Source organism: Tyto alba, unplaced genomic scaffold, assembly GCF_018691265.1.
Source record: "Tyto alba isolate M040663 unplaced genomic scaffold, T.alba_DEE_v4.0 Super-Scaffold_20, whole genome shotgun sequence".
Taxonomy (NCBI): domain Eukaryota; kingdom Metazoa; phylum Chordata; class Aves; order Strigiformes; family Tytonidae; genus Tyto; species Tyto alba.
The window spans coordinates 6,510,064-6,783,223 of record NW_024881283.1 but is presented as its reverse complement, the minus strand read 5'-3'; the positions used below and the strand labels follow the sequence as shown (position 1 = coordinate 6,783,223).

Sequence of the window (273,160 nt, the reverse complement as noted above, 5' to 3'; positions counted from 1 at the left end):
CGGGGTGACCCTGCCTCCGCTAAAGGATCTGCCTTTTGCCTTCTTCACCCTGCCAAGTGCGAAAAACAGCCCTTCCCCTCCCAACACATCCTCACACCCGTGCAGCTCCGGGGTGGGATATGGAAGCCTGGGCTCTGCCAAGGCCTGTGTCAAAGCACGGAATAGCTTAAAAATTGCCCCGGGACTCCACATCTCCCCCAAGCCACAGTGGGAAGGCGGGGGGCAAACCCTCCATCCCAAGGGATGGGGACGAGGTCTCACAGCTGCCTCATTCACCTGGGACGGCCAGGACCCTGTGGCAGGGGTAGGAGCTCGAACAGCCGGAAAAACCCCCACTAAAAATTAACATTAATTTATTAGAATATTCATGATAAAAACCAAGATTCTCTTTACATGTGTGGTTTGGTTTTGTTTGGTTTTTTTTTAACTTTATACAAGAGAATTTTCATTGCTTTTTTTCCTCCTGGAGGCAGAGCAGGGCAGGCAGGCAGGCGCAGGCAGCGACGTGGGCTCTCACCCTGGCGTGACAAAGCCACACGGACGCTGTTCCCCTGGGGTCCCAGTGGGATGTGGAGCGGGTGGGAGCACAGGATGGGTGCCCGCCAAGGCAGTGGGGCAGCGACGATGCGTGGCAAGGCACGGTGCGGGGAGAGGGAAGCAGCCCGGGCTCCCTGGGGAGGGGGTGATGAGCACCCCGCGGCATGGGAGAGGCAGCACCCATGGTGAAGGGTGGCACGTGGTGGGAGCTGGGTGGCACGTTGGGGACGGGGTGACAAGCTTGAGCACGGTGCAGGACAGCCCTGAGCCTGGGGAAGGCTGAAAGTCACCTAAACACCCAGTGCTCCCTCCCAAGAAAGAGAGGTCCTCCCAAAACTCAGGACCCCCAACACACCCCTGTCCCCGCTTTCTGCCAACGTGCTGTCCCCAACGTGTCCCCAGGCTGGGCGACCCGGCCCCTGGCTCTTCCCCAGCTCCTCTCGGTTGCAGGGGGAGAAAAATAATCCCCCTCCCATGTAGAAAATGCAACCCCCCCTGCATGCCCCCTCCCCACACCAGGGGAGCCCGGGCGCCGTCTTTGGTTAAGGAGCAGCCGGTGCCGCTGCCGGCGCAGGGCGAGGGGCAGAGGGTCCCTGCGGGGACGGGGGACAGGCAGCGGTTCCAGGAGGGACAGAGAAGCCCGGGCTTGCGGGGCCACTCAAAGCGAGGGGGGGACCCGGCTCCCCCCTTGCATGGCTATAGGATATTTATTTAACAAGACCTGGCATGAAATGCGGGGCCGGAGGAGAGGTTCCTGGGCGGCAGCCGGCCCCGTGAGGGAAGTGGCCAAGGCAGGGAGCAGCAGCACAAGCCCGAGGTCCCTGGGAGGGTGCCGGGGGAGGTGGCGGGTGCGCCAGCCCCAGCACAGAGCCTGGCTCCCGTCTTCCCATCTCTCTGCTCCGGAGCAAGGCGAGGGGGCAGGAAAAACACAAGCTGAGGAGGGGTGAAGCTGGGCCGTGGGGCAGCCTCCACGGACACCCCCGGCTCCCTGGCCGGAGCCCACCCTGTGCCGGTTGCAGCCGCCCCGAGGAACCACTCGCAGGTCCTGAGTGGGTGGGCAGCCTCCGGGAAAGCCCCGCCGGGGCTGTGAGGCACCTGCAAATCCCAGTCCCAGGTGGTGAAGTGTCTGTCACCCCCAGGCCACGGCGGCCGAGGAGCCTGGTGCATCCCGGGGGGCTCCTTCCCTGCTCCGCGGGGTCAGCCCAGGGCTTGCTGGGCAAGAGCTGTCCTGGCAATCCCAGTCCATCCAGGACGGTCTCCCCTTCCCAAACCCGGTGTGTAGTGACAGAGGAAACCAAAAAGGAGAGCAAAGAAAGAACAAATGAAGAGAGAGAAACTGTATAGAGGGGCGTGAGGCTTCAGGCGCCAACTGCTACTGCCCCTTGGGGATGAAGGGTTCCCCCTCCTCCGGCTCCGGCCGAGGCCCCGGGTCGCTCAGGCATCGCAGCATTCGCTGGTTGCTGGGGCTGTCACTGGTCCCCGGGGTGAAGACATCGTCAGTACCCGGGGAGGAAGGCTCCTTCACCCTCATCACCAGCCCCTCCTCGTCCTCCTCGGGCGAGGGTGGAAGGCCGCTGCAGCCCTTGGGCTCCTCGTTCATCAGGTCCACGGACTCCGGGGACTGCGGGGAGGCTGGGTCGATGGTGATGATGGGCAGGTTTTCTGAGTCCGCCTTGGGTTCATAGGCCAGTGGGTCTGGGGAGGCAGAGAGGGGTCAGGCAGGACCTATCTCACGGTACCATGAATAAACTGGGTCAGAATAACCTGGGGAAGGAAGGGGGAGTCTCAGGGACCCCCGGTTAATGCATTCCAGACAGTTGGGGCTGGGATGCCTGGGCTCATTCTCTCTCCAGTTCCCAAGTCTGCTGTTTTTTTTTTTTTTTTTTTTTTTTTTGATCTCCACATCCAATCTGGAGCCGCTCCAGACAGCCCAGCCCTGCTTCCCAGGACTCTGTGCCGTTTGCAAGGGCCGAAGCTGCCCTCTGCCGATTAACTGCCAGCTCCGCAAGCGCTGGCAGCAGCGTCACACCCCGTCACACTGTCCCCAAAGCCAGAGAGTACACATTGAACAGGAGGAACCAAAGATGGAAAAGCAAATGTGTGAGGGAGAAGCCAGGAGTCCGGGGGGCAGGTCTGAGGGCTGAGCATTCCCTGCCGAGGCCAGAAATGTGGGTGAGTGGATGGAGCGAGCCAAGTTCCGGACAGATCTACGGCCAAGCTGGCTTCCCAGCGGGAATCGTGCCGGGAAATGAGCTGGGTGCTTCTGCTCAAGCGGAGCTGGGGCTGGAGAACAGCAAACCCCTGGGGCTTGGCCGCATTGCCACGGGGGAGCGGGACGATCGGGGAGGCTGCAGAGGAGCTGAGGGGGTGCAGGACTACGCAACCTCCGAGTGTTTCAGCCGGTGATGCCCAGCGAGGTGCTGGCAGCGGCACTGCCCGAGCAGTTCAGTCCCACCTACCTGAGCCTATGCGAGCCCGGGACATGGTGGGCGAATCGAGCTTGTGAGCTGGCACTGTCAGGTAGTTGTTCATCTGGAATCAGAGCACAGGGACTGTCTCCATCGGAGTGGTCAAGATAAGTGGGGAAGGGGAGGCAGGGAACTGACCCCAGGCCACGGGGATGAGCGAGACGCAGCAGCAGCACGCAGAGGACACACGCACGCAACCCCCCCAGCCGTGCTGCAAGGACTTGCTCAGAGCCTAGGGCACTCAGAGGACCCCGGAGGTTTGGGGTCACCCACTGTCATGTGAACCTCAGCCCTCTCCCCATGCAGGACACCCGGTGCCCTTCCCAGGTTGGGAAACCTCCCCCAGCCTCCCCTGCCTGCAGCAGCATCCCTGCTCCAGCATCCCCGTGACACCTTCTGTTCCAGCTGCCGGGCTTTCTGCCTCCGCAGGAGCATCTGGTTCCAGGCTTCCTCGTAGGGGTCAGCCACAAGTGTGTGCCGGTTGTAGGATCGCAACTGGGAAAAGGCCCCGAGAAAAGGAAATGGGTTAAAAAAAAAACACACGGAAAGGCAAAGGAAGGTCATGGCACCGTTTCCCTTGGAGATGGATGAAGCAGCCACCAGCAGGCAGAGCACGTCCAGGCAAGCTGGTGGCTTGTCCCTTGTGTGCTACCATGGGATGCCTGATCTGGACCCACTTTAGCCCAGCAAGGGTTTAAATGTTGGGCTCAGACACTGACTGAGCCAGCCTCTCCTTCAGCACTATCCCAGCACCATCCCAAGAGGAAAAGCCTCCAGGGGAGGGAAAGCCAGCCCAGGAACATGAGGGGCAGGAGGGCAGGGACACCGGGGGTGAAGGGCAGGGCTGGTCCTGAGGGCATCTGGTGGGAAGTGGTCCTGGCCACCCCCCTGGGAAGCAAAGGGGCCACTCACAGTGCCCAGGGACACCTTACCCTCTGCCTGGTTTTCTGCAGGTTGTTGCGAAGGATTTTGCGGATCTCCTCCTCCTTGTCCTTGGACAGGGCTGGAAGGATGCGCTCCACAGGGAGCGTCTTGGGGTTGATGTTCCTGAGTGGACAGACAAGATTCAGAGTGACACTGCGACAGCCACGGCAGGGCCTGAGGGCTACTTGCCCTGTGGCCAGTGGCAGGGAGCGCGCAGCTTATGCCAGGGGCCTGCTGGAGGCACAGGGTGCCCAGGGCTGGGGAACTCACTGGATGGAGACGGTGGAGACAGCAGAGGGGATCTTGCCTATTCCCCCACTCTCCACCAGCTCGATTGCCTGCTTCATCTCCATCTTGTGATAGAAAGCGATGAGCTGGGGCTCCTTGGACCGCTCCCCGGCAATCAGGCACTTCTTCACGTACTTCTTGTTGAAGCGATTCAGCCTTCCCAAGGATGAGGGCACAGGAGGAGCAGCGAAACATCAGACCTCCCCCTGCCCCAGCACCCACTCCCCGCTCTCCATCCCCGGCCCAGGCCAGCGGGAGATGGTTCAGTTCCCACCAGTGCAGCCCAGGCCCAGCTTCCCCAGCTCCCTCCTGAGCCAGGCACCCTTTGAAACACCCAGCAGCTGCTCGCACCTGCAGCGGATGGTCCTGAGCTCCCACACTGCTGTGGACACACCGTGGGTGGCACGGTGAAGGGGTACAGCCCCACTCACGCTCAACCCAGGGCTGTAATTCATCGAGGGGAGTATGTGTGTGGATGTTATAGCCCAGGGAGAAATCCAGCACAGGGCTGGGAAACCTGCAAGGTGGTGATTCAAACTGTTCCCCGTGGGTCCCTCGAGTCACCAAACCTCCGCACTCACTTGTCCTTCCAGTGGTGGTGCCCGTAGTGACCACAGATATCCTCGATCCCCGTCAGAAGGTGATCCAAGAACTGGAAGGGAAGGTCCAAGGCGTAGGCAGCTCGCAGGGCTGTTGCCCACCCTCTCCCCACCCCGACACCCACGCTGACACAGGGGTGAGGGCACTCAAGGGGGTGCAAGATCAGGGCTGTGGGTCCAGGATGGGCCTCAGGAGGGCAGCACGGTCCTGCGCAACCGGGGCTGCTGCTCTACCAGGCACAGGGGAGGTCTGGGTCGGAGCGGGCAATGGACGACACAGATGGGGGAGAGCCCTCGCTCCGTCCCCCCTTACCTTGGGCACCGATTTAGGGGCAGCTCCCGCTCTGTAAACCCGCCTGGCTACAGCGGTGGAGGTGGCAGAAGCAGAGAGAGAAGAGGGCTAAGGCGGCGAAGAGAAGCGCGCGGGAAGGGCTGGCCGGGCACAGCGGGTTACCTGCGTGTGGATCTCTTCGTTGATGGAGCGCTTTGTCTCTTGCTTCTTCTTCACGGCCAGCAGGTCCACCAAGGGCCGGATGGTCATGCCCTAGGGAGCGGGGAGGGTGGGTTAGACCTCTCCCCAAGGCACACCGGTGGGAATGGGAGGGACTGAGCGCAGCCAAACCACGGGGCTCTGTGCTGCCAGTGCCACCTGGCAGCCTCGAGAGCTTTTGGAGAAGGGGGACAGTGACAGGGTCAGGAATGGAGGCTGGGGACGCGCTCCTCACGGGCCACACACATGTGCTCCTCACTGAATAACCCCCTTTCCCTCTGAAACCGCGCCGTGACCACCGGTGTCCCACCAACCTGCACGAAAACTGTGAAGAAGATGACTGTGATGATGGCTGTGAGGAACATGTCCCTCATGCCGAAATGCTTATAGTCCAGGAGGTAACAGAGGGAGAAGGCGATGGCCCCCCGCAGGCCCCCGTAGGCGATGATGAACTGGTCCTTCGGCGTCAGCTTCACAATTCGGAACTTGTTGATGAACCAGGTGAGGACCAGGACGCCTGGGGGAGCAGGGCAGGGCTGCGTGTGAGCGGATGGTGAAGGATGCCCTCCAGCCCCAAAGAGATCCCCACCCAGCAGCCCAGCTTGCAGCCCAGAGTGGTGTCACCCCCTCGGGGCCGTGGGTGCAGGTGGGTGCTGTCCTGCTCGCTCATCCCAACACCCTTCACCAGCTTCAACCTCACACACAAACGTGGCCTTAACCCCACCTCCCTACAAAGCCAGCCACCAGCAACGGTGATTTCCATGGTAGAACAGGGCCACCCAGTCAACTCCAGTCTCCCCAGCAAGGCAAACTTGGGCCTTGTGGCCCTGAGAGCTGCCCATCACCCAGGACCATCCCCAAGGACTTTGCCACCACGCTGACATCTCACCTAAAACTCTTGCGATGAGGCAGAAGAGCAGCGTGCTGATGACGAAGGTCCAGTTCCAGTAGTGGTGGCCAGCCACCGTGGAGACACCCAGGAAGATGAAGATGAGGGTCTCGCTCACGCTGCTCCACATCTTGAGGAAATACTTGATGGTGGTGTGAGACTTGTGGGAGATGTTGGCTTCCACATAGGGCCGCATGACCACGCCGGAGGCGATGAGCCTAAGGGCAAGGTCAGGACACTCAGCAGCCATGGGGACAGCCCCAACCCCTGGCCCTGCAGCAGAGTTTCGTGCTCTTATACTAAACCCCAGAACAAGGAAGGGCTTGTGAGACAGCAGCAATTTTTCAAGGCCTCCAAAGAAGGCAACATGAGGTTTCTACTCCCTCCTGGCAGCGTCTGAGCCAGGCAGCACAAAACCATGTTGCCTTGAGCCCTGCCTGCTGCTGTGTGCCCAGGAGGATGGGCAATGGGCTGTCAGCGCCCCAGCATCTATGGGACAACTCAAGAGAGTCACTTCCCTCATCCACCTCCCTGCATATCCCAGCCCACACACACCGCTGGCCCTCACTGGGCACGTACTGGCCAAACTGGGACAGCTGAAAGGCTGTGGTTACGCCAAAGTAAATCCTCCAGATGTTCCTGGGGACATGAGGGCATCTCACCCCACCCGTGCCCAACTCACGCCATGATGCCGGAGAGATGGAAGAGCTCGGCAGAGAGATACGCCATGTAGCTGTAGAGGAAGACGAAGAGGGGCTCGATGACTCGGATGTGGGAGGTGAAGCGGGACGTGAAGGCAGCGATCACCCCATAAATGACGCCCACGAAGACACCGCCCAGCGACACCACGAAGAAGCTGAGGAAGCCGAGGATGATATCGATAATGGTCACCTGCTCGAAGTTGGCAAACTCCTCAAAGAGGTGGTAGAGGACCTGGGAGGGAGAAGGGAGAGGGGGGTTCAAACTGCCCCACTGGCAAGAGACGGCCTCACCTCGGAGGAGACCTGCGTGGGGACCTTCCTTGGGAGAGCAGCAGCAAAGGCAGCCAGGCAGGTACGCAGCGTGGCACACCTGAGATGAGCTGTGCCAGTGCTTGGTGATCCTCAGCTGGGTCATGCCTCATGCCAAAAAAAACCTGGTGGTGCTTTGCTGTGCGAGACACAGACCCAGAGAGACCAGTTCCCCGTCCTCTGTGGCTCACAGGGACATGCTGTCATCGGAGATGTGTCTGGGACAGCTCTCCTCTCCAACGCAGCCCCGACCACTGTCTTAAGAGGGGCTTTGGTCAAGGTCTGAACCAGCCAGAGACTGTTCCTGTCTCCCAGCAAGCAGGTCAGGACAAATCCAGCCCGGGGGACACTCGACAGCCGCAGCCCAAACCCATTACACAGCTCTGTAGCTAAGAGAGCAACCTCACAGGAGGAGCCCACCCCAGGCTGCATCGCCTTCTCCCACCCCCAGCCACATTTGCTGGAGAAGCTGACGCAGCCATGTGAGGATGGGAAATGGGCTTGAGGGCATCCTGCAAGGATGGCAGCGCTTGTGAGAGGGGGGAGAGGATGAGGTGCCAACTCCTGCCTGTCAGGGCCAGGTCCTGGGCCACGGGCAGGGACAGACGTGACAGCAGAAGGCAAAAGCATTCCCCAGGGATGGGAGCGGGGACACAGACCCTGCGGGGAGCCTCTCTGGTCAAAAGGGGAGAGAAGTGCCTGGGAAAAGCCCTGTGGTGGGACAGCACGTTCCTCGGCACCAGGAACCTCGTCAGCAGCGCGCTGAGCAGCCAGCTCCGAAGTGGACAGCTGGGATATGGGAGAAGAGCCAGGAAAAAGCAGCGGGTTGGAAGTAAATTTAGAGGTCAGCTCTGCAGAGAGGAGGACGGCTGAGCCAGCACCTGGACACAGATGCCCTTTGGAAATAGCACGGCCCCAGAGCGAGTGGCCTGGTCCCCAAAGCTCCCAAAGGTCCCTGCAAAGCTGCTGCTCAAAGATTGGGGCTGAGGGGTGACCCAGGCGGGATGCCAGCCTGGCTGCAGCCCCCATGGCTCCCCCCTTGCCACTGCTGGCCATGTCCTGCCCTCCCACCTCCTCTGGGCTGCAGCTGGGGGACAGCGAGGAAAACCACAGGAGGAATGAGACAGGAGGGAGCAGCAGGTACATGGCAGTGCTGCCTGACCCAGCACCAGCCCCTCTGTGCTCCTGCTTGCTCTCCCTGGCAGGACAGGCACCAGCACGGCATCAGGCAGCAATTTCACCCCGGAGAGCAGAATCCCAGGAGACCAAGGCACCAGGCACAGTCCTGCTCTTCATCAAGAGGCAGTAGCTGGCTGGGCAGGTGCTCTTGGTCTCCCCAAACTATCAAAACGTTTCACCTTAACCCATCTCTGTGGTGTTTTAAGCCGCTATATTTAGCTTTGCACCTGTGAAAGGTTAGAAGCAAGCGGAGCTGCTGCAGCTCAGCTGGCAGGAGGCACCTGCACCTGGCTGCTTGCCATGGTACTGTGTTCTGCCCGCCAGTCCTGGTGGCACCACCCAGAGATGCTCCACCAAAGCGAACCCCATCCCCTTGGCCAATCCCCCTCCTCCACTTACAACCGTGACAGCGTCATTCAGCAGGGACTCCCCGAAGACCAAGATGTGGAGCAGCTCGTTGATGTGGATCTCCTCAAAGACGGCCAGCACGGCCACCGGGTCCACAGCCGAGATGATGCTGCCAAAGAGCAGGTTGGCCAGGAGGCCGATGTGGTTCAGGCCGGGGCCGCCGAGCTGGCACACGGCGTACATCAGGCCACCCAAGAAGAAGGCGTTCCAAAGCGTCCCCACCACGGCGAAGATGAGGATGGTGCCCAGGTTCTCGGTGAATTGGCGCAAAGGGAGGAAATAGCCAGCATCCAAGATGATGGGTGGGAGGAGGAAGAGGAAGAAGATGTCCGACTTGAGGATGGGGGGCTTTTCACCCACTCCTTTGATGAGCCCCCCAACCAAAAGGCCCACCACGATGAGCAGGCAGCTCTCAGGAACGATGTTGGACACTGAAGGGATCACATGGAAGCCTGGAGAGGAGGAGGAGAGAGGAAGACACATGTTGGCTATGAGAACAGAGGATGCTGTCTGCGGGAGGACACCTCTGCGGGAGCTGGGGTCCCATTCCCAGCCCCCCCTGCACTCTTCAGGAACATTTACTCTTTGTGTGCCTCAGTTTCCCCTTCTAACCCCTTTCTTCCCCATGGCCTGAAGCTGTAAAGTGGAAATTACAGCTTCACCAGACCCACATAACCTAGCATTGCTTGATCTTGGGCCAGAAAATAACAGCAAGACCCAGTTCAACAGACAGGAGCTGCCCTATGGGCACCCCAGGGTCTCTCAGGGGACCCCCAGGCCTCCACGACAGCCGTCTGCAGCACAAGCAGTTCTCACAACACATGCTGTCGCCAGCTCCAGCTCTTCCCGTCACAGCTACTAATCCCGAGCGCACGTAGGCACTGGCATTTACCTCCTGTCAGACGGCAGCCTGCCCACCGAGTGCCGTTACACCCAGCGCGCCAGGCTCTGGCAGGAGGCAGCAGCACAGTGCCCGTCCCCGACGCAGGGGACAGGGAGGGGAGCTGGTGCTCGGTGGGTCTGAGGATGCGATCGGAGCAGCTCCTTATTCCCCCTCCTGCAGCTTCAGGAGCAAGCTGGGAGGTTGCAGGGAGGGCTGCTCCCAGGCACGGAGCAGGGCAGGACATATCCTCGCGGTGCAGGGCCATTCCTTGGGGTGCAAGGTGAGAGGGGACTCACTTTCCCCTTTTTGAGTCACATCACAACCCCAAATGCAGGTCTCCAAGCCAGCCGTGACCCGCCGGGATGACATCCATCCACCAAACACCCCACAGCCTCAGCAACGTGGGCATCTGCCTGCCCAGCCGGGCAGGCAGCACGATGCCAACCAAAGCAGCGCTTCAGCCAACGCACTGATACCCACATAAGGATTTTGGGTTCCCTGGATCCTCTCCCAGGCTTTATAATTATTATTTTCAAGTGAGGTACATTTGTTCCCTGGCAAAGGAAGCGGTTTAAAATAAGGAACCCTGCCTTGGCATCCCGTGTTCCTCCGTTCCTTCCGGCCGGGCGGCTGTGCCATCTGCACATCGTTTCACAACAGATTAAAAAAAAAAAAACCAACCCTCCCTAACGAGCCACTATCCTGCTGACTATCTGGAGCTACTCTGCGTCACGGTGAGCCCCCCCGTCCCCCTCCGCCAAGCCTGCAGGGACCACATCTGCGCTGTGGTGCCAGCTCATCCCTCCTCCACCTGCGCAGCCGAGCGGGGAAGGTGCCGCATGAATCCGGCAGCCCCTTCCCCAATCCCTCCCTAAGGACAGGCAGCCAGCCAGGTGCCAGCCACGGCCCCACGCAGGTCCCCGAGGGCAGGATTAGACCTCAGATTGCTACCTGAGCTGCGGGTGCTGCCTCCGGCGTGGGCGAGCCAAGCCCTGCAGAGGCCGGAGGATTCATCACACCCAAGGCTCCGTGCAGGTCCAGCCGGGCCATTTCGGCAGCGCCCACGTGTCTCCGATGGGTCTCGGGGTGCTGATGTAGGAAGGAGACTGGTTTCTACCTTGGCTTTGCCGCAGCAGCACCGAGCTCTGAGCAAACTGCTCTGCGGCCTTCGCGTTCGGGCACGAGGGGAAGCATCCCAGCTTCCTCCCAAGTGCTCTCCCACTGCCCAGCCACCTGCATTCAGGGACCTCCCAGGCTGGAGGTGGCTCCCAATTTAGCCCCACGGGATTTTTCTTCTGTCTCTGATCCCCTCGGAGCCCACGCAAGCACAGAGCACCCCAAAGCAGCCCTGGCAGGGAGCTCCCCATGGGAAGGGACGTGGTAATTCCTTTTCCAAGCACAGCCCATGCAAACACCTGGAAAAACCAGCCCTTCCAGCACACCGGGCAATTGCCCATCTCAGCATACACCAACCCTGGACAGAATAAGGTTTAAAGCCACACAAGCAGCAAGAAGCCCGCAGCAAATCAGTTTTCGTTTGCTAAGTATGTTCAATCATGAATAAAACACAAACACTGACAATTAAGCATCTCTCACTTCTTCACAGGCCCCAGGATCCCATTAAACAGCAACATTCGCATGCTGATGTGAATTCAATGTTTTAAAGCCTTTTTGTAGGGCCCTAAAAATACACTCACACGGGCTGCATGTTAATTATGCCTTTGATTTCACTGAATCTCAGCCATTTTTCACTCCCTGCTTTCTCCGCTCAATATTTTTAGAGCACTCGAAAGCTCATTGGTACCAATCTGTTGCTGGGATCCTGCTGGGATCCTGCTCTGAGTGCCGGGCTGATATCCCGCTTTGGGGTGGGGATGATTAATGGGAAGAAACGCTCTCGCCATGGGGGCGATGCTGGGCAGGGGCGAACTGGTTTGATCCCAGCTCTGCACCTGAATTTCCCTTCCAGAGGAAGAAGGAGGCTGCGGGAGGACGCTGGGTGATGAGGATGCACAGCCACAGGCACATCCAGGTGCAGCGGGAAGAGGAGTTAAGTCTTGATAATAGCCATAATAATAACAATAATAATAATCCTTAATAACCCCCAGGCCCTTGTTCCTGGCTGCTTTGGTAAAAGGTTATTTGCACAGCAGTTACGTGTGCTGCTCGCCTGCCCAGGTACCTACTGCTGCCACCCGCCTGTCCCCAAACGTGGTGGCCCTGCTGCAAACTGGGACTCATCTACCGCTGTGGGAGCTGCAAATCCTCTGCAAACCCAGGACGAGCCAGGAGGCGGGGAGGGGCACAGCGAGACCCCCAGTGCACCTTCATTTTTCTCTACTAAGCAGCAAGAAGGGCAGGAGCTGGCATCCGAGAGGTCTCCCTGGCTCGGAGGGATGCGCCGGCTGCACGGGAAGCGCTTCCCTAAGGATTGAGGAGCAATAAAGCAGAGGCAGCGCCTGCACCAGGCGTATGAGACTCCCGGCACGCCGCTGCCAGCACATCCTGAATAAACAAGTGATGCAGGAGCCGGGGGGGATGAGGCAGCCCGGTCTCCGGCACATCCGCATCCGGAGGACAAGCAGGGATGCACAGGAGCAGGCAGGCGAGCACACGGAACAGTTTTTCCCATGGAGAAGAACCCACTGGGTTTCAGCTGGTTTTCCTGAACCCCACCAGGAGGGAAGTCCCCTGAGACCCCATTTCCCTGAGAGCGACCCACAATCCCCAAATCACCAGCACGGGGCACACAGAGTCACCCAAGTTTCTTCCTTTGGAAAACAAACTCCATGGGAGCGGTTCCCCTATCAACAGCATCAAACACATCTGAAACTATTAAAAGCAAGACCAATTCCGTAAACATCAACCCCGAGGGCTTAAGCAAACAAGCAAAATGGAAATACAGCAGTTAATAGTTCCTATTAAAACAGTTCCTTGTCCACACCATGGACGCCGGCTTGCATGTGCCCAGCAAGGAGAACATGGATCTCCAGCTCTTTCTTGGGTTAGGGCAGACAGGAGCTGGGGACCGGCTTTCCAGTTTTAACCACAGTCTAAGCACCTGAAGGACAGGAAGAAATCGCCATCCTTCAAATCAAAGAGATTTGGGGCAAGGAAAGCTGTTGCAAGACAATGCTCATGCTGCAAAAGTTTGCTCTGCAGCTTCTTCTGAATGTCAGTTGTCTTCATTTTGGTGTCAGCAGATTTGCACGGGGCCATTTCTATCGAAGTGCAGGCAATCGAGGGCAACATCAAGAATTTTCCTCCACTAACTCCAGTGGTGGCAAGAACCACTGGTGTCTGTTGGATTGTGCAGCAAGTCTGATTATTTTTCCCCTAGGTGCAGAAAGGCTTGTATTTTAGAGGCTGTGGAAGTGGAACAAAGACACCCGAGCACGGCCACAGCACGGCGAGCTGCCTTTGATCTCCAGGATTTACAAAGACCGGTCCTCACCCCAGCGAACGCGAGGGCCCCCATTTCAGCTGCTAAAGGTTCATCCCCATCCTACCAAGGGGGACCTGGGCTGCTTTTCCCAAGGCCGTGGCTGTTGGCAGATGCAGTGCCATGTAAATATTTGCTCCCGACCAAACAGCTTGGGAGAGACTCTGCCCTACGTGTGGTTCTTTCCTCCCTCGGCTGTATCTGGGTTACTGCAGCTCCGGCGCACGGCCGGATGCTGTGCCTGGCATTATATATGCTTCATCCAGCAGCGTCTGCTCCTTCATTGCCTAATGACTCAAAACCTGAGTTTTGAGTTTTAACTGATCTGCTTCTATCCTCAGCCTGGGCAGGAAAAGCCTGAAGGGATATGGAGGGAAGGGAGATGGAGGGAAGGGTGCTGGGCACCCAACCCAGACCCAGCATCCCCACCCCAGGGGAGTGCTGCTGTCAAAAGGAACTGGGTCCCACGAGAGCATCTGCCTGGGGTGATGTTTCTTGCACTGCAGCTCAAGTAGAGGCCATCTCCACGCCCGGAGCCGCTCACAGAAATTTGAAAACTCTCTCTCAAGGCCAGAAGGAGATGATTTGCAGTTCTCAAACCAACAGCAGCTCAGTGCTGGGAACCTACTGCAAAAGGGAGTAGGGAGTACGCCCCTTTGCCCAGCCCAGCCTCATCCCACAACAGAAAGCCCCAAGCACCACAGCGTAGTGTCTTACAGCATCTATAAGGTCCCCTCCCTCCCCGCCTGATGGCTTTTCTCTGTCCCACCCATACAGGACTTCTCACCCTCCTCATTACCCTGGCTGCTGCAATATCGCTCCATATGGCAGAGGACCCACGGTCAGGCTTAGTCAGGGCTCTGGCAGACCTCCCCTAATTTTAAAGACCTCTCTCAAAGCAGTACAGAAAAAACATTTTAATCAAACACTTCAAAAGAACACTTACAATGAAAGAAATGAGGCAAAGCCTTCACATGCTTCCCTGCTACAGGCCAGGTCTGGGAGACGTCTACATCTCCCACGCTGGCTCCCACCACGGGGACATTGCTGGAGTCAGAGCTGTAAGAGCCCCTGCAATCCCCATGGCCCTGAAAAATACTGGTGTTCAAGGTGATAAATAAAAAATAAAATAAAATAAAAATTAAAAAAAAAAATAAAAATCTCTGTAATGCTAATGCTGGAGGCAGCCTGCACCGCGAGACAGCGTGCCAGCCCTGGGGCCTGTGGGGTCCCCCTGGCCCCGAGCCACTGTGCACTTGCCCCCAAAAGCCAGTCCCCACAGCTGGGCTTGCCATCGGCCATCACATCCTCCTAGAGCTGCAAGTTGAATTTGGCTGGGATTATCGTCCTCTCATTTCACACGAGGAAAAGAAACGTGAAGGAGGAAGGCAGAAAACCCACTTGGTTGGTGTTTGAATTGGAACGAGGTAAACAGGGGGAGGAAGGAGGGCGGGGAGCACGCGGCATGGCGGGAAGGGCTCGGCACGTTCATGGTTAAGTGGGATGCTCCTGCGGCTTCACCCCGGCTTCCCAAGCGCCCACGCATGGGGAGCCTTGCGGGAAAGCCAGGCTGCTTCCAGGATGATGCCTGTTAGCTAAGAGGAGGCACAAGAAATGAGAACAGTTACAAAAACACCCCATCCTCCCAGGCTTCAGAAGTTTATTAGCGCGGCTGCAGGCTCCAGCAGGCAGGCAGCAGCCCCGAGAGAGAAATTACACAATTATTAACCAGGGATTAGGCAGCTCTTCCACCCCCGGATGATTTTCTCTGAAAGGAGGTAGATGAGGGGTTAGTCTGGGCGAGGGGGTGGTGAAGCCCCCCCCCCGCCCCGGGGGATGCTTGCTGCAGCCTGGGGGACCCATGGGTGCTTGTTTGGGCTGCAGGGTGGGACTGAGCGGCCGCGTGGCTCGGATGCAGAGCTGCGGTGCTGGAAAAGCTCCGGGAGAAGGCACAGGGTCTGGGAAGGAGGCAGCGAGGGGGAGCAGGCATGCTCAGAAGGGCTGCCCTTCTTGAAGGACACTGCAGAGAGCAGGGCTGGAGGAGCCACACGTGTCTTAGCAGCACCAGGGCCCCTCCAAAGGCCACTTTAACCCTTTAGGCCACCGGGCTGGCATGGTCTGGGTGGGCCGTACAGAGATGCAGCAGCCCTGCATCGTCACCCAACCCATCAACCCGGCGGCGAGGGATGCAGGAAGGTGCAGACACCTTCCCACGCTCCTGTGGGACACAGGGATCACGGACGTGCCCTGGCACGTGGATGCTTTGCTGGATGAAACACAAAGTCACTGATGTGTCACCATCCACAGGGAATAGTCATCTGCAAAGCCATTACCCAGCACCATCCCCTTCTTTTTTCGCCACTTAGAAGAAAAAGTGGGCCGGGGGGGCTGGGGCTGGGCTCCAAGGCTTGCAAAATACAGAGACCACCACGACCTGGTGTTCACGCTCTTGCTTTTGGGGTGGTAGAGAGTTGAGGATGTGGGGCTAAGCCCCCCCTCAGGGTTAAAGCCCTGCAAAGATGATGACATGGGAAAACCCATCTCTGGCTCCTAGATTTTGGCTTCTGCTTCCTCCCATATATCCCCTTTCCTCCCCAAAAAGGTGCTGGATTTCTCTCTTCCCCCACCCGACCACCAGCTGCTGCTGCAGTTGCCCAAAGATCATCCAGGCTTTCCTTGTTGCTGGTGGCCTCTGGCATAACCCCTGTGGGGTGTCTCGTAGCTGCTGGGAGCGTGTCTCAGCCCCGCTGCACAGCCTCCCTTGTAAAATGGAGCCAGACTCATCGACCTGCCTGCAAAAACAGGGAGCGAGGAGCTTGGGGAAGGGCACGGAGAGAGAGCTGCATGCGCCCGGCACTGGCACGGGTACCAGATGTAATGGGGAAGTCTCAAGGGAAGGGGATGAAAATCGAACTTGCTAGAAAGGAATTAAATAGCTGGTGATTTACACCTAAAAATAGAGCGAGGCCACGACTCGTGTCACCCTGCAAGGGGAGGTGATAAAACCATGATACTTAAATTACATTCATCATGTCTCGTAAGCTCCAACGTCACCACCTGCCCTGGAGCTCCAGCCCTGCTGAGCACCAGTGCAGCTCCTGCATGCGGGGCCCCGCTGCAGCTTTTGGCTTTGCCAAATCCTTTTCTGCTTTACCATGGAGCTGGCAGGGGTTTAATGCAAGTCCAGGTCTCCCAAGTGCTCTCCTGTAGCTCTCTTTGGGCTGATTTCAGCAATTTGGGTTGACTCAGGCAACCTTTAAGAGAAGCATCCAATGGCCTCAATGTCCAGAATGGAAAAGCTTTAATTTTCCACCCCAAAATGACATTTCCTGGTTAGAAGTTTACTTTTTTTTTTTTTTAAAAAAAAAAAAAAAAATATACAGGTACACAATGAGCTTCTAAGCAAAACAATTTCCTCCAGATTAAACCAAATGTTGCATTCAAGCCTCATTATTTTCTTGTTGCTAATTACAAAGAAAAGACAAGAACCAGGAAGGTAATTAATTTATACTGCTTTTTGTGACTCACTGAGTTAATGCAGATACCACACAGGGGCGACACATCCGGCACCCACCCAAACCTTGCCGTGGGCTTGGTGTACAAAGCAAGCACAGGGAGAGAAGGGAAAAGCAAGACATCCAGCCCTAATTTTGGGGATCACGCTTCCGCATCCCAGCCACCCTGATGACCAGCACGACGTGCAGGACATGGGTTAAAATCCACAAGCGCCCTGCACTGCGCTGCAGCCTCCGGATATTTTCAGTCTGCAAGAAGTGGGGATCGGCTGCGATCATTTTGTCTGCTTTAAGCAGGGCACATCCGCGCGGGATGCCATCGGGGTGGGAGATGAAGCCCCGTGCTGAGACCCCGCCAGGTCTGTCCACCCCTAACACAAGGTGCCCTGCACAGCCCGGCTGCCATCGTACCAACTCCCACACCTCAGTTCTGAGCTGGATTGCACCCAACGCCCCTAAAAGTCGTGTCGCTGCTGTCAGTAGCCATTAAGACCCGTTGCTAGTTGCCGAAGGTACGGTTTTACTTCCTCTCAGTGTGACGTTACCATCCCCCTTGCCTACAGACCTTGCTCGAACAGCTGGGTCCCACCTCACAGCTGCTGAATTACCCCTTGTTTTCCCTCTCCCCCCCCCCCCCCCCCCCCCCCCGATACTGCAAACAAACCGGGGGCAAATGTAAAGAGTTTCCTGTGATAGGAGACTGAGAGCCGCCTGGTACAGCCTCCAGCTCACTCAATCTCGTGTATTCAGCCCTAACGCCTACAGCGAGGCAAGCCTGCATGAGAAGGTGACCTGCCTGGACCCTGCCTGCTTTGCAGAAGATAAGAACAGCGTTGATAGCATCGGGCCAGCCCACAAATGAGAAATGAGTCAAAACTTGAAAGCTACAGAACAAAAAAGCAGACACTGTCAGGTACCAGCGTGCAAAAGCCTCGCTGCAGCTTAGCCAGTCGGTCGCAGTAACTGATAACTTGCACTGGCGCGGCCCTGGCAGACCTTGCAAGGACTCGTGCAAACCGGCTTGGTCAAGCCTTTAAAGTACAGCCACGTTAGCAAAAGCAGGCGGTCCCACTAGCGCAGCATCACAGCGTCAGGAAAGAGCCCTTCATCCCCGGCTAAGGGCAGACGGCTTCTCCGCATCTCTATTGCCAGGAGGGGCTGGCGGGGGGTGGTTTGCAGCAGGGCTGCGATGTCTGACGGTTTCCCAGTTCCACCATCCTCCCGCAGCAGCAGTTTGCAGCCAGTTCCCGCTGGCAGGCCCCGAATAAATCCTTGGATGGGAAGGGAGACAAGTCTAGACACCCTGCACCCCTGAGGCAGCTGGAGAGAGCAGACTCACGCTTGCCTTTCCCGGATCTCACTGTCCCCTGGGCACTTTCGGGGAGCAAAGCCCACGCCCCAGTATACAATAGAGAATACGCTGCAGCCAAAGCCTTCCTCCTCAGGAGGATGCTGAGAGATCCCCACGTCCCCTGCACAGGGGGGATGGATGCCAGGGCATCAGCAAGAGCGATGCTGGTCTGGCACTCTGCAAGGTCGAGGGGCCAAGGAGAGGACAGTTCAGAGCCGCTCTGGGGTGCAAGGCTGTGCTATTTCTTGCCTGGAGCCTTTCATGGAGCAGTTATTTAAAGCCATTTCATGTATTTTAGCTGCTAAAATAAGCAACGGCCGTGGGGACTGGTGATAATGGGAACGGGGTCCGGCGTGCTGTCAAACCAGCCGTTACGGCACGGCTGGGAGCGCAGAGGGCGAGGAGCTGTGCCATGCTGCCCACGAGCCCCCACGCAGGCAGCAGTAGCCATGGCCGGGCAAGGGCAAAGCCTCTTCTGGTAACCCAGTGCCTGCAGCAGCGTCATGTAGGAATGTGCCTCTAATCCTCACAGTCCTGGCAGGGCCTTGCCTTCCCCTGGGAGCGCCTGCTCAGCACCCCCCCGGGGGCTGCTAGCTCTGCCGAGGGCCGTACCAGCCGTGGCAAGCATTGCCTGGCTCCAAAGGGATGCAGGGGTGCCAAACTTCACACCCTGACAATGCAGCCCCCTCCCGAAACACGGGCAACGTCAGCAGAGAAATACCCAAGGATGATGACGGCACTACCAGGAAACCACAAGGTTGTTGCTTTAGCTTAGGGCTGGATTTGGAGACGCAGAAACTCCCCAAAAGATGAGCTGCCTGGAGAGCGCGACCAAAGGCGTCACTGCACCCTGCAGCAGCTGGAGCCACCAGCCGCATGCAGATGAGCCCAGCTCCCCACCTGCCCTGACACCCCTCCAGAAGCAAACCACTCCCCTTGGCAAGGGAAATCTCATTTTCTCTGCCCAGAGCCTTGCAGGAAGGTCGCAGGGGAGGAGGATGCTGCAGCCAAGTGGAACGCGGGGGTTGCGGGACCTCGACGGCAGCGCTGCAGTGCTGCAGAGCGGGAGGAGGATGCAACAAACCCAGGCGAGCAGGAGAGCTGTGAATCATCTGCAGGCACCCTGGATATCAGCCTGCCAGGATGGGCGGACCCCCCCTTGCAGAAAGCCGCTGTATACACTTACAAACAAGCTGTTTATGCACACCAAGAGAACTTCAACAACAAGGAGAAATCTCTTCCTTGGGGCCCAACCCAGGCTCAGCACCAACTTGCCCCTCTAGCACAAAGCTGGGGACAGGGGGATGCTCCTTGGTTTGCAGTTTGCCTGCTCAGCTATTCCCCCATCCAAAGGGGCTCTGTCCCTCTCTCTTCCCAACCACCCAGCAAGGGACAGGTCAGGGAAGCCCTCTGAGAGCTTTGCATGGTCCAGCACCCAGCCTTCCCTGCAGCTCTGCAAACCAGACAGCAAACCTTCATGCCACCTAGCCTGTGATTTCACAGACATGTGCCAAACAGCCGGCAGCAATTCCTCCCAATTAAATCTTGCTGCCCTGACCCAGAAGGTCTGGTCTGTGAAGCCAGCCAGTGACAGCTCGAGTGCTGCCTAACTCTCCCCCCTCCAACTCTAAAAGATACACTAATTAATTAAGATCAACCCAAACTAAACAGTTGGCTCCACTGTGCTGCGTGGAACAGCTTGCAGCAAACTCTAATTGTGACACTGGCATCCATGAGTGGGAAAGGGACTCATTCTGCTCCCCGTCTGCACGGCTCCAACTTGTGCTTTCACTCGCCTCGGGCTTAGGTTTAGGAACCAGCCTGCCCAGGGTTCCAGCCCAGCCAGCACCACCCCTCGGAGCTGGCCCAGATCTGGGGCAAGAGCCACGTTTGGAGGAGCCCCGTGTCCAGGAAAATGTCCCTAAAACAGGCAGAGAAGTGCCAGGTTGCAGCTGCCCTTGCAGGCAGGACAGGGCAGGGCAGGAGCGATCGCTGCCTCCCTGACTCACCCGCCCTTGATTCAGCTGGTGACCCACAGGCAAGCCCCAAAAAGCCCATTCTTCCCCACCAACCATGTACTTCCCACCAGGACGCCTGCACGGCCCCACACCTAAAGGAAAGCGGCAGCTCTGGGCAGCTTGTGGGGAGCCTCCGTGCAGGCAGATGTCCCCGAGGGCTCACGTTGGGGGAAGTGATCATCGCAACAGCAGCCTTTGGGGACCAACATCCCCCTCTGCCCAGGCTGGGATGGACCACAGCCTGCTGCTCGCCCAACGGCACCTCGGCAGGGCTAAGAGAGCGCTGGTGAACATGCCAGGGAGGATGGCATCAGCCTCCTGGGAGGAGAAGGTGCCCACACACTACCATAACACGCCGTGACAATCCACAGTCAGAGGCATTTAGTAGAAACACTTGAATTTTTTTTTTTTTTTTGAGAGCAGGGAGAACCAATGCAGCAAGAGCACGTACCCTCATTTTATCTCTGAAGCACTCACGAGAAATTAACAGATCAATTGGGAGTCTTTTATAGACCTGGTATTAATTTCCTCCCAGCTGTAAAAAGGAAATGAGAGACAAAAGACATTAAATGGACTTGCCCAAGTCCCCAGGTGAACAGCGTAAGAGCTGGCGTGAAAACCCAGCAGCTCCCAATTTTCAGTCCTATGTTTAGATAATGCTTCTCCTTCGAACCAGAAGAAAAGCCAAGGACACTCTGGAAGAAAAGCAGATATTAAGAAAGACCTAATTGCTATTGAAGACTGAGAAACCCATGGCTCCTTGGACTGTCACCCAACAGCTACAGCATTTTAAATAGGGAGGAAAACACAGAGCCAGCTGAAGGTGCTGCTGGAGCAAGCAGTGATGGCTTGGGAAGCTTCAAGCCTTGGTTCCATCGCATCTTGAAGGAACCTCTTCCAGATCCAGCTGTGCACAGCTGTGAGCAGAGCAGCTCTCCTCCACCTCTCTCCAGCTTCAGAGCTGCTCCATGAGGAGACGCTGCAAAACCCAACGTTCTCCTTCAGAGGAGCTTTCAAAAACCGGTTGAGGGTTTGGCGTTACGTGCCAAGCTGGCTATTAAAAACCTCTGGTGACTCGTGAGTACTCCCATAACCCCGATCCCCAATGACTACATTCCTCTAACGGGCACGTTACAAGGCCACTCCCAAACCACAGTTTGAGATTAGCAAACCTGTTTAAAGCCTTCAGGTGTGCTCCATGCACGGTTTTTCTAAGGTGGGACCGTATGAATCTTTACCAGCCTGTGCCATTCACCCAGCAGGAGCCTGACACGCCGGCACGGAGGTGCATGGGGACAAACTGCCACACAAATTCCTGCTGCTCTTGCTCCAAAACTCATTTTGACTTTTTTCCATCAGCTCTGGATAGGTGCATCCCACAGCCAAGCAAGGCTGGGCTCTTCCTGGCACAACCCATTTAACCCGGAAAAATTAGTTTTCTATCCTTCAGAAGTATCAGAACAGTGACAGTAGCTGAACTTGTGCATTTTGAGGAGGCCCAATAAAAAAAGGTCTAGAAAAATTGCTCCAGCTCCAGGGAAAGAGGCCAGGAGCTAAACATAACTCTCACTAGCCATGCTCTTCCCAGATTGCTTCAGCTGTCGCAAGGCGTGCTGGATGCCACAAATAGCTGGGCTAGGAGGGGTGAGCGCAGCACGTCTGCCTCAAGCTGGGGGATTTCTACAATAAAACCCTCTGACTTACTGTCTGCACGGTGCAAAGCTAAACTTCATGCCGTTTAATGCAGATAAGAGATTGTTCTGGAGCAGAAGGTACTCAAGGCGATGTGAAGAGACAGTACGTGGTCACCCAAAATAAGGCTCCAGTCGCTCTCCCAGCTCCGTGCCCTCAACCACATGGCACAGCGTTTAATACACAGTTCCTGCCCGCTAGTGAATCCTCGGGAAGAGTTAAAGCTGAGCCAGCCCAAGGTGACCACAGACAAACTCCCCAGGCAGAGCAATGCCAACTGCCCTTCCCAGGAAGGGCAGATTTCCTACCGGGAACACGGGCAGGAAAGACAAACAAAAGCTTTTCAGGAAATAACCTGTTGGTCTTCACTCTGACGGGAGAGAGGAGGTAATTGCAATTATCACTGATTACTACTGGGCTTTGCAAACCCAGACAAAGCAACACCACTCGTAGCACACGCCAGCGGCAAGTCGAGAGCCGACCCAGTCGCCTTTGCCTCTTCCCCAAGTTTTGGCAGGAGCTGCCGGCACGCAGAGACCCCGCCAGCTAACTGCAGTGCTGGGGGGCCCTGGGGGCTGCAGAGCCGGCCCCGTCAGATGCCATTTCAGCTCTCCAGAATCCCTGCTCAGCTGGGATGCAGGCGATGCCATTTCACACCCAGCCAAGCTAACAGAAGTGCTCCTGGGAGCAAACACTCTCTCCCTCTACGCAGCACTTCAGAAACAGGAGAGGAGCCTGTACATTGCAAAACACTCCCTCCAGGGACTGAGGCTGCCATGGGAAAAGCGTTCTCAAGGGAAACTGAGGCACTAGCAGGGCTGGATACACCAGCTCTTCTTTTTAAAGGCCTGTGTGTGCCTAAGCCTGTGCCTGTGGCATTTGTGCTGTTACAATCTCCAGCATTGGGGTGGGAAGCTGCCTTCTCTCCAAATACATCATTAAGGTTTAGCATGTTGTGACTCTGAAATGCAGAATAATTCCAGACACTGAAAAAAACCCACTGCAAAAGGGAGTCTGCTTCTGCAAATGTGCGTCTTGCAGGCTTGATAAAGAGAGGGCAATTATTTCCCTGCCAGCACCCTCTATTAAGCAGAATTTAAAAGCTGTCCCTCCAGGTTGATTGCATTGCGACTTTCTGGAGACAAAGACCATTGATGCTGTGACGTTTATGAGTCACCCCTGGGCAACCCAAGGAAATACGTTTGTTCTCTTCCGATTACAAAAAGTACTTTGCATTCTCCAACTTTCCACTCAGGGATCTCAGAACATCACCCCAGTTTCAGACGAGCCTTTTGTCAGTCCTGCCCCTATCAAATCCATCACGCAGGTGGGTCAAGCTCTCTTGGGAAGGAACCCCAAGCCATGGGGTGATGTACCACCAGAGGTGACACACCACCAAATTTATTCTCACTACTTGACTCCAAGCAATCATCAATTTTTGATCTCGCCTTTTCTGACAAACATGCAGCAACATGTGTGTACATGTCGGTAGAGTTTTTTAATTTCACTTCTTCCTTCCCAAGCAGAAACACATGTATTCTTCTGCCCAAGGAAAGAGCAGAATAACAAAACATGACAAGATAGCCATCCCTCAATTAACACAGAACTGGAAGACACTGGAAAATTAGAAAGATAAGCAACATATCAAACACCCTGTAGAATAGATGGCAATCATATAGCTTGCCTAAGGCCGTATATCAGCTGGTACCGTGAAGCGAGGGGACCAAACATCGATAACTTGGTCCAAGTCAAACCATCTCCACAATTTCCCTGCTCCTCTGCTGTTCCCTTTGAAGCCATCTGGCCCAGATTTCAAAACATCAACGCTGTTATCAAACCTACACCAGCAGCTTTGAGTCCCAACAGGTGAGAAGAAACTGCTGATGACCCAGGCAGCCCTGTGAAGCCAGCGTAGGGGAGAGGTGTAACCCAGCCCCATCTCTGCTCACCAAGGCTGTGTTGTCACAGAGTATTCCAGATGGATTTCAGTTTTTATTTGAACAAATTAAGCCTTGGGGACCCAGAAGATTAAAAAGAAAAAAAAAAAGAAAAAGAAATCAAATGTCTACGAGGCAGCTGCAGTAATTCATACTCATTATTGCTTACTTTTAAAGTTTCCTCTCTTGGTGCCCACAGTTCCTACGATGCTCTAGGACAGGACCGACTCCTGCAAGACCCTGGGACAATCTCTACAGCCCCCATCATCTCTGCAGTCTACAGCCAAAACCCAGGACTTGCAGGAGGAAAAAGGGAAATGCTTATGTTAATGAAATTCTCTTTTGCAAGCCTAATGAGCTTCTGGTTTATACAAGTGCCACTGGGACGTCTGTCTCTCTTCTGCAGAAGAGGGGCTCCTGTCCTCCGGTGCCACAGGTCTATACGCTTGGAACCCAAAGAACAGCTCTCTCCCCTTCCTTCCACCACCACCTGGTTTCCCTTTCTCCCACATGTAATTCTCAAACCCCAAAGGACTCTAATTAGCCACACTAATTGCAGGCAAAAGACTTGTTCTCCGCCCCACTAATTCCCAAGGGAACTCCAGAACCCTTGGGTATTGGGGATAAGCCACAGTTGGGCATTTTGGGATAGAGGACATGAAGCAAACAGGCCAAATATTGGCACGTTCTGCTCCTACTCCATAGACCACCCCAGCTCTGCTGGAGGTCTCAAGAGAGGGACAACTTCACAGCACGTCCCCAAAAACCAGGCCAGCACCCATCTGGGCTCTGGCCGTTGCAGGACTTGGCAAGACAACACTCACATCCCCAACTGCACCTGCAGACTGTGCGGGAAGCCAGCCTGACCCTGACCCCCCGCCATGGGACGTCCAAGCCTTCGTTAATAAACACGATGGAACAAGAACTTTGGTTCCTGAGTGGCCTCAAGGTCCAGAAAGCAGAACCAGGAACCGCTGCGGGCACTGGGTCCCTGTGGGGAGCCAAGCCATGGCTGCAAACCGAACGTAATTCTGCTTTAATGGACATTAGGGCTCACCGGGGAGGTATGGGCTGTGATTACAGATGTGTTCAGCTTTTCCCCGCTCCCTCACCCTCCTGTATTTCACAGCAGGAACCTTTCACTCTTCCAGCCCTAATTAATCTAATGGTTTTCTCAGATCCATGGAGGGAACAGTTTGGATGTTTTTTCACTCAGACATCAGCAATGGGCAGACCAGTGAAGAAAAAAAAATGTCATGGCTCCTCTTTCTGAGATGGCAAAGCAGACAGAAAGGGAAACCACAGCATGTGTTTGGATCATTCCCCAATAAGGAGGCAGGAACGCAACAAGTCTGCATTAGAAGAGGCTGTTTAAATTCATTATCATGACAATTTACACTTTTGCGGCACCAGCTGCATCTGTATTTCAAAATCCTTTCCTGACAGTTATTCATCAAGCCTCAATTCCCCTGCAGAACAGCCACCAGCTCACCAATACAACCGGGGAAGTGTCTGGGATGATCTCAGACCACACGCCACCTTGGTATCTGCAGCTCACACATGAAAAAAGCCAGGGCTGCTGCTTGCGAGCGGGCAGGTTTTAAGACAAATATTTCCCTCCAGCTCAGTAAGGGAATCAGCAACAACCAGTCCGATGGATCCAGTTGAAACAGCCCACAAAACCTTTAGCAGCTCTTCCCACCAGCCAAGCTTTGCTGACAGCCATGCCCAGCAAAGCCTGCTCGGCACAGCCCTGCCTGGCGCCCAAGAGAAGCCAACCCTGCAGTGGCAGAAGGACAACAGAGATAACCTCCAGCACACTCATCCCGTATGACACACGTATTTCCAACATGATGATGAAGGCTGGGGTGACACACGTCTTCAAACGCGTCTTTGCTTTCCCCTTTCCAAGCCTTGCAGGTGGCACCAGTGTCCCCAGGCTGGTGGCTTTGCTCTGGGTTTTTTTTGCCACATTTGGTCTCCAGATCCAGTTCCTGCATCTTGTGGCACCACCACAACAGGTTTCTTCCCCTGCTTATCACTCCTCACCCAAACAAACCCTGGAGTCTCTGACTTGCAGGTCTCTCTAAGACCTCTCGGGTGGCCCCTCCAAAAGCCCCATTTTCAGGGGAAGGATGTGGGCTGCTAAAAAGCATTTGAAAAGCACCCAAGTGTTTTAGCACCCAAACGTCACTGCCAGCCAGCAGCCACCAGCCTCTAAAAATGTTTCTTTGGCAATTTTGAAATCATCCCTGCTACTTCGAGTGCAGGAGCCGTGCCCAGAGCCTCTGCCAGGCTCCACAACCCCACTTGCATTCATCATGTTTTTCTCTTCTTTTCCCAGCTCCTATCACCAGCCCGCAGGCCCCAGGAACTTCCTTAATCTTGTTCCTCCCCAGACACCAGCAGCGATGGGGACGGTCGCGACCGGCCAAAGGCAAGCGCTGACACTGGGATGCCCCGGGCCCGTTAAACTGGGTTGAGATGTGTCACCAGACGACCCCCAAAGCAGCAGCGTGTCCCCACATAACACACTGCTGCCCACAGCTCTGGGCTCGCTTAGCTCAGACTCTCCCCAGCTCACTTTACACCAGCCCTACAATCCCACCGTGGTGATTTTTCTGCAAGTACCAGGTTGGCGCTGGCTGCTGTCGGACGGTCTGGAGGGAGGGGGAACATCCCCAGACAACAGCCCCGACCCAGACACACGAAAAAGCTGACTGCTGTGAAGGGGGAAGAAGAGAAGGAGCAATGACTCAGTGATTGCTACCGGCTCCAACCCCAACCGGAGCACCGCACGGGGCAGCGAGCGAGTGTCTAGCGTGCATCAGCGAGCAAAAGCAGGGTAAGAGAGCTCAGCCATGAAGTAGTGCCTCACGGGGACCCTCCGCAGCAGTCTCCAGCGTGGACAGGGAGGAAATCAAGTCCCCACTACGCACTTGAGCTGTGAGGGGGAATGGCCAAGGTGCTCCAAGGAGGCTGGGAAGCTCTCACATGCTGAAGAGCCGTTTGGTGCAGACAGACGGCCCTGCAGACAGACAAGAGGGCATGCCTCGATCGAAGGTGGCTCCTAATGCAGGATGGAAATATGACCGATGTGCTTTTCTGCTTCAGAAGGTAGGGCCTGAGATGTGCTTTGGAGACACAGGTAACCCCAATAACTTCTCCAAAGTGGGTAAGAGCTGGTGGCTTGCAATAAAGCTCTGACCACTGGGCCCCAGCCCACGTCCGCACAGCCAGCAAAGGGACTGCTGACCACAATCTGTTATTTACATTCCTGACTCACTCTTTCCCTTTCTCCTGAAACGGAAATATATTTTACAGTCAAACCTGAATTCCCCTGAATGTCTCCTGGAGCCATGTGAGCTAAAAGGTCAGTCCTCAGAGTCAGGAAATCAGGTTCTTGTGCTGAGAAACCCCCCAGCCCTTCCCTACCGCTCCTTGGACACAGCGCAGAGGAAACTCTTACAATACCCTTGCAAAACCTTGGAGATGGGCACAGAGAGCTTCTACTGGGGATGTTTTACGAAGGTCTGAGGTTCTGCAGCAATGCAACAGGTTGAGACAAAGTTTGATTGCAACCCTCAGCCACAAAGGCTTCTCCACTTTTACTGGCAAAGTCAAGCCATCACCAGATGTCTGCACGTAGCTGGTGGGGCTCTGGCAAGGCATGGTTTGTGGCTACCCCTGACCCCCTCCTCTCCTACACAGTCTTATAATACCACGAGTATTAAATAAAGCAGCCAGCACCAGCTTTTCCCTTCTCTACTGGGACAAGCAAAGCAGAAACAGCCCAGGCCTGCAGGACACGCTGGGGTGACAAGTCCCTCTGTCCCAGAAACCCACCCTCTGTCAGATGGTAAATCCTCCAGGAACCAACATCCTTTAAGACATTTTACAAAAACTGCATCAAGAAGCGGAAGGGCTCAACTCACACCTTTGATTCCTCAAACAGACAGTTGGGGGCTTCTGGAGAGAGGATAAATCACCTGGAAGGGACAACGCTGGGACTCATTTAAGCCTGAACAGCTGTCTGAAGCATCAAGAGCAATGGGGGGAAACTGAGCAACCGGACTAGGGTCAGGTTGCATCTCCTGGCCCAGAGAAGAGCCCTGTAAAAACTTCTGAGCTCCTCTACAACATCACCCTGCACTACGCCAGCGGACAACACCCAGAAGCAATTCATGGGGTTGAAGATTCTTGATTTTGCAGCAACATGCGGCTCAATCACAACCCCTAACCCAGCAAAGGGGCATCCGGAGCTGGAGGAAAAGCTGGGGAAGGGAAGTTAGGAGGTGCCCAGCTGTCATGCACAGCCCATGCTGCACAAATTCCCCCTCCTGGAGAAAAGATGTTTGTCCCTGCACCTCAGAGCTTTGCAGGGTTACCCCAATGCATCAATAAATGCACATTAACAGGACAGGGGGTAGAGACAAATGGCTGCAAATTCCTGTTCTGCTCATCATCCCCCTTCCTCTCTACATGGAAACTGGATGTTCCAAACCCTGCCCGGTTTAGGGAACCTGGAGATGTGTGTGCCTCATCCTGCCGTCACAGGTTGTACTGCACAGGCATGCAGCGGCACCCCGTTGTGTAAGAGCTATCCCTGGATTAAAAAAAAAGCACATTTTGCTGCTCCTGAACCACATCTTCTGATCCAGGGCAGGATCGACCGGGCCAGTATTTAGATACTGAGCAGTGAGACATTTTTGCAGGTCACGAGCAGAGGGAGCCCGAATATTCAGCTGTACCAGCAACTTGGGAACTACATGCCAAGACAACATGAACAAGCACTGTTGTCCCCTTCAAAACCCTGGTGAGAAGGCCAAGGAAAAGGATGCCCCAGGACTGCTCTGTTCTCGAAGCCCCTGTTAGAGGTATAGGTAACCTAAGGTATGAATTTTGGCATAATTAGCATCCCTGGAGCTCTGCAGAGCACCTGCCATCTCCAAAGGACCCTTGCCAAACTTGCAAGGCAGCTCCTCCTAAAATATACCTCTTAAACACCCAGTCTTGCATAATATTTTTAACACGTAAGAACCAACGGGGCTCAGCTCACCGCCAGAAATAACTTTCCCTGCGGCACAAACGAGCCCTAACTTCAGGCAAGGGCGGCAGAAAGAGCTTCACGCTGCGACCCAGCGCAGCGCCGATGACGGAGGGTGCCCAGGGGAGGGGGGGCAGCCGGCGGGCAGCGATGCCCCCGTGTCCCCCACCACGCACGTCCCCGGGGAGCCGCTTTCCGCTGCCCATTCTGGTGTTTTCCAGCAGCGGTTTTTCAAAGCACGCCCCGAGCAGGGCCGCAGGCCAGCGCCGTTAGCCCCTCCTTTCTCCAGCAGCTTCCGCACAGATACTTCTGATTTCATCACTCTTCGCTCTGCGAGGCAGGAGGACTGAAAACGCAGTGCAATAGCCCCAAACAGCTAGCAGAGGTCGCTTAGCATGCACTGGGTGAGCCCTGGAAAAGGAGATTTCGCCGCTGCATTTCCTATGGTGAGGCACCTTCTTAGCTAAATGTGCCCTTAAATCATTTTGGGCAAAGCGAGGAAGAGATAAATCCCAGGGATCCCGCCCGGTTCCGCTTTGCCCCAACCACTTGTCTCCCAGACAGGCAGGAAGCCTCTGGGTCTGAAGCGTTTGCACTCCTGTGCCTACATGTAAATAAAACATGTGAAAATGGTGTTTTACCTGCCTACGCACACTCACAGTACACTGAGAAGGGGATGAGATATTTTTAGGAAAAGCTGGGCAGGGAGGATCTGGGCTCCTGGGGGGTCTCTCAGACCCCTCCAGGCCAGGCCAGGCCACAGTTTCCAACAAGCACCAGCTTAAAAATGCTCCCCAAGTAAGATCTCAGTCAGCAAGCTGGAGTGCTCCAGAAGGCAAATAATGCGTTAGCATTATTAAATTGCTGATGGTAATTGAGGAGCAAAATGAAGGAACACAGAGCTCCCTTCCCGTCCGTCACCCGCTTTAAGGAAGGAACAGGCAAACATTTCACCTGCCCTCTTGGCTTTATCACCACCGACGGGACTGGGGCCAGCTCAACCTCTGCACTGCCGGAGGCCGGGTCCGGCACGCCGGTGCCAGCGAGCACGGAGCAGTTACATCACGTCACACGCTTTTGGGTAATTCGGTTGGTATTGATCCAGCTGCAGAAGTTTGGAAAACACTTTGTCAACAACACCCACCCCAAGAGACTGATGCTTTCCTAGAGCGGGTCATCAGGATGGGTGACATTTCCCAGCCCTCTAGCCCCTGATGTCATCTTTAACACAGAAATCCTCCGGACGCTTTGCAGCAGAGGTGGTTGCCCACCCTGGTTTGCTGCGGAGGGGGAGGAAGAGGAGGCTGAAACACTGGGATATTTTTAAGTGACTTCTCCAAGGTTACAAAAGGCATCTGTGGTTGAGAAAGGAAGCAAAGAAACAAACCGGACACTTCCTCCCTGCTGCTGCCTGAGTGCCAAAGGGAGGAAAGCGAACCTGGAGCAAGCAGGGGATGGTCAGGGCTCGGGGAGCATCTTCAGCCCAGCTCCCGGACAGCGAGATGAGCAAGCCCCGGCCGAGCAAAGGGGCTGGGGTGCTGCTGTCCTGCCTGCCAGGCCTACGGCAGAGACCCAAGGTCGTGGGGAGAGCGGTGCCCACCCCTGCCCCAGCTGCCGGGGGGGGAGCTGTGCAAGACACGCAGGGGAATTTGCCCTGGGATGCTTGTGGGGGTCCCACCCTGGGATGCTCTGGGGGGTTCTATCCTTGCGATGCTCCGGGGAGTCCATCTTTGGGATGCTCCGGGAGTTGTTCCTCGAGATGTTCAGGCATGCCTGTCCCATGAAGCCGGGGGTCCCTCCCTGGGGTGCTGGGGGGGGGGGAGTGGGGTGTCCCTCCCCAGTGCCCTCCCCTCAGGACCCCGCCGCCACGCTGCCAACCTACCCAGCTTCATGAGACAGGCCAGCAGGATCCAGAGGGAGATCTCGAAGGGGATGCGGACGTGGGTGTAGTCGATGCCCAGGACGGGGAAGGCTTTGCGGGGCTTGGCGTGCCCCTCGCCCGAGCCGTTGGCCGGCTGCTTGTTCAGCGGCTGGATCTCCTGGGCGGAGGCGGGGGGCGCGGGGGTGAAGCCCCCGATCTCCCCCCCCGGGGGCTCGGAGGTCAGCATGCGGTTGGCCTGCAAGCTCTGGCCGGGTAGCAGCGGCCCCAGGAGCAGCAAGGCCCAGGGAAGGGCGCGCAGGGCCGCGGCGCCCATGGCGGCGGTGGGGAAAGGGGGGGGGGGGGGGGAAATTGGGGAAGGGGCGGGGGGGGGGGGGGGGGGGCTCGGGCGGGCGGCGGGGCCCGCCGGCGGCGTGGGGCTGGAGCCGCCCCGCCGACAGCCGGAGCGCAGCTGGGGCGGCCGCGGCGCCGGGGAACATCCCACCGAGCGGCAACGGGGAGGAGGCAGGGGCGGAGGCAGCGGGGCGGGGAGGGGACGGGGACGGGAGGGGGGGGGGGGGCGGTGGAAGAGGGGGTGCAGGGGAATGGGGGGGTGGGAAGCGCAGGGCTGGGGAGTGCTGGTGGAGGAGGGGGTGAAGGGCAAAGGGGGTGCGTGGAGGGAGGCATGGGGGGACAGTGAAAGAGAGGGGTGCAGGGGAAACGGGGGGGGGGGGGAGGGAGGGAGTGGGGGGTGGGGGTGGAAGAGGGGGTGAAGGGCAAAGCGGGGGGGAATGCAGGAGTGGGGGGTGCTGGTGGAAGAGGGAGTCAAGGGCAAACCTGGGTGCTGCTGCAGCGGGGGGGGGGCAGGAAAGGGGGAGCGCGGGAGCTGGGGGTGCTGGTGAAGGAGGGTGTGGGGGTCAAAGAGAGTGTGTGGAGGGGGCTACACGGAGGTGGGGGTGCAGTGTGAAGAGGGGCGTGATGCAAAGGGGGGAGCATGGGAGTGGGGGGGTGCTAGTGCAAGAGGTGGGGAAGGGTAAAGGGGTTGCGATGCAAGGAGGGGTGCGGTGCAAAGGGGGAAGCACAGGAGCGGGGGGTGCTAGCAGATGATGGGGTGCGGTGCAAAGTGAGGTGCAACTTCACAGTGGGGTGGGAGCAGAAAAGAAGATGTGTGGGAGCTGGGGGAGCTAATACAAGAGGGGGTGCAGTGCAGAGGGGGTGCAGCACAAAGTGGGGAGCAGAGAACTGGGAGGGTGCTAAGGGAAGGTGGGATGCAGCTGAAAAGGGGGTGCACAGAAGAGCAGTGGAGAAGCGTGCAAGCCTCGGAGGTGCAATGCAAGGCAAGGTGCAAGGAGACAAGGGGGTGCAATACAAAGGGGACGTATGTAGAGGCAGGGGGTGCTAATGCGAGACGATGCAGGGAAGTGAGGGGGTGAAAATGCAATGAGGGGTGCAGAGAGGTAAGGGGGGTGCGAGGTGTCAAAGAGGCCCTAATGCAATGGGAGGGAGGTGCAAAAGGAAGGGAGAGGTATGAGATCTGTGGACTGGCCTGGTGGGTGCCTGCTGCTGGAGGGGGTGACTGGGAGACTGGGGGTGCACGGCTCAGGCACCCATGAGGGAGGCAGCCGGGGCTCACGGGGCTGGCAGAGCACCCTGGGCCCCTCGGGGAGAGCGGAGCAGCCGCCTGCCTCCTCCGCGTTTGCTGCTTGGAGAGGGAGAGCCGTGCTGTGCTGAGCCTCGGCACCGCTCGGGGGACAGCTCTGGGGCGGTGGGGTCTGCAGAGTGGGGACGAGTCTGGTGGGCACTGGCTGCTATTCTGGAGCGACGTGGTGCTGTGTAACCCCATCTGTGCTTGTTGGTACCGCCATGCCCTTCGCCCTGGTCACCAGCGGAGCCTGAGTCACCAGGAAATCTGATAAGGCTCTAATAAAACCACTGGAGTAGCGTGGAGGGGGGGGGGGGGTTGCTCAGCACCGTGTGACTGGGCTCAGCCACCCTGATTTCTTGGCTCTGCTACCGCCTTCCTGAGTGTCACGTGTGTGTGACCGGAGTGATCAAAACCGGCGGGAGTCTTGAACTGATTCAGTAACTAAACTTTAGGGGCAAAGGAGCCTTTTCATAAAGATGCAGCCCCTAATCCCTGGGGGCACTTGGTGTGGAGAAGGCATGGGCCCTTGACATGACACATGGCAGCTAAAACTCTAGCTTTCATTATGCTTGCTGGTTTGCATCTGTTTTTATATTCTTGTTTGAAGATGGCATCAGCTCCCAAAGCGCCAGAGGTTGGATTGGCTTGGGAAAGGCTGCAGGGAACATGGCCCTTCGCCTTCCCTGCAGACAGGAGGGGAGCACAGCAGCCTTGCTGCAGCTACTTGGTGGAAATCATCAACAAATGTGACCCATCAATTAAAGTGAATCATAACCCCGGGCAGGAACCAGCTAGGTGTGTCAATTCTCCTCTTCCGCTTGGTTATGTTCTGGATAGTCAAATTAATCTGTTTTAGCAATTAAGCAAGAAATCCTGAGCATTTCTCATTTTGAAAGGGCTTAGTCATATCTGGGTGAGAAGCCTGGTCCTTGATGATGGCAGTACGCATTGCGACTGAAGCAGGACCATGCCACTAGCAGCACGCAGACAACTAGAGACTTGTTCAGGAGAAAACACGGGGGCTGGTTTTATTTCAGAAACAGTTCCTAGAAGCTAAATCCAGTACAATATTCCTGTGAAGTAACTGGGTCATATTTTTCTACCTCCTCGTGCCTGGATCAGTTGGCAGCCAGGGTGGGTAGGTCTGAACTGTTTAGTCCCTGGCTATTGTATATTTGCCAGTCAGGGATTCAGCATTAAATTAACTTCCTGCTACTTTGGTAGCATGTGTTCCCAACCTGCTTGGCTGAATGCTGGCTGGACAAGAGCCTTTCAACCTCTTGAAGTCTGCAAAGGATTTTGGTTGATGCAAATTCTTGACAAAGTGGAAAGATATTCCTGCTACCTCCAGATGGGGAGACTAAAGACCTGGAGACATCCAATTAAATCTGTGTTCCCTAGAGAATCCATCAGCACTGCAGCACTCTGACAGTGGCAAATACCCCCATCAGGGCCTTGGTGCTTTTTTCAGTTATTTGTGTTCCCTGTGTTAGGATAGTGGTCCAGTTACCACCAGCTTTTCATGGCCCAGCCAAGATGCTCGCTGTGATTCCTGGAATTTACACCGTCCTCACACCGGGAGGGAGTGTAATTAGGATTAAGCTTCTTAGGCTGCAAAGGGGGAGCAATACAACTGCATGAACAGGCAGAGGGAGCTTTAAAAATGTCCCATCAAGCAAATTACATAAGTTATAATACACCAGAGCTTATCCTGTTGTATCTTGGAGTGCAAAATCAGACACGGTGTACATAAGTAAGTTCATAATTGTCGTCCTCGGCCCCTAGAAATACTTCACACCTCCTGCCTTTGAGCAGCCATGCAGCAGGGCACCGTCTCTGACCCAGACACCAGTGTTCCCCCTGCTCCTCTGGGCCATCCAAGTGCACCGAGCTTCACAACCCAGCACGTGCTAATACAGTACCCAGCAAATGCCCGGAGTTTTATTCACATGTAAGTCATGCAAAATTCAGCCCTTGTATTGAGAGAATCCTCCACAAAGCTTTGCTATTCCTTAGCAGCTTTGATCAGGGGGTCTATTTTCCAGCAGATGTTAATCATTGAGAGGTAAACATCATTTACATTGCACAGGGAGGCAGAGACACCGGAAGAAATGACGTGTTTTCTGGAGTCGTGCAAGGAATCAGCAGCAAATTTGCTCAAAGAAACCGGGAGTGCAGACCTTGCTGTACATCCTGGCTGCAGCCCACACTGCTACAAGAATGTTTCCATATGTTTATAGTCCTTTAGACCCAGCTCTTTCTTTCTCATCCTCTGTGCATTTATTTGCATTCAAATGTGCATTCTGAGATGAACACAGCACTGCTGTGTCTCTCTTTCTGTTTACACTTTGACCCTGTTCCTCCATCACCACTTGCAACTCACAACTGCCTGAGCAAAGTGGGTGCAGGTCAGGCTTTCTCAGTCAAAGCATTTTCTTTTTGTCTGGTCTGTCTCAATAAACAGCACAGGGAAGTGGAAAGTAAAGGATGCATGACTCTAAATTTTATTTCAACTGCTCTAGCCTAACCATTTCCACTTGCAAACAAATCCTAGTCCAGCGCTTGCTGCCCAGGTGTCTGCAGAGCAAACCATGTTGCTTCTCTCTCACAGAGTAAGATCCATGTCTGTGAACCTGTGTGCATGCGTGCTGTGACTTCCTAACTATGGCACAGGGTGTGAAATGTAACTTCTGTGTGTATGCTGTGGGTTTTTTACACTGAATCGTCTTTTTAAAATGTTCCCTGTACCTTTCTTTGGACTGAAACCCCCGCAGCCCTGTGTCAGGAGGATACTCGCCAAGGTGGTGTTTATCCTGCAGTAGGTTGGGCACTGGGAGGAGGACATCTTGTTTACATTCCTCAACGTGCCTCCTGTTCCCTCTGAGACTGCAGCGGAAAACTTCAGCTCTGACAGTCCAAGCCAGCAAGCACCCCCAGTCCTCCTTGGCTTCAGCCGCTGTTATGTCTGTCTGTCACCAGCTCAGAAAAAAAATCAAACTCCTGTGCCCCAATTTTCTCTTCATCAGCAAGTAAAACTTGTATGTCAAGGGCATCTGAAGCTTGCCTGGTTTTCTGTGTAGAGCTTTAGATCCCCATGAGGACAGCACCTGAGGAAAGAAGATAAAACCCTGTTGTAGAGATGGTAGTGATGGATCCCAATTATTATTTGTTAAAGAATCTGGACAGATGCAGAAGCAACAATTAACAATTATCTTCCGTAAAGAACTTTGACAATGGCTGAATAAGTGAATGGCATAGAGACAAATCATTAAAGCTAATGGTTAGTATGTCATTTATGAGTCTGGAGGTGTATGGAAGAGTCCTCATGCTTCCATGTAATGTCTGATTTAAGGGGCTTTTTGTTCCTTCTGTTAACACAGAATAGGCAAGTAGCAATTTTCTTCTGTTGTGCAGCTGGGATTATCTAGGAGCCATGGAATTAGGTTCTAAATGAAAATTTAAACTATTCATTACACTTTATTAATAGACTTTGGGATGTTTAATTGTGGAAATAAATTACAGAGAGATGAGTTCGTGACTTCTGATTTATTTTACACACCCCTCCTTTTTGGGAGGGTTCGTTAAAATAATTAGGACTAGCGGAGATGCCAGCCTTGCCTTCGCCCCAAGGTGTGGCAGCAGTGTCCCCCGGGCCAGCGGCTGGATTCAGGGCAGCTGGAAGGACAAGGCAAAGGGAAGGATTTTGCGAACACTGCCACCCCCTGGCTCTTTCCACAGTTTTGTTCCCCCCTTAAAAAATCTAACTGTGTGTTGCCTGGGGCAGCTGTGCGCTTCACCTCTATGAATTGCTGGTGGAAGGACCAAACCTTGGCGGGCAGGGATTCATTGTTCTGCAGGGACTCGGTCACAACCCGCTGCCTGTGGGGAGTTCGTGCCTGTGGAGGCACGGGCCTGGCGGCTTCCCCTGCAGCAGCGTGAGCCGTGCGGGCTGGCTCCCGGCAGCAGCGAGGGGAAGGGTGGCACGGTGTTGGAAAAGGGGGCCGTGAAGCCCAAACCCGAGGCCGTGTTGGAGGCCCTCTGGGGCGAGTGCGTGGGGCAGCTGGGGCACAGGCCCCACTGCAGCCTGCAAGCTGAGGGGGGGGATCCAGGCCCAGCGAGGGCTGGGTCTAAGCAGCCCTACAGTTTGGTGAAGATGGAAAGGGATCCGCGGAAAGGCCTGGCGGGACGGGCAGAAGGATGTGGCCGAACCCTGAGGCTCCAAGGCCCTCAGACATCCCTCCCCCAAGGCGGCCATCCTTCCCCCGCCGACTACAACTCCCAGCAGCCCCTTCGCGGCGCCGCGCCCCCGCCCACCACGGCATGTCCTCCCCCTCCCCGTTGGCTTAGGGAGCTGCCAATCACGGGGCGGCTGCGGCCGGGCTGGCAGGAGGGGGAAGTATTCTCGAAAGCGACTTACGCCGCTTGCGTGGAGCCGGGGTTGCTGGGGGTGCGCGGGGGGTGGTGGCGCAGTTGGCGTGACGCATGCGCAGAGCTGCGCGGGGAGAGCGGCGGCGGGGGGGTGCTGCTGAGCCCCGGACAGCTGGAGGGGGTAAACAGGGGAGGGGGCGGGGGGGCACGGCCGGGGCCTAGGCCGGGCCGCTCCTGAGGGCCCTCCCCGCGCCCCGGGGACGGCGCCCGGCGCCTTGCGGGATCCTTCTGGTTTCCAACCCCCCCCCCCCCCCCCTTCTGCTCGGTCCCGCTCTCCCCCCACCCCACCCCACCCCCCCCCGCATGGATGGAGCCTCGCAACTTCCAGTGCCCGCTGCGCCCGCACCCGGGAGGCCTGACAGGTAACGGTCCGGCCGGGCCCCGCCCGCCCCCGCAGTCCCTCCTCCCTGTCAGCTATCCCCCCCTCCATGCCCCCTTCCCTGTCAGCTACCCCTCCCCCGCCCCTTATCTCCCTTTCCTTACAGTTCCCCCCCACACCCCTCGCTTTCCTGTCAAGTTACCCCCGCCTCAATCCCTGTCAGGTCCCCCCCCCCCCATGCCCCTTATCTCCTTGCCAGGCTTCCCCCCTCTTTGCCAGGAGCCTGACCCCATCTCTCTTCAGAAGCGCTCCTTCATCCAGTCCGTGTTCCCCTTCAGCCCTCATTTTCCCCATCCCTTCTGCCTGCCCTCCCCCTCTAACTGAGCACCTCTTTCCCCCCAGCCCTGTCGGTACCTGCATCCTCTGGCTGGTACCCACCCCCCTGCCAGGTTCAGCCCCTGCCTTTTGACTTCTCTTTCCCCCACCACAGCTGGCACTGCCCTGTCCTCCTGCCCTCACTTTCTTCCCCCCTTTCCTAAGGGCTGACTCTGTCCTGCTCCCTCCACTGCTCACTTTTCCCTTGCTAAAGCCTCGCTAAAGGGAAAGTTTCCTCTGCCACGGTGGGTGTCCTGCAGCCCCTTTCCTTGGAGAGGAGATCAGCCTTTCCTCCTCTACCAGCATCTGCTGGCAAAACTCCTTCCTGGAGCTACTGGACCATGTGGGTCTTGGCATCAGGCTGTTACTTGTATTGGGCTGAGGTGCTGTCTTGCATCTTCCCATCTTCCTGTGGATGGCCGTGTCAGCTGGAGGATAAAGGGTAGAGGTAGGATGCCAGCTTAGGGAGCTGTAACCACCGTGTGGCCAGTGTCTCAGGGCATATCAAAGTTTCCCTGACACTGCCATTTTCTTGTGCTGGGCCTCTCAGGTCTCAGATTCTACCTCTTCTCCTGTCCACCTCTGTTGTAAGCAACTCCTTCCTCTGTTGTTGGCTGGCTTTGTGTTCTGGGCCATCTGTCCTGGGGAGAGACTGCTGCTCCTGGCATCTCCTTCAGCTGTAGCAAAACCTTACTTTTACTAGGTGTTTGCTGCTAACCAGATCATTTCCTCTTGCTTCTCTAGGTTTGTTAAAAAAAATGTATACCTGCTGATATTTATGTATTTTAATTGGAATCCATGACCTCTTGGAAAGTCAAGGTAAAGAGGATACAGAAAATAAGTTCTGAGGCTAAGAAGCCTGCTGAGTTGGGTCCTAGGTGGTATTTGAATGGGTGGAATAATTTGTAGATGCTTAAGAGAAGGGTCATAGGAATCTTCCTTTGGGATGAGTCGCACATCCGCAAGGCTTGCAGTGTGCAGAGTGCTGCTTTTTTCAATGACCTTGAGTTTGGAGACTGAGAAACTTGGGTGCATCCAGACAGCTAGGAATTGCATTGCTTATTTAAGATTGTTAATTTAAGAATGAGGCCTGCTGCTTTGTGGAGTTTCCTGGCATTGATGGAGCTCTCTGAAGGACAGTGGTCCCCAGGTTTCAACTCTGAATCCCACATCTGCAGGGCACTTCTCTGTGTCACTGCGTTGCTGTGTGTGTAGGTGAGGTAGTGGGGTGTGTGGAGGTTGTTCTGTGAGGGGAAAATACACGCAAGCAAAGGAACAACCCCCCAAATCCTAGCTGCATTGGGACTGTTTGATATTGAAGTGACTGAATTGTTTGCATTATCAATGTCAAGGCTTTGTTCACAGACTTAGAGCAAGTGTTTCAGGAAAATTAGAAGAGCTGGCTGGGGAAAGCCAGAGAATCTTGTTAGTCCCCTTTCTCCCCGTACCCTGAAGCACGCTTTGAAAGTGTACTTTTCCAGGAGCTTAAGGGGCTCTTAAGTTACTGTCAGTGTAAATACAGCCTAGCAGATTTTGAGCCCACAGCCTGCAGAAGTCTGTGGCTTGTTAATTTTTGACTGCAGATTTAAAGGCCAAGTGTTGCAAAAGTTCTATATCTGCCGCTGGAGCTTTGCACTGCAGGAGCAGAAGAGTCCAACGAGCCAACTACAGCAAACTGCAGGTGGGGTGGTCCTCTATGCTTCAGGGTGTAGTTTGAGAAGAGGCTCTTGCTGTGGATGAGGTGACAACTTTAACTAGATCCCAGGTTTTTAGTCCTGTCCAGGGTATTCCAGGCAGGTTCAGAACAGTGAGGGATGAGGGAGAGGGTTGTCCTTGCTTGGAATTGAGCGCAGAGATGCTCTTGAGGGGTGATAGAGAAATGTGCTCCAGAGTCATCTAAAAAATTACCAAAAAAGGTCATGATGATCTCTTAATGTGTAGCCAAAGTGAATCTGCTTGTGGGGTTATCACTGATAGCAACAGTGCAGATTTATCCTAAATTGTTCCTTGTCACTGGCACTTAATCCTCTCATTTCATCATGAGTTAGTTGTGCAGGTTTAGTTAAAAGCCAGAGAATTGCATGAATGGTTTAGGAAACAATATGTCTAAAAGTGAACAAAATTTGCACAGTGGTTTTGCTGAAACAAAACCCAGAGGTTTTGCTGAAAGGAAAACATCCTATACCAATTTACATGCCTTTAGTGGTAACAAATGGAGAAACTCTTTAAAGGGCTTTGTGATTGGAAGCCTACCTGTGGCTAAGAAATTGGAGGCACAGTTTCTTCTTCTCTGATTATTTTTATATGTATTTTTTGAGAGACCTACAAATCCTAGGGGATTTTATGCTTTATGCCAGGGTCAATTTCTGCCATAATTGCAGACTGTTGATCTATGTGTATAGTGGTGTGGTCTATATGGTCTTCAGCATCAAGGCCTCTTAATGATTGTTTCATAGTGGAAGCTCTACAAGTATTAACTCGAGAACTAGGTAACTATCATATTCATGGTGAATGTGAGTCTGGGATGGTGACCTGTTGTGGCTATGGACAAAGTCTGACCTGGAACGAGAATTTGGTACTTCTTAATTCTTTGTCTGGGATTCCATGATAATTTAAGGTTGTCAAAGCCTCCGCAGCTCCGGAATACCTGTTGAGCAACAAAAAAGAGCATCGTGAAATCAAGAAAGGCTCTTAAAGTTGTCTTGGCCAAGCGTACACACATATTCTGGGAGACCTTTAAGCATTTTACAACATTTAGTTGCTGAACCAAGCCCTGTCTAGGCAAGAGAGACACCTTAGGCTCGTGCATTCCTGTTTGACTGTTTTTTCTCCAAGCCTGTCATTTTTTTAATGATCAAATACTAAAAAGCATGCATCAGCATCTCTGGTGTACTAGACACTGAACAATTTGCTAGAATAGCCTTGGATGCTGGTATTAGTATGTTTAAAGTCAGTTTTGCATCAGATGTTTTGTTTTAAACTCCGGCTTATTCTGCTTTGTCAACCAAAGGGCTGATCGTGTGGATGATTTTCTTGACCTGTATCATTTAAGAAATAAAGTTAAGATGTGTTGGTCTCTTGTTGAGATCCACTGAATGATGATCTGTTGAGAACACCTCTGGTTTACTTCAGCTGACAATGACCTGTCCAGAGAGCTGGGAAGCTCCACAACACATCTGTAATCCTAAAAGCACTCGCAGAAATAGCAAGCTCCTGTGTATTGCTGTGCACCCCCAGTCAGTGTGTGTTTTGGAGTTCCCGAAGGTGTAAAAAGCTGTGACAGGGGAGACTTTGTCAGAGAGCAAGAGAATTTGAGTCTCTCTTAAGGAGTGATAGGTTTTTGGGGGTTTAGATGTTCATCCCCTCTAGGCATGCTGTTCATACAGTCAAAAAGTGGATTTATAGTGTATAAGTGGTTTTGCAGGAACTTATTTAGCAGTAAACTGGCTTCTTGGTATGGGTTATTTCTGTCTGTAGAGTATGGGAGATCTGTATCCATGAAGTGCATTTCTCCATGTGTCCTTCAGGTTATTTAGTGCCCTTTCTTGCTAGACAGGAGTTGAATGAAAAGGAGCTGTTTAGAAATTAGCCATGACTAGAGGTAGGAAGTCTGACAAAAATACTTCCAGGGTTCTTAAGAGGGCAGTGGGGCATTTGTCAGTCAGGAGGTGACTGCCTGCTTGGCTCTGGCATGGTATTAGGCTTCTTTGGGGTCTTAAGATCAAAAGAAAACTAAACTGCTCTTAAAGAGGAAGACAAGCAGTCCCTGCCTGGCAGGGAAGAAGAAAAGTTAGCCAGATGCTGCTTGGAGAGGGGGGAGACTGTGGACAGAGTCTGGGAACGTTGTAGGGAAGCACTAAGAGCAATGGAAAGCTGCAGATGAGACCGAGGCGCTGAGATCTGCTGGAATATTGTCCCTCGTGTCTCCTTATAATATACTTTGGGTTAATGTATTATTCAGTTCTCTGGAAAAAGTTGTTTAACTGTCATCAGTCACTGGTCACAGGTTCCTGCAGAAAAGTGCTGTGTGAGGTCAGGCAGCTGGTGTGTTTAGTGGGGCTACACGGAGGAGGAGGGGGAGCCTTGGGATATAATCTTAGAGGTAAGAAGATCTTGGGTTTTGTACAGTGAGTATCAGAGTCCCTCACCTGAGGGCTGAGCTGCTGTGATGTCGCAGAACAATGGAGATGGAGGGTCTCTTTGCCCTGCTGGAGCTGTGGATGGAGAAAACACTTGCATATCCTGGAGGGTTTGTTTAAGGAGGCCAGTCTGTGGGGATCCAGCCCAGGAGAAGAACAGGTGGAGGCTTGTTAGCTGGAAAGGGTGTCTGGAGAAGCTGGAGGAGAGAGATCATAGATATCATTCATCCCTGCACATTTAGTCTCTCCAAACTTGAAGCTGCTTTTTGAGTTAGCAAACCTCTTGCTTGCAGAACTTAACAGAAAAGTGTGTCTGGAAACCACATCCTCATGGATATCTCTAGCAATGTAGCTTATTTAGCCCTGCTGGCACGTTTATGTAGATCTGGCCTTGGACACAAGTAGAGATGGGCCTGGCCTGGTTCCCCGTGTTTACCTCTGAGCTGCAGAGTCAGCAGGATCCCCTGCCCTTGTGCCAAGGTGCTTTGCTGCAGGTGCCTGCTTCCGCTCCTTCCCATGCTTGTGAGCTGTTCATCAGGGTGGTTGTTGTCCCCTTATAGACTCTGTTTCCATAAACAGGCAAAACAATACCTACTCTAAGCTCATGTGGAAAGCCAGGGCATAGGTCTCCAAATCTGAGAGTTTAGTCATCCTACTACAAGAATTAGTGTGAAATACCAATGATCAAATGCAGTCACAGGGCTGCCACTTGCTATTAAGCCTGGGAGTGAAGCAACTATTACTTAACAGGAGAATGAGTGAGGCAAAAGATGCTTAAAACATGAGGTGTCTTCCTGAGTATGTGTGCTAGCTTTCCTGGTGCTACTTCTGGAGTAAAAGGAATGTAGATTAAATACCCACATGATCGACAAATACATAAATACTAGCTCAGTTTCAGGCTGGCTAGTGGATTTTAGGGGAGCCCGAATTTATGCACTAAACCAGATGATAGGGTCCAAAAAATTTTAGCTGATTGCTTCAAAATCTGGGGAGGGGGCAAGTTGAGCTGCTTCTGGCATGGTGAACTTGAGACGTGTAGTAGAGGCCGCTGGTTTATTGGACACATCTGCTGTGGAAACTAGACTGGGGCAGTGGTGAGTTTGGGCTGCTGTGCGCACATTTGGGTTTGAATTGGTCCTGGTGAAAGTGTGGCCTCGTTAGCCCTCGCTGGGCATGGACTGGGAGCAGGCTTGCTGTGCAAAGTCTTCCCACTGTCCTGTCTCGCCTTGCGTTCAAGGCCTGTGCTCTCACTGTGGGAATTTTATCAATTTTGTTCTCATCGTACGTACAAAATAGGACTGGAATACAACCGTGAGGGCTGCTTGTCTTCTGCCGGAGGGACGTTCATCTTCAGAGACTACCAACAGCCGTGCCTTTTCTCGGTGTGTTGTATTGGAGAGATCTTATGGCTACCCTAAAAATCCTGCTTAGGAGCCCACTGCAAGAAAATCTGATTTTCAGTTTCTTTGTGTGGCTTTTTTTGCTATCTGTAGGTCTAGTGATGTTTCTGTGCTCACAGTGGAGCTGCATAGAGGAGCCAGCTGTGTTAGGAAAGCGATACAAACTTCCACTTGGAACAAACTCTGCTTTCTGGGAGAAAACATGGATTTTTGGTACTTACTCCCCATGGGGAAAGGCCTGTGTATGCACACTAACAGTTTTCGGAAAGCAAATTGTTGCTGAAGCCCGGGGTTTTGGGAATCCTGGGGTGCAGGAGCCTTGTGGTTTTGCTGTATGGTGGAAGCTGCAGTGCAGCTGCATGGCCCTGAAGTCGCTTATGGTGGAAGCCCTTGCTTTGCCGCAACCCAACAGATGAACTGGTAGAGAATCAGGCAGGGTTTGTCAAAACTTCTGCCTGACCTCAGCGGTTATTTGTTGCTGTGTTTCTGTGAAATGTTCTTGTTTCAATGAATCAGCATTTCCTCATTGAAAAGAGGACTCATTTGAAAATTTTGGCTTGTTCTGCTTGTGAATGCTTCTAAAGAGAATTTAAAACTATTGGGTTACATAGGACAAAATGAGTGTTTAATTTTTTTTTTTTTTTTTTTTAAAGAATTGTAGACATTTCAAAATGGGACAGTGCAGGGCTTATGGTATGTAAATGAGGTGAATTGCATCATTTCTGAGACTAACTGGTTCTTTCTAAGCAGCCTGTCCAGAGCAGGATTGTGACAATCACTCTGCAATTTGAATGTTTTCTAGCAGGTGTAGCTAAGTCTATGGGGTTTAAATTATTTATGTAGTGCATTAAATATGGAACTGCATTAAGAGTGTGGGAAGCTAATTTCTTCTGGAAATACAGCTTTAAATTATAGCCCCTTTTCTATTGCTAATGTAATAGAATAGACTAGAGCGTTCAGATGATAGTGTCCACCTGATGGTTGACTTTGGCAGTTTCTAAGGAACACTTGTGCCCTTTTGGTTTTTTTTTTTTTTTTTGGTTTTTTTTTTTTTTTTTTTGTTTTTGTTTGTTTGTTTTTTTGTGGCTGATAATCAAATGTAGTAAATGAGGGAGAAGAGCTGGCCAAAAATATCGATGCCTTGTTTATTCACAATAATAGGTCTTGCTGGTTGTAGAGTTTGGGAAATGTGAAATTGGACATAAGCGGACATGTAATGGTGGGAGGCAAGGTGTGAAACAGGATGCTACCTTGGACTTGCATGGCCTTTGCTGGCATAGAAACAAAGAAAGAGACTCTTCTAGGTTGATGTAGTCCTGGAGTTCTGCTTGTTGTGAATTTCTCCACAAACTGGGGTTGGCCTCTTAAGTCAGATGTTCTTGTCTTACATTGTTCCTTCCCAACCTTCAGTTTCTTCAAGCAGCCTTTATCAAAACTTTTCAGGTCTTAGCCACCACTGTTTTTTTGAAAATAAAGTACTTGACATTGGATATGAATGGCCTAATATGTTTGCATGCCTGCCTTTGTTCCCTCCCTGTTCTGTCCTGCAGGTAATTAAATGTCTTTAGTGTGGATGTTTTCTCCGTTGGCATGCTTGGATGCACAGCGGCTCTTCCGATAGCTTCTTTTCGTCTGCCCCATTGCAAGAAGATGGCAAAAGCAAACATTACCAGAGACATCATCCACAGACAGATCAAGGTATGTGTTAGCCAAGTGTTTGCCTGTGTTGGGTGGAGAGCAGATAATCGGTATTCACACTGGATTGGGAAATACTCATGTTGTTGCCTTTACTTCTGAAAAGATCTCTGCTACTTAGGTATTGATAAGCTATATAAGAAGCTGTTGTGGTTTGTTAAGAGTACACCTAGGACCTATCACTATCCTCAGTGAAGAGCTGGGATGAAGTTTGGCATAATAGGAAGACAGTTCTCTCTAGCAGGAGTGCACTGTGCTAGTTTGACATCAGCAGGTCTGTTCCTTTTGAGTACAATGCTGAAGAGAGAAATGTGGCTACTTGTGTTTAGGCACCATAAAGGACCCTTGGCTAGCTTCCCTCATGAGTTTTCTGTCTGCTTCTTTATGTGTTCTCCTTGTGTGATCTTGCCATCAAACGTATCTTCTGACTACAGTAAAGCTAATGATCTCTGTCTCAGTCTCTTTCTGTCTCTTTTTCTTTAAAGAGTGGTGTGTTGCTTTCTTTGTATAGAGAAAAACTTCTGCAGTGGTCGGATCAGTCATCTGATGGCTGCATTTGTGAAATATCTCTTAACGTGAAAGGACTAGCTACAGCAGACACAATAGGCAATTATTACTTGGACTCAGAGGCCTTAAATCATTTGCAGCTTTGCTGATAATCAGCATTCATGAAAGAGGTCTGTTAGTGGCCGGAATAAGGAACTAGGAGCTTGAGTGCTCACTTCACTTTGCAGTTTGGTACCAAACTTTGTAGTGTAGACTTGTAAGTTAATCCATGTGCAAAGATTTGTTTTGCTGCTCTAACAAGGAAGGGATGGTTCTGTGGTTAGAGCGTTAGCCTGGGACTTTTTCACACTGTCTGCTCTGTTAGACTTTCATGTGTGACCTTGGGAAGATTACTAAGTCTGACAGTTCCTTGTAGGAAAAGCAATATACTGCACAGACCTCACAAAGCCACTGAGGTTGCAGTAGCAGGACAATTATAACAGCACCTTGCACTGGGCCTAGCAGTGTTTTGGGACGCTATCCATAAAAATATGTCAAGGGGTTTGAAGTTTGTAATGGAAGTTATTACAAAAAGCCTGTTTTGTTTTGGTTTTCCTCCAGTCCCCTTATATCTGTCTCCATTTTGTTTTCAAATAGCTTTTGTTGCGTGGAGTTCACTACTTAATGTTGGTCTGCAGAGCTGTAATGTAGTACACTAGTTCTTCGTGTTTACTCTGTGACTACTAACATGTTCCTTGTACCATCAGTGTAATTTTTGACATTAGTGTTCTTCTCTATAAATGGTGCTTATGAAGGCTTAAGTTGTCTTTGCCTGGCTATAGCATGGCATGGGATGGGACTGAGGCTTGATCAGGTCCTAGGAAGGAATCTTCTTGGACATTAGATGTTCCATCCAAAATACGACTTGCACTCCCTTTTCTTCACGCCTGCCTCTGCAGTTGGCCTTTCATCGAAGCCATCTGCTGATGCATCTGTGAACCCTGCGAGATCACAGGGGAAACAACTGTCCTGCTTTTCTTCACCTTCATTTGTACTGACGCAGTTCGGTAGCAGCTGTTCTCTTCCCTGTAGAACAGACTGTGCTGTGGTACTGCAGCTACATGCTCCTACTCCATTTCTGATAAATAAACCATCTCTGAAGGATGCTGTCCAGTTACGTTCCCCAATACTCTGCCCCGTGGTGGTGGTGCTTCAGGACAGATTCTGTGTAATGGGAGCCTTCTCCTGAGCAGCTGTGGTCTAGTACTGCAGTCCTCAGGACTGAGTTGCTTCTGAAATCCTTGCCAAGGGATAATGACAGGCATTCCCAAGCTCTTCTGTATCTTCTGTTTCTGGACCAATGTTGGCAACTTATTCTGTCTTAGTGTGGGTCTCTAAAACCTTGTCTTGGCTACCCAGCTGGAGCCTGGCAATTAGATAAACATAATTTTAAACCAGTTAAGGGGTAAGGATTACAAGCTGCCCACCTGGAGATGACGCAAACAATGTCTCCCTACTACAGGACAGGTACCTGATGCTATGGCCACCCTAATACCTGGCAAGGTCCCTGTATGATTTTTAAAGTTCTTGAATCTTCTCTTAAAGGGAAAAAGTAATATTTTGTTTGCTGTAGTTAGTGTGGCACTTCTTTGCTTCGTGCAGGAGAGGGGTGCACTGGGCTTTGAACGACACTATCATGTCACTGATCCGTTCATTCGACGCCTGGGCCTAGAAGCAGAATTACAGGTAAGTGAGCAGTGCTTAAAGAGCAAACTGAGCTGCTGCTTGTACAACGTACTGCAGAAAGGACAGCATGTGGGAGTGTGTGGAACTCTCTCTCTTGTATGGGATAGATACTGATTACTTAGTTCCCTAAACTGCATTAGAGCCAGGAATAGCTCAGTGAGATCTTGTGTGAGCTTTCTGCATTACCTAATGTACCTACAAGAGAGCCTTTAATGGGTGTGTATCAGCTAATCCCAACCATGGTGCCTGAAGAAGGCAATTGTCAACTGTTCAAGATACTCAGCTCTAATGCTGAAGAGTGTAATGCGTTGCCTAAAGAATAAGTTGTTTGACACAGCTTAAAAAGATTTTAAGGTTATCTTGGTTTGGAGGAGGAAAGGATTCTTTTGTCCCCCTTTTCAATCACATCTCCCATATCAAATGCTACTCGATGCTCCCCCAGTCTTTCCTGGTACAGTTGTTAGTTAATTTGGATGAAGATGGATGATATAGTCACCCAGCAGCAAGGTGCTTCTAAACGAGTTATCAAAAGTGCATTTTCCCCGCGTTCCCAGAGAACCTGTATGTGTAATTTGTCAGCCTAGCCCAGGGCTTTTGAAGCAAAGTCACCTTTCCATGTGTACAGCAGGATTTCATTGTAGCTTCCTAGATTAAGCTGCCATTTTATTCAACACTACTTTTTTTTTTATTATTTGTATCATTTTGCCTTTTCCACCCCAACTGCTATAGCATGTCTGTCTTTTTTGGAGGTGCTTATCTGCCATGTGGGTGTTTTTTTGCAGGGTTGTAATAAAAAAACCTGCTTGTATTGGAACAAGTTGTTATGTGTGGGGAGCTCGCTGTGTCCTTGTCTTAGAACAGCTCTGTTTGATAAGTCTGAACTTTGTGTAATACCATCTTTCCTTTTTTTTTTTTTTTTTTTTCTCAGGGTCACTCTGGGTGTGTCAACTGCCTAGAATGGAATGAAAAGGGAGAGTAAGTATGAGGCTTGGTTTCGTGGATCAACAAACTGATAACCTCAGGTTCTTCCAAGAATAGGATGTAGGTCATCTTATCATAAGCAGCTGCTTCCCATTCCTAGTATAGTGGAGCTCAAGCTCAAAATTTTGAACTGTAGTAGAGCTCACGCTTCAAAAGAAGCTTTGTTTTGTTAATTATATCTGGGTATTATTAGAAATGCCCCTTTAGTGAGTTCAGAAGGGAAATGGTCAGACTAAGGAGTGGAGATTGAAGGCTGCTTCTCTTCTCTTAAGTGGTATTATGGATTATAAGGGATCTTTAGGATTTGCCCAGCTGGTAGTGACATTTCCCCACCCCCTTCACCATGCTGTTAAAAGCTTTGGCTGGGGGACAGACGTGTAAAGGAGGGAGGTAGTGCATTTACCCCTCTGCAATTTTAGAGGGAAACTAAACATAAGATCATTTCTGTTAACCAAGTGGAATAAAGAGTATCTGCATGAGAAATGACTGGATGGAAGGAAGAGCATATATTGCTTGACATGCCTCTTACAAGATCCAAAGTCTGCTATCTGATACTCTTCAGATTTATTTACCAGTGAAAATTTCATGTACTTGAAAGAGATCTGGCTACAAGGAAATAAGTTTAAAACTGCTGATAGTTGCAGATGTCATTCCTTTGCTTCAAATGAAGATAGATGTACAAGGCAAACAGCGCCTTGCAATACTGCTGCCACACCCTGCACTTAAAAAGCAGTCTGTGAATCACTAAGTGAGCCCTGGCTTGGGACTGCTCGGGCACATCCGAAGTCCAGGAGTGAATGACTTGGCTGGGGTTCGGGGATGATGTGGAGCAGTTAATGCAGCCAGGCTAATAAGGAAAATGGAGGCCCTGCATTTTGTTGTTGACCAAATGCTCCTATTGTTTTCCCCTGTGCTGTCTGAATCTGTGGTGAGCTGGTTCAATGAGCTAAACCAATGAAAAACACTTGCTTTATTTTCCGTGGAGTCGCTATTTGGCTGGTTTAGCTCCCTGAACTGGCTGAATGGGTTGGCGCATGGGGAGCAGCAAGAACACATAGCTGAGAAAAGAGAGAGGAAGTGGGCTTCTTAGAGCTGAATTAACTTAATAGCTGTCTGTGGTCAAACCACTCTAAGAAATTGGTCATAGCTTAGAACAGAAGAATACATGATGCATACTTCTCTTCCGTTTCTTTTAGCTTGTTGGCCTCTGGCTCTGATGACCAGCATACCATTGTCTGGGATCCTCTGCACCACAAGAAACTCCTTTCTATGCACACAGGACATACTGCAAACATCTTTTCAGTCAAGGTATAGGATTGGAAGGGATAAATGGCTAACAAAATCAGCAACCTAAGCAGCAATAGATCCTTGCTGGAAACATTTTTCTGCCAGCAATTTCCCTACCACCGCCGGAATAATTTAATATTTCTAATGTTAGGAAAAAAAATGCATTAAATCTAATACCTGCACTTCTTAGTTTATGCAGCTCCCAGGCTTATCTCATTGTCTCTGTAAACTCAAAGGTTGTAGTGCATTGGGATGTGTGACAGAGACTATTTTGTGGGCTACTGTAGCTGGTGACGCTTGAGCGTGCACACTGGCATATGTGTTATGTAGGTAATAACATGGGTCGTCCTGTGTTCCTAAAGCAAACTGCTCTGTGACCTGCCAGGAGAGCTCAGCGATGTCTGCAAACCGCCACAGCACTTCTCAAGGTTGAGTGTCAAATCTGTCTCCCACAGTTCTTGCCACATTCAGGGGATCGGATCCTCATCACGGGAGCTGCAGATTCCAAGGTGCATGTCCATGACTTGACTGTGAAGGAGACCATCCACATGTTTGGAGATCACACCAACAGAGTTAAGCGGATTGCCACGGCTCCCATGTGGCCTAACACCTTCTGGAGTGCAGCAGAAGATGGGCTAATCAGGTACAGAACTCCAGTTGTTCTGCCCCAAAATTAGTTGGATTAGGATCCATTGCAGTATGTACTCTACACAGATCTGAAGAAACTGCCTCTGTACTAAAGATTTTAAGCTAATCTCTCCCTTTCCTGAAACTGGAAGGATTCATCTTGAAGTGTAGACTCCTCTGATTAAATACTCTCCTCAGCTCCTCTGTTTTCCTTCACTGAAGGAGGCCACGAAAGGAACAGCCGTGTCAAAGGCAAGGGAGATACAACACTGAGCAAAGTTTCCCTCCACAGTCATTGAGACTCTCAAATGAGTAGTGTTACTACAAGAGTCTGTTCCACTTTTCATATGAGCTACTGTTTATGAGGTCATGACTTGGAGTTTAATTTGGGACTTGAATAAATCTGTGCACATTATAGAGCTGGTTTTAATGGTTATCCTCAAGGATGTTGCGGCCTAGTGAATGTTGAACTGAGATGCTTCCAGTAACCTGTGGCACAAATGACTGTTAATGTCGTTAGTGTCATCTCTTCATGTGCATGCCGGATAATTAAGTGTAGGTCACTGCTGAGCAGTATAAATGTGCTGCTCTGAGTGGGCTTCAGTTTGGTGACCATGGAATGCTAACCTCTCTCTTACTGCTGCTTCCATTATCCAATGACACGGATTGCTTGACTCTCTCTTCCCTTTGCAGACAGTATGATCTGCGAGAGAACAGCAAACGTTCCGAAGTCCTGATAGACCTGACAGAGTACTGTGGGCAGCTGGTGGAGGCCAAATGCCTGACAGTCAACCCCCAGGATAACAACTACTTAGCAGTAGGGGCAAGTGGACCCTTTGTGCGGCTCTACGACATACGCATGATCCACAACCACAGGTAATGGCAGCTGGCTTTTCTGGGCAGACATGAGTGGTACAGAAGCCTGTTCGAGGTGCTTGTGGGAAGGGGGAGCTGCAATGATCTGGCACTTGCCCATCTCACTGTGAAGTTTTTGTCTTTTCTCTCACCCCCAGTCTTTCCCATCTGTGTGAGTACACTGGGGTGGTGTGAGGCAGGCTCGTGACTGCACAGCTGTATAGGCATGAGGCCTTGCCCTCGTGTGTGATCAAGAAGTGCCATCACAGATCAGGCTTCCAGCAGTTGAGTGCTGTGATTATAAGACTGTTCTTCTTTCTGGCTAGAAAAAGCATGAAGCAGAGTCCTTCAGCTGGAGTACACACGTTCTGTGACCGACAGAAACCCCTCCCGGATGGGGCAGCACAGTACTACGTGGCAGGTATTGGGGCTAGTGCTGGGGGTGACTGGTAGGACTTTAAGCTAATGCCTGCAGAAGCGGAGTTCTATCCATCACACAAGAAACCACTGCTTGGAAGAGTTCTTCTCTGATACAGGGGTATTCCATGGAACTGCAGTTTGTTTCACTTCTGTGCTGTGAATTTTTGCTTATGCTACCTGCCCACTTTCCTTGATTTGGCAGTGGTGTGTGTTGGTGAGCTGGCCTTACTTCTTGTCTAGCGTAAATGTCTTTTTGCTACTTTTATTGGAAAGTCAAGGATTGGATAACCTGGGCGCTACAGGCTTTCTGCTGGAACTGGTCCCAGCAAGGCTGCTGTTCAAAATTTTTTTGGCACAAAAGAAAAGTGGCTTGTCCTCATCCTGCAGATGAAGCATTAGCGATGCAGTATCTGGGAAATCTAGATGACGTTCTCCAGTGCTCATTATTTACTATCTTTTTTCCCCAAAATGTTTGCATTTTTTTAAAGTATCTTAGACCAGCATGTTTAGCAGACCGGTTTTGACAGTCTTGCTTCTGACGAGTCCCACTGGAGGGTTTCTTAGGTCCCCTGAATTGGTCATGCAACACATGTGCTGTCTGAAGCAAAGGAACCCGTGTGTGAGCTGAATATTTAGGAGCCTTGGTTTGGTTGTGCTAAGGGCTTTATTAAGGAAACTCAATTAGAGGGTTGAAGATGGAGGTATTTGTTTGCAGATGGCCACAAATCACACAAGCCAAATCTGTAGTGAATCTCTAAAACTGAGATTTGCTGGATTCTGCAGGCTTCATTGTTAGCAAGTTTGTTATAATCCAGTCTTCTCCATACGGAGATGGCCTTGCAGAATTGATACCTAGAACTTGTGAAAAGGCAGCTATGCGCATCTATGTGTTTTGGTGGCTGATGGAAGGTTTCAATAAACAGCAGTAGGAAATGGAAAATCACTTGGGTGCATATGCTTCATGACATTGCTCTCCTAACAACCCCTTGTAAAAGGGAGCAGCTGGGGTAGGACAAAGGCAGCGGTTACTAGTTATGCTAATATGTGTGGGCCTCTGCTCTCCACAGGGCACCTTCCAGTGAAGCTTCCGGACTACAACAACCGGCTGCGAGTTCTGGTGGCCACATACGTCACCTTCAGTCCTGATGGCACTGAGCTCTTAGTCAACATGGGAGGGGAGCAGGTAAGATGACAGCCGGAGTTTGGCAGAAAGCTTCACATTCAGTTGTGTTTGGACCATTGTATGTTGTTGTACATTCTTGAAAATGGGTACAGCAACTTCTCTGTGGGTAATGCGATTGATTTTAAACTGCTTTCTGATTCATTCAGACTAAATGCTTGGTATTAAGGATTTATTTGTTATGCTATGACTGATCAAACTTGAGCCGCATTCTGTTCTGGTTTTCCAACTCACATCTCACTCTCTGGAAGAGGAAAAAAAAAAAAACAATTCTGGAACTGACCTTTGCTGACCTAGAAAAGATTTCATTACTCATTCTTGAAACATCAAACTGCTTCTGTAACAGAATCTAGTGAATAAGGAAGTTACAGAAGCAAAGGCCTTCACCTGGAATATTGATTGCTTTAATTTTAAGCGCTGGGTGGTATTCATGGATCTTTTGTAAAGCCTATCAGTGAAATGAGAAAATCCCTCTGACAGCATTAATCAGCATGGATTAAGCAGGACCTTCGCTTGTGGGCAGGTTACTCTGTGGTTGTCCTCTACAGGTCTGTCTCACACGTGCAGTCATTCCCTTTAAGAGAAGGTGCTGCATTAGATGAATTGTAGGTCTGATCTGGGCTGTCAGTTCCTATATCAGTACAGTTTTAAATGAGGGCTTTGCAGGGCTGCTTTTGAAGTTTCTCAGGGACTCCCAGTTTCATCTTAGAGAGACTTTTGCCTTGGCTTAGTGTAACACCTCTTTTCTGTCAGTAAATATTTGATTTCATGATCACTGTGTTAAATAGTTAAAATGTCGTATTGGAGTTAAAGCTTTCTGAGCAGGTTGGTTTGTGGTCAGGTCATCTTTTAAGTTAAGTGTGGAGAGGGCTTTCTTACATCTTGAGTAAGACAGAGCTCCTATTTCTCAGCATTATTTTTTCTGAACCCGGTGTTGGAATGGAACACACCGCTGGTACTGCTGTCATCCTGTGTGTACCCATCTGTAAACAAGGTTCCCAGTTAGAAAACTAGAAACAACAAAACACAAATGTGGAACCATATACCCATCCAACCCTGTTTTAGTTCTGTGACTTGAGCATCAGTGTTTCACTGACTTCTTTTGTCTCCTCTTTCTTCATTCCTCAGGTCTATTTGTTTGATCTAACATACAAACAGCGACCGTACACTTTTCTCCTCCCAAAGAAGTGCCATACTTCAGGGGGTAAGTATCATGCTATCATGAAAGTGAGTGGAAGGCAGAGTGAAATCATGTACTACACACCTCTTTTTCAGGGTGCAGCCCAGTCTGGGCAGGAACTAGGAAAATTAAGTAGGGCATGGTTGTTGCTGGGCTGTTTTTGCAGTGCAGTTCATACCCTGAGTTCTAAAACCCTTCTACAGACTGACAAAACGTGTGTCTTGAGGGGAGAAGTGAGCTGTTGGGAGGTGAACGCATGTGTGAACCAAGGAGGATGCATAAAGCTCTGCACAAAGGATAAAGTAGGCTTCACAGAGTGTTTGAGGTCCTGGTATCCTGCCTTCAGCTAAAGGAGGGAAAACTGTGGACACGCATGGAAATGGTATATTGTTATTTTTTTAAAAACTTATTAGAATACATCTGCTATCCCCTTATACACCCATTAGGAAGGAGACAGAACAATCTCTTCCCTTGTCTAGGAATCTGGCCTGGCACTAATATCTCACCTGGTGGTGAGATAGTTGAATCAAAAAGTCATTTATTTGACGAGTAAGTATATCCAGAAGCCTTTCTATACCTGGCTGGGTTTCTTACAGGGCCTGTTCATACATGGATATTGCAGGCAGTACGCAGTGAATGGCTGTAACGCTATTCCCCAGGCAAAGGCTGACTCTTATCAGGGAGTGTTCCCTGCTCAGCCCCTTCCCTCTTCTCGGAGCGCTCTGGCAGAGTTCGATCTGTGTACTCAGCACGCCTTAGGCCTTAATCTAACACTCACATCCTGGTAGCAAATACATGCCCTGCCTGTCTTTCTCTTCTGTCTTGAATGCATGTGGGTGAGGTGATCTGTACTGTGGCATCTGGTGAGGTCACACTTTAAACGGCAGGACAGCGTTTGAACAGGCTCACAGTGGTGCCGATGCAGCAAATGCTCCTCCACCCTGTTGGGTGCAGAAGGTTCAGACAAAGGCTGTGAAAAGGTGGTGTCAGGGCAAAGGCTGAACTTCATGTGCATGCGTATCTCTGCACACTGAAATCTCCGAGCAGTTCAGTAGACTGGTTGGACAGTGTCCTCAGCTTCCCAGCCAGTGCAATGGCCACAGGAGCACTCCCAGCTGCAACATAAATGTGGTTTGTAAAAATAGAAGCTGAATATTGTCTATAGAAATGGTAGATTATGTGTCTGTGTGACCTTCAGAGGATTACTTTAGCTTGTAACGGCACCTTGAGCAGTAGGGTAAGAAAAGAAAAGGAGGAAAGCATCTGGAATTCCTTCATTGGATTCCTCCAGTGGTTCTACTCATCCTCCTTGCTGTTAAATGTTCGACAACTTAGTTCTAAGATTCTTTATCTGAGTGATTCTAAAATACAAAGTTACAAATGTTACTAAATATTTCTGCAGTTTTCAATGTCAGGCTTCTGGTGATCAGTCAGGTACTCCAATTATGGCCTAGACTCAGCCTGAAGGCAGTTCAATTCAAGCTGCCCTCTTTGTGCGTGTATACTTAGTTCTATGTGTATCTGGTTTTCTGCTCTAGAGTTGTATGTGAAGGATACTGCAGAGATTTTGTAGTAAATGTAAGAAGGCAAATCAAATCCAGGTGGCTGGAGGAGGAGGTGGGGTGCGTGGAATCATGGAAGTTTTATTTGTGCTCTGAATGGGGCTGTGGTGTTGGCTTGGCTCTGCTGTAAAATAAAACCCTGAGGCTTCAGAAGCCAGTTGTATAATCTACATTGATACTTACCATGGCTGTACCTTTTTTCACACCCCCTCCCTAACTTTCAGAAGTACAAAATGGAAAAACCTCTACCAATGGAGTGTCGAATGGCATCCATCTCCACAGCAATGGCTTCCGCTTGTCTGAAGGAAGAGCACATGTGAGGTAAGGGGACAGCTCGACCTACATGAAAGCCTTACAGCTTTGTTCCTGTCCTCTTCCTCTTGCCAGGGTTAGGTGCTGCTGAACAAGGTGTGAAGTGCAAATCCATTTGGGATGTTGATTTGATTGTAAGGTGGTCTGTGTCTTAGGAGCTGCATTTGCTTCTGGGGCTTGAACAAGAGTTAGATCAGGCAAGAGCATCCTGGGTGAAATGTTGTCCATGAGGATTTTTCCCCTCTTATGATGGATTACTGCAGACAAAACTAAGAAATTGTTTTTCAGGCCTGGAAGCAAGGTGTTCTTAGTTGTCTTGAGTGTTTGTTACTTCTGGACCTGCAAATGGGGGAGAGGCTGTCAGGTTGAAACAGCCTTGCTTCTCTTTGCCATTTTTTGGGGCACCTGCCTGCTGCAGACTGAACTGAGGCAGCCAAAATTGCTTTAAGACAGCGACACTGGTGTCATTACTCCTTCAGTCTGCATGTGAGCTAGGAATCTATTCTTCCTGCTGCTTGCTTTCTTTAAGAGCAATATGCAGCTAGGGCAAAGCAGAAGCAGACTTGAAGCACATCTTGCTGACTGTTTTTCCTCCAGCTGATGAGACATGGTTAAAAGTCAAGACACAGTTGCTTAATACCATATATGGGTAGTCTAGGTTCCACCAAAGTCACTTTGTTGAATGTTTTCAGCTTGTTTCCTCTAGATGGCCCCTCCACCACGGCAGCAGAGATGTGGCTGGAATTTTGTGGTTGCTGAGCATGGGCCTTGTGCAGCCTTGTGAACTCGGATGCTTGATTTCCTTCTGAATTTGCATGCTGTTATACACTGCTAAAAGAGGATTGGAAATGTTGTTTATGCAGTCAAAGCAAAGATGTGTTGGTGAAGTCTGAGGGACTAGATGCTTAAAATACCCACGGTTCAATTTTGAGTATATGTCTGTATATAAAGAAAAAATGGAAGCAGTCAAAAGATGGTTGAAAAGAAACCTTTCTCCTAAATTCAAGTTATTCAGGTTCAGGGTCTCTTCTGCCTTTTTCTGAAACTTTTGATATTAGCTGACACTTGCCGGGACTTGCTAAGCTAGAACAAAACACTGCAGACATTTAACTGGAGTTAACAGAGCATTAGCATGTGAGACTTACCTGCGCTCCTTTTCTTCTTTCCCTTCAGTCCCCAGGTGGAGTTACCTCCGTATCTGGAGAGAATCAAGCAGCAAGCCAACGAGGCCTTTGCTTGCCAGCTGTGGACTCAAGCCATCCAGCTATACAGCAAAGCAGTCCAGAAAGCCCCCAACAACGCCATGCTGTATGGAAACAGAGCTGCTGCCTACATGAAACGCAAGTGGTAAGGAAGCAGAGAATAGCAGAGAGTTTAGTGTCTCAGGCGCTGCTGATGCCTCACTTCTGAGTACCACAGGTACCTTGTTGTCCACCATGAAGCACCTGGCTTCCCTCTGTGTGGAGCAGGGATGGGGTTATTGGATCGAGCCGTAAGTGGGTCACCTCTGGCACAGAACAAGGGGATTGCGCAGCAGCATGTGTTGGAGAAATTATGGCCACAGGTACCGCACAGGCAAGCACAGCTGGTAGTGGCTCATCATTTTGCCTACTGGCATGCTGAGTAATGTTCTGTTCCTTTCCTGTTGTTCAAAAAGAAACCAAAAATCCACTTCTGAGTACCAGCATTATGTGGGTCTCCAAGGGTGTTTGTGTTTCTTTGGATAGTTCTGATCTGCATTAGAGCATGGCTCTAAATCTGCTGTCAACAGATGAGGTAATGGTTACCGTGCTTCATAACTTCATATCTCATGATACAAGGTTGTTGTAGGACTGCCTGGGGTTGATTTGGTTGCTGCTTTATCCAAGTAACTGCTACTGTAGATACTCAGTCGTGACCTGCTGGTTCCTGTGTTACCCCAGCTAACCCACATTCCCCTTGACTGGAAACAAACCTCTCTGAGGGATCTGGGGAGGAGGCAACTGGTGCCTCAGAGTCTGGGGGAGGTTCTGTCTTGATGGTTGCAAAATATGCTGTTAGCCTCTGCAGTAGGTAATGTCTCCTGACCAATAGCCAGAGCTGCATCTGTGAGATACAGCTGAGTTATTTTAGTATCTGTCCCCTTGAGCAGTTAAGACTGAGTAGCATGACTTGCCATTAACATATTTAAAATAGCTGTGGTCCTTCATCTACATTTGCTTTGTGAGGATATCCTTCTCTTCTCCCTGCTGAAATCCCCAGTATGAATTCTTCTATTTTCTTGCCAAGATAAAGAGCAGCCAGCAGTTGTTGTGACTGTTGGTAACTGGCCTACTGGCTGTTTTGCAATAGCAGAGATTTGGGAGCTGCCTCAAAAAGACCTCAGTGTTCAGAGGGAGAAGAACAATAGGTTGAGATTAAGGAATGGAAGACAGAAGCTGAGTGCTGATCTCATGAATGACATTTTTCTTATAGGAATCATTTTTCCCGAAGGATGTTGGCAGATTTGAACCTTTCTGTGTGTCAGCTAGTGCTTTGCTACAGTTTTCAGTAGCAGGAAGATGTGAAAATATATGCACAATGGGTTTCTGTGGCATGCAATGATTAGAATTTAAATAGTACTGAGCTGATATCTTCTCAGGTGCAGAAAAGACAGGGCACTTTTCTGCTAGGAGCAGCTACTGGTGTATGGCAGAAGGTGGCTGGGATGTCACGGAGAAGGAGCGTGAAGCAGCTGGACAGTGACCCATGCTGAACCACCCTTCACGTTCGGAGCAGGAACAGCTATAGGCCACCCTGCAGAATACTGCAGGTCTTGCTTTGGCCTCATTCTCTGAATAACGGAGAGATCTATCAAAAAGGAAGGTCTGTAGTTTCCTAACCTCCTCTTGCTCATCTCCCTTAAGATGCTACTCATACTCTGCAGCGCTAAGGCTGGCCTTTTAAAATTTGGTCATAAGAGCCAACTGCATCACTCTCCAGATTGCTTTTAGCACTCTGTTGACAGTACTTAGCTGATTTCCAGTTAGAGCATTTTTACACAAGCTGAGTCAAACCTATAACAATGGGAGAAGTCCGTGCCTGCTTTACATCTCAACATTTTCACACCAGTCTGTTGGGCTCTGACTCGGGGTGGTGGAGGCTGAAGGATTTTTGAGGGTGGCAGAGCAGCTAATAGCCCAATCAGCTCTGAAAATGCAAGACACTTGTTTGTCATAGTAACAGGTAACTTGCATCTGCTCTTTCTTTTATTCAGAGTGGCCTGATGCTGTGCATCCAGCCTCCTGGATTAACACAGACACAGTGCTGCAAAGACAGCCCTCAAGAACAATGTTTCTTCTGCTCTGCTGCAGATCTCACAGACAAGGCACTCCACCTTCTGTACTGTGCTAGCAAGCGGTAATATGTGGCCAATATCCACCTAGATGGGAGGGAGCAATAGGATGAATGGTTTGCAGAACGTGCCTGTGGCACTGAATAAGCGCTGCTTAGCATGTAAGCCAAAGATTTTGAGCTCCCTTTAATGAGTCAGACACACAGGAGCACCTCTTCCCTGACAAAGGCTCCACGTGGTCTAAAATTGTTGCCCTGTGGAAGGTATAGGGCAATTCACCCCCTTCCCCTTGCGGCTGTTTCAGACTTTGGTAGGTGCAAGGCATATAGGTTACAGGTATGAAATGGATTATTATTTTTATTATTAGCCATCATATGGAGACTTGGCACTCTCTTAAGACAGGCTGTGGTGCCTCTGAGCAGTTTAGGCTCGATGCTGGTACACTAGGCATGTCAGCCCTGGCTGACTTTCTCTGTCAGTCTGAACTGAATGCCAGCATGCAATGCTTGTCAAGTCTCTCCTGCTTCCAGAGCACAAGCAGAAGCATTCTGATTCCCACAGCCATAGAGCTTAGGGAAATCAAGAGTAGTCTTCAGTAACTGTAAATAAGATATAAATATCCATTATGATACCAGTCTGCTATAATGCTTCTTTCTAAAACTTAAAGGTTTTTCCTATAAAGGTGAGAAAAGACTGCTGCTTTAGATATGTATCCATCAGGGCTATGAAGTGTGGTGGTTCTGCAGCTCCTTCTTGAGGGCTACAAGTGGCTGTGGCTAGGGAAACATGCTGCCATGCTGTGCGTCCACAAAGGGGCACGCGTGAGCTGCCGTGCTCTGAGGAGGCCCTGCTCGCCTTGCAGGAGAGGCCTTGTGTCTGCTTGGCCAGAGGGCTTGTGCATCCTCCATCTTCAAAGGACTTCCCTAAATGTGTTCTATCGGTGAGCTCTGCTCTGTCGGATTTAAAATGGCAGGTCAAGACTTGCTGGGCTTCCCTGTGTGGTCACGTTACGGGGCTGCCTGTATGCGTGTGGAGGTGCGTTCAAGAAGCTGGGCTTGGTCAGATGGTGCCCCTGGGAAACAGCAAATGCTGTTAGTATGTGAGCTGGTGGGATGTCTGCTTGCATAGAGAGAGATGGAAACAACAAGCTTTGGAGTGAAAAAAGGGCATGGAAACAGCAGTGGAAGACGTATGCTGTTTCTGCTTGGGCTATCTAATCCACCCTTGCATTTTCTTCAGGGATGGGGACCATTATGATGCTTTAAGAGACTGCTTGAAGGCCATATCCTTGAATCCATGCCACCTGAAGGCCCATTTCCGTCTTGCCCGCTGTCTCTTTGAACTCAAGTACGTGGCAGAAGCACTGGAATGTCTGGATGACTTTAAAGGGAAGTTCCCAGAACAAGCACATAGCAGTGCCTGCGATGCACTAGACAGAGACATCAATGCAGCCCTCTTCTCCAAGAGTGATAATGGTGAGTGCCGGTGTTCAGTGTGGTTCTTCAAGGTTATACTAAAATCTAATGATCGGACAAGGAATTTTCTCCTTAAACTGCCCCTCTGAAGTAAAGCTTCAACTTCTGAGAGAGATTGATTGTTACTGTGCATAAAAACTGGCCTGAGCCTGTTCTTTCCTTGCAGCTGGTCCTGGTTTGCTCTCAAGCGAGAGTATGATAAAAGGAGTGTGATGTACCCAGGAGATAATCTGGAAGGAAGCTTGTGCTTCTAAACCCTGCTCCCTGCTGGAATTGTCCTTAAGTCTTCTCTATAGCTGTTGGGGTGTCCTAGAGTGCAGTTTGCTGAGAATGTGTTCCTCCCCAAATTGTGATGAGGGAAATCTGTTGTCTTTCTAGCTGAAGACAAGAAAGGGGGTGGCCCCATCCGACTGCGAACCACAGGCCGCAAGGACTCCATCTCAGAGGATGAGATGGTGCTGAGGGAGCGCAGCTATGACTACAAATTCCGATATTGTGGCCACTGTAACACTACCACAGACATCAAAGAGGCCAATTTCTTTGGCAGGTATGTTGGCAGAGCGTAATAGGGATGCAGGACAGGAGTGTGAGCAGCAGCAGAATGCTCTCTTCCGTCGGATAAAGCCTCGTGCGTAGCCCCGTGTGACTGTTCATAAAATGACGCTGACACTGGTTTGCAGGGTTGAAAAAGATGACAGAAACCTCCTCTTTGTGTGGCTGCATGAATAGCTGGTTCAGTAGCAGATCCACAGAGGACCCGGTTGGGCTAGCGTTTCAGAAAAGCCATTTGGGATTGAAAACTTGAATCCTGGGGATGGAGGGAACCAACACAGAAAGCTTTATCTGGATCCATAAGCGTGAGGGGTGGCAGCCTGCTGATTATAGAAGCCAACTGAGATTCTCGTGTCTGCTAGAGACTAGCTTTGGCTCTGAGCTGTGATCTCCAGTCTCTGCTCCTCTCACCCTAGCAATGCACAGTACATAGTCAGTGGGTCAGATGACGGCTCCTTCTTCATCTGGGAGAAAGAAACCACCAACCTTGTTAGAGTGCTGCAGGGAGATGAGTCGATTGTGAATTGTCTCCAGCCTCATCCCAGTTACTGCTTCCTGGCTACCAGCGGCATTGACCCAGTTGTACGACTGTGGAACCCTAGGCCAGAGGTAAGGGCTGCAATAAGATATATTTGTTGTTATAAGATATAATGCACACCTGTCTTTCCTACTGGGATCTCTTGATAGTTGCAGCCCTTCTTTTGTCCTAGCGCTGCCTTGCTGAGTTCTCTCCCTTCTTGTCTTGCAGAGTGAAACCCTTAACGGCCGCGTGGTAGTAGACATGGAAGGTGCTTCCCAAGCCAACCAGAGACGAATGAATGCAGACCCGCTGGAGGTGATGTTGCTGAACATGGGGTACCGGATTACAGGACTGACCAGTGGTGGGGCTGGAGGCTCAGATGATGAAGACAGCTCAGAGGGGCAAGTCCAGTGCCGGCCCAGCTAAAACAGAACTGCCTCTCCTTCCTCTAATTGTTTGGCTGAAAGGGAACCTAGTTTCCTTGGTCCTGAACTTTCTCTGATGAATGACTGCACTGTTTCGCACTATGCACAGAGTAGGACAAGCTGGCAGGGGCAGGAGCGGCCGTCTCTTTAAACCATCGCCACCACCTCCTCCTTCTCCCGTCACGCTACTGAGCAGCATGGCAGTGCAGTCCAGGGTTTGCCTTTAGTGGAATTTAGTCCCAACAGGGGTCTTTGAGTTGTCTGTAAGCAGTGTAAGCTGGTGATTTTATTTTCTCCCAGAACTGCTGTATGATCTGGTACAGAGTGGAGTTGCCTGCGCTCTTGCATTTGCAGAGGGGATGTTAAACTCCTGAATAAAGTACAAACCTAGGGCAGGGGTTATGGAATGAATTTACTGCAGTGATCTTGGTCTTGAAAGCTTGACTATGGTTTTGTGCTAGCAGACTGTCTAAAGGCCCCTGGTTTAGGGTTGTTGGCCATGAAACACCTGTTTTGTCCCATAACATCTTTCTTCTGGCTTCCATCTCTAACACATTGTCACCAGATGTAGCTGTGTTGTAGTAAGGACTGGATATTGCCTGTCTTGTCCCTGGGCATCTGTCTTAGTTGATGAATCAGTGAAGGCACTGAGTATGTGCAGCTCAACAGGGCAGGATGTGCTTGCCCAGCTCTGATACTTTCTTCTGTGGTTTATGAACCCATGGAGAAATGTGACAGCAATGGGAGCAAGTTTGACCATAGGCCTAGGACTCATGTAGCTAAAGCTGCTGAGGAAAGGGGCTGGTAACAGCACTCTTCCAGAGCTTCTCTCTCTGTTGCCCAAAATGTGTGTAGCTGTATTCACCTTCTCCTCTCCATCTCACCTGTGCTGGAGCTGAGAACGTTGCCACCGTGTATATGTTGCAACTAAAGTTTTGAGCTTTTAGACAGCAGCATTTTTGTGCAGTCAGCTGCTCTGTCTTGGCCAAGGTGGGCCTTCTCTGCCTCGTTGTTGGTGTAACATCAGATGGATTAGTGGTCCTCTCAGGAACCCTCCTTCCTCTTCCTTCTCTCCACACACTGACTCTGGTTGTGAAGCCAGGAGTACACCTAGAAATGCAGCATTGTACTTCCATTCCCTCCTCTTGCATGTAACATGCAGCTCTGTTTTTTTTCCTCTTGCAGTTGCCAAACACTAAATATCAAGTAGATCTTACACAGCTGTGCTACAACCGAATCTGAAGAGGTTGTTTTTTCTAGGACTATCAACTAAGACCAAAGAGCCCCTGGAGATCTTAACTGCTCTGCACTGTCTCGTATCTCTTACTGCTGAAGGTCTGAACATGCTAGCCTTGGTCCCAGGGGTGTGAGATGTGTGTCTGGGAGTGTGTGCGCATGTGTGTGTGCTGCATTAGGGCTGTTCTTCCATGTGGTGCAATTCCTGGTCTTCCTGTTCCTGCTGTGGAAAGATGAGAGGCCTCCCTTTCCTTCTCTGGCTGCTTCTGGCTGCCAGGTGTTGATGAGAGAGACTGTGCAGTGCTGGCTGATCAAGGTAACTGGCTTCCTCTCCCTTCCAGAACAGTTTTTATGAGATGAGTGAGCCTCGTACAGGAGGGAGAGGTCACAGAGTCTCGTAGCTGGCAGCTTCTCTCCAAGGACACTGCTCCCTGCATAGAGGGATCCCCGTGCCCACCTTGTAACTGCAGTGGAGCTAACTGGGACCTGATCTCTGCCCCTCAGACAAAGATATTCAGCTGCTCTCTCAGGGGTGGGTGAAACCGAGCCTTAGGAAACCCCGGTCTTGTGGGAGCATGTCCCTCACCACCCAGAAACAACTGGCTACCCTTGGGCTCTGCTGAGCTGTGATGGCAGACTGGCCCTCCATCTTCTCCTGTGAAGCAGAGCTCTCCTGGGACAGATTGTCACTTGGCTGCTTGAGAGCACATTTGGTTGTTTTCACGCAGTACCAGCGCAGTAGATGTGACTGCTTGCTCAGTTTACCTGTTTGGTTGTGTACCAACTCCCCCAACCTAGTGTACCCTGGCACTCAGTGCTCTTCAAAACCCAGAGACAGCAGAAAATTATTCTCACTTGGGTGGCTTTTTGACATGGTCTGGCCTTTTCTTTTTTTAGCTTAAGGCTTTCCTACTAGACGCATCCTCTTTTTTTTTTTTTTTTTTTCCCTCCTCCCACTCAAACTTTTTTTTTTTAGCTTGCAGTAGACAATGTCTGCAGACTTTGATTTTTAAACTGAGAGACTGAGACAGAAAGCTCTGAAGACAACAGACCTCTCCCTCCCCATTCACCTTTTGCTGTGGCAGCTATTTTTTGTTGTTTTTACCCTTGTGAGACAGTGCAGCTCTTTTACCTGCTGGTTGCAGTGTGAAAGCTATGAGATTCCCTGCCTCTGCAGTGGAGTGCTTTTTTAAATGGCTGCTTTGGTTAAAAAAAGATAAATAATAATGGGAGAGAAGGGGAGAGAAAAATCTTCCTGCCTCTAGCCCCTTTTCCCCTTGTTGTGAGCAGATTACCTGCTTTGTCACTTCTTAATGAGGAATTTGTATTTATTGGTGAAGGAAAAAACCTGCTGGGGAAGTAGGGAGAAGATGTTGCTTTATTGACCTCTGCTGTTTACTTCAACCCCCTCTTTGGGAAAGCTCCTTCCTGCTCTTTCTGGTTAACTCTTTCTAGCCTGGGATATGCAGGGATGCCTCCTTTATTTTTGTATTCTAGCAATGGGCTCTCCATTAGGAGACTCTAGGATTCTCTTAGTGTTGCAATGACCATTACTTCTCGCTTTTTCAAGTACTAAAGATGATCATCTCGTAAACTTTGCCCCTGCAGTTGTAGAGGTAACACACAAGCCTTACTGCCCTCATTAGAAGGAGCAGAAAACTTGTTTCTCTGGTCCCTGGAAGAGAAAGGGTTAAGCAATTAAACAATTCTTTGTTCTAGTTCTTTCTTGGTGTCATTTTGTTTGGGGGATTGTTCTGGCTTTGTTCTACCTTTCTCCTCTATGGAGGTGGACAAGGGTGGGCGGAGGGTGGCCTGGTTGGGCTGGATGTTGTCTATTCAACAGTGCCGCTTCATGGAGAACTGAGGCCCCAGTAAACTGGAGTGGGAAGGGGGCTGGGGGGGCCCAAAACGTGGCTTGAAAGATGTGGTGGCTACTGAGTTAGTGCTGTTAGTCTGTCCAGGTGTGGGAGCTCAGATCTGGTGGCGGAGCAAGGGCTGGGGCTGTGTTTGGGAGCAGAGTCCACCTCTGGCTTGGTTTAGAGCTAAAGCTGCAAACATTGGTCTGAGGGGAAGAGAGAAAGGATGCACACATCTTACAGAAGGCTGAATGGTGCTGTGATGGAGGTGGTTTCTCTGAATCATGCTTTATCAGGGTGGAGGGTAACATTGATAAAATCCTCGAGTCACTGCTGAACCCAAGAGTTAGAGGTGAGTGAGGGGGAGGCATAAAGCTGAGTAGGGAAAACAGTCCATCCTCGCCTTTTAAGCTCTTCTTAAATAGCCTCTTGCCCTGAGAAGCAGAGCCTGGGTGGCTTAGGCTGTGGGGCAGACCCAAGGTCACCTGCCCGAGTCCCCGTGTTACTGACTGATCTTCTGAGACGTTTCCGCTGTCAGAAACAGTGCACTTATTGCCTTAAAGTGTCTCACACTCTGCAGGGTGTGTGGGACATCAGCATTTAGACCCAGAGATGATCCCTTGCTCAAGGATATCACAAACTCACTTTCTTCTCTGGGCTCCTGCTGCAAAACTTCCCAAATGCTTTCCTGCCCTCAAGCTGCAGAATTCCAGGCCTTAACTAACAGTTAGAAAACCAGTTTGTTATTTTGAGAATCCTCTTGAACTCCTCTTAAAAATTCCTGTTGGGCACCTTTCAGCTGAAGGCCTTTTGAGGCCTCTTCATTTCAAATCCTGTCTGATATAAATTATTGCTTTAAAAGACAGCTCTGCTCAGCAGTGTGCATCCACAGCTGGAATTGGCAATCAACTAATTAGGTCGGATCTTGGACTGAATGGTTGGACAAAGAGGAAGCGTGGAAGGGGAAGCCGAGTGGTTGAATCGTCGTTGGAAATGGCTAGAAGGACCCAGAAAATTAGTTTTATTTGTAATTTGGGTAAGGGAATTGGGTTGAGGAGGAAGAGGAGCAATATGCTCTGGGATGTGGGGAGAGAGGAACAACTGCAGCCCTACTGTTGAGTTTGCTTTTCTCTGTGTGACTGTTCGCAGTGCCAGGAACAAGTCTGCAAAGGGCTCAAGATGGCTCCTGTCTCCGAGCAAAATGGGAGCAGGATGTCAGAAAACTGCCTGCTGTTGTTACAGTGAGGAATTCGGTCCTCTGCCCGTTGTGCTCCTTGTAGGTTGTTCAGGCCTTGCTGCTGCAGGAGATGAGACTGATTGGGTCCCCCTCCGGGGCTGGCAAGGAGAGAAGGTGGGCCCTTTTTGTGGATTTCATAGCCAAGAAATCATCGTGACCTGCACTTGGCTCTTTGAGCGCTTCCACCTTGTGCCCCTTGTCCCTCAGAAACCGGTGGCTCTTCCTTTAAACATAAAAGTTGCCCTGTGGGTCGGCTGTGTCAGCTGGAGAGGGGAGAGAGGAAGAAATGCAGCTTTCAAGTGACGGAGGAAGCAGAAAATACCTGAAGGTTAAAGCCGAGGGGTGAGATGGCTTAGGGGCATGCTTTTGGGGTGGGTGGCTGAGCCTGCGTATGTTCTTGCGCTTGTGAGTAGCACCATCATCAATACAGATGCGAGTGACGTTTCTGGTTCACGCTGAGCGATTAGAGGCTGTCACATTGCAGCAGGCACAGACCACAGGAAAGGAACAACAAAAACACAAAGCAACCCACCCCAGCATCACCTCCAGGGTGGGGGAAGGACGCCTTGGTGTCCTCCATCAGCCCGTGCCTCGGTGACATTTTAAATAGACTCCTGCACGCGGTGTTGCCTGCTGCTGCCTTGGTTGTCAATGTCAGAAGGGGGAGGGGATCTCTTCCTTGAGTGGTTTGGTTCTGGCAGTCCCTGTAATGTTTGAGCTGTCACAACAGGGAAGGTTCCCAAGGAAGCTGCTTACCGAACGAGAGCTGGCTGGGTGCCTGCTTCTTTCAGGCTCAGAGATGAGCCGGGGTAGAAAGGGGAGGTAACCGAATCCCTTCCAGGCCGAGCTCCAGCTATAGCCATGGTGGCGAGTGCTTGGACAAGCCCAAACCGGTGTGAGGTCTGGGCTGCCGCTTCCCGGAGCGGGCAGGCTCTCCTCTCAGAAGGGCTCGGCGGCTCCAGGGTGCGAGCGATGCACTGGCACCTGCAGTGAGTAGGCAAAGATCATTGTCCTGAGGATGTCTGGGCCGATGACGGGAGGTAGGGCTGCTCCCTCGCTGGCAACGGGAGAGAGGAGCCATCGGTGGCAAGGTGCTGGCAGAAGTGGGAGTGAAACCTTTTGTTTCTCGTCAAATGAGAGCTTGCAAAAACAATGATGGCAGTATTCCTGCTCTGTACATCGATCCAGTATTGTAGTCAGGCAAGATAGCTGCAATAAAAAGCCCAGCCTTTAATTTTATGCATGGAGAACTTCTTACCTGCTCTCCCCTCCCTGTTCCACCACCACCACACCACCCCCCCCACACACACCACCCCCCCCACCCCCCCCCCCGCAGTTTCTTTTCCAACTGCAGCTATTTTTCCCTGCTGACTTCAGGTGTTTTGTATTCTGCTTAGATCAATAGCAGTAGAACAGCAGCAGCTTTCCAGTTGTCACTAGGAAGACCCTGCTGTCAGCTACAGCTCACCCATTTTCTGCCAGTGCGGTACTGGGGATGGAGAGCCCTTCTGCTTGCCTGACAAACACAAAAGACAGCTGTGCAGTACAGGAGTGCTGTATTGATTATTTTTATTTTATTTTTTTTTTTAAATCCAGCCAGGGGAAAATGGTGTTCTTCCCATGCTCCAGCAGCTGGGTTTGACTTCCTGCACTTGGTTTAAGAGGGAATAAACGGGGCTGTGTGAAATGCCCCCTGCCCACACGGGAGGGGAGGGTGTGAGGCTCTGTGGGGAGACGCGTCCTGCTGAGGCTGTCGCCGTCGTCCTTGCTGCGTGGCTTTGCCAAGGGAGCTGGTCCCTGGTGATATGCTGCTTAGCAGCCTCCGACACACAAGCAGGAAGAGCAAATCCATTGCCTAATCCGACAAACGTGCCAGGACCACATTAGCTGATGTGAACATTGGCCCCTATTCATAGATTTTTAACAATCTCTGATATTTATGTTAGCCTGGAGCAAATCAATGCAAGTATTTTTCTTCATCGAACAAAAAGTGTTCACTGAAACACATACAACCTTTGTGCACATCTTCCATCCAAAGTGCCAAAATAGGAAATGTCTGTTAGAAACCAAAGCACCAGGCATGGCTTTGCTCTCAAGAGTGTCTATATTTCCTCGGCTTTCTCTCTTTTGGAACCCGACTATTTTGTGAATTCCCTCACCATCAGATTCCGAGGAGCACAATCTCAGGCTCTTGATCAACTCTTGACGCAGTGACATGTCGTGCTGAGATGGTGCCCCACACCACAGCTTGAGGTGAGCGCCTCAGTGGATGGCTCTGCTTCCACCCAGATGCCTCTGAAGCAGCCATCCCCCTTGGAGGGGCTGTCCTAAAACATGATCTAGACTGGGAAATGAGGTGGGATGTTAGGTGATCTCTTGAGGGCTCGGTAGAGGCGAGGAAATGTAGTCTTCAGTGCAGTACTAAGCTAGTTGTGTTGAAGCCCAAGTACTCGTATGACAAGCTAGCATGTATCGAGTGCGGGTAGACCCCTCTACACTAGACTGTTAGCAAATGCTTTCTACTGCCATAGCGGCAACTCCGAATTTGTGTCCCCTCTGACATGCCTCTGCTGTGGGTAGAGGTTACAGATCTCCTGGGCTTTCAAGCTGGAAGCTTCACTAGCCTAAAATTCAGTGAGCATGTAAATGCTGTTCTGTCCCCAGAACAGAGAATACATTGATAAATGTGGAAGGCTGGACTCGGCTTAATTATTGAGCAAAATCAGGTAATGGAAAGCAGAACACATAGAGATAAGCCTTTGATGAAGGAGAGAAAATTTGGTAAGAAGTGGGGCCGTGATGTGGAAGCTGTAAGTTTGTAAGTTTGTGATGGCTGTTGGGAGCGCGGCTCTCAACGTTAACAGGGTTTGCTAATAACAAAAGCCAGCACCTCGGCGTGCCGGAGCTGCGCGGGAGGAGGAACCCAACCACCTGCAGCAAGGGGCCAAGACTGTTTTATTAGCAAACCCCTTCGGCTGCGTGCTGTGTACCACCACAACCAGGGCTGGAGAGCTCTGCTGATCATGGGCTTTGAAGGGAAACGCAGCTCAAGGTCTCTGCGTGAGGAGGAAACGAGCAGCTTCCAAGGAAAGCCGGGAAGGATGTGGAGAGGAGAGCGGGGGCTGGACAGGTGGCAGCTCTCCTGCACATCCTGGGTCTGCTGGGCTGGGGCAAGCGATGTCCTCCCTGTTCTTCCCACTAGTTCAGTGCGTTGTCACTCTGTATCTTGCCGAGTGTGTTGTGGTGGGTGGAAATCTGGAATAAACGTATTTCTTCTTCAGCTTTCCCGTGTAGTTTGAATTAAACTTCCTAATAAAGCAATTGTTATTTTTCTAATCTGATTCTCCATTTGTAAATGCTGTTCCTCCCCTTGCAGTACCTTGACCTCCCCTTCTCCGAGGGGCGGCTCAGTGTGATGCTTCTTTGCACGTTCCGGAGGGGCTCTTCTCCGCGCCGGTTTCTGTGAATGACTCTTCCACCTTCTGCTCTTTGGGAAGGGCGGCGGGGAGGAGTTTGCTGCTGAGGATCCGCACGAGGTAGGTGCGAGGGGTGAAGGCACCGGCCCCTCCAGGAGCTTCACCGGAGAAGAAGCCCCCGTTGCGACATCTTCTCTCCCCCCCACTCCCCCCACCCCGGCCCTTCTGCACCCCGCGAAGCCGCTGGAACCCCGGGGGGGGTGTGAGGAGCAGGGAGCCAACGCTCCGTCCAGCAGCGGCCCGGGCTGATGGAGCCCCGGGGCCCTTCCCGCCCGCTCCGGGGGGGGGGGGGGGGCTCTGCTCGGTGCCGCTTCCTGGTTACCGGCCGTGGCCGGAAGCGGGCGCGGTCTCCAAGGAAGTGACGCAAACGCGGCGGGCCGCGCGCTGGGGGGCGGGGGGGCGGGCCCCGGTGATGGCGGAAGCGGAGGCCAAGATGAAGCAGTTTAATGGTGGCGGCGGGGCCGGGCTGGACGCCGAGCGCGGCCGCTTTCCTTACTGCGTGGTGTGGACGCCCATCCCCGTCCTGACGTGAGTGCGGGGGCCGGGGCCCCCCTCGCCTCTCCCGGGAGCCCGGCCGGCTTTGGGGGAACCGGCTGCCTGGCCTGCTCCGGGGGCAGGCGGGGTCCCCGGCCCGCTTCGGGGTGCCAGGTTGCTTCGGGGCCCGCGGAGCATCCAGCCCTTGGGGTAGTGCTCTCCTCTCCCCGCAGCAAGGGCGTGTTTGGGGAAAGCTCGGCGGTGAGCGGGCTTGTCTCCGCAGGAGAGCGGGCGTGAAACGTGGGAAGTCTTTCATGGTTTTGGAGGAAAGGTTTGGCTGCGGGGATCTTAGACCACCTCATGCCTTGAGGAGAGTCTCTGCGCTTCGCTTTTGATGAGTTAGAAGTTGATTTGCCTTCCCAGTCTTGGCGGCCAAGTGTAAGCACGCTCTGAGGAGATCTGAGTTTTTCTCTGGTCGTGGGAAAATTAAAAACTGTAAAATGTGGCTTTGGGGGTAGTCTGGGAACACAAAGGCTTGTTTTTATGCCTTCCTCTTTCCCTCCGGTTCAAATCAGGTGATAATGTTTACTGAGCCAGAGCTGAAAGTCAGGTAGAAGACGTGGTGTGGTCTGTGCCAGGATTGGGAACGGCATCGCAACTCTCCTCGGCGAGGGGAAGCTGCAACTTTCCTGCTGCTGTCTCTCATAGAGCTACAAACCAGCTTTGGTTTTTACCTCTTTTTTTTTTTTGACTGCTAAAAATTCCCACCTTAGTCTTTTTCTCAAGGATTTTCCAAAGCTTTTAACCTTCTTATCTCCTGCTGGGACTGATGAAGAGAGCTGACCTGCTCCCAAAGTCACTGGGCATCCGTATTTGTTTGTGGGTTCATTCCCTGATGAATAGTAACATCTTCCTGTTGATTTGTTTTGCAGCAGAAATTTTGGTGGTGTTATTTGTCAAAATCTCTCATTCGACTGCATATTAGCTCCATTTTCTCCCTCTGAAGTTTCCTGTCATCCTTGGATTTGGGGGCTTAAAAACTAGTCAGTGCTGAAAGGAGGATTAAAAAAAGGAGCAAGTGCCTAGACCTTTGAAGGTGGCAATGCTGTGACAGTGTTATATTCAGCTGTATCTTCTGGCTGATAAAACATTGCACAGGTAGCCAAACTGTCTGGCCACTTTGCATCGCACCAGATAGGAACACGCAGAGGGTAAGTGGTGCCAGTGCAGAACATCAAACCTTGCAGAGTCCTTTCTCTACGTCACAGGGTTATGTTATCAATGGGAGCTATATGCTATTTATAACCTCAGCTGCGCTTATCGGCGTGTGTGGCTTGTCTTTCCTCGTAACATCTAACCGCCTCAGTCCCTTTTGATTTTGATAGTTTTAGGATTTCTCTGATTGAGCCGTGACTTGTGAATCTGTTTCTGGTTAGAGTTGCTGTAATCTCTTCTGAAATATTAGTCACTGTGCACAGTCCCTCGGGGAGAGAGGAGTGAGAAATCAGAGAGAGGGCAGCAAACCTGAGAATGCCTGAGGATGTGGGAGAGAGCTGTAACTTGGCCTGAAGTATCTCCTTCTGAGTGGTGATGATGGAAGAGGGTTGGGATACAGATCTGCTGCTCCCTGGGGCCATAAATATCCAACGTGGAGGAGAAGGTCTTTGAAACAATGGGATTGTTTAGAGGAGGGAATGCTCTTTCTGGAACCAGGAGCCCCATTTTCTGTCTGGGGTGCTTAAATCTAGTTTGCTGTGAAAAGCTGCAGCGTAGGTAGGAAGATGGGCAGGGTGACCTTATTTTCAGTTGTTGAAGTGGAAAGTCTGGTTTTATCTGAAGGAGGTTTCTCCTGGATCTGACCTTTTCGCTTGGATTCGCAAATGGCTTTGCTCTGAGAGACCAGGGCTCGCCTTCCCCTGGCCAGGGATGTGTGTGGTATGGGCTCTCCGTAACTGCCGCCGCGCACGGTAAAATCCCAGAACCTGACAGCCCCGCGGCCGAGCTGACTCTAGACCTGCTGGTCAGCACAGCTTTGGGTATTCCCTGCGCGGTTTTCTTTTGCTTGTACCTCTTCCGCGTCTTTACCGGTCTTTGCCTGGCTTTGGCTCACCTGCTTTCATCTCGCGGCTGCTGTCACACGCTAACTGTGCCTGTCTGTCCCATGCTATGCAGTTGGTTGTACGGCCGCTCCAGCAGTCTCCTGGCAGCATGTTGCACGTACTCGGTGTGAGCGGGGGGCAAATATCTCAGCCTGACGGTTCGCTTGTTGCCTCGGTAGATGGCTCTTCCCGATCATTGGCCACATGGGGATCTGCACGTCGACTGGAGTCATTCGGGACTTTGCGGGGCCGTACTTTGTCTCAGTAAGTAGATGATGGATCCGGGTGCTTAAGCAGAATCTGTGTTTGGTCCGCTTCTCGCCTTTGCTGGTGACTTTTGAGCCATCCCCTGTATTTTGCAGCTCAAAGTTCTGCAAAGTAGTGGCTTCAGATGTTTCTGAAGATCATGGATCTTTGCTATTACTCCGTGGGCTGTTGTCTGGTGGAGGTCGTTTGGGGGATATGATAGATAGCGGCTAGTTGGTTTGGTGAGCAGAAGAGAAAAAACTCTTGTAGTCCGGGCTCTTAATTAGGAATTTTGGACCTAAATTCTCTCACGGTAGTCTAATTCTGAGCAGCAGAAGCTGCCTTCCAACTTCCTCAGCACGCCTGTTACTGTCATGCTGCTTAGCATCAAGTATGTGCTAGTCTTCTAAACTGCTTTATAGTCTGATGGATTTTGAAAGTAAGGGAGTTTTAAGTTGGGATAATGAATGCTCTTAATAGATCAGGACATTTACAACTTTGAGTTAACAAGGTATTAGAAGTTTTCTTTAAAAAAAGGGAGGTGGAACAAGGTATTTACACCATATAGCTAGATGATTGCACCATGTATAGAGTATAAATATACTCATGCCCAGAACAGGAGTATGAAAACAATTGAAATCTAAATACAGACATGTAAATAAGATTGGTGTCTTGAGACTGCTGAGGCAATGTGACAGTTTTATCACTAAGCAATTGCGGGCTGTGAGGCCTTCTAGCAAGAGTCATGTCATGAATATTGCGTGGGTTTATCCTCTTGAGACATTTTTCCTTTTTTGTAGGAAGACAACATGGCATTCGGGAAGCCAGTGAAGTAAGTGGTCTTGTTAGTTTTTATTAAACTAACCAACTGACCTGCAGATGTCCTTTAATTCATGGAGACAGACATGCTATAATATTGCTTTTCTTGTTGTTCAGGTGCCCTAATTCAAGTGGATGGCTACTGTATCTGCTTTTCAAAAAAACATGTTAAATTAAATCTTTTTAGAAGCATGACAGCAATGTAGTAGTATTAATAACTAGAGCTGTATGGAGCCTTTATTAAAAAAAAAAAAAGAAAGGGAAGGCTAAAACGTTTTAATATAATGTTAACAAGCACTCCAAGTAAATACTGCCTGCGCTGTACTAATGAACTGTCATCACTTACATCCTGTTAATGATTTTCTGGGGGGAGGAGGAAAGGTGCCTGGGTTCTGTGTATCTGTCAGATCAGGTTAACCTTTTGAATGGCCGGAAGGTTTCATATCACAGGATGTGAAAGCAGCTCAGAGTTTTGTCTGTGCCCCTGAGGTCTGCAGTTTCTTTATCTGGGGTGCGGAGGGTGCTGAGCAGCAGTTTCTGCTGCCCTCTGCAGCATACGCTTGTCTTGAAGAGCTCGGCTCCGTGGACTCCAGAGATAGTGGAGTCTCTAAGTTCCTTAAGCATCTTCCTGCTGGGAAGAGCAAGAAGTTGTGAAGGTGCAGCAGTAACGCAAAGGGATCCGTTCTCATCCTTCTAGGTACTGGAAGCTGGATCCCAGCAAAGTATATTCCACTAGTCCCAATGCCTGGGACACAGCTGTACACGATGCCTCGGAGGAGTACAAGCACCGAATGGTACGGCTCTGGTGGTGATGTCCTGTCTGTGTGAGAAGGAATATCTCCCCAGAGTTGGGTCCTTGCTGCTGGAGTGGGACCTGTGGCTCTGCACCAGCACAGGGTGCACAGCTGGGGAGCCTCAAGAACAGGATTTCTAATCCCGTGCTCCTTTTTCTGTTGTAGCACAACCTTTGCTGTGATAACTGCCATTCCCATGTGGCTCTGGCCTTAAACTTGATGAAATACGATAACAGCACCTCCTGGAACATGGTGAAACTCTGCTTCTTCTCACTCCTATATGGGAAGTATGTAAGGTAAGCTGAGGAGCAGTCTAGATTCAGCAGACAAAGGGGCTTTTTCTTTGTTCTTCCTAGCCCCCTAAAGCATCAGCCTGCCCTGTGGAGAAGGGAGAAACATCTCTTCCCCCACACATGTATGTTGCTAGTAGGTGGTACTGTCACTGCGTGTTGCCTGTTCTTAGGAAAAGAACCAAGAGTGCTTGCTGGCTTGCACTAGATGCTGCTCCTGAAATACTGTATCTGGCAGCTAATTTAGGGTGCCTGGAATTTGGGAAATGATAGCTAAAGCAAATCTCGCTCTGTTTTCTTGTGGCTGGGTTAGGTCAGAACATAAGGTCATAGAATGGCTTGTCTCCAAGGATTACTGGTTTCTCTTCCTTCTCTTGAATCTTGTTTACATACAAGACAAACTGGTCAGACTTCAGCTGCTGTGGAGCTTCCAACTTGAGTGGAGGGGGAAACCCTGAGCTTTCCTTACTAGAAAGGGCACTTAATCTCCATTTCAGCTCCTTGTGCTTGAAGAGGAGATTCTACGAGGACTGGCCTGCATAAAGCTTTGGAGTTGCTCCACTTCTGTTCAGTCTTCCCTGTTCTTGAAAAGCTTCTCTACCAGATTTTAGCCAAGTGTAGTCCCAGCCATCTTGGTTAAATGCGCCAGCAGCCTGAATAACGAGGCCTGTGGTAATGGTATTTAATTTCTTGTGGTCTCCTGTCACCACTCTTGTCTGTACAGATCTGAAACGTGCTAGTCTTCGAACTGAATTTAAGCTAGAAGGAGAGTCCAGCCCTGTTGTTCATGATATAGTTATTTGTGGACCTGACTTAGCCTCTATTTTTAATACTGACTGAATCTCCAGGATGTGATGTGTGGCAGTGCCAGCAACGGATAAGAAAGTCAGAAGGGCATCTGTGTCCCTCTCATTTCTTCAGTTATTCTAACATCCTTCATTTTGTCTTTCTCTGCTGATTTCGTATGTTTAAACCCTTCCCCTCTTTTCCTGTTTTTCAGCATAGGGGGATTTGTGAAGACCTGGCTTCCCTTTGTCCTCTTCTTGGGGGTCATCATGACCGTTGTTCTCACACTTCATTTGCGGTGATGGCAGATGTGAACTCCCCATTCCATGGGCACACGAAGGAAGAAACTGTGACTGTGACTGATCCAGTGAGATGGCAGCATGGGACTCTGGGATGCGTTTTCTGGGGAAGGTGGCAACTCCACTCCATTGTAGCAGCTCATCTTTGTTTCCTGGAACTGGCTTCTTTTCCTTCTGTTTTTGTTCTGTCGATGGTGTCTCCCAGTGTCAGGGGTCTTGAAGCCTCTTGCTCTCTCCCTGAATATACTCCCTTTCTGCAATTTGGTAGGTAGACACCCAATCAGGAAAGGAGAGGTGTCGCACCTTTGCTTTCAGTGCCAAGTGAAAAGCCACAAGGAGCACGAGCAGATAACACCTTGTAAGGTTCTCTCTGATCACCTGGTTTCTTCCTCTTGGCAGAGTTCATCAGCTGCTTCCTCAGATTTCCCGAATCTCCAAGAAGGAGTTGTTTCCCCGTTGCACGACTCTCCTGTAGCACATGTTTCAAAGTGGAGGTGTGGGGTTCCTCTGGGGGATGTGGAGTGCCGCAGCACTCACGGATGGTCTCCCCAGAAGTGACAGAAAGGCGCTGACGGCGGGATGCTCCTCTGAGGAGGCGCACAGAGGAACGCTCTGTGGCAGGGCAAATTCAGCTGGTCCTGCTGGTGAGCCCAGGAAGGCAGGAAAGTCCATCGAGTGGCTTGGGTATGGCGCATGGCAGTCTTTCAGTAGCCTGTTGCAGAGTTGGGAGTCTACTGCTACGTCCCTTTTAGCTTGTGCCAGAAAAAATAGAGCTTCTCCCTGTGCTCTGAATATCTAAAATTATTGTTACGCTTCTCACGAGCCACTCACTTTCCTTTGATCCTTAGTACTTTGTGTGTCGCAGCATTGGTGAGCCTGCAGAGGTGGCAGCAGCAGCAGGGACACATTTCTGGGGCAGAAGACTTAAGGTAGGGGTTTGAAAGCATCCATGAGAGCAGCACCTGAGACCTCAGCTTAGCGGGGCTGTCAGAGATTAAAAGATAAGGTGAAGGGACTGGAAAGCATCCATGTTCTGGTTGGGCTTTGCAGCAGCAAACTGGGACACTGGCTTTCTTGTCGCTGGCTCCAGGATGGTCAACAGAAGGTCTGTGTACTTCCTTGGCGTGCTTTGAAGAGCACACCTGGGGCAAAAGCACTTTGCAGGACTGGCTTGGATGTGAGAAATGCTGGCCTGGCAGCGCTGGGGGGGGCTGATGGCCCCTCTGAGCCCTGGATCGGGCAGGATGAGTAGCATGGGGGCAGGTTGTTTTTGAGTTCCAGGCAGGAAGTGAATTTGGACATGACCCAGAGCCTCTTGCAGAGCGAGAGGTCTGGGTCTGTGTGTGCTGAGGCTCTGGCCTGCAGATGCTGCTTTCTCTGGGGCTCTGAGCCAGGTGGCTTTCTTTAAAAAGCATGGCTGAAGGTTTATATGCAGTTGAGCAGATCCCTTCTGACTGCAGGGGCGGGAGAGTAGATTTTCCACTCATGCCCTGAAAGGCCAGCTCTTTACTCCACTACCTGATGGATTTCAACCTCAAGGAGTGCTCGTGGCCAGCAAGAAGGCTCTTCTCGACTGCCTGCCATCTCTCTGGCTCCCTCTGACTGGGAAGGCCATTCACTGTCACCTGGCTCTCAGGCCTGTCCCCGTGTGCCTCTCCATCCGCTTCCATCTCTAGCCATACGGGAGGCTTGGGGACTCCTCTTGGGCTCCTCAATTTCTGCATTTCCTCCTTTTCCTCAGTCACTTAACCCCTTTAACCCTCCCTTCTCCCTAGTGTCCACTTGCCTCTGTCACCTGGTGCTGGCCTTTCTGGGATGGGTGGAGATGTGCAGACCTCAGTGCCCTTCCCCGTCTACCTGGAACTGAAATAGTCGTCGGTGTCTGCTCTGCACAATCATCTCAAGCCTGTGTGGAGGGCGGGCTGCAGGGTGCTGGGCCTGGGGCTGATTAGAAAGCCAAGATCTTGATCAAAGAGAACCTTACGATGAAAGGATGGTGTCTTACCGAGCTCCTCTGTGCTGCTGCGGTCTCCACCCGGCTAGCCTGCTGGCTAACGTGCCCTAGGACAAGCCAGTTGAACAGGAGAGATTAGTCTTTTGCCTCTGTTTTTAATTTAAGTATGATTTCTCGGAGTGACCCGCCAAGGATGCGCTTGGAGTCCCTGGCCCCAGGGCTGAAGCCAACCTGTCTTACACAGTAGCAATAACCTAGAGACTCCTAGGCCTGTCTCACACGTTGATTCAGTGTTTTATCGACAAGCTATACAAGTGTTGCCAAAGCTGAGACTTCAATTTGTCGGGAGAGGCCGGGAGCGGGGCTGCTGGCCACTGTCCCTGCTCCTGGGACTTCTGAGAACATGCCGAGTGCCATTCCCCACCGTGAAAATCCTTGTCGTTTGCTCCTAACGCTTTTTTCACCAGATCTGGGTTTCGAATGGACACTTTACCATGAGCAGCAGGTGAGCCTCGTAAGTTGCTTGGAGTTCTGGCTGAACAGCCGACCCGCTTCCACCGACGGAGACGGAAGACTGCTCCGGGCATCCGAAGGAAACGCGGCTAACGGGAGAGCAAGGCCCGAAGCTGAGGTACGGCAGGGCCAGCCCGCACGTCCGTGCTGGACACTCGGAGCTGCACAACGCAGGATGATGCCCACGGAGGTCGGCTGCTGGGCGAGGCGGGTGGGCTGGTCACGTTTACAGGTTTTCCTACGCTGTGGGAGTGCGGAGGAAGCCCGGCGGTGCTCGGCGTGGGTTCCCCGTGGCGCTGCAGCCAGCGGCTGCGGTCGGTGGGGGGGGGGGGGGGAGTGGGCTGCTTCCTCTTGGCGTGGGAGGTGGCAGAATGGGTGGGTGGGGAAGGAATGTCCTCTCCTTGCAGCTTCCTTCATCTCGCCACCGGCTTCTTCGCAGTGCCCCCTTCAACCAGCCACATCAAAGGTCCACCCTGTCCTTCACCTCCCAGATGCCAGTTTTCCGCTCCCCTCCTTTCCCCTTTGCACGTGCTTGTGCTGCAGAGCTCCGTGGCTTTGCCGTTGCTCTCTGGCGAGGGCGAGCCCTCCGTACCCTCATCCTTTGTTCTCTTCATCTCTGTGGGGCGCTGGATTACTTTGTAAATATTTAAACTGTGCTTCTGTGGTTTCATAATCCTGACGGTAGGGGAAATAAACTTATTTCTGTGGATGTCTCCAAGTGTAGCATCTCTTATAGTCACGACTCTTTCCTCCTTCCAGCCAGGAGCGGGATGAGTATTCACTCCAGCCCCTCTCCTGCCCCATGGCAGTGTGTCTGGCTGCCCGCAGGAGCTGGACCCTGAAGCTCCCATGCCTTTTACCTCATGAATTTGCCCTTTCCTCTGCTCCAGATCAAACCTCACAACCCTGTTTTCTGACCTGCTGTTGGGAAGGGGGGGTTTTGGAGGCAGGAGGAACCCAAGTGCCGCAGCGTGGGAAGCATTGGCAGGGTCACAAAATTTCAAGGCCAGATCTCAAAGCCAGGGACCTACCACCAGCCTTTATTATGTCTGGGAGAAGAGGCCGTGCCCGCTTTTGCCCTTGGCTGATCCCTCAGCCTCTGCCCGGGCAGCAGAGCTGCTCTGGGAAGGAGGATGCTTTCTTAGATTATAAAACCCCTTCTTGCAAGTTGATCCCCTTTAGCTGTGAACATCTTCCCTTTCCCGTAAGTCTCTGACATCTCTATTTTCTTGGAGGCTGGGGGCCCTGGCCTCGTGGCTCCTTTCCCCCGCCAGCGCAGAGCCCCCCGTCTTCCATCTCCCTGCAGGCTGGTGGGGAGGGGACGCATGTGCTGAGTCTGGGGGAGCGGAGTGGGATGCCAAGAGCCTGCCTCGTTTTCCCCTCTCCCAGCAGGATACCACTGCCTGAACTGGGACCCAGGGGAGCTGGGGCACCGAGTGCTGTAAGGATTGCTAATGCTGCAGCCGATTTTTCCCTTACATCCGATATCCAGAGGCCAAAGCTGCAGGGTGGGGGGGAAGTAGATTTAGCCTTAAAATTCGGGGATTTAACGGCGCAGCCATCTTACAAAAACCACCACCTGGCTCCTCTCCTGCTCAGCCCCTCCATCCAAACCACGCTGCTCCTGTGGCTGTGTTAACTCCAGGCCCTGCTTCAGCTCCAGGGCTGCGGAACGGCAGCGGCGGGGATGGCCAGCAGCTTCCCAGGGCTTTATCCTGCACCCGTCTGCCGCTGGAGCACAAGGTGAGGCTGCAAAACACACCCCCGGGAACGTGCTCTGCCCGGCGTGCGTGGCTCTGTACTGCTGGAACCATCCTGCTGGGTCCCTCCTCGCCTCCCAAGCGTGGCAGGGTTTTTCAAACCCAATTCTGCTTCCCCGGGGAGCTGCAGGGAATCTGGCTGGAGGCGCGCGGGAGCTGAGCCGCGCGGTTCGGGTCGTGGTATTTGGGGATTATACAGAAGCACTCGGTCTGAATGTGCCAAGATAGTCACACTCGGGCGCCCGGGGTGCTCACAGCCGCGGCAGGAGGCTGGACTGTGCAAGCCCAGCTCCTCTCATTTATTTATTTTCTCCTCTACCTCAGCGTTGCCAGCCCAGCCCTGGGAGGGTCCGAGGCTGCTGGAAACCAGGGAGGCTGCGACACGCCGGGGCAGGATCCGTCCCAACCTGGCAAATGGCCTGAACCGAATCGTCAGAGGGACCCGGCTGCCTCCCACCCCTCTGCCCTCGCCTGGGGTGGCTGAGCGTGACCCCTCCACCCCTGCAGTCACGGTGCGGGGGCTTCTTCAGTGCGGGGAGCAGGGCCAGGGGTCCCCAACCTCCCTGTGGGGATGGGGGAGTGGGCAGCCCATCACCAGCCGTGGGGCTGGCGTGGAGCCGCCTTTGAAGTGGGGTGACTTTGCTGCAGCTGGCTGGAGGGGGAAGGAGCCCCTGTTTCTCATCCCCTTAGCCGGGGGGGCGGGGGGGAGCATCAAAGGGCTCCCTGGGGAGAAATATCAAATTGCACTTAGGCGTTTGCACGGTGGAAGCTTTTGAAGGTGCCAGCGGCGGTGGCCGGGCTGCCTGCGGCCATGGTGCCTCCGCGCTGTGCTGCCTCCGAGGCTGCAGCTCCCTCCTCATCCTCGGCCACCCCATCATCCACGTTGTTTCCCGAGGAGGGGAAGGGGATGCAAGACCCAACGTGGGGAGTCTTGATACCTGTGTCTTCCCAAGGCAGGCCTTGAGCATCATCCCCAGCCAGAGCCAAAGGTGGAAATGCCACAATGTTTCTGCTCTATTGTGGGGAATAAAAATTAAAAATTAAGAGGGGGCTGCATGTAAGCAGCCCCCCAGCCTGTGGGAGGTGGGAGTCCATCCCCGCGTGCCTGGGGAGCTCTTGAGCGGCGCATCAAAGGCACCGGGGAGGGCAGAGGGTCCCTGGGAGGGGGACACGGCCAGATGGCCCCATCGCTGGGGGGGGGACACACACACACATGTGGCAGTGTAAAAGTGATGGTATAAAGGGAAGGGGGGCATTTGGGCCTGGGGGAACCTGCTGGGGGGGTGTCTGTGGGGCAGATTTGGGGTGTGAAAGCTGCCCTGGCTTGCAGAGATGTTTGTGATCTGCAGCTGATGCCTGTGGGGGGATGTAGCATCTCCTGCCTGCATGGGCTCCGTGTGTTGGGACAAAGCCTTGTTCTCCCCTTCGGGGTCCCCGGGGGAGGGACCCCCATCCCTCCCAGCCTTCCCCCCATCACCATGTGGGGTCAACACCTCCTGGCCAGGCGGACGTGGGCCGGGGACCCCCGTCCCTCCAGAGATGCTCTTGGCAGCTGGTGGCCGCGGAGCTCAGCTCCCGCAGGATCCTTCACAGCCTCCGTTTCCCTCAGCTCCCCCCCAGCCCTGCAGCCCACCCTGGCTGCTCCCAGCCAGCGGTCCCCTGGGTGCTGCCCACACATCCAGGGTGCTCATCCATCCCCACTCCCCCACCTGCAAACCCACCAGCGGGCGAGACGCTGCCGATGCTCCGGCTCGTGCTCCCTGCCTCAGTTTCCCCCCAGAAGAGCCAGGCTTGCCTGCGCCTCCTGAAGAACAAGTCCTTGGCTGGGGGGGGGGGGGGGAGCCAGGCTGGGGAGCGGGACGGGACTTGCTCCTCGCCCCCGCTCCTTCCCCGCTGCCTGAACGCCCAGCACAGAAATGAGGCAGAACCTGTTCTGTGCACCCCCAGGGATGCTGCCAGCACCCAGGGGACAGGAGGGGTTTGCTCCCTCAGATGTGGCTTTGGAGGTGGCTGGAGCTGGGCTGCAGGCCACCGCGGCCGCCTGGCTCGCTCCACGGTCTCTGCAAGGAAAATGTCCCCGAGGGCTGACCCAGCACCTCGCTTGCCTCGTGCTGGTGGCCAGCGTGTTCCCGGGTGTCACAGGGCTGAGGGAGCCTCCGGCCAACTCCCTACCCCTCTGGGTCACCAGGGATGGGGTGGGGACACACACCGCAGGATGTGACCCACTGCTCCCCCCACGCCTCCGGCCATGGGGTTTGGCTCTGCCTGTGCTGTGCCGTGCTCAAGGCTGCCCTGAGTTTCCTGCCTGTGGCCCCAAGGGGGGCATTGCCCCACTGAGCAAGCCCATCACCAGGCTCTCGGGTGCCACCTGCCCATCCGTCCATCCATCCATCCATCCATCCATCCATCCATCCATCCATCCATCCATCCATCCATCCATCCATCCATCCATCTCCAGAGACCCAGGAGCAGGGGATGGATCCTGCCACATCCTTTCCTGTCCCAGTCCCAGCCGATAAACATTTCCCACTCTGGATGTTGCTGGTACAAAAGGTCTGGGACACACAGAAAAGACTCAGTGCCTACCCTGGGTGACCCAGAGCTGAGCCACCGGCCCCACGAACACCCCTGGAGGGACACGACAGTCCCCGAGCCATCACACCCCTCTCCCCCTGCAGAGACCCGGCCACGCTCGCTGCATTTCCAGAGCATCCATAGCAGGGACATCAGTCTGTCTGGGACCTCTCCCCACTGGAGCTGAGCAGTGAGTGAGCACCCTGCGAGGGGAGGAAGGGGAGGGTGACTGACAGACAGACAGACAGACAGAGCCGTTGCTAAAGTCTCATTTCCTTAGAAACCACGCTAAAAATAATCCCCTTCTCTTGTGGTTCTGTGCTGTGTGTGCCACCAGGCTGCTGCCGCCGCACCCTGCCACAATTCCTCCCCCAGCAGTGCTGCCATCTCCCTGTAAAGGTGGTTGGGTGATGGCTGGAGCCTGGGGGGGAGCCTGGGGGGGAGCCTGACACGCCCCTCCCCCCAGCCACCCTCCCCCTGTGATTAAGGGAAACTGAGGCACAGCCCCCCCCCCGCTGTGCCGGGGAAGGATGCTCCTGCCCTGGGTGCTGGGGTTTGCAGCTGCCAGGCATTGCTGGCCTGATCCTGCGTGGGGCTGAGCGCCCGGGTTTGTCCTGGCCAGTGGGGAGCCCCGACCCTTTGGAACAAGATGGGATTGGGTGGGAGCTGGGGGGCTGGGGGGTGCCCATGGGGTGGGGGATGTGGGGCTGGGGGGTGCCCATGGGGTTGGGGATTCCCTCGGGGGGGCTGCAAAGCCCCAGGGGCCCCACACCGCCCCACACTGGGCTTTTTTTTGGTGTGTGTTGGGGAGGGGGGCTGCAGGATGCTGTTGTGGGGGGCAGACCAGTCTGCCCAGTCCCTCCAGTACAGTCCAGGAGCTCTCCCAAACCTACTCTGGGTAAGGCACCCCGGGGCTGCATCCTGCCCCAGAAACCCCCAGCTGGGGACTTGGGGTGGGGGGGGTGGGGGGGGTGAGGTGGGGTGGGGTGTATGGGGGGGGGGGGGGGCGGTGTGTATGGGTGGGGGAGTGTCTCCCACCCCATCCCCGTGCCCACACCCTTGGCGTCGAGCCTCCGCCAGGTTTGGGGGTCCCTCCACCCCGGGGTGCTTCCCCTCCTCACCACCCCTTCCCAGGCTGCCTGACACCTCCCAGCTGAGCCCAGCTGAGCCCAGCTGAGCCCAGTTGAGCCCAGTTGAGCCCAGTTGAGCCCAGTTGAGCCCAGCTGAGCCCAGTTGAGCCCAGTTCAGTCCCGTCCGGCGGGTGTTGCTGGCTCCAGTCCCTGCTTTCGTGCCGCCGGGGCGAGGAGGCGCTCGCTCGCCTGCGGTTGACTCAGCTCTAGGCCGCCAGCACCCTGCCCGGGGTGGGGGGCCACCCGCTGCCACGAGGGTCCCCGTGGGGTGCTGGTGTGTGTGTGTGGGGGGGACAGGACACAAGCCACCGTGACCCCAGACCTGGGCAGGTAAGATCAGCTTTGGGGGGTGGGGGGGGGAGGGCTGACCCTCCTGCTTGCCCCATGGTGGGGCTGCACCAGCACCCTGGGGTGGAGGGATTTTTTTTTTTTGGGGGGGGGGGGGGGCTGGCTCCTCTTGTCCTGCTTGGGGGGGGGCTGAAATCCCCTCTGCCCGGCTCTGCTCCCCACAGAGGAGGGATGGGATGGGTTAGGGGCTCTGGGACCCCGATCTCTGCGGTGGCTTTCATCATCATCTTCAGAGGCCTGGCCCGGCCAGCGGGGCTGGATGGGGTCTGAGGCCACGGGGATGGGCTGCAGGGTACCCGGTGCTGGGAGGAAGGGCTTGGGGGGGGGGGGGGGGGAGGGGGGGCGGGGCGGGGGAGTGCACCCCCGGGCTGTGGTGGGGGGCAGCTGGGGCCTGTCAGACCCCAGGGGACTGAGGAGGGAGTCCGGAGGAGGGGCTGAGCCTGGGTGAATTTGGGGAGGAGGGAGCATTTCGTGCCATCCGTTGCCCCCCTCCCCCGTCGCGGCAGGCGGCTTGCAAAGTCGCGGCATGCTGTTTGCAAAATAAAAAAAAGGGAGCTGCGCGCACCCCCCCCCCCCCCCCCCCCCCCCAATTGTGGCTTACTGGGGAGGTTTAACTGGTTTGACTGGTCTCTTGTGCAGGGTGGGGGGGCCGGGTGCCCAGCACCCCTCTGCACGCCAGCAGGCACGGGACGTGGGTGCTTGTTTACACCCCGGTTGCGCCCACCCGCCGGGGTCCCCACGGGGGCCGGGGAACCGCAGCAGCGCCTGGGACAGATCTAGGTGACTTTTTTGGGTGCTGGCTCTGTTCCGGGGGGGGGGGGGGGGGACGGCGACGACACCCCCCATCTGCCACCAGTAAACAGGATACGAGCGGGCTGCGGCGGGGAGGTGGCGGCAGCATCGTCCCAGCTCCGGTGACAACCGGTACGTGTCCCCCGAGACCCCCCCGCCCCCTCCCTCCCCCCCCCCCCCCCAGCCCTGGTGCAGCTTGGCTGGCTGCAAGGTGCTCCCCCCTGCCTAGTGTGGGGAGCGGGGTGCTGGGGGGTGCGTGTGGGGGTGTCCAGGTGATGGGGGGGGGTCCCTGGTGTGTGGTGGAGGGAGGGGGTGTGTGTGGGGGGGTGTCCCTGGTGCCGGCTTGGAGGGGGTGGCCGTGGTGGGGTTGGCACCCAGCAGCACCGGTGTGCTCAGATCCTGCACTGGGTGCTGAGCTGGGGTCCCCAGCGCGGGGGGATGTCTGAGACCACCTCCCCGGGGGGCTGGGACTGAGTCACCTTTGGGGCTGGACACAGGGCCACTGGTGTTGGAGCCCCCATGGTGGAGGTGGAACCTCCCCCCCTCCAAACCCGGCTGCGGTGCGGCTGTGCCGGTGCTCAGGTCCCGGTGGGGTGCGTGGGGCGGCAATGGGGGGGGCGCTGGGAGGCCGGGGGGGGGGCGGGCAGCAGGACTGATCCTGCCCCGCCGCTGCTGCAATTTCCTGCTCTCAGCATCCCGTGCCAGGCAGCGCTTTCCCAACACCAGCGCCAGGAAGGGCAGCGGTGAGGCAACGCCGGGTAGTGGGGCAAGAGCCCCCGCCGCAGCCCGGGGGCTGTGATGAGCTGAGTACGTTCTCAGCCTTCTTGGGTCTTAGCCCATCGTGGGGGCGTCCGGATTCCCCTTTGCCACCCATCTCGGTGCCGTGGCACCCCACAAAACCCTTGGGAAAGCAGGCAGGGGCAGAGCCTGCCCTGAGCAAACACCCTTTGCAAACACGGGCTGCGGGCAGGATCCCGGGAGCGGGCAGGGCTGGCCCTGGCACAGGGCCGGAGGCAGGAGGAGCGGCAGGGCTTCCCTGAGCCTGCCCGTGCTCCTTCCCTTGGCACCCCCGCCATCATCCCACCCCTTGGTTTGGCACTGTTGGGGGTCCCGGCAGTGTTTTGGGATGCAATGAGGGGGGGGGGGTTTATACACGCTGAGCTTCCACTCCGTCTCTTTGCAGAGGGTCAGGATGATTCTCACCCCAAAGCGGCCCCGAGGTCCTTCTCCAGATGCTGGTGCACACCCGGCACCCTGAGCCCCCTCTGACTGCAGCCCCCCTGCTTTTTGGCACCCACCGAGGCCAGCGCCCCAGGGTGCCTCCGGGGTGCCCCCCCCCCCCGCCCCACCATGGCGCTGGAACTGGGGGCCGAGGCGCTGCTGGACCTGAGCTTCCTGACGGAGGAGGAGCGCCACGCCATCGCCGAGGTGCTGCGCCGCGACTGGCAGCTCCGCCGGCGTGAGGAGGGTCGCATCAGGTGAGATGGTGGCGGAGGGGTTCCCCCCCCCCCACCCTGCTCAGCATCACTCTTGGGGACAGAGTGAGCCTGCCCCCCAAGAGCGGCCAGCCTGTGGTCCATCACCCCTGGGGACAGAGCAGCCAGGCTGGGGGGGCTCTCCTTTCCCCTGGGGATGGGGGCACCCATTGAGCCCAGCCAGGGTGAAGCCCCTGCGGTGGGTGACACCGGCACCGGGGGGTCCCAAACCACCCTGGGAGACGGTGGCTGGTGTCCCCAGGGCGAGTCGCTGCGGTTCCATCAGCCGCTTGGGCAGGGTGATGGTGGGGACAGCGGCGCAGGGGTTGATGGCAGCACCGGGGTGGCAGAAGCCAACGCTGCCGTCCCGCCACCAGCAAGCTCCGCAAGTCGGTGTCGGACCCGGCGCGGCTGAGGATCCTCACCGGGGACTGGTTTTGTGACGCCCGCGCCCAGCGCCACCGGCATCACCTCGGCTCCGACCTCGTCCGCGCCTCCATCCGCCGCAGGAGGCGGCCCCGGGGTAGGCGAAGGGACCGGGAGGTGGGGTGACACTGGAGGGCTGAGCCCCAGCCCGCTGAGGTCCCCGATGTCCCCAGGAATGGGGGACCCGGAGCGTGGCCCCAGTCTGGGTGAGCTGGAGGCCATCGGTGAGCCGCTGGCGGAGGAGAAGGAGGATGAGGATGGTGTGGCTGAGCCGGAGGAGAGGTGAGGGTGAGGTGGGGGGTGTCTTGCCCCATGGGTGCTCCCCAAGGCTGGTGGCACCCATTGGTACCCCGCTGGGGGTGGCAAGGCCCTGGGATGCCCAGGGGGGAGCTGGGGAAGTGGGAGCAGAGCTCATGGGGAAGGGGACAGCACAGCCAGAGCTCCAGCATCCTGGTGTCTGTCCACCATCCCTATGTGTGTGTCTGTCTGTCTGTCCAACACCCAGAGGGGTTCTGCGGGGCCCTGGCTCTATAAATAGCTGTGGGGATGCAGGGAAAGGGGGCGGAGAAAGTGCTCATTAGCCTAATGAAGGCAGAATTAGTTTGAGAGAAACTAATTACTGTCTCTTCTCACAGCCCCGCTAAGGAGGAGGTACAAGCGGCTGCAGAGCCCCAGGTCAGTGCCTGGTGGGTGAGGGGGGGGGCATTGAGCCTGCAGCCAGGACCTGACACCCCGGTGATGGGCTCGGGCGGGGGGGTGGGAGTGCGCTGCAGCCCCGGTCACCCTGACTGCCGTGACCCCAGAGCCGCAGTGTCACCCCAAGGTGGGGGGGATGATGCCTTTTGGACCAGCTTTGTGCGTGGTGTCGCAAAGTATGATCCTGAACCCCGCGTGGCGTAGGGAGCGAGGGGGGGGAGATGTCCCCCACCCTGTCCCCAGGGACCCAGCGGGGCTGAACCGAGGGGAGCAGGTGGGGGAGAGGTGGGTGCCCATTTTTACCCTTTCCCCTATGTGGTACCTCACAGCCCAGCCCCGCAGCCCTTGTTCTGGAGGGGACCCCAGTGTCACAGTCCCTGCGGCAGGGTGACATCCCAGCAAGGGAGCAGGACGTCCCAGCCCAGTCAGGTAACTGATTGTGGGGGGGTCGGTGCTGCTGAAATTTAGGGGGTTGGAGCTTCCCCCCCCCCATCACTGCTGACCAGCCTCCTGCCTCCTCCCAGGTACCTGTCATGGCCTCTCATCTCTCGCTTACCTGCTCGCTTCTCTTGATGAAAAAAGGGGACACCCCCCCCTCCTCTCCATTTCTGCTGTTTCGGGACACCCCCCTCCCCCAGCCCACATCGTGCCCTTGCAGGTGACACAGCAGTCGGGAACCCCTTCGGCACATCCAGCACGGAGGAAGATGAGGAGGAGCCTGACTCCACTCGCAGTGGCCCCGATACTGGGCAGGTGGGGTGGTGGGACTTGGGGGGGAGGGTAGGGAGGGGCTGTATGGGGTTGGGGGGGGCTGTCTGGGGCTGAGAGGTGTGTTATGGGGCTGTGCCCAAGCACTGGGCACTTGCTGGGAGCTGGGTGCCCTCAGGAGCCCGCACTGGGGATGGGGGTCTGGGGGGGGCGGCACTGACCCCTCTTTGCTTTGCATTTCCAGGGGCTGGGGACCCCCAAGATGGATCAGACGCCCCTGTGCCGGGTGTCCCCGCAGAATGGCCACGCACCCCTGAACAACCTGCTGACCACCAGCTCCTCTGTGTCCAGCCTCAGCTCCTCCACAGTACGGGGCTGGGGGTTGTTGGTGTGTGTGTGGGGGGGGGGGGGGTCACTTCTCCAGCCCCCCTCCCCGACCCTCTCCCACCACCCCTGCAGCTGAGCGGCAGCCTGATGAGCCTGTACAGCGAGGGTGAGCTGGGCAGCGTGGCCGTGCGGGGCTGCGTCCAGTTCTCCCTCCGCTACGACCCGGCCAAGAAGGAGCTGCAGGTCCACGTGCTGCGGTGCCGCGAGCTGGCCGAGGCCAAGAAGCAGCGGTCGGACCCGTGAGTGTCCCCGGCCCCGAGTGGCAACCCCCCGGGCGATGCCCACGGCCGGTGGGACCCATTGCAGCCACATTTTTTTGGGCTCCAGGTATATCAAGACGTACCTGCTGCCGGATAAGTCCAACCGCAGCAAGCGCAAGACCACGGTGCGGAAGAGGAGCTTGGATCCCATCTTCAATGAGACCCTCAAGGTTTCTAACCCTGCTTTGGGGTGGTTTTGGGGGGAGGGTCGCCCTGGTTCAAGGGGGGATGGGTGGGGGGAGGGGTGTGGATAGCCTCACCCTGTCTGTGTCTCCTCCCTCCCAGTACAAGCTGGAGAAGAGGGACCTGCAGGGCCGGACCCTGAACCTCTCGGTGTGGCACCACGACAGCCTGGGCAGGAACCTTTTCCTGGGGGAGGTGGAGATCGCGCTGGGCACCTGGGACTGGGCCAACACAGGTCCTGAGTGGTTCAACCTCCAGCCCCGGGTGAGTCCCCAGCCCCCCCCAGCCCACTCCCCACCCCCATCCGCAGCCCCCCGTAACCCCCCCCATCCTCCCCAGCTGCCCCTCTCCTCGGATGGCCTCGCCAGCCGGGGCAACCTCAACTTGGCGTTGAAGTTCATCCCCGCCGGCTCGGAAGGTGAGAAGTGCCCGTGGGGGTGTGTGTGTGTGTGTGTGTGTGTGCCTTGCGGGGGGGGGATGTTCCACATATCAGGGTGCCCTTGACCCCTCTCGCCCACAGGAGGGGGGCTGCCACCCACGGGCGAGCTGCACATCTGGGTGAAGGATGCTCAGAGCCTCATCCCCCTGCAGAGCGGCACCGTGGATGCCTTTGTGCAGTGGTAAGGGGCAGAGGGGGCACCCAAAGGGGCTCGTGGCCCCCTCGCCCCCCCTCCTCTCCCTCACCCTGCTGCCACCCCCCCCCCCCCAGCTACGTGCTGCCAGACGACAGCAAGGCGAGCCGGCAGAAGACGCGGGTGGTGAAGCGGAGCCTCAACCCCCTCTTTAACCACACCATGGTGTACGACGGCTTCCAGGCCAAGGACCTGGCCGAGGCTTGCGCCGAATTCACCCTCTGGCACCACGAAGCCTTTTCCAAGCGCCAGCTCGGCGGCATCCGGCTCAGCCTGGGCACAGGTTGGGGGGCGGGGGGAGGGATCCCCAAGCACCCCAGGGTACCCTCACCCCGTGGGCCGGCGGGGGGGGGGGTGTGTGTGTGACGGTGGTGGTCTCTCCGCAGGGAGCAGCTACGGGCTGCCGGTGGGCTGGATGGACTCGACGGCGGAGGAGCGGGAGGTGTGGGGGTGTCTGCTCCAGCAGCCCGGGCAGTGGGTGGAAGCGCTGCTGCCCCTGCGGACCAACCTCGTCCCCCGGGCATAGCCCCTGGGCCCCCCACCCCCCCCCCCCACGGACCACCCGGTGGCAGCAGGACTATGGGATCCCAGGGAGGGGTGGGGACACAGAGCTGAGCCTGGAGCATCACTGGGTGGGGCTGGGGTTTGTGCCCCCCCAGCCGTTTTGGCAGCAATGAAGTGGCACCGGAGGGCACATTTGGCGGCTGTTTATTGCTCTGGGCACTGTACCCCAACTTCTCCCCCCCGGTGTGGGGCTGGAGCTGCTGTCTCCACCTGCTCCCAGCATGGGGCTGTCCCCTCTGTCACCGTCTTGCCAGCCCCCATGGTGGCAGCTCCAGGGCTCTGGTGGCTGGGTCCCCCCCACCCCCTTGGGGGGAGGGCGGGGTTCACTCCCCTTCCCCCTGGGTGAGGGTCCTTCGATGCTCCAGGATGGCTGCCCAGAGGCGATACGCTGGCCCACGCCTGCTGGGACACACGGGTGGGGGGCTGGTGGAGGGAGGGGACCACGCTGTGTGTCCCACCCCCCCCAGTGCTGCCACCCCACTCTCCACACCCTGGCCAGGCCAGGAGGGGCAACATGGGCTGGGTGTACCTGATGCCCACGTAGAAGAGGTCGTCATGGGTGGCACAGCCCAGCAGGTCCCGGAGGGTGAAGTCATGGGAGAGGAGCTGTGGGAGGTGGCAGAGGGGTTGGGGGGGGAAATGGTGGACGTGGGGGGCTTCCTGGCTCACACCAGTGGGGCCCGACCCCCAAGTCCCCACGTAGCTCCGTGGGCCTCACCGTGGCCGTGGTGGCCGGGTCTGTGCCGTGCCGCTGCAGCCATTCGAGGAGAAGGGGGTCAGCCTGTCCCTGGGGGGGTTCAGGGCTCGGGGGTGAGCGATGCTGCCCTGGGGGGGCCTCCCCATGCTCCCCACTGTGCTGGGGACAGCTGGCCACGGCAGTGTCATCGTCCCCGGAGGGAAGCACCCGCTGCATCAGCCGCTGCCACTCCTGCTCCTTCTCGGCCAGCTCCTGGAGCAGCCTGGGGGAGAGCAGAGCATGGGCTGGCACCCGGCAGGGGGCATGGGCTGGCACCCAGGGCTGGGGGTGGTGGTGGTGGGGGGGCACAGGGATCAGTGAAGCCCTACCTGCCCGTCTCCATGCGGAGGTGGCAGAGCTGTGCCACCAGCGCCGAGGAAGCCGGCAGGGAGGGCAGGGGGTCTGCCCAGGTGCTGAGCCCCGAATTGGTGCTGTCCTGCTGGGGTTGGCTCCTGGGGATCGACAGCCTCGGCAGCACGGGGTCATCCTCATCACACGTGCCCTTGGTGCTGTGCCCCCCCAGGCAGCTGGCCTTCAGTCCCAGGTCTGGGGGGGCAGAGGCAGTGGTGGGCACAGAGAGGGGCCCGATGGCCTCGGGCCCCAGAGCACCAGTGACAAAATGGGAAGCTGAGCCCCAGTGCTGACTCCCCTCCTCACGTCCCTTTCCCAGCACCCCAAAGTCCCCCAGCCCACCCCGGGCCAGCCACCCTCTTCCTCCACCCACCCAGCCACGGTAGTGGGACCCAGCCCGCCATCCCCCCAGTGCCACCCACCTCCCACCAGCACGGTGAAAGCCGCCTGCACCGCCTGGCTCACGGCATCATCCAGCGCAAACATCCAGTGGGGTTTGATGTGGTGCCGGCGCAGCACCCGTCTCACCTGGAAGGGGCAGAGCCGTGCCAGGGCACCATCATCATCATCATCCTTATCGCTCACACTGCGGCATCACCCGTGCCAGGGCATCACCCACACCGGGGTATCCCCGTGTCAGGGCATCGCTCTCACCGCAGCATCACCCGTGCCAGGGCATCACCCACACTGGGGTATCCCCGTGTCAGGGCATTGCTCTCACCGCAGCATCACCCGTGCCAGGGCATCACCCACTCAGCACCCTCCCACGCCAGCCCAGGCACTCACCGCTGCCTGGAAGCCGACGAGGGGAGCCTGGAGGTGGGGGAGGCTCAGCCCCTCCGCCCGCAGCCGGCTCTGCAGTGCCAGGAGGTCCCGGCGCAGCTGGGGCTGCCTGGGGCACTGGATGTAACTCCGCAGGCAGCTCAGCAGCTGGGCGAGATGCTCCGAGCCCAACCTCGCACCCTCCGGGCTCTGGGCGAGCAAGGGAGATGCTCAGGGGCTGTCACCGTGCCCACCCACCACCCCGGGGCACCCAGCACCCACCTGGCTCTCCTCCAAGGCGGCGATGACGCCCGGCGCCTCGGCGGTGAGGATGCGGTGCAGCGTGGCCCGGCGCTTGCTGTCCTTCCGCAGGAGGAACCCGTCCCCGCTCTCCTCGGGGGAGGACGAGCGCAGGCTGTGGTCGGAGCCGGCCGAGCCCTGGGCAGTGCTGGGGGGAGGTGGGGAGGGTTGGCACTGCCCCCCCACCCCCCCACCCCTTCCCCGGCCTTCAGGCATTTCGGAGTGTGACCCTCGGGGTGGACACAGCCATTGGGCTTGGCAGAGGGCACGGGGGACGTCCCGCAAGCCCCCCCCAGGCTGTAACGGGGAGGGATGTGGTGCCCTGGCATGGGGCAGGGGCCCTGTGGGGTCATGGCAGGGGGAGCGGGTACCGTGGGAGGCAGAAAGCCAACACCCCCCTCCCCGGGTTCCCTCCATCGCCCCATGTCCGGGATGCCCTACCCCAAAGAACAGTGGCTGGAGGCTGCCTCACTGCGGTGGCACGGGAGCAGGGGGCTGCCCGCTGTGCCCCTCCCCGGGGTGTCCTGCCTGGCTGAGGAACATCCCCTGCTCCTGTCGCTGCCCTCCACATCCCCGTCCTGCTGCCCAAAGCGGGGGAGACCGCCTGCCGGGGAGACAAGGGAGGTGGAGATGGTTATTTAGCAGCTCACGCCAGGCTCCCTCATATCCCCCCCCAGACTCACCCCCCGCCGGGGGCACGGGCTGGCTCCGGGCTCTCCTGGCATCAGCCAGGAAGGGTTCCCGCAGCAGCGCGGCGGCTGTCGCCCTCTTGGCTGGGTCGGCCTGGAAGCAGCACAGGATGAACGCCTTGGCTTTGCTCGACATGGACTCGGGCACCTCCGGGTGCATCTTGAACATCCCCACCTGGAGGGGGAGGCATGCGTGGGGCTGAAAAGGGACCAGCCACCCCAAGAGAGGGGAAATTTCAGGGCTGGGGAACCCCCCCCATCCCCTGCTCAACCCCATGGGTACCTTGAACATCGCAGCCTGGGGGCTGCCCAGCTCGTAGAAGGGGGGCTTGCCCGTGGCCATCTCGATGATGGTGCAGCCCAAGGACCAGATGTCCGCTGGCTTCCCGTAGCCCCACGGCCCCTGGTCGATGATTTCTGGGGCCATGTACTGCAGGGTGCCTGGGGAGAGGATGAGGAGGGGTGGCAGGAGGCTGTATCCATCACCCAAACTCTCCCCAGGGCCGGTCCTCCTTCTCCCCGTGCTGGGTGCAAGGATGCAGATCCCAGCATCTCCTGGCCCTCAGCACCACACCACCCCTCATTTGGGGGAACCCCGTCCCCTGACCTTACCCGTGAAGGTCTCGGCGCTGGGGCTGATGCCTGCCAGCCGCTTGGAAGTACCAAAGTCGGAGATCTTCAGCACCCCGCTGTACGTGTTGATGAGGACGTTGTCTCCCTGGCACGGGAAGGGCAGCCCAAAATAAAACGAAGCCACCAAAAGCTCCTGGAGCTCATGCAGGGCCGTGGGGCATCACCCCAGGGGTTTTGGGTGTGGAGGGGCAGCTCCTGGCTCCCCAGCACCCTCTGAGATGGGGGGACAGGCCTTGATGGGTGGTGCTCCCCACCCCCTCACCTTGATGTCACGGTGCACGATGTGGTTATCGTGGAGGTAGCTGAGCCCCTCGAGGATCTGGCGGGTGTAGAAGATGATGGTGGGTTCATTGTCCTTCAGGGGTCCCCACTTGGAGCGCAGCAGGGATGAGAGGCTCCCTGGGGAGGGGTCATGGGGGGGGGGGAGGGGGCCATTTAGGCCACACATATGGCCGTGTGTCCCCCTTTGACCCCCAAATCCCATCCCCAGCGCCGCCCACCTCCTGGCACCTCCTCCATGAAGATCTTGATGAAGCCGTCCTGGCTGATGGAGCCCAGGTACTGCACGATGTTCCTGTGCCGCAGGTGCTTGTGCAAAGCGATCTCCTCGTGCAAGGGCTGTGAGTACCTGCGTGGCAGGACACTGGGGTGAGGGGCTGCCCAGGGACACCCTTCCCCCCCCCCAGGACCCCCCAGTATGTCACCTACCGGCTGTCCTGCTCTGGGATCTCCTTGATAGCGATGCGCACTTGATTGCTGAGGCAGCGCCCGGCGTAGACAACCCCGTACGTCCCCCTGCCCAGGACCACCCGCTCGCCCGTCTCAGAGTACTCGTAGCTGTACTGTGGGCAGGGATGTGGGGTGCCAGCCTGTGCCACCCCGCGCCCCGTGTCACCCCACGTCCCCCCGTGTCTCCGTCTTACCTCCAGGATGGGCTGCGTGGGGCTGGGCACCTCCTCGCTGCCCGTCGCCTGCTCAGCCAAGAGGGACTGGATCTGGTCAGAAAACCTACCGGCGGGAGGATGATGGTCCTGAGCCCCGGTGAGGGTGCTGGGGACCCACTGAGGGGCTCCTGCTCCCTCTCCCAGTCTGTCCCCCACCAGTGACGCAAGGGGGGGGCGTCCTGTGTCACCCTGCTTTGTGGGACCCAGCTGCAGGGGTTGGGTCCCTAGGACACCCCTTTCCCCCTTGGAATTAAGGTAGGGAAGAAATAGCAAGCTCCCATCCCTACCCACTCACCAGGAGGGTGACTGGGAGTCCCCCACCAGCAACGTGGGGGTCCCTGTGCCCCCCACCCCTCCACTCACCACTGGCAGTGCTGCTGGGAGGGGAAGTAGAGCTGGAAATCCTCCTCCGCCTGCATCACGTAGAGGAAGCAGCCCCGTTCGTCGGATTTGCAGATGCTGGGGGGAGAGGACCCCCTTCCCCATCAGCGCTGGGGCTGCTGCTGCCGGCGGGGCGGGCACGGGGGCTGTGGGCACCCGGGGAGCGTCCTCGGTCCCGCTGGCGAGGGGGCAGGGGACACACTCACCTGACCCCCCGGATGTCCGTGGCTGCGAAGGTCCAGCTTGATGCCACTTTCTGGAGGAGAAGGGGTGGGTGACGAGGGGGTCGGTGGGGACCTCCCCAACCCCCCCAGCCCCATCCCTACCTCCTCCGTGGGGCAGACGAGGGCGAGTGACAGGGCAGGCTCCTCTCTGCCACCGTGCAGTGCCAGCCGGGCTGGCTGCAAGACCTTGCTGAGCTCCAGAACCAGGACCTGCGGCAGCACGGGGCTGTGGGGTGAGCCCCCCGCCTCTACCCACCACACCCCCAGCCCGCACCCCTGCACCCCCCATCCTCCCACTTGGGTTGGAACCGGTGGGTTGCTTGGTGCCTCCCCAAACCCCCAGTGAGCCCAAACCACTCCAGGGACATCCGGGGGGCTGGGTGGGAGGGGGTCAGCTCTGAGGGGCCCCTCACCGGGCAGTGGGGTGCGGGAACGAAGGGCTGGCACGCCTCGAGGAGGAAGCCCAGCCAGAAATCAGCCAGCTCCTGCCGGGCAGAGGGGACCTGCGGGCTTCTCTGGAAGTGTTTGTAGAGCAGGAAGGTCTCCATGACCGAGACCAGGTACCTGCCAGGACACGAAGGGGTGAGAGAGGAGAAAGAGATGTCCCCAGCACCCCCTAAAACGCCCTAAACCCCCTCTTGGGGCACAGACACCAGAGGCTGTGCCATACCAGCCTGGTGCGTTGAGCTTGTAGAGCTTCTCAGAAGCTTGGATGACTTTGCTGAGGTCGTTGGCCAAGATGCCAGCTCCGAGGCAAAAGCCCACATCCCAGTAGTAGCGCAGCTCCCCCGGGCTGCCCTTGCGACCCTGCAGGCAGCTCAGCTTCACCCCTGGACACAGGAGCAGGAGCCCATCACCCCTCCGCCGTCAACCCCCCACCCGGGCACGGCTGCTCCGGGGGTGTCCTGACACCAGTGGACCCCACTGCTGCTCCCCACCCACACCGGTGGGTCCTGGTTCCCGACCCGTGAGTTGGGCACCCACCGATTTGCTGCAGCTGCATGGAGGTTTCAAACTGGTGGCCGGCAGCCACGAGGAGGACGGCGGCGTTGATGCCTGCGTGGAGGCTCGGCTCCATCTCGAAGGCTTTGTTGTACCTGGGTGGAGGGCACAGCCGATGCCACCCCCCTGCCAGCCAAAACGCGGCTGCCTCAGGGTCCTGGAGCTTCCCCCTATGATGGGGGGGCGCTCCCAAACCAGAAACACCCCCCCCCCCAAGAATTGAAAAAACAGCAGGAATTTGTATCACCTGCCTTTGCGTTGCTGCTGGAGGGGGTGAACATGGAGCTGCGCTGGACAGAAACCCCCCATAGCCCTTGCAAGACCCCCCCCAGATGGGGGCATGGGCAGGCAGGTGGCCCCCAGCCCTGTCCCCAACCCTGTCCCCAGCCTCACCAGTAGAAAGCCCGGTCCCTCATCTCGGTGTCGGTGAGGCCGGAGCCCATGAACATGTCCTTGTAGATGCGGCCGCACAAGCAGAGGAGGTCGGGCGCAGCCCCCTCCCCGCGCTCCACCACGGGCAGCAGCACCGACAGAGCCTTCTCCCGGTCCCCGGCACGGTTACGCCTGCGCACACGCGACCCGTGCTGGGCAAACGGCACCGCCAGCACGGCCCCTCGGTCCCCCGACCCCCCAGCTCTGTGCCAGCAGGACACACACACCCCACACCCCCCATCACCGCTCACCGGCTGAGGGCGAAGGCGTAGTGGAAGCGGACGTTGTGCTGCTTGGCCACGGCGCAGGTCGGCAGCGCCTGGAGGGTTTCCACCAGCGAGATGATGGCATCGTAATCCTGCGGGGACGGCGGCAGGGCTGAGCTGGTGGCCCCCGAGTTGCCCATCCTGGAGATGCTCTCCCCGGACCGGACAAGCCCTGGGGGTCACAAGCTCCTCCAAGCAAGGGGAGGCTGCGGATCACCCCACTGGGCTGACGATCTGGTCCCCAGGAGCTCCCCAGGGCTCACCTGCACGTCGCGGTAGGAGAGGAGGAGGTTCACCACGATGTCCAGGCTGAGCAGCTCCACGCTGTCCAGGCGCTGCTGGATGCGGGCCAGCTCCTGGCTCAGCTGCTCCCCCCGGTACATCTCCCGGGCCCTCCGGATATCCCGCCGGATCATCTCCCGAAAATACCCACTGGGGGGGGGGGAGGGCAGAGATGTGGGGCTTTTGGGGTGGTGGCAATTCACTGCCTCAAACCCTGCCAGCCCACGGGGGTTTGCCCGCAGCCAGGGTCGGGGGGGGGGGGGGCCGGTGGGCAGCAGTACCAGGAATCGGTGGGGATCCCCTCCAGCACTTGGACGAGCCGCGCTGCCAGCGGGGTGAAGGCAGCCTTCGTCTCGAAGCTGGGCTGGAAAATCTCCGTTGGGCACTTCACGGCCCCGGAGTCGCAGCAGACGACCTTGTTCTGGGGGGTGACCGCATAGGGGATGAAGGTGTAAGTGCCGCAGAGGCCCTGAGAGAGGGGAGAAGGGGTGAGCGGCTGTGCCAGCCGAGCTGAGAGTCCCCCTACTCGTGCCATGCACCAGCCCCCTCATCTCACCAGCCCCACGCTGCCCGCACCGTACAGGCTGTGCCAACACAACCACCTTCCATAGGGCATTAGCAAGGAAAGACAAACCAGCTTTATCTCTGGCTGCCATCATTACACTCCAGAGTGAACACTCCCGGTTCTTTCAAGACCAGGTACCCCTCCCCATGCTGCTGTTCCCAGTGCTTGCTCTCAGTGAGTGACACACCCCAAGCCCCCCAAACTCAGATTTGGGGGGAGGTCTCGCTCCCTCTCTGTAATGTCCACCTTCTGAGGCAGGAGGGAGGCGGCTCAAGAGGATCAGGAAAAAACGACGTACCGAGTTTTTCTGGCAGATGTCCTCCTGGGAAGAGAGGGGAGGAGGAGGGATTTAATGAGAATCCCTGGCAAAAGAAACCAGCTGATTTCAGGCTCAGGGATTGGAGTTACCTGGAAAACAGCCAGGGACAGCGGGGGCCATCGGGGCCGAGCCGCGTGCGGACCCCCCCACCCCAGGCAGGTCTGCCAACGCAGCCGCTCTCCTCCAAACTCGGCACAGGGAAGGGGTCACCGAATGGGTGCCTGGGGTTCCCCTGAGTCAGGGTGACGTTTGGGGACGATTTGGACATGCTCCCAGCCACTTTTTTTTTCCCCAAGCCGCAAGAATCCTTCCCCGCCAGCCCCTTCTGTGTGGAAGGTTTCGCTTCCAAGGAATCGCCTTTCCCCAGGGAAAAGCGCCTGTTCCCAAATTCCTGGCCAGTTGGGGCCAGGGGAGCACCGAGCACCCCACACCCAGTTCTGGGGCTCACTGGGGTCCCCAGCCACCCCCTCCTCATCCCATCCAGGTGCAGGGAAACCTCCTCCAGAGCATGGTGAGACTGTGGGAACTCAGCTGGGCTCGGGGATGGAGATCCCCCTCTTGCCGGTGCGGATGCTCCAGGCTCTTGGGGCTATTCCCACCTCGGAGCAGCAGCACCCAGGGGGCCGGGGTGTCCCTGTCCCTCTCCCCGCTGACCTGCAGGGCCTGGAGGGGGGGCAGGTCGGCCTGGCAGCACAGCAGGACGTTGTGGGACATGTTGAAGCTCTCGCGGACGCCCAGGTGGTAGAAGAGGGAGGGCTGGCAGACGGAGTCGCTCAGCTCCACCACGGCCACGTCTGCAGGCAGGACACGGGGATGCTCATGGGATCGACACCAGATCCTAAATTCATGGGGCAGGGGAACCAGCCACCCCTGAGTTTGGGGGGGGTCTGTATTCCCTAAGAGAGGGGATGGCACTCGCCCTCACAGCATTGAGGCCACAGTGAGGGGCACCCGCTTGTCCCTCGGCACAGGGCTGAACCCTGAGCAAACCCGCCGCAAAAAAAACACCCTTCCCGAAATCACACGCGGATGTTTAAGGCCAGGGAGGAAGACATCCCGACAAATGTCCAACCAGGCTGGAAAGTAAACAGGAGGAGGGCAGAAGAGCAAACAGAGAACCACCCGAGCTGCACGGGGGGCGAGGGAAAGTCTCAGCCCAGCTATTCCCGGACAACGGGGATGACCAGGGAGAGCAGCAGAAAAAGAGGAAAAAAACAGAGGCGACCTGGCGGAGCGGCTGGCCTCCTCACCTGCGTTGTAGAAGCGGTCGAGGGTGCTGGCGTGGCCCAGCGCCAGGGTGCCGAAGGGCAGGGCGTGCAGGCGTGCGCGGAGGTGGCGGCAGGCACGGCGCAGGCTGCGCAGCGCGGGGCAGGCGGTGGGCTCCCGGCCCAGCACACAGACGACGCTCAGCGCCCGCCGCCCGCTCGCCCGTCCCTGCGTCCCGCACACCGGCCGGCTCGGCGTGCCCGCTACCACCAGTGGGTCCTGCCAGCAGCTCCCGGTGACTGGGGGGGTCCTGGGCATTTCCATGGCTTGGGGGGTAGGCTGATCCATGGAGGGGAAGGGGGGATTGAGCTGAGCACCGGGAGATGCTCTGGTCCTTACTGGGAGAGCCCTTACCTTGCACCGGGCTGCCCCCCCGGCAGAGCCTGTACCCCATACCGGGCTGTCCTGAACCCAATCATTCCCCCCCCGCCCCCGGGAAACCCTTCACCGGGCTGCCCCGGTCCTTACCGGGAGAGTTCCCCGAGGGGCCGGCTCGCACCGGGAGGGTCCGCCCCGCTCACCGGGCTCCTTCCCGGGTTGCTCCGCACCGAAGCTGCCCCGCACCGGGCTCCGCTCCGCCCCGCTCCGCCCCGGGCACCGGGAGCAGCTTCCGCCTGGCCCGGCCGTGAGTCAACGGCGGCCCCGCCCGCTCCCCCCCGGGACGGGACGGGACGGGACGGGACGGGACGGGACGGGACGGGACAGACCCCCCTCCCCGCTCGGTGGGATCCTGCCCCGCGACCGGCACCGGTTCCAAAGGGCAGGTTGCAAAACGGGAGCCAGGAGAAGGGGAAGTTAGGGGGGTCCGGGGGTGGGGGTGGGGGTGGGGAGGACCCGGGGCTGGTTCCCCTTCCCTGCGCATCTCGCAGCCAAAATAACGGCCCCGAAGTGGCCTGGGTGGCAGGAGCGGCGGCAAAGCCAAGCCGGGGTTCACTGGGAGGGGCAAAGCGCTGGGCAGCCCCCTCTGTACCCCCAGTGCATCCCCCCGGCTGGGGCGAGGAGCCGGGAAAGGTCCCCGGGGGACGGAGATGGGGTGGAAACGGCTAGTGGGGTTGGCTGGGGAACTGGGAACCGCGCAGGCAGAGCTGCAGGTGGGACATGGGCAGAGTATGGGCAGAGAACAGGCAGGGCATGTTCAGAGTATGGGCAGAGCATGGGCAGGGTACAGGCAGAGCATGGGCAGGGTACGGGCAGAGCACGGGCAGGGTACGGGCAGAGTACAGGCAGAGTATGGGCAGGGCACGGGCAGAGTATGGGCAGAGTATGGGCAGAGTACGGGCAGAGTATGGGCAGAGTACAGGCAGAGCATGGGCAGGGTACGGGCAGAGCATGGGCAGAACACGGGCAGGGTACGGGCAGAGCACGGGCAGGACACGGGCAGAGTACGGGCAGAGTATGGGCAGGACACGGGCAGAGTACGGGCAGAGTACGGGCAGAGTATGGGCAGGGTACAGGCAGAGCATGGGCAGAGCATGAGCAAAGTACAGGCAGAATACGGGCAGAGTACAGGCAGGGCACAGGCAGGGCACGGGCAAAGCTACACTCGTGGCTCTGAAATGCATCATCCCCGGCTGGGAGGGTCTTGGTCCACGGTGAGATGCTCGGGACAGGCTGGCACAGCACCCTGGGTTGGGCTGAGAAGCCACTGCAGAGGCAGACACGAGGGCAAACAAACCATCACAGGGGCAAACGAGCCACTGGACAGGCAGGTCGAGCCACCACACTTGCAGATGAGCCATCCCAGCATTGTTCCCACAGCCGGGCTGGGGCAGGAGCGGGGATGCCGGGTGCCCGGGGGACAGCGGGGCACAGAGCCCTGCCCGCCCCGGCCTGCCGCTCAGCCCCGCTGCCATTTCGGGGCAGGCAGAGCCGGGGGTGCGGTGGCCACGGCTCATGCCCTGCCCAGCCTTCTCCCCTGCCACCGCGTCCCTCCTCCTCCTCACCATCCCAGGGGGGTGACGGGCCTTAGCGGGGCTGGATGTGGCCGCAGAGGTTGCCTGCCCACGCTCGTCCAGAGCCAGGGAGCCCAGCCTAGCAGTCCCCCCCCCCAATTCCTCCAGCCCCAGGCTGCAGCCCCCCCTGCCGGGGCCAGGAAAGGGGGTGTAGCCCACAAAGTGGGGGTGAGATCCCCAGGACAGGAGGGGACAACATCCTGTTGCTCCATCCTCCAGTGTGGCATCACCTCTCCCCACGGTCACTGAGAGGACTGGAATCACTCCATTACCATCTCCCATTCTCATACTGGTTCCCCTCTCCTGGTCACGGGGAGGACTGGAGTCACCCACCAACCTGTGGCCAGGATGCAGCCATGCCCCCAGCTGCAGATACGGGGTTTGCAACCAAAACCCCCGGGGCAGCACCCACTGCTTGGGCTCCGGGGGGGTGACGGGTGACAACGACACGGACGCCAGGAAGAGAAGGAAAATTCTTTATTAGGTCTCTGTCCCCGCTGCACCGGCTCAGGCGCAGCAAAGGGCCACCCCACCGCCATCCGTGGCCACGTGTCCTCTGATCCCTTGGGGTGCCACGCGTCCCCCAGGACTCCTGGCGAGCACAAGGCTGCGATTCGGGGCTGGATGGGACCCCCCCCATGTCCAGCTGCACCCCCCTGGGGGCAGCCAGAGGGTGCAAACTCCCCCTCCCCTTACCCCGGGACAGGGGTCAGGACTGGGTGACATGTCCCACCCTGGTGTCCCCTGGGGCAGAGCCAGCTTTGCATAGTTGTGGTGAGGGGCCCTGCAGCCGCGGCGGGGGGGTGGGGGGACACACACACAAACGCACACACAGCCTGGCAGCGGGCAGGGACGGTGGCAGCGGGCAGGGACACCGGCAGCGCTGGCATCTTCTCCGCCTGCCCCGGGGGGAGGACGAGGGCAGCATCTCCCCAGCCCAGGGTGGCTTCAGATCCTGGTGCAGCAGACAGAGAAGAGCACGTAGCAGAAAGGGCCTGGGATGGGGGGGGGGGGGTGTGCTTTGCCTTTTGGGGGGGGGGGGGGGGTCCAGCCCCTCGCAGCCCCCCCAGTGCCCACCCCGCTGCACCCAGGTGGGTGGCAATGCCGTGGGGAAAGGTTGGCCCTGCACCTGGGAATTGGGCGGGAGCTACCGCAGAGGAGGAATTGGGGGGGGGCACAGGCTTTCAGCAGCCGTGCCCCCCTCCCCTGCACCCCAACCCCAGCTACATGACCCCCCTGCCCGCCCCCCCCCCCACCTCGGACATGAGACAGACACCACCTCGCAGAGTTTAATTGGGGCAGCCCGAGCTACAAGTCTCACCCCACGGCACACAACACGCACCCTGCTCCCCAAAACAACACACAGAAAGGAAAGGGGGGGGGAGATGGAGTTGGGGACCCCCCCCCCTTACACCCCCACAGCAACACAGAGGCACAGCAAAAGCACACAGCAAGGCCCTGGCTCCGCTCCTCCGGCAGGCACAGAGGGGCTGGGGGGGCCGGGGTGGGCTGGGACGGGGAGGGGAGGGTGTTGGAGCAGAGGCTGGGTGCTCCAGCCAAAATGCTGAAAGAAAAAGCACCTGAGAACCTGCTGGGGGAAGAGGGGATCCCCAAGCCCTCCCCACAGTGAGCCCCAAGACTGTGGGGAGGCAAAGGGGCAGGGGGTGCCCAGGGCAGGGAGGGGGGCTGCTGGGTGCTCTCTAACTGGGACCAAACTGGGTCTGGCAGCTCCCGTCCTGCTGAGGGTGGTCAGGAGGAAGGGGGGGGCTTCACCCTGTCACCGTGGGGCTGGGGGGGAGTCGGGGGCACTTCACCCGGGGGCATGGATGTGCCAAGGGGCCGTGCATCGGCTGCATCCTGCCAGGGGCTCTGTGCATGAATGGGGGGCTCGGGGGGGGGGGGACACCCCCCTTCCCTTCCACTGCTAACAACTCCCAGGAAAACAGCAAACCAGCCAGGAAACCCCCTTCATGCAAAACAGGAGAGAGGGACCACGCCATCCCCCCCCAGGGAGGGGCAAGGGAGGGGTGAAGCTCTCGGGGTGCAGGGGGCAACCCCCTCTCCATCGCCGCCGGCACCCAGAACCTACTGGTTGTCCTCTCTGGCAGCGTGCAAGGAAAGAGAGATGGGGCACGGCCCCCCACGTTAGACACGGCGAGCCCCACGGCACACGGGCACAAGAGCATGCCCCCCCCCCAACTTGACTCAGCCTCAAAGGGATGGATTTGGGGGCCCCACGCTCCCCATGGGGCTTGGAGCCAGGATCCAGCCAGGCAGCAACAGACAGAGGTGGCGGCAGGACAGCCGGACATCGGCGGGGGAGGATGAACCCCTCCATCTCCCAAATCCTCCCCCCCGCCGGGCGAGGACGGACCGGCACAAACAGCCACGGGAGACAACACTCAGCTGCAAGACAGGACATGGCCAGACGGGCCACAGAACCCCACGCTGACCCCCAGTTTTGGTTTCAAGGGTGGGCTTGGCCCAGGTGCGAGCTGGTACGGGTGTCTCCCCCCCCTCCATCCCGGCCGGGGGTGCGGGAGCCTTACAGCGTTTGGTAGGTGCTGTCCTTCGACTTGATGAACTTGACGATGAAGAAGACCACGGCTTGGACGCTCAGCACCAGCACGATGCCGCCGATGAAGCTGGCCGTGTCAAAGCCGGGTGGGTGAAACTCGGGGCTGCCCGTCAACGGGGCGCTGGTGGTGGTGGTCTCTAATGGCAGGGGAAAATGGGGTGTGTGTGTGGGGGGGGTTATGGGTGCTTTTGGCATCCCTGGGTACCGATGCTCCCGTCAAGGAGAGGGGATTTGGGGTCCACGCAGACCCCAGCGGCTGCACGGGGAGGAATGGCTGTTTCCCACCCCAGGGCTGGGATGTCCCCACCAACATGTGGATGCAGGGACGGGCTCAGCCCCTTCCCATGCCGGAGCAGCCGGCACCGCCTGGGAGAGGAGCCAGCGGCAAAAAGATCCCAGTGGGATCAATAATTCAGAGGGCTCTGGGCTCCGGTTACCCGCTGTAATTAGCCCGGTGCTCTCCAGTTCCCGCTTCCTGGAAGAGGCTCCTTCTCTGCTCCCAGCCCCTGCTCCAACCCGGCCGGAGACGGCACTTCCCAGCAAGGATGCAGCAGGGCTGGTTCTCGGAAGGGGGCTTCAGGGTGTTAGGACACCCCCCCCCCCCGCCCCCATCCCCATCCTGCCATCGCTGCAGCCCATGGCATCGTTGCTGAAGGCAGGGAGGGGGGGACAGGGACGGAGCTGTGACCCTGGGGACAGCGCTGGCACCTCCCAGGGCACAGCCAGGGTCAAAGCTCCATGGACACAACCCCGAGGGCAGCTCTGCTCATCCCTCCCCAGGGACATGGAACACGGAGGGAAGCGGTTTGTCCCATCCCACTAGTCACTGTCCCCTGGGGCACCCGGACCTCCCCCTACCCCCCCCCCCCCCAAGCCACCACCTCCTGCCCCCCCAGCACAGCTCACTTGGGGAGTGCGTCGCCGGCTCCTTGCTATGGGACTGTGGAGGCTCTTCAGTGGGGGATTTCAGCGCTGTCAGAGGCAGTGACATAAGGAAGGGGGGAGAAAGGGTTGGCAAGGGCCATCGTCGTGCACCCCCCGCCCCATGTCCCTGTCCCGGGGGTGGGATTTCAGCCCCACGGCCCCCGCACCGCGGCAGCACCTCCGTCCCGAAGGCTGCTGGGTGCGGGGGGGACCCGCTCTTGTTGGGGGTGGGGAGCGGGGTTACCTCGACACAGGGCACTGGTGTTGTAGAGCACACAGGTCTCCCGCGCTGCTGCCCCTCTGTGCACGCAGCTCCCTGTCTCTGCGGGAAGAGGGAGCAGGGTTTTCCCAAGGGACACCCCCCCCCTTGCCCCCAGCAAACCAGCCCGTGGGGGCACCCAGTGCAGCCGGTGGCATTTGGGTCCAGGGCTGTCCTGGACACTCGAGGGTTTGGGATGGCAAAGACCCATTCCCTGGGGTGGGCATCCATCCGAGGGGCTGTGAGCTGGGGCTCACATCGGCACCTCCCCAAGGGAGAGCCCCAAACAAGGGCCTTCCAAACAGCCAGCTTTGTCCCATCTCCATCGCTTGGTGCTCCTCCATCCGCACATCCATGGAGGGGGGTGGGTTCCCAGCGGTACCCCAAACCCAGCACAGCTGGGAGCAGCACACACCAAAAATGCTGCTGGCATGGATCCCCTGCCTCCCGCCGGGATGGGTCAGGTAAGATGGACCTGGACCATGGAAAGCAGCTGGAACCAGGCACCCAAGGGTGCTGAGCCACTGGCACCATCCCAGCATGGCCCCAGCTCAGCAGCAGTGACTGGGGGAGGCCGGTGGGAGCCCCTCGCTGTCCTCCCACATGGCTGAGCCCCTTCACCTGGCTCCTCGGGGGTCCCGCAGCCCATCCAGACGCAGCCGGTGCTGTTGTGTGAGGTGGTGCTGGCCGTGCATGTCTCGCAGGACCTCAGCTCGCCGCAGTCTCCTGCCAAATCTGGGAGAAAAGGGGTGAGGACAGGGCCAGAACCCATCCCACCCCATCAGCCGGGGTCAGGGCTGGACCCTCTTGCCCCACAGAGGAAGACTTCTCAGGATGCAGCAGGAGGGATGAAGGCACCTCTTGCAGCAGCAAAGCCACTAACAGACCCGTCCTGGCAGGCTGCAGGTGTGTTTGTAGCATCACCAGCTCCCTGGAGAGGGGACACCCCACACCCCACAGCTCCCAGCACCCACGGCCACCCAGGACACGCAGGACTCAGCCCGCAGCCACACTCAGCGCAAGGCAAGCCCACCCCAGCCCAGGAGCTTTTGATGGAGGTTTAAAAAGGGATGAGGCAGCAGCACCAGGCTGCTCCCAGCTTGGCTGGGGTTACCTGAGCGGCATCACCCCTCTGCCCACCCCACCCCCCCCCCAGACCATCCTGCAGGTCCCCCTGTTCCCCATCGCCCTGCTAATGGTGGTGAGTCACTTGGGTGTTCACAGAGCCGTTCTGCCACGAGCTCTTCCCCCACACACACGCTCATCATTAATTTACAGTGATGACTGTCAGCGAGGGAGGCTGCAACGAGGAGCCGTGGCCGGGCCCTGCCTGCACCTCGCTGTGTCCCACACCCCCGTTTGCACCATCCCGGGAAAGAGCCGGGAGCCATTCCCCACCCTGGACATATTTCCAGGCTCTAAGGGGACAAACAACCCCCTCTGCGGGGCTTGCAAGAGGGTTGCTGGGGGTTGAGAACCCCTGGGCTGGCTCTCCACACCCCCCCTCCCAGCTTTTAGGGTCATCCTGGATGCCTGGGCCACATTCGGCTGATAGAAGAGGCCCTTTCCCTCTCCCAGTAAAAGCAAAGGGGGCAACTGGTGGCGTAAGGCGTGAAGTGGGATGCTGCGGACCTATTGCCATGGCTACAGCGTGGTGGGCACGCCGCCGGGCCCCCCCCTCCAGAATTTAGAGACCTGCCGGGAACCAATGGGAAAGTAGGACTTTGTTCACAAGGGTTTCAGGCAGGTTTATAATTTAAGTTATTTTTATCGCGGCAAGCACAGGAACAGACGTTTGAGCCCAACGTTGTCAACTCCCGCTCCTGTTGTCAGGTGTGGGGAGGGAGAGGGAAATAAAGGGGGGCAGTGGGGCTGGCTAGGGGCAGCCCCATCCCCGTGGGTGCTCTGGGAACACGCGTGGGTCCTGGTGGGACAAGTCTGAGTGGAAATGTCTCCTGTGAGCAGTGGGGGGATGGGAGAAGGGGAGCAGCAGCAAGCCTGGGGTTTGCATAATTAATGCCCGGAGTTGCAGGCAGCCGGGGCAGGAGGATGACGGCTCCGCTCCCCACTCCCCCACCACGGAAACCGCCACGAACCAGGAGATCCCCCCCACTTTTTGGAGAGGAGGCTGGACCCTGCACCGCACTTGTCCCGCACCCCTCCTGGCCTTGGGGGTCCCAGACCCCCAGTTGGGAGCAGGAGCAGGGGCCCCTTCCCCCTCCAACTGGGGCCAGCCGAGGGAATGAGGCTCTCCCAGCTCCATCACGGGTGAGAGAGTCCCGCGGGGGGAAAGGTACACACACCCCACACACACAAAAAAAAAAAAAAAAAAAAAAAAAAAAAAAGTTCGGCTGCTCCAAAGCTGCAAACTCCCCTCGCCCCCCGCACCCTCCACCCTGGCCACCTCCCACCCCCCCCTCCCCACTCCCCGGCCGTACCTGCGCGGGTGGGAGCGGACCCCTGCGCGCACAGCAACGCGCAGAGCAGCGCGCAGCGCAGCGCCCCGGCGCACGGCGGGGCCATGGCCCGGCCCGCTTATGCTCGGCTTAGCCAGGCTCGGCTCGGCTCAGGCCCGGCTCGGCTCGGCCCGGTCCCAGCGGGAGGCGTCGGGCTGCGGCACCGCGGAGCTCCCGGGAGAGCGGAGCGGAGCCGCGGGCACATGCGCGCCCGCGGGAGGCGGCGGGGGGGGGGGGCAGGGGCGGCCCCGCCTCGTCCCGCCCCGCCCCGGGGGGCCCGGCCCTGGGGGGGGGCCGCGCTCCCGAGGTGTAACCACCCCCTCCTGCCCGGCTGCCGTTGGCCGTGGGGAAATGCCGGGGCTGCCCCGGGCTCGGGGGGTTCAGAGCGCCGGGAGCTGCGCCCCCCCCCCCCCCCCCCCCCCGCATGCACTGCTCCGCTGGACACACCGCACTGCACGCACTGCACCCTGCCTGTGCGGCCCACGCACTGCACCAACACTGCACGCACTGCACAAACAAACACTGCACGCATTGCACAAACACTGCACGCACTGCACCAACACTGCACACACTGCACAAACACTGCACGCATTGCACAAACACTGCACGCATTGCACAAACAAACACTGCACGCATTGCACAAACACTGCACACACTGCACAAACACTGCACGCATTGCACAAACACTGCACGCATTGCACAAACAAACACTGCACGCATTGCACAAACACTGCACGCATTGCACATGCTGTACTTGCACCCTGCCCGTGCACTGCACGCACTGCACGCGCATTGCGCACACTCTGCACACGCACTGCACGCCCTGCACACCCTGCCTGTGCACTGCACCCACTGCACCACGCCCTGCACGCCCTGCACACCCTGCCCGTGCACTGCACACTTTGCACACCCTGCACCCTGGCCGTGCACTGCACGCACTGCACTCGCCCACGGCCTGTGCATTGCACGCACTGCGCACACTGCAGTCACCTGCACGCTGCCTGGACACTGCACGCACTGCACACTGCATGCACCCAGCCCGCTGCACACCCTGCACCCCGGACACGCCCCGCACAGCCGCTCCGTCCCCAGTCCCGCACCCCCCCAGCCCAATTCTCGGGGCACCGCGACCCTTCCCGGGGCTGCGGCGGGTCCTTCCCTCGTCCCTGCCCCCCCGGAACCCCCCCGGGAACCGGCGGCGGTCAGCACCGCGAACAGCTCCCGCCGAACCGAGCCGAGCCGAGCCGAGCCGAGCCGAGCCGAGCCGAGCCGAGCCGAGCCGAGCCGAGCCCTCAGCAGGGCTCCGAGGGGAGGCTGCAGGGGCACCGGGGACCCCCCCCCCAAGACCCCCCCTCCCCCGCCGGGTCCCGACAGCGGCTCAGCCGGGCCCGACCCCCCTCCCGCCCCCCCACGTTGTAGCAGCGGGGCCGGGACTGTCCAACCCACTCCCCCCCACAGACACCCCCCCCCCCCCCACCTCCGCGGCGAGGGCAAGGTTTGAAATGCACCGGGCTTCGAGGAAACCGGCGTGGGGGAGAGTCCCAGCAGGGTCCCGAGGGTGCGTCCACCTTCCTCCTCCTCCTCCTCCCCCGGGGAGGAGGGCTCCCTGCCAGCCGCCCTTCCCGTACCCCACCCCCCCACCCCCAGGCCAGCCCTTCCCGCTTCTCCCGGCCATTAATTATTCAGGCCCGCGTGGGAAAGCCGCGGGGACCCGCAGGGGAGGCGGAGGGGGGCTGCGCACCCCCGGCAGTGCGGGGGAGGACCCAGACTCGCCCCCCCTCCCCCGCCCCCTCCACACCCCACGCAAAGCGGAGCCCCCAAACCTCTGCAGTGTGTGTGTGGGGGGTGTCAGAGCCGGCGTGTGTGTCCCCCCCCCCCCCCACTCCTCTGCAGCACGGCCCTGCAAGGACGTGGCGGGGGGGACCCGGGCTGGGGGGGAGTGTCCCGGGAGGGGGGCGGGGGGGGACGACGACGACACGGGCTGTTTTTATGAATGAGCTGCTCCATCCCCAGAGCGATTACTATGCGGCGCGCGCGCGCCCGCGCTGCCTCGCGGGGCGCTGATTGGCTCCGGCGCGCTATTGACGTCACAGCGGGGAGAACGGGGCTGCGAGGAGGAGGACGGGGGGGGGGGGGGGGGGGGGGGGAGGTGGCGGTGGGGGGGATGCTTATGGTGAGTCACCCCCACACCCCCCCACGCCCCCCCCCACACCCGCACTCCCCCCCCCGGCGGGGCTCGGTCACTATAACTCGGCGGCGCCCATGGCAGCGGGCCCCCAGCCCAGCGCAGCCCGGGCCGCGGCCGAGCATCCCGGCAGGTGAGTGCCTGGAACCGTGGGGGGGACGGGGACACACACACGGACACCGCGGGGGGGGACACACACAGACACCGAGGGGGGGGGGGGGGTGAGACCGCTCGGGCAAAGCGCTGTGGGAAGGAGGGCGAGGGGCACCCGTGCACCCACCCCCCCCCCAACTCCCCCAAACAGTGCTGCTTTGCCTGGGTGCCCCGGGAGGGACAGAACCCCCCCAAAGGAAGGAGGGAGAGGGGCGGAATCCCCCCGGTTGGGGAGGTGGGGCATGGTGGGGCCGGGAAGGCACCTCTTGCCACTGGGGTGCCGGTCCTGGGGGAGAAGGGCTGTCCCCTTCACCTGCTGCTTGGGGTCTCGCCAATTTGGGCCACGGAAGGGTGAGGTGGAGGCGGGGCAGTCTGCCCTGCTCCCCTCTATTTATCCACCAAAATCATTCAGGGTGCCACCCCCAGCAGCTAATGCAGGCAGGAGTGGGCTGAATGGGGGTTCCCCCCCCCCCCCCCCCCCCTTTATTCACATATTTCTTTTTCTTTGCTGGCAAAAGAATTAAAGCCAAGCCACCTTGCCCAGAAAAATCCCCTCGGAGCAAAGAGCGAGCACCCCCTCATCACACACCGCTCTGCCCCTGCTCCTGGAGACAACTTTTGGGGGGAGGCAGGACTGTCCCTGGCTGGGTGGCACAGGGACAGCTCGGGTGGGTCCCTGCTTCAGGCGGTGGGTGCTGAAGGTTGGGCGGGGGGGGCGCTGCTCTTGCTTTTGGCTGCGGCAGGTCAGCCTCCGCCATGAGGGAGGAAGGGCCCCCCAACTCCAGCGAAGGCCACCAAGGCTGGTTCGCGGCCAGGAACGGCAGCGGCAGCTCCTTGGACCTGGAGTCTGTGGTGCAACCCCTCGCCTTGAACCCGTGGGACGTCGTCCTCTGCATCTCCGGGACCATTATCTCCTGCGAGAACGCCATCGTGGTGGTGGTCATCTTCTACACCCCGACTTTCCGGGCTCCCATGTTCCTCCTCATCGGCAGCTTGGCCACTGCCGACCTCCTGGCCGGTTTGGGGTTGATCCTGCATTTTGCCTTTGTCTACTTCATCCCGTCGGAGGCGGTCAGCTTGCTGACGGTGGGGCTCCTGGTCACCTCCTTCACGGCCAGCGTCAGCAGCTTGCTGACCATCACCATTGACCGCTACCTGTCCCTCTACAACGCCCTGACCTACTACTCGGAGAGGACGGTCACCAGGACTTACATCATGTTGATCCTCACCTGGGGAGCCTCCATCTGCTACGGGCTCCTGCCCATCATGGGCTGGAACTGCCTGAAGGAGCCCTCCGCCTGCAGCATCGTCAAGCCCCTGATGAAGAACCACCTCATCATCCTCTCCATCTCCTTCTTCATGGTCTTTGCGGTGATGCTCCAGCTCTATGTGCAGATCTGTAAGATCGTCTGCCGGCACGCCCACCAGATCGCCGTCCAGAGACATTTCCTGGCCAGTTCCCACTACGTCACCACCCGAAAAGGCATCGCCACCTTGGCCGTCATCCTGGGCACCTTCGCTTCGTGCTGGCTGCCCTTCGCCATTTACTGTCTCCTGGGGGATTACAGCTACCCAGCCCTCTACACCTACGTCACCCTGCTCCCTGCCACCTACAACTCCATGATCAACCCCGTCATTTACGCCTTCAGGAACCAGGAGATCCAGAAAGTGCTGTGGACCGTGTGCTGCGGGTGCTTCTCCTCCACCATGCCTTTCCGGTCCCGCTCCCCCAGTGACGTCTGACACATCTCCCCCTCCCCGCCCTCTCTGCACCTTTCACTTACCAATTGCGGTTGGGGGATTTTCTTTTTTTTTTTTTCCTTCCCCTTTTCATTCCCAGAGACACATCACAGAAGCTCTCGGAAACAAGCAGCTCTTCCCAGCCCCGTCCTTTCGGGTACAACCCCTTCTCGTCATCTATTTTTCCACTTTTTGAATTTACAGGAGAGAAAAACATATTTTTTATCCATAATACAATCTATATTTATGTGTGTGCATGAGAGACAGAAGGGGGAGATCCTCATATTTTCTTTAAAACTGCGATGCTTTATTTTTTTAAGGGGGGCTGATATTGGGAATGTTTGCTCCCTTTTGCTTTTTCGACAGCCTCGTTATTTACCTCAGATAGTTAAAATAGATTTTGTACGTTTGGCGAAGGGGGGGGGGGGGAGACTTGCGTGCTGGAGGAGGAGGGACTGAAATCCACCCCCTTCTCCCAGTCATCCATCCATTTATTTATTATTTTTTAATTATTATTTAATATGATTTGAATGTCTCCTTCCCGCCGGCCCAGCGCTGGGGCTTGCTGCCCTCTAGTGCTCGCTGCCTTCGGGCAGAGGATGCTGCCGGAGGCTCTGCACCCCCAAACCCAGCAGTTGGGGGGTCCCCTGGGTGCTGCCCCCTCCATGGCATCCAGGGATGCACCCCCTGCCCCCCTGCCAAAGCGGTTTTTTTTGCACTGGGACTGGATTTGCACATTTTTGGGGGGAGGGAGGAGACGGATGCGAAGAGGCCCCTTAGGAAGGGGAACCCCTCGGTGGGGTTAGAGTGTGTGTGGGGGCTGCTTCTTGTTTACAACCATGGGAGGGGGGGAATAAATGTAATTTGTGATAAGAGGTGCAGCTGTTTGATGCTGGGGGGGGTGTGCTGGCTTGGGATGGTGTCTCCTGGGGTGGTGATGGGGGGGGAGCGGGTTGAGGTCGCCCCGAGTCCAGGCGGGACCTTCTCCCCGCTCCATCTCCTTGCGCCCGGTTAAGAAATCCCAAGCGACAGCGCTGCCCCCACCCATCACATCCTGTTAGCAGGAGCCGGCCCCCGGGGGAGCAGCACCAAAGGCCCTGGCCATCCTCATCATCCCAGCACCCCGCAGGCAGAAGGGCTACATCCAGCCTTGGTGCTGTTATTGTTGCCTCCATCTCTGCAAGGTCAGGGGCAGCTGCCTGCACCCCATCCCCTCTCTGGGGAAGGGGGGCTCAGAGCGTCCCCCTGCCACCGAGGTGCCCGTGTTGCAAGAGCCACTGCTCAAACAGGGGCTGGGATGCCCATCGTTGCTGCCCGCGCTGTTTGCATGCAGCGCTCGTCACAGGGAAGGCAGGGTTAATGATGGCAAAGCTAATTAGGGCAGCTCATCCCCTCCGGTAGCAGGACTCTGTGCCCCGAGAGCCCCCCGTGACCGTGGCCACCCCGGTCAGGGAGCAGCAGGTTTCTTACAGGCATTTGTGCATCCGCAGACGCGCCGGGATGTGGCAGAGCCCAGGGCTGAAGAGCAGCCGGAGCCCGGCTGGGTGCTGCGGCGTGGGCGGTGCAGGATGCGTGCCGGCCCCCGAGGCTTGGCTTCACCCTGGGCTCGGGGACCTGGTGGCAGCCCGGGGGGTGGATGCTGTTTATTGCAAAGGAAAGAAAGATTTCCTTCCGCTTCTCCGGCCGAGCTGAGCGTTGGGAAGAGGTTATGGCAGCAAGCGTCGAGGGGAGATGGGGCTGGGGAGAGGTTGAGGGACCCACAGACCAGCGGCTCCTGCTCTCCAGGGGCTACGCGCAGCGCTGGGGACAGGGTTGGGGAATTTGGGGCTCCCCTTGTCCCCACTGAAGTTAAACCAGAGGGAAAGGAGCAAAGCTCAGGGGTTAGAGACATCCGTCGTGCCCTGGGGATGAGCTGAGGCTGCTTCATCCCTCAGCCAGGGCATAATTCCCAAGCCCACCTCCCCCAGCAGTGAAAAATCCTGTAATTCCCAGCCCTGCTTTATTCACGGGCAGTTTACACCTGGTTGTTCTTATGTCAACATTGTACGGCAGCTTAAATAGCTTTTCTCTCCCTCGTGTTTCCCCTGCTGATGTCTTCAGAGGGAGCAGCCGCAGCCCCTTTGCTTCTCCACAGTGGGCAAGCCCGGCCGGTCCCTCCCGCTCCCTGGGGTCCCTGTCACCTCCCCGGTGACACGCCAGGGTTTGTTGCGGGGTGTGCAAGCACGTGGCGTAAAGGCAGCACCATGAGGGTCTGCTGGGACCCCCCCCCCCCCCAAGGCTCCCACCCACCACGGCCGGCGGTGGGGTGGGCACAGGACTGCACCGGAGCTGATGGGCTTCCCAAATTCATCTGGGGGGGATTCAAAGGGCTGGGGTGAGCCCGTAGCCACAGCCCGGCATCAAAAGCCACCGTGACCCAGCACAGCAGGACAAGGGGGTGTCCATGCCCGGCTGCCCCCATGGCCAGAAATTTGGGGGACCCTCGGAGCTGGAGGCTGCACTGAGTCCTCGCACCCACCCCCGTGGGTCCCCTGAGAACGTCACCCCTCGCAGCCCCGTCCCCTGCTGCCACCACGGGCTGGGAAATGCACCCTTGGGCTCCTACCTGTGTCCGATTCCCTCCTGCCGGGATGGATGAGGAAACCCGAGGCTGAATGCGGGGCTGGAGGGAGCCGGGACCCCGACTCTGCCGCGGTGCTGGCTGCTCTCCCGGCACACCGGTGAGTCTGGAGGTGTTCCCGGCTGCTCCAGGCCTTTGGGGGATGGAGCAGGCGGCACCAAGTGGGGAGATAAAACAGCCTGCAGCAGGCCCCAGCCCGCTCCCTTTTTTAGTGGAGAAAGATACAGAAAGAGGAGGTATAAAAAATAGTCAAATCCATCCGAGAAGGCGCCCAAGCGCTGAGCAGCCACCCCCACGCCACCAATGTGCAGGAGAGGCTCGGGGAGGGGGGGACCAACGGCCCAGCTTTGGGGTTAAAATATGAGCTAAGAGGCTGCAAGGGGGATAAAGGCGTGGGCACACCATCACCCCAGCTGTGCATGCACATCTGGCAGGCCCAGCCCTCCCCAGGCACCCCCTGCCCAGCACTACGGCTCCCAGCAGCTGCTATAAGCCACAGGCAGCCTCTTGCCTCCAAACCCTGCCTGTGCTGCAGCGAGGGCAGGGGGCTGTGGGCAGGTTTTACTCCCCTTCTCTGCTGCAGGCAGCCCCTGTCCCGTTGGCAGCAGTGGGGCTCGGCTCCGGCTCCAAGTGCCCTTTGTCACCTTGCTGGGAGTGGGGACACCGGGCGAGAGCGCTGGCAGTAGCCACAGCAAAGCCAGGGCTGGTCCCTGCCAGGCAAAATCCCTCCTTCTCCTCATCCTGCTGCCAAAACCAGGGGGGGGGGCTTTGCCAGCTTGGAAGGTTGAAGGAGGTCAGTGCTACCCCCAAAACCTCCCACCAGCACTCCGAACCCCGACTGACCTGCCTGGGGCGCAGCCCATCGCCCACACCGCATCCCAGGGACGAGTCTCTGCTCCCAGTGATTTACTGGGGTGCCCGTGATGGGTGCGTCCCGGCGGGGAGCACAAGCCCCGACATCCCCCCCCCTGCACCATCGTGGGCGGCTGGGCTGGGAACGCCAGGCCACGGGGAGGGCTGAGCAGCTCTGGTTATTGGCCTGGGTTACATTTAAAATGAGAAACCTCAGCCCTGGCTTGGGGGATTTTGTTTCCTTGGAAGCAGGAGCAGGCAGGAAATGAAGAAAACGCGGCCCTGCTCATAAGCGTTTTACCAAATGCCGAAGGCAGCAGGGCAGCAGGAGGCATTTCCCAGTATAGCTCGGGCTGCGGAGCATCGTCCCCGGCCACCACCGGAGCCGTGGCTCCGGTCGGAGCTTCCCGGAGAAGAGATCCTGTCCCAAGGCGCTGCGCTGGGCAGGTGACAGCGAACAGCAGGGCGGAAAGCCCGTCGGTCTCCAGCACCCTGCAACCTCCCATTTCAGTCCCGCAGAGACATCCGATGCAGAAGGCGGCTTCGTGCCACCAGCCCTTGGCTGCCTGGCTGGGGTGCTGGGACCCCCCGGGGGGGGGGGGGGACACGACACAGCACCCTCTGCTCCCCCGGGGCAGCTCGCGGTGGAGCGGGCTCCCACGCTGGCTCAGGGCTGGGGCTTTGTCTAACTCAACCTGGCCCGGAGACAGCGCTGGGGGAGCGTAATTTGGCCCTGGCCGCAGCCCCAGCTCCGCGCCGGCTGCCTTAAGCCCTCCACATGCAGGCGCTGGCCTTTGCGGGAGCGGATGAGCCCAGCGCAGAGCTGCTGCCCTGCCAGACTGCAGAAACTTGAGCTCCAAATACATAATTCCTCTGGCACCCCGTGGTTATTTGTGAGCTGCTGTGAGCAGATGGAAGAGTTACAGATAAAGCCATCCGCAGCACGGGAGCCGATTGCCTTCCCCACACAGCCGCGTAGGCAACAGCAAAGGCAGGGAGGAGGGAAAAAAAAAAAAAAAAAAAAAAAAAAAAGAGGAAAAAAAAAAAAAAAAAAGGCAGAAAGAGAGCGAGAGAGAAGGAGTCAGCCATTTCTACAGGGGCTGAGCTGCCATCTCAGCACACCTACGTGCAAGAAATGGGGACTCTCTGCTGGCAGCGGGCCCTTCCCGGGGAGTTGGAAGAGGGTAGTGCTCTCCCACCACCCATGGCTGCTTGGCTAACGAAGGCAGCGCGAGTCGGGGGTGACATTGGCACGGCAGAGCGCTGCCACACACTGGGAGAGCAGGCTGTTAACGCTGATCAGAGCTGGCAGCGCCTGCACTCGCTTTGGTCCCAGAGGGGGAATTAAGGGAGAGAAGCTGACGTCAGTGGTGGAAAGGACACGCAGCCCACTCGTCCAAGGCAGCCGGCAGCATCTTCTGGGTGTTGCTAACACCACCTTGAAGGAGAAAATTAAATAGGTCTTTGGAGACAGGGGCTCCTGTGAAGCCGGAGCCCGGCCAGCTGTGATCCGGTGCCGAGCCCCATGGAAGAGGCAGACAGGCAAACACATCAAAGGCTGGGGCCAAGGCCAGAGCGCCAGGGCACAGCAGAGCCCCGGAGACTCTGCCCCAGCTGCAGCAGCTCCTCCGTCGGAAACTGCTGCTCACGGAACGGGCTCCGGCTCCGACAGCACCAGCACACGATTCACCTTGCTGCCCGGCTTCTCCTCCCTGCACGGAGCTAAGCCCCAGGCCGGGGAGCAGCAGTGGAGCGGGGGCTGCTCGCCCTCCAGGTGCTCCCCCGGCTCCGGGGGGTTGCTGGCGGTGGGTGAAACCTGGGCCCCTGTGCTCTCCTCAAGGCAGATCCGGGACTGAAATTTCCCCTGTGTTTTGGGGGGGGGGGGGGGGGGCGGGGTAAACCAGCACAACACCAATACACTGGTACCCCTAGTACCAGCTAGTGCGTACCCCAAAAAAGCAGAGGGACCAAGTCAGCCCTGGGCACAGCCGCCGCCATCCAGACACACGAGCCAGGGCGCTGGCTGCTCCTCCTGCATTCGAGATGAAGCCAAGAGCCTGGACACGCAGCACCAGGGAGCGTGGAAGCCCAAGAGATCCCTCCTTCCCCTGCCCTCCGCGCCCCAGCACGACTAAAGGGCTTGCTTGTTCAGAAGCTGGCAAGGCCAATTAATCTAATGAGGTTTTGCAGCCAGGGACTATTGTCAGCCAAGAAAGGCACAGCGCTGCAGAGCGAGCGCACGGGTGTCTCCTAGAAGCCAAGGGAATTTGGCAGAGCAAAGCTCGCGGTAAAAGCAGGGATGAAGAGCAGCAGGGACGGATCCTTTTGTTGCTCTCCACCGACCGGCAAGAAAATACACCCGCACAACAGGCTCACGTACCAAGCCCAGACAAGGCACCTGAGAACAGGGCCAGGAGCCATCGCTGCGGCAGCGGGGGGGGGGGGCCGGGCAGATTAACTGCAGAAGGGACCTTGAGCAGCTGAAATGGAGGCAACAGCAACAACAACAACAAAAAAAAAAAAAAGCAGAAGCAGCCCCCTCCCACCCCAGCTGCAGCGGCTCCGCTCTTGCAAGATGGAGCACGGGCTCATCGCGGAGGGCAGGGAGCACCCAGGGGAGAGCGCTGCCTCGGTGCCGTTACCCACCGCAGCCAGCACCCCCTACCACCCTCGGGAACCCCCAGCCCGCCTGGGGTTTGCTACTGGAAGAGGATTTTGCAGGGAGGGTGGCTGGCTGTGAGATAGTTTGGGAGCCGCTGGCTTTCGGCACCCCCTCTGCCCAGGCGCCTGTGGCCAGGACACCAGGACACAGCCCGGGGAACCCTTGATGAAAGGCTGGATGCAGGCAGGCTCCCCCCCCACCCTCCAACCCCCCGGAGATGCCCAACAGGACAGACGGACAGGCAGGAGCTGCTCCCCGTGCTCCCGGGCAGGAGAAATCACCCACTGACAAGTCGCGGCAGCCCCTTGGTCCAGGACCAAAACATGCCCAGAGTAACACAACGCAGGCACTGAGTGGATAGAAAGGTTTTATCAAGTTTACAGTTTTAAAAAAGGATCAAAAAAATTAATATATATATTTTTTTTTTACATGTACATTACAAAAAAAAAAAAAAAAAAAAAATGGCAATCGGGATCTTCATCCAGGGGTTACTGAGCTGATTATTTAACAAAAAAAAAAAAAAAAAAAAAAAAGCAGCAGGAAAGCCTGGCTTACACAGCAACTGATGGGGAAAAAGCACAGACAGACGGCACAGTCCGGCCATCAGTGTTTATTTTGCAGGGGTAAGAAAAACCAAACAAATCTACAGTATTTTGCTCACAAGGTTGGGGTGGGGTTTGTTTTCTGTGTGTGGTTTTTCTTTTTTTTTTTTTTTTTCCCTCCCCTCTTTTTTCTAAGCAGAGTTTCACTACTGAAACCCCTTTGGTCTGAAGTGAGTAACCCCCTGCACCCTGAGAGTATCTGCCAAACCTCACCCTCCCGACCCTCGGCCTGGCTGGGTCCTTCGAGGGCACTTCCCCTCTCCCCTCCCGCTGTATCTTCTGCTCAGCAATAAACCCCTAAGATACAAGTGGAATAATTACTCTTATAAATATATTTATATCATGTAGGAAAATAAGGCACTTCAGGAGGGTTACAGCTCGTCTAATTCTATGACATTCTAATCAGGAAGAAAAATGGGTTAGTTTTTGAAATGAATTAAAATGAATGTTAATACAGTAATAAAAACCATCGGCTCCACTTCCCACTTCAAGGCTTTGTTTAAAAAGAGAAGAAAGCACCCACCCCCCCCCCAACCCCTCCCAAAATCCAACAGCAATGAAACCTGACCCGGGGCAGCTGCATCTGCCCCACGCGAGGCCCTGCCAGCCAGCTCCCCGCCGGAGCCCGTCAAGGGCAGGTACTTTCAAGGGAGGCACATTAAATAAGTTCATGGATTTTTTTTAAAAAAAAAAAAAAAAAAATCCTTTCCCTGAAACAACACTCGGCAGTTTCTTGGCCATCTGGGACCTCCAGGAGCCCCTTCCCTCGATCTGGTCTGGTGCTTTGGGTCTGATAAGGAGAGGAGAAAGCAGTGAAGGTCACCGACTGCGGCTGAGGCTCCGGGCTGAGCCCGGGGAGCCGGGACGAGGCTTTTCCCTGCGAGCGCGGGCAGGGGGGCGGCGGGGGGAGAGGCTGCCGGGAGCAGCAGCCAAGCACTGCGGGCGAGGACACCGGGAGAATGTTTAACCAGGAGCGCGGCGCCGGCTCGGGGAAGGCAGCGGCAGCCTGCCCAAACTTGCACACCCCGAGCAAACGGCTTCCCAGGACGGGCGAAACGGCTGCTCCGGCTCCGCGGCTCCCTGCGGACGCCAGGAGGGCTGAAATGGAAAGGTGGTGGTGATGGGGGGGGTCCTCCCGGGCGGGACCCCCGCTGCCAGCTCGAGCGCTTTCGGCTTTCTGAAATGCTTGAGGCTCGCCCGCCGTGCCGCTCGGCCCAGCCTTACGCGGAAAAAGGGGAGGAAGAAGTTAAGACGGATCGAGAAAGACGCCAGGGGAGCCCAGCACAGGCCCTCGGTCTACATGGGGCAGCAGCCCTGCAGTTACAGCACAGCTGCTCAGTCTTGCAAAGGTTGTTTTTGGCACCTCTCCTCTTCCCCTACTGGTTTAAGAAATATTAAGCTTACTTGGTGGCCCAGTGCTCTGGATTTTGCAACGAGACTCAAAGACGGTCACCCTACACCAGTTGTTTCTCAGGGATCTCCACGCTAGGCTCACACCACTCCTTTTTGCAATCAGATTTTTCAAAGCGACAGAACCCCCACCCACCTTCCCTACCTGTTTACAACCCTTCTGTTTAGGATCCAGCAGTTTTGATTCCCACCTCGGGACGGGAGTTTGAAAGCGGAGGGGTGGTTACAGCAGGCTTGCAGGGACAAAGCAGCGTCCCTCCCGCTGCCAGGAGGGCCTTGCGAGCAGGCACGGCAGTCGGAGGAGCCGGCTCCACCCGTGGCCATGCGGGATCGCCCACACAGCATCCTTGTGCAACAGGCAGCGGGTGGGGCAACCGTGTCCCTAACGCCCCGAGGCACGGCCCTGCCTGACAGACCAGCCAGCTGGGTCACAGAGAATATGGCACTTTTCTGTATTTCACACGACAGGAATACTCGCTCCCCTTTCCCAACAGGGGCCAAGTCTAGTTAAGGCAATTTAAAATTAACCCAGGTTTGGCATTTGCGAGCTCCTCGCTTCCCTGTGTGATAATGCTGTCAGCCCGGGTTAGCTTAAAGGTCCGTTTTCCCCAGGAACCTGTCTCCAAGAAAAGCCAGAGGAGGATGCTTACAGAAAGAGCAGAAAAACAAGAGGCAGTGATTCTCCTCCAGCCCCCCCTTACCCAGCTTGCAGCAATAATCAGTTTGCATTTCCAAGTCCCTCCACTGCACGATGGCTCACTGGCACTTGAGGGGTTTGTTCCCTCTTCCAGAACCTGGAACTAGCGTGGCTCAGATGTTCCCAGCCCATCGGGATGCCTCACCGTCTACGCCCTTTGCACCCTGCCTAGCAGCTGATTTGCAGACAAAATCTGATGGTGTAGCGGTCCAGTAAATCTCTCAGGGTCGCACTGGATCTCAGCTTGATCCACACCCCAGCAAAGCCCGTCCTCCAGGCCATCATCTGCTCTGTCGAAGATTAAAAATGCGCACGCACACACACACAAGAAATCAGTAAGAACTCAATGGCACAAACTGAAGCCATCAATCAAACCCCAAGAAGGATTTTCAGCAACTTGGCAGCCTCGGGCTGGGCCTGGCGTTCCAGGTATCAGCACCATCATTAAATGAGGCGAGCCAGAGAAGAAAGAACAGGTACAGGCTGGCAAAATACTTTACAATAGGAAAGGCAGAGGTTGGAGAGTTGGTCTTAATGGGACACGCAGCTGGGCCCACCCCACAACAGCTGGACCCACCATTTCCAAAAGGCTTTGGAATTGCTTTCCTGCATGACCCTGACAGAGAGTCACGTCCAAATTAAAATACCAAAGGCACATCTGTAGCACTGGGGGTATTTGTTTCCTGATTTCCAAGATATACTTATGTTCTATGTAAGGTAATATAAAACAGCAATAAAACCTAGGTCAGCTAGTTCAAGTTCGCCATTTTCTCCCTCTGCCAGTACTGTATCTGTAGCAAGCAGCCTGGGAATTCATATGGTTAGTGAGGACAAGAAATGTTTTCTTAAAATTAGCTAATGAATTATAATAACAAAATTATGGGAAACAACATAGGTTAGGTCTGATGTAACTGATGGGCAACTCAGTTCACACACAAGGTGTTTTTAGGCACATAAACTCCCCTCCTTAGGTGGAAGGGAGGAGGAAGCAAAGGTAATACCAGCATTTTCTGCTACTCAAGAACCTGTGCAAAAAAGCATGGTCACCCTGCTGGAAAAAGCACCTCTTTAAACTGACTGCAGCATTGCCCTGAACAGGCCAAAAGAAGATCAAAGTGCCTGATGTTCAGAGAACCCCTCCCCACATCATCTCCCTGCTCTAGGCACATTTTTTTTTTTTTTTTTTTTTTTTAAAAACACACTCTCAGCATGAATTGGAGAAATCAGCAAAGCGGAGTTTCGCCACCGCTCAGTGCTGACCACACAGATGTGTCTCGGTGGGGCAGTGGCTCTGCTTCTCCCAGAAGCGGGAAGCCGAGTAACCATTCTGCCCTGGCTGTGCATCCCTTTGTGCATGTCTCCTTCGGCAGACTTGGCGAAGCAGTCCAGGAGATTTGAGGAAGGTAAAGGCAGCTTTTAAAATAATAAAAAAAAAGTCCCTCCTCACATTGCACCCAATGCACTCCACAGCCCCAGAGGCAGGAAGCGCACCCCACACAGGGTAGTCTGGAAATAATACTAGGGGGTCAGAGGGGAAAGAATTGTGCACTATTGCCAAAAACCGATTATTTGACTGTGGGATGCAGCACAGAACTGACATTTAAAGCCCATTTTCTTGCAGCACTACCAGTATTCACTGGAAAGGAAGAGCCATCAGATCAACTGTCTGCTGTTGCAATGAGAAAACTAGCTGAAAATGTCCTTCATCTGAAAGGCCACGCGGCCGCAACAGGATCATCCATCTTTACTTTAAAAATCCCTCAGGATAGAGGGTTTATATGTGCTCTGCCTGGTGGCATCGAGAATCTGGAGGTTTAACTCTCCTAAATAAGCAACCATTACACTCCCTCCAGCTAAATCCCAACACCGCATCCTCAGCATCCACGAGGAGACCTTTTGGAAAGGCAGAGCACAAAGTCCTGCCAAAGCTGGAGGGACGGGGAGAGGGGAGATATGATGCTGGTTGTCTGCAAACCCTTGGCACATCTTTGGTTACGGGATGAAAGAGGAAGCGGTGGAAGCTTTGGCCACCCGATTCTTTAAGAAGATGTTAACCCAGGAGAGAAGGGGAGGAAGGGGATGGGACCGTGGTTAATCCGACCATTCGTCCTCATCGAACTCAGAAGAGTCGTCCTCAGAGTCGCTGTACTCCACGGCGATGCGGCGTGACAGGATCGTTGCCACATCATTGCCCACAACGTCCCGCTTCTCCTGTTCCCGCTGCTCCTCCACCTTGCGGAGCTGGAAGCCTGTTGGGAAGAAGGCAACGGAGGGGATCATGCAAAGGCTTCGGTCACACCGAAACCTCCAAAGCAGCCATCCCTTTGACACAATCCTCTGAGCAAGGCAGTCTGTCCTCCGCCAGCGAGTATTGGACACGCTGTGGGATAACCCTGACGGTGACTGACAGCCAAGACAGGCTGGGCGGGCAGGTGGAATGGGAAGCGAATCGTTTCCGTGGCCCTCTGAGGGGGTTACCACCACTGCTGTTCAATCCACCCGCAAACGTGGACCGTGCCGATTCCAGCACTGCCGTCTCCGAAGGTGCAGGCGGAGGCATGAAGCCACGGGAGGTTGTCACCAGGGTGCGCAGACAAGGAGGGACCACAAGGGACAGGTCTCAAGCAGCGAAGCAGTGACACCGCTGCTCACGAGACAGCTCCCACGTGCTCTCACTTGGATACCGTGGGGTTTTTTTTTCCAGAGGCAAAGGAGAAAGTTGGTATTGGAACAAAACCTTACCTTGACGAATAGCTGAAAGCAGATCGCTCCTGGCATCGCTAACAGCAGGCAAGGATGACTTGGGCTTGGAGGTGGAGGTGTCCGAGGGCGGAGGAGGGGGTGGGGGACCATCCAGGCCACTGGAAGACAGAGGCGGTGGGCCCGGAGGTGGCGGTGGTGGAGGGGGAGGCGGCGCACTCCCACCGCCCGGCTGCGGCAGCGGAGGTGGGAGCACGCTGGCATATTCGACTGCTGGAGGGGGCGGGGGTGGTGGTGGGGCAGCGAACTCGGGGTGAGGAGGGAAAGAAGGGGGTGAGGGTGGCGGAGGGGTTCCCGGGGTTGGGAAGCCCATGGGAGGTGGTGGAGGCGGGGTGCCTCCGATCAGCGGTGGCGGTGGAGGCGGCGCCGGAGGGGGAGCGAAGCCCGGCCTGGCTGCTGAGGGGGATCCGATCGGAGGAGCTGGTGGCGGGTGACTCGGGCTAACCAGGCTGGAGCGTTTGGTCCCTCCAGAGCCAGAACCTCTTTGGTTGTCTACAGGGTAGCTGTTGCAGCAGAAAGAGAGAGAGAAATAAGGCTATCAGCTATGAGGCCAGATTAGACCGTACAATCTCAGCGTTAACGCAAATCATGTGTGCGTGTCGCAGTCCAGACAAACATCTAAGTTCCAGCTTTAACTGGTGTTCCCATGAGACCTCAACTCCTTGGTTTTAGCTCCCTCGCAGTGTTTCTTTTGGCCTACACCACCAGAACAAAGGAAAGCTTCTGGGGACTGGCAGAAATGCTATCATCCGTCCCATCTCCCAGGCTGACAAGAACATGAGCCATCTCACCTCTCCGCCAGAGGCCAGGCGTCACGTCTGCGCTCAGAACAGCCTCCTGCCTTAAGAGCTCCTGCAGCAATGCAAGCCACTACCCCTCCACGCTGAGGTCAGACTTGTGACACGCCAAGCAGGGATGTCTACCGTGATAAATCGCACAAGGACTGGTGGGTGCGCCAGGAAAGCATATGCTCGGAACACCTGCTAGGAGCAGATCTCTTCACCGGATTCCACGGCTCAGAGTTGGAGCGCAGCAGCCATGTCTCATAGCTCGCCGTGGGGAGTGAAGAGGAAGACATGGAAACCCAACATGCTCTTAAGGAAAACACCGATTCACGAGCCACCAAATCTCCCATTTACGGAAGCTCCGTTTATACCAGAAAACACTACTGCCCATAAGACACATTTAATATCCTACGTACGTGTAAAGGAAGCCCTAAACTGACATCTCCTTCCACAGTAAGACAGAAATATAAGGTACATTTGCCACAAAAAAAAAAAATCACAATTTTTAACAGTGCACAGTGCTGATCCAAGACAGACTACTGGAGATCAAACTTAGCTCCCAGGGTTCTTTAAAAAACAACCACCAAAACAAAACCAGAGAGGGAAGATCTCTGTGGCTAGGCAGAGATCTAAGCAGCTGCATAAGGCAGTGTAAGCTTCATCTGAAAGCTCGTTTCCGCTCTGCCCTAGAGGAACATGCTGCAGAGTGGAGTGCTTGGTCTCTCTGACACATCAGAAGAGCCTTTTCTGCAGCATTGCTGCCTTTGGATGAGATGGAGACAAGCCAACGCAGTCCTGTATCAGACATACTTCCTCCTATTGCTCTTGACTCTGTTTTATTGCCTTTAAAAAAAGGCTATTCTCTTGTTTCCCCCTTTGTGTCTTGAGCCACTGCTGGACCATAATTCTCATCTCTAGAGGTGACTGCAAGTCACCATTTCATCCAGTACAAAGCAGCTGCCCTGAGCTTCCACTGAAGTTTCTGGGAAGAACTCAGCTGGTGTGCTCAAGTCCTTTAAATTTAACTACATCTACATCTTCAGTGCCCACATCATGCAACTGTCAAACGAAAAAACAGAGGTGAAAGAAGCTGCTCTCTGCACAGCTCTGTCAGGAACGCAAGTCTGCATGCTCCAAACCAACTGCACTAGTAAACCTACGCAGTGGAGCCGGACCATTAACTGGGACCCCACTCTTCTAGAAAAGTGAAATAAGCCTGCTCTAATTCTCACCCAAGCCCGTTCTCCCCTTCGTATGGGAACAATGACAGTGGCTGGGATTTACAGAGAGCTGTGCTGCCTGCGCCTCTGTCCCTGCCTGCAGTTGCACTTCCCCTCCAGACAGGAGCATTCTGGTTCCCATACAACGCCCGTTAGGAAGTTATGCTGAACTATCTCAGCCTGTCTCATGTCATCCTTTTACACCACCTACTACTCCTTGGTGACAGAAGGGATCCCGTAGGCTTACCTAAATTCCACCGGGGGTGGAGGCAGGCTGTCATCTGGGAATGAAGGAGGTGGTGGCACAATAGAGTCAGTCTGCGGCGGTGGCGGGTAGCAGTTCACGTCCATGCTTTCGTTTGAACCGATGCTGCCGTTCTGATACACCATGTTAGAGGGGTACCTGAGTGAAAGCAAGACAAGCAATTTACTTGAAGAGTTCAAGGCAATGTCTAAAGCTCATTTTTCCTCTCACTCACAAGAGCTTTGCCTCCTGGAAGGGTTACAACAAACAACTGTGCAGCAGTTCAACCACCAAACGGCAGTGATATTAACCATGTTGGATGGATCAACCTGCACGATTTAGAACTGAGGTTTTCTAGCAGGAATGGCTTTTCCCCCCACGGTGGGACCTGACTTTAGGTGGGAACTTATCAACCACCACAATAGGATACACAAAACAAAACCTTAAAGCAACATTTTGGAAAAAAAAAAAAAATACCCACAACAAAAAAAACAGTCTCTATTTCTCAAAGCATCCTATATGAAGAATCACATACAGCTGTTTGCTCTGCATAATTCTTTGGCTAGAATTTGCCCAGATGCTCCCATGTTTGTTTATTGCTACCACACACCAGAACAGCATGAGTATATATTTTAGCGAACAAGAAAACACCAAAATAAAAAAAAAAATGTTTCTGAACATTTGATTATAGAAAAACACCTTTGTAAGAGTGTGTTTTGGCCAGTTGGGACTTGAGGGACTCCCAGTTTTGCTGGCTATCATCAGTGTCAAAAACAGAAGAGGTACTCAAAGATGCCAAAAAATAAGCTCGAGAATAAAATATCAAAAAGAACCCAAGAAACAGTGATGCCATTAAAAGCAAGTATCCAGAGCCAAAATAGTACTGAAGAAAGAGCCCACACTCACACCCAACTTTCAGTGAGCTCATTTCACTGTGGGGTGGTTCCACCACCCCATTCTTGGGGGCTCTGGACTTCAAGTGAATTCAAATGCGTGAACATGCTTGCACAAGAGAAGAGGAACAAGAAAATGGTGCTGTTGTGCTGCTCAATTCCTCTGCTAGAAACCAAACCTGTTCTCCTATTAAACTAAAAGCAAGTTTTATTTTTAGCTGGAGAGTGTGATTTAAAGAGAGATTTTTCTTATATGAAAGGAAGCTGCAAGGAGCGAGCAGGCGAGAAGTGCATTGTGGGGAATTCGGTCTGCTTCCAGCCTCGCTGGTGTCAAAAGTTAAATGAATTCCCAAGCCAGAAGCGCTAAAGAGAGAGCTGTAGCTTGAAATACTTGGATGGGGACAGCCCCCGCTTCAACTTTAGGGTGTGAAGAGCCATTTGTGAAATGTAACAAAGCAATCGCACAATAGCACCGAGATGCCACCCCGCTCCTGAGCGTAAGGCCCAGAGGCTAGGTGTGATGGGAAGGGCATCGCCGTGGGGTACGGAGCCAAAGCTCTCAACACTTCTGTGCCCACAAGACAGGCAGCCGAGAGCAGACTTGCTGCTGAAGCTGTTCCTGCCACCTTGTTCAAACCGTGTAGCTCCCTGATTTATTTAGCAAATTTTAAATCAGCAGATGGATTTACTTTGGAGAATCTGATTAGTGGCAGTATCGATCCGCACCGTGCAGCGGATCTGGAGAAGCTGCAGAGCAGGGTGAACTGCATTACAATCACCAACGCCCGCCTGCTCCCCTCGCTGGGGAGCTGAGCAGAGCCCCAGACTTGCTTACCCAGCAGGACCGTGTTTGTCCTTTGACTCAACAAATTCTTGTCCCATTTTCAGCTTCTCCCACTCTTCTTTCCGGGTTTTGATTTTCCGTGGATTCACATTTCCTCGGTTCGGATTCTCCTTTTTCTCTTTCTAAGGGAGGAGGAATCAAACAGAAGCCTTATTTTGTTTTAAACTCACTGGGAATAGGGAGGGATAGGACAGACCTGTATCAGTTTCAAGAAGACATATTCTCAAAAGAGGGCCAGGATTTTTAATTTACTTTCCTGATTGCTGGAAGCTCCAAAGATCTCCCATACAAAGAAGTTGGAGCACAGATAGCATGAAAAAATGACAGACATCATCAGATTTCCCCAGTGCAGCCCAGGCACGATGCCATCGTTCCTCCCTGGCATGACCACCTTGAGGGCAGAGTGAAAGCTCAGTTTCCCACATCAATTCAGTATTTGGCCTGTGTGTCAAGACTGCCAAATCTCACCATCACCTTGCTGGGGTTGAGTGGTTTGGGGTGCAGTATGGACATTTGTCCACAAAGAATTGGGGCCTTTGCTAGCCCCACTCTCTGTATTCTAACATGTCCTAAATTTCTCCTTTTGTTATTTTGATTGAAAAATCATTATCTGTTTTGATATTTAATACCCCAATTGCTCAAAAGCTAAATAAGTATGCTCAGATGGAATCTTTTATGGTGTAAGTTTCAGTGTTGGCAAACAAAGATCCAAATCCCCAGGCAACCAAACCAGGAACTCTACCTGGCATTGTTAGCTTAAACGGTTTTGTTAAACCTTCTGCTTGCCCCTAATTTAACATTAGGGCCTGGTTATGCACTCCTGAAGGGACATTTCCTCCTTCCTTTATTCTTCCACCGCAAAATTTATTGCGCCACTCACCACACCTCAGTGCTGGGGCAATGGGATTTGCACTGCTTCAACATGGAACAGACCCCTCTCTCCAACATGGAAAGTGCAGAAAAGACTCTGACACAACTTTATGTTAGAGGACTACAAATTAAGAAAGATGGTGGCATTTGGAAAAACAGATTAGAGGGTATCTTTGTTTTCAATTAAGAAGGAAGAGAATAAACCAGATAAAAACTTCATTCAATTGATCCCTAAAGAGTTTAAGAGAGCAAACCTGAATTTTGGATAGCAACTTTGGAGTCCAAGATTTATTAACGCTTCCCACCTCCTATTCTTCCCTGGCATGCCTCTGTTGGCAGAGATCTCCCATTTCCTCACCCTATGTTTCCGCTTCTCTTTCATAATATCCTTGGTGTCCTGAAGCATTTTCTCTTTCCAAAGGTCAAAGAAATATGAAGGATCTGTGTAGAATTTAAGCGCCTCTTTGCCATCATCCCTAGAAGAGGGAGAGGGGAAAAACACACAAACAAGGACTAAGTCACACATTTGTTTAAAGCCTGAAGAAAACACAAGGCACAACCCCAGATGACAGTTTAAAACTCTGCAGCGAGAAGGTCAAACACGCCGCTCTTGCCTCTGCCCCCCATTTCAGAACAGGCAGCAGACCCACAGCCTCACTGATCCCAGCTCTCCCACTTGCCATCGCTTTTGCCCTTACACAAACTCTCCATTACTCAGCACCTGAAGAGCTCAACTGCTCTGAACAATCACCAAGACGGCAGCAGGTCTCTCACTTCAACTCCCACTTGTTTGTGTTGTATTTTTGGTGTGAAAAAAACCTTCTCCAGCTCAGGAACCCTAAATCAGACCAGCAGCGTCCTTGAAACTCATGAGCGAGCACACACACACACACACACACTCTCCTCCTACTTTGCAGTGCAGCCGCGTCTGGCAGAAGGCAGCTGCCTCCAGCTATCTGTAATTACTTTTTACCTGTTCAAAAGATATTTATGGATGTGGGCTAAGTCTCTGTATTCTGACCCCCTTTACTTCTACCACCTACAAGATGAAATCAGAGCAGTACTGCTCGGGAGAACTGGTTACACAGCCAGCGCAGGTCACATCAGATGTCTCAGACCAGGCACAGAAGGCCACAGAAAGCATAGAAAGCATCTCCAGATCTACAGGAGTCTGCTGCACCCACCTGGGTGAGAGCCATTTACAGATATATGCTCTGCAGTTTGCGCTGCGGCTTTCTGGAAAGGAGCCACAGGGCTACAGAGAAGCACAAGAAAAATGCATCATCTGCACAACACCTAGCATGTTTATGCAGTGCCAGCCAAGCCTTGCCCCAAGGCAGTCACAAAAGTGACAGCAGGTAACCAAATATATAATTTTCTAGCTATGCTCATTTGTACAGCCCCAAAAGCAAAGTTTCATGTAATCCAGATGATGGAGACTTCCTGGTGGATCTCAGTTTAGCAACTCAATTTCTCATTGGAAATGGCTATTTCAAGATAGCACGGGATGGGAAATGACCTCCTCGGCAGGTTGGGAGAAAGAGGTACCCCTCTGCAAGGGAACAAGGGGCCAAGAAGGTATTGCAGCCATACCTGTAAGGTGAGAGAATGTTGAGAGGTGGAGGAGTATTGCAGGTCCTATAGGTTTCAAGGACAGGCACGGGGAGGGAATCTCTGTCAAAGAGCTTCTGGTCCTGAGTAGTGGAGCTTTTGAAGGCCTTCCTGGTGTTAATGCCTTGCAGGGAGACTGTAAGAAAGAGGAGAGAGCAAGTGAAGAACAGCTTGACCCAGGCCAGTGACACTGAAGATCAAGTAGCGAACATCTGATTTCAGTTGGAGTTCTTGGCATGTTTAGCACTTCTTAAGGTCAGGTTCCCTTTCCCACAGATCTCTTGGGAAACTCAGCAAATCTCCAACCATGCTGTGCCAAGATCCACTGCTGTATAGACACGGCTCTCTGGAGAGTTGCCGATGCAGTTTTGAACCCCTGCGACCAAGACTCAAGAAGCGCACTGCTATCAAGCTTCTGAAAAGCAAATTTCCACGTGGTGACTTGCTAACGAGCAAATCTAGACTTGGCCAGAAAGGCTATCCACAAGAGCAGCACGGTGCTTTTTCAGGCGGGGAGGAAACAGTCCCCCTTAGTCCAAGAGAAGACGTTCCAACACCCATCACAGCATCATGTTCATTTTAGGGCCGTGAACCAACCATGCTGACACAATAAGAATCTTTACCACGCTTGATCTGCAAGAACTGTGCTCCACTCCATTACCTTCTTCCTCTTTGGGATCCAGCTGAGTGACTTTGACTTGCAAGCGGTCAACTCTCTCAACTAGAACGCTCACCCGAGAGGCAAAGGTGTTGGCTTGAGTAAACAACTCTCCAAATATGTCTTCTGCAAATTTACCTGGAATATGAAAGTGTCCACATTACCCTTGTGAGCCACATCAGACCATATTCAGTCTCACTGCTTTTTTCTTGAAGAAAGGAGAAAGAAAGAAAAGAAAAGAATGAACCATGCTTCTTTTGAAGTTTGTCAGGGTTGAGTTTAACGTCTGGGAAGAAAACGCTCTGTTTCACCAAAACCTAACATTTCCAAGGGATCTTCAAGCAATAAAGAAACAATTGAGACACACTTTCAAGTCATTATTAGAGTAACAAAATAAAGAGGGCTGACAACACTATACTGATCTGAATCTGCACGGGTCTGTAGGTCCTTTAAGATTCTCTGCTGTTCTGTTTATTAGACAAGCAAATACAGTTAAGATTTTTATTGCTCTGGAGAATCTCAAAGGCTCCCAGTCTCCAACAGGCCTGCCTCCAGGGCAACTGGCACGTATTTACAAGCTCAAAGTACTCTGGAACTAGAGAGCAGACCCAGTCCTTGATCCTAAAGCCTGAGCTGTAACCACAGACGAAAGCACTGACCCTTTTGTTCCTTCAGGTGGCAGTGTCTGAAAAACTGATGCATTCACGTTTATTCTAAATCAAAACCAAAGGGGAACTTCTCAAACAGGGATATTCTCTCTGTAACAGCTTGGATTGCCCAGTGGGCTGCTATGACAAACACCATCCATCGTTTGGACTGCGACAGTGCCTAGGGGCTTGGATCAGGAGCTCGCTGCACCACTTACAAGCGTTACAAAAAGATGTCCCCTGTCCTTAAGAGTTTAAAATCGACGCATGCAACAAGAGATGACCACAGGTAGACAGAGATGGGAGAACTGGAAGAAACCCAAGAACTTACAATGAGTACTGTCTTTTTGTTCTGCTCTCAGGCATAAGCCAAGCCAGGGAGCCCTAACCGCGCTGAGGACACCACCGATCAGAACAGACTTGGCACTGACAGCAGACACAGACCCATGGAGTTCCCACTGATGGGAAACATTTCCAGCCACGGCTGTTGAGTACAAGGCTGCTCCCAATAAGCAGTCTGGTTTTGAAGTGCATCATCATATGGTCAACAGTTTGTTCTGGAATCTGTTACTCCTAAAGATCCTCTCCGACTTTCAGGAAAGGATAACCAGTTGGAAGCCTAACTTTAACAGCAATTCTGGAAAATCTGGTTGTCTGCAGTGAGTCACATCAGAAAGACAAGCACCCCTTCCACAAGGCAATGCAAAAGCATCCCCCAAAGCCCAGCTGCACAAATACTTTCAGCTATCTAAAGTCACATATCAGCTACTCGTTATACTCCTGTGCAGTTCTTACACTGCCAAGCACAGGGAACCAGCCAGGTTAAAAATCAACCTCCTCCACCCCTCTTGGTGGCAATGCCAGCTTGGAGTGTTTGTAGAAAGCAAATGCTGGAAGTTAACTTCAACTGACCTCCTCCTTCCACTCTCCTAGACAACACAGACTCCACATACGCTCTGTTAACAAGCCCAAACAGCCTTCCCCAAACTCACGAGAGGGATTTTATTTCTGGAGACCTAAGGGCTGGGCAGCTCTTGCTACAGCCAGGTTTCACAAAGCGCTCTGTGTTCAGCATCAGCACAAGACCAGCTCTCCTATCTGGCCAAGAGGGTAAGCATTTATCTCCCAGCAACAGTTCAAAAAAGAAAAGTTGTAATTTGGTTTCTACTTTAATGAGAACAGAAAACAGTGTCTGAATTTCACAAGGAACTGCAACAAGCACTAGGGAAAAAATAAAGTCTTTGGTATGCAATGCTGAGTGGTACGTTTCAAGCATGAAATAATACATAAGCAGCATTATATATACAGGTCTTGACCCTGGAGGGAGATGAAGGGATGGTCCGTATTCCCTCGCCTCTGTACAGTTATCATCCAGCATCTCACATACCATTCTGTGTTTCATGTACACTCTTAGATGGGGTAAGGCAGAGATTAATTTTTTGGTTTAGTTATTTTGACTGCAAAAGTGCAGCTTACAATCAGAATTATCTTTGTCATGCACTGGCAGGAAGACAGACGGCATGATTTAATAGGTCTTTCCATCTTCAGCTTGTGGATTCTATAAAATCACACAAACGCGCAGTCGACTTACACAAAGTGCTACCAGCTGTGATAGTAACGAAGGGTAAACTCACTGGAATATGAAAGTTTGACAAGATTTATGTTTGCATCTTTGTAAAGAGACTGTGGCACACTAGGCATGGCTGATTATTCACTTGACAGAGCTGTCACAGCCTACTGAACCTGCTTTACGTTCCTGTACTATTCAACGTATGAGGAAGGAGCGGATTTATTTTTCAGAAGAGACAAGGCGGGGGGGGGGACGGGAGTTTGGTCATTTGGGTGCGAGTGTTCTGTAGCAGTTAGTCTAAATATTGCTTCATTTAAAATACTGCTGACCCTAGGGAAGCGGGTAAGAGACAGTGCTCAGCATTTCCTCCCCACCTGCCTTGCTCCCCTCCTACAGACAAGCACGCAAGTGTCAGCAAGAGCCACCTCTCCCGAGTTTTCCCTCCAGCGCTCTCCTCAAGGCATCTGCGATTGGCCCAGCAGCACGCACCTCCCTCCCCACTTCGCCGAGCGAGGCTCCCAGGGTACCTTCCCGATAAAGAAACCGGGCTGCAATTTGGCTTCCAGCACTTCACCCTTTCTGATGAGGAAGAAGTAAGGAAGCGTTGAGTAACTGAGCTGCGCAAAGAAGGTCTAAACCTGAAGGATCTCACCACGGCTCTGTCACACTAACCCACTGCATGCCTTTGGACTGGGATTAGCTTTCTCCGCAGCTGAGATTTGCACAGCTTTACTGCCTTCTTCCTCATCATTTCACATGCACGAGATGGATTTTACTCACACTCCACAACCATCTTGGCTACAAGACCTAACAAATGAACAAGGGCCAGTTGAATGTGAGCAGAGAGACTGGTCTTGCCTGTGCAGTGACATTTCTACAACCCAACAGAATGTGATACCGCCTGGCAGCAAACACAGGCCCAGATTTTAGTGACAGTCATGGTTGTCACTGCTGCAAAGAGGCTGCACCCCAACTTTCCCTGCCACATTCACGCTATGGCTGAAGAAAGAAGGCTTGCTTTGCAGAGCAAGCAGAAGTGCCTGCAGACACCACAGAGAAGCTAAACAATGTATTAATTTGATTATCAAAGTCTTGCTTCAAGGGTAGAGGGGGCTAATCAGAATCCAGAGCATTTCGACAGAGAAAGGAGTCATCCCAGAGAGACCACGATTAACTCTTTGTTTCTCCTATCGCATGTAGGCCCCACGTTTTCCCTCCAGCCTTTACAAGGCTACCGGTCAGCCCACTGGAGAGCTGAGCTAGGCATCGCTACAGCTCGTGCTGCCATTTGAGCGAGCAGCCCCAAACCCCCAATACTCCAGAGGCAACGCTTGGCTCAGACTGGGGACTTTGGGTCTTGCAACGCAACAAACAGCAGGGGCCAACAGGCAGCTTCTGTGTGTGCGCTTTAATTATCTTTCATTAAAAATAAGACTACTGACACACTGTAGATTCAACACAGTCAAGCTCCATTTAGTAGCGCGTGCAATTACAGGCACATTCTCTGACACAAGATCCTGGCTGCTGGGAGAGCCTCCCATTTTACAAGCCTGAGTTGTGCTCCATCCTTCCATCTGCAGTTTCGCTGCAGCCTCTCACACACACACGCATGCACACATACACACCCCACACCCCCCATTTTCTCTTAGATAGGAAGGCAGTGGGACCAGGGATATGAAATTAGCATCAGATTTCTTTAGGAAAACATTTTAGCATTACCCAGGGAAGGCAGATGGGGGAGAAATAGGAACACGAGAGTAGAAAGGGAGCTAAATAAAGAGCACTAGCGACTCCTGAGGGCAACGCACAGGCTCGCCATGGTACTCACTCAGGCTGCCCAGCTGTCGAATGACATTTGCCAGGGTGATGTTGGTCATGCATTCCAGCTCGCTTCGAACGCTAGGCAACGTCTGACGGCACAGGTGCCTTGGCTCAATGTTCCTCGTTACTAACGGCATGGTGGACCTGCTTCAGGCACTGTTCTGAAAGATGAAAAACAACCCAAAAAAGAAACAGGAAAGGATTACTCAACCGCAAATTCCAGGCACACCAGAGCCATGGTGTTCGTTTTTCCTGCTCTCAAATGGCTTTATTTATAAGCCTTCTTTCCCCCCCTCCCCACCCTTATAAAACTGGTTCATCAGAAATAAAGATCCTGCTGTTCTATGACTTGCAGTGACAGCAAAGCCCCACCAGCTCAGGTACAGAAGCAGAGATGGAAAACTACACATCTTCGCCCACACGCAAGGTGCTGCTGGCATTGCTGCAGCCGTTGTTCCCTTCCTACCCATCCGCCGCCTCTGAGCAGTCTCCTTCCCCTCCCGCGCTCACACGCAGCGTCTTCGGCGAGTCTTACAAGCTCTTCTTCAGAAATATTTGAAACTTGCAATCAATAGGTTTGCTTAAATCGAGAGGGTGAAGACAGGAGATGTTTAAAAAAAAAAAAAAAAAAGACAACCGAGCTTCTTCCAGCACACCAAAGCATGCGTGGTGCCTCCCTCCTGGAGCAGCACAGACAGGGCTCTCCTGAAACAACAGGAAGCGCTTGCAGCTGACCAGGAAACTTTCTGGTGACTGTTCCTTATCCTGCAGGCTGCACCCCTCTTCCCTTGGGAAATCCCCCGGGGCCGAGGTTTACACTGGACCATTGTTTTCATGCTACAGCAGTTAAACGTTGAGGGAGCTCTAATCAGGATGCAGGACTAGAGTGTGCTCAGAGAGAAGTCAAGATTGATTGTACAACAGTCAGGACAAACTTCCAGTTCTTAAAAAAAAAAAAAAAAAAGAAAAAAAGAAGAAGAAGAAAACCTAAGTGTCCAGAAGTTATGCTTTGGACAGAAAACACTTTTATGTGCAGGTCAGTGCCTTGAACCAACAACAATCTTCTTTGCCAAGAGGCCACAATGTTGAAACAACCCAGGTCTTCCTCTCAGATCCTCTGCCTCCAAGAGAAAGGAGGAAACATGGGTAAACAGCTCAGAACAAGGAGCATGATACATGCCTGAAATCTTTAAGACTAAGTGAAAGCAAATACATCCCAACTTCTTGATTAATTTAGAAGGGGAAAGAATCACTTTTCTAGGTCAGCTGAGGAACAACCCAAGAGAAGCAGCCAGCTCCCATGTGATAGGCATGCTGATCTGCTCGGGCTGGGTGTAAAAATAAAACAGGAAGCTAACAGCTTGGGGAACATGGCTTCCTGTCACCAACAGCAAAAACCCAAGAACCATAAAAAATCAGCTGTTTGCTCTTGACTTTGAGCCACCCTTTGATAGTCTCTGTGGCAGCTGGCAGCTTATCTTTGAGGTCCAGGAGTCCTTCCTGGATGTTTTTCTATCAGGGTGTTAAGAGGAAGAAGTGGGCATTATCCCTCCTAATTACCTCACAAGCCAGATTTTGAATTGCTAAATTTGACCCATTAAGGCAGAGGAGTTCAAGAGCCGCAGCATACCGGGCATACGGATATCTCCTAGACAAGCAGATGTAGGTTGCCATTTTGCAACGCCTCTACATAAGGGATTTCGCCTGCTTGTTCCTGCACAAGAAAAGGGTCCCCAAAACCATACACCGTATAGAAGAGGGGAGTGAGATCTGCACCCAAATAAATCAAAGCAGAGACTCTCTGAGGACTGAAGCCCGTGTTGTTCTTCACCGTGTCCAAGCACTGCAGCAGCCATCAGTAACTGCTGGGATATTTAAAGAACAGGGTGAACTAAGGAAGGACTCTGACCTTCGCTTCTAAATACCCCGTGTTTTATCGATTACAGCCCAAGCCCTACAATCTTTTGTCAGCTTTAGCGCTTTATGCCAGACAAACTTTCCCAGCTCCCCCCAGACTGCAGTCTGCACCAACAAGCAGCTCTCATAAACAAGGCAGCATTTGCAGGCTGCCTGCATCGAGCTTCTCCCCCCCCTTCGTGCTTCCCCGGGGCTTGGCCAGGGAGCACAGGCGGTGGGATCTGCAGAGCCAGAGTGGACAGCCCATCCACCAAGCCTGGCTGGAAACCTTCCAAGGTGCAGGACAGACAGAAGGAAAACAGTAAGAGGGAAAAATAAGCCTGTAACGGGGAAGAGATGTGAGCATACATGTACAGAGAGACAAAAAAACCCCAAAGATGATAGGTAGCCAGGTCAGATAGACACAGGTAGCACTAATCTCTGCAAGTATGGGGAGAACAGGGCAGAAAATGGAGCAGTGCCCCAAATACCCAGGAATAAACAAAAGCTCAGAATATTTTGTCTATATACAGCCCCCCAGAAAGTGTTTGCCTTCAAAGAATGTTTTGAAACTAAAAGCAAGGACTAGTGGTGAAAGTCGCTTTTTTTTTTTTTTTTTTAAATAACAATGGTACAGCACATGTACATTATGAATTTGCACCGGTGCAAGACAGCAGAGATAAGGGCTAAGAAAAACACTCCCTTTATAGCCTGGCTCATCCTGCCAGCCACCCCCACCCTCCCAGCACAGCCTGCCACACTCCACTGCAGAATCAAGAGTTTCGCCCTCGTGATCGCTACGACAGCCCTCCTCGTGAAGAGTACGGCAGCGCCACTTCTTCCCAAGGCGAGAGAGACAGCTCTGCTGCCCCGCTGCTGCTCCTAAATCCAGGCAGGATCCAGCAAGCAGCAGTCAAACTAAAAGAAGAGATGAACCCTGTGGAGCACCGGAGATGAGCAAGGCAGGGAGGACAGGATGGGCTGTGGACAACCACCCTTCTGCTCTCCCAGCAACCTCTGGGAAAAGAGGCATTTTAAAGCAAAATTTCCTCTCCTCTGAACGGAAGGACGAGGAGCTTCAAGGTTTCAGATGTTTTTGTAGGGTGGAGGCAGGCAGATAGGAAATCTGGGACCTACAAACAGAGCCTGGTGCCAACGTTAGTGAAAAGAGCCGAGCACGTCCCCACAAGAAGGCACTTCACTGTTAGACCTCATTTTTCCCTGTGAGTCTTTGGAGGGTAGGTAGAGAGATAACAGCTAATGGGCTCCTGTAAAACCTTTATGGCTCATGAGTGGGTGGGACAAAGATTAATAGTCTGGATTGGAAAATAAATGGTGTATTTCGAAAGCAGCAGTCAGGTGGGGCAGAAAATCAAGTGTGGAGAAGGGACCAGGTAAGGGAGCAGAGGGAGAAGGAGGAAGCAAAACACTGGAAACAGCACAAGGCACACAGCCGGGGGAAGGGAAGAGACAGTAAATGAAACAAGGGACGGCCCCAAAAAAAGCTTTCCAGAAGGCTCTTGCTTTTATTCTTTAAGAGAGTCATTAAGAAACCGATTGACAGCATGCTACCAAGCAAGGGCCATCCAGAACCGCTTTACTTTCAGTGGTCAGGGCATGACAACACAGCAGTTTTCCACCCCAGCTAGCCAGACTGGTCATCAGGCATTAGTCACTGTCACGTAACTACCGCAGACCATATATTATAACTAAATCCTACCGTTCAGAAGCAAGTTAAATGAATTGCAAGGCTAAAAATCCTTATCTTTGAGCAAAGATAAGCGTTTCCACTTGCTTATTAATGTTGAAGATTAGATTTGTTTCAGTAGTAGAGTCCAGGGTGCATACACTGTTCTTAAGAAGCTGCAAGAATGGCACGCCATGGGCACAGAGGAGCTGCCCCGATCCCACTGTAATGGGAGAGGAGATTAAGTATGTTAAAAGTAAAAGGAAACTGCCTCTACGAAACAGAAAACTGTCTGCAACAGATTTCTAATGAATATGGAAAACAAAGAAAGGCATCAAATTGAAACACAGCGCTAGCTATGTGAGGAAATTAGTTAAGTGATCTTTGCTGGTTGCAGAGTAACGCTGGTTGGGAGTAAGGAAATGGGCTGACGCTGAAGCCGCTCGCATACCAAATCCACAAGCACTGCTGCATCAATCGAAGTTCAGAACACTCATCCTCCCAACTGCCGTGCTTCACACCTTCTTAAAAACAAGAAGTAAGGGCTTTTGTTACGGTAACAAATGATTTTTCTCTCCCACTTGAATCAGAACCTTCCTACCTGCTCACGGCAAGCATTTCCTCTGAAGTCTCCAAGTCACGGCTTGAATCAAAGGAGGCTCCAAGCCTTGTTATGACGGCAGTGACTAAAAGCCAAACCATCCGAAAAGCCCAGCTTCGCCCCGTAGCTCTTTTCCTCTTGCCTCCCGCAGCTGTACACTGCCCCACCTCCGGCCGGGCATTGCCAGAATTCCTCATAATTTCCCCTCTCCCAAAATGCTTACGCACGCGTTGCCGAGCCCTGGCCCGCTCCACAGTCCCGCGCCAGCCCAGAAAAAGTTTGCTGAGCATGACAAAAGCCCTGGAAGCTGAGCTCACCGCTCCTGCATTCCTACCGATCTTCCAGCCACAACTGGCACCTCTTTTCCAGGATTCACTGGGCTTTTGCTCACCATCACCCTTGCTTTCCTGTGCTTGCTCACCGCATGCCGAGTGGTCTTGGATGCCTCGTATTTCTCCAAGAAAGCACGATCCATGCGCAGCGCTTCTTCACGTGGCTGCCGATCCGAGAGCCTGTGCCCTCAACAAGCTCTCACCTCGAGCACCCTGCTCACCAGTTTTTCAGCAGATTCTGACTTTGGCAATTATTTCTGTAAATACTGTTGGGGTGCTCTGGAACAAGTGTGGCACCACGCGGAACCATAAAGGGAAGGGGGGGGGGAAATAAAATGCAATTTGCAATTTTTGCCTTTCCGAATCCAGCGCTTTGAGCGAAGCACGAGTTCAAGATAAGCATGTTGCTCTAAGATTTCTTATCAGCAAGTCATCGACCGCTCTCCCCATGAGCCCTGCTGTAGCAGATCACTCAGGAATCCCAGTGCTGGATTAGAATCAAGTACAATTGGTTTGTTTCAAACAAGAACTGCCAGTCTATAAACCCCTTGCACAAAGCTGCGCCTTATTGACTATTTTTAATAAATAGGGCTGGCACAGTAAAATTGGACAATTGTTACAAACAATAAAGGAGACAGACTTTGATTACAAGTATTGAGAAGCAATACAGGGACATTTTAGGATTGAGTATTTGCTTTCCAACGTGAGTTCTGTCAACTGAAAACAGCAACTCAGAGCAAATACTCCTTAACAAGCAGTTTGGAGCAGAGCAGAAAACAGCACTGCACAGCAAGAGAGGAACCAGCCTTTTTTTTTTTTTTTTTTTTTTTGTACAGCAGGCAGATAGCACAATCAACACCGTGGTGCAGAGGAGAAGGCAGGCAGGACTACAAGGTGAGACGTGTGTATGCAATGCACACAAAGAGCTGTAAATAACAGGCGAGTTGGAGGGAGAGACCTGGCAAGGTTCTTCTTACTGGTATTTGACCAGCTAGCATTGCGTTACTGGGAGTCACCTGGGTAATTCCCCACTCAATGTGACACACAACCTCTTAGATCAGGGACCATCTGCAAATAAATCTGGACCCCAGCCGTGATATCATCTGTCATAGTGTCTCGTGTAGCACAAAGCACCTAAGGAGGACAGAGTGCATTTTTGGGGAAAGGGAGAGAAATTAGGCTTCATTTTCAAGTACGTCAGGGTGACCAATCACCCTGCCCTCAGCAGGGCTTACAAAATCCTCTGCCTGGACACAAACAAGCAGCATAGTCAAGGAGACCAAGCCTTCAGCTAAGCGCCTTGGAGAGCAGCCTTTAGGAGTACCCATCGGGGGATTAGACACACCAGCAGGTTTGGGAATGAGGGAGAAAGGAGATAATCAGATCTGAAATTCCCATCAGTATGAAATGAGACTTAACTCAGTAGCTTGCCAACGCAGACTGACTGTTCTTTCTAATGTCTGTGACAACTCTGCTTCAAATTTCAAGCTTCTCTCAGCAGTAACTACTCCCCCATGTAGCTGTAATGGCCAGAAAGAGACTGGCTTTTATGTAACCCCAAAAGACTAGCAGAAAGGGAAGCAGCAGACACACACACACATGGAGAACTGAAAAAAAAAAAAATTCAGCAGAAGGCTCTGCTGAGTGCTCAGGGCTATATCCAAGCTCACAATGCAGCCACAGAGAAGTGGGATGCAGCAATCAGAAATGCTACAGTTCCACACTCGGAGAGAGACCTAGCAATCAGTGCTGCATCCGAGCAATAGGGAGTGAAATTATAGAGCAAACTGCCATGTGATGCCACAAACTACTCCATCCCGCCAGCTGTAACAAGTATTCATTCCCAAAAACGCGTCACAGGCTCATCTGTCATTAAGAGCCCAGTCTGCCAGCAGCTGAGCAGGAGTCAGCAGTGAAGGGCAGCTGCAGGGCTGCTTCCTTTCACAGTGGTCTATTCTCCCCAAAAGCCACGGGGGAGATGCACGGGTAAAACCCCCCCAGGCACTGGGGAAAATATTGCCCACCATCTCTTACCAGCCGCTAAGACGGAAAGCGGAGGCTGCGTTTTCACCCACCATCGCACAAAAGCTTTCCTGAAGCAGGATCTACCAAAAGCACGGGGCCTTCAGGAGAATACAGTTAGCCCATCGCAAAAAAACCACACATAACCCCTCTGTATATTAATAATCCACTTCAATCAGGAACTCGAGAACTTCACAGATACAATCTGCCGACATTACGAAAGAGGTGTTGCGGCAATAGCGTGGGGCAAGAGCAGCACTGCACATTTCCACAGCAATGTTCTGACACTGGGAAACGTCAGCCCTGATCTCGCAGAATAACGAAGCATTGTACAGCACACTGTGGAGTCCTTGAGACAACAAACATCCAGCCCGCTCAGTTCCCAGAGTAAAAATACTCTTTTTTTTTTTTTTTTACTCTCGTTTCTCCCCCCCCAGTCTGCTGGCTCTGAAAAATGCAAAAGACTCAGAAAGCCATTTTCCGCGTTTTTTGTCTGGCTCATGCATTATCATCATCATTTACTGCCCTCAAGGGGATTGCACAGGTGTGACTGAAAATTTGGCTCTTCCTTTTAAACTTTTGTTATCAGCTTTACTGAAGATGATCTTGCTGGAATAAATGCCAGCCTGCTCTCCTGGAGAGGGATTCGCTTGAAGCTGCTGGCAGAAATCAAGCTGGGGGTGGAAGGATGGGGGTGTCACTAACGGGGAACATACAGATCTTCCTAGCTTCTGTTGGAGTGCAAATACAGCCAACAGTTTGACCTAGACTTTTTTTTTTTTTTTTTTTTAATTCCTAAAAACACAGCATTGCCCTAATTAATGTTTCCATTCATTTAGCTGAAAAACAAGTTAAACAAAGAGGGTCACCTGGTGTTCCTATCAATGCCTGACTAGGATACAGGCAGAAGAAATGCATTTAAATAAAACTCTAGAAGAGATGTGACAAGAGAAAGGCAGTTTAGCTCAATTAAAGAGAGTTGTCACAGGGATTTGATTCTCAGAATACAGAACTATTGATTCAACAGGAATTAAAGCTCTGAAACAGAAAGGTTTCAAGGTCTTTGCTGTGAGGATATACATCAGGAGAGAGGCAGGGCTCCTTCAGCTCCAGAAGAGCTCTGGCTTTGTTGCTTCCTAGGAAACAGGAGCAGCAACGGGAGCAGAATGCTTTCTGTTAAGCCTACGAATAATTTTGGCAAGGATACAAGGTTAGTGACAATACAGAGTAGTATCACAAGCTTCAATCAACAGGTAGCTGTGGCGTATTCAGTACAGAAAACCCACTATAGGTTCTCAAATATTTTAGGGGTATGTGGGGCGAGGCCAGGTCAGCGGGCAGGTTTCAGTCCAGTGGCACGAGGTCTCCAACACCACCTGGTCTGAGCCTGAACCACTGTCCAAAGTCAAGGAGACTATTCAAAGAATTGGTCTCAACCATCCCAGGAGATGGGTCCCCTGAGCAGTACAAACCACTGGGGTTAGCAGTCAGCAACCCAAGAGAGAAGTCTACTAAAATGGCATTGCCACCCTGCCCCAAAATTCAGTCCTTAAAGGTCAAGGTTGAGGAGCTTTCCTTGGCAAAGTCATCCATTTGTTTCTGTCCCAATCCAGGCAAAACAAGCTCTGGATAAAAATCACAAGATTTAGTTTTCCGAGCCTCGAAGTCTGTAATGGCACTGAAATCCCTTCAAAAGGCCTCGACTAGAAGAGATGCAGTTTAGGTGGCAACACAAGCAGCATCATTCCCAGCAGCTTCACTGAGAGGTACTGCAGGGACCCGAGGCTCGCGCCGTCGCTGCGGGGATGCCTGCACAGAACCCCAGGCCAACTTCTGCAAATGGTGCACGGCTGCTAAAGCAAACACCGCTGAATCGCTCATTCCCAGGCTGAATTACTGCTAATGAGGATAGCATGTTTTCTTCCTCTCCTTCACACCAGCCTCCTCCAGCAAGAGGGAAGGCTTGTGCCTGTTAGCACTAACAAAGCGCTCCGTGCAAAGCACAACTCTCACAATACATCAGCACATTTTCATTCTAGGGCAGCGCTCGGTAATTAATACGGAAAGAGAGGGTGTGGTTTTTTTTCTAAATGACTTATTCCTGAAGTCTGAGCATATTTTAACCTTCCTTTTCAGCAGATAAACTCTGTCTCATTTGCAGCTAAGCTCAGCCTCCCCTCCTTTAACACACACTAAACTATTTTGATTAATGAAAGAGTAAGAACAAACCAGTTCCAAGTGTTTTCTATACAGCTCAACTGCTCTTTCAGTTTCAACTCACGCCTAGATAATTATATCACAGCTCCGAGTGCCCCCACCCTTCTGCTGCACTTGGGGAATACTGGAAAGATAAGTCTTTTCTTAATTATTAAATGTAAATAGCTCATTAAATATAATCCAATTACTTTAATTGTAAGAAAAAGGAAGTAATTACAATATGTACATGTATTCTTGCCTGAACAGTTTTAATATCTTAAATGAATCTTTGCAGCATTAATATTTTAAGTTAACCTTTGACATGAGGGAAAAAAAAAAGCCACTGACTCCCTGATATTTTCCAGAAGTGTTAGATCTGCTGGGATTCCTGTCACAAAAAACCAAGAGAACAGCCTTGAGCATCTAAATTAAACTGGTTTATGAACAGCGTCTTAATAAAGTCAAAATAACACATGGGTTTTCTATTATGGAGGGGAAAAAAAAAAAATACACATGATGCCACATTAAGACCCTGAAGCCTTTTGGTTCTCAGGAGTCAAGTGGGATGGGTACGAACTCAAGAGAACAGGCAGTCCCCCACCCCACCAGTACCAAAAGCCACCACGTACGTGGGGTTTTCCAGGCAGCTCGCCTTCCCCACGCCTACAGTTTGTCCTGTCCAAGGGTGGGAAGAGGAACCAGGGCTGGGGGAGAAGGGCCCTGCCCTGTGCGTGGGATTACCCTGCTCTTCCACAGAGGCGCCCAGCAAGGTGACCCCACAGAAACACCAAATCTGGTTTTGTGTGCACACAGGCCATCTGTGCAACGTACAGGCACGGCGCAGGATCCCAGGCTGCCATTTGGGATTTGCAGGCAGAGCTGCAGGAAGCTGCGAGTAGCAGTCTTCTGGTTTTGCTCAACAGCATGACAATCCTTGGACTCACTTTCTCCATCCATGCAGCCAGCAGGACTGAACAACCTTCCAGGCAGACTTCAGCAAGGCCCCACTGTTTCAATCAGAGCCCCCCCCCCATCTGACAGAGCAGGGTCAAATTTCAGCTTGGACGTGGTGACAGATGCCTGTGTAATCTCCTTGGGACAGTCAGAAAAATATTCTTTTTAAGTTGCAGTTGTTTCCATTTTGCATGTTCTGAGCCCAGCAGTGATCTCACCTTATGTAATCTACAGCGCAAACTCCAGGCTCTGGACCATCCAAAACTATTTCAGAGTGTTTGAAACCCTCACTTTATTGCACCAATCTTTATGGGAAAAGAGAGATTAGACAATATTAGGGATGCTAAAGATGCAAGTCTTTCTATCAAAGCTCACCACAAGGTCTATAATAAGCTGCTTTATGGAAACCTCTCATGTGAAGCCAGACCCTAGATGTAACCTCCTTGATACAATATTGAATTCTCAATAGCAACCAAAAGGCTATTTTGTATAAGTTAATTACACGCGTTTTTAATTTAGCCTCGAAAAGGGAAGCGGCCAGTTATTTCATGCTGCCCTAGACAGAAGGTAAAGGTTTTACACAAGCTGTGTTTATAGCTGTATGCCTTCCTCCAGCAAAGGACTGGCTCAGCAGCTGTTGGTATTGAAAGAACAGGATCTGGGTGTGTGCACGGTTCTCTCGTGCCTTTTTTTTTTTTCCCCCTCTTTTTTTTTTTTTTTTTTTTTTTTGCAGCTGCAAGGCCAAAACCATAAGAGTGTGTGCTTTTTCTTATGGTGCACAAAAGCAGGGTGCCTGAAAGGGAACTCGCTTCCGCTCTGGCAAGCACTCAACCAACTATTTGCTGGGCTAAGGGGTGGTCGGGGAACTTTCACCCATCCATTCAGGCAGGGCCGCTATTCCCCCTCCCTCCCAATTAAATCCCATTTTTTGTACTCCATGCATGAACCGCAGCTACACCAATACATCAGATATTGTGGCTGATAGCCTTCTCTGAATGCCACTTAAAGCCCTCCAGTGCGGAGCTGCCTGAAAGCAAAGCATCATTCATTCTTTGAGCAACAGAAAAAGACTTTTGCTATACAGAGACTTGAAGTAAGACTAAGAAGTAGGAAAAGGGCATCCAGTGAAAGAGGAAATGAGAAATTAAAACCACATTCAATCTTATTAGTGGTAATACAATAAGTCAACAAAGTACTTCGCAAAACTCCACAGCATGTGAACCATTTATGCAGAGCTCACTCCTATGTGATCAGTGACACCAGCCCTTTTGGCTATTATAAGGAAAAAAACCCAAAAGATTGTCAGCAGCTATTTTGAATAGCCCAGCTGGGAGGGGAGATGGTTGGAGATATTACCTCCATGCCTTGAAGGAGAGTACACTTACGAGATGAGAGCAGGAGGAATATTCCCCCTCCTCCTTTTCCATCTGAAACATTTTCTCTCTCTAGGGATTTCCAGCATCTTAAAAGCGAAGCCTCTTTGAAGTACCACAAAGTGGCATTGCTCATCATTTCAGTAATGATAGTAAATAAGCTCCAGTATTTTGTTGATCCTTTTCCTTTTGCTTTACAAACAAAAGGTCAGAGTCATTAGCCCAGTTTTATGAGCGGGCAGAAATGGAAGCTCAGAAGAGGCAGGTTGCTCTGTAACATCATTGGAAACGTCAGCAAACAAACAAGACAAGAAACCCTTGGCTATAGGACTTAAGAATAGCCATGCTAGGTCATCCAGCCTCCAGATAAACCAGCACAGTGTCCATTGGTGGCCAGATATCAGATGCGTAAGGAAAAGAACATAAGAACAAGGCAAGCACAGAGCAACATTTCTTCCTGCTGTTCTTTTCCACGTCGCAGCATCCCACTGCACCTTAAGACCATGGTGAAACAAACACTATCATTTAATTGTCCTTTATGGGTTTCCCTTCCATAAACTGGTGTCATCAGTTTCTGAACTCATCTAAACAGTCAGCATCCATGAAATCCCAGGGCAGCAAGTCCCACATTTATCATACACTAGGTGAAAAGATGCTTCCTTTTATGCCTTTCACTTTAAAATCAGGAGATTTTAATCTCAAATCTATGTGTGTCTTTGCTTCAGAAAGGAGTTGTTCAAATAAATGCATCACCATTCATATTAAACAAGCACCTTCCGAGAGAAGGTTATCCGGCTGCATCAGACAACACAAGAGAAGCTCTCAATTCTTACTGAGCACTTTCAGCAAAAACCAAAATAATAAACTCACGGTTTAGGTTTGATTTACAGCAGCACTAAGAACAAATTATTTTTAGTGGATGACTCTTTGCATGTTCTCCATCCCATTCTCAACTCCGCTCCACTTCCAACAGTAACACAGGAGAACCAAAACCTCCAGGACACGTCACTAGTGATCTCAGAGCAGCTCCTCTAAAGCGGGGGCACAGCAACTGCCTCCCATGCAGAAATTTAAGCCCACAAGAAAAAATGCTAACTGCTGCTGCTTCATCAGCATCTCCCTTCCTCCTCTCTTGGCATCACAGCATCCTCTAAACCACCTCTTCTCCCCGAAACAGGCCTGGGATACTGCTCTATAAAAAGACGACACAGAAAGCATGGAAGGAACAGAGCAGGTCGCCACCGACCCCACTTGTGGGAAAGCAATTGAGATCCCTGGTCCTTTCAATTTTCTTCATCAAAGGCCCTGGCAGATGCACACTCGAGGTATGTCTGTACTCCACCACTTCTTCAGTAGCACCATAATACCAGAAAGCCCTACCACTATTTCAAGAATTTGGGTTGGATTTACAGTAACTATTTCCCAGGCCCGTTACTGCAGCGAAGGCGAGCTCAGGATGGAGAATGGGATTAAGGCTCTGCACTGCTTGCTCAACAAAATAATGCGGAAATTCACATTTTGGTTCTTCTGGGAGGGGACCCCCACCCCACTGTCTCACAGGCAGGGAGGAAAAAAAAAAAAGAAATAATAAAATTCTGCAGACTTTCAGATGGAAACCCAAATCTTACATCAATCAGAATCAGGCCTGAATCTGATAACCTTCTGTAGAAGCTCCTGTCAGCAAGCACACCCTGTGCAGTGAAGCCTGATCAGCAGCACCAGTAGCCTTCCCTCCTCAAGAAGAAAACACACGGTCTTTTTATTACACAGAGTTGCAAAAATACAAAGGAAGTAAATGTCACTGGGGTGGTTCTGTTCTGAGCAGTTATTTGCTTATTACCCAGAAGCCATTTCCACATGCCTTTTTTTTCAGTCCAGTGTTTATAAATACCTAAAATATTTAAATAAATGTTAATCTGTGGTAACTAAGGGCCCGATCTCACAAATATTTATCCTTGCACAGTGAGAATAAATACTCAAATACACAATTTTTTACTACAAATCCCCTTCGAAGCAAGAGTGCTGCTGAAAACAGTAATGCACCATAAGACAGGCTGGGAAAATAGTTGCATTTTGCTTTCCTAGATTTTCACACAGTAAAAGCGTCACTTTTGGTTTGCCTTCTGCACAATTTGAGCAGCATTACTTTAGAAACCATAGAAATGAGCAAGCCCAGAGCTGAGCCATCAGACGGTGGCCTTTTCTGGCTATTTTAACCCTCAGAAGTATGTTTGTCAGAGTGTGTTTTTGTTGGGTGCTGGCGTCTCACTCTGCACTGGACAGCGGGAACTTTGTACACACCACACGCAAACACAATTGCCATTCAATCCTTTTCCTGGTTCGTGACTCGTGCAGCACACGCAGCAATGTATTTTGCTCAGCTGAATGACCAAGGGCTAAGTATTACCATCAAACCTAGCAGAGACAAAACAGAAACCTTACATTTAAAGTTATTAAACATTTGAGTCCAGAAAGCCCACAGAGAGAAACTATCTGGAAGGATTAAAGCCGAGTCTTACACTTGTTGAAATCTTCCTTATTACAGTCTGTCAAAGGAAACTAACCTGATTTTGTGGAAACATTAATCCTAACAACCTTCTTTGTTCTTCTACCACCACAAAAAATACAAAAAACCAGGAGATGGATTTGCTGCTGTAACTGTATGCATATGAGGCAATCACTGAAGTTTTAACCCCTCCACCCACACTATGTGATTATCTAAGCTTTGTGAATGAAATCAACTTTTCCTAGACCAGCCCTGAAGAATGAGATATATTCAAAGCATGCTGAGAAACTGGGTTGGTAGTTATCATAAAGGTTGTATTCTTTTTAATGAATCACTGCTCACAAATACCTTCTGAGCTGTAACTTAAAAATACACCATTTCTGTTCGGTGTGTCACATTATTCACAGGGAAACCAGTTTTATACTCTGCTTAAAAGAACTTTACTATTAACTCATTACTTCAAACCCCAGCAGTGGTATCTCTAAAGCCAGGAGGGCTGCAGTTCCAGCCTCTACCCTTTTTCAGTAAGCCACTCACTTCACAACACATTTCAAATAGGACTTGTGCAAAATAAAGTAGCCAGAAACACACTGTATTTCCTTTTTTATCCCACAGCCTTAGCCTGCATCCCCCTATCCACCTCCCAGCATAGTTTTGTAAAGCCAGGGCTTGAAAGACTTGTTAGGAACGCAGACCCAACAGAAGCCAAAGTGAGAAATGGGGGATGAGCCCACAGACTGAGCTCAGGCAGTGGCATTGCACTGCTGCACCGCTGAATTTTTGCGGGGCTGGGTACAGGGGTGTGGGAACAGTGAAATGAAGCAGGGGTCTTGCTAACACCACTGTGCAGCAGCTTGGAAAAACCCCATCAGCTGCAGACACCTTGGAAACACTTTATCTTCACAGCTGTGAAGAGGAAGAAGTCTGACAGGCATGAGCCATCAGAAGGTAGAGGGTTTTTTTTAATAAAAAAATGGAATTTGGAGCATTTACTTTTTGAACTTGCTACCTGACAGATGAAAAATATCACATTTCTTTTTAAAAGCAGGGAATATATGCAGTTTAGGGAAAAGTTTACCTTCAGTTCACCTCTGGAAGTTTATCTTCTTACAACCCATACTTACAAAGTACAGCAAGGCTTCACCTTGTCTCAACTGGATTACACAGAGAGCTGGTAAACCTGCTCCTCACCCCAAACAGAACAAGGTTTTTAACCAAGCAGAAATGGATGCTTTGGAAGGCAGAAGTCCAGGATTTGATCCCCACCATCACCAACCCACCCGGGGACAATACTGACAACTGTAGCTTGACCAATGGTCAGCATTAGGTCGGTCTGTAAAGCTTGGGTCAAGCTCTCTCACTCAAACTTCATGTTTTCAAGTACAAACCTTACCAATAAAAAAAAAAAAAAAAAAATGGCAAAAATGCACTGAACTGGAGTGCCTGGCCTGCTCCACCCCACTTCCTGGATAAAGCTTGTCCTTGGCTGTAAATGCAACTGGATTTTCAAAGTCACTCTATCAACATGCTGTCTGTGTTTTCAGTGGGAAGATGTTAGCTTTGGTTTGTTTTTAACTAAGTTTTGGATTAAACTCTGTATTGGTTTCTATAACAAAAACCTACTCAAGGTCAATACAGAGCAAATCGGAATGAAAAGTGTCGCAACGCAGCATTTTAAATTCCTGCAGCATTTAGTAGCAACTGATTCTGCAGATGTTTAAAATGAGTGGAAAACATAACTATTCCCCTTCCTCATGTGACCAAGCATACAGACATTAGTACTTCCCATAAAGTAACATTTCACATCCATCAGCTTTGTCACAGGGAAGCACACACACACCCCCTGACAGCTTCTCACATATTTAGTTTCAACTTTTCCATCTCACAAGTCTTTGGGAAGGACACAGAAGCATGAGGGTTAGAGGGCTCCATCAGTTATGACCCTGTCTGCAGCAGGTGTACTTCATAGAAGTTTTTTTACCATTACCAATATTGTTTTATGCCCATCAACATCTGTAGAGCTGAAAGACTTAGACTTTCAGTGTTTTCTAGTGAAAACAGAACAGACTGCTTCTGGCATTAACATATCATGCAACCCTAGCAGTGGTCTGATCTATGTAGAGGTGCCCAATTCTGTTGTTGCTACTAATGAAAGAGTAATGCCAAATGTGAAACTTTTGGCAGGAAAAAAAAATAATCCTACCACAGAAAGGTCCTTAAGGTCAAATAATAGCTAACAGGGAAAAGCTGTGATCTCTTACCTTTCTCCAAAGGACATAGGTTATGTGTATCCCAGAGAAGTAACCCCCAACACAAACCTAAATGTTGGTAGGGTACAACCCCAAGAATATTCCCTAAAAAATTACTTCTTGTCTGGAAGAATTATGGTCTGAGGTCAGCAACAGGTCAGTGCGTTTGACCAAACTACCCAACCATATCCTGTTACACCCTTCAAAACTTCCTTTCAGAGAGCACCTAGGGATTTAATATTGGGGAAAACATTTCCCAAAGCATGCCACAGCACCCACAAAGTCTCACTCCAAGTAGTTTTACATTTTGTGTGCCCGCAGTTAACCATCAAGGGGCTTACACACATCCTTAAAGTGGACCCAGACATACTGAAGGGTGCACCCACTCGTGGGGCGGGGAGACAGCCAGGAGGGAGAAGTCACTTCCACAGCAAGGCTACATGAGCGCAATCACCAGAACTTGCACCAATAAGGACAGCCAGCTCACACCCAGGCAGACTTTGTACACATGGACACGGACACGTTTGCACAAGCACTGGATGTCAAACCCGAACAGCAAAGGCTGCAACCAGCCTGGCAAGGGAGGGACCCCCCTTCCCCAGCACGACGCCACTGCCTCTCCCTTTGAGGGGACTCTGGAGCACCCTCCCTTCTCCCCAGCTTCCCCAAGCCATTCCCCCCGCTAAGTTAGACCTCTGTAACGGCCCCAGGACAGCAGACACCAGCGAGGCCTCGGGGGAGCCCAGCAGACCGGCATTTCCTTAACCCAACACAGGGCTCTGTGCACCCCTCGGGGCAGGCCAGCCCCTCCCCTACACCCCGGCCCCTCGGGCCAGGGCATTCACCCCGCACTGAGCCATGGCCCCTAGGAGAGGCCGGGAAGTGTCAGCCCAGGGATGAAGCCATTTCCTTCTCCCCGTCCCCAGGTGGGGTCCAGGCCGGCCCCAGACCCCCCAGCCCGGGGGCACCAGGGCCCGCACCAGCCGGCGCTCACTATGTGGCAGGAAACAGTGCCCGGCTCAGCCCCGCAGCTCACTATTTGGCAAGGGCCTAAGCAGCCCACCTCGGCGCCTCCGCCTCTCTCCGCCGGGAAGAGGCGGCCTGGGAAGCCCGAGGAGTCGCCGCTCGCCCCTCTCGTACTCACCCCGCTCCGCAGCTGTCCCCTCCGGTCCCCTCAGCTCGTTACCACCAGGGCGGGCCAGCCCGGCCGTCCGCCATTCCACAGCTCCCCCTCCCTGCCCTGACTGAGCCCCGTCCCGCCTCCTCCCGGCCGCCGGTCCGCTGCGCCATTGGCTAGCCTGTCAAAGGTACCGCGGTGCTATTGGTCGCGTCTGCCTGTCTATCAAAGCCGCACTACGCCACTTGCGTACGAAACCGGAGCAGCAGAAAAACCCCACCCAAGCCGGCCGCGCAAAGAGAGTAAACAGAGAGGAACGTACCATTAGGAGAGATAGACGGGGGGCGGTTTGGGGAAAGATTCCAGGGGCAAGGGAGAGAACCGCGACACCACACACAGGCAAGACATTTTTAAAACACGTATCGGACACGCTGAGGGGTGGATCTCCATATTCTTCCAGGTGCCTTTGGAGGAAAGAGGTCTCTGTCCCTTCCGCCCCCTCCTCCAGAGAGCTCCCCTTTGGTGTTGCCTTTCGCCTCTATGGTCTCACGCCCTGCGAGGAAAGTTCCACCTGGGGGAGCGGGGGTGTCACTCCAGGGCGGAGGGGCGGGGGTCGAGCCGGGGGTGGGGGGGGGCAAGGCTGTGGGGCAGGGGGTGGGGTGGGGGTTAGGGGACAGGGCTGCGGGGGGCAGGGCAGGAGGAAGAAGGGGTGGAGGGATTGGGGGGGGGGGGGGGGCTTTGGGGAGCGGTTGGCGGGTGGGGTGGGGTGCAGTGGGGTGCAGGTGACAGGGACAGTGGTGGGCTGGCGGGCGGGACCGCCGCCTGGCAGCTTGCCTGTCCTGCCTCAAACCCAGCGGACCCCCATCCGCTTCCAGCCCCCGAACAAGGGCAGGGGGTCCCCAGCCCCCCCCATCCACCTCCAGGTCCCAAACCAGGGCGGGGGGGGGGGGGCGGTCCCCGATACCCGGAGCTCCAGCCACCCTCCTCGCTGGCCGTGCAGGGGCGATGGCCACTGGAAGCAGCCGGGTGACGCTGATTTTGGGTCCTGCCGGGGTTTCTCCCCACAGCCTGACGAGGTGGGGAGCGGAGTCAGGGCTCAAACGAACCCGATTTAACGAACGGGGCTGGCAGTGTGCGTGGGGGGGGGGGGGGGACACACACACACACAGGGTGGGTCCCGCTGAGTGGCCACCGCCGTGCATCCCGGCCCCACCAGCACATCGCGCTGTGGTCGTGGCAGATGGGGGTCACGCCAGGACCGAGCGCGCTGGAGCTCGGAAAAACCCCCACTCCCTGCCCGGCCTTGAGCTCGGGTGACCTCGGCAGCATCCTCCGGCTCAGCCCGGTCCTTGGCAGAGCGGGGGCGATGCTAATGGCTCCCTCAGAAACTGCGGGAGCAAAGACTTGATCAAAAATTACCAGCACGCGGCATGCCGCATTGCTGCCTGTGCACCTGGATATTAAATCTTTCCTCTCCTGCCTGATTATCAACATTAAGCGCTGGGTTTGTTTGTACCTACAGAAAGGGGAAGAGGGAGCAGGTGGGGGCAGGATGAAGGGCACCGGGCGCAGCCATCTATCTCTTCGGTGCTCAGAGTGGTTCGTGCTTTAAACCAAACTGCAGGGAGTAAATCACCAGCACTTCCCACCGGGGAGCAAACAAATCCATGTTGGCGCTGCCGGGAGCCGCCATGGCAGCCAGGGATGGCAGCCCTGCCACGGGCATCGCCGACGGGCAGAGCCTGCAGCCCCGGCTGGAGCAGCCCGGGGGTCTCTCTGGTGTGTGCCGTGCCTGCCCGTTCTGCCCACAGCTCCTACCCCGTGGCACAGCTCCCGGGGTCTCCCCACCGCCATCTCGTTTGGCTCCTCCTGGACAAGACGGGCGTACGCCCGTGTTGCGAGCAGCCATTTCTTGCGCGTTTTGCACCACTCCCCACCGTGCACGGCCGCCTTGGGGGCGATGCTCGGCACCTTCCAGTGCCCCCAGCAAACCCCCTGGCCCCCCATGAGGGTGCGAGGCGAGGGCTGAGGTGCTGCTGGAGGCCGCTTGGCTCCAGGTTTTCCAGGCTGCCAGCGAGCAGTTCCCTTGAAGAAGATCTGCTTCTATCTCAAGGTGTCACAGCCTCAAGGGAACCACCTAATCTGTATCTGCACTGCAACCTTTATCTCTCCCCGGCTGTGTGAGAGGCTCTGTTTATAGCTGCCAAATAATACCTGCTAAATTGCAGGATCCAACCTGCCCCCCCTCCCCATGGTACCCCCTGACACTTGTTTCTCTGCAAGAGGGATGCTCTCGCCTGCCAGGTGCCTGCCTGCGTTTTGCTGGAGGTAAATGATGCTCCCAGGGACAGGGAAGGGCAGCTGGGCAACTCCTGCCTGCCGGCTGGGCTCCAGCCATGTCCAAACCCCTGATAACCCCAGACAGACCCTGGCACAAATTGCTGTCCCCTCTGGCTTCATCCCAGCCCCGCTTCCCTCAGCCTGGGCTTTGCTTCTGCCAAAAACGAGGTGGGATCCAGCAGGTCCAGCGTCATCCTTCCTCTGCGTCACCTGGGGGATGGTGGAGCAGACATCCTGCACGGGAGGAAGGAGATGGCAGCTTATCATGGCCTGTGTGCTGCCCCAGCTTTGCGCAGGGCCATGGCCGTGTCCTCTCCGGGGGTCAGCGGCCAAGCAGCTCTCTTGAGGCACCCACCTTCCGTTGGGGAGCCTTGGGTGCCCCTTCCCTGGCCAACTGCTTCCCCAGTGTCTCACAAAATGGCCGAGGAGTGGCAGCATGGCATGAGGGCCGACATGAGGGCTCCAGCTGCATCCCTGCTCCCCACAGGAAGGCAGCCAGGGCTGTCAGCACTGGAGCTGCGAGGATGCTCTCGAAACATACACCCAGCAGCGTGCTCCAGGCTTCTCCTGCATCCCTGATTCCCATGGACCACGATACCCTGGCACCAATCTGGGCTGCAGCCGCAAGCTGGGGAGCCTGTGTGCATGGGGTGCACAGGGTGCGTGGGGCACCTGGATGAGCCCCAGGGGTGTGGGGGGCATGTGGGATGCTCAGGGTGTGTGGGGTAGCCAAGGTGCATGGGATGCACGGTGCACACAAGATGCAATGGGGCACGTGGGGTGGACAGGGTGCACAGGGTGCTCGGGATGCAGAGGACACACGGGGTGCCCGGTTACGTGGGATGCACGGGGTACCCAGGGTGCACAGGACACACGAGGTGCCCGGGATGAGTGGGGTACCCAGGTCACGTGGGCTGCCTGGGATGCAGTGGGGCACACGGGACGGATGGGGTGCGCAGGGTGCCCGGGATCCAAGTGCACCTGGGGTGCCCAGGGCACCCACTGCCCGCCGGGTCCCCGAGCCAGCGTGGCGGCGGGCAGTTGCTGCGCCGCTGACATTTACTAATCAGCTCTAACCTCAGCTGCACACCCGCTCCGTCTCGCTTGCTGTCTTGTCTCCATGGAGACTCTGCAACCTTTGCTCACTCGTTAATGGTATCTCAGCAAACGAAACTCCAACGCCACCCAGCCTTCCCCTCCCGGCCCCGGGAGAAATCCTCGCCTCTCACCTCCATCCCCGTCCCCTCCTGCCGATGGGGATAAAAGGGACGAGTTCTTGTTAACGAAGGACCCAGCCATGCTGGGCCGAGCCGGGGGCAAGTTCTGACGGTGGCGCGGGGAGGAGGGAGAGCCGCCATCCTCCTCGCCACCAAAAAAACAAGGCCGGGGGATTTTATTGCTGCGGCAGCAAGGACAGGCTCTGGTCATGCGGGATGCCGGCCAGCAGCCCCTTCCTGGATGATTTATTGAACCACAAGGCTCGGCACAAGCCATTTGTGCCCGGGGTTGCGTGTGCCCCCCATCCCAAACCCACCCCTGCCCAGCGACCAGCACCCACCGAAGCCACCAGCACCCAAAAATCATCCAAAGGCAACAGCAGCTGCCGGGAGCATGCTCTGTCCCCAGTGTCCTGCTCTCACCGATTCTGTTTTCAAATTAACATGGGAAAGATGCCCATTACCTGCTTCCAGATAATGACTATGATTAGGCAGAGCTCTGCTGCCAGCCGAGATCTGAAGGATTTCTGTGCACTCCAGCAGCGCTTGCCGGTGCAAAAACAAGAGCAATAAAGTGTAAATAAAAGACTAAAGAAAATAGCGTGGTCCATCAGCGGAAAGGGTGTGCGGAAGCAGCTCTAATGACGGGCTTTCTGTGGTGGTGGTGGTGGCTTCAGCCTTGCTACAGGCAAGGCAAAATTGGAGAGGGGCTGCCCCGTGGCTGCACCCCACGTTTGAACCTGGCTCGGCCTCTGCTTGCTGGGAACTGGGGGTTTTTGAAAGAAAAATTCAAGATGTGCACTTGTAAGCTGCAGTGTAATGAGTGAGGCTGTCCTTGGGGGACTCCTGGACCAGCAGATAGAGCCAGGGGTTTTAGGAGGAGGAAAAAAAAATAGCCTGATCTCCTGAGATGGCTGCTCTGGCTCCCAGTGTGGTCCCACACCTCCTCTGCCCCATGGTGTGACTGCCCCACCCTGGCATCCGTGGGGCTGGTGGGGAGCAGGGCAGAGGTGGCCCCTCTGTGCCAGGTGTCCCAGGGCATCTCCATCCCCATCCCACCGGAGCCCACCAGGCAGGGGGTGCTCACAGCCCCACGGGGCTTGGGATGGGCACAGGACCCACGGTACCCATGGGCACCAAGCAGCTGCCCCATGCAGCGTAGCCCTGATGGGCACCCGAGGGGATAGGATGGGGCACACGACCCCTCTGCAAGTGGGGAACCCCAAAACTGATATTCACAGGTACCTGGCTCAGCTGGACCCTCCTCATCCTCCTCATCCCCTGCCAGCCCTTACCGGGGGCAGGCACGGGGCTGGCAGAGCCCACGCTGATTTACAGGGTCTCCCCTGCATCCCCCGCATGCCAACATGCCCCGAAGCACCCTGATGCAGCCCATCCTCTACCCCCTGCACAGCCAGGGATGCCCCACAGCTCGTTGCCTCATGACTTGTCACCCCATGACATGTCACCCCATGGCATGTCGCCCCACTGAGCCACCCATCTTCCCCAACAGCCCCGGCTGGGGTGGCCCCCCCTGAATCAGAGCCAGGCAGGTCTGAGCTGGCAGCGGCATCACTCACCGCCTGCCACGCAGCAGCTGCAGGAGGAGGGCAAAGGAGGCAGACAAGGGGGAGGAAGGGCGGCTGACACATCCCAGTGTCATGGCAGGGAGCAATTCACCCCGGTGGGGGCCCTGGGGCTGCCTGAGCATCGGTCTTGGCTTCTCCTGGGACTCCGTTTCTCACCCTGCGGCTCAGAACTGGGAGCTGGTTACCTGGAGGGGTGCAAGAGGGGGAGACCACCGCCAAGGTTGTCCCCATCCTCTGGGGTGCCGCTGGGGGCACTTGCCCTCATCCCGATGCCAGCAGAGGCACAAACCCCCTGTCTGTGCTGCCAAGCTGAGCTCCTGCTCCCCCCAAACCTGCCAAGATCCCCCTCACCGTGCCCAGGGGAGATGGAAAATCATAGCCACAGCCATGAGTTCACCCTCGCCATCAGCCTTCAAGGCGGCTCTCACCATCCCCAGGGCAGACTATCACTCCCAGTTTGCCCTGCCCTGAGCCACGGGGCCAGTCCCTCTCAGGGCTGGGGTGCCACCAAGCCTGGCTGAGGGTGACAGTCCCCACGGTCCCCGGGGAGAGGCTGGAAGAGGAACCGCCATTTCCTCTGCCGACTGCTTTGGGCAGCAACCATCGCCTCCAAAATCTGGTCCCACATGTGGCTCGCAGGCGAGATGGCTCCCTGGGGACGCAGTGGCCCCGTGTCACCCCGCTGGGCTCCCGCTGCTGGTGGGACGGGCACAATTCAGCCCCCCCAGACCCCCATCCCGGGCAGGGGCAGCTGCAGCCCCAGTGCCCAGAGGAGCCGTCCCAGCCCGGCCGGGTAGAGGGAGGGAGCTAATCTCTGCTCTGATTAGGCAGAGTTCCCAGCAATAGAGGTTTCTTCTTTTTTTCTCCCCCCTCAGTGATAACAAATAATAATATAATCCCCTTAATCCCTCCCCGAGGAACCGGCGTGCACACCCGGCCGGGAAGCACCGCGCTTCTGCCGCCACTGATAACTCACACTGCCGGGGCCCCCGGAAAAACAAACACTTCGGCTCACGCTTTGCCCCCCAAAACCCTGCGTGCTGCTCCTTGGTTCCCCACCCAGCACCCCCAGGATCCCCCCCCCCCCTCCACACACACACACACACAGCCCCACTGCCAGCCTGGGGGGAACCAGCACTGCTCCCAGCTCCTTCCCGCAGGACACGGCTGGGCGAAGCCATCACAACCCCACAGAGTCCCCAGCCGGGGGGGGGACCCAGCTCCCCTCTCCCCAGGGGGATCCTGGGTGGGACCCCCCGGCGACTTTGCTCTCCCAGGATCCTGCTCCCTTTGTAGCAGGGACAGGGTGAAGGCCCTGGAGGCTGAGCCCCGTGGGTGCCCTCCCCTCGCACCCTTCTTGTCCCCAAGGGGGCTGGGGGGGATCTCCTGGGGCGTCTGGGGCCCCCCTGACACACCCCAGCTGTGCCCCAATGCTTTAATTTAGGAGTGTTGGTGCAGAGAGCATCACCTCTCCCCCCAGAGGAGGCCCCGCCGATGGCCACACAGGACCCAGGGGTGCTGGCGTGGATCCTGCACACACACCCCCCCATCACTGGGTGCCAGGAAGGAACCCAGGCATCTGGCTACCAAATCCTCCTCCCTTCATGGGGGCACATAGCCCACACCCCCAGTGCCGGCTCCCCCCCCACCATCATCAGCCAGCAAATATTAATAACAACCCCTGCAATAGCCCTTGCTTTTATTCCCTCACTTTCCTGGCCCCTGCTCTGCTGATCTCAGCTCCTCCGGCTCCAAAACGCCTTTTAAAATTACTGGAGAGTGGAGACCTCTGCAAACACTCTGCCCCCGGCTGCCCCTGCCTCCCCCTCCGCACCAGCACCCGCACCGGGGACGGCAGCACCCATGTGCCATGCAGGTAGCTGGGTGCCATCCGCCCCGGATATTTAAAAGGCGCCAGGCTGGGCTTGATTAAAACCAAGTAAAAGCCAGAGCCAGGGCAGAGAGGGGGATTAGATCGCTCGGGGGAATGTTAATGGACTCCAGAGCTTTCTGCCCGGCCGATGGCTGGGCTGCATCCAGCCCGGGGTAGCTGGGGACGGGCAGACACAGCCCTGCGGCGGGTGCAGTGAGTGCGCCAGGGCTCAGCTGGACCCTGGAGCAAGGGAGCGCACGGGGAGCCCGAGCTGCTGCTGGTGGAGCGGAAGGAGGATGGAAGGGGGGGGACACGAGGTGGGGGTGGAAATATCTTCCAAGGGCCTGGCCCTTCCTCTGGGAAAAGCAGGGGTGGTCTGGTCCTCCAGCTGGGCTCCGCGCCGCCCCCGCTGCCGGCACAGAGGCCATTCCTGCGGCGGGGACGCGGCACGGCACGGGCTGCCCGTGGCGCGACGGCGCTGGGGAGACATCGCCATCACCCCGCACCCCCTCCCTGGCTGTCCCACAGTGTTGGGGGACAAGGACAGCGTGGGGTGACACCAGCCATGGGGGGGGGAAGGGGGGGGGCCGCGGTTCCACAGGGCTAAAGCGGCTGATTGCCAGGGCGCTGCTGGCGGGAAGGGCTGGTGCGGCAGTCGGGGTGCCAGCGTTGGGGCAAGGGGTGCCAGCGGCCCCCCGGCACGAGATGCTCCCCACCCCGGGGCTGCCAGATGCACTGGATTGCAGGTCTGACGTGGGAAATCGCCTCCCTTCCTCGTTAGCTTGTGATTAGCATGTCAAGTGGTTGAAGTTGGTGGGTATAAAGGATGCGAGCTAAGAATAATGGCTTCAATTTTCTTCACGGCACAGCCATTAATTTGAAGGAGAAGGGGGTGTCCAAACCTCCCAGGCAGCTCCAGGCGGCTCCACTGGCCCCGGCCCTGGGGGGTGAAGGTGGGGTCTCGTTGCTGCCCCCCCGGGACCAGAGCCCAGCACTGGGGGTGGGCGACAGGGCCCTCAGCCCGCTCTGGGTGCTGGCACTGGGGTGAACTGGGCACGGGCACCCCGTGTGCTTCGCCACGCCGGGGCGATGGTGCAGCCGGGGCTGGGTGTGCAACCCCTCTGCCCCTCGCCTTCCCGGGAGGGGGGCATTTCCCCAGCCGTGCCCCCCCCCCTCCTTGCCCCAAGTCCGTTCCCATGCCATGGGCAGGGGGAGGAGGGCAAATTCCTGCCTTGTTTCCAAGGGGATGGAAAAAAAGTCGAGATGGCGGCAAAGCAGCCTTCCCCCCCTGGCACGGGCCGGATCCCAGCAGCAGCGCAACGAGCCTCCTTACAGCCATGCTCCCCGTGGCACACGTGGGCAAAACTCCGGCACAGCGTGGCACAACGGCTCCGGGGACAGCCCCGGACCCCTCTGCCCGTACCGGGGACACGGAGCATCCCTCATCCCACTGTCCTGCAGCATCCCCGGGGCTCCGAGCACCGCTGGCTGCTCTGGCATCGTTAGCACCATGAGAGGCCAGAAACCTCCTCCCAGCAGAGCTGCTTAATTAAAATAATCACTTCCATCCTGAGGAGGTGGCGTGGCCAAGCAGGTACAGCCAGGCACCCAGGGGACCGGGCTTTCCTCTCCCGGTTCACCCCACATCACTCTGGGCACTGCGCGGCACCGCTGGGCTCACCCCGGGTGTCCCCACAAGCAGCTCCCAGAAACCTTCGATAAGCACATGCCACACAAAAGAAATAGCAAAAACAACCATTCCCTCACCAAATTTTGAAGTCTTCTCTCCTTTTTCCCGCCCCCCCCCCCCCGCCTTCTCCTTTGCTGGCAAAACCCAGGCGAGAGCCGGGCACAGCGGCGATGCTGGGCTGTGCTGATAAACCCCCAGCAATCAACCCAATCACGAGGCTTTTCAGCCTCAGAAATGGCACACGCTGCTTGATAGATTTAATTGAGTCTTAAAAAAAAAATAAAAAAAAAATAAAAAAAAATAAAATCAAGCTGTGCTCCAAGCAGCCAGCTTTGCCCAGGGAGGCTACAGCCGTGCCAGGCGATGCCTCCCGGGGGGATTTATCTCCCGGGGAGATTTGCCTCCCACTCGCCCCGGTGCCGCTGTCGGTGGTCTCAAGCTCGTTTGCGCCCGCCTTACCCGGGTGTTAATCAGGCCGCAACTGATTTTGTCCTCTTTTGGTGCTGCTTTTTGTGACCTGAAATGAAAGAGAGGGAAAACGGAGGGAAAAGAGCCAATGCGGAACGGGAAAAGAGCAACCCCCCCAAAAAAAAAACCCCCAAGGAGTGGCCCTGCAGGAGCCGGCCGGGGGGTCCAACATCTGCAGGATGCAGGGGAGGCCGCACTCCCCCCACCCTGCTCCTGTGCCTCAGTTTCCCCATCGAGCGCTGTCACGGCCAGGGGTGTTTGGTACCCACTGGAGTGAGAGCTCAGCACCGGGGTGCCCCCCCCCCCCACCCCGTGGGGTCCCCTTTCGCCCCAGCCGTGGCACTCGGCCTGCACCGTGTGTGAGGACCGCGGGAAGGGGGGCTCCGTCCTCCATCCCCTCCCCACCAGTGCTGCGGCCACCCTGGGAAGGGGGGTGCCAGGGTGGGGGGGACCCACTGGCTTGAGGCGGGGGGGGGGGGATATGTTCCTGGATGAGGCCAATGGGTGCCCAGCAGGGACAAGGCTGGGTGAAGCTCCAGTGTGGGGCATGAGGGGTGCAAGCACCCCATCCCCCCCCCCCCCCCCCAAAACTGCTCAGCACCCCGGTGCTTGCGGCGAGCGTGGCCACTCCCCAGGCACCCCGTGGGACCCCGTGGGGGGGGGGGGGCAACAGAGCCCCCATCCCATCACCTCCACCCGCAGCACCTCCCCCAGGGAAGAAATACTTACACCGCCCCCCCCCCTCCTTTCCCAGTTTGGCCACCGCAGAGCTGTGGTTGCACCGAGGGACCCGTGCCCTTCCAGTGGGGACACCCCATGCACACCCCCACCCAGATTTGGGGAGGGTCCGTGATCCACCAGCACCCAGACACACTCCCCGCCCCCCCCCCCCGCAACGCTCAACAGCACTTGCAAGGCCCCGGGGGTGGGGAGGGATGGAAATACAGCCCCCTCCAAATGCCCAACCACCTTCACCTGGGGCGCAGGGATCTGGCGGCCCCCCCTTCTCCCTCCTGGCACCCCCAGACTGCGAGGGGGGGTGCGGTGGGGTGGGGGGGGATGTCCCATAAGTCCATCTCCGTCCCCAGCTGGGTGCTCAGGGTGCACCCTGTCACGAGGGGTTTGGGGGGGGGGGGGGGCTGCATTGGTGCCACCCAGCTGCCTGTCCCAGCAGCGGGGGGGTTGGGGGGTGTGTGTGGGGGGGTCGGAACACACACACGGCTTTGCTGGTTCCCCCAGCCCAGCAAGGAGGGGGTCCCCTAACATTCCCCCCCCCCCGCTTTCCCCTCACAACACCGACATCTTCCCAGGCTGCGGCGCTGGCAGCCCCGCTCCCCCCGCTCCCCCCCCCCCCCCCCCCCCCAGCCATCAGTATGCACCGTGTGCTCTTCTCCATAGCAACCTCCTGCCTCCCCCCCCCGGCCCCCCCCGCGCTGCACAAGCACTTCACTGCAGCAGCCCTGACCCCGCCGGGATCGCTAACCTCTCCCACCCACAGGTAGCTGGTGCGTGTGGCACCCCCCCGGACCCCCCCTCCTCCTCCTCGCCCAGAGGATGCTACAGCCTTCATCTTCCCAGTCCTGGAAGTTGGTGAATTTTTTTTTTTATTTTGATTTTTTTTTTTTTTGGTGGCTTATTTTTCTCCCTTTTGCTCCTTTATGGTGTTGGCGCTTTTCCCCATCCATCACCGCGAAGCTGCCTGCAGCCCTGTGTGTGTCCCCCCCCCCCCCCCGCCCATGGGTGCCAGGGAGGGGTGGGCACCCATTCTTCCCCACGAAGGAAATAGCCCCCCCAGCAATAACTCGTGGCAGTGGCCACCCTGGCAATGTCCCCCACAGTCCCCACCGGCCCCCATCCCGGGGGGGAGCAGCAGCGGGCCCCCCCCCCCCCCCAATGCCATACCGCACCCTGATTGGCACCAAAATTCAGCTTTCTCGCTGCGATTCCCACCTTAGGCCGGATCCTGGCATCCCCCCCCCAAATCCAGGGGGGGGTCAGCCTCCCTCCAGCCCCCCCTCCCCCCCGGGCACAGCCAGGCCGTGCCACCCCCAAAGAGAAGCAAGAAAGCAGCGGGCATGGCTCAATATATAGGTTTCTTTTTAATATAAAAAAAGTGCCTATTAAAAATTCCTTCCTAAATAACACAAAAAGACCAGTTGAGGGGAAGAGCGGGGGCCGGGGGGGCCGGGGGGGTTCGCTGGGGGGGGCCGCTCCGGCCAGGGCAGCACAAGCACTGTGCAGGTCAGCTGGGGAGGGGCAGCACAGGAGGGGTGGGGAAGGGGGGGCTATTTTGACCAGGTGGGGGGTTATTTTCCCTTTTTTTTTTTTTTTTGGCATTTTGCCTTTTTTTTTTTTTTTTTCAGGGTGGGTTTTTCTTCCTTTTTTTTTTTTTTTTCTTTTTTTTTTTTTTTTTTCACAATCCACAAAACTGTACAGAAGTTGCCAAACCCTAGGGGGGTGACACACAGGGGACTGGGGGGGGGGAGGAGAGGAGCCCAAAGCCCCCCCTGGCACCCACGCACGCACCCACACCCTGAGCTCATCGCTGCTGCCGCACTGGGGGCCATAGGAAAGCCAGTGGCCCCCCCTTTGCCCAGCCCGCGCCCCGGCCCCCCCCGCTTCCCCCTCCCCACCAAGAGGGTGTGTGATTGATTTTTCTCTTTCTTTCTTTTTTTTTTTTTTTAATTTTTTTTGTGTGTTTTTTTTTTAAACTCCTTTTTTTTTTATACAAATTTGGATCTTTGGGTGTGTACTGCCAAAAAAAACCCGCCTCGTTCTTCTTAATAATAATAAAAATAAAACTCAAATCATCATCATCGTCATTAAAAAAAGGCAACGGAAACCCAAGGAACCCATGCGGAAGTTGCACACCACAAAACCACAGCAGATGTACAGAATGCAATATACAAGACACGATTTATAATAAAACATTATATACAATAAATAGGTTATTGTTACTTTTTTTTTTCTTTTCTTTTTTTGTCGATCGATCTGTAAATAAATTTTTCTCAGTGCATACTGGTGGGTTTTTGCTCTTCTCTCCTGCATATTCGCCTCTCGGTCGCTTTAGGTCTCTGTTCTCCGTCACTTTTTGAGTCTCCCTCTGGTGCGTGGCTCTCTCTTCTTTTTTTTTTTTCCGTGAATTTTCAGCTTTTTAAAATTTTTTTTTCCCCTTAAACTTTTTTTTTTTTTTTTTTTTTTTTTACTTCTTTTCTTCAAAAGTATTTACAATTGCTGGTTTTGTGCAGAAAATGAAAATTAATAAAATAAAAAATAAAAATTAAAGAGTCCCTCTGCTTCTGGCCGGGAGGAGAGAGAACGCGGCGCCGGCGCCACGGCCAAGGCGGGGGCCGGCGGGCGAAGCGGGGGGCGACGGGGCTGGGGTACCCCGCCGGCGGCAGCCCCCTCCTCTCCTCTCTGCTCCGGTGGCCGGGACGGGTGGGGGGCGCGGGGCCGAGGGTGCTGTGGCTGGCGGGCAGGCTGGGGGCGGAGAGGTGAGAGAGGGGTGAGTGTCCCACCGCCGCGGCCCCTCGCCCCGGCTGGGGGTGCCGGGTGGGAAGCTGGGGCTCAGCACCGAGCCGGGACACCCACTCGGTGGGGCTTGTGGCAACCGGGGGGGCTGGGAGCCCTCCCTGCCCCCCTGCTCCTGCAGGGGAGGGATGGAGACCCGCCCCCGCCCCGCAGTGCCCGGGGTCCTGCCCACCCCCCCATCGGGCACCCACATACCCAGGGGTTTGGGGTCCTGCCCACCCATCTGGCACCCAAGGGTCTGGCACCCACATGCCCAGGGGTCTGGGGTCCTGCTCACCCCCCAACCAGCACCCACATACACACAGGAATTTGGGGTCCTGCTCATCCCCCCCCCCCCCATTTGGTACCTACACACTCAAGGATCTGGGGTCCTGCCCACCCGTCTGGCACCCAGGGGTCTGGCACCCACATACCCAGGGGCTTGGGGTCCTGCTCACCCCCCATCTGGCACCCACATACTCGAGGATCTGGGGTCCTGCTCACCTGTCTGACACCCAGGGGTCTGGCACCCACGTACCCAGGGGTCCAGGGTTTGGCTCACCCCCCCATCCAGCACCCAAATACCCAGGGGTCTGGGGCACCCCACACCTCCCCAGCTCTGAAAAACCCAGGGTCCAGCACCCAGCGCCCCACCACCCTGGGGGTCCACTACCCCACACCCTGGGCTCCGGCACATGGCACACTCTGGGCTCCGGCACCCCAGCACCCTGGGGACCAGCACCCCAGCACCCTGAGCTCTGGCACCCACAGACTTTGGAGCAGACGGGGTCCCCAGTTTGATGCTTGGCCATGGGGCAACACCCGGGGCAAGTGCTTGCAGCCTAAACGGGGCTTGGGGCACCCAGTGGGTGAACCTCTCTGGGTGCATTCAAGATAGAAACCCCACTGGAAAGCACAGAACACCCAGTGTACCCCCTCTATTTCCCCACCCCTCCCACACACCCTGCCCCAGCTCCCAGCCCCCAGGGGACGGGCACTGGGCAGCGAGGGGGCTTGGGTGGCACTTACCGGGTGACGGTGGCGTCTCCGAGCCAGAGCCTGGTGGGGGTTCAGCTCTCCCAAACACCCCTCGGCATCCATCCGGCAAGAAAAACACCCCCGGCAAGCGAGCGGATGGGGAAGGAAAAGAAAAAACAAAACAAAAAAACAAAAAAACAAAAAAAAAAAACCAAAACAAAACCAAAAAAACAAAAACCCAAAAAAACAACCCCCAACCAGACCCCCCCTTGGAGCGGCCGAGGGGGCTGCCCTCGCCCCCCGGCCGGGCCGTGGGCAGGGGGCACCCAGCCACGGACCCCCAGGCCCCGCGGCCGCCTCCTGCCCAGCCTGCCTGCCCTCCCTGCCCTGGGCTCGGCGGGGGCCGGCAGCGTCCGTCCGTCCGTCCGTCCGTCCGTCCGTCCGTCTGTCCGATTGTCCTGCTGCGGGGCGGGAGGTGGGGGCGGCAGTCCGGAAAGCAGAGCCAGGCGGTTGGCAGGCGGAGCAGGTTTGAGTGCGGAGGGGGGAAAAAATGGGGGTTTTCTCTCTTCGTCCGTTATTATTTTTTTTTTCCTTTCGTTTCGCTTATTTTTTTAACTTTTTTTTTTCTTTTTTTCCTTTTTTTTTTTTTTTTTTTTTTTTTTTTTTTTTAGAAAACAAACAAACGGTTCCAATCCCAGTTAAATACAGAACTTGAAAAGTGTTCCAGAAAAAAGTGCTGGCTAAATTACCTCTGAAAGAGAAACACAACACGGAAGGGGGGGACACGATGAGAAGGGCCCGGGGGTGCCCCTTCCCCCACCCCCGCCACCCCTCTACCCTCGCCCCGAGGGGCTCCCCCACCTACCCTGTAACAAAACCTCGTTGTCCGGTTGGCACGTCAGCAGACACTACAATGAGGTGACCGTAAAAGTGTCCTCGGGGTGTTGTTGCTCTACCATGGGTCCCAAAAACCCACTCTTCTGGGTGGGGGCCATGACGGGGTGCCCTTGGGGTGCAAAACTGGGGTACCTGTAGTTGTCCTGCAGCTGCAGCATTGAGTCTCTCGGTACAGGGGAGATGTTCAAGTCATTGATCAAGGGACAAGCGTAGGGTCCTCGGTGGTGAGCCCGGGACATCTCCAAGGGCTCCTTCTCGCCCTTGGAGGGGTGGGTGCCGCTCGGGCTGCTCAAGTGGGGGTTCAGACACGGGGGGTCCGTCCTGCCCATGAAGTCTACCAGCATACCGGCCCCCGCTTTGCCGTCGTACGAGGGGCTACGGGTGCTGGCGTTGGGGGAATACCAGTACGGGGGGTTTTTGCAACTGGGGGAGTCGTAGTGCGGTTGAGGCATGGGGAGATCGCGGCAAGCCAGGTGGGGGGCATGCGGCAGGGCCCCCCCCTGCATGCTGTGTTTGAGCGAGTCGCAGGCGGGCAGCTTACGGAGGTCGCCCGCCCGTAGGTCCTCCTTGAAGGCCAAGGTCGGGGAGCAGTTGGGCGAGAAGGCTTTCTGCAAGCCGGCCTCGAAGACAGTCTGCTGGCCGGGGGCTGCCAGCTGGTGCGGGAGGGCAGGGAAGTGCTTGCTCTCCAAATCCGGCTGCCCCAAACCGGGGGAGTCGCTCTGAAAACCCTGGACGAAGGTCCCGTCCGAGGGGGTGGAGGGGTTCATGGAGTAGGGGCCGGCGTAGTCGCAGGGGTCCCGCTCGCCCACCCCGAAGCCCCGGGATTGGGAGGGCAGGGGGGACATGCTGCTGTCCCCGCTGTAGTAGTCCAAGCCCAGGTCTGTGCTCTCCTGGAAGAGAGGGTTGACCGCCTGCGACTTGGTGGGGAACTTGGCTTTGCCCGTTCCCCTCTCCTTCTTGGAGGCGCAAGCCCCCCGGGACCCCCGGGGCTGCCGGGGACCCGTGCTCCTCTTGGAGGGGTACACAGAGGAGGAGGAGGAAGAGGAGGAGAAGTTTAGGTGGGAGGTGTCGAACATGTCCACCTTCTTCCGTCGGCCCCGACCGGGTTTGGAGTTGCTCTGGAAGAGGACGCTCTGGTTCCAGTTGTAGCCCGGGGCAGAGGACGCTTCGTTCCAGTCCATCATCAGCTTCTCCAGGCTGGAGAGGCTGGACTGGCCCTCGCTGGAGGAGGCCTCGCTGTTGGCGCGCCGGTAGCCAGCCGGCTGGTTGAACTGGGTGCTGTCGGAGGAGGATTCGGAGAAGGTCTCCGAGACCGTCTGCTGCTTGGCTTTCTGCGGGGTGTAGTTGGAGATGTCCAGGATGACGTTGGGCTCGTTGAGGTGGCACTCGAAGCCCGGGTTGTAGAGCTGGCTGAAGGCCTCCGAGCTCCAGTCCAACCCGCTGTAACCTTGCCGGAAAGCCCACGGCGCGGCGCTGGGGAACTGCCGGCAATTTTCGGGCGAGGGCTGGAAGGAGGCCGACCCCTTGGGCACCATGTAGCCGCCGGGCGAGACGGTGCTGGCCCGGCTGTCGCAACGCAACGGGGTGTGCGCCGCGCTGGAGAACTGTCCCCCTTGCTCGGCGCTGTTGAAGAAGGCGGCTTTGCCCAGCGGCAAGCTGGGACCGGCCGTCTGCGGCGCGTAACCGGCGCTGTGGGCGCTGCTGGGGGAGGACGGGAGGCTGCTGCCGCTGCCGTAGGCGAAGCTGCAGTCCTTGCTGTTGGGGCACTCCTGGGCCGACGGGTACTGCTTTCCCGGCGGGAAGACGCTGGCGGGTGCCACGCTCTGCCCGGCGCCGTAGCTGCCGTACGGGGAGTAGCCCGGGGTGCCGCTGGCCGCTGGGTGAGCCGTGGGCGACCGGGAGACGGCCGAGGGCGGCGCCAGCTTGGGGAAAGCTTCGGTCCCCCGGCACTCCGACGACCCTTGGGCAACCCCATAACCGGCGGCGGCGGCGCGGCCGGGCGGGAAGGCTGGCCGGCCCTGCATCGCCACGTGGAAGGCGGCCTCGGCGCCGGGGGTTGCCGCCGCCACCTTGCCGCCCCGGGCTGGGTAAGCGGCCAGACCCCGCTGGCCCGGGAGGGCGGCTGGGGGGGCCGTGTAAGCGGCCGCCGACTTGCGGGACTCGGAGCGGGAAGCCGAGAGAGCGAAGTCCAACAGGTCGGAGGAGTCGTCCGAGTCCAGCAAGGAGCGGAAATAGCCGGTGAAGAGGCTGTGCCTCTCCGGGCCGGCCTCCGTCTGCGAGGACGGCGCGTTCCCGGTGTAAAAACCAGCCCGGCCGGAGGAGCCCGACTCCAGCCCCGCGGCATGGAAGGGTCTCGCCTCGGCCCCTTGGTAGCCACCATTGCGGCCGGCCTGGCCGCCGGGGTGGCCGTGGTGGGGGGCCCAGGGGCTGCCCTTCTCCCCCCCGGCCCATTCGGCGGGGCCGTCGCCAAAGCTCTGCCCGGGGTTGGGCTCGGGGAAGAGTGCCCCGTTCTTGCGGGCCCGTCGCTTTCGCTTGGGTTTGCCCACGGGGTCGGGTTCCGGCCGGCCCCGCTTGCGTGGGTGCACGGTGTCGGCGTGGAGGGCGGCGGGGGCTTTCTTCTTCTTCCCGATGCCCTCGAAGAAATCGCTGAAGGAACAGCGGGCGGCACGGGCGGCGTGGCCCCCCCCGCGCCCGCCGAAGCCCCCAGCCTTGCCGCCGCGCCGGCGGAAGCCCTGGACGCGGTGCAAGAAGTGGGAGATGCTCTGGGTGTCGGGGGCTTGGTGGATGGACTCGGGCTCGCTGGGGGTCCAGCAACGGGGCGGCGAGCAGCGCCCCGAGCACTGGCTCTGCCGGTTGAGGAAAGCCAGCTTGGCCAGCACATCCGAGTAGTCGGCTTTGCTGTCGTTGGTATCGGCGATGTAGGAGGGTTGGGGCGAGGCCAGCTTCTGCTTCCTCCTCCTCCTCTTCTTCACCTCCGGGGCAGGCTCCTTGGGCTTGGCTTGGCCCAGGAGCAGGTTCTTAGGAGGCCTGCCCCGCTTACGCTTCAGAATGATGGGCATCTCGCCGGGGGGGAAGACCACCACTACGTTGCGCCCGTTGTTCTTCATCTTGAGCAGCGGCGTGGGCTCCATGGAGCTGCTGGCCGCCAGCTCCTTGCCCTCCAGGTTCAGGTTGCTGCTGAGCGATGACACCTTGTAGGTGGTCTTGTTCCTCCTCCCCAGGGACACGGGGATCTTGGCCATCTTCACCACCATCTTCCTCACCCCTCGGCACTTGCTCTTCTTCCCCGCCGCAGGGGCTTTGGGCACCTCATCGGGGTCCAGGGTGGTGGGAGGTGGTGGCGGGGGGGCCAGCAGTGGGGCGCCGGGCTCCTCGGGCCCGGGGGGCACCTCAGCGGGCAGGGCGAGGGGGGACAAGACGCGGCTTTCGGGGGTGATATCCGCCCGGCGCCCTCGCCCTGCCCTCCTCCGGCGGCACAGCATCTTTGGCTTGTCTGTCCGGCGCAGCGCATACTTGCGGTGATCCTCGCCGCACCGCCCGGCCCCCCGGCCCCCGCAAGGACCCCGCTTCACTACACCACCCAAGGGACACCCCCCCAGCCGGGGCTGCAGCCCGTGGGGCCGCAGCGGGTCCCCGGCACCCGGCTGCGTCTCCAGCAGCTCCGACACGGACCCCAGCGGCTGCGGCTCCAGCAGCGAGGGCTCGGCGGGCAGCAGCGGGGCCCGCGCGTCCAGCAACGGCGGCTCCAGGGCCCCGGGCAGCGGCTCCAGCGTCTGCAGCCCCAGCGGCTCCGCCAGCGGCTCCAGCGACTGCAGCTCCAGCGACTCGGACAGGGGTTCCAGCGACTGCAGCTCCAGCGACTCGGAGAGCGGCTCCAGCGACTGCAAGCCCAACGGCTCCAGGTTTTGCAGCTCCAGAGACTCCGGCAGCGGTTCCAAGCTCTGCGAATCGAGCAGCTGGGGTTGCGATTCGAGGGACTGGGAATCCAGCAGCCGGGACTGGGAGTCCAGCTCTTGGGCTGGCAGCAACTGGGGCTGCGGCTCCATCGCCTGGGACTCCAGCAGCTGCGTCCCCGGGCACGCCAGGGAGGCCAGTTCGTTCAGGATATCCGCCTCGGCCAAGTCGGAGTAATCGCTGGCATCGGGCTGGGAGCAACCAGCTTCCTCTGCCGGTGCTTTGGAGGCCCCCCCCATGCCCCCGCTGTGGCCGGGGGGCTGCGAGGCGCTCCCCCCGCCGCCGTCGGCTTCTCCGTCGCGAGCCGGGGGCCGGGGGTGCCGCGGCGGCTCGGTTTTGCAGAGCACCCCCCGTTCCTCGGGGCTGCGGATGCTGTTGGCCAGGGAGGGCGAGGAGAAGAAGCTGTACTGGAGGTCACGGTCGGCGGGCAGGAGGCGGCTGTCCTCGTGGCCGCTGCCGCCGCGGAGGCTGCCGCAGTCCAGGTGCACCCCGCTGCTCTTGAGGTCCTCGGAGAGGCGGTTGAGGTCCTTCATGATGTCGATGAGCTGCACCACGGGGTGGAGGTTGATGTGCCCGTTGCCGCACTTGCTCCGGAGCAAGGCGAGGATGCTGTCGACGTTGCAGCGGCCCGAGGCCAGCGTCGCGTTGGGGAAGGTTTGAGGCGCCCGATCGCGGGTGGCTGCCTCCTCCCCGCTGCCCCCCAGGATCCGGGGCTCGCCGGCGCAGCCCAGCAAGTCCTCCGCCGCCTTGGTGCCCCCGTGCACGCTCTGGCACCGGTCGGCTGGGTCGCCGTGCAGCAGCGAGCCTGCCTGGTGCTCCCGGCTGAGCGCGGGGCACGAGCCCTCAGGGAAGCTCAGCACGCTGCAGGATAAGGCCTTTTCTGCCGGGCAGGCCGGGGGTCGCTGCGCCGGGTGCCCCGGCGGGTAGAACTTGGGCTCTCGGACGTAGTCGGGCGAGCCGCGCACAACGCTGGTCGTTACCACTGGGCCCGGGGGCTTCACGCGCATCCTGACCTCCTCCTCCCCCGCGTGCCGCTTGGCCGAGCAGTTGCTGACATGGGGGTCGGGGAAGGTGAGACCGGGACCTGCGTGGGGCAGAGAGGGGGACAGTGAGGCTCCGAGGGCGCCGCCGGCCGAAAACAGCCGGCAGTGCCTTGCTCCATCCCCGCTGCCCTCGGGGAGGGGGGTGCCCGCATTCATCCCCCAGCTCGTCCCTGCCCTGTCACCAGCGAGGACCCGGCTGGCGCTGTGGGAACGCCGCCCCCCCCAGCCTCCCCCCCTTGACCACTGCAGCTGTGGGGAAATGGGGTCTGGCCCCCTCCCCTGTTCAGGAGGGGGCTGGGTGCTCTCCCCATGGCAGGACCACCCGTGCCAGCCCCCGGCTCGCCCCGGAGCTGAGACACCCCCCCAGGCGAAGCGGGGTGGCTGCACCCATGGGGGGTTTGGGCTGTCCTGTCCCCCCCGTGGGGTAGGGCTGGGGGGTCTGGCGGCATCGCGGGGCCGGGGTTAGGACTTACCCTCGGCTTTGCTGCTGCTTCTGCTATTGCACTTGAGCTCTCTGCAAAGGAAGGGGTGCAGGGGGTTAGCCCCGAGTTGGGGGGGGGACGGGAAGACAACCTGGGTGCCCACCGCGCCCACGGCTTCTTCACAGCACCAGTCCCTACAAGGGACATACCAGGGGCCGATCCTCCCGAGCTCCCACAGCCGAGAGGGCAGCGCCTGCCCATCACCCTGGCGTCGGGGCTGCGAGCGGGGCGGGGACGGGGAAAGGGGGGGGAGGCTGCCTCCGATCTGGGGGACAGAGGGCACAGATTTACCCACCCCCCACCCCCCCACCGCCACCCCTTTCCCCAACCACCACCACCACTAACCCCTCCGCGGGGCCGGGGCGCTGGGGGTGGCGGGGATTTGGGGGGGGGGGGGGGCGGAGGGGGGGGGTCCGGGGGGGGGGGGCCCTACGGCCGCGTTGCCGCTAGATGTCCCCGGCGAGCCGCGCTCCCGCCGCCGCCCCGGCCCGGCCCCCGCCGCCCCCCCGCCCCGGCCCGGCCGCCGGACAGACCGGGGGAGGCGGAGGGGGGGTGCGTGGGGGGGGTGTGTGTGTGTGCGTGTGTTTTGCCCGCGGGGGTGGCTCAGCATGTTCCCCACACCTTCCCCACCCCGTCCACCCCCGTTTCCCTCCCCCCCCCCCCCCAATCCACGCACAGCTGCTGCCCCCACCCGAGGTGACACCACCCGGTGCCAGCAGCCCCCGGGGACCACCCGCGTCGCGCCTGCCTCAGTTTCCCTTCGCTGGCAATGGGGGCACAAGCGAGGTCTGGATGGGGAGTGGCGGGGGGGTGGCGGGGGTATTGTGTTGCACAAGCACCCACGAGTGGGTAGGGGTGCCCAGCACTGGGCACGGGGCCCATGCGCCCACTGTACAGCCCACCCTACACCCCACGCAGGAGGGGGGCTGCAGGAACCCCTCTTTGCCCCCCCCCCCCCCCCAAGGCCTTTGCAAAGCCGCAGAGCCCCACTCACCATCCCGAGGGATGCTTTGCAGCCCCCCCCCCCCCCGCCAAGGCAGGGATGGGCAGAGCAGATTTGCTGCTCCCTCCCCTCTTCCAAAGCCCCCCCGGCCCCTCCCCGCCCGGTGCAGCCCCTGCTCCCCGTTCCCGGGGCGAGGGCCCCCCCGGGGTACCTGGGCCGTGGGTGCTTGCAGTGCAGGTTCACTTTGAAGCTCCTGCCGTCGCCGTCGCTGCCGGGCTGGCGGGGGCCGGAGCCCTGGGCACAGGGGAACCACTCGGCTGGGGGGCTGGCACCGTTCTCCAGTGCGACGGGCTGGCAGGCGACCGAGCTCCCATCTGCTCGAGCAAAAAGCACAGAGAAAAAAAAAAAAAAACAAAAACAAAACCAAAAAAAAAAACAAAAACAAAAAAAAATACCCTTGTCAGCCCCGCTGGACCCCTCTCCCCAAGGAGCACCCCCTGCCCCAGGCTTGGTGGTGGGGGTGCCTGGAAAGCTGGGCATGATTTGTGCCCCCACCCTTCACGCTGCCCCCTCAAAGCCACAGCCCACGGGGTGGTGGTGGTGGTGGGGGGACACGCGGGGACAGGGCGATGTCCCCTCCGCCCCACAGGATGGGGCCCATCACGGGATGCCCGGGCGTGGGGTGGCATTTTGGGGCAGGACACCCCTTTACCCCCTCTCTGAGGTACCTCCCCGCCAGGCTGCGGGTGCACGCATTGCCAACACGCGTGCGTGCCCACACGGATGCGCGTGTTGCACACGCGTGTGCACACAGAGGTGGGGAGGAGGGGGGGGACGACACCACTCCTACGTGACACCGGCGTGCTGGGGAGGGTCCAGGCACCCAAGGCAGCTGCCCATCCAGCACAGGGGGTGCATGGTGAAGCCCCCCACCCCATCGTGATCCCCTTGTGCCAGCGTGTCCGCCTGTTCCCCCCCCCCGCCAGCACTGCGTGTGAATCCCTGCCTGTTGGCTCCCTCCCCCAGCAGACACACACACACACACACACACACACGCAGCCGCTCGGCGTGATCCAGGCTCTTCCCGGTGTCTGGATTAGCGTGACAACTTATCAACAAGGCAGGGAAAGAGAATTCAAACCTGTCAGTCCATCCGCATCCCACCCTCCCACCTCCCCCCCCCCCCCTTTCCCTCCCTCACCCTCCCCTCCCCATCTCCCCACCAGCCTTTGGGCGCAGCGTTGGCACGGAGGAGATGCGGGCACCTCTCCGGCAAACGCCGCGCGGTGTAGAGTTACGCCAAGGGCAATGTGGAGCAGGAAAATATGTGCTAGAAAGACCGGTCTAGTCTCTGATGAAGCTGCTAATGTGCCCGGAGAGCTGTTTGGAGGGGAGGCAGGCAGGAAGGAAGCAAACGGGAGGTTTTCCAGAACAGCCGCTGGAAGCCGGTCTCTGCCGCACACGCTGCGCACGGCTCGATGGGGAGGACCGGGGTGTCGTGGAGTGCGGCCCCCCCACCCCACCCCCGCCCCCAAAATCTCAGCACCGGTATCCCCCCGTGGCGCACGGAGCTGTGGATGGGGCGGTAAAGCCGGGGGGGATGCTTAAGGGGTGCATGGCACCCACTGGTGAGCACCCAGGGGTGCCGGGAGGCGCTGGGCATGTCTGCCTTGCTCTCCCCTGCCCGCCCAGCTGGCTTTTACCCCACGCTGGCTGGTGTAAGGCTCCTGCCCTCGGACCCCCCCGCCGGTGACAAAGTGGGGGACGCTCCCCACGCCAAACCAGCAACCCCCTCCCTCACCCCCGCCGCCCCTCCCCAGCAGGCGCCACCTGCACCCCCCACGCCACGCCACGGGGACGGCCAGCACCCACCATCCCCACACCACCACCCACCCGCTGCGTGGGGTGCAGGGCGGGAGGCCGGGTGGTGGGGAGGGGGCGGCGGGGGGGGGACCCGGGTGTGCCGGGATGCTCGCCGGGCCGCCGCGCTCACTTTCACCTCCCTGCTCAGCCTCAGGCAGCCGCCACATGTTTCGCATTAGGCTCTCCGGACTTCGCCATTCCTGGCTTGCTCGCCAGGGGTAGGGCCTTTTTCCTTCTTTTTTTTTTTTTTTTTTTTTCCCCCCTTTTTTTTTTTAAATTTTTTTTTTTTTTTTTTTTTTTTTTTTTCTCCTCGCTGGTTACAAAACACCAGCCGAGACCACACAAGCGAGAAAGGATGGAGGGAATGAAACGAGAAGGAGAGATAGATGGGCGCCGCGGGCGGGGGAGAGCAGGCGAGGCCGGGTGCTGCGGCGGGGCTGGGGGGGGGGGGGGGGGATTGAAGAGGGGGGGGAAGTGGGCGAGATTGCAGTCACCTCCGCTTCCCACCTCCTGACCCCGCAGCCCTGCAAAGATAACAGCCCCCGAAGACTGCTGACTCGCCTCGCAGAAATCCAATATCCTCGCCTGGTGAACTAATCGACTACCTGGGCTCGCCACCTCCCCTGCCCGGGCTTAATCCTGCTGCTGCAAAGCTTTAATTAGTTTAACGGTTTCAGGCTTGATGGAGGTTGGTGGCAAGTGGCATGCCCCCCCCTCCCCGCCCCCCCCCCCCCCGCCCCTGACTTCCCCTCTCTGGACAGGCTCCCCGGGGGGGACCCTCTTGGGTGGCAGGGGCGCTGTGGGGTGGCATCATGAGGGTGCAAGGGGGGATGCAGACATCCCCCCCCCTCGTACCCAACTCCCCAGGTCCCCTGAGGCTGCTGGCGCCTGGCCCCGACCCCCAGCTCTGGCGGAGGAGGTGGGGGGGGGGTTTGGGGGGGGGGGGGACACACACGGAAGGGCTCGCTTGGCACCAGCGTGGCGGCAGCTTGCGGCGGAGGGACGGCCCCGCAAGACACGGACGTGGTTTGGTGCCCGGCTCCCAGGCCACCCAGACGTCAGGGTGGGGCCGGAGATGCCACGGGGAGACAGGCAGGCGGCGGGGACCCAGCCGCCACACAGATGGGGACACGCCGGCCCGACGCCTCCCACCCCGCCAGGGCACCGCGCCGAGCTGCCCGCGGCGGCAGCGCCGGGGATGGGGGGGTCCTCCCCATCGCCCCGCTGCCACCCGGGTCCCTGGGTGCCGTGGGGGTGCTGGGAGAGGTCGGGGTGGCCCTAAATACCCCTCACATGAGTGTGGTGGGTGGACACACACACACACACCCCCACCCCCCGTCACCCGTGTTCTGTGGGCACAATTGGCACAGCCGTCCCGTGCGCGTGCGGGGACACGGCTGGGGCACTGCAGAGGTGCCCCCCCCTCCCTCCTTCCACACACACACACACACACACGATGTGGCATCACGGGGTGTCCCACTCCTGCGCCCACCCCTGCCCGGGCCTGGGGTGGCTGCGGCCGTGCCTCTCCCTTGCACACGCACACGCACACGGCCGGGGCACGGCGGAGTTTTTCCTCCCTTGCACACGCACACGGGTGCCTGGGGGCCGCTGTCCCCTCTGTGCCTTGCCCCCCCGCACCCCCTTTGGCTCACTCACGCTCACCCGGACCTCCCCACCCCCACCCCCCCCTACCCCTGTGAGTCCCCCCAGAGCCTGTCCTGCGCCTGCTGACACCAGTGGAAAATCCCCTCCAGTGACAGCTTCCTGGCAGGCGCTTTCCGAGGGTTTCCGTGTTCCCCAGCCAGCCCCTCCCAGCCACCTCCTCCCTGAGCCACGCGGGGGGCCGGGCAGGCAGGAGGACCCCCCCCTGCCTTCACCCCCACCACCCCGACCTCCATGTCCCCCCTCCCAATTCAGCATGACAGCTCCCACCCCAAAACATATGGGTTCTGCTCCCTCCCTGAACCTCATCACCCTGCCTGCACCCCACGCACCGGGCATCCCCTGCCCTCCTCCGGAATGGGGGCACCCGTCAGCACCAGGGGTGCTTTGGGACCCCACCTAGAAACCCTCCCAGGGCACCCAACCGCCGTGGGGACCCACCGCCCTGCGATGCCACCCGTGCACGGGTTGGGAGCAGGGCAAGAGCCGGGGGTGCCGAGGGGTGGGCACAGATGGGTGCTGGGGCACAGGGTGCTTGCAGGCAGGGGTGCAGGGTGCTTGCAGGCAGCCCTGACCCCTCTTTCGGTTGTCACCCCACTCCCGCCCTGTCACCACGTCCCCCCCATCGCCCTGCCTTCTCTGCTGCGCTTGTAATTAGGAGACGGAGCAGATGGCGCCTGGGTTTCATCTTAGGTAACGGGTCCAGCCGAGCTGCTCGGCCACCGGTTCCCTTCATGGGGCCATCGGTCACCAGAGCAGAGGTTTTTTGGGGTCCCCACCCAAGCAGGGAGCTGGTGGGGGAACACGTCCCCCCCAGCGTGGTGGCTGGGACGCGGGGCTGCTGCGGGAGGAGACGACGGTGCTGGGAAGGGTTTGGTTGGTGCATGGGGCAAACACACCTGGGAGACATGGCCCCAAGGGAGAGCTGGGGCTGGGAGCCACCCTCCCACGGCACCCCGGGGTGCCACGTCCCCGGGGAAGGCTCACACCCCTCCCTGGCACTGGGGAGGAGGCTCTGAGACCACTGGGCTATAAGCAGGGTGTGCCTACAAGTCTTGGCATCCCCCCAACCACCCGGCGCTGCAGCGAGGCAGGGTGGGAAACTCATTGCCGAGAGTTCCGAAATCCCGGCCGGCCCTGGAACCGGGGACCCTGGGGACGCTGATGTCCCCACGCTGCTTGGGGGACACAGCCCTACTCACTGCCCCTGGGGTCTCGGGCAGCGCAGTCCCCAGCCTGGCTGGTGGGCCCGGAGCTGGTGGGACCCCTGATGGGTTCAGCCCTTGACCCCATAACGTGGCACGGTGCCCTCGAGGGGGGCGGGGATGGGGATGCGTGGTCAGACCCCTATTCCCACTGTTGCAAAAAGCCACCTCCCCTGCAAGGACCATCTCCCCTGCAACGACCATCTCCCCTGCAAGAACCATCTCCCCTGTAAGCACCATCTGCCCCGCAAGAACTACCTCCCCCTGCAACGACCATCTCCCCCACAACCATCTCCCCCACAACCACCATCTCCCCCTCAACAACCATCTCCCCTGCAAGAGCCACCTCCCCCGCAATGACCATCTCCCCCACAACAACCTTCTCCCCCACAACCACCATCTCCCCTGCAACCACCGTCTCCCTTGCAGGAGCCACCCGTCCTGCAAAGATCATCTCCCCTGCACGCACCACCTCCCCCTACCACGACCATCTCCCCTGCAATGCCCATTTTCCCTTGCAATCATCTCCCCCTGCAATTTCCCCGTGCGCGGACCCCTTCCACCGCAGCTTTGGGTGGCCACAGCCCCCCAGGGACATGGGTTGTGGGGGGCTCACTCCCCTCCACACCCAGCTCCCCCCAGCCCCAGCAGCATCCCCCAGCGTGGACGCAGCCCCCTCTCCCACCCCAACCCCCTTGGCTCCAGAGGGGCCTGTGACCCCGCTCCCTGGCTGCGGCGGGGTGGGGGGGAGCAGGTAGCGGTGGGTCTGGGGGGAATTGGGGGGGGGGGGTCTGGGGGAGGTGGGGCGGCAAAACCGCTCGACAGATGGACTGCAGAGACGGTGGCACCTCGGCCGGCTGGAGCCCAGAGCCGCAGTTCAGAGCTAGCAGGGAAACGGGCTAAATTTAGCTGCTTTCCTCGGTGCCAGCTTTGTTCCCCCGCCCCGTCGAGCCGGCGCGGGAGGCGAGCAGCCGGCCTGGCCCCCTCCTCTGCCCTCTCCCTGCTGGGGGGGTGGTGGTGGTGGGGGGGGTGTGTGTGTGGGGGGACACGCACACACCCCAGCGCCCATCCCTCAGGGTGCCAGGTCGGGGTGTCGGGGGCTCCTCGGGGTGCCGGCTGTTTTTGCCCGCCCATCTCCGTGCGATGCCTGCTCCCGGCGGTGCCGTGGGGTGCTTCGCCCCAACATGGGGAGCATGCCCCCCAACCTCCACCCCCCCCCCCCCCAAATGCACCAGCAGGCCTGAGGCTGCGCAGACGGCCGCGGGCCTCCCCCTCCCCGCTCTCCAGGCTCCCTGTTATAGCCACAGCATGAGTCACAGCTCCGGTGTGTCCCTGCCCAGCGCCGGCCACGCCGGGTCATGTAACACCCGCGGCTGCCCCGGCGTGGAGGGGGGCTCCGTCCCCTGCCCACAGCCCCTGGCACCCAGGGGGGCTCCGCAGCCCGCCCGGGGGGTACCCCTGGGGTTTGGGGGTGTGTGTGTGTGTGTGTGTACAGAGGCGATGCTCAGCTCCCCCCCTCCTTGTCCCCAGGAGGCTGCGAGGCCGCGGTGTGCTGCGGGTTAACGCCGAGCGGGGCTGGGATCCTGCGAGGCCAGTAACATTTGGAAGGCGCCAGATGGACGCGTGCCCGTGCCGAAGGCTCGCTCGGCACAACCACGCTCCCCCGGCGCTGGAGTTCGAGGGGGTGGGGGGGTGGGGGAGCTGCCCAGCAAAGGGGCTCCCGCCGGGATGCGGGGATGCTGACCGTGTGCCCGCTGGGGGTCCTGGGCCAGCCCCCCCACACACCCCCTCCCACCCCAACACGGGGCATCGCCACGCCGCCGCTCGTGGCCCCACCACGGGGAATGGTGGCCACGGGCTCCAGGTGCTGGGGTTGGGCCCACGGCATCACCGCTGCACCCCTTCGGCACCGACACCGCGCCGGGGCGGCCAGGTGGGGACCGGGAGGGGGGGTCCGGGAGGGGGGAGAGCAGCCAGTTGCCTCCCTTGGCCCATTTTAGAAACTGGCTAGACAAGAAAAGCAGAATGGGCCGGGCAGGATTAACGGCCGGGCTGGTGTCAGGGTGGGTTTTTGTTTTGTTTTGTTTTGTTTTTTTTTTTCTTTCTTTTCTCTTTTTTTTTTTTTTTTTTTTTTTTTTTGTGGGAGGCACACACACACATGAGTTGAGCGGAAACTCCTGGCTGCGGATCCTGTTTCCTGGGAGATGCGGCGCGGTGTAGGGCTGGCTGGGGCCGAGCTGGGGTGTGGGAGCCACTGGGGACCATGCCAGCGCTGGCGTGCCGGGGCAGGGGGGGGCAGAGAGTGTGTGTGTGGGGGGGGAGCAGCCCCCCCAAAACTCCATGGCATCGTCCCCCTCCCCACGCCCCTGCCTGGCACCCCACACGGAGGTGGGCACAGAGGGGGGATGCCCCCACCCACGGGTATGGGCGCAGGCGTGCACAAGGCGGTTGTGCACACGCAGGTGTGTGCACAGGTACACACACGGGGTGGGATTGTGCACACACAGGTGCACCCACAGAGGAGGGGGGAGGATTGTGTCCGCGTGGGTGCACCCACGCAGCCAAGCCCAGGTGCAGGTGCACCTCCACGGGTGCAGGTGCACACGCAGGTACAGAACACGCAGGGGCACCGGTGCGTGCGCAGAGGGGGGCCCACGCGGGGACACGCGGGTACATGGATGTGCAGCACCCGCCTCCCACGCAGGATCACACCCACTCGGGGCGGGGGGACACGAAATGCACCAACAAGCCCTGCTGTGCCCCCCCCACCCCCCCCCCCGGTGGTGACAGGGACAGGAGGCCACTGACAGCTCGCGACGCCGCGGTTTGCCCCCCCTCCCCGATCAGAGCGGGGGACCCCAAAACGCAAATCACCCTTCCCCTTCGAGCGGCCCCCAAAAAGCTGGAGGAGCGAGTGCAGGGGTGCGGCAGCGCTACGCAGCTGGGGGGAGGGGGCATGGGCGTGGGTGGGGAAACTGAGGCAGGGAGCAAGGCAGGCAGTGCTCGGGGTGCGGATGGAAACAGGGAGCTGCAGCCAACTCTCCCAGAGGAGCCAGGCGTCCTGCGCCGCCCCAGCCCCCCGCTCCCACCCAGCTGCCCTCCCGGCTCCGGTTACACCCGTGGCACCGCGGTCCCGAGGGGCCGGGCTCCCCCGGGCCGGGGGATGAAGGCACCCAGCTCTCCCTGCACCCAGCCACGACCCCCCAGCATCACTGATCCAGCCACCTATGAGCCTCAGAGCACGCACACACCTATAGATACGCCTATTTTTTTTCTCTTCCCCCCCCCACCTCGTCTCCCCCCCCCCCCCCCCCTTGCCTCGCCGGGGAGCTTTCCATTAGAATTGGAAGAACACAACTTGCCGGCAGAGCCCCGGCGCGGATCGTACACAGCCTGTCACTCACACATCACTTTGTAGATGCCCATAAATTGCTTCATTACCTCTTCTAATTGAGGAGAACGCAGCTGCTGTGGGGCGGTGACAGAGCGCCTTCCCTTTGAAGGATGCCTCGCTCTCCAAAGACGGGTCCGGCAGAGCCACAGAGCCCCACCAACATCCCAATAATAATAATAATAATAGTAATAATAACGATAATAACAGTATCCAAGCAAAATCACTTGGCAAAGGGCAGCAGGGCTCACGTGCGCTGGAGCCCGCTCGCGGGAGGGGGATGAGGTGCTTGGTGAGCCCTGTGCCGGTGGGGAAACTGAGGCACGAGGGAGGTTGCACCGTGCATGGGGAGAGGGTGGGGATGCAAACCCCTGAGTTGCACTGGGACCCTGGGGGGTGGGACGACACCAAGGTGGTGACAGGGTTTAGGGACAACCCCACGCTCCGGGTGGCAGAGGACGGAGCATCTCCCTGACCCACAGCAGGGATTTGCGGGGTTCAGGGGATCCACGGAGCACGGTGCTGCCAAAACTCCCCGGGGAACTTCCCACCCTGGGCAGGGGCTACGTCCTCCCGGCTTCGCCGGCATGAAGCTGGGGTGCCTGCCACCCTCCCGTGTCCCTGTCCCCTGCACCCCGTCCCTGCGTGGGCCCCCCGGCTTTGTCTGGCAGGCGGCGAGCGGCTGCGGCTGGGCTCGGTCCCCTTGCAGGATACTGCAGAAGGATTTACTGTATTGCAGCTTGTGCTGGCTGCAGCCCAGCGCACAATAGATTAGCTGTAGCCCAGGGCAGCACGTTGCGGGGGAAGGAAGGTGGGATTCATTCGGATGCAGATTGCAGGGCATTTGCTGCAGTATACTGCAGGATCCGGCCACTCGCCTGAGATCCCCCCCATCATCCCACTCCAGCCCCGGGCAGAGGGGTTTCGAGGGGCTCTTGTGTCCCCTCACCAGCCCCGCACCACCACCCCCGCCAAATTTGATGGCATGGTTGTTTGCTAATGGCCACGGGTGCCCACACGGGCTGGGGGACACCCTGCTTGTCCCCCATCCTCATCTCAGGGGTCTGGAGGGGCTGTGGTCCCCGACGGCACCCGGGTGCTGTTGGGGACGTCGGAACCCCCCGCGCCGGGTGCGGCGGCACAAAGCTGGTGCAGGGAGGAAGCCGGGGACTGCAAGCAGCACTAATTGATCGCGATTAATTCAGCTCCTACCTCCCCGGGTGGCAGGGAGAGATGCTGAGACACAAACCCAGCCCACAGAGCTCCCCAAACAGGCTCCGCTCTCCCCCGCGCCCACCCCTTCCCCCAGCGGGGGCACCCAGGCCCGGGGGACCCATGCTGGCTGTCCCTGGGGACGTGGGGGGCTCTGGTGGGTGCCCAGCTCCTGCTGCTGCCCCAGAGGCGTTGGGTGCCCCTGGGTACATGGTTTGAGGATGGGTCCTTGGGGTGGACCCACCTCCCTGGGGTCCTGCTGGCACCCCAAGCCTCCGGGATGCAGGGACGGCGGCACACTGGGCGACGATGCTCAGGTGATGGCACGGGGGAGCGGAGTTGCCAGGGGTCACCAGTGGCTTCAGGGTGACACCGTGGCACCTTTGGCAGGGTCACCAGGTGGTGGGTGCAAACCAGGGGAGCCAGGAGTGCTGCTGCCACCTCCTCCAGCACCCAGCCACCACCCTGGTGGGGACGGCAGGCACCCCATGGGGAGCATCAGCATGGGCACCGCGGGCAGGGGGGCTGGCGTGGTGGGTTGGGGCCGGGACACACACACACACACACGACACCCCAGCGGCCGTCTGGATTTTGAGGGGAGTTTGGAGCCTGCGGATTCCGGCTCCGTAATCCTACGTGGGATGCAGTTTCCACAGCAACAGCGGGTCAGAGGGCAGCGAGGGGAGCCGGCTGCTCCGCTCGGGATTGCAATTGTGCCGCCACTGCCGAAAAGCCGCCGGGGCGAGGTGGTGGGATGAGGTGGTGGGATGAGGAGGTGGGATGAGGAGGTGGGATGAGGAGGTGGGATGAGGAGGTGGGATGAGGTGGTGGGATGAGGAGGTGGCGGGAGGAGGTGGCGGGCCGGCCGGCGGGGCCGTGGTGGTGAAGGCAGGCGGTGGTGCGGGGGCCGTGCGGGGCGCGGGGGCGGCCAGGCTGGTGCTGCCGGGGAGGCAGCGAGCAGCTCAGTGTGGCGTTGTCAGCAAAGATGTCACTAATTGTCTGCAGGAGCAGCAAACTCTCGTTAACCCTTGGGCAGCCAGCGGCGGGCGCGCTGCCGAGGCCAGGGGTACCCAGGGACCCGCTGCCAAGCACCCCGGGTCAGTCCCACCTCCGCTTGCATGGCCCTGGGCAAGTCACTGCGCTGCTCCCGCACCCACCTTCCCCCAGGGTGGCTACTGGGACCCCAGTGCATCCCAGTTGATGACTGCAACTAGTGGGGTGACCCTGAGCAGCCTTTCTCCTTGCGCCACGGGCTCTGGCTTTGCCCCCGCTGCCTGTGGTTTCAACAGCTCTTGGCCACACAGCAGCGTGGAGGCAAACACTGGCAGTGCCAGGGCCACCAGGGCAGGGCCACCTCCATCCCCAGCCACCTCCATCCCTGGCCACCTCCATCCCTGATCACCTCCATCCCCGGTCACCTCCATCCCCGGCCACCTCCATCCCTGGCCACCTCCATCCCTGGCCACCTCCATCCCCGGTCACCTCCATCCCTGGCCACCTCCATCCCCGGCCACATCCCTGGCCACCTCCATCCCTGGCCACCTCCATCCCCGGCCACATCCCTGGCCACCTCCATCCCTGGCCACCTCCATCCCTGGCCACCTCCATCCCCAGCCACCTCCATCCCCAGCCACCTCCATCCCCGGTCACCTCCATCCCTGGCCACCTCCATCCCCGGCCACTGTCCCCATGGGCACGCCCAGTGAGCGCAGCGGGGCGTGGGTGCACGTGGAGGGGGCCGCAGCACCCACGCGCCATGGCCACCACCCCAACCCATACCGTGCTCCACACCTCGCCACAGCTCCGTCCCCGCAGGAAAAGGGCACGTGGCCCTGCGGTGATGCTTTGGGGATGAGGCACGAGCACCCACCCTGCCCCAGGAGGCTTTTGCCACGGCTGGCGGAGGCGTAAGCGCCAGGGCAAAGGCAGAAATGGCTTTTCCACCTCCCGGCTGGCTCCTCTACCTGGGAGCGCTGCCGGGAAGCGCTGACGTCGGCAGGAGTGGGTGGGGGTGGCGGGGGGTGGGGGGGCCAGGGCCGGGGCAGCCAGAGCAGGGTCAGCAGAAAGCCCTCGGCTCGCCCCTGCCAGCTGCCCCGCGGACCTTTTGTTCCCATTCAGCACCTTTCCCAGCACCTCCTGGCTCCCACAGCCTCCTGGGGCTCCTCTCTGGGGGGGGCCAGGGCAGGTTGTTGTGTCCCCCCCCTCCCCAGTACCGTGGGTTTCAGTGAGCAGATGCCTCCTGGGTGAGGCAGGAGGTGCCCAACGTGGCTCACGGCACGGGGGGACCCATGTGGTGACGGGGATGTGGGCGCATCCTGCCCTAAGGTGGGGTGACTGGGGGGAGGTGGTGGCTGCTCTGCGTGGGGGATCTGAACCCCAAAACCTGATGCACACACACACACATGCCTCCCCCCGATAGCACTGGGATGTGGAGGAGGGAGGGGGCAAGGGGCGGAGGGCAGCACAGCTCCCCATCCCCATGTCCCTGAGCATCACCTGGGACCCCAAGTGCTGTCCCAATGCTGAGCCCAGGAGAGGGGACAGATCCTGGCTTGGAGGCCACCAGACACAGCCCCCTGCCCCCACCCCTGGCATCCCAGCACCCCAGTGGGGGCACACCGAACCGCCACCCCCGAGTGACACCCACCCCGCAGGGTGACAGCACAGCACCGGGGACCCCAGGAGAGCCATGGTGGGTGCAGCTCTCCCCACCACCCCCCCCCCACCCCCCCCCCCCCGCAGCCGCTGCCGGTGCCCTGGGAGGAGCCGGGGCTGGGCAGGTCTGTACAAGGCCAGGGACTCTCCCAGCCTCCAAGGACTTTCGGCTGGGATTTCCTGAGCGGGACACGGGTTTGCTGGATGGCGCAACGCTCCCCTATTTCTGCTCCACGAGCTCCTCGGACCCACGCACGCAGTTGGCCTCGTGGGTGCCCACTGGTGAGCAGTCCCGTGGGTTGCGCCTCCACCCTTCGCCGGCTGCTGGCGCCTTGCAGAGCTCCCAGGGTAGCACTGCCAGACAGCACGGCAGCAACACCCTGCCCAGTATGGCTTACTGGGCATCCTGCAGCTGGCACTGCCTTTAAGCAGTTCCCCCAGTTTCAGCACTGCCTGGGGACCTCCTGTCCCCCAACATCCCACCGTGCGTCCTCCAGCTGGGGTGCAAACACATCCCAGGGTGCAAATTCAGCCCCTGGATGCAAATCCATCACTAGGTGCAAACCTACCCCTGGGTGCAAACTCACCCCGGGGTGCAAACCCAGCCCCGGGCCCCTCCACCCCATTACATCGCCTTTCAGCCAAGCTCCAGCACCCTTCTTGTTCCCAGTGCCAGCCCAGTGCCACCCCGTCCCCCCCCGAAGTGCCGCAGGTCCCCCCGCTGCCAGCCTCGCCCTCCGGATACAGCAGACAGGTCTCTTCCCCCCCAGGCTCCCTCGCTCGGCGTCTGGCTGAGCTAAGCGTATTTAGCGCTTTTAATTGTTCTTAATAAATCAATCCCGCCAGCCCCTTAAATCATTTTTGTGGCTTCCCTCTCAGCCGTCCCCGCGGCCATGCTGGTGTGGAGCCTGCTGTCTGCAGCGCTGCCGGGGCTGGGGTGGGGGGGGTGCTGGCCGGTGCGGGGGGGGGTCAGGACGCACCCTGCCCACCTCAGCACCCACCTCGCTGCTCCTCACCCGTGGGTGCAGCCCAGGGGTGGCTGCGAGGCCCCAGCAAGCAGAGCACCCACCCAGGAGCTGGGTGATGGGGTGCTCTGCCTACCCGTGCCTCAGTTTCCCTCCCTGCACGGGATGTTTTAGGGATGCGCCGGCTGCTCGCCCTCTCCCTGCTCTGGGGGTTCAGTCACCCCCAATATTGCCGTGTTTTGGGGGACACCGAGGGAGCACAAGTCCCCTCCCTTGCTGTCACTATGGCTTTGCACTCCAGGCCCCTCGAGGCTGGATGCAGTGGGAGCAGCATCCTGTTGGCCCCGCGTGCCTCAGTTTCCCCAAAAGGCACAGCCCTGAGAGGACAAGCGCTGGGACTGGGGGGGGGGGGGAGGGAAAATGCAGTGCGGGGGGACCCAAGCAGGTCCCTCACCAAAACTGAGCCTGTGCCCAGGGGTGGTGACAGTGGATGTCACCGATGTGGCACTTCTGTCCCAAACCGGTGCCCGGTCTTGCCAGGCGTCCCCAGCACGGATGGACACGTGCGTCCCCCTCCCAGCCCCTCCCAGTGCCACCGCAGAGCCCCAGGGACAGGTGCCACCCCCCCACCCGTGCTCAGCCACGGGAGCACCCAGCGCTGAGCCACCAAGGGCCGGCCCCACTCATGACACGAGTGGGGGGATGGCACCCTCTGGGGTGACTTCCCCCAGCGCCGCACCCAGCCGGCTGCCAGCACTCCTATTTTTGGGGACACACACACACACACACACCATGCACCCACACCACCACCCTGCAGCATCCCCCGGCGCACCCACCCGCATCCCCCCCCCCCCCCCCTCCATCCTCACACCCCATCCAGCACCCCACCAACCCCTCCAGCCCCGCCGGCGGGTTTTGTGGAAGGGATGAACACCCGATCCCCAAGACGGCTGCGCGGGGGGGATGTGTCACCGAACAGCCTGTGCTGGCTTTGGGTGAAAAACAAACCCGGCAGGGCTTGGAGGGAGAGAGCTAACCTTGACACAGTTGCAGCAGTCACTAATAGCAGGCAATATGCCTGTTCTTGGGGGACTGTTGCAGTTGCTAAGATACTGGCAGCCGTGTGAATGGAAATGGGTCAGTAAACCTGTGGAGAGATAGTGTGACACTGTAACCGGCACAGCTGTTGCAGCCTACATCGAAATCCCACCCTTTCAATATTTATCACTCTCCGCCTTCGGTTCCTTCCTCCCAGCAATTTTCCGCGTTGGTTTTTCCCGGGGTTGGGGGAAAGCACCCCGAAGACTTGAATGGGAAGAGAGGTGATGGAGATGGGAGGTGGGATGGGGCGGGAAAGGCTTGTCGGTGGATGGGGAGGGAAATTAAAGCCCCCCCCCCCCCCCCCCCCGACTTTGGGTGGGTGTCCCCCCTCCACTCCGTGAGCAGGATGGAGCCAGTTCTTGGAGAGATTTAACAGGAAACAGGCTATAATCCCCCTGGTAGGAAAACGGGTTAAAAGGTCAATTTACTTCTGTCCCTCGTTTAGGCACTGTGGTGAAATTACACACTCGCAGGAGCCGCCGTGCACGGCTGGGAGAGGAGGGAGCGGGGAGTTGTGTCCGTCCTCGGCTGTCCATCTGTCCGTCCGCCCGCCGCGTTCCACCCGTGCCCGTCCCGGGAGACCGGGAGAGCGTGGCCGGGTCGGCGTTCCCACCGGGGGGGGGGGGGGGGGGGGGGGGGGGGAGGCGAGAGCCGTGCCCGCACGGCCCCGCCAGCAGCACCCACGCGGCCCGGCGTCTCGCCCCGCGTGGACCCGGCACACGCGTCACATCGGGCGCCCGCAGGCACCACGGGCAGGCGTGCAACGCGCACGCCCTGTCCCGGCACGGCTGCCCCGGGACACGAGGAATTCGGCTCTGCTGCCTGCCCCGGGGCAGATGTAAACGGGGGAAGGAGCACTGTGCCTCCCCCTCAAATGCCCCAGCATCCCCCTCTAGTGCCCCTGCACCCCCACCCCAAATGCTCCAGCACCCCCCCTTAATTCTCCAGCATCCCCCCCAGTGCTCCAGCACCCCCATCCCAAATGCTCCAGCATCTGTCAAATCCTCCAGCATCTCCCCAAGTCCTCCAGCATCCCCCCCAGTGCTCCAGCACCCCCATCCCAAATGCTCCAGCATCTGCCAAATCCCCCAGCACCCCCCATTAATTCTCCATCATCCCCCCCAGTGCTCCAGCAGCCCCATCCCAAATGCTCCAGCATCTGCCAAATCCTCCAGCATCTCCCCAAGTCCTCCAGCATCCCCCTTAATGCTTCATCACCCCCACCCCAAATGCTCCAGCATCCCCCCAAATACTCCAGCATACCCCTAAATGCTCCAGCATTCCCCCTTCATGCTCCAGCACCCCCACCCCAGATTCTCCAGCATCCCCTCAAATACTCCAGCATCTCCTTAAACACCCCCTCGATGATCTAGGATCTCCCTCCAAACGCTTCAGCATCCCCCAAATCCTGCAGCACCTCCCTAAATGCTCCAGAATCCACCCCCCCTCCACGCTCCAGCATCCCCCCCATAATGCTCCAGCACCCCAAACCACGCCAGCATCCCCCCAGATACAAAACCCTGGCGCTGCCGTCCTGTCCCTGCCCCACGCACATATGGGATCGGGGAGCCCTGGCCGGGGTCAGCTCCCCGCTGCGTTTGGGGTTGTCGCAGCCCAACTGGGGCAGGATGGGTTGATACTGGGGAGCACTAGCACTGGGAGCCGAGTCGCAGCCAGATGGGAGGGTGCCATTAGCTGTCCCCTTGTCCCCAGCCGCCGTCCAGGTGCGGGGCAGGAGGAGGGATGCCGGCAGGCTGTGGCCGTCCCGGCGCGGCCGCGGCGAGCTGGCTCTGGCCTGGGCCGCGCCGGGGCGGGGGGGGAGGAGGGTGAGAACATCTGGTCGCAGGGAAGAGGGACAGTCCGGGGAAATGTGCCGAGCTGTTGGAAGAGGCCCTCGCCGCCGAAGTTGGGGTGGAGCGAGCCCCGGAATCCCTCCTCCTGCACCCCAGCTGAGCCGGGGCTCGGGTTTGCTGCACCCCAGGTGCAGCGAGGGGGAAACTGAGGCACGGCGGAACCAGGCGGCGCAATTTGGGGTCGCGCAAGCTGCCAGCGCCGGGGTCACACACACACCCCACCCCCCCACCCCCCCCACCCCACCCCATCTCCCAGGCACATCCCAGGTGGCTGGAGGAGCATCGGTTAGTGCCTGCGCCACGATTTATAGCCCGGGGCTTGGGACCCTTGCGGGGGGGGGGGGTGCAGGGAGGGGAAAGGGAGGCTGCGGCGAGAACGAGCGTCGAGCTCTCCTCCTCCCCAAAGGCGCTCCCTGCCACCCCCCCACCCCCCCCCCCCCCGCAGGTGGCTGGAGCAGAACGGTTGATATGGAGACAGGGAAGCACAGACTGTCTGGGTAAGGTGACATTCGACAGATGCCAGGTTCAGACTCGCTCCAGCCAGTATCGTCCCCCCCCCTCCCCAAACACCGCCTGTCTCCGGCCCCCGCGCCCGGTGGCCTCCCCGCCGGCCAGCCCCCAAGCGAAGGCATGTGAAGGCAGAGAAGGGGGGTGGGGGGGGGGGGTGGGGGGCTCAGGGGGAGCCAGGGGCACCCTGTGATCTGCTGGGAAGGTTTTTGCGCTGTGAAATGTCACCCTGTCCCCATTCCAAGGGCAGGTACCGGCACCCTGCCTGTCCCCCGCCGGCACGTTCCGGGTGGAGGAGGAGCGCGCCTGGCCCACCCCCGTGGTGCGAGCCACGGTGCCACGTCCCCTGTGGGCAGCCCACGGGGCACTTAGGCCAGGCACCCCACCCCAAAATGATGGGGGACCCTGCCCAGTGCCAGGCAGGAACAACCAGGAGGGACAGATCTGGGGGAAACACCTGAGGGAAGGGACCCCCCCCCCCCCCACCCCCCCCCGCCCCGACTTTGCAGAGGGGCAATTAGCAGCTGATGCCTAAGAAACACCCCAACCTTGGGGTGAGCACAGGCTTTGCATCTCCTGCCCAGGCAGGGTGACACTGGGCATGGCAGCCCCTTGTCCCCAGGTTCATTAGCCAGGGAGGGGTCTCGGGGTGTCTGACCCGCCCCCCCCAAGCTGCAGCCCTGTCTCTCCGCGCCCCAGCTGGGCCCCTCTCGCCCTCTCACCCCGCGGTGCTGGAGATCAAAGAGCCGCTGCAGGCTAGGCGAGCAGGGCCAGGAGGGATTCCTGGCACGCAACGGGCCGAGAAAGACCCTGCTCCGTGCTGGGCAGGGAGGGGACAGGGCACTGGCATGCTTGGGGGGACACGGGGACCCCCCCCCTGCACTCAGCCCAAGAGCTCACCCGACCGACGTTTGCAGTGAAGGAAATCGAGTGCTTTGGCGGCGGGTGGGAGGGAAAGGGAGGAAAAAACACAGTGGGGTGCAGGCGCTGGGTGGGGGGACCCCCCTGGTACTGCCTCCACCGCGCCTGCTAGATCCCCGTCCCGTGATGCTGCACCCCCAGACTCGGGGCCAAGCACGGCAGGAACTGGGCCAGCTCGTGGGGGCCGGCAAGCGGGACGGCGGGGGGGCCGCCAGCCCACACAAAGCGCCTCCAGCCGCGCTCCCCCACGCCCCCCCGCCCCGGGGCTGCTGCTCTCTGACCCCCTGTGCTGGGGAGGCTGGAGCCTGCTAATGAGCTCAGCCCTTTCTCAGCATCCCCCGTCCCCGGCGGGGCCCTGGCAGGTGTGGGTCACCGCTTGCCCGGGGACGGCGGGGACGCCGCGGCCTGGAATCGGTGGAAACGGGAGGCACCCGGTGAGGGGGGCCGCAAAGCCTTCGGCATCGCCTGGCCGGGCTCCAGCACTCGCTCAGGATCTGTTGCCTCCTCTTCATCCCCCTTCGGTGTCCCCCCCCCCTGCCCCAGCCTCCAAACACCCCCAACCCAGTTTGCTGTGACGTTCAGCAGAGCCCCGGCCGGGGCACGGCATCTACCTGGGGACAGGCAGCCCCCCAAGATGAGGGGGACGCAGCCCCTCTCCTTCCTGCTCCTTTCACCACATCTTTCTCCTTCCTCCTCCTCCTCCTCTCTGCCCTAAAGCAAGAAGATTTTCACCGCTCTGCTGAGCAACAAACTCCACTTCCAGATTTTCAGTACGACCTTCTGGCTACCTGGATCCTGCACTGCAAGATGCCCCCTCTGATCTCCCCTCCCCTCCGGCCCCCCAGCATCCCCGGGGGAGCTGGGGCTGGATGCAGCCAGGAGCTGGATGCAGGGGGGAGCCAGGGGTGGCCGAGGAGGAGGGAGAGGTCGGGCTGCACCTGGATGCAACGCCGGCCTCGGGGGCTCGCAGCCTGCCTGGGGATTTTGGGTTGTTATGTTTAACCCAGCCTGGCCCAGGGAGAAGCAGGAGCGCGGCCAAAGGGCGCCTGCCAAACTCGTTGCATGTGTGGGAGGCGCTGCCATGGCTCCTCGGGCAGCGTTTGCCCTCGCTGCCTGCACGGCGGGTCCCCCCGAAGGGCCCCCGCTCTCCCGTGACACCATCCCGCAGGGATGTGCCTGTTCTCCAGGCTGCTCCTGGCTCCCCGAGCCCGGATCCGGCCCCACGGGAGAGGCGGGGGGTCTGAGGGACGCAGCCCCGTCCCCACGTCCCGCCGTCACCGACCCCCGCAGCCCCCGGCGCCACGCCAGATAACCAGGGAGCGGCGGGGAAAGAAAGGAAGACGTAAAACCCCCAAAATACATCAAACCCCAGCTCAGGCATGGAGCGGGCAAGGGAGGGAGAGGGGCCTGCGGGCGCAGGCAGCACCGCGGGGCACCTCCTTCCAAAAAAAGCAGCAAAAAAATAAAGGCAAAGAGATGGAAAAAGCCCCAAAGTGCCAGGTTCCCCCCGCCCTCCCCACTGCCCCTGCCCTCGCTGCTCTCCCCACCGGTTATTTCAAGCCCTCTGCATCCCCCCCCCCGCCCCCCACCCTGCTCCTCACTCCCTCCCCGGCACCCTGCTCTCCTCCGCTCGCTCTTGCATTCTGGTATTTGGTGTGTTCCTCAGCTGCAGGAAATTCCTGATGCTCTCCATCATGCAGCCTGCGCTCGCATCCCCCGCCCTGCCGCGGCTCCCCTCCAAAGGACAGCCATGTGCTGGACAGCCAGCACCGCCGCCGGCATCGCTCCCCTCCCCGCCAGGGATTTGCTTCTCCCTCTTTCGCCTTCTCTTTCTCCTTCAGCCTTTTTATTTTAAACTCTAACCCTGCAAAACAAGCCCCCTCCTTCCCTGCCAGGGCTCTGAAGCCGCCCAGCTCCGGCCGTTCCCCTGCCTGCCTTTCCCTCTTCGTCTTCCTCTCTTCGCGAGACCGCTCCTGATCTTATTTTAATTCGTCTCAGACGGTGTTGGAGTGTTATTTTAAGAGAGAGGATATGCACAGACATTGTGTTTTCTGCTTTTTCCTGGCCCCAAGCCAGGCTCTCTGGGCTGTCAGCTACCCACTGTGTTGCAGTCACGTGTGGGAAGAGGCAGCCAGAGCCAGCCTCACAACTCCTGGTAGCAACATGGAAATCAAGTGTGCACTTTCTTCCCTCTGTATGTGTCTGTATTATTAATAGCGTCTCTCTCTGCGAGTTATCCATAATGTATCTTAATACCTGTCCGTCTGTAAATGATGTATTACGGTGCGCACACACAATGGCGGCGGTGCCCGCACCCACGGCTCCACATGCCACGGGGGGGAAGGCGTCGCGACGGTGCTGTCGTCACCCCCGGGGTGTGGCGTGGGGATGGGGAACGGGAGAAAGGGACGGGGGACGGGATCTGGTAACCGTGAGCGGCTCCGGCCGTGGCCCAGCCCGCTGGGAGTGCGGTGAAATCGGTTCGTGGGGAGCGGCGGGATGCTGCGGGGAGGATGGGGCCAAGCGGTGCCGGGGACGGCGCTGAGAGATGTCCGTTACCGGCCGGGATGTGCCACCGATGTCCCACCCCGTGGATGCCGGCTCCTACAAGCTCATGTGGGAATGCAACACGCCACTGCACAGCCGAGGGGCCACGGGGTGAGGCTTGCACACGCGTGTGCGAGGCGAGCGCACGCGCGCAGGAGGACGGTTGGGCTGGATGGACGCGGCACGGCGCGGCGCAGGGCTCGGCTTTGCGAGATGCAAATGTGGCCTGAGAGGTTCTGCTTTGGCTGGGAGGGTTGGATTGCCCGGAGCAGTGAGGTGGAGGGGGAGCTGCCAGCCTCGGGGGGCTGAGCAGGGCCTCCCCCAAAAAGCCACGCGCCTGGCTTTTTGTGCAACGCCCGGCACGCAGGTCCCTGCAGGCAGGGACTGCTGGTGCTGCCCCTCTCCAGGCTGCTGGGGTCCCCCTGTCCCCTCTGCGTCCTAGGGACAGGGACATCAGGGCAGGGACAAGACTAGGAAACACCGCAGGACTGGGGTCCTCCCAGTGCACACCAGTAACACTGAACATACAGCCCATCCCGTGCCCACACCCCCCTCATATAGCCAAAGTGTCCGTGCAGGAGTGCATATATACGTACATCACACACCCGCCCTTGTGCACCATCTAGACGCACAGATGTGGGCAGATGTTGTCTGAAGTTGCCTGTGCACGGTGCTGCCTGCAATATCCCCTGCCCAGGGTACCCCCTGCCCGCGGTACCCCCCTGCCCAGGATACCCCCTGCCCGCAGTACCCCCTGCCTGCCGCACAACGCTGCTGTGCACACTGTGCACATCCCCATTCACCGTGCACGGCTGCTGCACCATGCAAGGACGTAGGAGCACCCCAACCCTGCGGGGTGCCCGGACGGGCCAGCCCTGCACCCCGACACAGTGGGAGCAGCGTGGGGGCCCCGTGGCCAGTGCCCAGCTGGCATCCCGAGGCCACGGGGAGCGGGAATCCAGGAAGGCGAACGGGAGCTCGAGGCTTCGCATTTCTGGATTCTGGTTCCCGTTTCTGCTCCCGGCTGTTTCCATGGAAACTGGCGTCGGACCTGGGAAAATAAGGTTAGGGTTTGCAGAGGAGGCCCCTCCGCCAGCGCCTGCCCGCCTCCGCGCCCCGCCGGGGGCACACGCCCGGGCACCCCCCGCTCCCTCGCCCAGCGGCGATGCGTGGGTTTGGGGGCTGAGCGGTACCGGCACCCTCCGGCATCCTCCGTCCTTCTGCCTGGAGACTCCAGGGAGCCTGGCACACGCTGGGGAATTCGGAAACCGGCACCGCCGTGCCACATTCTGGCACCGTGGTGAGGGGCCCCGCTCTCCCTGCGTGCAGCCGGCGCTGGGACTCACCAGACCCACTGCCCTTCCCCGCCACCCCGCTCTCCTCCCCGGGGCTCCAAACCCAGCACAGCTCAGCCTCGACGGGAACTTTGCAACGGTGCCCGTGTGCCCGCGACATCCCATCAGCCCCACTGGGACGGGGGATGCTGGAACGGTCTCCAAAAACCCTGCTGCCACGTCCTCGGGTTTTACAAGGACCCGGTGTCTGCTGGCAGCGTCACCCTTCCCTTCCCCAGCTCAGGATCCCCAGTTGCTCCGGGGAAGGTGGGGAGTCGGAGGGGGAAGAGAACCAGGACACGACACCTCGGGGGAGCTGTGAAGACTAATGAATGGAGGCTTTTAAAAAGCACTTTGAGTGAGAAGTGCTATAGTAGGAACTAATTATTCCTCCCGCCTGCGCGCACACTCGTACGCACACGCGCGCAGACGCGCGTCCCGTTCTCTCCCGGAGCCACGGCTGCAAAATCCCAGCCACGCCGGGCACCCAGCACCGCGGCAGCCGCCGCCTCGCCAACCAGCACCGCCCTAGCCAGGGAAGATTTCCTCCGAGGCTCTGGTTCTCCTCCTGCCCCCCCAATGCTTCTGTCCCCTTTGGCGCAGCTGTGCACCCCTCCTTTGCTGCCATCGCCCCCCTGCACCCCAGCAAAGCCCCGAGCTGGGGGAGCGGGGGGGATGCGCACCCTCCTCCTCGTGCTTGGGTTTTGGGGAGGGTTTCCTTTTTGACTAAAAAGCCGCCATTTTACAGCGATGGAAGGCCGGGCGGCCGGTCCCCCGGGGCCGCTCAGGGATGGACGGCACCTGGCGCAGTGACGGAGCTAGTGGGACCCCCCCCCCCCTCCTTGGCCCCTCGCAGGTGCGACCCCCAACCCCGGCACAGCCCAGCCGTGCCAGGCCAGCGGGACCGGCCCTTCGCCGGCGCAATTAGGGGCTGCCTTGGAGCGCAGCCCAGCTCCCGGCAGCAGCCGCGGGCAGCAGGCAGCCGGCAGGCGCGGGGGCTGAGCCCGCTCCCCACGCATCGCCCCAAATCCTCAGCCTCGCTAAACCCGGAGCTCCCCACGCTGCCAACCCGCAGAGCCCAGAGCTTCGGGGCGGCGCTGCCATCGCTCCCCATCCCTCTCTGCTCCTCGAGCGGGACCCGGAGCGAGCCCGTCCTGCCGTCCCGGCTCTGCCCGCTGCACCATTTTGCATTCTGGTGCTGGCCGGCCCCGCTGCCCTCCCACTCCCACCCCCACCCCGGGCTGCGTTTCAGCTGTTCTTGAAATCTGTCCAGGCTGGATTCATCACAAGAGCCCTCAAGCGGCTGCAAACAAACAGAAAAAAAAAAGAAAAGAAAAAAAAAAAAAAAAAAGCAAGCAGGAGCGAGCAGAGCGATCGATCGGCGCTGGGGGGGCCTGAGTCCTTTCAGTGATGCCAAACCAGCCCCAAATTCACCACTTTGAAGAGAAACGGGGCTGGAGGTGAAGGGCAGGGAGAGGGGGATGGAGAGCACAACTGCCACCACCCCCCGGCCCGTGCCGGCGAAGCCCCCAGTCGCGGTGCTGCGGTGATGGGCGGCAGCGTCGCGGCGGCTCTCCCTTCCCAGTGGAGCCGGGCTCGTACCGCTCCGAAACTTCCCTCTTGTGGTTACTGCAGTTAAAAAAGCAAACAGAAGGCTCGGGCGCATTAAGAAAGAAATAGGAAATCGCACGGGGCGGATCGGATCAGAGGGTGGGGGCACCCACGGGGCCGGGGTTCGCCCAGCACTGACGGCACCGGGGCTGGGGTGGGTGCGGGGTCAGGGTGCCCGTCCCCGGGGCTGGGAGAAGGAGCGAGCCCCCACCCCAGCAGAGCAGAGCGGTGGGGACACGGTGGCACATGAAGGGCAGCTGTGACCCCGTATCCCGGTCCGGGGATGGATGGTAATGGCCAGGGAAGCGAACACCAACACCGCTCCGGTGGGAATTGCCACCACCGGAGCCCGCGGGGTCGGATTGCTGTGCCTGGGTTTTTAAGAGGGGCTGGATAATTTTTACCACCACTAACAATCCCATCTGTGCCTGACACGCTCCGGCTCCGAGCCCGGTGCTCCGGCGAGGCTCCCCCACCTCCCTGCCCAGCCTTTTTCCCCACCCTGCCTCGATGGCTGGGGGCACGGATGCGGCTCGTGCAGGGTGCTGGCGGCTGGACCACGGCACCCATAGGGCGATGTGCCGGGCACCGGGCAGGAGGGTGGCTGCAAAGGTGCCTCAAACAGCAGCCTCCCGTGCCAAGCCCAGGTCCTGTGAGCTGCCAAGCGGAGACGCACACGGCGATTTACTGCTAATTACCCGCACCCGGGCTGTGCTTCGCAGGCCTGGGCAGGATCAGGGCACGGTGGGACCTGCACGAGGGGCAGCTGAGAGCCTAGAATCTCTTGGTGCCACTGTTGTCCCCACCCGAGGTGCTCGGGGGGGACAGTGGGTGACAGCGGGACCTGCGGGGTGGCCTCAAGGTGCGCAGCACCCAGCGGGGACGGGGGATGCTGCACAGCCTGGGGACCCCGAGGGACCTCTCTGGGTTGCACACGGGAGAAGCAGCTAACAAGGGGGTTTTTTTTTGGTGGTGGTCCCTTGCAGGGCTCTGCAACCCACTCCCACGGGCACACGAGGGGACTGGGAGCAGGGTGCCGTGACCCGTCCTCCCTACCCGGGGACGAGGAGCCCCAGGTGCGCTGGCACAGGCTGCCCTCTTCCCCGCTCCGAACAAAGCCCTGCCGGAGCACGCTGCTTTTTGGGGAGGGGGGTTTGCAGCACGCTGCAACCCATCCTCCCCGCAGGACACCCCCCCCCCCCTCCCCTTACGTCCCACCCAGGCAGGAGCAGAGGGGTGCAGGGCCGGTGCCTGCGGCGCAGGGCTCCTCTCCCTGCAATGTCAACCTGCTGCTCCGCATCCGCCAAGGCTGCCCTTGGAAAAGCTGTCGGCTGCGCCGGCTGGTTTGCCAAGCCCAGGACAAGCTCTTTAGCTCGACTCTGCCAGAACAGATGCCTGGGCGACTGTAATTCTTCCTAGCGTGGATGGAGGCGGGGGGGTGGGATGGAAAAAAACCCAACCTCATTTAAGCGTTGCAGCGGCTGCTCCTCCCAACCCCACCCGCCGCAGCATCGTGGCCCTGCAGAGGGTCCCCTAAAAACTAGGGGGGGGGGGGGGGGGGGGCCAAGCGGGGTGGCGGTGGGGAGGCTGGGTGATGCCGGGAGGGGAGGCGATGCGCGGCGGGGAGGGCGGCATCGCCGGGCGCACGCCGGAGCCGAACGCGGCTCCCGCTGCCAGCCGGGGAGGAGAGAGCGACCCGTTGCAAGGACAAGTGGGAACCGCGAGCTCCGCGTGCCACCGGCGTCCTTGCAGCCGCTCGCCTGCTTCGTGCCGATGCTCCCCACAAAACAACAACCCTGTTCTCATGGCAATGTCCTCTGCAAAGAGCACGGCGCGGGGAGGAGAGAACCGGAGGAGAGGGGCCTGGCGCCATGCTCGGGAGGGTCCACGCTCCTCCTCACGCTCTCTGCGAGTTTCTCCTTATGCCAAAAGTCTCCCACTGCACCCAAAAGCCCCCAAAGCCGCCCGGCCGTGGGGGCAGGAGCTCCCAGCCCAGCCAGCCCTGAAACAGCCATTGCACTGCGCGGAGGAGGCCAGCAGCATTTCCACACAGATATTTTCTTCCATTGGCTGCAGTTTGGGGCTGCCAAAAGCCAAAACAAGAATGGAAACATCCCATTTTTTTGGCAAAAATTCAACGCAGGGGTTGTTTTCTTTTTTTTTGGTTTTGGTTTTTTCTTCTTTTTTTTTTTTTTTTTTTTTTTTCTCTTGTCTTTGGTTAGGAACGGAAATTCCCTGCCATAAAAACATGACGAAACCCCAAACCAAAACACAGCTCGGACTGAAACCTTCACCCGATTCCCCAGGGATCCCATGTGGGGCAGGTCTCGGGGTGGGGGCTCACCCTCACACAGCCCCAGGACACAGGACCAAGCCCGGATCCCACCACCAGCGCTGGCCATGTGCAAGGTGAGGGGAGATGGTGCTTTGGGGGGATCTCTCTGGTGACCCGATGTGATTCCCCCCTTGGGACACACCACTTCCAGCCCTGCTCTGCACCCTCCCGCCTCGACGATGGCACACAGGAGCCAGCATTGCGCCCAGCAAGGCACCAGTTTGCCCACGGGGAAGCTGGTCACGACGCCAGGCACGGACCAGGCCCATGGTGCCGGTGGTTCCGAGCATGGTGTTACAGCAGCGTTTGCTCACGATATTCCCGGGAAGGTGCCCGTGCCTGGCTGTCCTGCGCTCCCTGCGGATCCCGGAGACCTCTGGGCTCCTTTTCAAGAGCAGTCGCTGGGAATGGCCTCATCCAGCCCACCCCAGGGAGTCCGGATCCAGCCAAGCCCCAGGGCTCGCCCCTGCAGCACCCCCGGTGCTCCCCCCTCCCCAGCCCTGCTTTCCACCAGATGTTGGGGCCGGAGGATGAAACGGCTTTTCCCACCCCAGTCCCCGCCGTGTCTCTCTCTCCCGCTCCCGTTCCGGAGGCTGGATCCGGCCACGCAGGCTGAATAAGGCTCTGCCTTTGTCCGGCTCCCCCCGCCGCGCTTCCCCTTATCTAGCCCAGCCGCCTTGCCAAGAGCAGGCAGGAGGACGGCAGTGCCGAGCCGGCGAGGGAGAGGCCGTTAACTCTTCTCCTCCTCCAGCCCCAAAGCCCCCAGCACCACCTTGGAAATCGCCGCCAGCGCCTCTCCTCCATCCCTGCCCACTCCCCAAAACTGGGGGGACCCTCCCCTCGTTGCTCAGCCCTGCACCCCAAACCGGCCAGCTGGGCACAGCAGCACCCGCTCTGCATCCCCCCATCTGCTCCTCTACCCTCGGGGGGTCTGAGCATCCCTGGGAGGGGGGGCGGGGGGGGGGTCTAAGCATCTGCAAGGGGCTGCAGCAAACGCAGGGGCTGGGCGAGGCGGGCGTCCCGGGGGCAGCGTGGAGCCGGGCTATCTGTCTGCAGAGCTCCGCGCGCAGCAATTAACCTCGAGAGAGCAGCCGCGGCTCCTGCCAAGAACCACATTAGGTGTGTGTGGCAGTGTCTAGACATGCGAGACCAGAGGCCTTGATCTGGAGGAAGGCGGCCTCCATCCCTTCCCCCCCCACCCCCAACCTCACCCACTTCCCCCCAGGGACCCCCTCGCAGGGGTCCGAGCATCGAGCACGGGAGAGGGGGGATGCGGGGATGGGAGCGTGGGGTGGAGCTCAGCCCCACATCCCTCTGCGCGGGCGTAGGTCGAAACAGCTCCGTGCTGGGCTTTTAAACCAGAGCTCTGCTGCTTGGCACGGCACGGCACGGTATGGCATGGCACGGCATGGCACAGGATGGCATGTTATGGCATAACATGACATGGCATGGCATGGCACGGCATGGCACGGCACGGCATGGCACAGGATGGCATGTTATGGCATAACATGACATGGCATGGCATGGCACGGCATGGCACGGCACGGCATGGCACAGGATGGCATGTTATGGCATAATATGACATGGCATGGCATGGCACGGCACGGCATGACACAGCACAGCATGGCACAGCCACACCACCACATGCTGCATCGCCACAGACACCAGACCCCCAGGTCTCCAGCCATCAGTGGGAAGAGGAGGAGGAGGAGGAGGAAGGTGGCTGCAAGCAGCACCCGAGCCACCTCCCAGCCAGGACACACAAGGACCATCCCAGGGAGCCAGCAGCCAGCCCCGGGATGAGCCCCAGAGCCGGGGGGAAGTGGCCCAGCTCACCATCTCCCCGTTCCCATCGCGGCACGTGGACGGGTGCCGACAGCCCGTTCGCCCGGGCAGGTCGGTGCCAGCGCTGTGGGGGCCGGGCACCCTCCCCGCCGGTGCCCCTCGCACCCGCGACACCCCCTTGCTCTTGCCTCCCGGGTGCAGCCACCCCAGACGGCTGCAGGATGCTCGGGAGAAGAGATTTTCCCGACGTTAATTAATTAAAATAAACAGCAAATTAAATACAGCAAAATTAAAATAGCTCCGGAAATTAATTTTCAACAAAACCCACCTGGAAAGGCTGGATATTTAAAGAATTAATGGAGCCCTCTGAGACCATAAAGAACCGCCGAGCTCCTGGCATCCACCAGCCCCCCTCGGAGCCCACCCGGGGACCCAGGTCCATGGGGAAGCCAAGATGGGACCCTCCATCGGGGCCTGTCCCACGTCCCCACGCCGGACACCTCCTCCACGTCCCCACGCGCAGCCGCCTGCCCACACGCACCACCACGGCCAGGGATGCAGGTGAAGGACGCAGGCACGCTCGCCACGATCCCGCCAGAGGGGAGCCCCCACCCCAGCCCCCCAAGACCCGGTGAGGTTCCGCAGGGTTCCCGCTTGCTTCGCCCCACGGCTGGGCGAGCTGAGGGCAAACACCGGCGGTCCCCCGGTGGTGGGACCCGCTCCGCTGCGAGGATGTCCCCGTCACCCTCCTGGCCAAAAATCTGCTGCGCCGAGGGAAACCCCAACCTCCAAAAGCAAGCTGGCAGCCCCCTGGGGTGCTCCGGGCCCCCCCACAGCTCTCCCCACACGTAATCCCCCCCCAGCCAAGGCGGGATTACCGTGCAAACTGGCAAAGCTCCTTACCAAGCACGATGGGCTCCCGAGGGGCCCGGTGGGGCGGGCGGCGGATGGGGAGAAGTGCCCGGGAGCATCCCCGTGCCCGGCCAGGCTCCGGCCTGAGACCAGGCACAACTCATTGCACAGCTGGGGTGCACCAAACCGGCCGCGGCAGGAAGTCCCGTCCGGCGCACGCCGGCCCTCCCACGGCACCGGCGGCGCTTCCTTTCCCCGCGTGTGCACAGGCGCAGCGAGAGAGACACCGGCGAGTGAAAAAGGCTCCGGAAGGAAATGGAGAAAGCAAGAAGAAGGCGACAGGTGGAGAGCAAGAAGGGCCGCAGCCACCCCCGCCTGGGCGTGGGGTGCCAAGGGGCATCCGGGGCTCCCCACCTCACCGGGGTGCCTGGCTGCTCTGCGGGTGACCGGCCCGCCTGGGGAAACTGAGGCACGGCGGTAGGCGGGGAGCGGTACCTCGCGGTCTCTGCGGAGCCCCCCCACCCTCCCGGGGAGGGAAATGCTCCCCCCCCGCCGCCGCGGCCGGGATGACACCAGCTCCCCGGCCTCCTCCCGCTCCACCCTGTTCCTGCAGGAACCCAGGAGTCCGGGCTCTGGGCGGGCAGCCAGCGCCTCCCTCCCGCCCGCGCCTCCCGCCCTGCCTCCCCTGCCTGCACCGCGGGAGCCCCGGGGCCAGCTCCGACCCTCGACACCCGCGTCCCCAACCCGGCTCACACCGGCCTCCCTCCCCGGGGAACACACCTTCCCACGGCGTGTCACAGCGACCTTGGAGCCGTGCCGCCAGCCGCTCCGTGCCAAACTTCCCGGTGCTTGGCGGCGATGCCCGCCGCAGAGCTGGGGGCGGTGGAAGGGGTGGCCAGGGGGACATTTTCCCCCATTTATTTATTCGTTGGGTGGGGTTTTTTTTTCCTTGCTGGAGACAAAGGCAGCCCGCACGCCCAGCCACAGGGTTTGGAGGGTGCTGGCGGTGCCGGGACCCGCTGGCGATGCCGGGCCAGCCGCGCCGGGGGCTCTGGGTGGCCGGTTTCCTCCGCACACAGATGGCTGTTTCGACTCAGTCGAGCGCTTGACCTAAATCTCCTCCTGATCCACGGGAGCTGCAGTCCCTCGGCAGCACAGCTCAAGGCGAGGAGGAGGAGGAGGAGAAGGATGAAGTGTGTGTGTGTGTGGGGAGGGGACTGGGGCCAGCTGTGGGCTGGCGGGAGGGTCGTGCTGGAGGGCCCCCACCCCAGGCTTGGCAGCGGGGCTGGCGGAGGCGGCGATGGAGAGAAGGAGGGAGGGAGGGAGCGTGGGGGGGGGGGGGGGGGAGGAAAAAAAAAAATTAAAAAAAAAAAATCTCCCACGCTTCAACCTCCAGCGCCGGCTGCCCGCGCCTGCGTGCTGCACCCGCCGGGGCCAGGGCAACCGCCCCGCCGGGCTCGACGCCCCAGCAGACCACTTCCTCGGAGAGGGGCCCCGGCGGAGGAAGCTCCAACGGCTCGAAAGTTTCGGCTGTGACTCAACTGCTGGCTGGGGTGACCGAGCCAGCCCCGGCAAAGGGGGGCCCATGGGACCCCAGGGGTTCGGGGCGCCGGGGTGGGGGATTTTTTTGGGTTCCCCAGACAAGGGTTGTCTGCGAGGCATCGCGCTCCACCCCCAGCGTCGGAGCAGCCCAAACCGGCTTCCCAGCGACAGCAGAAAGCTTTTAAAATCCCCTACGCGCGGCATGACTCACTCCAGAGCCAGTGCCCAAAACAAGCTCCGACACGGAGAGGAATGGCGAGAGCAGAGATGCTGGGGGCGGGCAGGAGGGGCTGGGGAGGGCCGGGGAGGGGGAAAGGGGGAGACAGAAGGAGGGAGAGAAAAGAGAAGAGGCAGAAATAACAGCATCTGAAACTCTGCCTGCTGGAGGCTAATTGGTTCCGGCACAGCCTGGTTTGTTTGGCAATGTTTCCTCTAATCCTTCAGGCTTCGAGCTCCCAGCCCCAGGGACATGGGGACATCTCGCCGCCCGGCCAGCGCCTCTGCGGCACACCCAGTTTGGGTGTCGTCGTCGTCGTCCCCCCCCCCCGCCTTCGCTGTGATGCGGAGGGGTGACGCTGGGGTGGGCTCTGCCCACCCCGGGGTCCCCTGGGGGCTGCACCCCACCACAGTGGCATCCCGGGGATGGTGTCCCCTTCCGCGGTGCTGGGTGCGGGGATGCTGGGGGAGGACTGGGCAGGCGATGGCCGGGGTGGCGGAGGGGAGGGGAAGGGAAGGGGGGGGGGGCCCCACGGCCCAGCATGGCCGAGCCAGAGCACTAGCCAAGAGTCGGCAGCTTTGTTCCAGGTGCCGGCTCCCTTTTTTTCATTAGGCTAATGGGATGCGGATGCATTATTCCATTCCACATGCTGCTAATGAACCACTCAGGCCAGTGCATTTGCATTAATGTGCAAAGCACTGGAGGAGGGTGGAGTGGCTGCATCTGGCCAAGGCTGACCTTCGCCGCGCCGCCCAGCCTCCCCGACGCGCGGCCCCGCAGCCCCCCGCGCCACGCCGCGCTCCCGCCGCTCCGCCGGACCCTTGATCTCCCCGGGACGGCTCCGACGCACATTCCAGGACACATTAACCAGCGCTGAGCAAAGCCCCAGCCCGGCCACCCCAAGCTCGCTGCCCGCCTTGCCCTTTTGCCTGCGCCGTGCCCCGCCGGCTCCCCCACCCCTCCCCACATGGATCCCCGACAGCATCCCGCTGCCAGCACCGCACCCCAGCTTGACACCCCATAAGCAGAGGGGACTGCAGCATCCCTCCTGCATGCCCCACCGCTCCCCAAAAAGCGATCACTCCCCACGTCCTGCAAGGAGACCCACTCGGCATGTCCCCATTCCCCAGTTACTTTTAGTGGGACCTCCCAGCACCACCCCAAAGCTCTCCTCCGGCACCCCAGGGGAGCGGGGGGCCGTCTCCCAGGCCCCCACCCCCCCCCCGGTGCTGGCAGGCAGCGCCGGGTGCGGGCGTCATCGGAGCCCTTGGGTTGTTTGTTACGGCTCCCAACTGCCTCCGTCCCCGGAGAGGTTTCGAAGGCGAGTGACCCACGAACTGGAATGCGCAAAGCCTCCAGCAAACAGAGCCAGCTGCCTGCGCCCGCGCAGGGGGGGGCGGCGAGGGGAGAGCAGCCGGCCCCGTGGCACGGCACGGCACGGCACGGCACGGCACGGCACGGCACGGCACGGCACGGCACGGCACAGCTCCATGCAGGCGGACACGCAGCCCCGACACGGACGCGTGGCCCCGACGTGTCCCCCCGGGGCGAGCAGCCACTCGGCCGGGGTGAGATGAGAGCGGTCCGCTGGCCTCATCGTGTCCCCAGAGCCGCCAGCCATCGCGACAGGCCCCCAAAACCCCGTGTCCCCCTTCCCACCTCCCTCCCAGCCCGGTTTTTGGCAACACGCGGCCTTCCAGCACAGTGCCGGGCTGCAGGGGAGCTGTGCCACGAGGATGATTCACCCCTCGCCCGGCTGCATCCTCGGGTGGCCAAAGGACCTCTAGAATAGGGGACAGCACGGTGACAGCGCCGGGCCCCCATTTTGGCCGGTGCCCCCCTCCCCAGGTGCCGGGACGGCTCCCAGCCCGTGGCAGCGGGGACGGGCACAGCCCTGCCTGCCCTGGGGGGCACAGTGGGGTCCCAGGCGGCTCTGTGCCCGGTGACTGTGCGAAGCCCCCGCGCCCGAGCGCGCGCGCACGCGGGTGTCTGGGTTTGTCACAGCCTGGTGAGCAAGTTAATCTCAGGCTCCCTGACACGTGGAATAAAATCGCGATCCCGTAATGGAATTCATTCGTCTTCCTGTCCAGGCGGAGAACAAGCCCCCCGTCGTTTGCCTGGGCTGGGGCTGGGCCAGGGCAAGGCAGCCAGTGGGCCAGCACCCAGCTGTGGGGGGGCAGGGGGGACCCTGCCTGCACCCACCCTGCTCCCTGCAACGGGACCTGACCGGCACGGGAAGGACATTCCTGTGAGCTACTGCCCAAGGATGTGCAAAACACAGGGTGCTGCTGTGTCCCCTTTCCCAGGTGACCTCAGCCACGTCTGCAGGGACAGCTGGGGTCACCAATGCAGGTTGAACCCCACCCCCCCACCCCACCCCCCCCAGGGCAATCCGGGGTCCCACCCTGCCAGATGGCAGCCCCGGTGCTCACAAAGTGGGAAAGGGAAACTGAGGCAGGCAGCGGGGCTGGGGAAAGGGCAGTGCTGGTGGCATGAAGAGGACAGGGGAAAATGTCCCTCTGTCCCCGTGATGTCCCTCTGTCCCTGCGGTTCCTGCCCCACTGCTGGAGCCTTGGCAGGGAGGACCCACCCCAGGGACCCTGCAGGGACTGCACCGGCTGGGGCACCCGTGGGGGAGCCCAGCATGTCCCCAGGGACCAGCTCACCTGCAGTGGGTGGCCCCGGCCGAGTCCACGGGTGTAAGCGACAGAGAAAAGCCCTTGTGGGAGCCTAAGCCGGGCAGGAGGCCATAGGGCTGCCATGCTGCTCCGTGCCTCAGTTTCCCTCCAGCACCCACAGTGAGGCCACTCCCAGGCGGGAAAGCGCCCCGCGGCCAGGGAAGGAGGAGGAGGAGGAGGAGAAGAGGGAGGAGGGCTGCTCCTTCCCAGGCACACAAAGCCCCTTTCATAGGGGCCGAGTTTGGATTTCCTCCGCCAGCCCAGCACCTCGCTGCCTCCTGCCCTGCCAGAAACGCTGCGGTCGGAGCGGGGGGCTGGTGGGTCGGATGCCTGGGGGGAGATGGGGACCTTTGGACGGCTCTGTCCCTGGCCCCGACCATCCCTGTGATTTTCCCCTCCTGTCAGCTTTTAATTATACCCCTAATAAAAGTCGCTTTGCAGGGAAACGGGAGCTTTGTTGCTCGGGAGCTCATCTGCTCCCGCTGCTCCTTCCCCGTTTTAAACCCTAATCCTCAGCTGGGGACACTGCAATTAGCCACCGCGGAGCCGGGCACCATGTCACAGAGGATTAGGGCTCCCTTCGGCGGGGAGCTGGGGGACGCGGCCCTGGAGCGGGTCAGTGGCTCTGTGTGGGATGGGCTGTCCCCCCCTGCAGCCCCCGAAAGAGGGGGATGAGCCTAAGGGCCACCCCCAGCCACGCAGCCCCTAGCCCACCTCCTTCGCCGTACCCACCGACCTGCAGCGCATCAGTGCCTCTGGATTATTTTTGGGGCGCCACAGACCCTCAGCCAACACCCCCCCCCCAGACTCCCCCGCACAGACAGACCCAAGGAGGGCTTCCCAGGGGTTGGGTGGCTTTGCACGGTGTGACTACGGAGACAAAAATGGGGCTGGGGGGACCAACGTGAGCCTCAAGCCATGCCCGCTCAGCCTCGGTGCCTGTCCCCAGGGCCCCGTGCCCCTGGGAGGGGAAACTGAGGCACGGGGGGGCACCAGGTGCTCACGTCACACATCCCACAGCAGCCCTGTGTCACGGAACCGGGGAGAGACACGGTGCTGCCATGGAAATATGGTGACAGCCCTCAGCCCCCTCCCCAGGTAGGGTGCTCTGCTGCCAAACCCGACAGGCTGCAGGCACAGGGGCTACTGTGCTACTGGCCAACCCCCCCACTCTCAGGCTGACAGACAACGGGGCCACGAGGGCTGCAAGAACCATCGGTGCTCCCCGGCACTGAGCTGGGAGACCCTCCAGCTCCGGCACCGGCATGGTGACAGTGACACAGGACCCTCGTGCACGGTGCGAAGGCCACATCCATGGCAAAGGGGCAGCGGACGTGGGGTCACTCGACCCCTTAAAGCCCCCCGAAAGGAGCCCGAGCATCGCTCCGGGGTGCCTGCTCGCCAATCAGCCTCTTCCCGGGGCTGGGGAGGCGAGTGGGGGGGGCGCAGGAGCTCGTTAGCAGCTGCTCATTAAGAGCCCTCCGGGAGGAGGAAGGTACCCAGGGCACCTGCACCTCTGTTTAATGAGCACCATTAAACGCTGGAAGGGACCTCGGGTACAGTGGAGCTGCTGGGGTGGAGGGCTGACCCCCACCCTGACCCCCACCCAAAGCAGGGTGTGGGTCCCCGTGGCGGTGTGGCCAGGGGAAAGGGAGGGACGTGGGGAGTTGAGTCATGGTGACAACTGCAGGCGGCGGCGGCGGTGGCAGGGACACACGGCAGCTGCTGCCAGGAATGCCCCGAGCCCCCCGGCAGCCCTGAGGGGGGGCACCCAGACTCGGCTGCATTCCCCCCCGCCCACGCCTGCACCCATGGGTGCTGCATCGGGATGGCGACGGCCACCAGTGCTGGAGAGCAGTGCCCACAGGGAGGTGGGACAGGTCCCCTGAGTCCTCGAGGTGGGGACCCTCCCAGCTGGGGGGCACCCACGGTGGGGACCCAAACATCCTGCACCCAAAGACCTCGCCCAGCACCCAGAGCTCCCACTCCAACCATTAAAGCACGGCCTGACACAGCGCCTAGAGGGGATCCAGGCATCCGGGGTGATGCTCCTGGGTGCACCCTCAGACTCACGGACGAGCCCATGACACCCACCCCAGCACCCAGTCCCGCGGGACACCCAGGTCCCCAGGCCCGAGCGTCGTGGCCCCCCCACCCTCCCCGCGTGGGGCTCTCCCTCGTTAATGTTTACTCGGGTTCGTTAGCGCCGGCCCATCGCCATGGCAACCATGCAAGCTGCGCGCCGCCATCGGCGCCACCGCCACGAGGCGCGGGGACATCCCCGCGCGTGGGGTCACCGCGGGCACCCCGCCACCGCCACCCACCCCACCCCGGGCACCGAGGGCTGGGGGGACGGCGTGGGGAGCAAGGCGGGGGGGGTGGGGGCAGGGTGGGGGGGTGTGGGTGAGGGTGTGGGGACACGAAAAGGTTCCCCTCCTCCCCGCTGCCATGGCACGGTTCGGTGTCACCCAGGCGGGGTGACGGCACCCCCTCCGCTCGCCCCCGAAGCGCCCGCCGCTGCCAACGCGCCTCGGTGCTGCATTATTTATAAATCAGAGGAGCAAAGGGCTCGGTGGCAGCTCATGGGCCACCCTGCCCGGTGTCACACAGCCACCGAGCCCGCCGGCACGGTGGTACCGCAGCCCCGGCCATCGGGAGGGACACCGGGGATGAGGCTGCCCGGGGCGGGGTGGCGGGGGGTGTTGGCAGAGCCACGGTTTGCCCAGATGCCACCCTGGTGTCCCCTTGGATGTGGCGTGGGGCTGATGCAGCACGTGGGGCCGGTGGGTGCGTCCCCGTGTGTGTCCCCCACCACCACCACCTCCGCACCAGCGCCAAGGGGCTTCGGCGAGGAGCCCACTGCAGATGGGTTTGGGTGACGGCAAGCAGAGGGGTGCCCCCAGCCAAAACCCAGCCAGCCCCCACCCCCCTCCATGACACAGGGCAGAGCCCCGGCTGCACCACAGCACCGTTCACCAAGAGCAGGATGCGGCCCCAGAATTTTCTCACACCACCGGCCTCCGTTTGCTACGGCAAACAGGTTTTCCTTAAGCTTTGCAGTATCCTCCCGCCTCCTCCCCCTCTACGAGTCCCACCTCCGGGCTGGGGAGCAGGGAAGGAGGAGGGGGGGGGGGGGAAAGGCTGAGTTGGGGCTTTTAATTTTTCATTATTAATTTCCCATCGACGCCGAGAGGCGCCGGGGCTCTCTCAGCCGCCCCCAGCATCGCCCCCCGCACTCCCTCGCGCTCTCCTGGAGCTCTGCACCGGCTGAAGCCGAGCCAGGCTGCCGATAGGATTAATTCTGCATGACTGCCCATCTCCGCGGGGGGATCTAAGACCCTCAGGCCTGCAGCAATCTTTAAAATTCCTCCAGCCCAACTTAATTCCCTCTTCCTGCAGAGCTGGCGCATCTGCTGCAGTCAGGCACGGAGAGAGGGAGATGGAGGGAGAGGGGGGGACGCCGGCACCCAGGACCGCCGTCGGCTCCGGCTCCAGGCGGTTGGTGGCCCTGCTACGGTGGTCACGATCCTGCGTGGTCACCGTGGGGTCACCCAAAGCTGTGTCGGTCACCCATCCCGGCCCCGTGGGTGTTGGCACAAGGAGAAGGATCGTGCTGGGGATGGGGGAAACTGAGTCACGCTGGGGCAGCCCTGGGGACAATGGCTGGACGCAGCCCCCTGCACTGCAGCCCCGGTGCATTGTCACACCCGCCCCGGCGGAGACTCTCCAAACCTTAAAAACGGGTTTTTTCAAACACCTATGGGCTCCGTCTCTCCAGGGGAGGGCTTGTTCAGACCCCCCACCCTGCTCTCACCCTCACAGCCCCCAAAGACAGACACCCCCCCCCCGCCCCCCAGGGTCAAACATCATTCAGGAGCGCTCAGGATCTGGGATCTCTGGATTTTGGGATGGCTCATGGAGACGCAGCTGCTGCTCGGGGAAAGAGCCCTGCACCCCCTCAGCGCAGCCTGGGGGGCAGAGCCCCCCTCCCCTCCTCGGTCCCTCTCCCAGGGGGGACAACGACCCCAGCATCACCTCGCGATGGGGGGGGGGGGGCTGCGCACACCCAGAGCCGGCGCCCTGGGACCCCCTGCCCACACGAGCGGCCACCCAAGAGCGGCAGGGCGAGGAGCCCGGCCAAGCCGGGGGTGCTTCCCCCCCAAACCCCCGCCATGCACCGCGGCAGCCTGGGGACAGTGGCGTGTCCCCGCGCTTTGAAGGCTCAGCCACCGCCACGCCGAGGCTGGCAGCCGGCGGGCAGAGCTAACCTTCAGGGGGGTGACGAGGAGAGGCAAGGGGGGGGGGGGGGGGGGAAGATAGATGCAGCCACCAAACTCCAACCCCTCTGCCTGCACCCACCGGCCGGCAGCACCCTTCCCGAGGTGTCGGCAGCTGCCAGACCCAGGAGAATCATCCCTCTGCCTTCTTGCCTGCAACTTGCCCAGCTCGCCAGGCAGCCGGGAGGAAGATGAGGAGCGCAGCCCAGCCCAGCTGCCGGCGGAGCTGCGGATACATGCATTTAAATCACTTATATCTTTACTTTCTCCTGCGCTGGCTGTGAGATGGGCTTTTTTTGCATGCGTAATTAGGGGGTGGAACAGATGGCGGAGGGTTCGTTTAAAGTAATGCATCCATTAAAATAACCTTCGCTGTCGGGGACTGCGCTCCGACAGGGGCCTGTTTCACTGGGGGCGGTGGGGAGGGGGGGGGGGGGGGGGCTTTGTTCTGCAAGGAGGGGGGTGTCGGACTTTGGGAAGGCGGCCGGGGGGGGACCACACGTTCCCTCTGGGATGCAGCATCCTGGATTGTGGGACGAAGGGGTGAAGCTGGACCGGATACGCCGACCTGCGTTGCCACGGGTGGGTTGTGTAGGAGAGCTGGGACCAAACTGGGGCCAAACTGGGGTTGAACCAGTCCTCTCTGGGGCTCAGTTTCCATAGCAATATGATGGCAGTGAGATGGCGGGGACGCAAAGCCCAGGCTGGGGAGGATGCCATGGGGCGGGCACCGTCCCCCCCGGTCCCCCCCCCGCTCCCTAGAAACCCAAAATAAGCCGGAGGAGGACATTTCGCCCTGCCACGCAGCACCAGCCGCCTCTCCTGTTTCAAACCCCGGGTTCCCGGGAGAGGCAGGAGGGCTTTGTTCAGGCACCGGAGGAGCGGAGGCCAGAGAAAGCAGGAGTGCCCTGCCAGCTCTTGTGTTTCACTCCCGAGGAATGCCGGGGAGGGGAGGGAAACGCTGTTCCCCCCGCCCCAACGGGCACCCGGCCCGGCTGCAGGGTGTCAAGGCTGGGAGGAAGAGGAGGGGAAAGCACGGGGATGAAGGATGGGGAGGTGGGTGTCGCGCAGATGCTGTGGCACCACCACGTGCGGCCGGGGCTGGCAGCGGGTGGGCTGGAGAGGAGGGGCGGGGAGGGGGGGGGACACACACACACACATGGTGACATGCACCCGGGGTGGCATGGCAATGCTGAGCACCGCGCTGGCTCAGTTGAAGCAGAGCAAATAATTCAGAGCAAGAGCTGCCAAGCAAATATTACACCCCTGTCTTGGAGGAGAGAAGCCCCTGCGGGTACGCCTTAAATTTGGGGGCTCCAGAGAGGCGGATTCTGGGGAAGGGCGAGAGCAACAGCAAACCCAAAGCCACCCATGCGTGTTCAAATATTTAGTGTGCACTTGCTAAGGTGCTTCTGCTGCCTTCAGGGCATCGCTGCGTTTGAAGCACGGGAGAGGTGGGAACTGGGGGGGGGATGGGGAGCAAATGCCAGGGCTGTCCTGGGCTGGGGGGGGCCAAGACTGGCCCCCGGCCACGGTGCAGGCAGCCCAGGGAGGGCTGGGACAAGCTCAACTTCACCCCAAGCCATGCAAAAGCTGGCCCCTGCCTCGCCGCCCCCTCCCCAGCCACAGCCCCCAGACCCTGCGGGGCTGCGTGTCTTCCCCTCCTCTTCCTCCTCTTCCTCCAGCCCCTATGCGCCTCGCTGGTCCTCCGCACTCCCACTCACCGGCACCCTGGGGTGTCCCCAAGCACCGGCGTGACCCAGGGGACAACCGGGAGCTGTGGCAACGCAGCAGCCTCCGTGCCCGACGCCGGGGCAGAAAGCCAGACGTCGATGGCAGCAGCGGGCGGGCTGAGGGTGACGATGGCAGGAGCTGGGCGAGGGACCGAGGGGACACGCAGGATAGCGGCGATGGGCTGGGGGATGCTGCAGAGATGCCGGCAGCCAAGAGGGGATCGCAGAGGGACCCGGGTCGCGGGGTGACAGGGGTCCCCAGGCCAGCAAGGCGAGCAGCCCCTCCGCTTCGCCCTCCCCAGCCCCACGCACGCGTCGAGGAGGAGCCGCCGCGCCTGCCAGCCAAGGGACATCGGGCTTTGCCCCGCCGCCACTCGCACAGCCCCATCCCCACGGTGTCCCCCGGCTGCCGAGCCCCGGCTCCACCACCCCCACCTTCCCGCTCGCCGATCCAAAACTCCCCCGGCTCATCCCTGTCCTCTCCCCGGCTCACCTGCCATCACCCCCCATCCCCTCGCCAGGCCCCGGCACGCCGCCCCTTTGCCTCCCCCGGCATTTCGGCCGGTCCCTTTGGTGCACCCCACCACCGTGAGCTCTTCCCACTCCCCAGCCGACGATCTGCCGGGAAAACCAGTCCCAAAAACCTTCCCCGCATCCGCGCCAGCTCTGCGGGTCTGGGGGGGCCGCGGGCTGGCCCCCCGCTCGCCAAGAACAATAGCGCCTTGTTCCAGCCCGGCTCCGTCCTCTCCTGCCGGGCTGCAAACACCTCCCTGGGCAATGCGCTGGCCACTCTCACCTCTACGTCTCTCTCGCTGTTTCCCAGCTCCCTCCTGACAAATCCCTGCTCCCGATCGCTTCTCCTCCCCGCGGGTCCATATTAAGCTACATTCTCCTTTCAGCTGGGTGGAAAACAGCAGTAATAACCATGTGGAGAGAGCCGTGCCCCCCACCTCCACTTCCCTCCCACTTTGGGGTTCAAATTTCATTTCAGCAAAAAAGCTTCCCCCGCCTCCAATTTCTTCCCCCAAACCGAGTCGCTGTCGTCTCGTCTGATCTCGGCAGGGGCCGTATGGATGCTCAGCTCCTCCTGGTTCAGGATCTGCTGCCAATCTGGACCTCGCAAACTGGTTCTCACACAGCTCCCGCCTAGCGCCTCCCTCTCAGCATTTATTGTCCCTCCTCAGCCACCCAGCCCAGCTTGCTCCCTGTCACCCTGCTCCCTGTCACCCTTGCCACCCTGCTCCCCCCCTGTCACCCTGCTCCTCCCATGCCACTCGCCCGGCGATGCACGGGGTGCCACGCTCCTCTCCTGCCCTTGCTTTTGCTCGGGCGCATCCATCCCAAACCGAGCCACGGAGTTCACCAGGCGAGATTTATTCCCGGCGAATTCCCGGGGGCCCGGCAGCCAGCGGGGAGCGGAGCGGCCCCGTTGCCTCCGGCTGAGCAGCCTCCCTCTTTCCTGCAGCTGAAGAGCTCGTCTCCCTCGCCCAAGGCGCTCCGTCCTCCTCCAGATATTTTAGGCCCAGGTTTTGCGAGGAATGTACAGGCGCCGAGCCCAAGCCGATGCGCTGAAGTCAGCAGGAGGCGAAGAGAGTGCATGGGGCTCGGGGCCCTGGGGGCGGCGGCACAAGGATGGGATGGGATGGGATGGGATGGGATGGGATGGGATGGGATGGGATGGGATGGGATGGGATGGGATGGGATGGGATGGGATGGGATGGGACGAGATGGGATGGGACGAGATGGGATGCTGCTCCCTCCGCCTGGAGCTTGTTTGGTGGCAGGAAGGGCAGAGGTTGGAGCTGGCGGATGCCAGAACTGCTTCGCTCTCCCTCCGAGAGGATCAATACCACATTTCGCCGCTCCCCCCCGTCTCCCCGCATCGTGCCAGGCCGGGCTGCGCCACGCCTGCGTGGGGTGGGCTTCAACACGGGGAGGGGTGGGGTGGGTCCCCACTGCTGTCTGTCCCCCCCATCGCCTTCACCGCGGAGGGGACGAAGCCGTTTTCGCCCCGGCGGCGTGTCCCCTGCCCAGGCCCACCTTCACCCCCCATCCCCACGCGCCAAACCCCGCCTGCGCCCGTGCCGACCCCTCCTGCTAACACCCCCCCACTCCTGCCTGCCTGCACCCCGCTGACCCCCTGCACACCCCCCCGCCCTCGCAGCAACTCAGCACACCTCCCAGCCCAGCTCAGCATCCCGGGGTTGGGGAGGGGACACACACACACACACACACATTTTGCTGTGCCGGAGATGGAGTCCCCGGCGTGGCGGCACGCACCCGCCCTTGTCACGGCCCCGCTGGCACGCAGGCACCCTGCGTGCTCCGACAGGTGAGCCCCCGGGGCAGCGTTCCTGCCTGGGCCAGGAACTGTCCCCACCGGGCAGCCGCTTTTGCAGGCATGTTTCTTCCCAGCACGTCCCTCCCTCCTTCCCCTCCGTATCCAGCCTTCCTCGGGCCGGCAAAAGGGGGGAGCCGACGGATTTTAATGAGCTCCCCGGAGGCATGGCTCCGCACCCCCCCTCTTCCCGCCTCTTCCCGCGCCCGGGAACCGATGCTCTGAAACACAACCCTCGGTGGCAAGCCTGGAAAAAAACCACAGGGCACATTTCCCCCCCCCTTTCTTTCCCTCCTCGCCTCCCCCAGCTTTTTGCTCTCCTGCCGATGCCAAAGACCCAGCCGGGCTCTTGTGCTTTCACTCGCAGCTGCAGCTGCCGATTTTCGCTGTAAGCCCTTGTGCCTAGAAGGCCCAGAGCGAGGGATTCTGGGACGCGGTGATTGAAGACAGCACCAGCACGGAGACCATTGCTCAGACTTTCCCTGTCTGTCGCCCCAACGCTCAACCCACAGAGAGGGAGGGAGAAAAAAAAACAGAAAAACAAAAAAAAAAGGAAAAAAAAAATATATATTAAAAAAAAGAGGTGAAAAAAAAATAAAAAAGAAAGAAAGGGGGAAAAAAAAAAAAAAGGTGGAGAGAAAAAAAAATCGAAACCAAACCGGACTGGCCCTTGCCCCTTCCCACCCACGCAGAGCGGCACGCTCCGCTGCGCCCCAGCCTTGGCCCGGGTCAGCCAGCCCATGGGGCCAGGGTGAGCTCCCCAGCCCCACGGCACCCCGGAGAACTCCCGGCCGCTTCACTTTGCAACCCCAAACCCCACCGCAAGCGCCCCGGATCCCTCTCACTGCGCAGCATCGCCTTAAAAACTCACCACCAGCACCTGAGCGGCGCCCTGTTTGTTTCCCCCCTCGGTGTCATTTTGAAAGAAAAAGGATAATAACGCAGCTTTCAAGGCACTGTTTGCTAGGACAGGGTAAATATTGGGGCGCGGGTGTGAGGAGAGGCGACGCCGCGCGCGATGCCAGGTCCCCAGGCGAAGCTGAAATGCTCACCCATGGCAGTGGGACTGTCAGGATGCACCCCGGCACCACGCAAATGCCCCAGCACATGTCACCACGTCCCCTCCGCGTGCAAAAACCCCCGAGGGAAGGGGTGCCCAGCACCCTGGGCATCCGGGAGTGCCTGGGGAAGGTCTCAAGGGACCAAATACCTGCCCTCCAGCACACTGCGCCAGGCCAAGGCATCGCTCAGCGTGTGCCCCCAGGGCAGAACAGGAACAACTCCAGCCCAGACAGATGGATGGACGCCCGGTGGGGAGTGGGGGAAGCCGGCTGCGCCCCCCATGCCAGCAAGAGGAGGGGGGCCTGCCGAGCATCTCCCAGCCAGCCAAGCCCTCGCACCCCAACAACTGTCCCCGGCACCCCGAGGATCACGGCCGGCCGGCGCGGCACATCCCAGCCCCGAAGTTCGGTGGGCGGCGGGGCTGGGGAGGGGACGGTGGCGGGGGACAAACACACACACACACCTCCCACATCTGCGACGCATTCAGGGGCCATCCCGCATCCGGGCAGCCTGGCCACAACCCAGCATCCAGCCCCGGAGGGGGCAACCCTGCCCTATCACCAGGCAAAAATCCCCCCCCTGCTCCGGCCCTCCCGCTCCCCCCCCCTCCACGCTCCCGTTAACGAGCCCGGAAGAAGGAAACAGCCCTCCCCAGCGCTGCCCTGTTTACCAAGAGCTGGTTCCAAGCACTCGGGAGAATAGCAGGAGCATTTCAAGGCCCTGTTTCCACTCGGCTGACACACACTATTTATAGAAGCCCACAATTCTCCCAGAGCTTTCCTCGGGATCTCAGCAGAAATAGCCTGCCCCGGGTCTCTGCTGCCTCCTCTAAGGAGGCCAGGGCAGCGCCGGCCCCCCCAGGCTTCCCGTAACCTTCCACAGGCTTCCATCGCTTCTCCTCCGCCGGCCACTCCGCTCCCGGCACGTCCTTGGCTACCCCGTCCCCGCCACGGTGCCAACCCTTCGCCTCTCCCTCCCCCCTGGCCCCCCTCCCAAAATCCCGGGCACCTCCACCTCCTGCCCCATCGGCTCCCGGCGGGTGCGCGGTGGCTTCGGCCAGTGTCCGCTCGCCGGATGGTGGAGGGAGGGAACCGGACTGTGGTTGTTGGAAGGGGGGGTGTGGGGAGGGGTGTATGTGTTCTGTGTGTGTGTGGTGGGAGGGGGGGGGGGGGGGGGGGGGGGGGGGGGGGAGGCCAGCAGCCGGGCGAAAGCCACCTCCCGCCTGACTGCATCGGAGCGCGGCGGAGCCCCGGGGGACTCGCACCGGGGATGGAGTTGGCCTATTCAGGTTACAGAGACATGGCAGAGCGGAATTTGGCGCCGCGCCATCCCTTCTCCAGCCCCCCCCCCCCCCCCTCCACCCCCCCGCCCTCCTCTTCCCCCCCTCCCCACCACCACCACCACCCTCCCCTGCAAATTCCTCAGCCCAGCAGGAGAAGCCAGTGTAAGGGGACACCTGGGGGGGTGAGAAAAGGGAGAGAAGGGGGAGAAAAAAGCCTGTTGGTTGGGGGGGGGGGGGGGAGGAACACCCGATTCAGACCACGCGCCCCCATTGCCCGCCAGTGCCTGGGCCAAAAGCGAGCGGGCAGGATCCATGCCCATCGCCCCGGGGGTTCGCTTCTGCTCTCTGTCACGCCAGGATAAATCTGGAGCGACTCCACCGCGCGCCGGGGCTCGCGGCGGCACACAATGAGCTCAGCCCGTGGCTTTTGGTGGCCCTTCTGGCAGCCACGGGCCCACGGGGCTGGATGCACGAGGCCACCTGGTCGCGGCCGAGGCCACGTCCTCCCCCAGCACGTAAACAAGCGGGGACCCAGGTGCCTCCACCTGCCCTGGCCTTGGGGACACCAAAGATGTCCCCAAGGTGGGCAGAGGGTCCGGCGTTAGCGTGACCCCATCGGGTGACTCCAGCCCCCCACCAAAGCCACCGGTCCCCCGTGGTCCCCGTTGCTGTGCAAGCACCGAGGGGCCGTACCGTGTGTGTGTGTATGTTGGGGGGGGGGGGGGAAGGATTTAAATCAGCTGATCGATAAAAACAAATCAGAGGGGGGATGACAGGCACCGAAGTGACAACCGCTCGCCGAGCCCCGTGCCGCGGACCACGCAACTTTGCCAGCGGGGTTGGGGTGAGACACCCCCCGCCCCCCCCTTGCCAACCTACACCACCCCTCCCCACACACACACACACACACACGCACGCCGTCCCCCCCACGGGCCTGCCCCGCTGCTCCCCGGGGCCCGGTTGCCAGGGGAAGGGGGGTGGGATGCTGTGCCCCGGGGGGGCCCCCCACGTCCCCCGGGAAGCCCGGCTAACCCCAAACGTTGTTGACACGCTCCGCTCCGACGGCGGCCTGCCTTCTAGCGGACACAGCCCGCTCTGACAGCTGTCACTCAGCGATCGCAGCCGGGGGGGTGGGGGGGGGGGGTGGAGGGGGGGTGACGGCAAGGGGTGGAGGGGGGGGGGGGGGCGGCTAGGCCAAGGGGGAGGCGGCCAAACTCGCGAAGATCGCAACCACCCCCCTCACCACCACCATACACACGCACGTCGGGGGGCTCGCCCCGCGCCCCCCCCACCCCCCCCCACCCCGGTCCCGCCCCTCCCCGCCCCAAGTGCCATTAAACTCCTGCAATTTGGCACCAACTCGCCGCGCAACTTCAGCGGAGGGGGGGCGGGGGGTAGTGGCGGAGGGGTGGGGGGGGGACGGACGACGACGACACACCGCCCCCTTCCCCCCCAACCATCCCCCCCCCCCCCCCCTCCGCCTCGCTCTGCCCGAAGGGGGTGTCCCCTGTGTCTGTGTGTCTGTGTGTGTGTCCCCCCCCCGCCTCCCAGCCCCACACAAAGGCGGGGGGTCCCCGGTACTCACCCGCCGGCTGCTGCGCTCCCAGCCCCTCGGAGCCCGCCCGCTTGGGGAGGCTCCTGCCGTCCGGCGGGGCTGCCTCCTGACCGGCCGCGGGAGTCCCGGAGCCCTCGGCACCGCTCGCCACCTTCAACGAGAGCATTTCCAGCGCCTCCTGCTCACATTCTCCCCAGGCAACTCCGCTCCTGCCAGCCCGCCCCCTCCTCCGTCCCCTGCCTGCTCTTTCCTCTCCGCTTTCCTCCTTCCCTCTTCCCCCCCTCCACCCCTCTATTTTATTTTTTTCCGGGCTTTTCTCTCCCTCTACCGCTTAGCTTCTTTTTTTTTTTTTTTTTTTTTTTTTTTGGCTTTTTCCTCCTCTTTTTTTTTTTTTTTTTTTTTTCCCCCCCCCCTTCGCCTCTCACACACACAAAAGGCAGCGGAGCGGGAGGCGGAGGGGAACCGACCTCCCCTCTGCGCCTCCGCCGCTCGCCGCCTGCGGAAAGCAAAGAAAGACACAGCGCAGCAGAGCCCTGGCTTGCCGCTGCCTCCCCCCCTTCCTCCTCCTCCCTCCTCTCCCTCCTCTCCCTCCTCCTCCTCCTCCTCCTCCTCCTCTCCCTCCTCCTCCTCCTCCTCCTCCTCCACCTCCTCCCTCGCTCTTGCCTTCTGCCGCTCCCGGCTTTGTGGGGGCTGGGATAAAAGGGGGGGAGCGGAGCCGGCGGCGAGGCGCGCCCTGCCCCTCTTTCCTCTCCGTGCGCGGCGGGGACCGCGGCTCCGCTTCGCTCCGCTGTCAGCGGCACGGCCAGCATCCGGCACCCCGGGGAGCCGTGCAGCACCGCCGGGGCATGCCGGGCCTTGTAGTCCTTCCTTTCCCCCCCCCCCCCCCCCCCTTTTTTTTTCCCTCCTTCCTTTCCTCCCCCCCCCTCCGCCCCTCTTTCTCCTCCCCGTCGCGTTTGCGCCCCTCCCTGCGCGCTTTGCCTCCGTTGCGCGCTTCTTGGGGAGGAGGATATTTAACACAGGAGTGGGGGGTACCCTGGGGGGGGGGGGGGCGCAAACCACCTTGGGTGGTTTGCCCCCCCCCAGGGTGCCCCCCCACCCCCCCCCCCCCCCGAGGTCCCAGTGGGATGCGCGGGGCATTGCTGCCCTCTCCCGGGTTGCACCCGCACTGCGCACCCCCTCCCTGAGGATGCAGGGTTGGGGGGACAGACACACAGACAGCCCCTGCAGCCGCCCACCCCAATCCGGGGTGCGCATCTGCACTTTATCACCCTGTCCCTCTCAGCACCCCTGCGCCCCCACAGATCCACCCAAGCACCCCCCTTATTTTTGTTATTTTTTTTTCCCACTTTATTTAAGTAAAAAGCTCCATCTGGGGCCTGGAAAGTTCCTCGCTGTTTGGTAACACCCTGCTCCTTCACATTCTTTGGGGTACAGCGTTGTGTCCCCTCTCGGCCAGGTCCCAGCGAGGAGGGCAGGAGGTGACCAGGGCCCCTTGGGACAGCGGTGTCAGAGCAAGGAACTGCCCGCCAGCTCCCTGAGCACCCCGTGACCTCCCTCCCCGTGGCTCCATGGAGCATCTCCCCAGCACCTTCCCTCCAAGTCTCCGCCGATGTTAATGTTCCTGGAGCCGGGTAGATAAAATATAATTAAAGTAGATAATACCAGTGATGTTTGTTATGACATTGTGTTTTTGTGAGTGACGAGTGAAGGGTTAACTCCAGGGAATTGGGAATATTGCTCGGCTGCTAATAACACGTGAGTCATCGATGAAATAACACATGGGTGCAGGGAGAGACACAGCACCTGGCTGTACAGCAGCCCTCTGCCTCGCCTGCGCGGTGCAGGTTGGGGTTCGATGCGTGTTTCTGGATCAACAGGCAGTGGGGAGAAAATCTGAGCTCAGGATCTGCACTGGGCACCCCAGCTTCTCCGCCAGACTGGGATGAACTGGTAAATTGGGAGGGGTGGGGGGTGTCAAGCTGAGAGCTGTCTTCCAGCATGGACTTACTGCACCCGAAACAACAGTGGCTCCGTCCTGGGGGTTCTGTGCACCCCAGTGGGATCGGCAGGGGTGGATCGGGGACCGGCTGGACTCTGCACACCCCGGGTAAGGATGGGGACTGGTTTGCATCGCTCCCGGATTGGTGTGGAGAGGAGGCCTGGGCTCCCGCCCGGTCAGCAGAGGAATCTGCACACGCAGACAGGATCGCTGCAATTGCTGGTGGCTGAGTGAGCAACTTTGCAGGCTTCCTCGTCCCCTCGCCCTGAATGTCAGCTTTGAATTTTCTTGCTATTTTTAGGGACGGTTCAAAAAACGAGGAGGATCCCTCCCTTCTCGCCTTGCAGGGCTTTGTGCCCTATGAATATTGCAAGGCTGTGTATTGCTGTACCTGCGTGTGCGCGGGGGGAGCGGGACGGAGGGACGGGTCAGCTCTCCTGCACGGGCAGGGAGAGGAGGTCGTGCAAAAAAACATTACGTTGCAAGCAGAATGGGTTAGAATGTAAAAGATTTATTCATTTAATCCGAAGCATTAAAAGGTCATGTATTAATCAAAGAGATGCTTAAAACTGTCAAAGTCCTTTGTCAGGTTTGAAGTGCATCTCTATAGTTATCATAAAATATATATATCAGTCTGGCATGGAGCCCTCGGCAGGGCTGGGAGTGAGGATGAGGAGCAAAGAGAGGCACTTTGCAGCGAGGTCCCTGTGGAGGAGCACCTGCCCTCCAGCCCTGCCAGGCTCCCATGGGTGCCCAGCACCCCCACGCTGAGCTGGGCGCCTTGGGAATCACCTCACTTGTCCCCAGGCCTGGGTTTGTCCCCCTTCAAATCAAGCTTGTGCCCTGGGGTTGTCCCCAGCTTGGCCTCACGGCGTGGTGCGGCTTTGGGGAGGAGATGGGGAGATGGGTGCGATGGGTTTGGGAGCGGGGTTCTCCCCCACCCCCCCCCCACCCCCCCCCATTCCTGCCGGTGGGCACGGGTGGCTCCCGGCGGTGGCAGGGGGCACTGACGTGGAGGAGCTGTGCCCACGCCACCCATGTCACAACCCCGCGAGTGCTCAGCCCCGCCGGCATCTCTTTTGACCCGGGGGAGGTGGGTGGTGGAGGCGGGTCCCCAGGGCCACCCGGGTCACCCGGGCACCCTGTCCCCTCTCCCACCCAAGTGCTGTGTCAGCAGCGTTGGCGTGGACCTACGCTACCATCTAGTGGCTGCTTTGCCGAGCCGGGGCCACCGCTGTCCCCGGCTCCCAGCCCGTGTCCCCGCACCCCGTGGGCGACTGCCCCGGGCATCCAACACCACCACATCCACCCCCCCCGCTCCCCAAACCCGAGGGGAAAAGGCTCCACTCCCCATCACCCACGCCAGGATCAGACCAGTGGGTGACCCGTCTAGGTTTGTCCCCCAAAAGCTCGGGTTGGCTAGAGTGAGTGGTGGGGGCAGTTGGCACCCCGAAAGCCACCCCAGGGTGGGAGCAGGGGGTTTGGAGGCAGCGGGGTGCAGCGGGGTGCTGGGGGGGGGGGGCGGGGGGAGAGCTGGGGTGCATGGGCACAGCGGGGTGAGGGGGACAAGCAGAAGGTGTTTGTTGCGTTCGCTGGGGTGCGGGAGCTGCCTTTGTGCAGAGAGCGCTCCAGAGACCCCGGCTGGGTTTGGGGGGATCTCACCCCTCCAGCATCTGCGGAGGATTGGGACCAGCCGGATTTTACCTTGATAAATGCAATTGCAGCAGGAAAGACTCACCCAGCCCTGAATTCCAGCCCCAAATTCCAGCCCCGTGCTGCCCTGGAGCGGCAGCAAAACCATCCCAGGTTTTTCCACAGTGCAAGCATTTCTGAGCAGCCCCGAGCAGCCCCGGGCCCCGAGCAGAGCAATGCTCCCACTGCCGTGTGTCTGTGCTGGGATCCGACCGTCCCCACGCCTCGCTTCGCCCAAGAAACCTCTGTCCCCAAATCCTGCTGCTCCCCGGTTGCTGTCACCAACGCTGCTGTGGCCGGTGCATGGCTCTTCCCAAATATCGGTTGGTTTTCCATGGAAAAAGGTATCCCCTCCCAGTGATTGGTGCTGAGCTGCTGGGTGACCCTGTGCCTCAGTTTCCCCTTTGGGGACACGGTCCCTGCAGGCCTGGACCTGCAGTCCTGAGCCTGGTCAAGCCTAAAACCACATTTTTGGCCACTTTCCACTGTTGTCTGGCCACCGCCGCCGCGGGGACGCGGCGCCGATCCACGACCCAGGAGCTCAGCGGGCTCTGCCAGTCCTTGGGGAGCGTGGCCCAAAGGGGACAGGCACAGCCCCCAGACCCGGTTTGGGTGGGGGATGGCTCCTTCCTAGTCACGAGGGAGACACGGCTCCCAGCAGCAGCTCCGAGTGAGGGGGGACACCCACACACACACACACACCCTCCCTGCCCCGGGAAGGGTGGCAGTGCCGTGGCTCCCTCATGCCAGGGTCTGCAGCGTCAGCCATCTGCAACGGTCTCACACCTGCGCCCACCGCGCGTTTGGCACTGGGTGGGCACGTTCGCTCCAGAAACAACCCCCCCACACTCCCCCCCCGCCCGCCTCCGCCAGCTCCCGCCGAGGCTGGCACGGCGCAGGGCAGAGCAACCCAGCCCGGAGTGGGTCTGCGGGGGCTGGCCAGATTTGGGGTACCATGGGGATGGGGGGGGGGGGGGTGTGTGTGCTGGGGACCATCAGGAGGGAGGAGGGGGGACCCGATGCTGCTGCCTTCGTGCTCGTGCCTTGGCTGCAGGCAGGGTGAGGGCAGGGGAGGGGATGCTGAGCTGCTTTGGCCTCCTCTCCAGAAGACGCTGCAGGCTCTGCGGCGCTGCCTGCGATGCTGCAGGGACTGGTCAGCCGGGAGGGGATGGGGCCAGGACCCCCCCCCCCCCAGCCCTGGCCTGAATGCTGAGCTTTGCCCTCCCCAGCATCACCGGCAACACCTTCGGGGGTGTGGGGGGGTGTCTCAGCCTCTTTCCCCACCTCTCCATCACTGCGGGCTGGAAGGGCCTGGGGAGGGACTCCGGGGGGGGGCTCTGCCGAGGGTGACCCCACTCCCGTGCCCCCCAGCAGCCATCCCTCCATTTCTGGTCAATGCAGCCCAGGATTAACATAAAATCAATGTCCCCTCCCCTGCCCAGCCTGCAGTCACCCCAGGGCGAAACCCTTTAACCCCTTCATCCCTGCCTTGGGGAGGGGGGGAAGGACAGAAGGATGGAGATCAGGATGGGGGTCCCTCCTTTCAGCCCCTTCCCGCAGGTCCCTACAACCTTGGGCCCCGCTTTCTGTCCCCCAGAGCTTTCACACTCGTGACACCAAAGGGGAAAATCGGGGACACACTACGGTGACATGACCACGGTCCCGAAGAGATTGCTGCCGCACAACTGCATTTAAAAGCAACATGGCCAAATCCACGCGGGTCCCCGGCGCATGGCACAGCCAGCAAAAACCCTCTGGCTCGGCCCTGAGCTGTTCCTGCCACCGGCACGGCTGGGGGACAGGGGTCCTTGCCTGGGGACATGGCAGGGTGGGCACCGTTTCCAGGCGGGAGGGCAGGATGCGGCCCCAGCTGCCGGGAGGTGAAAGCAGGGCGTTAGGAGGGCGGCAGCCCACACCTCCAGCCTGCCCCTCCGCACCAGGCCGAGCCCCGGATTTACATTTTTATTCCTTTTTCAGTGAATTTTGCGCTGGAGGGAGTTGCCAGGTTGGCAGCCTGGCAGAGCGAGGGGCTGATCCTGCTCGGTGCAACCGTGCTTAGCGGCCGGGGCGCGGTGGGCTCAGCCCCTCAGGGTGCCCGGGCAGGCAGGAACGGGGCGAGAACGGGCAGGAACAGGGATCGGGGAGTCGGGGGGCCAGCACACCCGGGTCTGTCCAGCAGCGTCCGTCAGTCCATTGGACCCTGGATGGGGGGGGCTGCCTGCGGGCGCAGTGATGGTGATGATGGTGATGGTGAGCCTTCCTCCACCCGCCCGCCTCTGCTTTCCAGCCCCCTTCTCTCCAGAGGTGCCCACCCCATCCATCTCTCCCCCCCCCCGCCCGAGCCAGCACTGAGCTGCTGCGGGCAGAGGCTGCTGCCTGGCCCCCCCCCGATGTTGGGGTCCCTATGGCCCCCCTCCTCGTGCCAGCCCTGCTCTATAAATGTCCAGTTGCAATTAAGTGGGAGGATTTAATTACCAGTGCTGAGCTGCGGATGGACCCTGCCCAGCGCCGGTGTCAGGGGACACTGGGGGGGGTCCCCCCCAACCTTGTTTTGTTTCACTGAGTAGTGCTGTGCCCGGCTCGCAGAGCTGGGGGTTAAAACGGGGTGCTCCCCCCGGCTGGAAGGCTCTGCCCCCCCGCTGCATGGGGCTGGAGAGGGACAGCACGTGTGTTCCTGTGGGCCTGGGGACACGGGACACATCACATGGGTGAGACATGTGTGCCCCCCCCCCCCACACACACACAAAGGGAGAGTGGTTTTGGGGTGCTGGGGGTGTGCCAGAGCTGGTGTGCACTGGAAATGTGGGGGGGTGGGGTGGGGTGTGTGCACACCCAGAACACGCAGCATGCACATGTACACGTGTGTGCTGAGCACACGTGTGTGCTCAACAAGCGCGGGGCTGATACGAGGGGGTGGGGGGGGGCAGAGAGGGAAACCCTGGGGTGGGGGGGGGGTGTGTGTGTGACACAGCCCCCAGCCCCAGAGCCCCTGCGGAGATTGGGGGTGATGGTGACGCTGCCGTGCCCGTGGGGTGCCCCACATCCCCCCTGCCCCCCCCCCCCCCCGCCCCCCACCTCGTGTCCCTGCGTGCCCAGCCCCAGGCGTGGGGTGGCCGGAGCGATGTGGCAGCGGTGCCAACCACCTCCTCGCTTCGGCTGGCGGTGCCACGCAATCTGCTGCCCGCCCCGTTCTCCCCCCGACACCACCACCACCCCCACCCCCCCCCCAGCACCGGGCATCGTGCCACCCTGCCCAGCCAAGCCTGGCCCTTCCCGCAGGGATTTTTCCCCGGGATGGGGAAGGAGGGGCAGGCGCATCCAGCTCCCTCCCCCCCGCCTCCCCCCCCCCCCCCCCGGGATTTGCAACCCTTGTAGGGGTGAAGCAGGAGCCAGGGAGGTGCCCGGCGGTGCCCAGGGATGGTGGCATGTCCCCAAGCCCCCCGGGCATGTCCCCAAACCCGCTGGCATTGCCTCCTTGCCCCCCTCCCCACTTGCCCGGGGCCGCCTCCTCCCCCCCCTCGCCCCCACCCCCCCCAGCCTGAGCCCCCCGCCCTGGATGGGGCCGGGGCCAGTCCCCCCTTCCCACCAGTGCTGGGGAATTCATTAGCCGGCCACAGCTGGGCCCTGCTGGGGAGGCCAAGCTGCAAGGAAAATTAACCTCTTCCTCCCCAGCCTACAAGCACAGGACACCCCCCCCCAGCACGTCTGCCCTCACACGGAGGAGGGGGCAGTAGCTCCCCCCGGCCAGACCCTGCCCAGAGACACCCCCCCTGCTAATTAAACACAGGCTGCTGCCTCATTAACGCGCATGCCTGGGAGCTAGTTGGGGGGGGGGGGGACGCTGGGTGCAGGGGGGGCTGTGGGGTGCTCTGTGTGGGGGCAGTTTTGCAAACCCAAATGTTTCCCACCCTCCTTTTCCGGGCTTTTATTTACAAGGGGAGCTGGTGCTGCAACCCCAGATGGCCTGGGGTGGGGGGTGGGGGGGCAGGGGGGGGGCTTCCACTGCTCTCCCCCCATAGAGGTGCCCCCCCCCCCCCCCCGCCCAGGGTATGTCGGGGCTGGAGGGCGTCAGGATATGACCCTGGCTTGGCTGAACCTGGGAGCCTGCCTGCGTGGGGATGGGTGCCCCCACCCCAAATCTTGCAATCCAGGGTTGTTTCCCCCATCCCTAGCCGCCCCACACCCCCCCTTCAACCCACCCTGCCCAGCGCCTATCCCCAGCCGGGGCAGTCCCTCTCCCGGGGGGGGGGCAGAAGGACCCAGGCTCCCCCCACTTGTTAGAAAGGTTTTATTTCTCTCTATTTACAGACTGGATTTAAAAAAAAATAAACAACAAATCCCTCCCATTCCCTCACATCCCCACCCCCCACACCCCCCCCCCCGGAGGCACTGCCCACACACAGCCCTGCCCCATGGATGCAGGGGGGCTCCTGGCCATGGGGAGCCGGGCTGGGGCCAAGCCTGGGACTACAGACACCCCATTCCCCAGGAAAGGGGGTGCCCAGGGGGGCAACCGGCCCCCAGGAGCCAGCTGGCAGCGTGGCATCCCACACACACCCCCCCCCCACCAGTGCCATCACATTCACATTGTGCTCCGAGTCTCCCCCCCAGCCCCCCATTAATGCTTGCTGCAGGGGTTTGAGCCAAGCTGCAGCTGGGACACCCCCCACCCCCGAACGCTGCAGGGGTGACCCCATCCCGTACCCCCCTCCTGCCCCACACGGGGCAGTGGGAAACAGCCCCCAGGGCAGAGCTGCTCCCCCGTAGCCTGTGCCCATGGTCCCCCCCCGCGGGACACATTGTGTCCCCCCCCCCAGAACCCCTTGTTCCCCCCCCCCCAGTGCAAGCAGAGGTTTATGGTTTTCAGGATTCAGCTCTACTATAAGGAGAGGAGATAAAAGGGGGGGAGGCAAGGGGATCCCCCCAAATACAGGAATCCCCGGGGGGGTGAAGTGGCTGCTGGGGTGAGTGCTATAAAATCTTATAAATTAAAGACATTATAAAGGGGAGGGTTGAGGTGACCTTCCCTGGGTCAGCGCCAGGATTTGGGGGGCTGAACCCCCCCCCAATCATGCAGAGCTGACCTGGGGAAGAGGAGATTGGGGTTGGCATGGGGGAGGCCCCCCCACCCCCTGAGGCCTCTGCTGCTGTGGGACTGGGGGTGCCTGGGGGGGCACCGTGGGGTACCCCACGCTCCTGCCCCCAGCCAAAGCACTTCTCAGGTTCAAAGTTGGTGTGAAGGCAATGAAGGGGGGGGAGGGGGGGGGAGGCGGTCCTGGGGGGGGCAAACAGCTTTGCCCCCTCTCTGAGTCCAAAATCCTTGTGCAAAGCTGCCTGTCCTCCCTGGGGCATCCCAAGTTTTGGGGGGCGGGGGGCACAGGCAAAAGGAGCAACAACCGCCCTGCAAAAAGGGGGAGATTTGCCCAAAAAGCCACCCCAGAGCCCAGCTGGGGGGGGTGCCAGCGCTGGGTCACTGGTTGTCCCCCGGCTGATACTGGGGCTCGGTGGCGGTGAAGTAGTCCTCGAGGAAGGACTGGAGGTACTCGAAGGTGGGGCGCTCCTCGGGCTCCCGCTTCCAGCACTGCACCATCACCTCGTGCAGGGAGGGGGGGCAGTTGCCCGGACACTGCATTCGGTAGCCCCGCTCCACCTGCTCCAGCACCTCCCGGTTGTTCATCCCTACGTGATAAAGGACCCCCCCACTCAGCCACCATGGGACAAATCAGTGGGGAAACCGAGGCACGCCGAGGGGCGCGACAGCATTGCTCTGTGGTTTGGATAGGGAGCCCAGCTTAGTGCTGGTCTCTCTGGTGGGGAAACTGAGGCACAGGGCAAGCCTTGCTGGTGGCAGTCCTGGGGGGGGTGTCACCTCCACCCCACTGCCTAGCCCACCCCAAGGGTGCCCGCTGCCCCGGTGGGGCTGTACCTGGGTAGGGCACCCGGCCTTTGGTCACCAGCTCAGTCAGGAGGATGCCGAAGGACCAGACATCTGATTTGATGGTGAACTTCCCAAAAAGCGCTGCCTCCGGGGCCGTCCACTTGATGGGGAACTTGGCACCTGCAAGGGGAGGCAGGTGAGCCATGACCAGGGCACCCCCGCTGGACCCGCACCCGGGGTACCCCAACCCTGGAGCACCCAGAACTGGGGACACCCCGCACCTGGAGCACCCTGGACTGAGGGCATCCTGCACCCAGGGTGCCCTGCACTGGGACACCATGCACTGGGGACACCCACATCCGAGGCACGCCCTGCCTGGGGTACCCCACAAATGGGTCATCCAGCTCTAGGGGGGTACCCAGCACCCAGGACAACCTGCACTGGGGGCACTCTGCACCTGGGGTACCCATCAACCGGGGTACCACCCATTAGGTGGGGTACCCATCCCCTGGGGCACCCATCACCTGAGGCACCCATCACCTAGGGCATCCATCACCCAGGGTACCCCCATCACCTGGGGCACCCATCACCCAGGGCACCCATCACCTGGGACACCCATCACCTAGGGCATCCCTCACTCAGGGAACCCATCCCCTGGGGTACCCATCACCTGGGGCACCCATCACCTAGGGCATCCAAAACCCAGGGCACCCATCACCTGGAGCACCCATCCCGTGGGGTACCCATCACCTGGGGCACCCATCCCCTGGGGTACCGATCACTTGAGGCATCCTTCACCCAGGGTACCCATCCTCTGGGGCACCCATCCCCTGGGGTACCCATCGCCTGGGGCACCCATCACCCAGGGCACCCATCACCTAGGGCATCCAAAACCCAGGGTACCCATTACCCAGGGCACCAACCCCCTGGGGCACCCATCACCCAGGGCACCCAGCATTGGGGTTGACCAACCCCAGGCCCAGGGTGGGACGCAGCACGGAGGGGACGGGGCAGCTGTCCCCAGACCAGCTCACCCTGGCGCGCCGTGTACTCGTTGTCCTCGATGAGGCGAGCGAGGCCGAAGTCAGCGATCTTGCACACCAGGTTGTCTCCCACCAGGATGTTGGCAGCGCGGAGGTCCCGGTGGATGTAGTTCATTCGCTCGATGTAAGCCATGCCCGCTGCGATCTTTTTTTTGGGGGGGGGGGGGGGGGGGGAGGGGAAGCAGTGAGGACCCCCCAGATGCACCCCTTGGGGGGCACCCCCACCCCGTGCCAGGCTCCCCAATACCTGGGCAGCCATGTCCACCAGCTGGGGCAGCTTCAGGTAGCGGCCGTCCCCGTCCTTCAGGAAATCCAGCAAGCTGCCTGCAGGCAGAGCGTGGCATCAAAGCACCCAAGAACCACCCGTGCCCACCCAAGGGTGCCCTCCCCTGCAAGCCCCCGGCCCTGGGACCAGCTCCCTGCCCACCCCGGCCATGCCCGGGCAGGGTGAGGCTTTGCAGAAGAGCTGGGGGACGAAAAGCTGGAGGGTCCCGCTCACCCTGGCTCATGAACTCGGTGACGATGTAGATGGGCTCCTCCGACACCACGGCGTAGAGCTGCACCAGCTTGTCGTGCCGCAGCCGCTTCATGATCTGAGCCTCCTCCAGGAAGGCCTCAGGGGACATGGTGCCCGGCTTCAGCGTCTTCACTGCCACCTTCGTGGTGCCGTTCCACGTGCCTGGGCCGGGGACGTGGGGTCACGGCGAGGGCGGGGGGACAGCCAGCCCCGGGAGGGCCGGGATGGAGGGGTGCGGGGATGGAGGGGTGCGTGGGTGCATGCTTCCGTGGATGGATGGAGGGATGGAGGGATGGATGGAGAGGTGCATGGATGGAGGAGCGAGGAAATCAGGGCAGGGCAAAGAAGGGGCATGATGCCACCATACCCCACCCAGGACAAGGAGTCCCCCTCACCCCGTGGCGTGGGGACAAGGCACCCGTGAGCTCATCTCGTGCCAGCCTTACCCCGTTCCCCATCCCTCCAGGGGGGAGCCTGTGCCAAACTTCCATCCCCACCCCCCCCCCATCAGTGGGTATCTCCTGGCATCCCAGGACGCTGCCTGCCAGGGCCGGACTGGACTGCTCCTGCTCCCCGTGTCCCCCCCACCCCGGCCGGCTGGGCCAGCCTTACCCATCCACACGTCTCCGAAACATCCCATGCCGAGTTTCTTGTCGAGGCTGATGGATTCCCGCACTATCTCCCAGGCATCTTTAGCTAATCCCAGGGTCTGGGGCTTCATAGCGGGGCACGCGCGGGTTAGCAGATGGCACAACCCGTCGTTACGCTCTGCAGGGGGGGGCGCAGGGAGGGAGGGGGTGCGATGGGATGAATGCAGCATGCACGCCGAGCGGAGGGAGCACGGGGCGCCAGGGGAAGAGGATGACAAAGAGGGGACCCCCCCCCCGGCCTGGTTTTGTCTCCTGTCTGTTGTCCCATCCAAAATGGGGGGGCTGCTTGCACATGCAGGGACATTATGGGGCACCCTGGGGTACCCATTGTGACCCCAGAGCAGGACATGGGACATTTCCCCATGCCTGGAAAATTGCGTCGCTCAGCCTGTCCCAGCAGGCAGGAGCTCTTCTGTTCAGGGGGGTGGAGGGTGTGCCAGGCCTGGGGGTGCCCCCCCCCCTCACCCCCCTCACTGCTCGCCCCGGCTTGCCCACTGGGCCCTACCCATCCACACTTCCCCGAACTGCCCGTTGCCCAGCTTCTTGAGGAGCTGGAGGGACTCGCGGGGGATCTCCCACACGTCTTTGGTTTTGACCGAGAGGTCAGCCAGTTTGGGGGTTCCTTTCTGGCACGGCACGGCCAGGCGGCAGCACAGCCCAGCCGCCCGCTCTGCGGCACGGGGACGGGGAGGGGGACACACACACACACACACACACATCAGCCTGGGCACGGATCCCCCCGCCAGCCCCTTGGCCCCCACCCGCTACCCCGAGCATCGCCCAGGCTCTTGCGTGCTCCAAACCCCCTCCCCCCCCAAACAAGCACATAGATAAATGGGGTGCACCCCCCTCCAGCTCCCCCAGGGACAGCCCCACACCCCCTCGGGCTGGGCTGGACCCTCACTCCCCCCAGCTGCACCTGGGGGGTGGCTGATGCCCACCCAGACCCGGGAGTTATTTACCTTCTCCAGAGAGGCTGGGTGCACCCTGCACCGGGGACACGGAAGAGGGGGGACCCTCAGGGGGTCCCCTAACGCCACCACCAGAACAGCCCCCTCCTTCTCCAGTTAAACCCAGTTAGCCCAGCTGGTTGTCTCTTGTCAAAAGGTCTCCTGGGATTTCCCCACCCCTCCCCATCACCCCTTGACACCCCTCCCCGTGCCCCCCATCCTACCCTACCGATATAATGCTGGACCAGCTGCTGGACGGTGTCGAACTGGGCGCGGGTGGTGATGTAGTAACCCCCGTTGTCCAGCTTCCGAATTTTATAGTGCTTGACGTGGTCTCCCTTGGCCTCGTCCCAGTCCCGGATGGAGAGGGAGTAGGCACCTACGTGGGGGGCACGGGTCAGGGTGGGCCAGGGAGGGACGCGGGGCGCAGTCCCCGGTGTCCCCGTCCCTGTCCCCGTACCTTTCGTCGTCTCGCTCTCCCGGATGAGGAAGGTGCCCCTGCAGTTGCCGTGGCAGAGGAGCTGCCTCTCTGCATCCTTGCGCCCGATCTTCCCGAAGTACCACCTGCAGCGGGGACGGGCTCAGCGCCCACGGGGACCCCACGCCACGGCCCCCCTGCCAGCACCACGGCGCTGCCAGGGCTCACCGGGGGTGCCAGGACACCTGGGTCAGAGGCAGATGGGGTCAGGGTCTGCCTCCATCCCTGACCCCCGCCTCGTACTCACTCTTCTGCCTGGATAGAGTCCACGGGGGCCACGTAGTTGCTGGGGATGTAGCCTGTGGTACCTGAGCTCAGCGACCTGGCCTCCCACCAGTCACCCTCCCTGGGGAAAGAGGAATAGAAAGTGAGGAGGAGGGACAGACAGACAAACCTGGCTGCACACAGCACCCCCGGATCCCGCTCTCCCCCACCACAGCAGGCACCCATATCTGCTGAGACCACCCAACTCATGACACACATGGCCCCGGCTCTCTTGCGGGTTAGCCAGCGATGGAGCCGAGGCAGAGCTTGGGTGCCCAGCCTGGGTCCTGTGGGAGTACCCGTGGCACGTCAGCACGTCCTTGGGGTGGCATTGGGGGTGCTGGGGGGTGGGGGGGCGATTGGGGTGGGTGGGGGTTGGGGGCGGGGGCTCACGTGTTGTTGATGATGTGGAATTTCTCCCCTTTCTGGAAGGTCAGGTCGTCCTCTGTCCGGGCCTCGTAGTCGTACAGGGCGATGAAAAGTGTCACACCCCCGCCTGCAGCACACAGAGGGGACCGTGGTGAGCCCCCGGGTCCCCCACCCCAGCACTTCAGGGGTGCAGCTGGACCCCGCCCCCCCCCCCCTCCCCTCCCCTCACCCCCCCAGAGCTGACCTGTGATGCCCCCGCTCCGCATTTGCAGCGTGTTGGAGGTGAGGACCCCCAGCCCCGTGAAGGACGGAGTCGTGGGCATCGCCGTGCCGTGGAAGTTGTTGAAATCGGGGATGCGGGTGAAGATGGCGCCCGGCTGCGTGGGGTCGGGGTCGTACTGGGAGGCGGGGGGCGGGGGGGGCCCCACCTCGCCCCCCCCCCTGCCCTTTGCTGGACACTTTCTCTTTGCAGTGCACACAGCCCATCCTGGGCACGGCCTGGGGGACGGGGGGACCGTGAGCCCCACGCCCCCCCCCCCCCCCCGGCAGAGCACACGCGTGTGCACACACATGGGCACACGTGTGTGTGCACATTGTCCCAGTTAGAGGCACTGGGGGGCATGCCTGAGCCCCTGCCCACCCCCCTCCCCGGCCCCAGGAGGAGCAGGGTCCTGCCACCCCCTGGCACAGCAAGCTGGGTGGCTGGGCTGTGACATGGGGACACCAAGGACCAGGCTGCGAGGAGGGCTGTGCTGCCTGGGGGACCCCGCGTCCCTCCTGGCACCCGGGGGTGCTCCTGTCCATGGCGACCCCACTCACTGAGATGGCTCCGTGGGTCACTTCAGCTGCTCCATGTCACCTCGGGGGGGAGAAGAGGCACCTGTGGACACCGGGGGAGGGCATCAGGCGGGGGGCAACACCCCTTCATGGGCTGCAACACCCTTCATGGGCTGCAACACCCTGAATGGGCTGCAACACCCCTGCATGAGCTACAACACCCCTGCACGGGCTGTAACACCTTGAATGGGCTACAACACTCCTGCCATGGGCTGCAACACCCCTTCATGGGCTGCAACACCCCTACATGGGCTGCAACACCACCCTTACCATGGGCTGCAACACCCCTTCATGGACTCCAACAACCCTGCATGGGCTGAAACACCCTTACGTGAGCTATAACACCCCTACATGGGTTAAAACACGCCCCTGCCATGGGCTGCAACACCCCTACATGGGCTACAACACCCCTACATGAACTGCAACACCCCTGCCATGGGCTGCAACACCCCTGCATGAGCTGCAACACCCCTTCATGGGCTGCAACTCCCCTACATGGGCTGCAACACCCCTGCCATGGGCTGCAACACCCCTACATGGGCTGCAACACCCCTACATGGGCTGCAACACCCCTGCATGAACTGCAACAACCCTACACGGGCTGCAACAACCCTACATGGGCTACAACGCCCCTGCATGAACTGCAACACCCCTGCACAGGCTGCAACACCCCCACTGGGGCTGAAACCACATCCTCAAGCGGGTTCTTCTCCCACCGTGTCCTCAACAAACCGATCACCTCCCCCCAAGGGGGGATGCGTTCCCCGGCTGCCCCAAGGCTGGAGGGGGCCAGCCTGGGTGGCAAGGAGCCCTCAAAGCATCCCCGTCCCCTCTGCTCGGTGGGGGAACTGGTGTCTCGGGGGAGGAAGGGACCTTCACGCCTCGCTGCGGTCGGGGCCGCGCTCTTCCGGCTCAGTAGCGAAGACGGTCACGGAGGAGGAGGAGGAAATCGGACCTCTCCCTCTGTGGCTGCAAGGAGACATTTCTGTCCCCAGCCCTGACACCTCCCCTGGGTGCTGGCCACCCACCCGCACCAGTTTGCCCAGTCCAAACTGAGCAGAGCTCTCTGGTCGAGGGCTCTTGCAGAGCTCGCCCCGTCTCCAGCCTGAGAGCGGAGGGAAGGTGCCATGAAGCTGTGCTTCACCCAGCAGCCGTGTCCTGTCCCCTGCGCTCCGGAGGGCAGGAGGAGATGGAGGTTTTGGGGTGGATGACACGTTTCAGGCGTGTTTCCCCTGTCACGGTCTTTGATTCACCTTCCTCTCTCTCGGCAGGGGGTGGAAAGGGCCCAGCTCTGCCCCTTCCAACTTTGCTTTCGACACCAGCAGTGTGGCAAGGCCACGGCCGTTGCAGATGAGGCAGCGTTGCCAAATCCGAGAGGGCTTGACTAGTCGGGGTCTTTATTTTTGCTGACGATAAGTGGCTATTGCAGCTGACAAACATCCCCGGCTCTCGCAAACCTTGTTCCCTCTGGGTGGGAATCGCCCACCCCGTGGCCGGCATCGTGCTCAGAAACTTCCCATTTTGCTGAATTTCTGTGCCAAGCGCAGTGGCCACGCTGCCGCGGCTCTCGGCAGGGATTGGACAGGCAAGGAGCGTCTTTAGGGCAAGCACAAGCCCGAAATATCGCAGCACTGCGGGGTTTAGATGCTGCTCGTGCCATGCTCCACATTGCACCCATGTTTCCCCTTCTCTGGGCACCCACAAAACTCCCAGGCGCGTCCCCGCCACCTCCCAAGTGGGCAGGGTGGCACAAAAAACGTCCCCTTGTGTCATCACTGGGGAGGGGACACAGCCAGCCCCCGTGTCCGATGGCTGTGTGCTGGCATCTGGCCCCGGCTCTCCCGAAAAGGAGCTGCTTGGAGCCCGGGAGCAGATGGCAACCGAGCCCTTCCCGCACCAGTTCCACTGGCGCCGAGCTGCCAGTTCCCGCCTCGCGCTGAGACTCAGCCAACTCATCACCCCTGCTGCTGCCCCCCACCCCGCCGGGATGCAGCTGCACCCCCGGAGACCCCTCCATCTGCTGCTCCCTGCCCCCCCCCCTCCCTGGGGACAATGGGGCAGTTCAGCCCCATTCCCGGCTCTGAGTCGGAGGGCAATGTCCCCCGGTGCACACCGGTGTCACCCCGCGTGTCACCCTCGGTGCTGAGGCACCCTGTGGGGATCACCCCCACCCTCTGCCTCCATTCCCCTCGGGGGAATAAGAGCGACCGAGGAGGCGGGGGGGATGCAGCCCCATGGAGAGATGGGGGGGCTGCTGGAAATGTCACGCTCCCAGCTGCTGTGGGGACAAGCCAGGGTGGCATTTGCCAGGCTGAGGGGGGGGTCCCTGGCACCCAGGTGTCCCCCGGGGAGTGTGCGGGTGGCAAAGGGGCAGCTGGCAGAGGAACCCGGCCGGCACCTACGCAGCAGGAGGAGGAAGCAGCAGGAGCACTGCATGGGGGAGGAGGAAGAGGATGGTGCTGCGGTCACCAAAGGGAACCTCAGATCTAGCAGGATCCCAGGCCGTGGGGACGGTGGCAGCTGGGAGGGCCAGGCAGGGACCACAGCGGGGCTGGGCAGTGGCTGCAGCTCCTTGGGCACTCTGTGTCCCTGCCATGCTTTGTGCCACCCCCACTTCTCCCTGCACCCCCCCCCCCCCGTCCTTCCCGGGCGGCCCTGCCCGCCCTGCCGCAGCCTCGCAGGGGGAAGAGGAACCGAGATCGCTGCACAGCCCGGCTTGGAGCTCGCCCAGGCTCCCTCATCACCCTGGAGCTCTGGACCTCCCTGATCCTGGGGGGAAACTGAGGCGCGAAGCAGCTGCAGCGCAGGAGGGGAAGGTGCCTCATTTTAGGTGGCTCATTAGGACACACGACTCCGAGCTGTGTCCCCATCCTGTGCTCAGGACCCTCTCAGACCTGGGGAAGGGACGAGAGGACACATTCTACCTCTCCGCTGCCCGCTCCTCGGCCCGCTGTGGTGACAGAGGGTGACATGTCCCTGCTCCTTCCCTGCTGCCCCCAGCCCCGAGCCCAGCCCTGCGACCCACAGCTGGGACCCTGGGGTAGAGCCTTGCTCCTGCTCCAGTTCCCCCAGTGCCTGATGAGTCCCCTGCAGCTCCCAGCAGAGCACAGCAGCCCCTGGACCAGCTCGGCCTCAGTGGGAGCAGATTCCCCGAGGAGAGGGGGTGCGAGGAGGGACTGGAGTGGGGGGGGGGGGGGTCCGGCTGTGTCTGGAGAGACCCACACCATGAAGATGTGGCTCCGGAACGCTGCAAGATGTGGGGACGCCGGCAGCGGCAGCGGGACAGGGCGCAATGCTCCGCTGGGTAACATTTAGCTGGGGTGACAACCACAAGAGGATCCCCCGAGCGTGGGTTTCCCGGCGGGGTGTCCCACCCTGGTTGGGGTACGTAGCGGGCTGGAAGTGCCGGCTGTGCCCGTTGGGAAGGTGATGGTGACACGATGCTCGTCCTGGGCGCTCGCCAGCGGCGATGCCTGCAGGGACACCCCTTCCCCGGCCTGCCTGAGAGCAGGGCAGGGCTCAAAGGGGGCTGGGGCCCCCCAAAACCAGCTGTGCTCCAGCCAGGCATGGCCAGCACTTGGCCAGCATCATCTTTGTGCCAGCCCTAGGAGCTGGCAGGGTGCTACCCCACCCCCAAAAGCGATCTGCCCCCACAAGCCCACCCGCCAGCCACCAGGCTCATGGCAGGGGGGGGTCCCCGAGCCCCCTGCCCTGGGAGGAGATGCCCAGGGCAGAGGGAGGACCTCCCCCCCCAGGCTCCCAGCCCCATCGCTGGCTGGGAAAGCAGGATTTCCGCTGGAAGAAGAGCAATTCCCGGATCCGAGGGGCTGCAGGGGCGGAGGGAGGGAGCCGGCCAGGGCTCCAAATACAATGTCCCGGGAGGAGCGGGGTGGGGAGGGAATTGTGCAGGGCAGGAAGCGGCGAGTTCCTGTCCCTCCTTGGGACACACCAAGTTCTGGGGACAAGGCAGAGCTGCAGGGAACAGGGGGGAGCACCCGCTCCGGCCAGGGCCCGAGCCCCCCACAGTTGCCCCCAGCCCTGGCTGGGGAGAGCTCAGCCTCCAGCATCACCCCCCCCCCCCCCCCCACACACACACACATAGTGAGCACTTTCTGGGCTGGCACACCATGGGCACCCGTGGGTCTGGGGGGAGCAGATGTGCCCCCCATCCCGGTGTCCCCCGGGGTGCTGTGACCTGCCCCCCTCCCCAGCACTCAGGTCCGGGGCTGGCAAAGGCACCATTTGTCTCGGCAGCCTCCCCGCCGTGGCGTCGCCACTGACTAGTGCCGGGAGGGCGAGCTGGAGCTGGCAGCTGCCCCCCAACCTGCCCCACGCCACGGCCCCGGGGTGTGCTGCCTACCCCACCCCCCCCACTGACCAACTGCCCCCCAGGACGTGGAGGATGGGGGTCTCCTGCCCGCACCCCCCCACCAGGCTCTTTGCAGAGGCTGGTGCTGCCCAGAGGGGAGCGGGGAGGGCAGGGCCTGGTGGTAGCCCCCCAGTAGCCCCCCACCTGGGGCACGGGGCCCTCTGTCCCCACAGCTCAGTGCCCCATCCCACCCTGGACCCAGAGCCACCCCACGCATGGCAAGGGCAGCTCTCAGCCCCCCCCCTCCCCAGCACACAACAAGGGGCTTGAGAGACCCTCCCCGCTATTGCAGGGGGCAGAGCCCCCCCACCCCACCCCCCCAGCACCCCACGCCCCACGCAGCCCCATCCATCCCTCCTACCGTCAGCTCCGGCTCGCATGGACCCCCGTTCCCACGTTGCCCCCCCCCCCAAGCGGGACCGCAGGCCGGGGTGCCACCGCAGCACCCCGAACCGCCCGGCGCTGGGGACCGGGGTGTCGAGGCGGGTGGCAGGGCAGGGCAGGGCGAGGCGAGTGCCGTGGGGAGAGCGGGAACGCCTGTGCGTGTGTTTCCCCTGTCTCTTCGGCGGCTCTCGCAGCCGAGCAAGAGCTTCCCCTCCCCTCGCCCCCCCTTTCCTCCCCGCGCTCCCAGCAATGGTTCATTGTACCAGTCAGCCCAGCCGGGGCGGCCGCCGGCTCACCCTCCAGCAACCTCCGCCTGCCCGGGGAGGTGGCACGGGGTGGGGGACACAGGATGGCACGAGGAGGTCCCCGATCCCCAGCAGCACGGCGGGACACTGCTGCGGCTCCCCGGGGCTCTGCCTGATGGGGTTTACAGGGTGTGCGTGGGGATACTGGGCTCTGTGGGGTCCAGCGCCGCTCCCGGAGGCAGCTCACGCTGGGCTGGGGTGCTGCTTGCACCCATCCCGAGCCAGCCTGGCATCACCCCATCGCCCCCCCAGAACCCCTCCCTGAGCCAGCATCCCCGGGCCGGGGACGGTGTGGGGACAGCATATTGCAAAAAGGGGGGCTGTGACCCTGCAAGGGGCAGGAATAAGGTGACGGTCGGACGGCAGCGCACCCCCAGCAGCCACCCGGCCTCCTGGCACGGGGTCTCTGCTGGGAGGGGGTGACCTCAGGGCAGGGCAGAGCTGTGGAGAGGGGTGAGCAGCCCACCTTGCCTGGCAGATGGCTGGGGACCACATTCTGGGGGGGGCTCCCGCGTGTCCACCCAGGACAGGGTGCAGCTCCCACTCAGCTCAAGCAGTTGCTGTGGCCGTTCATAATCCACCAGATACCGGACCCCTTTTTTACCCCTCGACCCCTTATTTACTCCTTGTCCAGATAAAGTTGCTGGTGGGATGAGCCCAAGATTTGGCATCGGTCACACTGACCCACCGAAACGTCAACAAACTCTGGGAGAGGGGGGGGTGACCCCCCCAGCACCCTGCCTGAGCCCCCCAGCACCCTGTCTGCTCTTCCAGCCCAGGGCGCTGGGGCACCCACCCTGCAGAGAGCACCTCAGGCTTTTGGCACCCCAACCCCCAGATCACGGTTGGGCTGGGGGGGGGGGGGGGTGTCTCAATGGAGCTCCCTCACTGGGGGAACCCCCCGTGCAAATCCAGGGTGCGGGGAAACCGCCCCTGCAAGGCAAAACCTCTCCAGCTGGAAATACTCTTTGCAACTTCACCTGGGCCTGATCCTGCACGGCCCCCCCAGCCCCCGGCCGCCCTCCCACCGCAGGGGCCGGTAACAGCGAGGGGCCGGTGATATTTTTATGTGCCCCCTCACCGCAGTTTCCGGCATGGGCTCGTGTTCCCAAGGGGGGGGTGAGGATATGCAGGGAAGGGGGGGGGGGAGTGCTGCAGTCATGCTCCAGCCCGGAGCTGGCTGCCACCCCGTCCAGCTGGGCTGGATTGAGTGCTGGTGGATGGGGGTCCTTCTCCATCTCTCCAGAGCCTTCCTCCTCCTCCTCCTCCTCCTCTCCCTGCGGTTAGCCCTCGCAGGCTGACCTCTTTCCTGTGTGACGGTGAGTCCGGCCCTGGTGTTTCCTGTTCTCATGGGGGGGGGGGGGGGAAGGGGGGGGGGAAGGGTTATTGGAGGTCCTGGGTCCCCACCAGGACAGGGACCTGCCCCCTGGGCTGATGCCACGCTCACCTTGTCACACCCTGACTCGCCCTGGGATCACAGCTCCCCTTTAAACCTAGCTTTGGGGGGTTTGGGGGGCTCTCTGGGTCTTGCTGAGGGGGGATTCAGACCCTGCTGGGGACGGAGCCAGCCCTGCCAGTGTCCCTGGGAGGGGACAGGGCACAGCAGGGACAGGGGCTGCTCAGCAGCCGTCACCTGCAGAGTGATGAGCCCCTCCAGGCTCCACCTGGGCTCCCAGGACCCTTCCCAAATTGTGGCTCCCCGTGTTTCTGGCTGGCTTCAGCCCCAGGGAGGGCACTTGCCCTCTGACTTGAAAAGAGCCGGCCCAACCCTGCCTTCCCCCTGCCCCCCAGCCCAGCTGCCGGCCCCCCGGGCAGGGTGCCCTGACCCCATGGAGGGGCCAGGGCCAGGTTCTGGGGTGCCAGAGGTGCTGAACACCCACCCCCCGGGACCCTGCAGCACATGGCTGGGGGGGGTGAGTCTGGCAAAGCTTGGGGAGACGGGCTGCCAGGGGGTCCCCCATCCCTGGGGGACACAGCCTGGCATCGGACATCCCTGGGGGGGGGGGGGGGAGGCGCGAGGGGACAGCCTTGCTAAGAGGGCTCCCAGCCTTCTGCCCCTGGGCAGGATGGAAATGGGGATGTGGTGGCATATAAATCCCCCCCCAGGAGTGTCCCCATCTCTGCCCCTGTCGCCTGGGGAGGCTGGAGCCCCAGCAGAGAGGGGCAGGGGGGCCCCCAAAGCCCTCGGAGGCAGGTAGGGGTGTGGGGGAAGGCGGGTGGTTTCCCTGGGTTTCTGGAGGAAATGCTTCTTTGCTGTGCTAGACGAGGCTCTCCCTTTCAGCCCGGCTGCCGCCCCGTGCCTCAGTTTCCCTCCTTGCGGTCAGAGAGGCTGAGTGGTGAGTGAGGGCCCACACGCACCATGTCCAGCCCTCTGCCCAAACCCGGGGGGGCTGGGGCTGGCTGTGGGGTGCCCACCTTTCCCTGCACCCCACGGCCAGCTCAGCTCTTCTTCACTTCAAGCCCCACGGCAGAGGATTCCCAGTGCTCCCAGTCTCAGGGTCTGGCTCATTAATGCCAAGCTGCTCGCAGCCCCGGCCCTCTGCTATGGGCACTGCCCCCTGCCCATCACCCTGGCGTCAGGGCTGCCTGGCAAAGAGCTCCCCAGCCCCAGGGAGGTTCTCCCCTTGCACCCTGCACAAGGAGGGGACACACAGCCCCGAGGACCCCAGTGCCCTGCCAGCTTGAGGGGGGGCACCCCACAGATCCATCTGGTCTGCACCCCCCCACACACCTCGCTGCTGGCGGCTCTTTGGGGCCCATCCTGCACCTCCCGTCCCGCCGCAGCGCCCGGCGTTGCTCCATCTCCCTCCGTGGGGACCCTGCCGAGACACGCTCTCCCCACCGCGCACCCCGGGGTGCCCGGCCCCCCGCGCACCCCGCCAGGCACCACATGATGCCGGTTCCTTCCCTCCTCCGGGGAGGGCCCCGGCTCCTGCATTGGCTCCGCCGGGTTTCACCGCCGCTGGCTCCAGTTAAAGGCGAGAGCTGGTGCTGGGCGAGCCAGGGCGATGAGGATGGGTGTTCTCCGCTGGCTCGTGGCCTCTGCGCTCTGCATCGCCGTCCGGGGTGAGTTCTGTCTCCCCGTGGCACTGTCGCCGCCGGGGACACGCCGGGGGTGGGAGCTGGGGGCACCCAGGCAGGTCTCACCGTGTTGCTGGGGAAGTGGTTTGTTGCTTGTTGGGTCCCCGATTCTGCAGTTCCCCCAAGACAGAAGAGAGTTGGGGTGGGGTGGCAAAGAGAAGAGGGGGGGACGTGCCTGGAGGGCTTGACGGGGCTGAGGGGAGGAAATAAAGCTAAATTGAGGCAGATGGGTTTTAACCTGCCCGTAAGCCCAAACAGTTTGCTGCCTGCAAGAGCTGTCACCAGCAGCAGCAGGAGCGGATGGGGGTGGCAGGGTGGGGACCGTGCCCCCCCCCGGGACCCCCTTTTCCAGTCAGCTGTAAAGCCAAGCAGGGTTGTGGGGTTGGTGGATCCATCGCTGCTCCTCCCGCCCCAGGAGCCGTCTGTGGGTGCTCAGACCCAGGGCACAACGGGCCCCCCTGGGACGGCCTGGGGGTGCAGGCAGCGGGGGCTGCCGGTCCCTGCCTGCCCCAGGTTTTGGGTGCAGAAGGAGAGGCAGGTCTGGTCCCAGCTGCCTGAGGTGATCGCTGCTGGGTTGCTCCCGGCGAGGAGGAAGATGCTGACGGAGGGAAAGGTCCATTCCCAGCGGCGGGTGTGTTGGCGTGGGGTTGCATAAGCTGGGAGCCCGGAGGGAGGTTTGGGAGGTCACCGGGAGATGCCAGGCAGGGCCAGCCAGCTCTCCGGCACCCCTCAACCATGTCCTGCTTGTGGGGAACAGCTTGGCTGAATTTCCCCTTGGAATCATCACCCAAAGCCACGGCCACCAGCCCTGGGGTGGCACTACCTCCCATGGGGACATCACCCCAACAATTCCCTGGGGACGTGACACCGCAGGGCTCGCTCCAGCGTAGCAGCAGGTTGTGGCGGGGTGCTGAGCCTGGATCCGGCCCTGGGAGGGTGGCAGTGTCCTGTGCCACGGGTGGGCTCGTGGAGCTGCCCTCAGCCAAACCCCACAGCCCCACGCAGGAGGGGCCGCAGGGATGGGGGGCGCTGGCTCGGGCAGCCTCCCACCCCGATCGCCCCATCCCCAGCTCGGCCGTGGCGGGGGGACAGCCCCCACTCACCCCTGCCCCTCTCTGTCTTTCAGGACAGGACTATGTGCTCTTCCGCCCACCCCCTCAGTTCGGCTCCATCTACCACGTCCGAGGTAACGGGACCCCACAGTGCCCATTGCCATGGGGGGGGAGCGGAGGATGCTCAGCACCAGGCAGGACCAGACCATCCCAGTGTCAAACTGGGGAAGCTTCCCACAGCCGGGGGCCCCTCCCTGCCTCAGCACCCATGGGGACAGCAGTTTGGGCAGCTGTGGGTCTTCATGCTCTGCAGGTGCTGGGGGGCTCGGGGAGGGATGTTAGGGTGCTGAGGCCTTGGGGTTGACCCGTGCCCCACGCTGGGGGCCCTGCAGGTGTCATTAACCTGCCCTACGCTGAGATCGAGGAGCCCTTCGAAGCCTGGTACAACCTGACGGGGAACAAGAGCCGGATCCAGTATTACGGGGGTAAGCAGGCGGGCAACATCCTGCGCCGGGCTGGGCCCATCCTGCACCGGCCCCAGCCCTGTGCAAAGGGAGGACACGGGCATGGCCACCGTGCCTCAGTTTCCCCTTCCTGCTGGCACAGGGCAGGTGATAACCTACCAGCTGGCAGCGGTGAAGCCGTACGGGATGCGGTACAAGATCACGCCGGAGACTACCGAGAAGGAGGTGAACACCAGGAAATGTTTCCAGCTGCCCGGCTCCAAGGAGGACGTGGTCAAGGCTCAGAGCGTCTTCCCCAGCATTGATGGGTTCAAGGTGAGGGAGCCCAAGCCAGGATCCGACCCGCTGCCAGGAGCATCCTCAGGCTCCGGCTGGGAGTGCTGGGCAGCTGGAGCTGCTTCCCTCTGTCCCGGGATGGGGGGGTTCAGGGTGCTGGGACAGGCCAGGACATGTCCCCGCACCCCGGGGCGCAGGGAGGGTCACTTCTCCACCCGGATCGGGGCCGGACTCCCGGCTCCTTTCCCAACCCCGGCAGCCGTGTTGGGACGTGTCGCAGCCCACACGAACGCCAGCGTTTCGGGATGGTTCGGGCAAGTCGCTGCACGGCGGCTGGGCTCCCGCCGGTCCCAGGCTGCAGCCGGGCTGGGCGCAGCAGGAGGGGTGCAGCGCATCAGCGGGGGGGGGGACAGCGAGTTGTCACCGAGCTGGACACCGAGCCGGACATGTGCCGGGAGGGTGAGAGCTTGGAAAAACACAGGAAAAACCCCAGAGCCTTTTGGAGCTGGGTGCAGACAGGCCAGTCCCCCCAACTATGGGTGCACATACAGCACTGTGCACAGTGGGGGGGTCCCCCAGGCACTACTGAGCCGGATTGGGGGGGGGGGTCTGTCCTGTGTTACGCCCCAAATCCTTGCCCCACTTTCTACCCCGTGCACATCTGCATGCTAATGGCCGTGTAGCCGCTGGATCCAGCCCACGAGCCGGGTGTGGGCTGGTGCGAGGTGCACGGGGAGCAATGGGGGGTACAGGGTTCCCACCCAGACCCCCCCTCCCTGATGCCACATCCCCTCCAGTTCCTGCGGGAGGAGTACTACCGGGGCCGGTACTGCGCCGTCTGGCAGAATGTCACCCGCTGGGCGCAGAAGAAGAACGTCTACACCCTGTGGGTGACCAACTCCAGCTGCGGGGTGGCCCCCGTCCACTACGAGATGCGGGGCTACAACAGCCTGCTGGGATCCCACTACGACAAGTACGAGATCGCCTACACCGACTTCGACAACAGCTTCCCCCCTTCCGTCTTCGACCTCCCCGTCAACGGTGAGCCAGGGAGGGGGACCCCCCCCCCCCCCCCATCCTGCCCGAGGGGGCTCGGGCTGATGGCATCCCCTCCTTGCTCCCCAGAGACAAAGAAGTGCGGGGTCCTGCCGGGGAGCGCAGCGGAGCACCGGGTGCTGGCGAACCCCATGGAGGACCTGGTGGGACGGCACGAGCCGTGGGCCCACGAGGTCTTCCACCAGTACCGCAGGCGGCTGGGGCGGCGGTACGGCTCGGCGCGGGAGCTGGAGCACAGGCAGAGCATCTTCGTGCACAACATGAGGTACAGGCAGATGGCTGCGGAGGGGGGGGGGGGGGCTGTTGCTGACCCCCCTTGGGGGTTGCTCCTCATCCCCTGGGGTTGTTGCACGGCGGTGGGAGATGGGGTCGGTGCCGGCTGATGCCGCAGGTTCGTGCACTCGAGGAACCGCGCCGCGCTCCCCTACACGCTGGCGCTGAACCCCCTGGCCGACCGCACGCCCCAGGAGCTGGCCGCCCTGCGGGGCCGTCGCCGGAGCGGGGCTCCCAACAACGGGCAGCCCTTCCCCACCGAGCTCTACGCCGGCCTCATCCTGCCCGAGAGCCTCGACTGGCGCATGTACGGTAGGTGCGGGGTGGCGGGGACGGGGGTCTCGACAGCGGGGTGCTGTGGGGGGCTGCGAGGGGGGGTCAGTGCTCCTCATCCGGGCCAGCGCAGAGTCCGGCTGAGCCGCCCTTGCTCTCCATCATGGCGCTGGGGAACCGGTGGGGCTGTGCTGTCCCCTGGGACCCACATCTCCCCGGGGCCCCCGCTCTGCTCAGCGACTGGAAGATCGGAGCAGGGCTTATCTGGGAAAAGGTAGCTCAGCCGACGCTTGGCCCTCATTCAGTCTCGTGCCCCAGGGACAGATGTGACATCTGAAGGCACATCTGGCTTCCCCCACGTCCCCATCAGCTGGGAGCGACACCCCCAGAGCTTGCCCTAACCCGAGGGCAGGGGCTCCACAGGTTTGCTGGTGAATTCCCCCCCCCCCCCCCGCCTCCTCGCAATTAGCAGCAAGACCCGGATACATTTCTTCCTTGACTCCTGCCTCAGTTTCCCTTCCACTTACCCTCATCCCCCCGGTGCCACACCAACCTCTCACCACCCCCGTCCCGCTGTCCCCAGGCGCTGTGACCCCCGTGAAGGATCAGGCCGTCTGCGGGTCCTGCTGGAGCTTCGCTACGACGGGCGCGATGGAGGGTGCCCTCTTCCTCAAGGTGAGAGCGGGGCCGTGCCCCACGGGGGCGGCTGGGGTGCCCTGAGGGTGCCTGGCCCTGGCCCTGCAGTGTGTGTGTGTGTGTGTGTGTCCCCACAGACCGGCGTGCTGACCCCCCTGTCCCAACAAGTCCTCATCGACTGCTCCTGGGGCTTTGGGAATTACGCCTGCGATGGGGGCGAGGAGTGGCGAGCCTATGAGTGGATCAAGAAACACGGCGGCATCGCCAGCACCGAGTCCTACGGCACCTACAAGGGGCAGGTGAGGGTGGCCCCGTGTCCCTGCTGGGGTCCCCCAGGTCTTGGGATGTGGCCCCTGGGGCTTTAAAGCCACGGTGGGGCCGATCAAGACGGGTCAGAGGTGCTGACAGGCTCTGGAGATGGGGCTGTCACCTCGTCCCCAAGGCACCAGGCTCCCTGCGGTTCAAAGCACAGTCCAAAGCCAAGCCCTAGGGCTCAGCCAGGCGATTTCATCACCACGTGCCTCAGTTTCTCTTCTTGCAAAACAGAGACAAGGCTTCCCCACCCATGGGTGGTGCCACGGGTCCCTCCGTACCCTGGAGTGCAGGGATGGAGCAGGGCTGCCTGGAGACAGGGACGTGGCTGTAAGATGCAGGCAACATCCCCCCCTGGGCTTCGGGCGCAGAGCCAGCTCCCCGTGCTGCGTGCGAGCAGTGCTGTGTCCTTGCAGCAACCGGGAAAATGTCCCCACCACGATGGGCAGGGGAGGACAGAGGGGTCAGAGCTGGGATGGTCTTACAAAGCCCAAGTCCCACATCACCCCTTGCATCAGAGCAGAGCTGCACAGGGGCAACCAGGGTGGGCAGGGTCCCAGTGAGGGGACCTGGGGGCTCCTGATGGCACAATGTCCCCTCCCCGGGTGCTGCAGAACGGCCTGTGCCACTACAACCAGTCTGAGATGCTGGCCAAGATCACGGGCTACGTCAACGTCACCTCAGGCAACATCACGGCGGTCAAAGCTGCCATCTACAAGCACGGCCCTGTGGCTGTCAGCATCGATGCCTCGCACAGGACCTTCTCCTTCTACTCCAACGGCATCTACTATGAGCCCAAGTGCGGTGAGTCGGGTGGCACATGGGGCACGGGAGGACCCGGGTGCCCAGGGAGATGCCAGGACACCCGGGTTCCCCTCCTCGTTGTTGAGCAGCTTGGGCAGGGGTGGAGGAAGAAACCAGCCCCAGCATTGCCGGCAGCCCCGGGAGCAGGGATGCTCTCCGGACAGGGATGTTCCCCGGACAAAAACCATCTTCCGTGTTGTGCACTGCAGCGAACAAGCCGGGAGCGCTGGACCACGCGGTGCTGGCCGTGGGCTACGGGGTCTTGCAGGGAGAGACCTACTGGCTCATCAAGAACTCCTGGTCCACGTACTGGGGCAACGACGGCTACATCCTCATGGCCATGAAGGACAACAACTGCGGCGTGGCCACCGAAGCCACCTACCCTATCCTGGCCTGAGCCGCCTCTCGGCTCTGCGGGGAGAGCCCCCGGTGATGCTCGCAGCACCCATCCCTGGATGAGCCCCTTCGGTGGGAGCCATCATGCAGCAGGAAGCTGGGGACACAGTGGGACAGGGCCGTGGGGTGCTGGACAAGGGGAAAGACGGGGACCCAGCTGTGGCCTTGCCAATAAAGACCCCGGAAAATTAGTGGTTGACCTCTAGAGGAGCAATTCAATTGCTGCCCACCCAGCTCTGCCGGCTTTGCAGACCCCAGTGCCTGCAGTGTGTGACACATCTGTCCCCTGCACAGATCCCCGTCCCCGGGCTTGTTTTCTTTGTCCTGTGAGACCACAGGGGCCTCCCGGGGAGGGGACGGTGCCTACCTGGCAGAGCCAGCTGGATCTTGCAGCCAGTTCCAGACACCCAGGGCGAGGGGAGCAGCTTTTCCAGCCCTGTCTCTAGAGGTGGAGCACAAACAACCCCAGGGATTTCTGCTGAGATGAGAAATTCCTGGCGCGGGGTGTTGGGGAGAGGGGAAGACATCCACCCTCTGCCCCACTGCCCCGGTCCCTGTTGTGGCTACGTGTGGGGATGTCACCGGCAGTGTTTGCCAATGCCACGAGCCAGGCTCCCCTTCGCCCCGTGGAGCTGCTCCTCTCTGGGGAAAGGCACTTTACACCATGGCCATGGCTCACCTGGGTGCTCCTTGTTTGGATTGGAGCCCTCCTGGGAGAGCGGGGTCAGTGCACGAGGGTCCTGCAAACGGGGTGGGAAGGTCTCTCTGCCCCGACGCTGGCTGTCTCCCCATCTTTGCTGGGTCCTCCTTGGGGCAGGACGCACCTCTGCACAGTTGTGGTCCCTGGGGAGGTGCTGCAGCACATGGGGGTGCATCAACCCAGCCCTGCACCCCGGGGTTCAGCCAAATCCAGCCTGGCTCATCCCCAGTGGCACACGCAGCCAGTCCAGGCCGAGCCCTTATCAGCTTTGTTTGGGGCCCGAGGCGGCCCCACGGGTGCTCGCTGTCACCTTGGGCTGGGGGCCAGCTGGATGCACAGCAAGCAGGAGGGGTGAAGGCCACTCTGCCGCAGTGACAGCGCTGCTCTCCTCCCCGTGTCTGTTTTTCCATGCAGCTCTTGGCATTTCATCTGCATCTTTCCCCCTTTTTCCAATGAAAACCCCCTACACGCAGTCCTGGGCTTGCCCTGATGGCATATTGGGAAGGATGCAGGGATGCAAACGGTCCTCATCTCCCCACGACTGCCCGGCGCTGCCTTTGTTGGGGACACCTTTGTCCCTGTCCCGGGAGGGCAGGGAGCACCCAGAGGGGCTCTGGGGTGCCTGGCAAGGGTCTCGCTGCACCTCACTGTCCCTGCTTGCTGCAGACACTCCCCTTGCTCGCAGCACCCTGCGTGCAGCAAAACCTGGCTGCAAACTGCCACTCAGGGTGGGTGGGAGCACAGGGACACCCCCAGCACCCATCACCAAGCCCCCTCCCCTCCTCCTCAATCCATGGGGCACCCAACATTGCCCCAGGGGGTTGGCCCTGCCTTGGGGTCTCACAGGGGTCTGGGTCCCACCCTGCTCCCCCCCCCACCCCAAGCCCTGCAAGCACACAGCATCAGCACCCACCCTGGTGTGGGTGGGAAAGGCACCCATGGGTGCCCATGGGGGGGGGGGGGGGGGGCAGGGGGGCAACATAAAGCCACGCCTCCCCCTTGGTGTAGCCCCAGCCAAGGGAAGGACGGGGCTTTGCCCGTTGGCTGCTGGCAGCTCCCTGCCCGCCCACCAGTGGTATTTAAGCCACTGGTGGGTGCAGGGCAGCAGCGTGGGCTGGGGTGCGCAGGATGGAGGGGCTGGGGTGGCTTCTGGTGCTGGGGGCTGCCATGCTACCGGGTGAGCACCCCCCCTGGCTGAGCTCATGGGGGGGGGGGGGATGGAGGCCGTGCCCCCATCACAGGGTGATGCCATCGTGCCCCTTATCCTGGGCTGCTGCGGGAGTCCTTGCCCTGGGAGGGGGCTGCTCTGTCCCTGTCCCCAAGCCCACAGCGGTGGAGGGCCAGTGGGCACGCTCTGCGTGTGGCATATGGGGGTGCATGCGGTTGTCCCTCACGCCTTGGGGTGTATGTGGGGGGGTTTGGGGTGCCCGTGAGCTGGCTGCACCCCAGGGAGAGTGGAGAGGGGGGAGCGGACTCTGGGTCAACCAGAGGGCTGGCGGAGGAGCAGAGACCCCCCCAGGTTGGGGAGCCCCAGTCTCTGCCCTGTCTGGGCATGTGGGAGCCCTCCCAGCCCTGCCACCAGCACGGGCTCCCCTGGGTCTGTCCCCCTCTCCCAGGGGACAGCGAGCCAGGGACCAGTACCGCTGCCAGCCCCCCGCCATGGAGAGTTGGGTAATCAGCAGTGTAAAGGGGTTCGGGTTTGGGTTTTGTTTTTCTTCTAGGAGCAGAGTGCAAAGCTCCTCTGGAGACACCCACGTTTGGGGACATCTACCATGTCACAGGTACCACTCGGGGACGGGTCACCCCGCTGGGACGGTGTCACCGCCGCGTTGCCCAAGGGGGTCCCGTACCTCCAGCCACCGGCTCCCACCCGACGTGCCCGAGCCGAGGAGGCTCCAATTCCTCCGTGAAACCCGGGGGCTGGGACGCATGGCTGCCGTGGGCTGCTGCTGGTGGTGGCCATGGGGCTCGGCCCCCCCCAGCCCCTTGAGCCCGACCCCTCTGTGCCCACAGGAGTCATCAGCCTGCCCTACGCGGAGATCAGGGAGCCCTTCGAAGCCTGGTACAACCTCACCGGGGGGAAGAGCCGCATCGAATACTACGGCGGTGAGTGCAGAAGCGGGGGGTCCATCCCCCCAAACCTTCAGCATCCCCCTCCTTTTGCCCCAGGATCTTTGGGTGCCCCAGGGAAGCCCCGGGAGCCACCACCATGCCAGGACCCGTGGGCTTGGCTTGACCTTAGCGCTGTCCTTGTCCCCAGGTCAAGTGGTCACTTACCAGTTTGGCTCCATCGAGCCCTTTGGCGCCAGCTTCAAGGTGACGCCCGAGACCACGGAGACAGAAATTAACGTCCGCAAGTGCTTCCGCATCAACGGCACCGACGGGGACCTCATTGCCCCACAGAGTGTCTTCCCCAGCCTGGAGAACTTCAAGGTGAGCCCCAGGCACGGTCCTCCAGGACGCGGGATGGGGCAGGGGAGGGGACAAGGGACACCCGTGGGTAGGGGGTGTCTGACAGCTGCCTCCCTGCATGAGCAGAGCAGCCTTCCCTGGCTGAGAATGGGTAAATACAAGGCTGGATGTGGCTGTGGGGGGTGGAGGGGTTGCATCCAGCGTGGCGTGATGCAGGACGGGGTGCCATCGCTGCGGGGTGCCCCCGGCTCAGCGGGGGTGCGGTGCCGGCGCAGCACCCCGGTCCCTGACACACGCGCTGTGCCCAGCGGGTGCGGGAGGAGCGATTCCGCGGGCAGCCCTGCGCCGTCTGGCAGAACGTCTCCTACTGGGGTCACAAAAAGAACGTCTACACGCTGCGGGTGGGCAGCTCTGCCCGCGGCCCCGTGCCCCTGCACTACGAGGTGCGGGGCTTCAACACCCTCCTGGGCTCCCACTACGACAAGTACGAGATCGACTACTCCTCCTTCAGCCACCGCTTCCCCCCCAGCGTCTTCCACCTCCCCGAGGGTAAGTGTCCCTGGCCACCCCACAGCCCTGCCTGTGACCGGTGCTGCCACTGAAATCCATCTTTCCAATTTTTTTTTTTTTTTTTTTTTTTTCCCTAAGAGCCTGATAATTTTCATTAATTGGTTTGGCTGGGTTAAAAAAAAAAAAAAATGGGAGAAATGTAATTAATATTGATAGCTGGGGCGATGCGGGTGTGAGCTTTCGCAGTGCTGGCTCCTCCATGCCGGAGCGCAGGGTGCTGGGTGGGATAGTGGGTGCTTGAGAACCAGCTCTGGTGTGGGTGCAGATCCCCGCTGCGTGCACGTGTCTATACGGGACGGACAGCCCCAGTGGTTTGAGGGGTGACCATGCTGTGTATTTTGGGGGGGCTGGGAGAACCCAGCCCTGCTTGGGAGGCATCAGCCGCCGTCCGTGCCTCGTGGCAGGGGTGCAGTGCGAGCAGTGGCCCGCGGCCGGCCCCGAGCACCGCATCGTGGCCAACCCCATGCAGGAGTTTGTGGGGAGGGCGCCGGAGACGGACCACATCCACCACCACCTCTTCCACCGCTACAAGGAGCGGTTTGGGAAGAGCTACAACAGCGAGGAGGAGCACGAGCATCGCAAGCGCACCTTCATCCATAACATGCGGTATGGGATGCCAAGGGGGATGGATTTGGGGGGGGGAGGCTCAGGGATGGGGTGCCCAGCGCTGTCCCCAGCTCCCCCCTCGCAGCATCTCTGCTCTGCTGCAGGTTCGTGCACTCGAGGAACCGCGCCGCGCTCCCCTACACGCTGGCGCTGAACCCCCTGGCCGACCGCACGCCCCAGGAGCTGGCCGCCCTGCGGGGCCGTCGCCGGAGCGGGGCTCCCAACAACGGGCAGCCCTTCCCCACCGAGCTCTACGCCGGCCTCATCCTGCCCGAGAGCCTCGACTGGCGGCTGTATGGTGAGGAGGGAGCTGGCACCGCCGGTGTGCAAGCCCTGAGCGTGCATGAGGCTGGGGGGGGGGGGGGGTGTGTCAGCCGTGCACGCCGGGGTTTGCGGGGGGACAGCCAGCATCCTCCACTGCCCTGTGAAACATCTCCCCCGTCCCGCTGTCCCCAGGCGCTGTGACCCCCGTGAAGGATCAGGCCGTCTGCGGGTCCTGCTGGAGCTTCGCTACGACGGGCGCGATGGAGGGTGCCCTCTTCCTCAAGGTGAGAGTGGGGCCGTGCCCCACGGGGGCGGCTGGGGTGCCCTGAGGGTGCCTGGCCCTGGCCCTGCAGTGTGTGTGTGTGTGTGTGTGTGTCCCCGCAGACCGGCGTGCTGACCCCCCTGTCCCAACAAGTCCTCATCGACTGCTCCTGGGGCTTCGGGAACCGGGCGTGCGATGGGGGCGAGGAGTGGCGAGCCTACGAGTGGATCAAGAAACACGGCGGCATCGCCAGCACCGAGTCCTACGGGCCCTACCTGGGGCAGGTGAGGGTGGCAGCACCGCTTTTGGGGGGGGTTGGGGGGGGTGCAGTGCCACCCCCTCCCCAATCCTCTCCCAGATCAGCCATCAGCCCTTTATCAGCAGATGGAGGCATACTTCGGTTTATAGATGCTCCATCCCAGCTGCTCTTCACCCTTATCAGTGTGGGTCACACCCCCCCAACCTGCCCCGGGGATCCCAGTGCCACCTCAGCCTTAATCCCCCCTCCCTCCACCCCCCCCCCAGAATGGCTACTGCCACTGCAACCAGTCGGAGCTGGTGGCCCGACTCGCCGGCTACGCCAGCGTGGAGCCGGGCAGTGCCACGGCGCTGAAGGTTGCGCTGGTCAAGCACGGCCCCGTGGCCGTCAACATCGACGCCTCGCACAAATCCTTCGCCTTCTACGCCAACGGCGTCTACGAGGAGCCCCGCTGCGGTGAGTCCGGGTGACCCAGGAGGCTTCACGTCCCGCTCACTGGGGTTGGGATAGGCAAAAACATTTGCTGGGTGGGATTTACCTCCCTACTAAGCTCCCAGACGGGGATACGAGGCCACTCGCTGCAGCTCCAAGGGATGGGGACTGAGATGTCTCCGTTTTCTTCTCCCGGCCAGGAAATGAGACGGGAGCGCTGGACCACGCGGTGCTGGCCGTGGGCTACGGGGTCCTGCACGGCAGGAGCTACTGGCTCATCAAGAACTCCTGGTCCACGTACTGGGGCAACGACGGCTACATCCTCATGGCCATGAAGGACAACAACTGCGGCGTGGCCACCGCCGCCTCCTTCCCCATCCTGGCCTGACGGGACACAGCCCACGCGTGCCCTGTCCCTTCCATGTCCCCCGGGGCAGCCCCTGATGGGGGGGGGGGGCTGGCAGAGGGCTGTGGGGCCCCAGGAGGTGGTTGTGGGCCAGGGGAGGGCAGCTCAAGTGAGAGGTCAGAGGATGCTCCCACCCCTCTGGAGAGGCGTTTTACCGTTTTGGCAATAAAAGCCTGTAGAAGCGATCCTGTCTGTCATGCAGGGGTGTCTTCCGCCAGCCCCAGCCCATGTCCTGCCAACCACAGATCTTCTGCAGCCCTCAGTGTGATGAGTTTCACCCAGTGCTCAGCCGAGGCTCACCCGTTTGGGTTATGTGTGCCCTAACCACAGAATTTTCAGTGCCACCCCTCCTTCCTCAGAAGTGGGAGGGAGCCTGAATCCTCTCTCAGAAGCTGGGCTGGGCTCAGAGCCCTGTTGTTCCCAACTGGACTCTGTCCTTTCCCAGTGTCATGCCGGGAGGAAGAGAGCTGCCCCCCACCAGAGAGAGCGCCTGGTGCCTCTCGGGACACCTGGGTCTTCTGCTCAGCCTCTCTCCAGGCTCCTACATGGGTCAGTGCTTGGTGACTCAGTTTCCCCACCCATCTGGGCAGAAAGCAGAGCTTCTGGGAGTTTCCATGGTGCTGCCAGCAGCCCTCTGGATGGAGGGAGTCCAACTGGACCCAAAGAAGACCCCAAGCTCATTTCATCCAGGACACTTCAGGGGGGGTTTGTCCAACCTCCTGGGGAGCAGCCAGGCTCAGAGCTGCCACCCCAGAGCTATCCTGCTCCTTTTGTCTCCCCTTGCTCCAGTGCTTTACCCTAAAACTGCACGGCCACGGGGAAGCCTGACCGAGAGCCGAGGGGCTGGTGAGGCCAGGATTGCTCTTGGGGTGTCCAGGCTGGATATCAGCACGGGGTGAAGGTTCATTTTTGGGGCTCTGGTGCCCTGCTCGTATCCACCCTGGGGATGGAACCAGGCAGGCAGCATGAGCAGGCAGCCCAGAGCTCCCAGTGAGAGAGGTTGGCACTGCCAGGTTCTGCCTTCCCAATTTGAGAGCCCAATTAGCAACTGGACAGCTGGGGAGGGGAGCCTACAAAAGGGGAAAAGTCAGCCCTGGCTTGCATCAGCATGTGCACAGGCTGCATCTTCCCCCAAAATGGGTTTCTGGTAATTGAGAAGTGACGTTCCCTCATGGCTACACCCTTATTTTGTATAGCAAAGGGTCATCCACCGCGCTCCCTCGCTGCAGGTGCTGGCTGGCGGCACCCAGGGCGCAACGCTTCCTTCCAGGCGACGTGATTGCTCCCAATTGAGGGTGGCAGGTCATAATATTTTCTTGTTTTCTTTCACTTGTTCACCTGCTTATTTTACAATTTGCTGCACTGATTTCTGAAGTGGTCTTTAATCATTCTCAGCAGGGGTGCTGACTCGAATTCATGTCTGGGAGAGAAATGATCACTGCGCAGGAATAATGTGGTTTATTCTGTGGGAGTCCAGGTCTCCAGATCTTTGATTCTCTTGACTGCAGTCAATAAAACATGCTTTGACTTTCAGGGAACCGTGACTTTCAGGCTCCCTTTGAGCAGGTGATGTTCTGAATTTGCTGCTGAACACACAGGTGGCTTCAAGAGCTGGAGGTTTTGCACCCCCAGGAAGCATTTAGCAGGAGCCATGAAATTTTGCATTTGTGGCATTAGGGATGGCAGTTCTGAGCGTGGGTAAGTTAAGGATGGCTGGGAACTTAAAAAAAAAGATCTATTTATAATATTTGAAAAAAGAGAAAATAAGAAAGGACATACCTGAAGAGAGGTTTGCTGTTTACAGAGCCAGCCTCGGGTTCTGGCTCCCAGCCCAGGTGAGCTGTGACCTCCAGACTTCCGACACCCAAACCTCAGAGCCACTCCAGGTTTCGCCAAGCATAGCAAAGAACAACCACCCTAAACCCTGCCTTTTATTGAAAGCAAAGCTGGCCTAAAGATATGCATTTAAGGCTTCCTTTGGAAGAGGCACGTTGCCTGCATACCGTGCCTTTCCAACTTCCCAGCTATGTAGGAAACTCCCCAAATTTGATACCTTGATGGTGAAATATCAGCTGAGGTTGGTGCTTTACAGAGAGCAAGCACCACCTGGAGAGTGAAAGCTGAGAGGATTTGGCACCTACCTCCTGCATGGCTCCTGAAGAATCCCATCTTCTTCTTGGTCTGCAGGGTGAAGTAGTTCAAGACATCACGCTGAAAGCACAGGACTTGAGGTAGCCCTCAGTGGCCAGCTTCCAGCTCTGCACCCTGTCCTCTGCTCAGTATTTCTCGTGGTCCTCTGCTACCTTCAGGGTCTCCTCCTTGTTCAGCTGCCCCTTCTTGGCAACTGCCACCCCGGAGATTGGTGCTCAGGTGCCTAAACTGGGCATGGGTAACATCTGCCTGCAAGCTGCTCCCTTTAGAGGCAGTCCAAGCCCAGGTGGCCTTCATGCTGGCGGTGGGAGGCCGTTTGGCCACCTCACAGGCTTTCCTGAGCCTTCACACAGCTCGCTTGTCCTTCCTGATGATCTCTTGATGCTTCTTTAAGAATTTATCCACGAAGACACCCACCAAATGGTTGTCAAAGCCATCGCCTCCCAGATAAGTGTCCCTAACTGTGGCTTGCACATCAACACTGTCCCCGTCTACGATGAAGACGCTGACGCCCCTCACCGCCCCTATTAAAGACGAGGACATTGCGCTCTTCATCAGGGTGCTGGAGGCTGTGGGGCAGGGCTGCTGACGTTGTCTCCCCAAAGCCCCTCAGCACGGCGATGCCAGCAATTACCCTGGCATCTTTGGTGGCCTGGATCTGGGAGCTGCCGAGATAAGCCGGCACAGGGACAATCACTTCTCCTGGCTGCCCTGCATCAACTCGTCCCCCGGGACGGGGATGGGAACCTTGGGGCGATCCCAGCTCCACACTGGGCTCCAACCCACCCACTCCCACAGAGCCCAGCGCTGGCCAGGACGCGGAGAGCGAGCTGAGACAGAGCACACCGCTGCAAACAGCTCCCGAGAGGTGTTTTGTTTCCAGTGAAACGGCCTTTCTGTGGGTGAGAGCATCCAGATCTGCGGGATCAATCTGTCCACACATCCAGAAATTCAGGGTGGGCTGACTCTGCCAAGCTAAATTATTCTCTGAGGAAGGGCGGCTGGGATTTCAGCTGGGTTTGGTTTTTTGCCTTGCCCTCGGCTGTCCTGGATACGGCACTTCCCTCCGGAGGCAGCTGCGCTCCAGTGCAGACCTCTGTGCAGCAATGCCAGGTGGCCAGAAAATGTGCTCCAGCCCCAAAGCTGGCTGCTTTTCAGTGCTGGATGAATTATCTGTGAAAACCTCTTATGGCTCGCACAAAACAAGGTAATTATTCAGAAAGCAGGGGACATGGAGAGAGCCAGAATATGAAAATATTATCTGTTAGTGATTTACAGAGAACCACAGACGGTGTCAAAGAACTGCAGCTGAATCAAACTTGCTTTGGCAACTTCTTGGCACCCAAATGCTCCAGACGACCCCGGGGGGGCTGATCATGAGCTCCCAACAAAACTGCTACACCCTGGGGAAGGGGCTCCTGGGGGTCTGGGTCTCTGGAGCCAGGTCAGGGCAGAGCCGGGTGGTTCACGGAGGAAAAGGATGCGTGTTACAGAGCCCTGAGGTTTTAGGGCGGCAAAAAGTTCGACCCAGGGGGAGGTCATCTCGCTTTTTCTATCTAATACAGTAACTGGAGCTTTTATGGGGTACAAATGGTCACATCCAGTGTGATCTGGACGGTCTCCCAAGCTCTGCAGAGCTAGAAACTGCTCTCCTGCTAGCAAGGCTATCCTGGAAAATCACCGAGGCAGTGGCTTTCTAAACGTTTCTTATTACACTTCCTTCGGTAGCAGCTTTACAAATGCTCTTCCTTAGCCAAATGTTTTTCCCTTGGCGACCGTGACTGCTCTGGCAGGTTTGTTGTTCACGTTCTGAAACGAAATCGCTCCTCTCCCTTCAGCTCGGGAGATTTGCAACTCGCCCCCCCCACACCCTCCCGCTCTGACTTTTAGGAGGTTTTATTTCTTGTAACAGATCGCTCGCGGCGTTTACGTTTTCCAGGTGCGCTGTCAAGCCCCAGAAAGCTGGGCAGCCCCAGCCCTTCACCTCCGCCCCATTTCCCCAAGAACCTCTCCTCAGAGCATCGCAGCCCCTAAGCAGTGAGGAGGGTTTTGTTTAAAGCCATCCGCCGCCTCTGCCAAGCTCTGCCTTCTGCTTTCACCGGCTGATATTTCCCAATCACAATCTAGCATCCAGCACAATGCAATGAATTTCATGAAATTAAGTATTTCTCCTACACACAGCATATTTGCCCGGTGATTATAACTAGTCCCCGAGGTAGCCAAGCACAGCAGAATTTCAGTTTAATATGCACACCCACGCAGCCTTACTAAAAACCCAAGACACTCCCCCGGTCCTTCTTGGGAAAGACTGAGCACTGCAGCGAGCATCTCATATTTCAGCTTCACCACTTGCACAAGCTAGGACTGGGAATACTCTGTCATCTGGTGTTAAAAAAAAAAAAAAAAAGGTGGAGAAAGAAGTTTTCCCAAAGATTTCAAGGTATCCCTTATGGTCTGAGAGAAGGGTGTAAGAACACAGGAATGTCAGGCAACACAGGCACAAAACGGACCAGGTCACATCACTGTGGGTTTATTAACACAACTGTGAGCGGTTACTGCCTTTTGGTGACTCAATCTCGGATCTACACCGTGAACTTTTAACTCCAAAATGCTTTATTTCCCCCACTCATTTGGGCAGGCAGCATATACATAAGCTCGCAGCACCTGTTCTGTGTCACATTGTAAAAAAATGACAACTACTCTTTTCAAAAAAAAAACCCAAGCAACTATTCAGCGTGCGCGCCAGTGCATGATCTGCCCTTGCTGCAGCGACTGGAATCCAACCCCACACCTGAAACGACACAGGGACAAACCCTCCCAGCGCCCGGAGCTGCCAGCTCCAGCACCCCAGCTGCGGTGGAAGCAGAGCGAGCGGTTTGCAGTGCAGACCCTGCCCCAAACCAGCGGGGGATCCACCCGCGCCCATCGGAGCCTCGGCTGCGCCTGGGACTCGCAGAGGAGCAGCTGCCCTCAGCGGGCTCGTGGCGGCTGGAGTCAGAGCAAAGGGGGAAACAAGTTCACGTAAAGGTTTTTCCTTTCACTGCAGACACTACCTCCCACTTCACTCTCCCTTCCTCTTCCTCCAATTCTCTCTTCCTCAGCCCTTCAGACACAGTTTTCACTCTGACCCTGTCTCCAGCCCTTCTGGCTCTGCTGCCCCCTCGGCTCCATCTCAAGGCAGAGACACCCCCTCCTCCCCACAGTCTTCTCCATCCTTCGCCTCCTCCAGACCTCACTCTCCTTCACCCACCTCCGCAGAGACCCGACCCTCCCCGCCGCAGCTCCCCAGCCCCGCCAAGCCCTGCCCTCACCCAGCCTCCCCTCTTCCTCCTGGCCCGCATTTCCCCCAAGCCCTGTCCTCCCTAACACACACCAGCTATGGATCCTGCCCCGGCTTAGCTCTGCCACCCCCTTCCTTCACCCTTCACCCTTCCCTCAGCCCTGGCCTGGCCAGGCCCAGCCCAGCTCAGCCCCCCAGTTCGGCCCAACTCAACCCCCTCCCCTGGCCTTGGCCAGACCCAGCTCAGCTACTTCCCCCAGCCCAGACCAACTCAGCCCCTTCCTCTGACTCGGCTCAGCCCGGCTCAACTCAGGCCCTTGCCCAGGCCTAGCCTAACCCAGTTCAGCCCAGCCCAGCCCAGCCCAGCTCAGCCCCTTCCCCAGGCCCAGGCTCAGCCTAACCCAGCACAGCTCAGCTCTTTCCCCTGACTCGGTTCGGCGCAGCTTAACTCAGGCCCTTGCCCAGGCCCGGCCTAACCCGGTTCAGCCCAGCTCATTCCCCTGATTCAGCTCGGCCCAGCTTAACTCAGGCCAGGCCAGGCCCGGCCCGGCCCGGCCCAGCCCCTTCCCCGGGCCCGGGCCCGGCCTAACCCGACTCAGCCCCTTCCCCCGACCCAGCCCCACTTCCGGGTCCCCTCCCGCAAGGCCTTGTGGGTCAGCCCCCACCCGCTGCCGTGATCTCGCGCGACCTCCCCAGCGCCGCGCGCGCCCCCGGGACGCGGCGGGGCGGGGCGGGGGTGGCATCACAGCGGCGCGCGCGGCGCTCCCCGCGTGACGTCCGCGCTTCCCCTTTCCCCACCGCCGGGCGGAGCGGCTCAACGCTCCGCCCCCTTCCGGGGAGTGACCGGCTCTTCGACCAATGAGACGCGGTTCAGGCGCGAGTGATGCGGCGGATGACCAATGGAGAGGGGGGAGCGGCGGGAGGAGGCGGGGGCAGGCGGCCGAGCGGCCGGGGCGGTTTGGGCCGCGCCTGTCAGCGGGGCGGCGGGATGGCGGCGCTCTACGCCTGCACTAAGTGCCACCAGCGCTTCCCCTTCGAGGCGCTTAGCCAGGGCCAGCAGCTCTGCAAGGTCCCGGGGGGCCGGGGGCGGCCGGCGGGGGTGCTTGGGGGACGGGGACTGGGGGGGGGGCGGTCTGTGAGGGAGCTGCTTGGGGGCGGGCCGAGTGGTAAAGGGCCGGCTCGAGCGCTGCTTGTGAGGGGGGATGTTTTTAAGGGGGCTGGGGGTTTTTAGAGGGGGCTGAGGGTAATTGGGAGGCTGTTTGTGAGGAGGCTCTGAGGGCATCTGGGGGGTCCGGGGCCTCGGGGTGCCTGTTTGGGGCCTGAGGGTACACAGGGTGCGCAGCTGGGGTCTGTGTGGATGGGGCCCAGGGAGCATTTGGGAAGTTTGGGGGGGCTGGAGGCATAAGGGCAGCTGGTAGAGCTGGGGTATGATACTGAGGGGCTACTGGATGGGGCATTGAAGGCTGTTAGGGAGGGCTGGGAGGATTTGGAGGGTGTTGGAGAGGGAGTCATGGGGCCGTTGGGGGGAAATTGGGGTGGGGGCGGGCGCTGTTCATGAGAGAAGGTCTGAGGGCAACTGAAGGCATGATTGTGAGTGAGGCTGTTAGGCAGGGGCATTTGGGGGATCTTGGGCCATTTGGGAGTGTCTGGGGGCATTTTGGGGGAGATCTTATAGTATCTTGAAGGAGGGAGGTGGCTTTTGGGGGTCAGTTTGGGTGGGTGGGGCAGTTTGGTTGGGGAAGAATGAGATGGGGGTGAGTTAGGGGATTGAGGGGTGGGAAATGGAGTAGCCTGGGATTGCTGAGGCAGATGGGACAAAGCAGGGCATAGGGGTGAGAGGAGAGTGGGTCCGGAGGCACTGTGGGCACAGGAAGCTTGTTGGAGGACAGAGGTGTGAATGACTGTGTCAGGACTCTGTGTTCCTGCCCTGGGAGGTGAGGCCAACCACTGTGACCCTTGCCTGTGGGTGTTGGGCACAAATAAGCCCTTGTTACGAATCTCAGTTTACTTCTGGCTCACCTGTGACACATGACATTCCTGCCACCCTTCTTCTGCTCTCAGCCCTTGTAAGAACAGCGTGAGTCTACAGGGAGGAAATGTTTTGAGTTTGATGGATGTGTGTGCAAGTGGTGGGAGTAGGGGTGAAGCAGGTGACCTAGGATTTCGGGAAGCAGTGCGAGGGGAAAGCGCTGCATCTCATCAAATGCTTCTGTTGTTGCAGGAGTGCCGGATTGCGCATCCCATTGTTAAATGCACTTACTGCAGGACTGAATTCCAGCAGGAAAGGTAGATGCCCACTGGAAACTGATGTTTTCTTTAGAGCAGATGCACATGGGGAATCGTAGCTTTTCTACACCTTCAGTGGCAGAGCCTTGACCTCTAGATTGTTGCTGTGGAAAAGTTGGGGGACCTTTGGCTTTCTTCAAAGGTCTGCTGGGCAAGTTGGTGTGCCTCTGAGGTGTCCTTAGATTTGCACCTTTTTTTGGTTTTTATTTTTGGTTAGTGCTCGGATTCTTCCAGTGAAGGATCTGGGTTCATCTTCCCATGAAGTTTCCTCTTACATGACTTCTGGTATCCAAAAATCATCTCCTAATGTGTTTCCTTTAACTGTGCTTTTGCCTTTTTGCACATTATGTGGCTCACAGAGGAAGGATTGGTAAACCCAGTAGCTGTGTGCAGGCATTCTGTGGGTTTTTTCCTGTGTTTGTTGGACAAATACACCTCTGTTCTGACCTGCCTTAACCTCCTCATTCCGAGCAGACCTCCTCCAGAACGGAGGCTGTCACCAGTGCTGAATCATTCCTGCTGCCAATTAGCTGATGATTGGACTCCTGTATTTGTAAGGACAAAAAACTGGTGTCATCTGGGGATGCCTTAATTAAAAGATACCTCCTAGTAGTACGGCTTTTTGGCAAATTATCCTCAACCAGATGGGGATAGGAAATGCACTTTGATATCAGAGTCCCTAGTGAAGATGAATACAGTCCCGCCACTAGAGAAAGGGCCTAGGGGAGACTGGGATCTTAACCACAGGGGTTTGATTTTCTTTGGGAAAGTGTTAATAGAATGATCTGTCCTTCTTTTTTAACAGCAAAACCAACACAATATGCAAGAAGTGTGCTCAGAACGTGAAGCTCTATGGAACCGTAAGTGAGGAGGGCTCGTTCTCACCAGCCTCTTTTCCTTTCATCTTTCTTGTCTTTATCCTGCTGAATCCCAGAGCAGTTTATGGGCTGGCTCTGTTGTAATAGCATGACTGATCAATAACACACAGGTCCCTCAAGCGTGAAGCTGTTACCTTTCCTCTTCTTTTACTACAGAAAAGAGCAGCTTTGCATCATTTGAGGCCAGGAAATGAATTATTCGATATCCAATAGAAACAAGAGCGTGCTTACACAAACTGAGATTGCTGCAGGAAGCAATGATAAATCCATCTTTTCTGCTTGTCTGAGATCTGAAAAAGCGATTTTGATTGCTTCTATTTTGGTGATATAGTATTTTCTAAAGATTTCGTAGCACTTGATAAATGGTCTGGGTGCCATGGCTAAATACACTGAGCTAGAGACCAGGCGTCCAAATGTAGGTATATCTCCTGGATCAGCATTGCAATTAGCTTGGAACGGGGAAATAAAAGTTCTGAAGTGATGGGGAGAAGGGAAAAGAGCAAAGTATTAATGTAATTAGAAGGCACTGCTGTATCAGATATTCTTGTTTCTTAAAGCCAAAACCCTGCCAGTACTGCAACATTATAGCTGCATTTATTGGAAACAAGTGCCAGCGTTGCACAAACTCTGAAAAGAAGTATGGACCGCCGCACTCCTGTGAACAGTGCAAGCAGCAGTGTGCGTTTGACCGGAAGGATGACAGAAAGAAGGTCAGTATCTGTAAAAGGAGGCCAGAAAGGTATCACAGCGATCATCTTACCATCTCCTCACATATTCTCTAGCATTTCAAAAGGGGTGTCTCTTTCTTAAAAGATTTTATTCTGGAGTTGAGCTTTGCTATGGGAGCTGTGTTTTGGAGCTGTTTAATCTTTGAGCCCCTCTGCTCCTTTTCCAGATCTACTGAGAAAGATTTCTTGAATTTAGCCTAGGGGTAGGTGGGCTGGCACAGGCAAAGGGGTCTCTGAGTGAAATGTGAAGTGCCAGCATGGGAAGAGGGATGGGGAACGGTATTTGTGCCACAGCCTGAGGAGCTGGAAGTGTCATAATTCCACTAGGAAACCCATTCCATGGCTTCTGCACACCCTTTGCTTAAACAACATAAGTGCTCTTTGGGAGGTGTGCATTTCTAAGGCTATGAACACCTATCATTCGTTTGGGATTCTGCACTGATAATCCCTGTCCTCCCACCAATCCTCCTCAAGCAGAGACCCTTGCTGTTTTGGTCTCCAGTGACTACCCTGTCACGTACCATTCCTTGGCGTTGCTTTGTCAGAAATCTCACGAGAGTTACCCTGTCCTGGTGAATGGGTGCTGTAAGACTGTCTGTAAGCAAAGCCTGGCAGAGACTGTAGTTACACTAGATAAGCTGCTATTAATGAGTACTGTCTGCATTGCACCAGCCACACCAGATGCACTTCTCACCCTTTCCAGGCATTCAAGGGAGCCTTTTTGCATCGCTGCTTGTTCATATGTGATTTTAAGCCTGAAGGTGCTTCTTCTCTTCTCTGTGTTTGGTTTGTGGGTGGGAAGCAGGACCAAAACTTCTTTCCCTTTCTTTCCCGCTCTCCTTCCAGGTGGATGGAAAGCTGCTATGCTGGTTATGCACACTGTCCTATAAACGGGTCCTACAGAAGACCAAAGAGCAGTGCAAGCACCTGAGCAGCTCTTCCCGGGCAAGCCTGCAAGAGAAGGAACAGTACAGTAGGCTCAGCAGTGGCAGTCACTATAACAGGTAACCTGCACGAGATTTTTTTTTTTTATGCAGGGTGAGCTTGCCTCTGGGCTGAGCAAACAGGGTGCTTGGCTGCTCCATGCTCCTTGGGTGTGCTTCCTGAAGTAACAGAAGTGCCCCGGGGCTCAGTTCCTCAGTGAATCTGGCAAAGTCAGGCTTTGCTAGTTTGCAAATCCTACTGTGCTGGAGTAAACTTGTAGTCCGACAGTGCTTCTTTGTGATTCAACTTACTAAACTTGTACACAATTAAAGATAAATTGCATTTGTAAAATTTAATGATTGAAATGTAGATTTTAAGCATGAGTTATTCACCTACGTACTGATCTGACTGATGCATTGTTTTCTGTTTATTTTTAGTCTCCAGCTACTCTTCAGGGAATGAATTTTTCATCATTCTTTCTTGCACTAGGAAATATGTTTTAATAGGTTCAAAGTGGGTGGGAATATTTATCTGCTGCTCTGTCTTAGACTGAAAGTCATTCAGGTTCTGACATAAATTTCCTCATTTTTTCTAGCCAGAAAACCCTATCCACCTCTTCTATTCAGAATGAAATCCCAAAGAAGAAAGCCAAGTTTGATGCCATATCTGCCAATGGTGACAGGTGAGCCTGTTACATGGGGAAATTGTGGGTGGGCGGTCTTGTTTGCTAAGTTTATATAAGACAGAGTTCTGTGCAAATAGCAGGAAGTGCTTATGCTAGAGCAGGGATCTCGGGCTTTGGGACCTTGAGGGGCTGCATTAGCAGCTTTCCAGAACCTGGCAGGTCAGTGCTGCTTGGAATTTAGACGTAGGTTTGAAGAGGAAAAGAATACTTAGTGCCTGTACCTGCTAGAATAGAAACTGCTTGTTGGCTGAGCTCCCCAACAGTCAGAAAAACTGCAGCCAGATCAGCTTTATCCTCTCCCTGCAGATACAGGGAGACGGGGGCTGTTGGCTGCGCTGTAGCGTTGAGCTCTGCAGGTTTTGTGCTTTCGGGGCTATCAGACTGATCTGCAGGGAGATCTGCCTCAGGAGAGGATCAAGACCCACCTCCCATTTCCTCTCCTGCCTTCTGGGGGAGGACTAAGCAATCAAACAGCTTTGCTGGAAAGCGTCCGATCCCATCCTGCTGCCACAGTTTGTGCTGGATTATGTTGATGCCAGCTGCATGTACAGCAGAATGGGAGTCACTAGCAGAAACAGGAGATTGAGATGGATTTTTATTTTTCACAGTCTTTTACATGCATATTTTCATTCCTGCCTTTATTCTCTGATTCTCAGCGTTCCTTCCTCTCCTGAGATGCTTTGTCCCCCTATCCAGAGTGCCCCGTCCACGTTGGCGCAGTGGGCTGCTTCCCAACAGAGTCTCGGTGCCCACCATTGTCCTGTTTCTCAAGGCACTGACATCCTGAAGTGAGATCACCTGTTGTTTTCTCCCCTGTTCCCCTCCCTCCCTGGGAACTCGTACATGGAAACTGTCCCTCTTGATGGATCTCTCTCCAAACAGCACTGAATTGGGAACATGGACCAGAGCATAGGCTCGTTAGTGCCAAAGGGTCTGTTAAAGCCACTGGTAATTAATTAATCACTACCTGCCTTGAATGTCTCTTGTCTTCAAAATCAGAGATCCCATCTCTCCTACAGATACTATTGACACCTTGTCAATGTTTGTTAATATGTGAAACGATACCACAGGAAGTAGAACTTAAATAGTTTTGTAGGGCAGTGGTTCCCACAGAGTGGTCTACAAGACCATTTATCATCTGAAAAGTGGTTTTGGTTAAAAGTTGGAAAAATTTAAGGATTAGCTGTGGCTTGGGAGCCGCAGCTGAGCACAGAACGGTCAGAGAATTCATCTGACTCCCTTCAGTGCTGGTGGAGCCAGAGGAGAGACTGGAGACAGGTCCCTGGTAGAACTGGTGCAGCCCATCAGTATTGCTGCAGCTTTGCCTCTAGAGAGGCTCCACTGCACCTACCGAGGCTGCTCTCTGGGCCATAGCACAGCTCCAGGTATTTTTATCTGCTCACTAAATCCTGGGCTGAGACCTAACAACTCGTCGTAATATGCCTGCTGGCTTGAAAATAGACAAGAAGCAAAAGGTCCCATGCTCTGGCATCAATTGCTCAGCCATTCGTTTGCAAAAGAGTTGCATGTATTAGTGGAAACGAATGCCTTCGTTTTGCTCGTGTCAGATGTTGTCAGGCTGGCTCCTGCCAAGGCTGTGGTCCTTGCCACAGACTTTTTTTGATGAATCCCAGTAACAAACTGTGTGTAATTTTAGCAACTACTGAAGAGCTCCAGCACTGTGCTGTAGAAGAGGCAAGCTGCAGCTGCCTTAAATAGACACATGGCTGTGTTTCTTGAGTGGAATAATAATGGTGGTTCATTGTGTGTTTTTGAAGTTGCTGGGTTTGTTTTTTTTGAGGGTGAACCCCCCAAGCCACTTCCTTGCACCATTTTCTCTAGGACTGTGCCCCCCCAGAGTCAGCTTGGGGTCTGGGTCACAGCCTGAGTGTAGAGTTAGGGTCTGCCACGGCACAAGGATGTTTTCAGCAGCAGCATAGTCTGGAGTGGGGTGATAAACACACTCAGCACCTCTTCACTGCTGAGATCAGCTACAACTTTGTGTAAAGCGTGTCTTGGCTCCAGCCAAACGTCTGGTGCAGCCTTCAGCTGAGCAAAATTTGGACGTACTTGAGCTCGGTTGATTTTGGCAACACCTCCAACATGGTTCAGCTTATCTGAAATTGTTGCTCCTTTTTGGATGCAATAGGATTTCCTTTACTGTGTCTTACTGAATTCCCTCCGTATGTTTTTGTTTACACGTCAGAGTGGATGTTGCCCCCAATGGCTGTGATATGGGACTGACCGCTTTCCAGTGGTCATTTAATGGGTGGCATTGAATGGTTCGTTCTGGGTGAGCTCTGTGAGGAGCTAGCAGCCCTGGCCCTGCTGTGCATGGAGTAGCTTTCCCCCGCAATGACTCTCAGCACATCTTGCAGCAGCCCTTGCCCTACTAATCCCACTGTCCTGCCAGTGCTGCTCAGTCCTGAGCTGCCCCTGTGTGTGTGAGCACCCCGGCTTCACCTCCAGCCTCCGGTGCTGCACTGGTCCCGAGTCGGGCAGTGCTTGGGGTCCCCATCCTCTTGTGCAAACGCTGCCAGAAAGTGTTTTCATATTAGACTCTGCAGATGAACACACAGCAGTCCCTTCCCCTGTGACTATAGACAAGGCGCTAAATTGTGCTTTTAACACCAGGCAATGATGAGTGCTACTGACTGAGCTGGCTGGGGGAGGGCAGTGATGCCGGAGGATGCTAAGCAGCAGAGTTCATTTAGTAAAAAGATTCTCATTTGCATAGAAAAGTCCTGATGTACACGTAAAGCACTGGGACTTGGGCTGAGCTGTGTCAGCTTTTGGTGGTGTTAAAGGGAGCAATAGTTCAGGTGCTGGTTCCTATTGCCCTGGATGGATTTTTGCACATGGGAGGATATTTTTGTCTACGGTAAAACTTGGATGCTGGTTCAGTCAGCCTGGTCTGTGCCTCTTTATGCTAGCCTGACTTGAATAGCAAAACCTTTAAGCTTGGCATTTGTTTTGCCTGATTTCAGCCATTTAACAGGTGTGGAGTTTAAGGCAGTCATTTTAGTTTCCACTCAATGGAGAGAGGCAGGTGTCTTTGGAAGAGCTCCATTTTTTCCTCTGTCTCCACTGAAAGCAACGGGAGCTCATCAATTAACTTTGATTAGAGGCATGCATTTTAGACTGTCCAAACATGGAGAACGCTTGTCCTACTGACCTGTCCCAAGCGGCTGGGATCCTGGGTATGGAGTTTATTTGTAGGGGAAATGGCTTTTTTTTGTTGTTTGTTTGGTTGTTTTAATTCTTAGTCTGTTTGATAAAGGAATGGCAGTTTTCCTTCTAATTTTGGAGTCTCAGGCTGCTTCCTTAATGCAGGGGTAAAGACAGAGAAACCTTTCATTACTAACTTGTCAGTCTTTCAGAAAAAAAAAAAGGGGGGGGGGGGAAGCTGCTGTGTTAATTATCACCGTGACACATTTGAGGGTGCATTTTGCAGTGACTGGACAGGAAAATACCTGCCTGTGCTCATGTACCTGACAGGAGGGGATGCCTGGACACTCTGGGCCCACTGTTACCCACTTGTGGGTGCAGACCCTGGGGCAGGAGGGGACCCTGGAAGCCCTGGGCTCGGATGCCAGGTCGGTGGCTCCGTGCGAGGCTGGTGGCCCGTCTGTCCCTTCTCCCCGCTGGGTGGCAGGGCCGGCTCTCACCTTCTTGGCTCCACAGCATGCTCTGCAACAGGAGCTGCCAAGAAGGGGATTTTTCCTGCCAGAGCTGCTCAGAGAAGGAAATGTGAACATCTCTCAGCGCTCTTTATCACCCCAGGACACAGCAGGAGGAAAGCTTGCCTGGGCAAAGGAATGGTGTAAGCAAGAGTTTGGGTTTAGCCAGAGGGAATCGGTGAGGAAGCCTTTTTTTCTCTGTGCAGGATGGGGTTTTTTCTTTCTTTATTTCTTCTCTCCTCCCCAGCATATTTGCACTGAGTGGGAAATTAAAGCTCCTGTTAGTAGCATGCTTGCACATAGAAAAGTGCTGGAGCACCCACCATCATCTTGCACAGCCTCCACTTGGGGAAACTGTACTCAGGAGCAGTTTTAAAATGGAGGTGTTCTCTGCTAGCATGTGTGTATGAACCTCTTCTGCACTTGGCAGCTGCACAGCGTGATGAGCGCAGTGCTAGATCCAGCGTACCCAGAGACCTGCCGCATCTTACGGCGTGGGCTCTGCTGTCAGCAGGTTTTAACCACGCAAGACTCTTCCACCGTGGGCTGTCTCCTACAGACCCTCAGTTCTGAGTTTTCCTTTGCCAAGCTGTCTCTCCCAGTGCCTCAGGGCTATCCTGTGACTTTCAGATCTGTGAAGCTGCCCCTGCTTAGTTTCCCGCTGTAGATCCCCAGCACAGGGGTAGAAAGAGCCTTTTCTTCTGCCATATCCTCACTAACCAGTCCAATCAATGCAGACCGTGCTTTTTATTAGAAAATGGATTCTTTCCAGGCACTGGAGGAGACCCCTGTGCGAGGTGAGCAGCCAGTACTTTCCGCCTCGTTGTACAGATGGGGGACTGGAAGGCCAGAGGTGACAGCCTACTTGAGAGAGGCAGCGGTTCCAGTTCAGGCTGTGCCTTCCCCAGTCCACCGCAGCTCCCAGCTTTAGAGCTGAACAGAGGCTTTAGGACATGTGTTGACCTACTCTGGAGGCTTTAAAAAAAAAAAAAAGTCAGGCTTCAGGTAACCCTGCCTATTTATCTTTATAACAGCAGTGCTGTCTGATAACGGCCAGACTTGAAGTAATCTTCTAGGTGAAGCTTTGTTGTCTTACTACTGTTAAATTTTTATACAGCAGTTTCAGGTGTGTGCAGCTGGGAGCATGCTGCCCTTTTAGCACCAAGAGATAAAAACCAGACCATTACAACAGTAAGGAACAGAAGGCAGGCAAAGATCAGGTGAGCTCCCTGGGCCTGTAGCTGCAGCTTATCATATCTTATGATCTGAAATATTCCTGTAGCACAAGACTCTGCATGGCTGCCCAGATCACTGGGTATCTTGTAGGGCAATTGTGAATTACCAGTGCAGTGGCGTGACTTGTGTCCAGATAAGTTTTCAGCTGCTCACTCAGGTTTGGGGTAGCTGGTGCTGTACAAATGGTGTGCTCAGCTATTTCTCTGTCCTCCCAGAGAGAGTCTTTCCTGCTCCGAAGTGGTAATAAGGCTTCTTCCTAAATTGCTCTATCATGGTTGAATCAAAATACAAAAGTCCAACATGTCTTTTTACCCGTTTCCCCTGCTGAGGACAGTGCTGACTTTAATCTAGGTGTCTCCCTTTGCTTTGTTTGTTTAACTTGGAGGTTATTTGTTTCTCTTTCATGTTCCCTCCTTACCAGAATGTTTGTTTATATTTAGTGAAAATTTTTGCTGAACATCCAAGGACTGCCAGTGAGCAAAGAGAGTTCCTAAGCGGTTACATAAAGTTTCATTAGCTCTCTGATTGCTGTCCTTAACCATTTGGTTTGAAAAAGGATCCTTACTGTTTGAATGGTTGCTGCAGGCACTGGCCAATGGTCACCTAAAGCAGTTCCATGTCCCTGCTGATCATGCAATAATACAACTTGATATATCACACGTAATCTCTGTTGCCTGTCATCCCGTGTGTTTCGCAAGTTCCATGTGGCATCCAGGGCAGGGCTACAGGTAACACCTGCATTCAAGAAATGTTTGGAGGACACAACGTGTGTCGTGAAATGATTCCCATTCTCTTTCGAGTGCCGTCTGTGGGAGTTCCCCTGCCTCAGTGAAGAGAAGGGGTCCTGATGAGAGTCTTTCCCTCTTCTTTGCTGCAGTTTTTCTCCGGACCTCGCCCTGGACTCTCCTGGCACTGACCACTTCGTTATCATTGCCCAGCTGAAGGAGGAAGTGGCTACTTTAAAAAAGATGCTGCACCAGAAAGATCAGATGATTTTGGAGAAGGAGAAGAAGGTACAGCCCTTGGCTTGCTTCCCCCTACAGCATGCTGACATGTTCACACAGATCACACTCCAGCAGAGTCTGGCTTTTTTATCTTGGAGTGAGCAGGAGATTTTTCTGGCTCTTTCCAGGCTGCCTTCTTTCCAAAGTTAAAGAGGCTTTCTGGACCCACCTAGGAGATCTCATTTCATAAAGGGTCATTTTCTGACCACAGTCTGAGACCTCTGTGTGGAGGCAAGGCTGAGAAAAAAACATGCTGCTCCTTGCAGAAACAGTCCTGGCCGCTCCTGCTTCTCTGTGCCACTCAGTGATGTGGTTCTGGCCTCGTTGGGCTCCCCCAGCCCACCCCAGCATGTTTCTGAACTCATCCAGTCTCACACAATTTCTGCAGAGGCAGTTTCTGTGGCAGGGTGTGTCTGGGGTGAAGGCATTAATTTCTTCTTCCAGCTCAATTGCTCCTTACTGGTTTACCTGCAGATCACAGAGCTGAAAGCTGACCTGCAGTACCAGGAGTCACAGATGAGGGCAAAGATGAACCAAATGGAGAAGACACACAAGGAGGTCATGGAGCAGTTACAGGTGACAGCATTTTTGTTTTAATTTGCTGAGCTGTGCTGAACCCAGGAGTGACTGAGGACACTCCTGATCACACCACCCCGTGAGCTTCTGCACACACAGCTCTGCTAACGCTTCTCAGCCCTGTCCTACAGCCTCTCTGCTCTGCCAGGCAAGCCCCTCCCCAGCCCTGTATCAGGCTGCAGTGTATTGTAACCTCTATTTATATCCTCCTTGCTGCTCTCTACTCAGGCTCAGACCTACTGTACTGTAAAGTGCTGTGTTGTGTCCCCTATGGACTAGATGGGAACCATCAAACTCATTTTACCTATTGCCAAAATCAGGTTTGAACCTGTTTCTCCAGACTGCAAACCTTTGTCAGCTCCCTGCACCACGTAACTCTTAATGTGATTTATGTGACCAGTAACCAGAAACAACAAAGCTCGAGAAACAATTGGCAGTTCTTTAGCCCTGTATCTCTGTAGTCCAAATAAAGAAGTCCCTGAGCTCGAGGGAACAGGGAGAGCAGGATTCCTGTCATGGCCATGGAAACCCTGGGCTGACTATCGGCACGAATACGCTCTGAGCCACCGAAGAGATCAGGTTAAAGGGGAGCTGGTTACAGGGAAGAAATCAGACAGAGAAATGAACTTTGCACCTTTTAATTACCCTGGGGTATATAATGATCTAAAGCCCTAGCGATGAGAAATGGGAGGGGATAAGACAAAAGGCTTATATTCCCCCTGAGAAAACAGCCCCTCCTCCATCAGCACACACGCAAGTCAATTCTCAGAGCGGAAGATGGGTTTGGGAGACCTCAGCTTCTGTCAGAAAGCTGGTGCCTTTGTCACAATGCACATTCTTGAGCCCTGTAAGCCTGCCTGAAGGTTGGAATATCTGTGTGGTGTGCAGCGGGGTGGACGTGTGTCCCGCTCCTCGTGAGCTGGGAGGCACTGGTGGTTTGTGTTTGAGGGACTGACGACAGCCAGAGCCTTCTGTCTCTGTTCTGCTTTATTGCTCCTGCACCGCCTGTGTCAGCCCGGAGCTGTTTCTATCTCGTAGCTTTGGGTGGCCTGCAAAGAATGACTCGGGTTTCTTACTCCAGTTCTCAATAGACAATTTTCCAGTAGCGCAAACCACCACTTTTTGGTTGCCTTGACAGCCTTGGCCATGAGGTCAAGGGCTAAGTGGGAGATGGCCCCGCTCCTCGCAGTGGCTCCCCAAGGCAGGGCACGCTGGTTGCTCGGCGTGCGTGGGGCCAGCGTTACCCTGCTGCTGCCTTTGCTGTAGCTCACAGAGGACGTCTGCCTTGAGAGCTGTCGGACACCTTCCAACAGCCTTAAACTTGCTCAAATCTGAAAAGAAAGAGGAAACATCAGATCCGCGCGCAGGTTTGCCTGCCCCCACCTGCCTCTCCCGGGTGGAGAGGGTTTGCATGTCTGTGCTGTTCTGTACCTAGCTGGGACTGGGACTGCCCTGAACTCGTTCTCTCTGGTGTCCAAATGTTTTACTTCAGCTGGTATTGACTGAGGCTCTGGAAACTTTCTTCTCTGATTCAAAAATAAAAGTTCAAATCCTCTCGGTGTATTGTAGGTGCCTTGAAGTGTTCATCTGATTCCCTTTTTGAACGTGCTCTTGGTTTTTATTATTTTGTCATTGTCTTTTCATGGGGGGAAGCAGGGGTGCTTGTATTCTTCCAGTCTGCAGGAGGCAAAAGAAGCTGCTTTACCACACGCAGCACTGGAGCAGAGGGTTTAATTGCTCTTCTAACCCTTTGCATATTCATTCATTCACTGGAAACTAATGCAGAAGACCTGTATCTGGCTTCACATGGGTTTTACCCCTCATCCTACAGCTATGGCATGATTTACTTCATAGGCTAGAGGAGAGCGAGCTCAGAAGTTTGGTAAAAGGGGCTTAGACAGATTTGTTGGTGAGTTGCCATGATTTTTAATTCGGTGCAAACCAGAGAGACTGGAAGTTGTTACATGTTGGTGCTCTGATGGGTTTGAAAAACCCCTAGTAGGGATGCAGGGTCCGTACAGAGCTGAATCCTGGTAAAATGTTGGTGGCATGCGAAGAAACCGAGGGTGAAGCAAAGCTGGAGAACAGTGAGCTGCTCCGCCCTGCTTTTTTGATGTGAGAGTGTGGGGTGGGGGAAGTTGGCCTTCAGCTCACTAAAACAAGAGTCAGGATGGGGACCTGAGTCACCAGAGTTTTACTCCGTCGCTTCTCACGCTGTCAAAGCACGGCGGCTGGTGAAAGGGGAAGGAAGGAAAGCCAGTCCCGCTGACCTTGGAGAGTGTCCCTGGCTGGCTTAATGCGAGTTGTGCTTTGGTCACCTTTCACCCTGGAGGCTGTTAACTTTCAGCCCACTTCTCAGTTCCAGCGGGGGGAAGTGATGGGAAGGGCCCCTTCTGGGTGGTTAGAGAGGAGATGCCGGACTGGAGCTCGTGCTGTGATGCCGCGCGGCAACATCTCCCTCCTTTTTTCATCTGCGCGCAGGATGCCAGCAGCTTCTGTCCAGGCAGTTCTAGGATCCCAAGAACTAATGCTGATCCGTGCCATTAAATACCCATTTTCACTGTGTTTCCAGGCCAAGAACAGAGAACTCCTGAAGCAAGCAGCTGCCCTATCGAAGGGCAAAAAGCCTGAGAAGTCGGGAGCAATAACCTCCCCTTAAAACCAAACCCCCAATCTGGGAGCTTTCCCCAGCATTAGCCAAGGAGTCTAGGAGGCCTGCCTGCTCGCTGGAAGCCAAAACCTCAGTGTTGTCACTATCCCACTGCCGTGGACTCGATGGAAACGCCTGGTGTGTGTTGCCTTTTCGACAGCATGCTTGAGCGGGTCTGGTTTCGATCTCTGTTGAATACCGATCTGAATCACGGGGAGAGGTCCCAGCCGTCCCAAACCCCCCCCTCCCCAAAGTACTGTTTTCTGGAAGAAGTTTTTTTTCTTTCCTAACCAGTTACTACCACTGCCAAACCCTTTCTTTAGCAAACAGGAACCTGCTGCATTAGAGACTTCCTGCTGGTTCCCAACCTGCTGCTGTGAGGCAATAGCCATGGCCAGTTGATACGCAGATAAGACGGGAGCTGCGTGTGGTGGGAGCTTGATTTTTCTTGAACTGTTCCCTCTTCAAAAGGAAGCCGATAAATCACCAGCCCAACAGATGTTACTGGAAGGTTGTGCCACTGCTGAGAACGGTTGATCCAGCTTTTTGAAGATGCTTCCAAAATGGGGGCTATGTATTTATCTTGGAAGTTTTTTGTTTTGGTTTGTTTTGTTTTTCTTCTTTTCTGTGTCGATTTGGCAAACCGAACTGCCTGGTTTTGTGTTTTCTTGTTTTGTTACAATAGCTTTTGAGTTGAGAGCCAGAGCATAATGATACAGACCCAAACCCACCCCGTATTCCCACCGGAGCCCTGGTTACTTGGTGACCTCTGGGGCTTTGATGAATTCCACAGCTTGATGTGATCAAGCGTCTTTTACTCTGTTGCTTTACACGAGGAGAGTTCAAGGCTTGGACGTTCCCTCTGTTCCCCTCAGTCCCTGGGTTGAGCTCGCCCTCTTCTCCCCAGAGCTCTCTTCCAGCTGGAGATGTAGGGGCCAGGTTGGCTCCGGGAAAGCGCTTACTCAGGCAGCGACCCAAGCCAGGGAGTGTTTCTTGGGGCTCTCCAGGGACATTTCTCACTGCTGATGAAAAGCCAGCAGAATAAAAGGGCTATGAAAGTTCCCTGTGACAGGGATGTGCTTCTCGGAAACAGCACCCAGACCACAGCCCCTTCCAGCGAGGCCAGCTGGGGTGGGTGCTCCCCAGGCTCCGTCTCGTGGGGTGAGGGGGGGGCAGGATAAAAAGCACTTGGCTGCTGCGGGGAGGGGAAGCACCGCACAGCTCCGGGCTGGCAGGAGCTCCTCGGCCTCCCTGCACCCAGCTCCCTTTAGGGTGTGAAGAAACATCTCAGGGTTTGGAGATCCTCGGGGCAGAGGAGCAGGGGATGAAACCTTAGTCTGGAGGGTGCCGAAGGTAGGTGGTGAACAGGAGAAACCGCCCTTTTGAGGCAGGGCTGGCTGCTCTGTCAGGGTTTTTGTTAAGATTTTAACTAGAGATTGTGATTTTTTTTTTTTCATCCTTTTTTTTTTTTTGTTACTAAAGATAATTTTACTCAAAGGCACTTTCTTTTGATGATGTTGGCTTCCGGCATGGAAGGAGCACGCTGCAGCATCAGACACTCTGCCATGTGGTTTTTTGTTCTTTCGGGTTTTTTTTTTAAGAGACTTCTGATGTGAAAACAAAAAAAAAAAAAGAAAAAAAGTTGTTACACTTTGCCAGAGTGTGACAGCAGAAAAATACTCACCTAATTTTATACTTCACATGTTTTTAGAAAATGAGGTACATTGGTGGGATTTTTTTTTTAAATGGGGGCTTTGCTTTTTTGCTTCCCTCAAGATACGGAAATAGAGGGAGAAAGGCCCTGTATATACTATTATGTTGGGGTTTTTTTAATTGTGATAAATTGATCATGCAGTTGAGTAGCTGATAATTTGTAGTAATAACATTGTTTCTTTGTATGTTTGTAATGAGATTTTAAAAGGGATGCTTTGATTTGTACAAAACTCTGACAACTGTAAAAGTGTTTTAAAAAATCCTCATCTGTGTCTGATACTTTCTATTTGCCTTAAAGAAAAAAAGAAAGGGGGGAAAAAAACAAAAAAAAAAAGCAACGAGAGCACCCTTTCCTGCCTGGAACTGATTTATTTCCTGCTAGCAGCTGCCTGGTCGAAGCATCCATCGTGCTGCTTCAGGGTCTGGTGCGTATGGGAAGGAGACGGGATTTTGCTATTGTTTGGTTCGCTCCTACTTTTGTTTCTGTCTCTAAATCCTCCCAGCCAAGCCTGTTGCTAGGATCCTCGTTCCTTGGTTACATCCAGCTTCCCAGGACCCATCCGGCTGTATTCGACAAGATCTATTCTCTATTTTCTTCCCCAGCCACATGAATGAAGACAGAGCACAGAAACGATACCATCTTGGTAGGAAAAAGACAAGAGGGTAAGGGGTTCTTGCTTTTAAGATACAGACAAAGTGAGTAAACACCATTTGTGCGTCTGAAGTCTTCCCCTTATCTCAGCCATGAGTCTGGAGCAAAACCAGGTTGGTTTGGGTTTTGTTTGGGGTTTGGGTGTTTTGTTTATTTTTGTTTTGTTTTGTTTTTGGGTTTTTTTTGTTTTTGTTTTTTGTTTGTTTTGGTTTGGTTTGTTGGGTTGTTTTTTTTTTTTAAAGCTACTTTTCCAGCAGAAATTCGATAGCGAGAAGCTCTGCGGAGATTCCCGTTGGGAAGCGCCCCCGTCCTTGTGGGAGCGCAGGGTGGGAAGAGGCAACCCCCAGCTCTCCCGGAACACCGCAACAGCTCTTCCAGCTCGGAATAATCTTTCCATATTACATTTTTC

At 58.1% G+C, this 273,160-nt stretch overlaps 13 protein-coding genes across 27 annotated transcripts; 7 read left to right on the top strand and 6 right to left on the bottom strand.

The window, feature by feature from the left end:
- Positions 1-336: 336 nt before the first annotated feature.
- SLC9A1 (solute carrier family 9 member A1) lies at positions 337-30,882 on the bottom strand. The gene is made up of 12 exons (XM_032992147.2): positions 30,560-30,882; positions 8,784-9,244; positions 6,878-7,128; positions 6,196-6,413; positions 5,621-5,823; positions 5,271-5,360; positions 4,799-4,869; positions 4,200-4,373; positions 3,938-4,052; positions 3,399-3,500; positions 2,997-3,069; positions 337-2,232 (listed from the first exon to the last, which is right to left on the bottom strand). The coding sequence occupies exons 1-12, from the start codon at positions 30,870-30,872 to the stop codon at positions 1,910-1,912; spliced, it is 2,394 nt and encodes a 797-aa protein (XP_032848038.2). The 5' UTR covers positions 30,873-30,882; the 3' UTR covers positions 337-1,909.
- A 5,804-nt stretch (positions 30,883-36,686) lies between these two features.
- On the top strand, positions 36,687-69,122 carry WDTC1 (WD and tetratricopeptide repeats 1). 2 transcript variants are annotated; one of them, XM_042793514.1, is made up of 16 exons: positions 36,687-36,970; positions 44,392-44,539; positions 46,685-46,768; positions 47,697-47,743; positions 48,946-49,057; positions 49,492-49,679; positions 50,357-50,539; positions 50,845-50,939; positions 52,006-52,121; positions 53,247-53,322; positions 55,085-55,181; positions 56,346-56,519; positions 59,725-59,960; positions 60,339-60,507; positions 60,929-61,121; positions 61,261-69,122. In XM_042793514.1, the coding sequence occupies exons 2-16, from the start codon at positions 44,432-44,434 to the stop codon at positions 61,456-61,458; spliced, it is 2,076 nt and encodes a 691-aa protein (XP_042649448.1). In that variant the 5' UTR covers positions 36,687-36,970; positions 44,392-44,431; the 3' UTR covers positions 61,459-69,122. The 2 variants fall into 2 exon arrangements, with proteins under 2 accessions (XP_042649448.1, XP_042649449.1); XM_042793515.1 differs by having other exon boundaries at positions 36,703-36,729.
- A 522-nt stretch (positions 69,123-69,644) lies between these two features.
- Positions 69,645-78,249, top strand: TMEM222 (transmembrane protein 222). The gene is made up of 6 exons (XM_032992148.2): positions 69,645-69,790; positions 72,015-72,099; positions 72,882-72,913; positions 73,598-73,694; positions 73,860-73,990; positions 74,985-78,249. The coding sequence occupies exons 1-6, from the start codon at positions 69,675-69,677 to the stop codon at positions 75,070-75,072; spliced, it is 549 nt and encodes a 182-aa protein (XP_032848039.2). The 5' UTR covers positions 69,645-69,674; the 3' UTR covers positions 75,073-78,249.
- Positions 78,250-83,154: 4,905 nt separating this feature from the next.
- On the top strand, positions 83,155-89,603 carry SYTL1 (synaptotagmin like 1). Of its 5 annotated transcripts, none has more exons than XM_042793895.1 (17): positions 83,155-83,330; positions 83,988-84,128; positions 84,205-84,272; positions 85,324-85,618; positions 85,993-86,138; positions 86,215-86,323; positions 86,677-86,716; positions 87,067-87,166; positions 87,396-87,490; positions 87,690-87,812; positions 87,905-88,071; positions 88,160-88,262; positions 88,378-88,539; positions 88,615-88,693; positions 88,796-88,895; positions 88,985-89,190; positions 89,294-89,603. In XM_042793895.1, the coding sequence occupies exons 4-17, from the start codon at positions 85,491-85,493 to the stop codon at positions 89,431-89,433; spliced, it is 1,698 nt and encodes a 565-aa protein (XP_042649829.1). In that variant the 5' UTR covers positions 83,155-83,330; positions 83,988-84,128; positions 84,205-84,272; positions 85,324-85,490; the 3' UTR covers positions 89,434-89,603. The 5 variants fall into 5 exon arrangements, with proteins under 5 accessions (XP_042649829.1, XP_042649828.1, XP_042649830.1 ...); XM_042793894.1 differs by adding an exon at positions 84,833-84,947 and having other exon boundaries at positions 83,988-84,272; XM_042793896.1 differs by lacking the exon at positions 83,988-84,128.
- MAP3K6 (mitogen-activated protein kinase kinase kinase 6) lies at positions 89,600-99,190 on the bottom strand. Of its 3 annotated transcripts, XM_042793893.1 has the most exons (29): positions 99,092-99,190; positions 98,608-98,902; positions 98,012-98,151; positions 97,337-97,360; positions 96,755-96,942; positions 96,455-96,623; positions 96,177-96,283; positions 95,887-96,057; positions 95,476-95,588; positions 95,162-95,321; positions 94,905-95,055; positions 94,594-94,701; positions 94,474-94,523; positions 94,250-94,345; positions 93,866-93,950; positions 93,651-93,784; positions 93,443-93,570; positions 93,205-93,341; positions 92,922-93,027; positions 92,593-92,750; positions 92,304-92,484; positions 92,062-92,224; positions 91,603-91,768; positions 91,345-91,530; positions 90,981-91,086; positions 90,537-90,753; positions 90,190-90,430; positions 90,001-90,077; positions 89,600-89,870 (listed from the first exon to the last, which is right to left on the bottom strand). In XM_042793893.1, exons 2-29 carry the CDS (start codon positions 98,885-98,887, stop codon positions 89,795-89,797), a joined length of 3,918 nt encoding a protein of 1,305 aa, XP_042649827.1. In that variant the 5' UTR covers positions 98,888-98,902; positions 99,092-99,190; the 3' UTR covers positions 89,600-89,794. The 3 variants fall into 3 exon arrangements, with proteins under 3 accessions (XP_042649827.1, XP_042649826.1, XP_042649825.1); XM_042793892.1 differs by lacking the exon at positions 98,608-98,902 and having other exon boundaries at positions 99,092-99,177; XM_042793891.1 differs by lacking the exon at positions 95,887-96,057 and having other exon boundaries at positions 99,092-99,159.
- A 1,847-nt stretch (positions 99,191-101,037) lies between these two features.
- On the bottom strand, positions 101,038-107,259 carry CD164L2 (CD164 molecule like 2). 2 transcript variants are annotated; one of them, XM_042793888.1, is made up of 6 exons: positions 106,775-107,259; positions 104,958-105,071; positions 104,322-104,399; positions 104,060-104,125; positions 103,125-103,290; positions 101,038-101,530 (listed from the first exon to the last, which is right to left on the bottom strand). In XM_042793888.1, the coding sequence occupies exons 1-6, from the start codon at positions 106,857-106,859 to the stop codon at positions 101,524-101,526; spliced, it is 516 nt and encodes a 171-aa protein (XP_042649822.1). In that variant the 5' UTR covers positions 106,860-107,259; the 3' UTR covers positions 101,038-101,523. The 2 variants fall into 2 exon arrangements, with proteins under 2 accessions (XP_042649822.1, XP_042649821.1); XM_042793887.1 differs by lacking the exon at positions 101,038-101,530 and adding an exon at positions 101,851-102,676 and having other exon boundaries at positions 106,775-107,258.
- Positions 107,260-108,955: 1,696 nt separating this feature from the next.
- GPR3 (G protein-coupled receptor 3) lies at positions 108,956-110,908 on the top strand. The gene is made up of 2 exons (XM_032991345.2): positions 108,956-109,110; positions 109,874-110,908. Exons 1-2 carry the CDS (start codon positions 109,055-109,057, stop codon positions 110,871-110,873), a joined length of 1,056 nt encoding a protein of 351 aa, XP_032847236.2. The 5' UTR covers positions 108,956-109,054; the 3' UTR covers positions 110,874-110,908.
- A 6,446-nt stretch (positions 110,909-117,354) lies between these two features.
- On the bottom strand, positions 117,355-150,700 carry WASF2 (WASP family member 2). Its single transcript, XM_032991344.2, has 9 exons — positions 150,597-150,700; positions 133,644-133,797; positions 129,602-129,736; positions 128,923-129,076; positions 127,688-127,805; positions 126,451-126,581; positions 124,726-124,881; positions 122,456-122,976; positions 117,355-121,962 (listed from the first exon to the last, which is right to left on the bottom strand). Exons 2-9 carry the CDS (start codon positions 133,771-133,773, stop codon positions 121,805-121,807), a joined length of 1,503 nt encoding a protein of 500 aa, XP_032847235.1. The 5' UTR covers positions 133,774-133,797; positions 150,597-150,700; the 3' UTR covers positions 117,355-121,804.
- A 12,416-nt stretch (positions 150,701-163,116) lies between these two features.
- On the bottom strand, positions 163,117-216,861 carry AHDC1 (AT-hook DNA binding motif containing 1). Of its 5 annotated transcripts, none has more exons than XM_042793559.1 (7): positions 216,703-216,861; positions 216,070-216,190; positions 171,765-171,927; positions 170,602-170,642; positions 165,100-170,169; positions 164,286-164,985; positions 163,117-163,226 (listed from the first exon to the last, which is right to left on the bottom strand). In XM_042793559.1, exon 5 carries the CDS (start codon positions 170,090-170,092, stop codon positions 165,143-165,145), a length of 4,950 nt encoding a protein of 1,649 aa, XP_042649493.1. In that variant the 5' UTR covers positions 170,093-170,169; positions 170,602-170,642; positions 171,765-171,927; positions 216,070-216,190; positions 216,703-216,861; the 3' UTR covers positions 163,117-163,226; positions 164,286-164,985; positions 165,100-165,142. The 5 variants fall into 5 exon arrangements, with proteins under 5 accessions (XP_042649493.1, XP_042649494.1, XP_042649490.1 ...); XM_042793560.1 differs by lacking the exon at positions 216,703-216,861 and adding an exon at positions 216,507-216,602; XM_042793556.1 differs by lacking the exon at positions 216,703-216,861 and having other exon boundaries at positions 216,070-216,311.
- Positions 216,862-224,533: 7,672 nt separating this feature from the next.
- Positions 224,534-235,655, bottom strand: FGR (FGR proto-oncogene, Src family tyrosine kinase). Its single transcript, XM_032998145.2, is given in 14 exon segments — positions 224,534-225,409; positions 225,657-225,788; positions 226,643-226,796; positions 226,899-226,975; positions 227,151-227,330; positions 228,324-228,488; positions 228,998-229,147; positions 229,229-229,332; positions 229,494-229,592; positions 229,904-230,006; positions 230,124-230,319; positions 230,321-230,377; positions 230,699-230,759; positions 235,447-235,655. Coding segments are annotated over 12 exon segments (1,614 nt in total). The 5' UTR covers positions 230,366-230,377; positions 230,699-230,759; positions 235,447-235,655; the 3' UTR covers positions 224,534-225,200.
- A 3,077-nt stretch (positions 235,656-238,732) lies between these two features.
- Positions 238,733-244,588, top strand: LOC116962917 (digestive cysteine proteinase 1-like). The gene is made up of 11 exons (XM_032998147.2): positions 238,733-238,840; positions 239,982-240,041; positions 240,300-240,392; positions 240,514-240,686; positions 241,445-241,688; positions 241,773-241,968; positions 242,095-242,288; positions 242,833-242,924; positions 243,023-243,184; positions 243,812-244,001; positions 244,211-244,588. The coding sequence occupies exons 1-11, from the start codon at positions 238,783-238,785 to the stop codon at positions 244,396-244,398; spliced, it is 1,650 nt and encodes a 549-aa protein (XP_032854038.2). The 5' UTR covers positions 238,733-238,782; the 3' UTR covers positions 244,399-244,588.
- Positions 244,589-246,240: 1,652 nt separating this feature from the next.
- LOC116962914 (digestive cysteine proteinase 1-like) lies at positions 246,241-250,493 on the top strand. The gene is made up of 11 exons (XM_042793944.1): positions 246,241-246,274; positions 246,819-246,878; positions 247,111-247,203; positions 247,358-247,530; positions 247,818-248,058; positions 248,484-248,685; positions 248,790-248,983; positions 249,142-249,233; positions 249,334-249,495; positions 249,737-249,926; positions 250,103-250,493. The coding sequence occupies exons 1-11, from the start codon at positions 246,265-246,267 to the stop codon at positions 250,288-250,290; spliced, it is 1,605 nt and encodes a 534-aa protein (XP_042649878.1). The 5' UTR covers positions 246,241-246,264; the 3' UTR covers positions 250,291-250,493.
- Positions 250,494-256,678: 6,185 nt separating this feature from the next.
- On the top strand, positions 256,679-272,921 carry FAM76A (family with sequence similarity 76 member A). Of its 3 annotated transcripts, none has more exons than XM_042793646.1 (10): positions 256,679-256,808; positions 257,961-258,025; positions 258,831-258,885; positions 259,461-259,613; positions 260,478-260,635; positions 261,151-261,237; positions 261,897-262,028; positions 267,034-267,169; positions 267,635-267,736; positions 272,703-272,921. In XM_042793646.1, the coding sequence occupies exons 1-10, from the start codon at positions 256,728-256,730 to the stop codon at positions 272,712-272,714; spliced, it is 981 nt and encodes a 326-aa protein (XP_042649580.1). In that variant the 5' UTR covers positions 256,679-256,727; the 3' UTR covers positions 272,715-272,921. The 3 variants fall into 3 exon arrangements, with proteins under 3 accessions (XP_042649580.1, XP_042649579.1, XP_042649581.1); XM_042793645.1 differs by lacking the exon at positions 272,703-272,921 and adding an exon at positions 270,309-272,438; XM_042793647.1 differs by lacking the exons at positions 261,897-262,028; positions 272,703-272,921 and adding an exon at positions 270,309-272,438.
- Positions 272,922-273,160: the final 239 nt, after the last annotated feature.

Coding starts and splice junctions, on each gene's coding strand:
- FAM76A (XM_042793645.1), top strand. CDS start 256,728: ATGGCGGCGCTCTACGCCTGCACTAAGTGCCACCAGCGCTTCCCCTTC. Junction 267,170..267,634: donor TTTTGGAGAAGGAGAAGAAG/GTACAGCCCTTG, acceptor GTTTACCTGCAG/ATCACAGAGCTGAAAGCTGA. Junction 267,737..270,308: donor AGGTCATGGAGCAGTTACAG/GTGACAGCATTT, acceptor CTGTGTTTCCAG/GCCAAGAACAGAGAACTCCT.
- SYTL1 (XM_042793897.1), top strand. CDS start 85,491: ATGGCGCTGGAACTGGGGGCCGAGGCGCTGCTGGACCTGAGCTTCCTG. Junction 86,324..86,676: donor GTGGCTGAGCCGGAGGAGAG/GTGAGGGTGAGG, acceptor CTCTTCTCACAG/CCCCGCTAAGGAGGAGGTAC. Junction 89,191..89,293: donor CCGGCTCAGCCTGGGCACAG/GTTGGGGGGCGG, acceptor GTCTCTCCGCAG/GGAGCAGCTACGGGCTGCCG.
- WDTC1 (XM_042793514.1), top strand. CDS start 44,432: ATGCTTGGATGCACAGCGGCTCTTCCGATAGCTTCTTTTCGTCTGCCC. Junction 49,058..49,491: donor CAAACATCTTTTCAGTCAAG/GTATAGGATTGG, acceptor TGTCTCCCACAG/TTCTTGCCACATTCAGGGGA. Junction 52,122..53,246: donor TCAACATGGGAGGGGAGCAG/GTAAGATGACAG, acceptor TTCATTCCTCAG/GTCTATTTGTTTGATCTAAC.
- MAP3K6 (XM_042793893.1), bottom strand. CDS start 98,887: ATGGAAATGCCCAGGACCCCCCCAGTCACCGGGAGCTGCTGGCAGGAC. Junction 96,624..96,754: donor GGGATCCCCACCGATTCCTG/GTACTGCTGCCC, acceptor CCCCCCCCCCAG/TGGGTATTTTCGGGAGATGA. Junction 93,785..93,865: donor CCACGCAGCCCATCCTGGAG/GTAAGACGGAGA, acceptor CCCTGCCCACAG/TACAGCTACGAGTACTCTGA.
- AHDC1 (XM_042793556.1), bottom strand. CDS start 216,205: ATGCTCTCGTTGAAGGTGGCGAGCGGTGCCGAGGGCTCCGGGACTCCC. Junction 170,643..171,764: donor TGCAAGCACCCACGGCCCAG/GTACCCCGGGGG, acceptor CTTCCTTTGCAG/AGAGCTCAAGTGCAATAGCA. Junction 170,170..170,601: donor AAGCAGCAGCAAAGCCGAGG/GTAAGTCCTAAC, acceptor TGCCCCACGCAG/GTCCCGGTCTCACCTTCCCC.
- LOC116962917 (XM_032998147.2), top strand. CDS start 238,783: ATGAGGATGGGTGTTCTCCGCTGGCTCGTGGCCTCTGCGCTCTGCATC. Junction 238,841..239,981: donor GCTCTGCATCGCCGTCCGGG/GTGAGTTCTGTC, acceptor TCTGTCTTTCAG/GACAGGACTATGTGCTCTTC. Junction 241,689..241,772: donor CTTCGACCTCCCCGTCAACG/GTGAGCCAGGGA, acceptor CTTGCTCCCCAG/AGACAAAGAAGTGCGGGGTC.
- SLC9A1 (XM_032992147.2), bottom strand. CDS start 30,872: ATGGGCGCCGCGGCCCTGCGCGCCCTTCCCTGGGCCTTGCTGCTCCTG. Junction 5,361..5,620: donor TCTTCACAGTTTTCGTGCAG/GTTGGTGGGACA, acceptor CCCGCTCCCTAG/GGCATGACCATCCGGCCCTT. Junction 4,870..5,270: donor ACGAAGAGATCCACACGCAG/GTAACCCGCTGT, acceptor CTTCCCTTCCAG/TTCTTGGATCACCTTCTGAC.
- WASF2 (XM_032991344.2), bottom strand. CDS start 133,773: ATGCCGTTAGTAACGAGGAACATTGAGCCAAGGCACCTGTGCCGTCAG. Junction 129,077..129,601: donor GGATCCCAAAGAGGAAGAAG/GTAATGGAGTGG, acceptor TCTTTCTTACAG/TCTCCCTGCAAGGCATTAAC. Junction 126,582..127,687: donor AAGAGAAGCGGAAACATAGG/GTGAGGAAATGG, acceptor CTCCTCCCTTAG/AAAGAGAAAAAGGAGAATCC.
- GPR3 (XM_032991345.2), top strand. CDS start 109,055: ATGGCAGCGGGCCCCCAGCCCAGCGCAGCCCGGGCCGCGGCCGAGCAT. Junction 109,111..109,873: donor GCGGCCGAGCATCCCGGCAG/GTGAGTGCCTGG, acceptor TGGCTGCGGCAG/GTCAGCCTCCGCCATGAGGG.
- CD164L2 (XM_042793887.1), bottom strand. CDS start 106,859: ATGGCCCCGCCGTGCGCCGGGGCGCTGCGCTGCGCGCTGCTCTGCGCG. Junction 105,072..106,774: donor GTCCGCTCCCACCCGCGCAG/GTACGGCCGGGG, acceptor CTTTTCTCCCAG/ATTTGGCAGGAGACTGCGGC. Junction 103,291..104,059: donor GCCGGCGACGCACTCCCCAA/GTGAGCTGTGCT, acceptor CCCTGCCATTAG/AGACCACCACCACCAGCGCC.
- TMEM222 (XM_032992148.2), top strand. CDS start 69,675: ATGGCGGAAGCGGAGGCCAAGATGAAGCAGTTTAATGGTGGCGGCGGG. Junction 72,914..73,597: donor GCATTCGGGAAGCCAGTGAA/GTAAGTGGTCTT, acceptor TCATCCTTCTAG/GTACTGGAAGCTGGATCCCA. Junction 73,991..74,984: donor CTATATGGGAAGTATGTAAG/GTAAGCTGAGGA, acceptor CCTGTTTTTCAG/CATAGGGGGATTTGTGAAGA.
- LOC116962914 (XM_042793944.1), top strand. Junction 249,234..249,333: donor AGGGTGCCCTCTTCCTCAAG/GTGAGAGTGGGG, acceptor GTGTCCCCGCAG/ACCGGCGTGCTGACCCCCCT. Junction 249,496..249,736: donor ACGGGCCCTACCTGGGGCAG/GTGAGGGTGGCA, acceptor CCCCCCCCCCAG/AATGGCTACTGCCACTGCAA.